The sequence below is a fragment of the Oncorhynchus gorbuscha genome, linkage group LG07, assembly GCF_021184085.1.
Source record: "Oncorhynchus gorbuscha isolate QuinsamMale2020 ecotype Even-year linkage group LG07, OgorEven_v1.0, whole genome shotgun sequence".
Classification (NCBI taxonomy): domain Eukaryota; kingdom Metazoa; phylum Chordata; class Actinopteri; order Salmoniformes; family Salmonidae; genus Oncorhynchus; species Oncorhynchus gorbuscha.
Genome location: NC_060179.1, coordinates 88,223,528 through 88,437,710, shown reverse-complemented (window position 1 = coordinate 88,437,710; position 214,183 = coordinate 88,223,528). Strand labels below are relative to the sequence as shown.

The window sequence follows — 214,183 nt, the reverse complement described above, 5'->3', positions numbered from 1 at the left end:
TGACGTACTTCACGTTGGTATGGTGCGTTCTTGAAAAGTAGTAGGGGGGCAACTGGCCACCCCCTAAGGACAATGTCTAATTGCTGACACAAGAAAGCAACGTTTAGAGAGAAAAAAAATGGTTTGTAGATCAACTATAAAGGGATATAAATTGCTACAGTTTTACACTTAAGTATTTAAATAAATGTTTTTAGAAAAGGTGCATTTCTGTTTTTCTCCATACAATCCACAATGTATAATTCAAGATTTTAAATCCCAGTAGTCTTTAAAATTACAGGAGAAAAATGTTTTCAATAGTTGTTTTTAATTCATAAATATTCATTAGAACATAACTAATACAACTGGAATATAACATTGAATAACTAAAAACTTAATTCAGTGTAACATTGATGTGGCAACTCTTATGCTCTGCTATTGCATGATTCTAATTTGCAAATAGGCCACAAATATTCCATCCCTATTAAATTGGCGCACAACTCACGGGCCCACCTCCTGTACCGCTCACACCTAATCCAGTCCCCACATGTGACTGAAAATAGGGGCAGAAATACCAATTGAAAAGCGCTCTTAAAAACGTAGCTAGCTAAATGCCATAAAATGCTGTGTAAAATAGCTAAAAGGCAATAAAGTAACACTAACTGTATAGCTATCAGTGACTAGTGGAAACATTTACAACTGCAATTCACTTTCTTTGCCTTTACTAATGTATTTACCTCAGACAATCTGGTAGAAAGATTGCTAGCAAACACTCCTAGCAGCTTATGCTAATTAGTTAGCATTTCCTGCTATTGAAGATTGAATTCTTTGAATTCTTTGGAGACCTGAAAATAGCTGTGCAGCAAACGCTCTCCATCCAACCTGAGAGGTTGAGAAGAATGGGAGAAACTCCCCAAATACAGGTGTGCCAAGCATGTAGCGTCATACCTCAAAATACAGAGTAAAGGGTCTGAATACTTTAGAAATAATTAGAAATAATATATTTGTTACTGTTTTTGCTCTGTCATTCTGGGGTATTGTGTGTAGAAGGATGAGGGGGGGCAATTTAATACATTTTAGATTAAGGCTGTTATTATTATATTATTTAGGCTGTAACCAAACAAAATGTGTAAAAAGTCAAGAGGTCTGAAAACTTACCAAAGGCACTGTTTTTTTATTTTAATTAGATAAATCTACAAACATATGAGCAAGAGTCGCTCTGGATAAGAGCGTCTGCTAAATGACTTAAATGTAAATGTAAGAGCATTCGCAGCCGGGTAAAAATGTTCAGATGTTCATCACAGCTTCCGTACACAGCGCCTATGGTGTAAACTACTGTACATACATCTCACAGGTAGGACTGTAGAGATCTGCCGCATCTAGCTCTCTGTATGGTACATAATTAGGTAGTTAAATCCGAATGAATGCAATATACGTGGGCAAACAAAGTGGCCAAATTCATTATTTTTATATCCTTTCTTGAGAAACATTTACTTTACGTGTGAGGAATGTGGATAACTTCCGGGCTGTATTCATTAGTCGGACAGTGGCAACAAAAAAAACGAGTTTTAATTGGACACATTCAGGTTAGGTCCCGCCCAGCGTCGTTCTGTTTGGTTTCTAGTGTATTCACCCCAGGGGCGTATCCCTTACCCCGATTCGGTCGCGAAACGGAGAGGGAACTGACGGAAATGTGGCCAATATAAACTCCCGTTTTAGTAGCAAAACGGGAACTGTTTGGACTCGTGATGACACCCAAGGTATTATGCAGGCTGTCGGTAATAGTGTGATAAAGTGCGCTAGACCACCCGAGAGGTGGGGCAAAGAGGTGGGGCAATTACTGGATGCGCAGAGTAGTGTAACAGTATAACATCCGTTACAGTAGCATGATGCTGCCATCACATTTGTTTGACCGGTGTTAAAGGATAGGACACCAACACAGAGCAAACAATTATCTTTATTAAATACCCAACTTCACAAGACTGCGTGCATGACATGCTAAGTGACCTAAATTCCTGCAGTCTCTGTAACCCAATCAGAAGTGCTGCAATGACCTGAAGGCCTAACCTGCTAAGCGTGATAACGCGCTTAAGTGACACTACACACGCGCGCGAGGTTTACAATGAAGGAGAACTGAACATCTAAGGTGATACTATTACTTCACTGCAAACCGGGCCTAGCCCAATGAAACGCCATTGAACAAACATGCAAATTCACCGACTGCACACAGGGGCATCATAGCCTACGACACAGTCCAGAGACCCACACATGCCAGAGCCATAGACCCCCCCACCGACCTATGAAGTCTGTAATCCCCGTTCTGTTCACCACAGAACCCAAGCTGTATTTTTTTAAATGACACATTGTAAAAACATTTAAACAAGACTAGGCCAAAGAAAGAGGACATATACATAACATTGAACGTTTTAAAAAACGTATCTCTCCCAGCTGACGGGACCGATGGGGGTGTGGGTGAGTGTAACGCGGATACTTGCAAAGCCTACAAGCTCAACGTTCATTCTGAACAGCACCCCTCGCCAAGACCTGCCTGCACGCTCGGCTCTACCTCATGGTCAGCTTCTCAGAGTCTTGCGCGCAAATTAGTTCATGATTTAGTTTACATCCTCCCTTTCAAGCTGTCCGACAGCTTCATCACAATAGTACGGATGCTGGCTGGCTTTTATAGCTGTCACCAACACTAATGCGGTGTTTGGAAGGTAGTAATTACTAGTTGGATACGTTCATGTGCGTCGAATTTATTGAGAAAGGCCGGTTGGCTAATGGCCAACAAGCTGACTCAACCATGAACTGAATGTACAGCTATCATGCTTGTAAACAAATTATAGTGTTCACAAATCACATCAACAGATGGCTTTTAAACATGTGTTGTTGTTGTTACATTTAACTGCTGAAAGTGCTATAATCAAAGTCATTTCCTTAGTAGGTGATCAGGTCCAAATGCTATTATTGAGGTCATTAAGGCTCCCGCGTGGCACAGTGGTCTAAGGCACTGCATCTCGGTGCTAAAGGCGTCATTACAGACCCTGGTTTGATTCCGGTCTGTATCACAGCCAGCTCGTCCGGGTTAGGCCATCATTGTAAAAATAAGAATTTGTTCTTAACGGACTTCGTTAGTTAAATGAAATCAAAATCAAATAAATCTTTCGGTGACGTCGAAATGTTATTGGGGTCATTTCCTTAGTGGGTGATGTCAGAGGTCAGCATATGTGAGAAATCGGAACTCAGGGATGAAATGCTCGTCCGAACTCTGAAACTCCGACATTTCCGACTTGCTGATTCATTGAACTTGGCACGTGTGTAACTACAACCAGTTAGCAATTCGGAAAATGTCCAAATGTCTTAGTTCCGACTACTACTTGAACGCGGCAATAGACGAGGTTCGCACTAGTTTTATGTGGCAAATGCCACCTTCTCACTTGATTATGAACTCAGCTTTATGTGTGCCGGAGGATGAGGAGACGTCGCTGTAGTGACAATAAATATAACCTTTAATGCAGCCCTGCTACCATCTGGACCAGTAGTCTATCTAGATCAAGTACGTGTATTTGTGTGCGTGATTGTGTGTTAAATCATTACAAAAGCTATACATACCTCTTATGAATTGTAAGGGCTCGATTTAATCCTTATCGCGGAAGTTTATTAAGCGCGATTTAAATTGAAAGGTATTTTCCGATTCCGCGAATGCACTCTGTGAATACGGGAACATGCATTTCAATTGCGCTGATCTACACCGATACGGATTTAGTGGAAGCCGATAGTGTCAATGACCACCCACTACAACAGGGCTGCTAAACTGTTTACACGGAGGGGTCCCGTATTTAAAACTTAAGACAACCAGATGTGGAGAGTTCCTTACTAATCAGTAACCTTTAGTTCATCAAATACAATGGGAGGAACGAAAAAACCCGCAAACATTAATTCACGAGAGTTTAGTTAACATGACCATGTCTTTATTGAAGGCACACCCTACATTCACAATCACTAACTTTTGGAGACAGGATTGACACAATCAGAATTTCTCAAACAGCAACATGTGGATATTAGATGGAATCAGAAATAATAGAGATAAATAAAAGTGATCTTTTATCTACTACTTTGAAATATGTAATGAGATGTCACTTATGAGCTGTGTCTCATTATAGGCAGACAGCTTGTTAGACAGTAGGCATTGCTTGGTGTAGCTCAGTTGGTAGAGCATGGCGCTTGTAACGCCAGGGTAGTGGGTTCGATCCCCGGGACCACCCATACGTAGAATGTATGCACGCATGACTGTAAGTCGCTTTGGATAAAAGCGTCTGCTAAATGGCATATATTATTATTATTATTATGTTGGACTCTTTCTCTCACAGCTTCCTTTTTGTTTTAGTGATAATTAATCCATATAGACAACTCAAGGTAAAATTAATACCCCAAAATCAACCATCAACCATCCCTTTAATCTGCCCCAAAATCAACCATGAACCATCCCTTTAATCTGCCCCAAAATCAACCATCAACCATCCCTTTAATCTGCCCCAAAATCAACCATCAACCATCACTTTAATCTGCCCCAAAATCAACCATCAACCATCACTTTAATCTGCCCCAAAATCAACCATCAACCATGAACCATCCCTTTAATCTGCCCCAAAATCAACCATGAACCATCCCTTTAATCTGCCCCAAAATCAACCATCAACCATGAACCATCCCTTTAATCTGCCCCAAAATCAACCATCGCTTTAATCTGCCCCAAAATCAACCATCAACCATCCCTTTAATCTGCCCCAAAATCAACCATCAACCATCGCTTTAATCTGCCCCAAAATCAACCATCAACCATCCCTTTAATCTGCCCCAAAATCAACCATGAACCTTCCCTTTAATCTGCCCCAAAATCAACCATCAACCTTCCCAGTAATCTGCATTGTAAATCCAATCCACTTGGTCAGTGTCTAAAATAATATCAGAATATGAAATATTTAAAACCCATAAAACTATGATTTGCTATACTTTCAGCCAGATCAGTTATACGTTTGAGTGTTCAGTTCAATAACTAAAATACTGTATTTCCTCATACACAGTAACTAACATTCTACAACTGCAGTAACATGATAACCACACACCAGATCTGAGACTAGTCAATACTGCCCCCTACTGGGCATAGTCAAATAATGTCTTCAATACAAGTTATACTGTGATCCATGCTGTTTACAGACATATCTACAGTTCTACAGTGACTGTTTTCTATCGAACAATTCCAACATTTTGTATAGCTAAGTAACCCCTGTAGCATGGGGTGTGTGGTCTTTAGCTTGGAACGGTCTCAACCTGCATTACATGGCTAATAGTACCCTCACTGCTATATGGGGTTGGCTGAGGTGGCGTGGGTGTGCTGTAATGTAGCTGGCTGGCTGAGGTGGCGTGGGTGAGGTGGCGTGGGTGTGCTGTAATGTAGCTGGCTGGCTGAGGTGGCGTGGGTGTGCTGTAATGTAGCTGGCTGGCTGAGGCGCGTGGGTGTGCTGTAATGTAGCTGGCTGGCTGAGGTGGCGTGGGTGTGCTTTAATGTAGCTGGCGTGGTGGCGTGGGTGAGGTGGCGTGGGTGTGCTGTAATGTAGCTGGCTGGCTGAGGTGGCGTGAGTGAGGTGGTGTGGGTGTGCTGTAATGTAGCTGGCGTGGGTGAGGTGGCGTGCTGTAGTGTAGATTGGCAGGAGTAACTGATTCACACTATAGGGCCGAACTGGTTATGCTGTCACCATAGTGACAGGAGCCGTGCTGGAAAGGACAATGGGGAAATACAACATCAGTACAGGTCAGCCCTATAGTCCAGGATCAGGCAGAGGACAGTAAGGCTAGGGAGCTCTTCATGGTCCCATGGAAGAGACACTCTGCCGGGCACTTGGCTGTTCTGTCTCCTGGGATAAGACTGGTCCTCTTCAACCACACATGGTCATATAAAGCCACTAAACATATATATATATATATATAGAGAGAGAGAGAGAGAGAGAGAGAGAGAGAGAGAGAGAGAGAGAGAGAGAGAGAGAGACAGAGAGAGAAGAGAGACAGAAAGAGAGAGAAAGGGAGAGAGAGACAGAGAGAGAGAGAGAGAGAGAGAGAAAGGGAGAGAGAGAGAGAGACAGAAAGAGAGAGAAAGAGAGAGAGAGAGAGAGAGAGAGAGAGAGAGAGAGAGAGAGAGAGGGAGACAGAGACAGAGACAGAGACAGAGACAGAGAGAGAGAGAGAGAGAGAGAGAGAGAGGAGTTAGACAACACACTGCTGAAAGGCATGGTAGTTTGTTGAAATGCAGAGAATGATTCCCAGGACCCACCTCAGTGATGTTCATCTCAGCCACACCTTCTCCCTCTTTGTCTAGTTGCTGGAAAGATCCTGTTAGAATAGAAAGTCAACATAAACATGGGCCGCAGGGTAGCCTAGTGGTTAGAGCGTTGGGCTAGTAACCTGTCTTTATATCTGAAAGGTATTGGGGAGGCAGGGTAGCCTAGTGGTTAGAGCGTTGGGCTAGTAACCTGTCTTTATATCTGAAAGGTATTGGGGAGGCAGGGTAGCCTAGTGGTTAGAGCGTTGGGCTAGTAACCGAAAGGTTGCACCACCACCTAAAGGACATCCAGACAACTTGACACAACTGTGGGAAACATTGGAGTCAACATGGGCCCAGCATCCCTGTGGAACGCTTTCGACACCTTGTAGAGTCCATGCCCCGATGAATTAAGGCTGTTCTGAGGGGTAAAAAGGAGGTGCAACTCAATAGTAGGAAGGTGTTCTTAATGTTTCGTGCACTCAGTGTATATAAACACAATGGAATGTCTCATTGTAACCTTTGCTAGGATATTACCTGCTCTCTGCTTCATAAGGCATTACCATTAATCATTGTAATACTAGACTAACGACGACAACAAATATTTCCATTCAAGTCAATGTGCCGTGGCGGGAGGGCCGGCGGCCACACTGACTGTACAGTAATTCTAGTTTGATGGCATTCATCATACATTCATCATGACTAATATACTATACCGTATAACAGTACAAACAGGAAATGACAGTACTTACTAAACATGGCTTCTAGTTTCACCAGACAGCAGATGAAGTTGTCAAAGTCTATGGCCTCGTTCTCAGCATAGCGAGCCACCAGGACCTGATTCAGCCTGTTGTTCAGTTTAAAACCTACGAGGGAGATGACAGAGTCAGTAGTCTGTGCGTGTGTGTGTGCGTGTGTGCGTGTGTGCGTGTGTGTGTGTGTGTGTGTGTGTGTGTGTGTGTGTGTGTGTGTGTGTGTGTGTGTGTGTGTGTGTGTGTGTGTGTGTGTGTGTGTGTGTGTGTGTGTGTAAAACTATACCTGCCGACTCCACAGCAAGTCGCATCTCATAGGAGCTCATGGATCCCGACTTGTCCATGTCATATTCTCTATAGATGACCTACCGATAAACACACAGATATCACATTCTCTATAGATGACCTACCGATAAACACACAGATATCACATTCTCTATAGATGACCTACCGATAAACACACAGATATCACATTCTCTATAGATGACCTACCGATAAACACACAGATATCACATTCTCTATAGATGACCTACTGATAAACACACAGATATCACATTCTCTATAGATGACCTACCGATAAACACACAGATGTCATATTCTCTATAGATGACCTACCGATAAACACACAGATATCACATTCTCTATAGATGACCTACCGATAAACACACAGATATCACATTCTCTATAGATGACCTACCGATAAACACACAGATATCACATTCTCTATAGATGACCTACCTATAGATGACAAACACACAGATATCACATTCTCTATAGATGACCTACCGATAAACACACAGATATCACATTCTCTATAGATGACCTACCGATAAACACACAGATATCACATTCTCTATAGATGACCTACCGATAAACACACAGATGTCATATTCTCTATAGATGACCTACCGATAAACACACAGATATCACATTCTCTATAGATGACCTACCGATAAACACACAGATATCACATTCTCTATAGATTACCTACCGATAAACACACAGATATCACATTCTCTATAGATGACCTACCGACAAACACACAGATATCACATTCTCTATAGATGACCTACCGACAAACACACAGATATCACATTCTCTATAGATGACCTACCGATAAACACACAGATATCACATTCTCTATAGATGACCTACCGACAAACACACATATATCACATTCTCTATAGATGACCTACCGATAAACACACAGATATCACATTCTCTATAGATGACCTACCGATAAACACACAGATATCACATTCTCTATAGATGACCTACCGATAAACACACAGATGTCATATTCTCTATAGATGACCTACCGATAAACACACAGATATCACATTCTCTATAGATGACCTACCGATAAACACACAGATATCACATTCTCTATAGATGACCTACCGATAAACACACAGATATCACATTCTCTATAGATGACCTACCGACAAACACACAGATATCACATTCTCTATAGATGACCTACCGACAAACACACAGATATCACATTCTCTATAGATGACCTACCGATAAACACAGATATCATATTCTCTATAGATGACCTACCGACAAACACACATATATCACATTCTCTATAGATGACCTACCGACAAAGACACATATATCACATTCTCTATAGATGACCTACCGACAAACACACAGATATCACATTCTCTATAGATGACCTACCGACAAACACACAGATATCACATTCTCTATAGATGACCTACCGACAAACACACAGATATCACATTCTCTATAGATGACCTACCGATAAACACACAGATATCACATTCTCTATAGATGACCTACCGATAAACACACAGATATCACATTCTCTATAGATGACCTACCGACAAACACACAGATATCACATTCTCTATAGATGACCTACCGATAAACACACAGATATCACATTCTCTATAGATGACCTACCGATAAACACACAGATGTCATATTCTCTATAGATGACCTACCGATAAACACACAGATATCACATTCTCTATAGATGACCTACCGATAAACACACAGATGTCATATTCTCTATAGATGACCTACCGATAAACACACAGATATCACATTCTCTATAGATGATCTACCGACAAACCACACAGATATCACATTCTCTATAGATGACCTACCGATAAACACACAGATATCACATTCTCTATAGATGACCTACTGATAAACACACAGATATCACATTCTCTATAGATGACCTACCGATAAACACACAGATATCACATTCTCTATAGATGACCTACCGATAAACACACAGATATCATATTCTCTATAGATGACCTACCGATAAACACACAGATATCACATTCTCTATAGATGACCTACCGATAAACACACAGATATCACATTCTCTATAGATGACCTACCGATAAACACACAGATATCACATTCTCTATAGATGACCTACCGATAAACACACAGATATCACATTCTCTATAGATGACCTACCGATAAACACACAGATATCACATTCTCTATAGATGACCTACCGATAAACACACAGATATCACATTCTCTATAGATTACCTACCGATAAACACACAGATATCACATTCTCTATAGATGACCTACCGATAAACACACAGATATCACATTCTCTATAGATGACCTACCGATAAACACACAGATATCACATTCTCTATAGATGATCTACCGACAAACCACACAGATATCACATTCTCTATAGATGACCTACCGATAAACACACAGATATCACATTCTCTATAGATGACCTACCGATAAACACACAGATATCACATTCTCTATAGATGACCTACCAATAAACACACAGATATCACATTCTCTATAGATGACCTACCGATAAACACACAGATGTCACATTCTCTATAGATGATCTACCGATAAACACACAGATATCACATTCTCTATAGATGACCTACCGATAAACACACAGATATCACATTCTCTATAGATGATCTACCGATAAACACACAGATATCGCATTCTCTATAGATGACCTACCGATAAACACACAGATATCATATTCTCTATAGATGACCTACCAATAAACACACAGATATCACATTCTCTATAGATGACCTACCGATAAACACACAGATATCACATTCTCTATAGATGACCTACCGATAAACACACAGATATCACATTCTCTATAGCGCAGTCAACATGCACAGGGCTTACCATGAAAATGACTTTAAAATACGCAGTCAGCTTTATTGTGCCTGGCACTATAGCGCACCTTGGATTGAATCGCACCATACAGATTTGAAAGTGGAAGTACATTTCCTTTACATGATATATATATATATATATATATATATATATATATATATATATATATATATATATATATATATATATAGGTTCTGTTGTTTCTGTTACAAAAGATGGAGATGAACGCAGAGTAATATTCCTTTAATCAATATTGTGGTCCTTCGAGCGAAATACAAACCAGGGTCCTAAGGAATTACAGTCCCCTTAGCTCTCACCCACAGCAGGTTCCAGACACGTAAATATGATCTCCTTGTAGTTGTGTGGTAGAGAGAGAAACCAGACCTTACCAGCCACTTCCTGATCTTATTCCAGAGGATTTGGAACTCTATCAGGCCGAGACGGGCACTGCCATCTTTCTGAGGGATCTCCGGGTCAAAGTATGTAGAGGAATAAAGAGAAACACTCAATAACTGTCTGTCTGACTGAAACACTCAATAACTGTCTGTCTGACTGAAACACTCAATAACTGACTGTCTGACTGAAACACTCAGTAACTGACTGTCTGACTGAAACACTCCATAACTGACTGTGTGAATGACTGAAACGCTCAGTAACTGACTGTCTGACTGAAACACTCAATAACTGACTGTCTGACTGAAACACTCAATAACTGACTTTCTGACTGAAACACTCAATAACTGACTGTCTGACTGAAACACTCAATAACTGACTGTGTGACTGACTGAAACACTCAGTAACTGACTGTCTGACTGACTGAAACACTCAGTAACTGACTGTCTGACTGAAGCACTCAGTAACTGACTGTCTGTCTGACTGAAACACTCAATAACTGACTGAAACACTCAATAACTGACTGTCTGACTGAAACACTCAATAACTGACTGTCTGACTGAAACACTCCAATAACTGACTGTCTGATTTAAACACTCAATAACTGACTGTCTGACTGAAACACTCAATAACTGAATGTCTGACTGAAACACTCCAATAACTGACTGTCTGATTTAAACACTCAATAACTGACTGTCTGTCTGACTGAAACACCCAGTAACTGACTGTCTGAAACACTCAGTAACTGACTGTCTGTCTGAAACACTCAATAACTGACTGTCTAACTGAAACACTCAATAACTGACAGTCTGACTGAAACACTCAATAACTGACTGTCTGTCTGAAACACTCAATAACTGACTGTCTAACTGAAACACTCAAAAACTGACTGTGTGACTGACTGAAACACTCAATAACTGACTGTGTGACTGACTGAAACACTCAATAACTGACTGTCTGTCTGACTGAAACACTCAATAACTGACTGTCTGTCTGACTGAAACACTCAGTAACTGACTGTCTGACTGAAACACTCAATAACTGACTGTCTGACTGAAACACTCAATAACGGACTGACAGTCTGACTGAAACACTCAGTAACTGACTGTCTGTCTGACTGAAACTCAATAACTGACTGACTAAAACACTCAGTAACTGACTGTCTGTCTAACTGAAACACTCAGTAACTGACCGACTGTCTTAATGAAACACTGATCAGGGTCTCCACCATAGAAAGAGAATGACTAGAACTCTTCCCCAACTGACTTGAATTGGAATGTCCATTCTAGTCATTCTATGTCTTTGGTGGGGACCCTGATCCTCACAGACAGACCGTAGAGGATACATCCATGAGATTGACCATGGTCCTACAGGACTCCATACTGAAACCGTCTGTCTTCAGGTCTTTGTCTGAAAGCACACAACCCGCCAAACATTCAAACTGATGATCTGAGTCTTACTACAGCAGAACCCCACAAGGATTACTACACCCCCTGTTCTCATGAGAAGAGGAGCTTACACCACTTGTCCTGTGGTTTTGGGGTCAATGGTGTATGAGTGTATGAGGACATTATGGGTTCAAACGAAAGGAAACCTCTGTACTCACGTCTAGTCACCACCCTGTTCAGGATGGTCCTGAGCTCACGGACAGATATCTCCATGTCCTATAGTCACAGAAGGGACAATGAGAAAACCCTGGTTCAGACATAGATCTTAAGAGATGTTAGCATATTTGTTCGCTAAACGACATATAGCATAGCTGATGGCCATCTCTAACTTAGCGAACAGATCAATAAGGGAAACCTACCTCTCCTGCAAGCTGAGCAAACATGGATTTGAAAGCGTCGTCGACATCATCTTCACTGATGTGGTCCTGTCATTTAAACCATTTCATCAGAACAATGTAGAAATGACAATAACATGATAATGAAGTCTCTACATCAGGGATCTTAATTATTTTATTTTTTTTAACCTTTATTTAACTAGGTAAGTCAGTTAAGAACAAATTCTTATTTTCAATGACAGCCTACCAGGGAACAGTGGGTTAACTGCCTGTTCAGGGGCAGAACGACATTTTATACACCTGTCAGCAACGGGTGTGGCTGTAAAGAGCCGAATCCACTCATTTGAAGGGATGTCCACATACTTTTGTCTATATAGTGTATATATGGGTGGCAGGGTAGCCTAGTAGTTAGAGCGTTGGACTAGTAACCGGAAGGTTGCAAGTTCAAATCCCCGAGCTGACAAGGTATAAATCTGTAGTTCTGCCCCTGAACAGGCAGTTAACCCACTGTTCCCAGGCCATCATTGAAAATAAGAATTTGTTCTTAACTGACTTGCCTAGTTAAATAAAGGTAAAATATATTTATTTTGTTTTACGAAACTATTTCGAGGGCCAAATGAAAGTGAGTCACAGCAGGTGTTGAGAAAACCCACCTCATCTTCCAGATCTGCAGATATGATATCATCAAGCTCTCTGGAACGAGAAAACAGACACAATGAAAATCAACACACACAGACCACAGACCCCCACAACACACACTTACTCTGTCTCGGACTGTTTCTCAGTGAAGACTCGGAGGACAAAGTCAGCCTCCTGGCCAGACTCGAAGGTGGAGGGGACGATGAGGTATTCTCCTGGAGGCAGACTGAGACGGTTGCTGACCTCTCTCAGGTTGATGAAGGTCTCCGAGCGAGCACAGGATGAGTGGGTCAGGAAGAAGTCCTTCTTTAGGTGCACGTTCTGACAGCCCCTGTACTGCAGAGGATCACGGTAGGAAGCAGAGACAGATAGACGCGGGTTTGAAGCTCAACTAGATGTGATTTAAGTGTGTATCATTCAAATGAATTAATAATTAAGCCATACCCTAGGAAGTGATCATTTGTACAATGGGCGCCAATGCATGAAACTGCATGAAGCAAATTCCTGAAATATATAGCTTCCATACCTCTTCTGGAATCTGCCAAACGAAAAGAGAAAAATCATGAAGCTTTGGAAACATCAAAAGAATGAATGTCTGTCTGTTATTTACCCATTATTTACCCATTATTTACCCATTGTTTACCCATTATTTACCCATTATTTAACCATTATTTACCCATTACTTAACCATTATTTAACCATTATTTAACCATTATTTACCCATTATTTACCCATTATTTAACCATTATTTACCCATTATTTAACCATTATTTAACCATTATTTAACCATTATTTAACCATTATTTAACCAGACAAGTCAGTTAAGATCTAATCATTTATAATGATGGCCTGCTTGTCTCTCACCTCGTAGATGGCGAACCCGATGGTGTGCATGTCTTGTCCCTGTCCCCGGTACCTCCTCCTATCCTTCTGCATCAGAGCCACCAGGAAGCTACAGGCCACCTCGTCATCCTCAGGGTCGTCGTCCTCCTCTAGCAGAGTGATCTTATACTGGGGGTTGATCCAGAACGTGTCTGGAGGAACACAGAGATAAGACAGAGTTATACTGGGGGTTGATGCTGAACAACACAGAGATAAGAGAGAGTTATACTGGGGGTTGATGCTGAACAACACAGAGATAAGACAGAGTTATACTGGGGGTTGATGCTGAACAACACAGAGATAAGAGAGAGTTATACTGGGGGGTTGATGCTGAACAACACAGAGATAAGACAGAGTTATACTGGGGGTTGATGCTGAACAACACAGAGATAAGAGAGAGTTATACTGGGGGGTTGATGCTGAACAACACAGAGATAAGACAGAGTTATACTGGGGGTTGATGCTGAACAACACAGAGATAAGAGAGAGTTATACTGGGGGGTTGATGCTGAACAACACAGAGATAAGACAGAGTTATACTGGGGGTTGATCCAGAACGTGTCTGGAGGAACACAGAGATAAGACAGAGTTATACTGGGGGGGGTTGATCCAGAACGTGTCTGGAGGAACACAGAGATAAGACAGAGTTATACTGGGGGGGGGGGTTGATCCAGAACGTGTCTGGAGGATCACAGAGATAAGACAGAGTTATACTGGGGGGGGTTGATCCAGAACGTGTCTGGAGGAACACAGAGATAAGACAGAGTTATACTGGGGGGGGGGGTTGATCCAGAACGTGTCTGGAGGAACACAGAGATAAGACAGAGTTATACTGGGGGTTGATGCTGAACAACACAGAGATAAGACAGAGTTATACTGGGGGTTGATGCTGAACAACACAGAGATAAGACAGAGTTATACTGGGGGTTGATCCAGAACGTGTCTGGAGGAACACAGAGATAAGACAGAGTTATACTGGGGGTTGATCCAGAACGTGTCTGGAGGAACACAGAGATAAGACAGAGTTATACTGGGGGGGTTGATGCTGCTGTGGTCCAGTTCTGTTTTATTAGGCATCTAGAAGTCTTTAGTAAGACTTTACATAGCCCATCTGTAAACAGCCCACCCAACTACCTCCTCCCCATATTGTTATTTATTTTTTGCTCCTTTGCACCCCAGTATCTCTACTTGCACATTCATCTTCTGCACATCTATCACTCCAGTGTTTAATTGCTAAATTGTAATTATTTTGCTACTATGGCCTATTTATTGCCTTACCTCTCTTATCCTACCTCATTTGCACACACTGTATATAGACTTTTTGTAATGGAATAAACACATGTACAGTCAATAATCCTGTAACTCTGTTGTTTGTGTCGCACTGCTTTGCTTTATCTCATCTGGTGTCTACCTGGTTAAATAAAGGTGATCTGGTCTACCTGGTTAAATAAAGGTGATCTGGTCTACCTGGTTAAATAAAGGTGATCTGGTCTACCTGGTTAAATAAAGGTGATCTGGTCTACCTGGTTAAATAAAGGTGATCTGGTCTACCTGGTTAAATAAAGGTGATCTGGTCTACCTGGTTAAATAAAGGTGATCTGGTCTACCTGGTTAAATAAAGGTGATCTGGTCTACCTGGTTAAATAAAGGTGATCTGGTCTACCTGGTTAAATAAAGGTGATCTGGTCTACCTGGTTAAATAAAGGTGATCTGGTCTACCTGGTTAAATAAAGGTGATCTGGTCTACCTGGTTAAATAAAGGTGATCTGGTCTACCTGGTTAAATAAAGGTGATCTGGTCTACCTGGTTAAATAAAGGTGATCTGGTCTACCTGGTTAAATAAAGGTGATCTGGTCTACCTGGTTAAATAAAGGTGATCTGGTCTACCTGGTTAAATAAAGGTGATCTGGTCTACCTGGTTAAATAAAGGTGATCTGGTCTACCTGGTTAAATAAAGGTGATCTGGTCTACCTGGTTAAATAAAGGTGATCTGGTCTACCTGGTTAAATAAAGGTGATCTGGTCTACCTGGTTAAATAAAGGTGATCTGGTCTACCTGGTTAAATAAAGGTGATCTGGTCTACCTGGTTAAATAAAGGTGATCTGGTCTACCTGGTTAAATAAAGGTGATCTGGTCTACCTGGTTAAATAAAGGTGATCTGGTCTACCTGGTTAAATAAAGGTGATCTGGTCTACCTGGTTAAATAAAGGTGATCTGGTCTACCTGGTTAAATAAAGGTGATCTGGTCTACCTGGTTAAATAAAGGTGATCTGGTCTACCTGGTTAAATAAAGGTGATCTGGTCTACCTGGTTAAATAAAGGTGATCTGGTCTACCTGGTTAAATAAAGGTGATCTGGTCTACCTGGTTAAATAAAGGTGATCTGGTCTACCTGGTTAAATAAAGGTGATCTGGTCTACCTGGTTAAATAAAGGTGATCTGGTCTACCTGGTTAAATAAAGGTGATCTGGTCTACCTGGTTAAATAAAGGTGATCTGGTCTACCTGGTTAAATAAAGGTGATCTGGTCTACCTGGTTAAATAAAGGTGATCTGGTCTACCTGGTTAAATAAAGGTGATCTGGTCTACCCGGTTAAATAAAGGTGATCTGGTCTACCCGGTTAAATAAAGGTGATCTGGTCTACCCGGTTAAATAAAGGTGATCTGGTCTACCTGGTTAAATAAAGGTGATCTGGTCTACCTGGTTAAATAAAGGTGATCTGGTCTACCTGGTTAAATAAAGGTGATCTGGTCTACCTGGTTAAATAAAGGTGATCTGGTCTACCTGGTTAAATAAAGGTGATCTGGTCTACCTGGTTAAATAAAGGTGATCTGGTCTACCTGGTTAAATAAAGGTGATCTGGCCTACCTGGTTAAATAAAGGTGATCTGGTCTACCTGGTTAAATAAAGGTGATCTGGTCTACCTGGTTAAATAAAGGTGATCTGGTCTACCTGGTTAAATAAAGGTGATCTGGTCTACCTGGTTAAATAAAGGTGATCTGGTCTACCTGGTTAAATAAAGGTGATCTGGTCTACCTGGTTAAATAAAGGTGATCTGGTCTACCTGGTTAAATAAAGGTGATCTGGTCTACCTGGTTAAATAAAGGTGATCTGGTCTACCTGGTTAAATAAAGGTGATCTGGTCTACCTGGTTAAATAAAGGTGATCTGGTCTACCTGGTTAAATAAAGGTCATCTGGTCTACCTGGTTAAATAAAGGTCATCTGGTCTACCTGGTTAAATAAAGGTGATCTGGTGTCTACCTGGTTAAATAAAGGTGATCTGGTCTACCTGGTTAAATAAAGGTGATCTGGTCTACCTGGTTAAATAAAGGTGATCTGGTCTACCTGGTTAAATAAAGGTGATCTGGTCTACCTGGTTAAATAAAGGTGATCTGGTCTACCTGGTTAAATAAAGGTGATCTGGTCTACCTGGTTAAATAAAGGTGATCTGGTGTCTACCTGGTTAAATAAAGGTGATCTGGTGTCTACCTGGTTAAATAAAGGTGATCTGGTCTACCTGGTTAAATAAAGGTGATCTGGTCTACCTGGTTAAATAAAGGTGATCTGGTCTACCTGGTTAAATAAAGGTGATCTGGTCTACCTGGTTAAATAAAGGTGATCTGGTCTACCTGGTTAAATAAAGGTGATCTGGTCTACCTGGTTAAATAAAGGTGATCTGGTCTACCTGGTTAAATAAAGGTGATCTGGTCTACCTGGTTAAATAAAGGTGATCTGGTGTCTACCTGGTTAAATAAAGGTGATCTGGTCTACCTGGTTAAATAAAGGTGATCTGGTGTCTACCTGGTTAAATAAAGGTGATCTGGTGTCTACCTGGTTAAATAAAGGTGATCTGGTCTACCTGGTTAAATAAAGGTGATCTGGTCTACCTGGTTAAATAAAGGTGATCTGGTCTACCTGGTTAAATAAAGGTGATCTGGTCTACCTGGTTAAATAAAGGTGATCTGGTCTACCTGGTTAAATAAAGGTGATCTGGTGTCTACCTGGTTAAATAAAGGTGATCTGGTCTACCTGGTTAAATAAAGGTGATCTGGTGTCTACCTGGTTAAATAAAGGTGATCTGGTGTCTACCTGGTTAAATAAAGGTGATCTGGTCTACCTGGTTAAATAAAGGTGATCTGGTCTACCCGGTTAAATAAAGGTGATCTGGTCTACCTGGTTAAATAAAGGTGATCTGGTCTACCTGGTTAAATAAAGGTGATCTGGTCTACCTGGTTAAATAAAGGTGATCTGGTCTACCTGGTTAAATAAAGGTGATCTGGTCTACCTGGTTAAATAAAGGTGATCTGGTCTACCTGGTTAAATAAAGGTGATCTGGTCTACCTGGTTAAATAAAGGTGATCTGGTCTACCTGGTTAGTCTACCTGGTTAAATAAATAAAAATAAAAGTATTTATTAAACATCATATCTGAACTGTTCTTCGTGGTCTGGGATGGTGTAACGGCGTTCGTCTGTTGAATGAAGAAAGTCGGACCGAAATGCAGCATGTTGGTTACTCATGACTTTAATGAACAGAATAGCGGTACATGAAATAACTGAAATACAAAAACAACAGAACGGAACGTGAAACTAATTACAGCCTATCTGGTGACCACAACACAGAGACAGGAACAAACACCCACAAAATACAACGTGAACTCAGGCTACCTAAATACGGTTCCCAATCAGAGACAACGAGAATCACCTGACTCCAATTGAGAATCGCCTCAGTCAGCCAAGCCTATACCACACCCCTAATCAGTCGCGATCCCAAATACTACAAACCCCAATACGAAAAACAACATATAAACCCATGTCACACCCTGGCCTACCCAAACATATAACAAAAACACAAAATACAATGACCAAGGCGTGACAGATGGTGTTATGTTGACTGTAAATGTGACTAGGTACAGGATCCGAGGCATTGGACTCTACTTCACAGTAGGGCCGTTTGAAAAGAAAAAATATGTGTTTTTTGTTTATTACCGAAATGCTTTCTTGAACATGTGAACTTTCATGTGCCTTAACTGGTCTGGGATCTGTTTATATGAATAGACATGTTAACTGATTAATCTAGTTTAGCCAAGGAGAAAGCACTGAGCTATACAGGGAGAAAGACAGGATGCTTTCCGGCTCGTCAAGATTGGCTGAGATAATGGGGTGGTGAGTCCTGATTGGTCTGTCATGTCACAGGGTTCTGTCTATAACAGAATGGGCTTTTCCCTGGTCAGTAAGTAGATGATCTTTGCTACAGTGGATTTTTGGAAAGCTATGGACAACTGTCAGTGTTGCTACAGCTCTTAAAAATACCGCTGCCCTGAATTTAGCTGGGTTTAAAAGCAGAGACCAGTTTCTGGCCCTGAATTTAGCTGGGTTTAAAAGCAGAGACCAGTTTCTGGCCCTGAATTTAGCTGGGTTTAAAAGCAGAGACTAGTTTCTGGCCCTGAATTTAGCTGGGTTTAAAAGCAGAGACCAGTTTCTGGCCCTGAATTTAGCTGGGTTTAAAAGCAGAGACCAGTTTCTGGCCCTAAATTTAGCTGGGTTTAAAAGTAGGAGAGACTAGTTTCTGGCCCTGAATTTAGCTGGGTTTAAAAGCAGAGACCAGTTTCTGGCCCTGAATTTAGCTGGGTTTAAAAGCAGAGACCAGTTTCTGGCCCTAAATTTAGCTGGGTTTAAAAGTAGGAGAGACTAGTTTCTGGCCCTGAATTTAGCTGGGTTTAAAAGTAGGAGAGACTAGTTTCTGGCACCTGAATTTAGCTGGGTTTAAAAGCAGAGAGACTTGTTTCTGGAGGACAATGCCATGCTGACTCACATGCGATTCGATGTGTGGGTGGGGCTAAGGCTTAAGAGATGGGTGGGGCTAAGGCTTAAGAGATGGGTGGGGCTAAGGCTTAAGAGATGGGTGGGGCTAAGGCTTAAGAGGGTGTGAACGATGCTGAATGGGTTTAATTAAACAAAGAGCTCTCTATGGGGTGTGAAAATCTTTTAAAAGGGCATTTCCTTCAACTTGTCTTCTAAATGGGATGATTAATATATCAACTTTTAAAGCAGCATGACTTTCCCATGTTTCCTCCAACCACAGTGGTATATATAACATTTAGATGCTCGGAGTCTGTACTTTTGTAACAATAAGCAAATCACTTACATTTGACTTTAGGCCTCAATAGAGAAATCTGGACACATATATTCTGTGTTCTGGTATGTGATCTGACTCACTGGGGTGGTTCCTTCCTGCATCCCCCGGCTACCCCGGTATTCTCTGATCCAGAGGGGTTGGGTTAAATGTGGAAGACACATTTCAGTTGAATGCATTCAGTTGTACAACATAGAACATACCAGAACACATAGAACATACCAGAACACTTAGAACATACCAGAACACATAGAACATACCAGAACACATAGAACATACCAGAACACTTAGAACATACCAGAACACATAGAACATACCAGAACACATAGAACATACCAGAACACATAGAACATACCAGAACACATAGAACATACCAGAACACTTAGAACATACCAGAACACATAGAACATACCAGAACACATAGAACCTACCAGAACACTTAGCATATTTACAGGAGATTTACAGTAGAAGATACAGGGGGATACCTAGTCAGTGTTCTGGTATGTTCTATGTGTTCTGGTATGTTCTATGTGTTCTGGTATGTTCTATGTGTTCTGGTATGTTCTATGTGTTCTGGTATGTTCTATGTGTTCTGGTATGTTCTACGTGTTCTGGTATGTTCTACGTGTTCTGGTATGTTCTATGTGTTCTGGTATGTTCTACGTGTTCTGGTATGTTCTACGTGTTCTGGTATGTTCTATGTGTTCTGGTATGTTCTATGTGTTCTGGTATGTTCTACGTGTTCTGGTATGTTCTATGTGTTCTGGTATGTTCTATGTGTTCTGGTATGTTCTATGTGTTCTGGTATGTTCTACGTGTTCTGGTATGTTCTATGTGTTCTGGTATGTTCTATGTGTTCTGGTATGTAAACATATGTACTAGTCAACTGTGTGTGACTCACTGGGGTGGTTGCGGCAGCCCCCGGCGGTACTCCCCCGTCTCCACATGCCGTGGAACTTGATGGTGTTCCAGTGGCTGAGGCCGTCCTCACTCAGAGCGTCCGCTGTCAGGTTACAGATCTCCAGACGGGAAAACTGCCTCAGGAACTCCTGGAACGACATCCTACAGGGAATATAACATAGTCACAACATCATCCTAACACCAGATCTAGTGTTATTAGTCACAACATCATCCTAACACCAAATCTAGTGTTATTAGTCACAACATCATCCTAACACCAAATCTAGTGTTATTAGTCACAACATCATCCCAACACCAGATCTAGTGTTATTAGTCACAACACAATCTAGTGTTATTAGTCACAACATCATCCTAACACCAGATCTAGTGTTATTAGTCACAACATCATCCTAACACCAGATCTAGTGTTATTAGTCACAACATCATCCCAACACCAGATCTAGTGTTATTAGTCACAACATCATCCCAACACCAGATCTAGTGTTATTAGTCACAACACAATCTAGTGTTATTAGTCACAACATCATCCTAACACCAAATCTAGTGTTATTAGTCACAACATAATCTAGTGTTATTAGTCACAACATAATCTAGTGTTATTAGTCACAACATCATCCTAACACCAGATCTAGTGTTATTAGTCACAACATAATCTAGTGTTATTAGTCACAACATAATCTAGTGTTATTAGTCACAACATAATCTAGTGTTATTAGTCACAACACAATCTAGTGTTATTAGTCACAACACAATCTAGTGTTATTAGTCACAACATAATCCTAACACCAGATCTAGTGTTTTTAGTCACGTGTAGCCGAATGCAACGTTTGATGTTGATATGAACGCCAAGGAACTTACAGTAAAATGCAGAATACAGGCTGCAGACCTTACAGTGAAATGTTTACTTACAAGCCCCTTAACCAACAATGCAGTTTCAAAAAAATATGGATAAGAATAAGAGATAAAAGTAACAAGTAATTAAAGAGGATCAGTAAAATAACAATAGTGAGACTATATACAGGAGGTACCGGTACAGAGTCAATGTGGAGGCTATATACAGGGGGTACCGGTACAGAGTCAATGTGGAGGCTATATACAGGGGGTACCGGTACAGAGTCAATGTGGAGGCTATATACAGGGGGTACTGGTACAGAGTCAATGTGGAGGCTATATACAGGGGGTACCGGTACAGAGTCAATGTGGAGGCTATATACAGGGGTACCGGTACAGAGTCAATGTGGAGGCTATATACAGGGGTACCGGTACAGAGTCAATGTGGAGGCTATATACAGGGGTACCGGTACAGAGTCAATGTGGAGGCTATATACAGGGGGTACCGGTACAGAGTCAATGTGGAGGCTATATACAGGGGGTACCGGTACAGAGTCAATGTGGAGGCTATAAACAGGGGGTACCGGTACAGAGTCAATGTGGAGGCTATATACAGGGGGTACCGGTACAGAGTCAATGTGGAGACTATATACAGGGGGTACCGGTACAGAGTCAATGTGGAGGCTATAAACAGGGGGGTACCGGTACAGAGTCAATGTGGAGGCTATATACAGGGGGGTACCGGTACAGAGTCAATGTGCGGGGGCACCGGTTAGTTGAGGTAATATGTACATGTAGGTAGAGTTATTAAAGTGACAATAACAACAGAGAGTAGCAGTGGCATAAAGAGAGAGGGGGGGGGGCAATGCCAATAGTCTGGTTAGCCATTTGATTAGATGTTCAGGAGTCGCATGGCTTCGGGTTAGAAGCTGTTTAGAAGCCTCTTGGACCTAGACTTGGCGCTCCGGTACCGCTTGCCGTGCGGTAGCAGAGAGAACAGTCTATGACTGGGGTGGCTGGAGTCTTTGACCATTTCTAGGGACTTCCTCTGACACCGCTTGGTATAGAGGTCCTGGATGACAGGAAGCTTGGCCCCAGTGATGTACTGGGCTGTTCACACTACCCTCTGGTATAGAGGTCCTGGATGGGAGGAAGCTTGGCCCCAGTGATGTACTGGGCCGTATGCACTACCCTCTGGTATAGAGGTCCTGGATGGCAGGAAGCTTGGCCCCAGTTATGTACTGGGCTGTTCACACTACCCTCTGTAGTGCCTTGCGGTCGGAGGCTGAGCAGTTGCCATACCAGGCAGTGATGCAACCAGTCAGGATGCTCTCGATGGTGAAGCTGTAGAACCTTTTGAGGATCTGAGGACCCATGCCAAATCTTTTCAGTCTCCTGAGGGGGAATAGGTTTTGTCGTTCCCTCTTCACGACTGTCTTGGTGTGTTTGGACCATGTTAGTTTGTTGTAGATGTGGACACCAAGGAACTTGAAGCTCTCAACCTGCTCCACTACAGCCCCATCGATAAGAATGGGGGTGTGCTCGGCCTCTTTTTCCTGTAGTCCACAATCATCTCCTTAGTCTTGATCACATTGAGGGAGAGGTTGTTGTCCTGTCACCACACGGCCAGGTCGCTGACCTCCTCCCTATAGGTCGTCGGCAAATTTAATGATGGTGCTGGAGTCGTGCCTGGCCGTGCAGTCATGAGTGAACAGGGAGTATAGGAGGGGGCCGAGCACGCACCCGAGGGCCCCCCGTGTTGAGGATCAGCGTGGCGGATGTGTTGTTACCAACCCTTACCACCTGGGGGCGGCCCGTCAGGAAGTCTAGGATCCAGTTGCAGAGGGAGGTGTTTAGTCCCAGGGTCCTTAGCTTAGCGATGAGCTTTGAGGGCAGTTGTGGATCTGTTGTGGCGGTATGCAAATTGGAGTGGGTCTAGCGTTTCTGGGTTGATGGTGTTGATGTGAGCCATGACCAGCCTTTCACAGCACTTCATGGCTACAGGCGTGAGTGTCACGGGTAGGTTGTCATTTAGGCAGGTTACCTTAGTATTCTTGGGCACAGGCGCTATGGTGGTCTGTGTGTGGTGTAAAGGTGGTCCAGCATTTTTTCCCTCTGGTTGCACATGCTGACATAAATTTGGTAAAACAGATTTAAGTTTCCCTGCATTAAAGTCCTTGGCTACTAGTAGCACCGCCTCTGGGTGAGCGTTTTCTTGTCTGCTTATGGCCTTATAGAGTTGTATACATACAATACAATACAGCTCATTCAATGCTGTCTTACATGCTGACCAGACCGGACATGTCGCGTGTGCGAGCATCGCAAAGTAAATGTAGAAAATCATGTTATTCAATTATTGCACCCACACTGCTCCTGCTCGCGCCAACGAGCATCTGTGTTGCCAAGGGCTGAAAATAGAACTCCTTTCTATTTCTGATGCAGATCACGCTGCAAGTCCTGCCTCTCCTATCTCCTCATTGGTTGATAGAAGCAGGTACCCACGTGCCATCAGCTCATTGGTTATATCCACGTGGGTGATTGAAAGACAAATGTTTTGCCGGTTGTCGTGGTAATACTATAAAAGTGTAGATGCCAATCACCATATAAGTTCAAAGATGAAAAAGCCTGGAAGGAGGAGAGATGACTAGAAAGGATTCGGTTGGTTGTTGTATGTGTGGATTAATTGTTGGAGTAGAGGACCTTGTGCATTTAAGGTAAAATAACAACTCAATGTTTATATCCCAGGACAAACTAGCTAGCAACAGCAAGCTAGCTAAATATGACAAATTAGCTAGCAAGGGCAAGCTAACTAGCTAAATTGCCATACATGTTTACTGCTTTTCGACCTGTTCCCAAATTAATGTCATTGGTTCAGAGTTTTGATATTTTAACCTGCGTGTTGTGATCGCGCTTGGTGTGGGGGGACAAAATAAATTATGCACGATGGCGCACGCGCGCAGCCGGTTTGGATTCCGTGTTATAGTGCCAGTCTCTGACTGTGGTGGTATGTACACAGCAACAAAAAATACAGATGAACTCTCTCGGTAGATAGTGTGGTCTACAGCTTATCATGAGAAACTCTACCTCAGGTGAGCAACAGCTCGAGATTTCCTTACATATTGTGCACCAGCTGGTATTTAAAAAATACATAGTCCACCACCCCTTGTCTTACCAGACGCCTCTGTTCTATCCTGCCGGTACATCGTATAACCAGCCAGCTCTATGTAGATTTCCAGGATTATATTTATATTTATTTGTTAATATTTTAGTAATTTAGCAGATGACTGTGGTGGCCACTCCATTAAAGACAGAATACCGGCTGACTGCTTTTTCCCTAAATAGTTATTGCATAGTTTGGAGCTGTGCTTTGGGTCATTGTCCAGTTGTATGAGGAAATTGGCTCCAATTAAGTGCCGTCCACAGGGTATGGCATGGCGTTGCAAAATGGAGTGATAGCCTTCCTTCTTCAAGATCTCTTTTACCCTGTACAAATCTCACATCACACTCCTCCAGCATCGTTTAATTTTTTCTGCGTCTCACGAATGTTCTTCTTTGTGATCCGAACACCTCAAACTTAGATTCATAACACTTTTTCCCCAATCTTCCTCTGTCTAGTGTCTGTGTTCTTTTGCCCATCTTAATCTTTTCTTTTTATTGGCCAGTCTGAGATGTGGCTTTTTCTTTGCAACTCTGCCTAGAAGGCCAGCATCCCGGAGTCGCCTCTTCACTGTTGACGTTGAGACTGGTGTTTTGCGGGTACAATTTAATGAAGCTGACAATTGAGGATTTGTGAGGCATCTGTTTCTCAAACTAGACACTGTAATGTACTTGCCCTCTTGCTCAGATGTGCACCGGGGCCTCCCACTCCTCTTTCTATTCTGGTTAGAGCCAGTTTGCGCTGTTCTGTGAAGGGAGTAGTACACAGCGTTGTACGAGATCTTAAGTTACTTGGCAATTTCTCACATGAAATAGCCTTCATTTCTCAGAACAAGAATAGACTGACAAGTTTCAGAAGAAAGGTCTTTGTTTCTGGCCACTTTGAGCCTGTAATCGAACCCACAAATGCTGATGCTCCAGATACTCAACTAGTCTACAACTACACTGTTTTATTGCTTCTTTAATCAGAACAGTTTTCAGCTGTGCTAACATAATTGCAAAAGGGTTTTCTAATGATCAATTAGCCTTTTAAAAGTATAAACTTGGATTAGCTAACACAATGTGCCATTGGAACACAGGAGTGATGGTTGCTGATAATGGACCTCCTAGGATAGGATAAAGTAATCCTTCTCACCCCCCCCCCCCCTTAAAAGATTTAGACGCACTATTGTAAAGTGGCTGTTCCACTGGTGGTCATAAGGTGAATGCACCAATTTGTAAGTCGCTCTGGATAAGAGCGTCTGCTAAATGACTTAAATGTAAATGTAAATGTACTCCTATGTAGATATTCCATAAAAAATCAGCCGTTTCCAGCTACAACAGTCATTTATACATTAACAATGTCTACACTGTATTTCTGATCAATTTGATGATATTTTAATGATATTTTTTTGTTGTTTTTCTTTAAAAACAAGGATATTTCTAAGTGACCCCAAACTTTTGTTATTATTGTTATTATTGTTATTATTGTTATTATTAGTATTATGTAGTAATTATTATTATTGTTATTATTGTTATTATTGTTATTATTGTTATTATTGTTATTAGCTGTTTGCCTATTTCTGATGAAGCCCGATGGAGGCCGAAACATGATTAAAATATCAGGTTTAATATATATAATAATATATGCCATTTAGCAGACGCTTTTATCCAAGGGACTTACAGTCATGTGTGCATACATTCTACGTATGGGTGGTCCCGGGAATTGAACCCACTACCCTGGCATTACAAGCGCCATGCTCTACCAACTGAGCTACAGAAGGACCAGGTTTGAACTGTGAGAGTCACTCAGCACTATTACTAGCTGATGGAATTACAGTAAACCCACTCAGCACTATGACTAGCTGATGGAATTACAGTAAGCCCACTCAGCACTATGACTAGCTGATGGAATTACAGTAAGCCCACTCAGCACTATGACTAGCTGATGGAATTACAGTAAACCCACTCAGCACTATTACTAGCTGATGGAATTACAGTAAGCCCACTCAGCACTATGACTAGCTGATGGAATTACAGTAAGCCCACTCAGCACTATTACTAGCTGATTGAATTACAGTAAGCCCACTCAGCATTATTACTAGATGATGGAATTACAGTAAGCCCACTTAGCAATATTACTAGCTGATGGAATTACAGTAAGCCCACTCAGCACTATGACTAGCTGATGGAATTACAGTAAGCCCACTCAGCACTATGACTAGCTGATGGAATTACAGTAAGCCCACTCAGCACTATGACTAGCTGATGGAATTACAGTAAGCCCACTCAGCACTGTTACTAGCTGATTGAATTACAGTAAGCCCACTCAGCACTATGACTAGCTGATGGAATTACAGTAAGCACACTCAGCACTATGACTAGCTGATGGAATTACAGTAAGCCCACTCAGCACTATGACTAGCTGATGGAATTACAGTAAGCCCACTCAGCACTGTTACTAGCTGATTGAATTACAGTAAGCCCACTCAGCACTATGACTAGCTGATGGAATTACAGTAAGCCCACTCAGCACTGTTACTAGCTGATTGAATTACAGTAAGCCCACTCAGCATTATTACTAGATGATGGAATTACAGTAAGCCCACTTAGCAATATTACTAGCTGATGGAATTACAGTAAACCCACTCAGCACTATTACTAGCTGATGGAATTACAGTAAGACCACTCAGCACTATGACTAGATTATGGAATTACAGTAAGCCCACTTAGCACTATTACAAGCTGATGGAATTACAGTAAACCCACTCAGCACTATTACTAGCTAATGGAATTACAGTAAACCCACTCAGCACTATTACTAGCTGATGGAATTACAGTAAACCCACTCAGCACTATTACTAGATGATGGAATTACAGTAAACCCACTCAGCACTATGACTATCTGATGAAATTACAGTAAGCCCAGTCCTACCAGAACTCTCCATCCTCCATCTGTAGATGCAGGTCCTCTCTCTCAGTTGGATCCAACTCATCCCACTCAGGAGAACTGGACACATACGGGGACACAAGAACAGACCACCAATAAGAAACGGAGACCACCTAGAGGGTTGAGATGGACACTAAGGGAAGAAACGGAGACCACCTAGAGCAGGGGTGTCAGATGGAGACCAAATAAGGGTTGAGCTAAACCACCTAGCCGGGTTGAATGTTCACTAAAAAAATTTAAAGACCACCTAGAGTGGTTGAGATGAAAACCACAAATATATTCCAGATATGATCAGATAAATAAAGCAATATTTTCTTATGGCTCTGTCAGCTGGAAACTTTAAGGAAGACACAAAAGACAAATTTCCTTTATATAAAAATCCCCATAAGATGAACATTAAATGGAAGAAACGGAGAGGCACCATCAGAGCCTGAGATGGACATTTAAGCAAAAGTGGGCTAAATTTACTTCAAGGGTTGAAAAAAACAAGGGAAGAAACTGAGACCACCTAAATATTTTGAGAAATATAATTGGGTTGAAATACAATAAAATAAAGCAAAAATCTATTAATCAAAAACCACTTTGAGGGTTGAGTAACATGCAGGGAAAACAAATATTAAACCACCTTGAGGGTAAAAGCTGGAAAATAAGGGAAGAAACTGAGACCACCTTGAGGGTTGAGATGGAGACCACCTAGAGGGTTGAGATGGAAACTAAGAGAAGAAACTTTTCCACAAGGGTTGAGATGGAGACCACCTAGAGGCTTGAGATGGAAACTCAAGGGAAGAAGTGGAGGTGTTCAGCAGGGTTGAGATGGACACTGTGTGGGAAGTTCAAGTTCATCAAAGAAAACAGTTGTTCAGAGGGTTGAGCTGGAAATGTGCTGAAACTGAGACCACCTAGAGGGTTGAGATGGAGACCACCTGGAGGGTTGAGATGGAGACCATCTAGAGGGTTGAGATGGAAACCACCTAGAGCATATTTTGCCCTCAGGACATCAAGGAAGATTGGAGACCACCTAGAGGGTTGAGCTGGAAACTAAGGGAAGAAACTGAGCACCTGGGTTGAGATGGAGACCACCTAGAGGGTTGAGATGGAAACTAAGAGAAGAAACGGAGACCACCTAGAGGGTTGAGCTGGAAACTAAGGGAAGAAACTGAGCACCTAGAGGGTTGAGATGGAGACCTGGGAAATCTAGAGGGTTGAGATGGAAACCACCTAGAGGGTTGAGACGGACACTAAGGGAAGAAACGGAGACCACCTAGAGGGTTGAGCTGGAAACTAAGGGAAGAAACTGAGACCACCTAGAGGGTTGAGATGGAGACCACCTAGAGGGTTCAGATGGAAACTAAGAAAAGAAACGGAGACCAGAAACAGGGTTGAGATGGAAACTGGGTTGTGTCGGAGACCACCTTGCTGTTGAGAGAAAGACAAGAAGAAACAGAGACCAAACATCTTTGAGATTTCCCTGGAAGAAACGGAGACCACCTCTAGGTGATAAGGCAAATCAGATGAAACTAAGGGAAGAAATGGAGACCACCTGAACTGGGTTGAGATGGAACCACCTAGAGGGTTGAGAGGAAACTTTGGGAAGAAATGAGACATTACATGCTCCTAGAGGGGTGAGATGGAGACCACCTGGTGTTGATACAATGATAAGCTGTCAGACCACCTCTTGCATCTTTTGAGATGGAGACCACCTAGTTTTCGGGTTGAGAGGGAAACTAAGGGAAGAAACTGAGACCACCTAGAGGGTTGAGAGGGAGACCACCTAGAGGGTTGAGAGGGAAACCACCTAGAGGGTTGAGAGGGAGACCACCTAGAGGGTTGAGAGGGAAACTAAGGGAAGAAACTGAGACCACCTAGAGGGTTGAGATGGAAACTAAGGGAATGGATCAGACATTATGTGTTATGCAAGCTTCAGGTTTGTGGTGACAATCTGTTGGTTTTTGGGAATGTGGAAGTAGTGGTTCTGTTATAGCAGTGTTAATGTAAGGGTTAGAGTGTTAGTGCTAGACTCACATTTCGCTCCAGGCCCCAGTTCCTTTCCACCTGTCCCCAGGGGTTCCTCAGTTTTTGATCAGCCTCTCCACCTGACCCTGGTAGTCCACCTGCAACAGGTATCACTAACACTCACAGACACATAAAACAACAATACACACAGTCTACACACTGACAACACACTAGAGACAGTCTACCTACTGACAACACACTAGTAACAGTCTACCTACTGACAACACACTAGAGACACAGTCTACCTACTGACAACACACTAGAGACACAGTCTACCTACTGACAAACACTAGAGACCCAGTCTACCTACTAATGTCCACACTAGTAACAGCCATTTTTATATACTGAGTTAACACACTGATGAGACAACAGTCTAAACACTGAAAACACACTAGAGACACAGTCTACATACTGACAACACATTAGAGACAAGTCTACCTACTAATAACACACTAGAGACACAGTCTACCTACTAATAACACACTAGAGACCCAGTCTACAAATGACAATCAAGAGACCCAGTCTACAAACTGACAACACACTAGAGACAGTCTACACACTGACAACACACTAGAGACAGTCTACCTACTGACAACCACTAGAGACCCAGTCTACAAACTGACAACCACCTAGTAACAGTCACATAGGGAAAACACTAGAGACCCAGTCTACATACTGACAACACACTAGTAACAGTCTACATACTGACAACACACTAGAGACACAGTCTACCTACTGACAACACACTAGAGGTTGAGATGGACTGACAACACACTAGAGACACAGGTTGATACTGAAACACACTAGAGACACAGTCTACCTACTGACAACAAACTAGAGACACAGTCTACCTACTGACAACACACTAGAGACCCAGTCTACCTACTAATAACAAACTAGTAAGGGAACATACTGACAACACACTAGAGAGGGTCTGAGATGACAACACAGGGAAGACACAGTCTACATAGGGTTGAGATGGAGACCAGTCTACATACTGACAACAACTAGTAAAGAAACTGACAACACACTAGAGGGTCTACCTACTAATAACACACTAGAGGGACACAGTCTACCTACTAATAACACACTAGAGACACAGTCTACATTGACAAACACTAAGAAGAAACCCAGTCCACCATACTGAGAAACACTAGTAACAGTCTACATACTGACAAACACACTAGAGACCCAGTCTACAAACTGACAACACACTAGAGACAGTCTACCTACTGACAACACACTAGAGACCCAGTCTACAAACTGACAACACACTAGTAACAGTCTACATACTGACAACACACTAGTAACAGTCTACATACTGACAACACACTAGAGACACAGTCTACCTACTGACAACACACTAGAGACAGTCTACCTACTGACAACACACTAGAGACACAGTCTACCTACTAATAACACACTAGAGACACAGTCTACCTACTGACAACACACTAGTAACAGTCTACATACTGACAACACACTAGAGACACAGTCTACATACTGACAACACACTAGAGACAGTCTACCTACTGACAACACACTAGAGACACAGTCTACCTACTGACAACACAGTAGAGACACAGTCTACCTACTGACAACACACTAGAGACAGTCTACCTACTGACAACACACTAGAGACAGTCTACACACTGACAACACAGTAGAGACACATTCTACATACTGACAACACACTAGAGACAGTCTACACACTGACAAAACACTTGAGACAGTCTACATACTGACAAAACACTAGAGACACAGTCTAAATACTGACAACACACTAGAGACAGTCTATATACTGACAACACACTAGAGACAGTCTACCTACTGACAACACACTAGAGACCCAGTCTACATACTGACAAAACACTAGAGACACAGTCTACATACTGACAACACACTAGAGACCCAGTCTACATACTGACAACACACTAGTAACAGTCTACATACTGACAACACACTAGAGACACAGTCTACAAACTGACAACACACTAGAGACAGTCTATATACTGACAACACACTAGAGACACAGTCTACATACTGACAACACACTAGAGACACAGACTACACACTGACAAAACACTAGAGACAGTCTACATACTGACAAAACACTAGAGACACAGTCTACATACTGACAACACACTAGAGACAGTCTACATACTGACAACACACTAGAGACAGTCTACCTCCTGACAACACACTAGCGACACAGTCTACATACTGACAACACACTAGAGACACAGTCTACACACTGACAAAACACTAGAGACAGTCTACATACTGACAAAACACTAGAGACACAGTCTACATACTGACAACACACTAGAGACAGTCTACATACTGACAACACACTAGAGACAGTCTACCTCCTAACAACACACTAGAGACACAGTCTACATACTGACAACACACTAGAGACACAGTCTACCTACTGACAACACACTAGAGACACAGTCTACATACTGACAACACACTAGAGACAGTCTACACACTGACAAAACACTAGAGACAGTCTACATACTGACAAAACACTAGAGACACAGTCTACATACTGACAACACAGTAGAGACACAGTCTACATACTGACAACACACTAGAGACAGTCTACCTACTGACAACACAGTAGAGACACAGTCTACATACTGACAACATACTAGAGACAGTCTACCTACTGACAACACACTAGAGACACAGTCTACATACTGACAACACACTAGAGACAGTCTACCTACTGACAACACACTAGAGACACAGTCTACCTACTGACAACACAGTAGAGACAGGTAAGACCCAGGTAGAACCAGGGTTCCTCGTCAGGTATTACCTGCTTCAGGCCGGTGACTGAGTAAGCATGTCCTTTCACCAGCTTCTTGAACGTCACAGACTCCATGTCAAAGGCACTGGTGATCTGTAGTCACAAGATGTCATTAGAAGAATACAAGATCCATGATGCATCTGAATCAGTGTTATCTTATTTGGATGAATTGACTATTTTATGCGATTGTGGTGGAGCTGATTAGGAACCACACTCTTGCAATGAGATATTTCCCCTTTGGTCTACAATGGTTAAGATGTTAAATCCGATCAGTTACACTATGTCACGCAAGTTCACGATGATGTTCTGTTATGACGATATCAAAGCTATGGTATGACTATGGTATGACTATGGTATGACTATGGTATGACTATGGTATGACTATGGTATGACTATTTCAAGCTCACGATGATGTTGTTTCAAATCAAATGTATTTATATAGCCCTTCTTACATCAGCTGATATCTCAAAGTGCTGTACAGAAACCCAGCCTAAAACCCCAAACAGCAAGCAATGCAGGTGTAGAAGCACGGTGGCTAGGAAAAACTCCCTAGAAAAGGACAAAACCTAGGAAGAAACCTAGAGAGGAACCAGGCTATGAGGGGTGGCCAGTCCTCTTCTGGCTGTGCCTGGTGAAGATTATAAACCTAGAGAGGAACCAGGCTCTGAGGGGTGGCCAGTCCTCTTCTGGCTGTGCGGGGTAGAGAGGAACCAGGCTATGAGGGGTGGCCAGTCCTCTTCTGGCTGTGCCGGGTAGAGAGGAACCAGGCTATGAGGGGTGGCGAGTCCTCTTCTGGCTGTGCTGGGTAGAGAGGAACCAGGCTATGAGGGGTGGCGAGTCCTCTTCTGGCTGTGCCGGGTAGAGAGGAACCAGGCTATGAGGGGTGGCCAGTCCTCTTCTGGCTGTGCCGGGTAGAGAGGAACCAGGCTATGAGGGGTGGCCAGTCCTCTTCTGGCTGTGCCGGGTAGAGAGGAACCAGGCTATGAGGGGTGGCCAGTCCTCTTCTGGCTGTGCCGGGTGGAGATTATAACAGAACATGGCCAATATTTTTAAAATGTAGGAACATCAAACTAACTGTCCCCTGGCTGTTTTCCAAGACCGCAGTACCAGGAGGACCAGGGAAGGGGGACTCACGTCGATGGAGCAGCCCAGCAATGAGCCTCTGTCCAGGGCTTTGCTGATGATCCTGTACAGGTCCCGTGGAGCCTTCCGGAGATCGTACATCTCAGAGACACCGCCGGTGAAGTCCTCAAAACCTTCTGTGGTGCTGCCTCCAGACAGAGCCTCGTAGGAACCATTCAGCCTGACGGGATAGAGACATTCACGTATCAGGTCAGCATTATCAACTAGTAGCATATTTCAGACAAGGATAAACTCTATATGACAGAGTGTTTACACTAATTGCACATGGGCCCTGGTTAAAAGTAGTGCACTAAATCATAGAGTGAACTACTTGCACATGGGCCTGGTTAAAAGTAGTGCACTTCATGATTGGGACGCAGCCCAAGGGCCTTTGTTGACATACTTGGAGTAGGCCTTCTCCAGCAGGGCGCTCCAGAACTCATTGCCCTCGGCCGAGTGGACGAACATGAGCTCTCCATTCTTCGTTGGCAGCCGGTCATCAATCACCACGTCCACCCACTCACCAAACTGCCAGAACTGGAGACAGAGAGACAGAATGTTTTTTTCTTTCTTATAGCAACTTCAGCTGGATAGCAAAACACTGAACACAGCTGTCTCCTGAAACCTGGGGAAGGTCTCAATTTAAAAAATGGTGACTTCCTTAAAAAGCTACCTCAAAGGGCAGCGTTCTTGTGGATTGAGGCTGACCTGTCTATACTGATAGATGGACCTAGTGCCCGGTTCTGTCTGTCTGTCTGTCTGTCTGTCTGTCTGTCTGTCTGTCTGTCTGTCTGTCTGTCTGTCTGTCTGTCTGTCTGTCTGTCTGTCTGTCTGTCTGTCTGTCTGTCTGTCTGTCTGTCTGTCTGTCTGTCTGTCTGTCTGTCTGTCTGTCTGTCTGTCTGTCTGTCTGTCTGTCTGTCTGTCTGTCTGGTGTCTGACCTGCCTATACTGATAGATAGACCTAGTGCACGGTTCTGTCTGGTGTCTGACCTGCCTATACTGATAGATAGACCTAGTGCACGGTTCTGTCTGTCTGTCTGGTGGCTGACCTGCCTATACTGATAGATAGACTTAGTGCATGGGTCTGTCTGGTGGCTGACCTGCCTATACTGATAGATAGACCTAGTGCACGGTTCTGTCTGGTGGCTGACCTGCCTATACTGATAGATAGACCTAGTGCACGGTTCTGTCTGTCTGGTGGCTGACCTGCCTATACTGATAGATAGACCTAGTGCACGGTTCTGTCTGTCTGGTGGCTGACCTGCCTATACTGATAGATAGACCTAGTGCACGGTTCTGTCTGTCTGGTGGCTGACCTGCCTATACTGATAGATAGACCTAGTGCACAGTTCTGTCTGTCTGGTGGCTGACCTGCCTATACTGATAGATAGACCTAGTGCACGGTTCTGTCTGTCTGTCTGGTGGCTGACCTGCCTATACTGATAGATAGACCTAGTGCACGGTTCTGTCTGTCTGTCTGTCTGTCTGTCTGTCTGTCTGTCTGTCTGTCTGTCTGTCTGTCTGTCTGTCTGTCTGTCTGTCTGTCTGTCTGTCTGTCTGTCTGTCTGTCTGTTCTGTCTGGTGGCTGACCTGCCTATACTGATAGATGCAGACCTAGTGCACTGATAGGACCTAGTGCACGGTTCTGTCTGGTGGCTGACCTGCCTATACTGATAGATAGACCTAGTGCATGGTTCTGTCTGTCTGGTGGCTGACCTGCCTATACTGATAGATAGACCTAGTGCACGTTCTGTCTGTCTGGTGGCTGACCTGCCTATACTGATAGATAGACCTAGTGCACGGTTCTGTCTGTCTGGTGGCTGACCTGCCTATACTGATAGATAGACCTAGTGCACAGTTCTGTCTGTCTGGTGGCTGACCTGCCTATACTGATAGATAGACCTAGTGCACGGTTCTTCTGTCTGTCTGGTGGCTGACCTGCCTATACTGATAGATAGACCTAGTGCACGGTTCTGTCTGTCTGTCTGTCTGTCTGTCAGTGTCTGTCTGTCTGGTGGCTGACCTGCCTATACTGATAGATAGACCTAGTGCACGGTTCTGTCTGGTGGCTCTGTCTGGTGGTTCTGACTGGTGGCTGCCTATACTGATAGATAGACCTAGTGCATGGTTCTGACTGTCTGGTGGCTGTCTACTGATAGATAGTCTGTCTGTTCTGTCTGTCTGTCTGTCTGTCTGTCTGTCTGTCTGTCTGTCTGTCTGTCTGTCTGTCTGTCTGTCTGTCTGTCTGTCTGTCTGTCTGTCTGTCTGTCTGTCTGTCTGTCTGTCTGGTGGCTGACCTGCCTATACTGATAGATAGACCTAGTGCACGTTCTGTCTGTCTGTCTGGTGGCTGACCTGCCTATACTGATAGATAGACCTAGTGCACGGTTCTGTCTGTCTGTCTGTCTGTCTGTCTGTCTGTCTGTCTGTCTGTCTGTCTGTCTGTCTGTCTGTCTGTCTGGTGGCTGACCTGCCTATACTGATAGATAGACCTAGTGCATGGTTCTGACTGTCTGGTGGCTGACCTGCCTATACTGATAGATAGACCTAGTAGTGGCTGACCTGCCTATACTGATAGATAGACCTGACGGTTCTGTCTGGTGGCTGACCTGCCTATACTGATAGATAGATCTAGTGCACGGTTCTGTCTGTCTGTCTGTCTGTCTGTCTGTCTGTCTGTCTGTCTGTCTGTCTGTCTGTCTGTCTGTCTGTCTGTCTGTCTGTCTGTCTGTCTGTCTGTCTGTCTGTCTGTCTGTCTGTCTGGTGGCTGACCTGCCTATACTGATAGATGGACCTAGTGCACGGTTCTGACTGTCTGGTGTCTGACCTGCCTATACTGATAGATGGACCTAGTGCATGGTTCTGACTGTCTGATGGCTGACCTGCCTATACTGATAGATAGACCTAGTGCACGGTTCTGACTGTCTGTCTGGTTGCTGAATTGTCATACAGGCAGGCAGCAGGCAGGCAGCAGGCAGGCAGCAGGCAGGCAGCAGGCAGGCAGCAGGCAGGCAGCAAGCAGCTCAATATTATTTGTTCTGGTCATCTGGTGATGGACCTTAGTCCCACTTCAGCAGCGGCATTCCTTTACAAACTAGTAAATGCCAGAGGCCGTTCTAAACTATTTCCAGAGAAGGTTTTGTGTGGGCATTTAGAAAGCGGTAGTGTACCCTTAAAGCCAACTTATGCTTGATCCGAGGCTCTGTACTGCATCGCTCCTCCCAAATTGTGTAAGAATGCTGGAAGGCTCCATATACAATAGCCCCGCATTGACATGATTGGCTGACGGTAGGTGAGGGGGCGGGAGATCGTGTATAAACACAAACTCATTTCCTTGACAACAGCACCGCGTTGCTCCGCGAAGTGAAAGAGGTATGAATGGCCTGCCTTCTTCAGAGGCAGTATCACCGGAAATACTTGCACAGCCAACGCAGACGTCGGAATTGACCAAGCAGCACTCTTTACAGACAAACAAACATGCTGTAGCCGAAATGCTTTCAAGAGAATATGACTGGGGTACATATAACGTCATTGCCCGGGACTAAACGTTTAGCAAAATTGTCAATTTGTCACAACTACATGGAGATTGTGACTGTGTTTAGCATGGGGTTGCATGTTTCGTCACATTAATTAACTTTCTACTCGTTGCAACCTCATTGGGCACTGGTGAAGTGCATTGCTGTGGCTTGGAAACACTATGACATTTCTGAAGAAGACAAAATAATTAGTAGGATTTTAGATAACTAACGTTAGCATTGCTAGCTATTTTTTGACTAATTTTGCTAGCAAATAACAACATTGCCATTAGTCTAAAGCAAATTTGACGACATGATAATGATTACAAAGCTGTTTCCTACTAAATATTATCAATGTCATTGTATTTTCAGGCGACTATTGTGTAATTTAGACAAAAAAGTCATTAGCCCCCGTTCAGAATGACTGGGCGTATCATGACTTTAGGGCGTGTTGAGAACGTTCATAACAATGGCATGACAGAATAGTGGAGGGCGTGTTGAGAACGTTCATAACAATGGCATGACAGAATAGTGGAGGGCGTGTTGAGAACGTTCATAACAATGGCATGACAGAATAGTGGAGGGCGTGTTGAGACGTTCATAACAATGGCATGACAGAATAGTGGAGGGCGTGTTGAGAACGTTCATAACAATGGCATGACAGAATAGTGGAGGGCGTGTTGAGAACGTTCATAACAATGGCATGACAGAATAGTGGAGGGCGTGTTGAGCACGTTCATAACAATGGCATGACAGAATAGTGGAGGGCGTGTTGAGAACGTTCATAACAATGGCATGACAGAATAGTGGAGGGCGTGTTGAGCACGTTCATAACAATGGCATGACAGAATAGTGGAGGGCGTGTTGAGAACGTTCATAACAATGGCATGACAGAATAGTGGAGGGCGTGTTGAGCACGTTCATAACAATGGCATGACAGAATAGTGGAGGGCGTGTTGAGAACGTTCATAACAATGGCATGACAGAATAGCGGAGGTGAATATAGTCACTGAATAAGTGTTTCCCTTCAAAGTCTATTGATTATCCCTGTTCAACTCTGTAGTCTGGTCTCCTTCATCACCTGAAGTTACCATACCCAGTCTGCTAGGTGGTTGCTATGTTACCATACCCGGTCTGCTAGGTGGTTGCTATGTTACCATACCCGGTCTGCTAGGTGGTTGCTATGTTACCATACCCCTAGGTGGTTGCTATGTTACCATACCCGGTCTGCTAGGTGGTTGCTATGTTACCATACCCAGTCTGCTAGGTGGGTGGTTGCTGGTTGCTATGTTACCATACCCGGTCTGCTAGGTGGTTGCTATGTTACCATACCCAGTCTGCTAGGTGGTTGCTATGTTACCATACCCAGTCTGCTAGGTGGTTGCTATGTTACCATACCCAGTCTGCTAGGTGGTTGCTATGTTACCATACCCAGTCTGCTAGGTGGTTGCTATGTTACCATACCCAGTCTGCTAGGTGGTTGATATGTTACCATACCAGTCTGCTAGGTGGTTGCTATGTTACCATACCCAGTCTGCTAGGTGGTTGCTATGTTACCATACCCGGTCTGCTAGGTGGTTGCTATGTTACCATACCCAGTCTGCTAGGTGGTTGCTATGTTACCATAACCGGTCTGCTAGGTGGTTGCTATGTTACCATACCCAGTCTGCTAGGTGGTTGCTATGTTACCATACCCAGTCTGCTAGGTGGTTGCTATGTTACCATAACCGGTCTGCTAGGTGGTTGCTATGTTACCATAACCGGTCTGCTAGGTGGTTGCTATGTTACCATAACCGGTCTGCTAGGTGGTTGCTATGTTACCATAACCGGTCTGCTAGGTGGTTGCTATGTTACCATACCCGGTCTGCTAGGTGGTTGCTATGTTACCATACCCGGTCTGCTAGGTGGATGCTATGTTACCATACCCGGTCTGCTAGGTGGTTGCTATGTTACCATACCCAGTCTGCTAGGTGGTTGCTATGTTACCATACCCAGTCTGCTAGGTGGTTGATATGTTACCATACCCAGTCTGCTAGGTGGTTGCTATGTTACCATACCCTGTCTGCTAGGTGGTTGCTATGTTACCATACCCAGTCTGCTATGTGGTTGATATGTTACCATACCCAGTCTGCTAGGTGGTTGCTATGTTACCATACCCAGTCTGCTAGGTGGTTGCTATGTTACCATACCCAGTCTGCTAGGTGGTTGCTATGTTACCATACCCAGTCTGCTAGGTGGTTGATATGTTACCATACCCAGTCTGCTTGGTGGTTGCTATGTTACCATACCCAGTCTGCTAGGTGGTTGCTATGTTACCATACCCAGTCTGCTAGGTGGTTGCTATGTTACCATACCCAGTCTGCTCGGTGGTTGCTATGTTACCATACCCAGTCTGCTTGGTGGTTGCTACTTAAAGTCCCCAGGACATTTACAGTTTTAGGCAAGACTGCCTTCCCGTCTTGTGCACCAGACTCATGGAATAGTCTAGAATCCCTGCTTCATCTAGATGTATTAGTGTTACTGAATGGAATAGTCTAGAATCCCTGCTTCATCTAGATGTGTTAGTGCTACTGAATGGAATAGTCTAGAATCCCTGCTTCATCTAGATGTGTTAGTGCTACTGAATGGAATAGTCTAGAATCCCTGCTTCATCTAGATGTGTTAGTGCTACTGAATGGAATAGTCTAGAATCCCTGCTTCATCTAGATGTGTTAGTGCTACTGAATGGAATAGTCTAGAATCCCTGCTTCATCTAGATGTGTTAGTGCTACTGAATGGAATAGTCTAGAATCCCTGCTTCATCTAGATGTGTTAGTGCTACTGAATGGAATAGTCTAGAATCCCTGCTTCATCTAGATGTGTTAGTGCTACTGAATGGAATAGTCTAGAATCCCTGCTTCATCTAGATGTGTTAGTGCTACTGAATGGAATAGTCTAGAATCCCTGCTTCATCTAGATGTGTTAGTGCTACTGAATGGAATAGTCTAGAATCCCTGCTTCATCTAGATGTGTTAGTTACTGAATGGAATAGTCTAGAATCCCTGCTTCATCTAGATGTGTTAGTGCTACTGAATGGAATAGTCTAGAATCCCTGCTTCATCTAGATGTGTTAGTGCTACTGAATGGAATAGTCTAGAATCCCTGCTTCATCTAGATGTGTTAGTGCTACTGAATGGAATAGTCTAGAATCCCTGCTTCATCTAGATGTGTTAGTGCTACTGAATGGAATAGTCTAGAATCCCTGCTTCATCTAGATGTGTTAGTGCTACTGAATGGAATAGTCTAGAATCCCTGCTTCATCTAGATGTGTTAGTGCTACTGAATGGAATAGTCTAGAATCCCTGCTTCATCTAGATGTGTTAGTGCTACTGAATGGAATAGTCTAGAATCCCTGCTTCATCTAGATGTGTTAGTGCTACTGAATGGAATAGTCTAGAATCCCTGCTTCATCTAGATGTGTTAGTGCTACTGAATGGAATAGTCTAGAATCCCTGCTTCATCTAGATGTGTTAGTGCTACTGAATGGAATAGTCTAGAATCCCTGCTTCATCTAGATGTGTTAATGCTACTGAATGGAATAGTCTAGAATCCCTGCTTCATCTAGATGTGTTAGTGCTACTGAATGGAATAGTCTAGAATCCCTGCTTCATCTAGATGTGTTAGTGCTACTGAATGGAATAGTCTAGAATCCCTGCTTCATCTAGATGTGTTAGTGCTACTGAATGGAATAGTCTAGAATCCCTGCTTCATCTAGATGTGTTAGTGCTACTGAATGGAATAGTCTAGAATCCCTGCTTCATCTAGATGTGTTAGTGCTACTGAATGGAATAGTCTAGAATCCCTGCTTCATCTAGATGTGTTAGTGCTACTGAATGGAATAGTCTAGAATCCCTGCTTCATCTAGATGTGTTAGTGCTACTGAATGGAATAGTCTAGAATCCCTGCTTCATCTAGATGTGTTAGTGCTACTGAATGGAATAGTCTAGAATCCCTGCTTCATCTAGATGTGTTAGTGCTACTGAATGGAATAGTCTAGAATCCCTGCTTCATCTAGATGTGTTAGTGCTACTGAATGGAATAGTTAGAATCCCTGCTTCATCTAGATGTGTTAGTGCTACTGAATGGAATAGTCTAGAATCCCTGCTTCATCTAGATGTGTTAGTGCTACTGAATGGAATAGTCTAGAATCCCTGCTTCATCTAGATGTGTTAGTGCTACTGAATGGAATAGTCTAGAATCCCTGCTTCATCTAGATGTGTTATGCTACTGAATGGAATAGTCTAGAATCTGCTTCATCTAGATGTGAGTGCTACTGAATGAATAGTTAGAATCCCTGCTTCATCTAGATGTGTTAGTGCTACTGAATGGAATAGTCTAGAATCCCTGCTTCATCTAGATGTGTTAGTGCTACTGAATGGAATAGTCTAGAATCCCTGCTTCATCTAGATGTGTTAGTGCTACTGAATGGAATAGTCTAGAATCCCTGCTTCATCTAGATGTGTTAGTGCTACTGAATGAATAGTCTAGAATTGTCTAGATGTGTTAGTTACTGAATGGAATGTAGAATCCCTGCTTCATCTAGATGTGTTGTGTGTTTTAATGATGTGATGTATTGATGGTTGTGTGTTTTAATGATGTGAATGTATTGAATTGCTTCATCTAGATGTGTTTTAATGATGTGATGTATTGATTGTTGTGTGTTTTAATGATGTGATGTATTGATAGTTGTGTGTTTTAATGATGCTACTGATGGAATAGTTGAATCCCTGCTTCATCTAGATGTTATTGATTGTTGTTGTTTTAATGATGTGATGTATTGATTGTTGTGTGTTTTAATGATGTGATGTATTGATTGTTGTGTGTTTTAATGATGTGAGTGTATTGAATGGTTGTGTGTTTTAATGATGTGATGTATTGATTGTTGTGCTTCATCTAGATGTGTTTGGAATAATGATGTGATGTATTGATAGTCTAGAATCCCTGCTTCATCTAGTGTGTTTTAATGATCTAGATGTGTATTGAATTAGAATCCATGCTTCATCTAGATGTTGTTTTAATGATAGAATCCATGCTTCATCTAGATGTGTTGTGCTACTGAATGGAATAGTCTAGAATCCATGCTTCATCTGATGTGTTAGTTAATGAATGAATATGTGCTTCATTGATTGTTAGTGCTACTGAATGGAATAGTCTAGAATCCCTTCATTAGATGAGTGCTACTGAATTCATTTGTTGTTGATGTATTGATTGTTGTGTGTTTTAATGATGTGATGTATTGATTGTTGTGTGTTTTAATGATGTGATGTATTGATTGTTGTGTGTTTTAATGATGTGATGTATTGATTGTTGTGTGTTTTAATGATGTGATGTATTGATTGTTGTGTGTTTTAATGATGTGATGTATTGATTGTTGTGTGTTTTAATGATGTGATGTATTGATTGTTGTGTGTTTTAATGATGTGATGTATTGATTGTTGTGTGTTTTAATGATGTATTGATTGTTGTGTGTTTTAATGATGTGATGTATTGATGGTTGTGTGTTTTAATGATGTGATGTATTGATTGTTGTGTGTTTTAATGATGTGATGTATTGATTGTTGTGTGTTTTAATGATGTATTGATTGTTGTGTGTTTTAATGATGTGATGTATTGATGGTTGTGTGTTTTAATGATGTATTGATGGTTGTGTGTTTTAATGATGTGATGTATTGATGGTTGTGTTTTAATGATGTGATGTATTGATTGTTGTGTGTTTTAATGATGTGTGTAGCTCATGTATTGATTGTCGATCCCGGGACCACCCATACATAGAATGTTTTGAATGTAATGTGATAAAATGTATTATTATTGATTGTTGTGTGTTTTAATGATGTGATGTATTGATTGTTGTGTGTTTTAATGATGTGATGTATTGATGGTTGTGTGTTTTAATGATGTGATGTATTGATGGTTGTGTGTTTTAATGATGTGATGTATTGATTGTTGTGTGTTTTAATTCTGTAATGTATTGATTGTTGTGTGTTTTAATGATGTGATGTATTGATGGTTGTGTGTTTTAATGATGTGATGTATTGATGGTTGTGTGTTTTAATGATGTGATGTATTGATGGTTGTGTGTTTTAATGATGTGATGTATTGATTGTCGCTGCCTTCTTGGTCAGGTCTCCCTTGAAAAAGAGACTCTGGGTCTCAATGGGCTTTTCCTGGTTAAATAAAAAATTTGAAACGGACTCAAAGGAGATCCATTATGGGTCGATCATTTCAGCAAACAAGGGAGTAATAAAGGTTATTGAATGTAATGTAATGTAATGTAAACAAGGGAATAATAAAGGTTATTGAATGTAATGTAATGTAATGTAAACAAGGGTAATTGTCTTGCCGATGGCCCTAAAGGATGCTATAACCCTGCAGGTGTGTGTGTAACCTGACAGGAGGGAGGTGTGTGTGTGTGTGTGTGTGTGTGTGTGTGTGTGTGTGTGTGTGTGTGTGTGTGTGTGTGTGTGTGTGTGTGTGTGTGTGTGTGTGTGTGTGTGTGTGTGTGTGTGTGTGTGTGTGTGTGTGTGTGTGTGTGGTCGTACCTGAAAGTGGAAGATCCCAGCGTAGTCCTCTTGGAAGGACTGCCCATGAGGGACCACTCGGTGGAGCAGCCTCTCATTGAGGGTTAGAGAGGCTATGGCTGCTAGGAGCCAGCAATCACCTGATGGGGGAGGGAGGAGGGAGAGAGCAGGGAGGGTGGGGGAGGGAGGAGGGAGAGAGCAGGGAGGGTGGGGGAGGGAGGAGGGAGAGAGCAGGGAGGGTGGGGGAGGGAGGAGGGAGAGAGCAGGGAGGGTGGGGGGAGGAAGGAGGGAGAGATCAGGGAGGGTGGGGGAGGGAGGAGGGAGAGAGCAGGGAGGGTGGGGGAGGAGGAGGGAGAGAGCAGGGAGGGTGGGGGGGAGGGAGGAGGGAGAGAGCAGGGAGGGTGGGGGAGGGAGGAGGGAGAGAGCAGGGAGGGTGGGGGAGGGAGGAGGGAGGGAGAGAGGGGGGGTGGGAGGGGGGGAGCGGGGCGGGTGGGAGGAGGGAGAGAGCAGGGAGGGTGGGGGAGGAGAGAGCGGGGAGGGAGGAGGGAGGGTGGGGGAGGGAGGAGGGAGAGAGCAGGGAGGGTGGGGGGGGGAGGAGGGAGGGCGGGGCAGGTGGAGGGAGGGAGGGAATGGGGGGGTGGGAGGAGGGAGAGAGCGGGGAGGGTGGGAGGAGGGAGAGAGCGGGGGAGGGAGGGGGAGGGAGAGAGAGACACAGAAAGACAGGGAGCGGTTGGTTTTAACTAGAATGACCAGCAGGTGGAGTGTGTACCAGGCTGGCTTGGGATGGAGGGCCAACCCAGTTCTGGTCCAGGGCATGATGGTTCCACTAGGAAGGAAGGCCCAGCGGCCCTGGACCTGAGCCAACCCAGTTCTGGTCCAGGGCATGATGTTAGTTCCACTAGGAAGGAAGGCCCAGCGGCCCTGGACCTGAGCCAACCCAGTTCTGGTCCAGGGCATGATGTTAGTTCCACTAGGAAGGAAGGCCCAGCGGCCCTTGGAGCCAACCCAGTTCTGGTCCAGGGCATGATGTTAGTTCCACTAGGAAGGAAGGCCCAGGGCCCTGGACCTGAGCCAACCCAGTTCTGGTCCAGGGCATGATGTTAGTTCCACTAGGAAGGAAGGCCCATCGGCCCTGGACCTGAGCCAACCCAGTTCTGGTCCAGGGCATGATGTTAGTTCCAGGGAAGGAAGGCCCAGCGGCCCTGGAGAGCCAACCCAGTGTGGTCCTGCCCCACAGTCCAACTCTGTTCTACCAAATAGGGATTTTCCACACTCACATTCTGTACTGAACCTATGAAAGGGGAGACTTGTTGATTTCCTGAACCAGCTACTACTACGGCTGTTTGGAGGTGAAATAAACAGACAACACATTGATGACTGCAGTGAAAGCATGTTGTAAATCTTGAGTAAGGTGGAGGCAACATGATATAGATGTGTGGGCACTATCAGTACATCCTGGTTGTAAATACCACTATCAGTACATCCTGGTTGTAAATACCACTATCAGTACATCCTGGTTGTAAATACCACTATCAGTACATCCTGGTTGTAAATACCACTACCACTATCAGTACATCCTGGTTGTAAATACCACTATCAGTACATCCTGGTTGTAAATACCACTATCAGTACATCCTGGTAAATACCACTATCAGTACAGGGCATGTACATCCTGTTGTAAATACCACTATCAGTACATCCTGGTTGTAAATACCACTATCAGTACATCCTGTTGATCAGTACATCCTGGTTGCCACTATCAGTACATCCTGGTTGTAAATACCACTATCAGTACATCCTGTTGTTCCACTATCAGTACATCCTGGTTGTAAATACCACTATCAGTACATCCTGGTTGTAAATACCACTATCAGTACATCCTGGTTGTAAATACCACTATCAGTACATCCTGGGTAAATACCACTATCAGTACATCCTGGTTGTAAATACCACTATCAGTACATCCTGGTTGTTCCACTCAGGACATCCTGGGTAAATACCACTATCAGTACATCCTGGTTGTAAATACCACTATCAGTACATCCTGGTTGTAAATACCACTATCAGTACATCCTGTTGTAAATACCACTATCAGGGCATATCAGTACATCCTGGTTGTTCCACTATCAGGACATCCTGGTTGTAAATACCACTATCAGTACATCCTGGGACCCTATCAGTACATCCTGGTTGTAAATACCACTATCAGTACATCTGGTAAATCCAGGGTAAATGATCAGTTCCCTGGAAGTAAATACCCTCCATCAGTACATCCTGGTTGTAAATACCACTATCAGTACATCCTGGTTGTAAATACCACTATCAGTACATCCTGGTTGTAAATACCACTATCAGTACATCCTGGTTGTAAATACCACTATCAGTACATCCTGGTTGTAAATACCACTATCAGTACATCCTGGTTGTAAATACCACTATCAGTACATCCTGTGTCTACCACTATCAGTACATAGGGACTATCAGTACATCCTGGTTGTTTCTATCAGTACATCCTACCACTATCAGTACATCCTGGTTGTAAATACCACTATCAGTACATCCTGGTTGTAAATACCACTAAATCCTGGTTGAGACTATCAGTACATCCTGGTTGACTATCAGTACATCCTGTAAAACCACTATCAGTACATCCTGGTTGTAAATACCACTATCAGTACATCCTGGTTGTAAATACCACTATCAGTACATCCTGGTTGTAAATACCACTATCAGTACATCCTGGTTGTAAATACCACTATCAGTACATCCTGGTTGTAAATACCACTATCAGTACATCCTGGTTGTAAATACCACTATCAGTACATCCTGGTTGTAAATACCACTATCAGTACATCCTGGTTGTAAATACCACTATCAGTACATCCTGGTTGTAAATACCACTATCAGTACATCCTGGTTGTAAATACCACTATCAGTACATCCTGGTTGTAAATACCACTATCAGTACATCCTGGTTGTAAATACCACTATCAGTACATCCTGGTTGTAAATACCTATCAGTACATCCTGGTTGTAAATACCACTATCAGTACATCCTGGTTGTAAATACCACTATCAGTACATCCTGGTTGTAAATACCACTATCAGTACATCCTGGTTGTAAATACCACTATCAGTACATCCTGGTTGTAAATACCACTATCAGTACATCCTGGTTGTAAATACCACTATCAGTACATCCTGGTTGTAAATACCACTATCAGTACATCCTGGTTGTAAATACCACTATCAGTACATCCTGGTTGTAAATACCACTATCAGTACATCCTGGTTGTAAATACCACTATCAGTACATCCTGGTTGTAAATACCACTATCAGTACATCCTGGTTGTAAATACCACTATCAGTACATCCTGGTTGTAAATACCACTATCAGTACATCCTGGTTGTAAATACCACTATCAGTACATCCTGGTTGTAAATACATCCACTATCAGTACATCCTGGTTGTAAATACCACTATCAGTACATCCTGGTTGTAAATACCACTATCAGTACATCCTGGTTGTAAATACCACTATCAGTACATCCTGGTTGTAAATACCACTATCAGTACATCCTGGTTGTAAATACCACTATCAGTACATCCTGGTTGTAAATACCACTATCAGTACATCCTGGTTGTAAATACCACTATCAGTACATCCTGGTTGTAAATACCACTATCAGTACATCCTGGTTGTAAATACCACTATCAGTACATCCTGGTTGTAAATACCACTATCAGTACATCCTGGTTGTAAATACCACTATCAGTACATCCTGGTTGTAAATACCACTATCAGTACATCCTGGTTGTAAATACCACTATCAGTACATCCTGGTTGTAAATACCACTATCAGTACATCCTGGTTGTAAATACCACTATCAGTACATCCTGGTTGTAAATACCACTATCAGTACATCCTGGTTGTAAATACCACTATCAGTACATCCTGTCCGTAAACACCACTATCAGTACATCCTGTTTGTGAATACCAGAGAGAGGAGAGAAGGAAGGCGGTTGTCTTACCTAGCTACCTTACATTGAATGAACTGACTGTAAGAGTGTCTGCTAAATGACCACATTATATATGTAATTATGGTAGACCGTTGGGGGTTTAGACAAGAGCCTTTCAGGTAGTACTGTGGGGGACCATTGGGGGTTTAGACAAGAGCCTTTCAGGTAGTACTGTGGGAGACCATTGGGGGTTTAGACAAGAGCCTTTCAGGTAGTACTGTGGTAGACCATTAGGGGTTTAGACAAGAGCCTTTCAGGTAGTACTGTGGTAGACCATTGGGGGTTTAGACAAGAGCCTTTCAGGTAGTACTGTGGGAGACCGTTGGGGTTTAGCCAAGAGCCTTTCAGGTAGTACTGTGGTAGACCATTGGGGGTTTAGACAAGAGCCTTTCAGGTAGTACTGTGGGAGACCGTTGGGGTTTAGCCAAGAGCCTTTCAGGTAGTACTGTGGTAGACCATTGGGGGTTTAGACAAGAGCCTTTCAGGTAGTACTGTGGTAGACCATTGGGGGTTTAGACAAGAGCCTTTCAGGTAGTACTGTGGGAGACCATTGGGAGTTTAGACAAGAGCCTGTCAGGTAGTACTGTGGGAGACCATTGGGGGTTTAGACAAGAGCCTTTCAGGTAGTACTGTGGTAGACCATTGGGGGTTTAGACAAGAGCCTTTCAGGTAGTACTGTGGGAGACAATTGGGGGTTTAGACAAGAGCCTTTCAGGTAGTACTGTGGGAGACCATTGGGGGTTTAGACAAGAGCCTTTCAGGTAGTACTGTGGTAGACCATTGGGGGTTTAGACAAGAGCCTTTCAGGTAGTACTGTGGGAGACAATTGGGGGTTTAGACAAGAGCCTTTCAGGTAGTACTGTGGGAGACCATTGGGGGTTTAGACAAGAGCCTTTCAGGTAGTACTGTGGGAGACCATTGGGGGTTTAGACAAGAGCCTTTCAGGTAGTACTGTGGGAGACCATTGGGGGTTTAGACAAGAGCCTTTCAGGTAGTACTGTGGGAGACCATTGGGGGTTTTAGACAAGAGCCTTTCAGGTAGTACTGTGGGAGACCATTGGGGGTTTAGACAAGAGACTTTCAGGTAGTACTGTGGGAGACCATTGGGGGTTTTAGACAAGAGCCTTTCAGGTAGTACTGTGGGAGACCATTGGGGGTTTAGACAAGAGCCTTTCAGGTAGTACTGTGGGAGACCATTGGGGGTTTAGACAAGAGCCTTTCAGGTAGTACTGTGGGAGACCATTGGGGGTTTTAGACAAGAGCCTTTCAGGTAGTACTGTGGTAGACCATTGGGGGTTTAGACAAGAGCCTTTCAGGTAGTACTGTGGGAGACCATTGGGGGTTTAGACAAGAGCCTTACAGGTAGTACTGTGGGAGACCATTGGGGGTTTAGACAAGAGCCTTTCAGGTAGTACTGTGGTAGACCATTGGGGGTTTAGACAAGAGCCTTTCAGGTAGTACTGTGGGAGACCATTGGGGGTTTAGACAAGAGCCTTTCAGGTAGTACTGTGGTAGACCATTGGGGGTTTAGACAAGAGCCTTTCAGGTAGTACTGTGGGAGACCATTGGGGGTTTAGACAATAGCCTTTCAGGTAGTACTGTGGGAGACCATTGGGGGTTTAGACAAGAGCCTTTCAGGTAGTACTGTGGGAGACCATTGGGGGTTTTAGACAAGAGCCTTTCAGGTAGTACTGTGGGAGACCATTGGGGGTTTAGACAAGAGCCTTTCAGGTAGTACTGTGGGAGACCATTGGGGGTGTTAGACAAGAGCCTTTCAGGTAGTACTGTGGGAGACCATTGGGGGTTTAGACAAGAGCCTTTCAGGTAGTACTGTGGGAGACCATTGGGGGTTTAGACAAGAGCCTTTCAGGTAGTACTGTGGGAGACCATTGGGGGTTTTAGACAAGAGCCTTTCAGGTAGTACTGTGGTAGACCATTGGGGGTTTTAGACAAGAGCCTTTCAGGTAGTACTGTGGGAGACCGTTGGGGGTTTAGACAAGAGCCTTTCAGGTAGTACTGTGGGAGACCATTGGGGGTTTAGACAAGAGCCTTTCAGGTAGTACTGTGGGAGACCGTTGGGGGTTTAGACAAGAGCCTTTCAGGTAGTACTGTGGGAGACCATTGGGGGTTTTAGACAAGAGCCTTTCAGGTAGTACTGTGGGAGACCATTGGGGGTTTAGACAAGAGCCGTTCAGGTAGTACTAGAATTGTTTCAAAAACAGGTCCTTTTTTTAAGACTTCTGGTATCTGTTTACGCAGAACTCACCCAGCGCTCCCTGGCAGATGTCTGTTCTGGTAGCTCCTCCCAGGATGAACTGAGGGTCATCTGTCAGCTCCTGGAGCGAAGGAAAGGGAGGACTGGGTTAGACTCCGGTAAAACAAACTGACTGGAAGTGAGAGGCACTGTATTTTTCCTATTGATCTTCTAACAATTCAACAATTACATTGACCTGGAAGTCCATTTACAGCATTCCTATTTCTGTTACTGATGCTTCTACTGTTTCGGACAGCTGAGCATATCTGGCTCTTGAGAAATTCTAGAACATATGCAATTGAGGTAAACAAGTGGCACAACTAGGAAGCGGTCAGAGGAAGACTGGTCAAAAGCTGCACTGGTCTCTACTGCAGACTGAGAGGTTCCTTCCTGTTCCTGTCTCTGCTGGACTGACTGAGAGATTCCTTCCTGTTCCTGTCTCTACTGGTCTCTACCGGACTGACTGAGAGGTTCCTTCCTGTTCCTGTCTCTACTGGTCTCTACCGGACTGACTGAGAGATTCCTTCCTGTTCCTGTCTCTACTGGTCTCTACCGGACTGACTGAGAGGTTCCTTCCTGTTCCTGTCTCTGCTGGACTGACTGAGAGATTCCTTCCTGTTCCTGTCTCTACTGGACTGACTGAGAGATTCCTTCCTGTTCCTGTCTCTACTGGTCTCTACCGGACTGACTGAGATGTTCCTTCCTGTTCCTGTCTCTACTGGACTGACTGAGAGATTCCTTCCTGTTCCTGTCTCTACTGGTCTCTACTGGACTGACTGAGATGTTCCTTCCTGTTCCTGTCTCTACCGGACTGACTGAGAGGTTCCTTCCTGTTCCTGTCTCTACCGGGCAGACTGAGAGGTTCCTTCCTGTTCCTGTCTCTACCGGACATACTGAGAGGTTCCTTCCTGTTCCTGTCTCTACTGGACTAACCGAGAGGTTCCTTCCTGTTCCTGTCTCTACTGGACTGACTGAGAGATTCCTTCCTGTTCCTGTCTCTACTGGACTGACTGAGAGGTTCCTTCCTGTTCCTGTCTCTACTGGACTAACTGAGAGGTTCCTTCCTGTTCCTGTCTCTACTGGACTGACTGAGAGATTCCTTCCTGTTCCTGTCTCTACTGGACTGACTGAGAGGTTCCTTCCTGTTCCTGTCTCTACTGGACTGACTGAGAGGTTCCTTCCTGTTCCTGTCTCTACTGGACTGACTGTGAGGTTCCTTCCTGTTCCTGTCTCTACTGGACTGACTGTGAGGTTCCTTCCTGTTCCTGTCTCTACTGGACTGACTGAGAGGTTCCTTCATGTTCCTGTCTCTACTGGTCTCTACTGGACTGACTGAGAGGTTCCTTCCTGTTCCTGTCTCTACCGGGCAGACTGAGAGGTTCCTTCCTGTTCCTGTCTCTACTGGACTGACTGAGAGGTTCCTTCCTGTTCCTGTCTCTACTGGACTGACTGAGAGGTTCCTTCCTGTTCCTGTCTCTACTGGTCTCTACCGGGCAGACTGAGAGGTTCCTTCCTGTTCCTGTCTACTGGACTGACTGTGAGGTTCCTTCCTTTTCCTGTCTCTAATGGTCTTTAATGGATTGACTGAGAGGTTCCTTCCTGTTCCTGTCTCTACTGGTCTCTACTGGACTGACTGACAGGTTCCTTCCTGTTCCTGTCTCTACTGGACTGACTGAGAGGTTCCTTCCTGTTCCTGTCTTTACTGGACTGACTGAAAGGTTCCTTCCTGTTCCTGTCTCTACTGGTCTCTACTGGACTGACTGAGAGGTTCCTTCCTGTTCCTGTCTCTACTGGACTGACTGAGAGGTTCCTTCCTGTTCCTGTCTCTACTGGACTGACTGAGAGGTTCCTTCCTGTTCCCGTCTCTACTGGACTGACTGAGAGGTTCCTTCCTGTTCCTGTCTCTACTGGACTGACTGAGAGGTTCCTTCCTGTTCCTGTCTCTACTGGTCTCTACTGGACTGACTGAGAGGTTCCTTCCTGTTCCTGTCTCTACCGGACTGACTGAGAGGTTCCTTCCGGTTCCTGTCTACTGGACTGACTGAGAGGTTCCTTCCTGTTCCTGTCTCTACTGGTCTCTACTGGACTGACTGAGAGGTTCCTTCCTGTTCCTGTCTTTACTGGACTGACTGAAAGGTTCCTTCCTGTTCCTGTCTCTACTGGTCTCTACTGGACTGACTGAGAGGTTCCTTCCTGTTCCTGTCTCTACTGGACTGACTGAGAGGTTCCTTCCTGTTCCTGTCTCTACTGGACTGACTGAGAGATTCCTTCCTGTTCCTGTCTCTACTGGTCTCTACTAGACTGACTGAGAGGTTCCTTCCTGTTCCTGTCTCTACTGGTCTCTACTGGACTGACTGAGATGTTCCTTTCTAACGGTCTCTACTGGTCTCTACTGGTCTCTACTGGACTGACTGAGAGGTTCCTTTCTAACGGTCTCTACTGGACTGACTGAGAGGTTCCTTTCTAACGGTCTCTACTTGTCCCACACTGCCAGTCTGCCACACAGGCCAGTCACAGTGGCAGCTGAAGGGTGTGACAGCCATGTTCAGCAATATACACCAACACAGGTCATAGGACACTGATCACCCTGAGTGTCTGTTTCTTCTTGTCCCCATACTGCAACACATGGCAGTCACAGCAGCAGCTGCAGTGGCAGGGACAGGCATGCTGCTTTATAGACAAGGAAGTAGGAATGCAACGGTCCTGCAGTGTATTGTGGGTCCATGGTGTAAACAACAACACTGGTGGTCAACCTCGTTGGATCGATGTGATCTGTGTGTGTAGTATACATACTGTCCCTTATAACTGACTCTATACCTGACCCTGACATCACCTCTCAAACCAATGACACATTCTTAATGAACTGACCCACTAGATATATAGATAGACCCACTCCTCTCTCTCTCTTTACCCCCCCACATAGACCCACTCCTCTCTCTCTCTTTCTCTTTACCCCCCCACATAGACCCACTCCTCTATCTCTCTCTTTACCCCCCCCCCACATAGACCCACTCCTCTCTCTCTCTTTACCCCCCACATAGACCCACTCCTCTCTCTCTCTTTACCCCCCCACATAGACCCTCTCTCTCTCTTTACCCCCCCACTCTCTCTCTCTTTACCCCCCCCACATAGACCCACTCCTCTCTCTCTCTTTCATAGACCCACTCTTTCTCTTTACCCCCCCACATAGACCCACTCCTCTCTCTCTCTTTACCCCCCCACATAGACCCACTCCTCTCTCTCTCTCTCTCTCTTTACCCCCCCCCCCCACATAGACCCACTCCTCTCTCTCTCTTTACCCCCCCCCCACATAGACCCACTCCTCTCTCTCTCTTTACCCCCCCCACTCTCTCTTTACCCACTCCTCCCCTCTTTACCCCCCCACATAGACCCACTCCTCTCTCTCTCTCTTTACCCCCCCACATAGACCCACTCCCTCTCTCTCTCTTTACCCCCCCACATCCTCTCTCTTTACCCCCCCACATAGACCCACTCCCTCTCTCTCTCTTTCTTTACTCCTCTCTCTCCCCCTCTCTTTACCCCCCCCCCACATAGACCCACTCTCTCTCTCTTTACCCCCCCCCACATTTACTCCTCTCTCTCCCCCACATAGACCCACTCCTCTCTCTCTCTTTACCCCCCCACATAGACCCACTCCTCTCTCTCTCTTTACCCCCCACATAGACCCACTCCTCTCTCTCTTACCCTTTACCCCCCCCACATAGACCCACTCCTCTCTCTCTCTTTACCCCCCCACATAGACCCTCTCTCTCTCTTTACCCCCCCACATAGACCCACTCCTCTCTCTCTTTACCCCCCCCCATCCCTCTCACCGTTGGTCTCATCCATTCCACGTCCCTGGTCTTAATAAACTGCACTAAACTACATGTTAGTATTTAACTAAACACATAGACCCACTCTCTCTCTCTCTCTTTACCCCCCCCCACACATAGACCCACCCCTCTCTCTCTCTTTACCCCCCCCACATAGACCCACTCCTCTCTCTCTCTCTTTACCCCCCCCAAACACAGACCCACTCCTCTCTCTCTCTTTACCCCCCCCCACATAGACCCACTCTCTCTCTCTCTTTACCCCCCCCCCCCATCCCTCTCACCGTTGGTCTCATCCATTCCACGTCCCTGGTCTTAATGAACTGCACTAAACTACATGTTAGTATTTAACTAAACACATAGACCCACTCCTCTCTCTCTCTTTACCCCCCCCCACATAGACCCTCTCTCTCTCTCTTCTTTACCCCACCCCCACCCCTCTCACCATTTAACTAAACACATAGACCCACTCCTCTCTCTCTCTTTCATCTCTTTCTCTCTTTACCCCCCCCCCCCCACCGTTGGTCTCATCCACCATTTAACTAAACACATAGACTAAACACATAGACCCACTCCTCTCTCTCTTTACCCCCCCACATAGACCCTCTCTCTCTCTTTACCCCACCCCCCACCCCTCTCACCATTTAACTAAACACATAGACCCACTCCTTTCTCTCTCTCTTTACCCCCCCCCACCCCTCTCACCGACCCACTCCTCTCTCTCTCTTTTGGTCTCATCCATTCCACGTCCCTGGTCTTGGCAGAGTAGGGGGCCAGTTCCTTGAAGCCCAGAGAGGGAGGTTCGGCTAGGAAGGAGGGGTCCTGGAACAGACACCCCGTCTCCAGACACTGCTGCCTCAGAGCCTCGTAGTCCTGGTAGAAGTCAATTCAAATCATCACATACAATCAATAGTTAGAGCAACAAGATGTGCATTTGATGTCAAAAGCTTTAAATCAATCGCAAATTATTGAATGTTTATTTTTTTCCTTCTTCAAAGTGGTCGTGGATGATGAAACACATAACATCTAACATTTACACCTGCATTGTTTGCTGTTTGGGGTTTTAGGCTGGGTTTCTGTACAGCACTTTGAGATATCAGCTGACGTACGAAGGGCTATATAAATAAATTTGATTTGATTTGATTTGATAAAAGACAAGAGGCTGTGTGGCACAAATAGGCCCTGATCTAAAGTAGTGCACTATATAGGGAATAGGCCCTGGTCTAAAGTAGTGCACTATATAGGGAATAGGGCCCTGGTCTATAGTAGTGCACTATATAGGGAATAGGGCCCTGGTCTAAAGCAGTGCACTATATAGGGAATAGGGTTCTGGTCTAAAGTAGTGCACTATATAGGGAATAGGGCACTGGTCTAAAGTAGTGCACTATATAGGGAATAGGGCCCTGGTCTAAAGTAGTGCACTATATAGGGAATAGGGCACTGGTCTAAAGTAGTGCACTATATAGGGAATAGGGCCCTGGTCTAAAGTAGTGCACTATATAGGGAATAGGGCCCTGGTCTAAAGTAGTGCACTATATAGGGAATAGGGCACTGGTCTAAAGTAGTGTACTATATAGGGAATAGAGCTCTGGTCTAAAGTAGTGCACTATATTGGGAATAGAGCTCTGGTCTAAAGTAGTGCACTGTATAGGGAATAGGGCCCTGGTCTAAAGTAGTGCACTATATAGGGAATAGAGCTCTGGTCTAAAGTAGTGCACTATATAGGGAATATGGCCCTGGTCTAAAGTAGTGCACTATATAGGGAATATGGTCCTGGTCTAAAGTAGTGCACTATATAGGGAATAGGGCCCTGGTCTATAGTAGTACTACTATATAGGGAATAGGGTTCCATAGGGCCCTGGTCTAAAGTAGTGCACTATATAGGGAATAGGGCCCTGGTCTAAAGTAGTGCACTATATAGGGAATAGGGCCCTGGTCTAAAGTAGTGCACTATATAGGGAATAGGGCCCTGGTCTAAAGTAGTGCACTATATAGGGAATAGGGTTCCATAGGGCCCTGGTCTAAAGTAGTGCACTATATAGGGAATAGGGTCCTGGTCTAAAGTAGTGCACTATATAGGGAATAGGGCACTGGTCTAAAGTAGTGTACTATATAGGGAATAGAGCTCTGGTCTAAAGTAGTGCACTATATTGGGAATAGAGCTCTGGTCTAAAGTAGTGCACTGTATAGGGAATAGGGCCCTGGTCTAAAGTAGTGCACTATATAGGGAATAGAGCTCTGGTCTAAAGTAGTGCACTATATAGGGAATATGGCCCTGGTCTAAAGTAGTGCACTATATAGGGAATAGGGCCCTGGTCTATAGTAGTACTACTATATAGGGAATAGGGTTCCATAGGGCCCTGGTCTAAAGTAGTGCACTATATAGGGAATAGGGCCCTGGTCTATAGTAGTGTACTATATAGGGAATAGGGCTCTGGTCTATAGTAGTGCACTATATAGGGAATAGGGCCCTGGTCTATAGTAGTGCACTATATAGGGAATAGGGCCCTGGTCTATAGTAGTACTACTATATAGGGAATAGGGTTCCATAGGGCTCTGGTCTAAAGTAGTGCACTATATAGGGAATAGGGCCCTGGTCTATAGTAGTGCACTATATAGGGAATAGGGCCCTGGTCTATAGTAGTGCACTATATAGGGAATATGGCCCTGGTCTAAAGTAGTGCACTATATAGGGAATAGGGCCCTGGTCTATAGTAGTGCACTATATAGGGAATATGGCCCTGGTCTAAAGTAGTGCACTATATAGGGAATAGGGCCCTGGTCTAAAGTAGTGCACTATATAGGGAATAGGGCTCTGGTCTATAGTAGTGCACTATATAGGGAATATGGCCCTGGTCTAAAGTAGTGCACTATATAGGGAATAGGGCTCTGGTCTAAAGTAGTGCACTATATAGGGAATAGGGCCCTGGTCTATAGTAGTGCACTATATAGGGAATAGGGCCCTGGTCTAAAGTAGTGCACTATATAGGGAATAGGGCCCTGGTCTAAAGTAGTGCACTATATAGGGAATAGGGTTCCATAGGGCCATGGTCTAAAGTAGTGCACTATATAGGGAATAGGGTTCCATAGGGCCCTGGTCTAAAGTAGTGCACTATATAGGGAATAGGGTTCCATAGGGCCCTGGTCTAAAGTAGTGCACTATATAGGGAATAGGTATACATTCAAAGTTTCAAAACAATCAGAAACAAACAAACTGACCTGGTTAAGGAAGGGTACGGCGTGGTCGTTGGAGCCCATTCCCTCGGCTCGTAGCCTGCTGGTGGCTATGCTAGCAGAGATTCCCCCTGACATACTGACACAGGACACGATATACTGTAAATACTGTCAGTGGCCTGGGTGGGTGCTGCACAGGCAAATCATTTACAATGTCTTTAGCCCGGGGCTTGATTGAATTTGCCTGTAGCAATGGACCCAAATAGCCTGCTCTACTGTCTATGAGAGTGGAGATCTCTCCTGACCTACTGGATCCAGGGATATAAATACAGAACAGGGCGCTGCAGGGCGCAGGCCACACCCGGGTTCAAAAACTATTCAAAGTCATTTCAAATAGTTTATAGACGGGGTTGATCGAGCTCGTCTGTTGCAATTCAACCAACGAAGTAGATGTCCAACTGCCAACGTCATCCACCTGGCACTGGAGGCAGGCCAAAGCCAAAAGATCAAAGTATTTCAACCATTTCAATAGTGTTTGAATCCGGGTCTGGGACAGGCACAGGGTAGAGGGTATAAATAGCAGCGAGCTAACGGCACGGACACACAGCCCGCAGCTTAGCAACCATCAATTCTATTCCAGCTTTGTTGAATGTTTGTTGTTTTTACTTGTTTTTCTGTGTATTGTGACTGTTTTTCTACCAATGTAACCTCGTGATACATTCTCCAGGTTTATCTTTCTGGGGTGGATCTATCATCAACTGCTCTGGCCTTTCTCCCCGGCAGTGAGTCAGAGTGTTGTTCAGAAATGTCTCCTACTTTAGTGAGTCATCGAACACTGCTCAGAGCTCAGTTCCCGCTGAACACATGTCTGAACCATGACTCATTGTTGGGTAATAATTTAGCTATTAGTCTCAGGCTTTTACTCTGTCTCTCTGGTGTATTTCGTCTGAGAGTCTTTTCCAAAGTTATTATAGTATAATTTTGTGTATTGAGGTTCTGATAAATACATGTAATAGTGATATAGAAAACATTTTGGATTACAGAAAATGAGTATGGTAGAATTAGGATGACAGAAAATGATTATGGTAGAATTAGGATGACAGAAAATGATTATGGTAGAATTAGGATGACAGAAAATGATTATGGTGGAATTAGGATGACAGAAAATGATTATGGTAGAATTAGGATGACAGAAAATGATTACGGTGAAATTAGGATTACAGAACATTTTTAAGAAAATTAAGCAAGATAAAATTGAACAAGCATAGTGGAAATGGTACAGACTGATCAGAGAGCCATACAAGGCCAAAAACTGAGGTACGGAAGAGAGGTTAGGGTGGAAAGGGGAGACAGAGACAGTAATCTCTAGCACCTCTAACAAGCCCCCCCAAAAGACACACAGAGAGATGAAAATCTGATACCTTGAGTCTATGAGGTGGCTGTAGAGAAATAGGAGAAAAGAGGAATGTACAGTATGTAACCAATAACCCAAAGTCACACAGTATGCACTTTAGAAACAGAGTTAAGGCTATTACATTCAGAACCTTCAGCGCAGCAGCGTGAAAAATAACACCTTAGACCAAAACATGTCATCATCCGCGCTGACAATCAAAGATAAATAGGCAGAGTGATTGTTGGTAGTGTGGATAAATATTTGACGCTGTTCTCTCTCCCCTCAGAATATGCTTCTCTCTCTCTCTGTCTCTGTCTCTCTCTCTCTCTCTCTTTCTCTCTCTCTCTCTCTCTGTCTCTCTCTCTCTCTCTGTCTCTCTCTCTCTCTCTCTCTCTCTCTCTCTCTCTCTCTCTCTCTCTCTCTCTCTCTCTCTCTCTCTCTCTCTCTCTCTCTCTCTCTCTCTCTCTCTCTCTCTCTGTCTCTCTCTCTCTCTCTCTCTCTCTGTCTCTCTCTCTCTCTCTCTCTCCCCTCAGAATATCTCTCTCTCTCTCTCTCCCCTCAGAATATGCTCTCTCTCTCTCTCTCTCTCTCTTTCTCTCTCTCGCTTTCTCTCTCTCTCTCTCTCTCTCTTCTTTCTCTCTCTCCCCTCAGAATATGCTTCTCTCTCTTTCTCTCTCTCCCCTCAGAATATGCTTCTCTCTCTCTCTCTGTCTCTCTCTCTCTCTTTCTCTCTCTCCCCTCAGAATATGCTTTCTCTCTCTCCCCTCAGAATATGCTTCTCTCTCTCTCTCTCTCTCTCTCTCTATTATCTCTCTCTCTGAATCTCTTCTCTCTGTCTCTCCTTATTATTCTCTCTCTCTCTCTCTCTTCTTCTCTCTCTCTCTCTCTCTCTCTCTCTCTCTCTCTCTCTCTCTCTCTCTCTCTCTCTCTCTCTCTCTCTCTCTCTCTCTCTCTCTCTCTCTCTCTCTCTCTCTCTCTCTCTCTCTCTCTCTCTCTCTCTCTCTCTCTCTCTCTCTCTTCTCTCTCTCTCTTTCCCTCTTCTCTTTCTCTCTCTCTCTTTCCCTCTCTCTCTCTTTCCCCTCTCTTTCTCTGTCTCTCTCTCTCTCTGTCTCTCTCTCTTTCTCTGTCTCCCTTATTATTCTCTCTGCTCTCTCTCCTCCCACACCCCTCTCTCTCCCATGTTCTCTCTCCCTCTCCCTCTCATGTTCTCTGCTCTCTCCCTCTCTCTCCCATGTTCTCTCTCCCTCTCCCTCTCTCTCACATGTTCTCTCTGCTCTCCCTCTCTCTCCCATGTTCTCTCTGCTCTCTCCCTCTCTCTCCCATGTTCTCTCTGCTCTCTCCCTCCTCTCTCACATGTTCTCTCTCTCCCTCTCTCACATGTTCTCTCTCCCTCTCTCACATGTTCTCTCTCTCCCTCTCTCACATGTTCTCTCTCTCCCTCTCTCACATGTTCTCTTTCTCTCCCCTCCCACATCTCTCTCTCTCCCATGTTCTCTCTCCCTCTCTCTCACATGTTCTCTCTCTCTCTCACATGTTCTCTCTCTCTCCCCTCCCTCGTCTCTCGCTCTCCCTCTCTCTCACATGTTCTCTCTCTCCCCTCCCATGTCTCTCGCTCTCTCTGAACAAGGTCTGGCACCATGTCCAAGGGATGTCCCAGAGTACTAGAGAAAGTTTCATCAGGACATCTGTACTGTGTTAGGTAATGTGAAGTCCTCATTCTGTGTGGGAGAACAGCATGGAAGAAGAACAATACAGATTGTATTTCTCTCCCTCTCTATTTCTCTCCATTTAAGGAGACAGAAGTGTTTCTTGTGGTTTGACCTTGAATAGCAAATGTAATAAACATTAGACGAAGTGTGGGGGGAGACAGACAGACTCGTCTGTAGCGACCGCACAGTTTGGTCATCAAACTGATATGAAGAAGAATGTTTTAGCTGTTCCTGATCTTTCTTTTATCACTCAGTTATAAGAACATTATAGCTTAGTAGAACCTGATGTAGTAGGGAGTTGTAGTTTCTCTAGAGATAAATCAGATCAAACCTGATGTAGTAGGGAGTTGTAGTTTCTCTAGAGATAAATCAGATCAAACCTGATGTAGTAGGGAGTTGTAGTTTCTCTAGAGATAAATCAGATCAAACCTGATGTAGTAGGGAGTTGTAGTTTCTCTAGAGATAAATCAGATCAAACCTGATGTAGTAGGGAGTTGTAGTTTCTCTAGAGATAAATCAGATCAAACCTGATGTAGTAGGGAGTTGTAGTTTCTCTAGAGATAAATCAGATCAAACCTGATGTAGTAGGGAGTTGTAGTTTCTCTAGAGATAAATCAGATCAAACCTGAAATGTGCGATGTAGTAGGGAGTTGTAGTTTCCAACAGGCCAATATTCTACATGGATTAGCGCAGAAAATGTGGTAATTAACTACAATGACCATAATCCATTGCACGCTCGCTTAAAGAAGAGGCCTCAACCACAAACAGCTGTGGAGCAGCAGAACAAAGACAGGAGGGCGGATGTTGATCTTATATTGCAACACCCCCGTCTCGGCCCTGGGATGGAGTTGGGTCGAGTTGCCTGATGACACTCGGGCCATGAAGCAGATGACACCACAGATTTTTGTCACCTATGAAAGAACCAATGTGTTACCTGACTCTGTGTAGACATCACATCTAAATGAGACAATGTGTTATGGAACTTTGCTTAAATGTCACGTGTAAGAGGGAGGATTGTGTGGCTGTAGTCAGAGGAGGCATGTTCTTGGCAACTAGGGGGTATAAAACGCTATGTAAAAGATAGGGAAAGCGGAGCGGAGCAGAGCAGAGATTTTCAGGGAGACAGATCAGGAGATGACTGATGTATTAGAAGTAAGAAGACTTCTGGGGTAAAGTAAGAACAGAACTGGATTGTTAGAAGACTTTTGGGGTAAAGTAAGAACAGAACTGGATTGTTAGAAGACTTCTGGGGTAAAGTAAGAACAGAACTGGATTCTTAGTAGACTTCTGGGGTAAAGTAAGAACAGAACTGGATTGTTAGAAGACTTCTGGGGTAAAGTAAGAACAGAACTGGATTCTTAGTAGACTTCTGGGGTAAAGTAAGAACAGAACTGGATTGTTAGAAGACTTCTGGGGTAAAGTAAGAACAGAACTGGATTGTTAGAAGACTTCTGGGGTAAAGTAAGAACAGAACTGGATTGTTAGAAGACTTTTGGGGTAAAGTAAGAACAGAACTGGATTGTTAGAAGACTTCTGGGGTAAAGTAAGAACAGAACTGGATTCTTAGTAGACTTCTGGGGTAAAGTAAGAACAGAACTGGATTGTTAGAAGACTTCTGGGGTAAAGTAAGAACAGAACTGGATTTTTAGAAGACTTCTGGGGTAAAGTAAGAACAGAACTGGATTGTTAGAAGACTTCTGGGGTAAAGTAAGAACAGAACTTGATTTTTAGAAGACTTCTGGGGTAAAGTAAGAACAGAACTGGATTGTTAGAAGACTTCTGGGGTAAAGTAAGAACAGAACATGATTTTTAGAAGACTTCTGGGGTAAAGTAAGAACAGAACTGGATTGTTAGAAGACTTCTGGGGTAAAGTAAGAACAGAACTGGATTCTTAGAAGACTTCTGGGGTAAAGTAAGAACAGAACTGGATTGTTAGAAGACTTCTGGGGTAAAGTAAGAACAGAACTGGATTCTTATTGAAAGTAGACTTCTGGGGTAAAGTAAGAACAGAACTGGATTCTTATTGTTAGTAGACTTCTGGGGTAAAGTAAGAACAGAACTGGATTCTTAGTTGACTTCTGGGGTAAAGTAAGAACAGAACTGGATTGTTAGAAGACTTCTGAGGTAAAGTAAGAACAGAACTGGATTCTTATTGTTTGAAGCTACTGCATTATAATCACTATATATAATAATATAATATATGCCATTTAGCAGACGCTTTTATCCAAAGCGACTTACAGTCATGTGTGCATACATTCTACGTATGGGTGGTCCCGGGGATCGAACCCACTACCCTGGCGTTACAAGCGCCATGCTCTACCAACTGAGCTACAGAAGGACCATATATCTTTTTTAACTGTGCAATTTATCAGTTGTGAAACTGTGGAACCAAAAGAGAGGTGTTACTGGTTTTCATTAACTAGTGGAACCAAAAGAGAGGTGTTACTGGTTTTCATTAACTAGTGGAACCAAAAGAGAGGTGTTACTGGTTTTCATTAACTAGTGGAACCAAAAGAGAGGTGTTACTGGTTTTCATTAACTAGTGGAACCAAAAGCCAAAAGAAGAGCAGCATTATAACAGTTACAGGCTCAGGGGGTTCACCGTAGGTGTCCCACGGCCAAACTATACGTGACTCGTTTCAGGAAACTAGGCGTATGTCGCACGTCACTACTTCACAGGCATTTCAACACAAACATGTATTTGTTTTAAATCAAAATGCATTTTTTTTGTCAGAAATGCCTTCTGGAATATGTGAACTTTCATGTGCCAAAACAGAGTTTAATGGTTCCAGTCTGTGTGAAGCGTTTCTCCATGTATACAGGTCAGAGTCTAGCTACATTTTACAGATATAACTTTATAATTTGGTCAGAAAGTCATGTTTATTGCGAAACGTTAGCTTGCTGGCTCGCTAGCTAACATTGAACCTAGTTTGTTAGCTTTAGCTACCTGCAGATTCATACCACAGTTATGACAATGTTTGTATTGGTAGTAGTATGAGTTGGGGTTATGCCAGTTCATTGTTTAGCTAGATACCTAGTTACCTAGCTAGCTACATGTCTAAACAAAATACTCCACTTCGGCCAGCTTATTACTTACCCATCAAATTAGCCAGGTGTGTCTGGGGGTGTTTACAGCCATCTATAGTATTTCATGAACATGTGTAGATGTCTAGACAATAGTGACCCATCCACCTAGCTAGATGTATCTGGTTGGTGGTTATAGCTTTTCATGCACATGACCAATGATTTAGACATGTGTCTTGATCATCTAACAATGATACGATATTTATAAAATATTTTTATCTGGACACTATCTGTTTCTGTGTGAATCCTTAAAGAGATGAGTGGGGCTAAGTCTTAAGAGATGAGTGGGGCTAAGTCTTAAGAGATGGTTGGGGCTAAGTCTTAAGAGATGGGTGGGGCTAAGTCTTAAGAGATGGGTGGGGCTAAGTCTTAAGAAGGTGTGAACGATGCTGAATGGGTGTTGACAAAGAAGAGCTCTCCAGTAGGTACCAAAACATTCAAGGGTCATTTTCTCAAAAGTGGAGTTAGTTCATTAACTTTCAAAGCAGAATGACTTTCCCATTGTTCCTCAACTGCTGTGTACGATACCATTGTCTAGCTCAGAGTGTCTACTTTTATCCAATGTAAAAAATATTTTAAAAATCAAATTTTGCACCATAAAACCAAATCGAGGTGGTCGGTCACATATTGTGTGCTCCAGCAGGAAACCACAGTGAAGCTCCAGGATAACTGTGTAAAATACACACAAAAGGAGCACTAGGTATCTTTTAGGGCTGTCCCCTACCAATTCGTCGGCCGAAAGTGGTCTGTTCTTTCGACCAATCGATTGGTTGAAATTTTTCAAATGTGCATTTTTCCATATATAGACACACCCTAATTGTTTTAACAAAATCAACTATATGCCTTGAGCTTGTCTGCTGCTTTAAGCTTATGGTTTGATGAAATAAGACAAATGCCTCAAGAGGGAGCCAGAGATCTAGATAACCAGAAGAAAAACCCTAACCCAACTGTTCTCCTCCTGCTCATGCTGGCTTTCACAGATTCTGCCATTACTCTCTGAAGCCGGTAAGAGGCGACTCGAGGAGTTGGCAACCTTTCTCATGTGGAATGCCAATTTGTCTTACCGTTTCTACCGATCTGCGTGCCAGTTATGGTTTTCATATGCACATTTCTGTGAAATAGTTTAATTTAATTTATAATATATATGATTTTTCTGACATGAAATTGTTTGGTGAAAATCGAACCCTTTTAAAAATGTTTTTTTTTAACCCTTATTGTACCAGGTAAGTTGACTGAGTTGACTTGTTGTTCTCATTTACAGGAATAGCTACAGAGGAGGGGGGGATGAGCCAAATGGAAGCTTGGAATGATGAGGTGGTCAGATTGGGAATTTAGTCAGGACACCAGGGTTAACACCCCTACTCGTAAGACAAGTGCCATGGGATCTTTAGTGATCACAGAGTAAGGACACCCATTTAACATCCCACCTGAAAGACTGCACCCTACACAGGACAATGTCCCCAATAGCTGCCCTGGGTCATTGGGATATATATATTAGACCTGAGGAAAGAGTGCCTCCTACTGGCCCTCCAACACCACTTCCAGCAGCATCTGGTCTCCCATCCAGGGACTGACCAGGACCAACGCTGCTTAGCTTCAGAAGCAAGCCAGTAGTGGTATGCAGGGTGGTATGCTGCTGGTTGCAGAGTGGTATGCTGCTGGTTGCAGGGTGGTATGCTGCTGGTTGCAGGGTGGTATGCTGCTGGTTGCAGGATGGTATGCTGCTGGTTGCAGGGTGGTATGCTGCTGGTTGCAGGGTGGTATGCTGCTGGTTGCAGGATGGTATGCTGCTGGTTTCAGGGTGGTATGCTGCTGGTTCAGGGTGGTATGCTGCTGGTTGCAGGGTGGTATGCTGCTGGTTGCAGGGTGGTATGCAGGGTGGTTACAGGGTGGTATGCTGCTGGTTGCAGGGTGGTATGCAGGGTGGTTACAGGGTGGTATGCTGCTGGTTACAGGGTGGTATGCAGGGTGGTATGCTGCTGGTTACAGGGTGGTATGCTGCTGGTTGCAGGGTGGTTACAGGGTGGTATGCTGCTGGTTACAGGGTGGTATGCTGCTGGTTGCAGGGTGGTATGCAGGGTGGTTACAAGGTGGTATGCTGCTGGTTACAGGGTGGTATGCAGGGTGGTATGCAGGGTGGTATGCTGCTGGTTGCAGGGTGGTATGCTGCTGGTTGCAGGGTGGTATGCAGGGTGGTATGCTGCTGGTTGCAGGGTGGTATGCAGGGTGGTATGCTGCTGGTTGCAGGGTGGTATGCAGGGTGGTATGCTGCTGGTTGCAGGGTGGTATGCTGCTGGTTGCAGGGTGGTATGCAGGGTGGTATGCTGCTGGTTGCAGGGTGGTATGCTGCTGGTTGCAGGGTGGTATGCAGGGTGGTATGCTGCTGGTTGCAGGGTGGTATGCTGCTGGTTGCAGGGTGGTATGCTGCTGGTTACAGGGTGGTATGCTGCTGGTTACAGGGTGGTATGCTGCTGGTTGCAGGGTGGTATGCTGCTGGTTGCAGGGTGGTATGCTGCTGGTTACAGGGTGGTATGCTGCTGGTTGCAGGGTGGTATGCTGCTGGTTGCAGGGTGGTATGCTGCTGGTTGCAGGGTACTGTACATGAAAATAAGGAGCTGGCAATTTGTAGGCTAATTAAACATATCAAAAGGTAAAATCATGTGTTTTAATTCTACCTTGTTTATTTGCCGAGAATAAGAGACAAAATGAGATGGTCAGTGGCATGGAAGAGGATTGTAGAGGAGTTGGTATTGATGGTGGGTAAAAAGAGATGTGAATGTTTGCAAGTCAAAGCCACAATTTCCTTTACCACAAGTACGTCCCCACTGATGTGCGTCTCGGCCTTTGCATCTCATAGGAAGTGATCTTTATCCATCAATGCCATGACACCAGTATAATGAAAGAGCCATGAACTATATGATATTCATCATGTTAAGATGCTATAATCCAATTGGTATCATATTGCATGGGAAATCCATGCCTAGAGTATTGTGTACAATACTGTGGGGGGGGGGTGGATGTCATAAGGTGAATGCACCAATTTGTAAGTCGCTCTGGATAAGAGCGTCTGCTAAATGACTTAAATGTAAATGTTATAATGTGTGTTACTGGTGATTTCTAACATTTGGTGGGGAAATGTAAACACATTTACAAATGGTGGCTTTGATCACAGTTCTGAGGTTTAGGTTGCTTGATGTTCATAGCTAGCAGGACACGCAAACATTGTTGTGCAAATCTCTCTTCACCCATCATCAACAAAAATATATGCAATTCTCCTCTGACTTTATGATTTTGTCTCTGTATTCTAGCAAAGCAAAATCATATAGAATTGGTAAAACAGACAGACCGAGGATTGGCTGTGCTCCATATTCTTTGTTTGCGCTTGCCCGGAACTAATGAGTCGGAACTTTGTTTAATGAACGAGACATGTTGTAGCTCCTCACCTGATTGGTTAACGGCAGCCGCGTATAATTTGCATAAAGTAGAGCAGAGCGGCACTTTTTTCGCGCCGCCCACCTACCTACAATCCCATGCGCGTCGTACTACGTACTCCCGCACTTTGGCGAATCGGTAAGTGGCGGAAACCCTACGTGAAGACAACGCGCCATGGGGAGGGATAGAGAGCAGTTGCTACGCGATGCTGAAAATACATGATCTCAGCGATTGATAGTTGGTATTCGGCTGTCATAATAATATGCCTTATTTACTTTGAACAACTACGAAATAGTGATTTTGTCACTATTGCTGACTTAGAATTAAATAATAGTAATAAAATACAACTAATATAAACAAGTTAAATATTTGATTATAGTATTGTAATGTGAATAACTGATGGTTAATAAGTGATCAGCAGTAATGAGCAGTCACTACCATCATAGGCCTGTTATTCATTGTTTTATTCTGTTACAGCATTCAACCAACATAATGCATAGTGTGTTACATGTCTATGTCGAAACCAAAATCGAAAACCGTGATTTTTGAGTTTTACAATCGAACCGAAACTGAACCGACCTCAAAAAGCACTAATCACTCAGCACTAGCGTTGTTTTTATGTGTGTAAAAGACGCATCCTCGGGGCAGGAACAAACAGGAACACCCCTTTGCAAACAGGAACACCCCTTTGCCCTCTGTCCAGTGTGTGTGTGTTGGCGCAGGAATGTCCCTCTTGCCAGCAGATCAGAGGAGCTTGTGAGGCTCTCGGGTTATTTGTTGAACAGAGTTTTGTCAGAGAACAGCTGATTCAGGCGGTCCTGGAATGATGTCATCCATAAAGCTTCCTTCCTCCAGACTCTACTTCAACATTGCCCCAAAACAACTATGACATTAGCCTCTCATCCGTACAACTATGAGCCTTATATCCCAGTGGGCTACTCAGAGTGCGGTGGGTCCCTCATTCAGGTATATAACCAAAATAAAGAGACCCCCCCCCCGCAGAGCAACATTAGATGTGTAGGCCTAGTATCTGAAATAAACAATGATGGATTGACTTTTAATACGTGGGTATAATTGTGTTTCAACTTAGTGAAATATTCTCTGTTAGAATTGTTATGCTTCTCTACAGTTGAATTTAAATCATCCTGCGTTGACAATGTTTATAATAAACTGAGACGAGACCACTATGTTACTGCATTCTGGAAGCATATCCTAGTTGACGTGGCAGGTTATGAATTGTGGTGGACCGAAAATAAATAACTTCTAACATTGTAACGATTACAGAACCAATGTTGAAAATGTTTTGCAATCCTACTGTATGTTATCCTTCTGGACGGATATGAGCTACGGCAAACCGGTGAATCAAATCCTCTACCTTCACCATGCGTGAAAAGATGCACTCGCTCTCTGACTAGATTTCCTGTAGAAACCGTTCAATGATGGTAACGTAACACTCACCACTTTGAAGACACCTGCTTTGATGTTTTTCCTAGTAACGTGCCAGACTTCCAGTTTACTATTGAATCGTATAAATCTCAGAACAGGGTGTGGGGGGGTGTAACGTTAAACGGCGCACGGTGGTGGTTCAGCCGAGCAGTAGCGCACGTTCCGTACCGTCAATGTTACTGCGCTGGGCAAGTCCAACCACGTCCGCCGGGGAGGGGCTCATGGACTGTCCCAAGTAAAAGAAACGAGTACCAAATCAAACAAGACAGCTCAAGAGACTGGGGAAACAATGCCATTTATTAATTAATATATATCTTTGATGAAGATGACACAACTATAAGTAACAAAAAGCTGCATAAAAGGATTGAAATGATGTCTTACATTTCATCACAAAAGTAGGTTTAGGTTATAATCTGGAGTTCTCAATAGGCTTTGTCTAATAAAACAAATAATGCATCAAATTAAGGTTTAAAACATTCTGTTATGTCATAAAGTGTGTGTCAAAAGAAACATCTGAAAAGGCACTTTGGCTTATTTGTAGCTGTCTGAGAGAACAGTGAGAGAGAGAACTGGTCTTTGAGAGAACAGTCAGAGAGAGAACTGGTCTTTGGGAGAACAGTCTGAGAGAACTGGTCTTTGGGAGAACAGTCTGAGAGAACAGGTCAGAGAGAACAGTCTGGTCAGAGAGAGAACAGTCAGAGAGAGAACTGGTCTTTGGGAGAACAGTCAGAGAGAACTGGTCTTTCAGAGAGAGAACAGTCAGGAGAACAGTCAGAGAGAGAACTGGTCTTTGAGAGAACAGAACTCAGAGAACAGTCAGAACAGGTCTTTCAGAGAGAGAACAGGTCAGAGAGAGAACAGGTCAGAGAGAGAACAGGTCAGAGAGAGAACAGGTCAGAGAGAGAACAGGTCAGAGAGAGAACAGGTCATTGAGAGAACAGGTCTTTGAGAACAGGTCAGAGAGAGAACAGTCAGAGAGAGAACAGTCTGAGAGAGAACAGTCAGAGAGAGAACAGTCAGAGAGAGAACAGTCTGAGAGAGAACAGTCAGAGAGAGAAAGTCAGGTCTTTGAGAAAGTCAGGTCAGTCTGAGAGAACAGTCAGAGAGAACAGTCTGAGAGAGAACAGTCAGAGAGAGAACAGTCTGAGAGAACAGGTCTTGTGCTGCCATCTTCTAGATCATGGAAAATGACAACCACTGAAAATAGAAAAATAACACAATCAATATATTAGAACGGAAAAAACAACATAATGAGTTGATTACAAACTACAATTTAAAGATCTCACCTGGAAGAAATCCAATTCAATGAAACCAGTGTCATCCATGTCAAGCTTCTTGAAGACTTCTGCGAGGTGGAGAGAGGAACGAGGTGTTAACCATCTATAACATATACTCTCATCAAATCAAATTTATTTATATAGCCCTTCTTACATCAGCTGATATCTCAAAGTGCTGTACAGAAACCCAGCCTAAAACCCCAAACAGCAAGCAATGCAGGTGTAGAAGCACGGTGGCTAGGAAAAACTCCCTAGAAAAGGACAAAACCTAGGAAGAAACCAGGCTATGAGGGGTGGCCAGTCCTCTTCTGGCTGTGCGGGTAGAGAGGAACCAGGCTATGAGGGGTGGCCAGTCCTCTTCTGGCTGTGCGGGGTAGAGAGGAACCAGGCTGTGAGGGGTGGCCAGTCCTCTTTTGGCTGTGCTGGGTAGAGAGGAACCAGGCTATGAGGGGTGGCCAGTCCTCTTCTGGCTTGTAGAGAGGAACCCTGGTGGCCAGTCCTCTTCTGGCCTAGAGAGGAACCAGGCTATGAGGGGTGGCCAGTCCTCTTCTGGCTGTGCCTGGTAGAGGAACCAGGCTTGAGGGGTGGAAGTCCTCTTCTGGCTAGAGAGGAACCAGGCTATGAGGGGTGGCCAGTCCTCTTCAGGCTGTGCCTGGTGGAGATTAGAAACCTAGAGAGGAACCAGGCTATGAGGGGTGGCCAGTCCTCTTCTGGCTGTGCCGGGTAGAGAGGAACCAGGCTATGAGGGGTGGCCAGTCCTCTTCTGGCTGTGCGGGGTAGAGAGGAACCAGGCTATGAGGGGTGGCCAGGGTGTGCCAGTCCTCTTCTGGCTGTGCCTGGTGGAGGTAGAGAGGAACCAGGCTTTGAGGGGTGGCCAGTCCTCTTCTGGCTGTGCCTGGTGGAGGAAACCTAGAGAGGAACCAGGCTATGAGGGGTGGCCAGTCCTCTTCTGGCTGTATCAGGTAGAGAGGAACCAGGCTCTGAGGGGTGGCCAGTCTTCTGGATGTGCCGGGTAGAGAGGAACCAGGCTATGAGGGGTGGCCAGCCCTCTTCTGGCTGTGCCGGGTAGAGAGGAACCAGGCTATGAGGGGTGGCCAGTCCTCTTCTGGCTGTGCCTGGTGGAGAACCATTAGGGGTGGCCAGTCCTCTTCTGGCTGTAAGGTAGAGAGGAACCAGGCTATGAGGGGTGGCCAGTCTTCTGGCTGTGCGGGGTAGAGAGGAACCAGGCTATGAGGGGTGGCCAGTCTTCTGGCTGTGTCGGGTAGAGAGGAACCAGGCTATGAGGGGTGGCCAGTCTTCTTCTGGCTGTGCCGGGTAGAGAGGAACCAGGCTATGAGGGGTGGCCAGTCCTCTTCAGGCTGTGCCTGGTGGAGATTAGAAACCTAGAGAGGAACCAGGCTATGAGGGGTGGCCAGTCCTCTTCTGGCTGTGCCGGGTAGAGAGGAACCAGGCTATGAGCTTTTCCTTCCCATCTGGCTGTCTAGAGAGGAACAGGCTTGAGGGGTGGCCAGTCAAAACCTCCAAAGTAACCCACACATTATATGTCAAATCTTTAATATTTACTGCTGTTACACTCCATGGCCATTATTCGGCTTTATAGGTGCACAAGTGCCGAGGCGTTGCTGCCGTCTTGGCTGAAACACAAATTCAGGATCGTGATGTTAAGTCGTTGTACTTACTGAACATCATCTCCAGGCGCATGACGCAAGCCACGAAGTTATCAAAGTCAATGGTCATGTCGGCCTCTCCATACCGAGCTGCCAAAACCTGGTGGAGAGTGTTGTTCAGGCTGAAACCTGTCGGAAGATCATTTATAATCTATCAGAACCTGAAAACAGATTGATTTATAATCTATAATATTTATAAAATCTTTTATCAGAACCTAAAAACAGATTGATTTATAATCTATAATATTTATAACAATCTTCAATCAGAACCTAAAAACAGATTGATTTATAATCTATAATATTTATAACAATCTTTTATCAGAACCTAAAAATAGATTAGAAATCATCAGAACCTGAAAACAGATTGATTTATAATCTATAATATTTATAACAATCTTTTATCAGAACCTAAAAACAGATTGAAAATCTATAATATTTATAACAATCTTTGATCAGATGCAAAAACAGATTGATTTATATTGATAATATTTTAACAATCTTTTATCAGAACCTAAAAACAGATTAGAAATCATCAGTCAGATTGATTTTAATCTATAATAATAACAATCTTTTTCAGAACCTAAAAATAGATTAAAATCTGTGTGTAACTGGACCCCAATAAGTTTTTAAATGCTGTAAATTGTACAGTCATGTAATGTCGGGTAATGGGGACCCCAATAAGACTAGCTGTGACCATGGGTGTCGGGTAATGGGGACCCCAATAAGACTAGCTGTGACCATGGGTGTCGGGTAATGGGGACCCCAATAAGACTAGCTGTGACCATGGGTGTCGGGTAATGGGGACCCCAATAAGACTAGCTGTGACCATGGGTGTCGGGTAATGGGGACCCCAATAAGACTAGCTGTGACCATGGGTGTCGGGTAATGGGGACCCCAATAAGACTAGCTGTGACCATGGGTGTCTACCCTATAATGGGGACCACCTACCCTATAAGACTACACACCTGACCTATATATACATACACACCTACCCTATATATACATACACACCTACCCTATATATATATACACACCTACCCTATATATATATATATACATACACACCTACCCTATATATACATACACACCTACCCTATATATACATACACACCTACCCTATATATACACACCTACCCTATATATATATATATATATATATACACCTACCCTAATGTATATATATATATATATATATATATATATATATATATATATATATATATATATATATATATATATATATATATACACACTGCTCAAAAAAATAAAGGGAACACTTAAACAACACAATGTAACTCCAATTCAATCACACTTCTGTGAAATCAAACTGTCCACTTAGGAAGCAACACTGATTGACAATACATTTCACATGCTGTTGTGCAAATGGAATAGACAACAGGTGGACATTATAGGCAATTAGCAAGACACCCCCAATAAAGGAGTGGTTCTGCAGGTGGTGACCACAGACCATTTCTCAGTTCCTATGCTTCCTGGCTGATGTTTTGGTCACTTTTGAATGCTGGCAGTGCTTTCACTCTAGTGGTAGCATGAGACAGAGTCTACAACCCACACAAGTGGCTCAGGTAGTGCAGCTCATCCAGGATGGAACATCAATGCGAGCTGTGGCAAGAAGGTTTGCTGTGTCCACCAACGCCACGTTGCACCGCAGACTGTCCAGGAGTTGGCGGATGTTTTAGTCCAGGTCTGGGAGGAGATCCCTCAGGAGACCATCCGCCACCTCATCAGGAGCATGTCCAGGCATTGTAGGGAGGTCATACAGGCACGTGGAGGCCACACACACTACTGAGCCTCATTTTGACTTGTTTTAAAGACATTACATCAAAGTTGGATCAGCCTGTAGTGTGGTTTTCCACTTTAATTTTGAGTGTGACTCCAAATCCAGACCTCCATGGGTTGATAAATTTGATTTCCATTGATAATTTTTGTGTGATTTTGTTGTCAGCACATTCAACTATGTAAAGTTGAAAGTATTTAATAAGAATATTTCATTCATTCAGATCTAGGATGTGTTATTTTAGTGTTCCCTTTATTTTTTTGAGCAGTGTATGTGTCACTTCCTTCCCCAGGCGTTTCTGTTTCCTGTCTGTGCGTTGTGTTTTGTATTATGGTACATTTATTTATTAAAAACGCTCACTCCCTGAACTTGCTTCCCGACTCTCACTCGTTGCAAAATCAAAATATATTTTAGATTCTTCAAAGTAGCCATATGCTGAGCACTTGTTGGCTGCTTTTCCTTCACTCTATTCGGTCCAACTCATCCCAAACCATCTCAATTGGGTTGAGGTCGGGGGATTGTGGAGGCCAGGTCATCTGATGCAGCACTCCATCACTCTCCTTCTTGGTCAAATAGCTCTTACACAGCCTGGAGGTGTGTTGGTTCATTGTCCTGTTGAAAAACAAATGATAGTCCCACCAAGCGCAAACCAGATGGGATGGCGTATCGCTGCAGAATGCTGTGGTAGCCATGCTGGTTAAGTGTGCCTTGAATACTAAATAAATCACTGACAGTGTTACCAGCAAAGCACCGCCACACCATCACACCTCCTCCTCCTCCATGCTTCACGGTGGTAACCACACATGCAGAGATAATCCGTTCACCTACTCATCAGACAAAAAGGACAGATTTCCACCGGTCTAATGTCCATTGCTCGTGTCTCTTGGTCCAAGCAAGCATCTTCTTATTGGTGTCCTTTAGTAGTGGTTTCTTTGCAGCAATTCGACCATGAAGGTCTGATTCACAGTCTCCTCTGAACAGTTTATGTTGAGATGTGCCTGTTAATTGAACCCTGTGAAGCATTTATTTGGGCTGCAATCTGAGGTAACTCTGGGTCTTCTATTCCTGTAGCGGTCCTCATGAGAGCCAGTTTCATCATAGCGCTTGATGGTTTTTGCGACCGCACTTGAAGAAACATTCAAAGTACTTGAAATTTTCCAGATTGACTGACCTTCATGTCTTAAAGTAATGATGGACTGTTGTTTCTCTTTGCTTATTTGAGCTGTTCTTGCCATAATATGGAGTTGTTCTTTTACCAAATAGGGTTATCTTCTGTATACCACCATTATCTTGTCACAACACAACTGATTGTGTCAAATGCATTAAGAAGGAAAGAAATTCCACAAATTCACATTTAACAAGTCACACCTGTTAATTGAAATGCATTCCAGGTGACTCTGAATCTCATGAAGCTGGTTGAGAGAATACCAAGAGTGTGCAAAGCTGTCATCAAGGCAAATGGTGGCTAATTTGAAGAATCTCCAAATATAAAATATGTTTTGATTTGTTTAACACTTTTTATTGGTTACTACATGATTCCATGTGTGTTATTTCATAGTTTTGATGTCTTCATTATTATTCTGTAGAAAATAGTAAAAAATAAAGAAAAACCCTTGAATGAGTAGGTGTTCTAAAACTTTTGCCTGGTACTTATATAATATACAGTATAATGTACGCCAATTAGCTTTTATCCAAAGGGTCTAACAGTAGACTGTGCATACACTATTGATCCCTGAGTATTGAACCCATACATTTGTGTAAATTAGGTTTATTTAATGTCCACAAACCTGCTTTGCTCAAGGCCATCCTCATCTCTGGTGTGCTCATACAGCCAGACCCATCCATGTCATTGCTCTTATAGATGGACTAGAGAGAGAGAGCGAGTGAGATGGATGGAAGTGAGATGGATGGAAGGAGGAGAGAGAGGGGGGAGGGAGGGAGGGGAGAGAGGGGGGAGCGGTAGGGCGAGAGAGGAGGGAGCGGTAGGGCGAGAGAGAGAGGGAGGGAGCGGTAGGGCGAGAGAGGGAGGGAGGGCGAGAGAGGAGGGAGCGGTAGGGCGAGAGAGAGGAGTAGAGAGAGGGGGGAGCGGTAGGGCGAGAGAGAGAGGGAGGGAGCAGTAGGGCGAGAGAGAGAGGGAGGGAGGGGGAACAGGGAAATGTTAAAGAGATTGCACTGTGTAAAACACACACTACACTAGGTAAACACTTGTAGGCTGTCCAATCTTAACACAACAGATATGGACCAGAGCTACTGCGGTACTAAGGCGTTGCGCGCAGCTTGCTGAACCTATGTAACACCCTGGACCAGAGCTACCACAGCAGTAACACACTAGAACCTCACCAGGTATTTCTGAATCTTCTTCCACAGTGTTGCAAATTCTCCCAGCCCCAGTTTGCCATTACCACTGTCCTGCTTAACGGTTAAGGTTAAACAAGTGTCTGGACACATCATGCCCAACAAACGACAATAGTCAAAACTAAAGTCTGAGATGAGAGTTCAGAACTCGACTTTTGTGTAACTGATTCATTGATGTCAGAGTGCAGATGTCAGAATACCTCAGACGCAGCATGTAATAACAGCATGCAATGACAGCATGTAATGACAGCATGCAATGACAGCATGCAATGACAGCATGTAATGACAGCATGCAATGACAGCATGCAATGACAGCATGTAATAACAGCATGTAATAACATATAATAACAGCATGTAACGACAGCATGCTGAACCGACAGCATGCTACCACAGCATGTAACACGACAGAACCTCACCAGGTATTTCTGAATCTTCTTCCACAGTGTTGCAAATTCTCCCAGCCCCAGTTTGTAACAGCATGTAACGGTTAAGGTTAAACATGTAATAACAGCATGTAATAACAGCATGTCAAAACTAAAGCTGAGATGAGAGTTCAGACAGCATGTAACTGATTCATTGATGTCAGAGTGCAGATGTAATAACAGCATGTAATAACAGCATGTTGTGACAGCATGTAGTAACAGCATGTCGTAACAGCATGTAGTAACAGCATGTAGTAACAGCATGTAATGACAGCATGTAATGACAGCATGTAATAACAACATGTAATGACAACATGTAATGACAGCATGTAATGACAGCATGTAATGACAACATGTAATGACAGCATGTAATAACAGCATGTAATAACAGCATGTAATAACAACATGTAATGACAGCATGTAATGACAACATGTAATGACAGCATGTAATAACAGCATGTAATAACAGCATGCAATGACAGCATGTAATGACATGTAATAACAGCATGTAATAACAGCATGTAATAACAGCATGTAATAGCATGTAACGACAGCATGTAACGACAGCATGTAACGACAGCATGTAACGACAGCATGTAACAACAGCATGTAATAACATGTAATAACAGCATGTAATAACAGCATATGACAGCATGTAACAGCATGTAATGACAGCATGTAACGACAGCATGTAACAGCATGTAATAACAGCATGTAATAACAGCATGTAATAACAGCATGTAGTAACAGCATGTAGTAACAGCATGTAATGACAGCATGTAATAACAACATGTAATAACAGCATGTAATAACAGCATGTAATGACAGCATGTAATGACAACATGTAATGACAGCATGTAATGACAGCATGTATTGACAACATGTAATAACAGCATGTAATAACAGCATGTAATAACAGCATGTAATAGCATGTAACGACAGCATGTAACGACAGCATGTAACGACAGCATGTAATGACAGCATGTAATAACAGCATGTAACAGCATGTAATGACAGCATGTAATGACAGCATGTAATGACAGCATGTAATGACAGCATGTAATAACAGCAAATCAAATCAAATTTTATTTGTCACATACACATGGTTAGCAGATGTTAATGCGGGTGTAGCGAAATGCTTGTGCTTCTAGTTCCGACAATGCAGTGATAACCAACAAGTAATCTAACTAACAATTCCAAAACTACTGTCTTATACACAGTGTAAGGGGATAAGGAATATGTACATAAGGATATATGAATGAGTGATGGTACAGAGCAGCATACAGTAGATGGTATCGAGTACAGTATATACATATGAGATGAGTGTGTAGACAAAGTAAACAAAGTGGCATAGTTAAAGTGGCTAGTGATACATGTATTACATAAGGATGCAGTCGATGATGTAGAGTACAGTATATACATATGCATATGAGATGAATAATGTAGGGTAAGTAACATTATATAAGGTAGCATTGTTTAAAGTGGCTAGTGATATATTTACATCATTTCCCATCAATTCCCATTATTAAAGTGGCTGGAGTTGGGTCAGTGTCAATGACAGTGTGTTGGCAGCAGCCACTCAATGTTAGTGGTGGCTGTTTAAAAGTCTGATGGCCTTGAGATAGAAGCTGTTTTTCAGTCTCTCGGTCCCAGCTTTGATGCACCTGTACTGACCTCGCCTTCTGGATGATAGCGGGGTGAACAGGCAGTGGTTCGGGTGGTTGATGTCCTTGATGATCTTTATGGCCTTCCTGTAACTTCGGGTGGTGTAGGTGTCCTGGAGGGCAGGTAGTTTGCCCCCGGTGATGCGTTGTGCAGTCCTCACTACCCTCTGGAGAGCCTTACGGTTGAGGGCGGAGCAGTTGCCGTACCAGGCGGTGATACAGCCCGCCAGGATGCTCTCGATTGTGCATCTGTAGAAGTTTGTGAGTGCTTTTGGTGACAAGCCAAATTTCTTCAGCCTCCTGAGGTTGAAGAGGCGCTGCTGTGCCTTCTTCACGACGCTGTCAGTGTGAGTGGACCAATTCAGTTTGTCTGTGATGTGTATGCCGAGGAACTTAAAACTAGCTACCCTCTCCACTACTGTTCCATCGATGTGGATAGGGGGGTGTTCCCTCTGCTGTTTCCTGAAGTCCACAATCATCTCCTTAGTTTTGTTGACGTTGAGTGTGAGGTTATTTTCCTGACACCACACTCCGAGGGCCCTCACCTCCTCCCTGTAGGCCGTCTCGTCGTTGTTGGTAATCAAGCCTACCACTGTTGTGTCGTCCGCAAACTTGATGATTGAGTTGGAGGCGTGCGTGGCCACGCAGTCGTGGGTGAACAGGGAGTACAGGAGAGGGCTCAGAACGCACCCTTGTGGGGCCCACGTGTTGAGGATCAGCGGGGAGATGTTGTTGCCTACCCTCACCACCTGGGGGCGGCCCGTCAGGAAGTCCGGTACCCAGTTGCACAGGGCGGGGTCGAGACCCAGGGTCTCGAGCTTGATGACGAGCTTGGAGGGTACTATGGTGTTGAATGCCGAGCTGTAGTTGATGAACAGCATTCTCACATAGGTATTCCTCTTGTCCAGGTGGGTTAGGGCAGTGTGCAGTGTGGTTGAGATTGCATCGTCTGTGGACCTATTTGGGCGGTAAGCAAATTGGAGTGGGTCTAGTGTGTCAGGTAGGGTGGAGGTGATATGGTCCTTGACTAGTCTCTCAAAACACTTCATGATGACGGAAGTGAGTGCTACGGGGCGGTAGTCGTTTAGCTCAGTTACCTTAGCTTTCTTGGGAACAGGAACAATGGTGGCCCTCTTGAAGCATGTGGGAACAGCATACTGGTATAGGGATTGATTGAATATGTCCGTAAACACACCGGCCAGCTGGTCTGCGCATGCTCTGAGGGCGCGGCTGGGGATGCCGTCTGGGCCTGCAGCCTTGCGAGGGTTAACACGTTTAAATGACTTACTCACCTCGGCTGCAGTGAAGGAGAGACCGCATGTTTTCGTTGCAGGCCGTGTCAGTGGCACTGTATTGTCCTCAAAGCGGGCAAAAAAGTTATTTAGTCTGCCTGGGAGCAAGACATCCTGGTCCGTGACTGGGCTGGGTTTCTTCTTGTAGTCCGTGATTGACTGTAGACCCTGCCACATGCCTCTTGTGTCTGAGCCATTGAATTGAGATTCCACTTTGTCTCTGCACTGACGCTTAGCTTGTTTAATAGCCTTGCGGAGGGAATAGCTGCATTGTTTATATTCGGACATGTTACCAGACACCTTGCCCTGATTAAAAGCAGTGGTTCGCGCTTTCAGTGTCACGCGAATGCTGCCATCAATCCACGGTTTCTGGTTTGGGAATGTTTTTATCGTTGCTATGGGAAAGACATCTTCGACGCACGTTCTAATGAACTCGCACACAGAATCAGCGTATTCGTCAATATTTCCATCTGACGCAATACGAAACATGTCCCAGTCCACGTGATGGAAGCAGTCTTGGAGTGTAGCGTCAGCTTGGTCTGACCAGCGTTGGACAGACCTCAGCGTGGGAGCCTCTTGTTTTAATTTCTGTCTGTAGGCAGGGATCAGCAAAATGGAGTCGTGGTCAGCTTTCCCGAAAGGGGGGCGGGGCAGGGCCTTATATGCGTCGCGGAAGTTAGAGTAACAATGATCCAAGGTTTTACTACCCCTGGTTGCGCAATCGATATGCTGATAAAATTTAGGGAGTCTTGTTTTCAGATTAGCTTTGTTAAAATCCCCAGCTACAATGAATGCAGCCTCCGGATAAATGGTTTCCAGTTTGCAAAGAGTTAAATAAAGTTCGTTCAGAGCCATCGATGTGTCTGCTTGGGGGGGGATATATACGGCTGTGATTATAATCGAAGAGAATTCTCTTGGAAGATAATGCGGTCTACATTTGATTGTGAGGAATTCTAAATCAGGTGAACAGAAGGATTTGAGTTCCTGTATGTTTCCTTCATCACACCATGTCCCGTTAGTCATGAGGCATACGCCCCCACCACTCTTCTTACCAGAGAGATGTTTGTTTCTGTCGGCGCGATGCGTGGAGAAACCCGTTGGCTGCACCGCCCTGGATAGCGTCTTCCCAGTGAGCCATGTTTCCGTGAAGCAGAGAACGTTGCAGTCTCTGATGTCCCTCTGGAATGCCACCCTTGCTCGGATTTCGTCAACCTTGTTGTCGAGAGACTGGACATTGGCAAGAAGAATGCTGGGAAGTGGTGCGCGATGTGCCCTTTTTCGGAGTCTGACCAGAACACCGCCGCGTTTCCCTCTTTTTCGGAGTCGTTTCCTTGGGTCGCTGCATGCGATCCATTCCGTTGTCCTGTTTGTAAGGCAGAACACAGGATCCGCGTCGCGGAAAACATATTCTTGGTCGTACTGATGGTGAGTTGACGCTGATCTTATATTCAGTAGTTCTTCTCGACTGTATGTAATGAAACCTAAGATGACCTGGGGTACTAATGTAAGAAATAACACGTAAAAAAACAAAAAAACTGCATAGTTTCCTAGGAACGCGAAGCGAGGCGGCCATCTCAGTCGGCGCCGGAATTTGCCTCAGCATGTAACGACAGTATGTAACGACAGCATGTAATGACAGCATGTAACAACATGTAATAACAGCATGTAGTAACATGTAATAACAGCATGTAATAACATGTAATAACAGGATGTAATAACAGCATGTAATAACAGGATGTAATGACAACATGTAACAACATGTAATAACAGGATGTAATAACAGCATGTAATAACAGGATGTAATGACAACATGTAGTAACAGCATGTAACGACAACATGTAATAACAGCATGTAACAACAGCATGTAACAACAGGATGTAAAGACAACATGTAATGACAGCATGTAATAACAGCATGTAATAACAGCATGTAATAACAGCATGTAATAACATGTAATAACAGCATGTAATAACATGTAATAACAGCATGTAATAACATAATAACAGCATGTAATAACATAATAACAGCATGTAATAACATAATAACAGCATGTAATAACAGGATGTAAAGACAACATGTAATGACAGCATGTAATAACAGCATGTAATAACATATATTAACAGCATGTAATAACAGGATGTAATGACAACATGTAACAACAGCATGTAACAACAGCATGTAACAACAGCATGTAACAACAGCATGTAACAACAGCATGTAATAACAGCATGTAATAACAGCATGTAACAACAGCATGTAACAACAGTATGTAACAACAGCATGTAATAACAGGATGTAATGACAACATGTAACAACAGCATGTAACAACAGTATGTAACAACAGCATGTAATAACATGTAATAACCGCATGTAATAACAGCATGTAATAACAGCATGTAATAACATAATAACAGCATGTAATAACATGTAATAACAGCATGTAATAACATGTAATAACAGCATGTAATAACATGTAATAACAGCATGTAATAACATGTAATAACAGCATGTAATAACATGTAATAACCGCATGTAATAACATAATAACGCATGTAATAACATAATAACAGCATGTAGCTCAGTTGGTAGAGCATGGCGCTTGTAACGCCAGGGTAGTGGGTAACAACAGCATGGACCCCCATAACAGGATGAATGTATGCACACATGACTGTAAGTCGCTTTGGATAAAAGCGTCTGCTAAATGGCATATATTATTATTATTATTATATTATTATGTAATAACAGCATGTAATAACAGCATGTAATAACATGTAATAACAGCATGTAATAACATGTAATAACAGCATGTAATAACATGTAATAACATGTAATAACATGTAATAACCGCATGTAAGAACATAATAACAGCATGTAATAACATAATAACAGCATGTAATAACATGTAATAACAGCATGTAATAACATGTAATAACAGCATGTAATAACAGCATGTAATAACAGCATGTAATAACATGTAATAACAGCATGTAATAACATGTAATAACAGGATGTAATAACATATTATTACATGCTGTTATTACATGTTGTCTTTACATGCTGTTATTATGTTATTACATGTTATTACATGCTGTTATTATGTTATTACATGCTGTTATTACATGTTGTTACATGCTGTTATTACATGCTGTTATTACATGTTATTACATGCTGTTGTTACATGTTATTACATGCTGTTGTTACATACTGTTGTTACATGCTGTTGTTACATACTGTTGTTACATGCTGTTATTACATGTTATTACATGCTGTTGTTACATGTTGTCATTACATGCTGTTATTACATGTTATTACATGTTGTCTTTACATGTTATTACATGTTGTCTTTACATGTTATTACATGTTGTTACATGCTGTTGTTACATGCTGTTGTTACATGCTGTTGTTACATGCTGTTGTTACATGCTGTTGTTACATGCTGTTGTTACATGTTATTACATGCTGTTGTTACATGTTATTACATGCTGTTGTTACATGTTATTACATGCTGTTGTTACATGTTATTACATGCTGTTGTTACATACTGTTGTTACATGCTGTTATTACATGTTGTCATTACATGCTGTTATTACATGTTATTACATGTTGTCTTTACATGTTATTACATGTTGTTACATGCTGTTGTTACATGCTGTTGTTACATGCTGTTGTTACATGCTGTTGTTACATGCTGTTGTTACATGCTGTTGTTACATGTTATTACATGCTGTTGTTACATGCTGTTGTTACATGTTATTACATGCTGTTGTTACATGTTATTACATGCTGTTGTTACATGTTATTACATGCTGTTGTTACATGTTATTACATGCTGTTGTTACATGTTATTACATGCTGTTGTTACATGTTATTACATGCTGTTATTACATGCTGTTGTTACATGCTGTTGTTACATGCTGTTGTTACATGCTGTTGTTACATGCTGTTGTTACATGCTGTTGTTACATGCTGTTGTTACATGCTGTTGTTACATGTCATTACATGCTGTTACTACATGCTGTTACTACATGCTGTTACTACATGTTGTCATTACATCCTGTTGTTACATGCTGTTATTACATATTGTTACATGCTGTTGTTACATACAACATGTAATGACAGCATGTAATAACAGCATGTAATAACAGGATGTAAAGACAACATGTAATGACAGCATGTAATAACAGCATGTAATAACAGCATGTAATGACAGCATGTAACAACAGTATGTAACAACAGTATGTAACAACAGTATGTAACAACAGTTTTTATTTTATTTTTATTTTACCTTTATTTAACCAGGCAAGTCAGTTAAGAACATATTCTTATTTTCAACAGTATGCAATAACAGTAACAGTATGTACCAACAGTAACAGTATGTACCAACAGTAACAGTATGTACCAACAGTATGTACCAACAGTATGTACCAACAGTAACAGTATGTACCAACAGTATGTACCAACAGTAACAGTATGTACCAACAGTATGTACCAACAGTAACCGTATGTACCAACAGTATGTACCAACAGTAACAGTATGTACCAACAGTAACAGTATGTACCAACAGTAACAGTATGTACCAACAGTATGTACCAACAGTAACAGTATGTACCAACATTATGTACCAACAGTAACAGTATGTACCAACATTATGTACCAACAGTAACAGTATGTACCAACAGTATGTACCAACAGTAACAGTATGTACCAACAGTAACAGTATGTACCAACAGTAACAGTATGTACCAACAGTATGTACCAACAGTAACAGTATGTACCAACAGTATGTACCAACAGTAACAGTATGTACCAACAGTATGTACCAACAGTAACAGTATGTACCAACAGTAACAGTATGTACCAACAGTATGTAACAACAGTATGTAACAACAGTAACAGTATGTACCAACAGTATGTACCAACAGTAACAGTATGTACCAACAGTAACAGTATGTAACAACAGTATGTAACAACAGTATGTAACAACAGTATGTACCAACAGTAACAGTATGTACCAACAGTAACAGTATGTACCAACAGTATGTACCAACAGTATGTACCAACAGTATGTAACAACAGTAACAGTATGTAACAACAGTAACAGTATGTAACAACAGTAACAGTATGTAACAACAGTAACAGTATGTACCAACAGTAACAGTATGTAACAACAGTATGTAACAACAGTAACAGTATGTACCAACAGTAACAGTATGTACCAACAGTATGTAACAACAGTAACAGTATGTAACAACAGTAACAGTATGTAACAACAGTAACAGTATGTACCAACAGTAACAGTATGTAACAACAGTATGTAACAACAGTAACAGTATGTACCAACAGTAACAGTATGTACCAACAGTATGTAACAACAGTAACAGTATGTAACAACAGTAACAGTATGTACCAACAGTAACAGTATGTAACAACAGTAACAGTATGTACCAACAGTATGTAACAACAGTAACAGTATGTAACAACAGTAACAGTATGTAACAACAGTAACAGTATGTAACAACAGTAACAGTATGTACCAACAGTATGTAACAACAGTAACAGTATGTAACAACAGTAACAGTATGTAACAACAGTAACAGTATGTACCAACAGTATGTAACAACAGTAACAGTATGTAACAACAGTAACAGTATGTACCAACAGTAACAGTATGTAACAACAGTAACAGTATGTACCAACAGTATGTAACAACAGTAACAGTATGTAACAACAGTAACAGTATGTAACAACAGTAACAGTATGTAACAACAGTAACAGTATGTACCAACAGTATGTAACAACAGTAACAGTATGTAACAACAGTAACAGTATGTAACAACAGTAACAGTATGTAACAACAGTAACAGTATGTAACAACAGTAACAGTATGTAACAACAGTAACAGTATGTACCAACAGTATGTAACAACAGTAACAGTATGTAACAACAGTAACAGTATGTAACAACAGTAACAGTATGTACCAACAGTATGTAACAACAGTAACAGTATGTAACAACAGTAACAGTATGTACCAACAGTAACAGTATGTAACAACAGTATGTAACAACAGTATGTAACAACAGTATGTAACAACAGTATGTACCAACAGTAACAGTATGTACCAACAGTATGTAACAACAGTATGTAACAACAGTATGTACCAACAGTATGTAACAACAGTATGTAACAACAGTATGTACCAACAGTATGTACCAACAGTAACAGTATGTAACAACAGTAACAGTATGTAACAACAGTATGTACCAACAGTATGTACCAACAGTAACAGTATGTAACAACAGTAACAGTATGTACCAACAGTAACAGTATGTACCAACAGTAACAGTATGTAACAACAGTAACAGTATGTAACAACAGTAACAGTATGTAATAGTGGGTGTGTAAGGGAACAGTAAAGGCATGTAAAGGATACGTCCATGAGGTTGACCATGATTCTGGCTGTGTCCAGGCTGAAGCCGTCGGTCTTTATGTCCGTTCCTGTAGAGGACACAGAGTAGGGACAGAGTAAGACAGAGTAAGACAGAGTTACGACAGAATAAGGACAGAGTAAGACAGTAGGGATAAGGACAGAGTAAGACAGTAGGGACAGAGTAAGACAGTAGGGACAGAGTAAGACAGTAGGGACAGAGTAAGACAGTAGGGACAGAGTAGGGACAGAGTAAGAGAGTAGGGACAGAGTAAGACAGTAAGGACAGAGTAAGACAGTAGGGACAGAGTAAGACAGAGTAAGACAGTAGGGACAGAGTAGGGACAGAGTAGGGACAGAGTAGGACAGAGTAAGACAGTAGGGACAGAGTAAGACAGTAGGGACAGAGTAAGACAGTAGGGACAGAGTAAGACAGAGTAAGACAGAATAAGACAGTAGGGACAGAGTAAGACAGAGTAAGACAGTAGGGACAGAGTAGGGACAGTAGGGACAGAGTAAGACAGTAGGGACAGAGTAGGGACAGAGTAAGACAGTAGGGACAGAGTAAGACAGTAGGGACAGAGTAAGACAGTAGGGACAGAGTAAGACAGTAGGGACAGAGTAGGGACAGAGTTACAGTGCCTTGCGAAAGTATTCGGCCACCTTGAACTTTGCGACCTTTTGCCACATTTCAGGCTTCAAACATAAAGATATAAAACTGTATTTTTTTTGTGAAGAATCAACAACAAGTGGGACACAATCATGAAGTGGAACGACATTTATTGGATATTTCAATAACTTTTTTAACAAATCAAAAACTGAAAAAATTGGGCGTGCAAAATTATTCAGCCCCCTTAAGTTAATACTTTGTAGCGCCACCTTTTGCTGCGAATACAGCTGTAAGTCTGTAACCCCCCCCCCACCATGGGGACACCTGAAACCCCACCTCTTTAAGGAATACCTAGGATAGGATAAGTAATCCCTCTCACCCCCCCTTTAAGATTTAGATGCACTATTGTAAAGTGACTGTTCCACTGGATGTCATAAGGTGAATGCACCAATTTGTAAGTCGCTCTGGATAAGAGCGTCTGCTAAATGACTTAAATGTAAATGGAAGTCGCTTGGGGTACATTAAACATGTGCTCTCTATACAATGAACAAAAATATCAACGCAACAATTTCAAAAACCTTTTACTAAATGACTGTTCATGTAAGGAAATCAGTCAACTGAGATAAATTAATTCGGCCCTAATCTATGAATATCGTGACTGGGAATACAGATATACATCTGTTGGTCACTGATACCTTAAATAAAAAGAAAACCAGTCAGTATCTGGTGTGGATCAGAAAACCAGTCAGTATCTGGTGTGGATCAGAAAACCAGTCAGTATCTGGTGTGGATCAGAAAACCAGTCAGTATCTGGTGTGGATCAGAGAACCAGTCAGTATCTGGTGTGGATCAGAAAACCAGTCAGTATCTGGTGTGGATCAGAAAACCAGTCAGTATCTGGCGTGGATCAGAAAACCAGTCAGTATCTGGTGTGGATCAGAAAACCAGTCAGTATCTGGTGTGGATCAGAAAACCAGTCAGTATCTGGTGTGACCATTTGCCTCATGCAGTGCAACACATCTCCTTCGCATAGAGTTGATCAGACTGTTGATTGTGGAATGTTGTCCCGTTCCTCTTCAATGGCTGTGTGAAGTTTCTGGAAATGGGCGGGAACTGGAACACGCAGTCGTACACGTCGATCCAGAGCATCCCAAACATGCTCAATTAGTGACATGTTTGGTGAGTATGTAGGCCATGGAAGAACTGGGACATTTTCAGCTTCCAGGAATTGTGTACAGATCCTTGCGACTTGGAGCTGTGTGTTATCATGCTGAAACATGAGGTGATGGAGGAGGATGAATGGCACGACAATGGGCCTCAGGGTCACGTCACGGTATCTTTGTGCATTCAAATTGCTATTGATAAATTGCAACCTTGTTCGTTGTCCGTAGCTTACGCCTGCCCATACCATAACCCCCCCACCATGGGGCTCTGTTCACAACGTTGACATCAGTAAACACCATACCATAACCCCCCCACCATGGGGCCCTCTTCACAACGTTGACATCAGTAAACACCATACCATAACCCCCCCACCATGGGGCCCTCTGTTCACAACGTTGACATCAGTAAACACCATACCATAACCCCCCCACCATGGGGCCCTCTGTTCAGTAAACACCCCCCACCATGGGGCCCTCTGTTCACAACCCCCCCCACCATGGGGCCCTCTGTTCACAACGTTGACATCAGTAAACACCATACCATAACCCCCCCACCCCCCACCAGGTACAGGTGAAACCGGGATTAATCCGTGAAGAGCACACCTTTGCAGCGTTGCAGTTGATTACGACGCCGAACTGCGGTCAGGGTAAAGACCCTGGTGAGGACAACGAGCTGTAGACCCTGGTGAGGACAACGAACTGTAGACCCTAGCGAGGACGACGAGCAGACGAGCTTCCCTGAGACGGTTATCCAGGAAAAGGAGAAACGCTCACTAACAGAGATGTAAATAAATCTGCACAACATTTGAGAGAAATCAGCTTTTTGTGCGTACAGAACATTTCTAGGATGAAACATGGGACCAACACTTTACATGTTGCGTTTATATATTTTAGTTCATTGTAGTATTCAGTGTGCACAGTACAAACACATCATGACTGGAAAGAGAGTAGAAAGCACTTGACTCACGCTTAGCAACGATTTTGTTGAAAATACTCCTGAGCTCAGATGCTGAAATCTCCATATCCTATTTACATAGAGAGAAAAGTATTTAAACTATGAAAAGGTACATTTTCCCAGTCAATAACTTATTATACATATTTTTGGCAGTGTCATATTATATATTTTATATATATACACACAAAATGGTCTATTATAAACTGGGTGGTTCAAGCCCTGAATTCTGATTGGCTGAAAGCCGTGGTATATCAGACTGTATACCACGGGTATGACTAAACATTTATTTCTACTGCTCTAATTACATTGGTAACCAGTTTGTGATAGCAATGGTCGGTAATAATACTTACATCTCCAGCTAGCTTAGTGAACAGGCCTCTGAAGCCAGCATCAACCTCCCCCTCGGGTACTGTATCCTACAGAGATACCGCCACGATGAGTCACATTGGAAAGTGAGAGAAGTGTAGAGTAGTGTAGTGTAGAGTAGAGTAGAGTAGAGTAGTGTAGTGTAGTGTAGCGTAGAGTAGACTAGTGTAGAGTAATGTAGTGTAGTGTAGTGTGGTGTAGTGTATTGTAGAGTAGTGTAGAGTAGTGTAGTGTAGAGTAGTGTTGCAGGTCGCAGTTGCAAATGAGAACCTGTTCTTAACTAGCCTACCTGGTTAAATAAAGGTGAAATAAAAAATAAATTTAAAAAAGTGTAGAGTAGTGTAGAGTAGAGTAGAGTAGAGTAGTGTAGAGTAGTGTAGATTAGAGTAGAGTAGTGTGTAGAGAGTGTAGAGTAGTAGTGTAGATTAGAGTAGTGTAGATTAGAGTAGAGTAGTGTAGAGTAGAGTAGTGTAGAGTAGTGTAGAGTAGAGTAGAGTAGTGTAGAGTAGAGTAGTGTAGAGTAGAGTAGTGTAGAGTAGAGTAGTGTAGAGTAGTGTAGTGTAGATTAGAGTAGTGTAGAGTAGTGTAGAGTAGAGTAGTGTAGAGTAGTGTAGAGTAGTGTAGAGTAGAGTAGTGTAGAGTAGAGTAGTGTAGAGTAGAGTAGTGTAGAGTAGTGTAGTGTAGATTAGAGTAGTGTAGAGTAGTGTAGAGTAGAGTAGTGTAGAGTAGTGTAGTGTAGATTAGAGTAGTGTAGAGTAGTGTAGTGTAGAGTATTGTAGAGTAGAGTAGAGTATTGTAGTGTAGAGTAGTGTAGAGTAGAGTAGTGTAGTGTAGAGTAGAGTATTGTAGTGTAGAGTAGTGTAGAGTATTGTAGAGTAGAGTAGAGTAGCGTAGAGTAGAGTAGTGTAGAGTGGTGTAGTGTAGTGTAGAGTAGTGTATTGTAGAGTAGTGTAGAGTAGAGTAGTGTATTGTAGAGTAGTGTAGTGTAGAGTAGTGTAGTGTAGAGTAGTGTAGAGTAGTGTAGAGTAGAGTAGTGTAGAGTAGTGTAGAGTAGTGTATTGTAGAGTAGTGTAGTGTAGAGTAGTGTAATGTAGAGTAGAGTAGAGTAGTGCAGAGTAGAGTAGTGCAGTGTAGAGTAGTGTAGTGTAGAGTAGTGCAGAGTAGAGTAATGTAGAGTAGTGTAGAGTAGAGTAATGTAGAGTAGTGTAGTGTAGAGTGGAGTAATGTAGAGTAGTGTAGAGTAGAGTAGTGTAGAGTAGAGTAGAGTAGTGCAGAGTAGAGTAATGTAGAGTAGTGTAGAGTATTGTAGTGTAGAGTAGAGTAATGTAGAGTAGTGTAGAGTAGTGTAGTGTAGAGTATAGTGCAGAGTATAGTGTAGTGTGGAGTAATGTAGAGAGTAGTGTAGAGTAGTGTAGTGTAGAGTATAGTGCAGAGTATAGTGTAGTGTGGTGTAGAGTAGTAGAGAGTAGTGTAGAGTAGTGTAGTGTAGAGTATAGTGTAGAGTATAGTGCAGAGTATAGTGCAGAGTATAGTGCAGAGTATAGTGCAGAGTATATTGTAGAGTAGTTTAGAGTAGAGTAGTGTAGATTAGAGTAGAGTAGTGTAGAGTAGTGTAGAGTAGTGTAGTGTAGAGTAGTGTAGTGTAGATTAGAGTAGTGTAGATTAGTGTAGAGTAGAGTAGAGTAGAGTAGTGTAGTGTAGTGTAGTGTAGTGTAGTGTAGTGTAGTGTAGTGTAGTGTAGTGTAGAGTAGTGTAGTGTAGATTAGAGTAGTGTAGAGTAGTGTAGTGTAGAGTATTGAGTATTGTAGAGTAGAGTATTGTAGAGTAGTGTAGAGTAGAGTAGAGTAGTGTAGAGTAGTGTAGAGTGGTGTAGTGTAGTGTAGAGTAGTGTAGAGTAGTGTATTGTAGAGTAGTGTAGAGTAGTGTAGAGTAGTGTAGTGTAGAGTAGAGTAGTGTATTGTAGAGTAGTGTAGTGTAGTGTAGAGTAGAGTAGTGTATTGTAGAGTAGTGTAGTGTAGAGTAGTGTAGAGTAGTGTATTGTAGAGTAGTGTAGAGTAGTGTAATGTAGAGTAGAGTAGTGTAGAGTAGAGTAGTGCAGAGTAGAGTAGTGTAGTGTAGAGTAGTGTAGAGTAGAGTAGAGTAGTGCAGAGTAGAGTAATGTAGAGTAGTGTAGTGTAGAGTGGAGTAATGTAGAGTAGTGTAGAGTAGAGTAGTGTAGAGTAGTGTAGTGTAGAGTATAGTGCAGAGTATAGTGTAGAATATAGTGTAGAGTATAGTGTAGAGTATGGTGTAGAGTAGTGCAGAGTAGAGTAGTGTAGTGTAGAGTATAGTGTAGTGTGGAGTAGAGTAGTGTAGAGTTGTGTAGAGTTGTGTAGAGTAGAGTAGTGTAGAGTAGTGTAGAGTAGAGTAGTGTAGAGTAATGTAGAGTAGTGTAGAGTAGTGTAGAGTAGTGTAGAGTAGTGCAGAGTATAGTGTAGAGTAGTGTAGAGTAGTGTAGAGTAGTGTAGAGTAGAGTAATGTAGAGTAGAGTAATGTAGAGTAGAGTAATGTAGAGTAGTGTAGTGTAGAGTAGAGAAGAGTAGTGTAGTGCAGAGTAGAGTAGTGGAGTAGTGTAGAGTAGTGTAGAGTAGTGTAGAGTATAGTGTAGAGTAGTGTAGTGTAGAGTAGTGTAGAGTAGTGTAGAGTAGTGTAGAGTATAGTGCAGAGTATAGTGTAGAGTATAGTGTAGAGTGTAGTGTAGTGTGGCGTGGAGTAGTAGAGAGTAGTGTAGAGTATAGTGTGGAGTAGAGTAGTAGAGAGTAGTGTAGAGTATAGTGTAGAGTGTGGTGTAGAGTAGTAGAGAGTAGTGTAGAGTATAGTGTAGAGTGTAGTGTGGTGTAGAGTAGTAGAGAGTAGTGTAGAGTAGTGCAGTGTATAGTGTAGAGTATAGTGTAGCGTATAGTGTAGCGTATAGTGTAGCGTAGTGTAGAGTAGTGTAGTGTAGAGTATAGTGTAGTGTAGTGTGGAGTAGAGTAGTGTAGAGTATAGTGTAGAGTAGTAGAGCGTAGTGCAGAGTAGTGTAGAGCATAGTGCAGAGTATAGTGCAGAGTATAGTGCGGAGTATAGTGTGGTGTGGTGTAGAGTAGTGTAGAGTAGAGTCATGTAGTGTAGAGTAGTGTAGAGTAGAGTAGTGTAGAGTAATGTAGTGTAGTGTAGAGTAATGTAGTGTAGAATTGTTTCTTACATCCTCTAGTTCTGCCTTAACAGGGTCGTCACAGGGCCTGACAAAAATAAAAATAATTACAAAAATAAACACATTTATCTTTGACCAGCCCTGATATTTTCAAACCTAGAGTATCTCCACACACACACACACACACACACACACACACACACACACACACACACACACACACACACACACACACACACACACACACACACACACACACACACACACACACACACACACACACACAGAGAGAGATGCTTACAGTGTCTCGGCCTGTTTCTCGGAGAACACTCGTAGGCAGAAGTCCCCGTTCAGGTTGGCCTCGAAGGTAGAGGGGACTATGAGATACTCTCCTGGGGGCAGTTTGAAGCGGGTGCTGACCTCTCTCAGGTTGATGAAGGTCTCCGAACGGGCCGTCTGGGCGTGAGACAGGAAGTAGTTCTTATCCAGGTGGACCTCCCGCTGGCCGTGGAACTGTTCTGGCACCTGGGATTAGAGAGCAAGGAGACACAAGCAGATGAAATCAGAAACACAATCAGAAACACATAGATAACAAACGATAACATTTGTTACTGTTCTTACTCAATGCATCAAACAGACAGAAAACTAAATCAACAACTACACAAAACAATATTTGGATACAGTTGTAGATATACTGGGAGAGTATATTTGTATATAGTTGTAGATATACTGGGAGAGAGTATATTTGTATATTTGTATGTAGATATACTGGGAGAGAGTATATTTGTATATTTGTATGTAGATATACTGGGAGAGAGTATATTTGTATATAGTTGTAGATATACTGGGAGAGTATATTTGGATGTAGATATACTGGGAGAGAGTATATTTGTATATAGTTGTAGATATACTGGGAGAGAGTATATTTGTATATAGTTGTAGATATACTGGGAGAGAGTATATTTGTATATAGTTGTAGATATAGTTGTAGATATACTGGGAGAGTATATTTGTATATAGATGTAGATATACTGGGAGAGAGTATATTTGTATATAGTTGTAGATATACTGGGAGAGTATATTTGGATGTAGATATACTGGGAGAGAGTATATTTGTATATAGTTGTAGATATACTGGGAGAGTATATTTGTATATAGTTGTAGATATACTAGGAGAGAGTATATTTGTATATAGATGTAGATATACTGGGAGAGAGTATATTTGTATATAGTTGTAGATATACTGGGGAGAGTATATTTGTATATAGTTGTAGATATACTGGGAGAGTATATTTGTATATATTGTATATAGTTGTAGGTATACTAGGAGAGTATATTTGTATATAGTTGTAGATATACTGGGAGAGAGTATATTTGTATATAGTTGTAGATATACTGGGAGAGTATATTTGTATATATTGTATATAGTTGTAGGTATACTAGGAGAGTATATTTGTATATAGTTGTAGATATACTGGGAGAGAGTATATTTGTATATAGTTGTAGATATACTGGGAGAGAGTATATTTGTATATAGTTGTAGATGTACTGGGAGAGTATATTTGTATATAATGTATATAGTTGTAGATATACTAGGAGAGTATATTTGTATATAGTTGTAGATATACTGGGAGAGAGTATATTTGTATATAGTTGTAGATATAGTTGTAGATATACTGGGAGAGTATATTTGTATATATTGTATATAGTTGTAGGTATACTAGGAGAGTATATTTGTATATAGTTGTAGATATACTGGGAGAGTATATTTGTATATAGTTGTAGATATACTAGGAGAGTATATTTGTATATAGTTGTAGATATACTGGGAGAGAGTATATTTGTATATAGTTGTAGATATAGTTGTAGATATACTGGGAGAGTATATTTGTATATAGATGTAGATATACTGGGAGAGAGTATATTTGTATATAGTTGTAGATATACTGGGAGAGTATATTTGGATGTAGATATACTGGGAGAGAGTATATTTGTATATAGTTGTAGATATACTAGGAGAGAGTATATTTGTATATAGTTGTAGATATACTGGGAGAGTATATTTGGATGTAGATATACTGGGAGAGAGTATATTTGTATATAGATGTAGATATACTGGGAGAGAGTATATTTGTATATAGTTGTAGATATACTAGGAGAGTATATTTGTATATAGTTGTAGATATACTGGGAGAGAGTATATTTGTATATAGTTGTAGATATACTGGGAGAGTATATTTGTATATATTGTATATAGTTGTAGGTATACTAGGAGAGTATATTTGTATATAGTTGTAGATATACTGGGAGAGAGTATATTTGTATATAGTTGTAGATATACTGGGAGAGAGTATATTTGTATATAGTTGTAGATGTACTGGGAGAGTATATTTGTATATATTGTATATAGTTGTAGATATACTGGGAGAGTATATTTGTATATAGTTGTAGATATACTGGGAGAGTATATTTGTATATAGTTGTAGATATACTGGGAGAGTATATTTGTATATAGTTGTAGATATACTGGGAGAGTATATTTGGATGTAGATATACTGGGAGAGAGTATATTTGTATATAGTTGTAGATATACTGGGAGAGAGTATATTTGTATATAGTTGTAGATATACTGGGAGAGTATATTTGTATATATTGTATATAGTTGTAGGTATACTAGGAGAGTATATTTGTATATAGTTGTAGATCTACTGGGAGAGTATATTTGTATATAGTTGTAGATATACTGGGAGAGAGTATATTTGTATATAGTTGTAGATATACTAGGAGAGAGTATATTTGTATATATTGTATATAGTTGTAGGTATACTAGGAGAGTATATTTGTATATAGTTGTAGATATACTGGGAGAGTATATTTGTATATATTGTATATAGTTGTAGGTATACTAGGAGAGTATATTTGTATATAGTTGTAGATATACTGGGAGAGTATATTTGTATATATCGTATATAGTTGTAGATATACTAGGAGAGTATATTTGTATATAGTTGTAGATATACTGGGAGAGTATATTTGTATATATTGTATATAGTTGTAGGTATACTAGGAGAGTATATTTGTATATAGTTGTAGATATACTGGGAGAGAGTATATTTGTATATAGTTGTAGATATACTGGGAGAGAGTATATTTGTATATAGTTGTAGATGTACTGGGAGAGTATATTTGTATATATTGTATATAGTTGTAGATATACTAGGAGAGTATATTTGTATATAGTTGTAGATATACTGGGAGAGAGTATATTTGTATATAGTTGTAGATATAGTTGTAGATATACTGGGAGAGTATATTTGTATATATTGTATATAGTTGTAGGTATACTAGGAGAGTATATTTGTATATAGTTGTAGATATACTGGGAGAGTATATTTGTATATAGTTGTAGATATACTAGGAGAGTATATTTGTATATAGTTGTAGATATACTGGGAGAGAGTATATTTGTATATAGTTGTAGATATACTGGGAGAGTATATTTGTATATAGATGTAGATATACTGGGAGAGAGTATATTTGTATATAGTTGTAGATATACTGGGAGAGTATATTTGGATGTAGATATACTGGGAGAGAGTATATTTGTATATAGTTGTAGATATACTAGGAGAGAGTATATTTGTATATAGTTGTAGATATACTAGGAGAGTATATTTGGATGTAGATATACTGGGAGAGAGTATATTTGTATATAGATGTAGATATACTGGGAGAGAGTATATTTGTATATAGTTGTAGATATACTAGGAGAGTATATTTGTATATAGTTGTAGATATACTGGGAGAGTATATTTGTATATAGTTGTAGATATACTGGGAGAGAGTATATTTGTATATAGTTGTAGATATACTGGGAGAGTATATTTGTATATATTGTATATAGTTGTAGGTATACTAGGAGAGTATATTTGTATATAGTTGTAGATATACTGGGAGAGAGTATATTTGTATATAGTTGTAGATATACTGGGAGAGTATATTTGTATATAGTTGTAGATATACTGGGAGAGTATATTTGGATGTAGATATACTGGGAGAGAGTATATTTGTATATAGTTGTAGATATACTAGGAGAGAGTATATTTGTATATAGATGTAGATATACTGGGAGAGAGTATATTTGTATATAGTTGTAGATATACTGGGAGAGAGTATATTTGTATATAGTTGTAGATATACTGGGAGAGTATATTTGTATATATTGTATATAGTTGTAGGTATACTAGGAGAGTATATTTGTATATAGTTGTAGATCTACTGGGAGAGTATATTTGTATATAGTTGTAGATATACTGGTAGAGAGTATATTTGTATATAGTTGTAGATATACTAGGAGAGAGTATATTTGTATATAGTTGTAGATATACTAGGAGAGAGTATATTTGTATATATTGTATATAGTTGTAGGTATACTAGGAGAGTATATTTGTATATAGTTGTAGATATACTGGGAGAGTATATTTGTATATATCGTATATAGTTGTAGATATACTGGGAGAGTATATTTGTATATATTGTATATAGTTGTAGGTATACTAGGAGAGTATATTTGTATATAGTTGTAGATATACTGGGAGAGTATATTTGTATATATCGTATATAGTTGTAGATATACTAGGAGAGTATATTTGTATATAGTTGTAGATATACTGGGAGAGTATATTTGTATATATCGTATATAGTTGTAGATATACTGGGAGAGTATATTTGTATATATCGTATATAGTTGTAGATATACTGGGAGAGTATCTGATACATACGACACAGAGTGAATGTTCTAATGCACATATGTCAGAGTCAAGGCCCGCGGGCCACATCCGGCCCGCGAGAAGGTTTTTTACGGCCCCTGGGATGATCTTGATTTATTATTAGAACCGGCCCGCAGACCGCAGCAAGCCGGCAGCCCGCAGATCTTTTACACGCACCAATACTACATTTCCCACAATGCAACGGTGACGCACCGAGCAGTAGGCTGCTTCATTTCAATATTTATTGGCACAGCAGTTGTCAGCATCACAGTAAAATTAACTTTCAGAAACCCATCAAAAATGGCAAAACGGAAGGTGGACACTGAGAACCGGGGGTTTCAAACAAGGTGGGAGTCGGAGTATTTGTTCACGGAGGTAGCTGGAAAACCTGTGTGTCTTCTGTGTGGAGAAAGTGTGGCGGTACTGAAAGAGTATAATCTGAGACGACATTATGAAACGAAACACGCGGACAAAAACAAGAATATGGACATGGAACAAAGGCTACAAAAGGCAGAGGAATTAAAACGAGGCCTCAAATCTCGACAGGCTCTGTTCAAAAAAGCCAAATCACAAGGCCAGGCTGCTGTCAAGGCCAGTTTTATTTTGGCAGAAGAGATCGCTAAATCAGCCCGGCCATTTACGGAGGGGGATTTCATCAAAAACTGCATGATTAAAGTTTGTGACGAAGTTTGCCCAGAAAAAAGGCAACTCTTTTTAAATGTGAGTCTGAGCAGAAACACCATTGCCGAGAGAGTAGACCAGTTGTCCATCAATCTAAAAGAGCAGCTTGTGAAAAAGGGAAAAGATTTCATTGCATATTCCTTGGCTGTGGATGAGAGCACCGACATTTCTGACATTGCCCAGTTGTCAATTTTCATCCGCGGAGTGGACTCCAGCCTAAGCGTGACAGAGGAGTTTTTGGCTTTACGTCCTATGCATGGCACAACTACGGGGCATGATTTGTATGAAGATGTGTCAAGATGTGTAAATGAGATGGAGCTGCCTTGGGAAAAACTCGTGGGTTTGACAACCGACGGAGCACCTGCGATGTGTGGACACAGGAGCGGACTGGTTGCGAAGATACGGGAAAAGATGCAAGAGGAAAACGCGACAGGTGAGCTGACAGCTTATCATTGTATCATACACCAGGAAGCGTTGTGCGGTAAAGCCTTGAAAATGGAGCATGTAATGAGCATCATCACGCGCACAGTTAACTTTATCAGAGCCAAAGGTTTGAATCACCGCCAGTTCAAGGCATTTCTGACGGAGTTAGAAACGGAGCATGGTGATTTGCCTTATCACACAGAGGTGCGATGGCTAAGCCAGGGAAAGGTGCTTCAAAGATGTTTCGAGCTTCGTGAGGAGATTTGTCTGTTCTTGGACAGCAAAGGGAAAGACACAACACAACTCCGAGACGAAATGTTTCTGTGTGAAATGGCTTTTCTGTGTGACATTACGAGTCATCTGAATGCAATGAACTTGCAGCTGCAGGGTCGGGATCGTGTCATCTCTGATATGTACAGTACAGTGAAGGCATTTAAAACCAAACTGACTCTGTGGGAGACGCAGATGCGGAAAGAAAATTTGAGCCACTTTCCCAGCTGCCAGACCATGAAAGAGAAGCTCTCTACCAGTGCGTTCCCGAGCGCACAGTTGGCTGATAAAATAGGTATGCTTGCCGCTGACTTTCGACGCCGATTTGCTGACTTTGAAGCACAAAAAGCAGGTTGGAACTGCTCGGTAACCCATTTGCTGTTGACGTGGAAAGCTCACCACCAAACCTCCAAATGGAGTTGATTGACCTCCAATGCAATGATGCACTGAGGGCAAAATATGCGGCAGTGGGTGCTGCGGAGTTCGCCCGTTTCCTCCCTGACACAATGCCCCAGCTGCGCATCCAGGCTGCTCAAACGTTGTCTATGTTTGGCAGCACATACCTGTGTGAACAACTGTTTTCTTTGATGAACTTGAACAAAACATCACACAGAAGTCGACTTACTGCTGAACACCTCCACTCAATTCTGAGGATTTCCTCAGCTCAGAGCCTTACCCCGAACATTGATGAACTTGTGGAAAAGATGGGACACCACCAAGTATCACCCTCAACCTCAAACAAGTGAACATTACTGTGCAATCACATATTTAGAGTTTTTACTCAGTTCAAGTTTAAAAGTTAAAGTTTAATATTTGTTTTCACTGCATGTTACTTCTCCTTAAACAAAGTGTTGTTTTTGATTAATAGATTTTTGCACTTTATTTTATTGTATTTCAATCCAATTATATTTTAAAAATATTTCAGTTGAGTGGATGATAGAAAATTGCTATTATTGTTTTTTTCTTTGAAGTAAATTTAGCCCACTTTTGCTAAAATAGAAAATATAGGCTACTGATGGTGCCTTGAATACCGGTTTCTTTCATTTAATGTTCATGTTATGGGGATTTTTATATAAAGGAAATTTGTCTTTTGTGTCTGTTGAAAATTAAAGATTACTGACAGAGCCATAAGAAAATATTGCTTTATTTATCTGATCATATTGGAATATATTTGTTAGGTTTTCAGTAGGTTCAATTAGGTTCACTAGACTATATGCGTCATTTAAAATTTTTTCAATGAACATTCGAACAGTCCGGCCCTCGGCTTGTAGCTAAATTTTTTATTTGGCCCTCCGTCCATTTGACTTTGACACCCCTGTTCTAATGGATACAATCATCATCATATGTTATGAGCCCCACCTCATAGATGGCGAATCCGATGGTGTGCATGTCCTCTCCTGCTTTCCTCATCCGTCTTCTGTTCTTCTGAATGAGTCCCACCACGAAGCTACAGCCCACCTCATCATCCCCCGGGTCGTCATCCTCTTCCTCCAGCTTGATCTTGAACTGGGGATTCATCCAGAACGTGTCTGTAGGGAACCCGGATTGACAAAGGTCAGGGTGAGGGAGTGAGACTGCATGTTGTGTGGCTGGTGCTCATATGTAAAAGAGTGGAAATTCGATCCCCACCTGCGAACAAACTAACAACACTTTAATGTAACTCAAAGAAGCACCATCAATACCACTGACCCAGAGAAGACGAGGTGTTTCAGGGTCTTCCTAGAGAAGACGAGGTGTTTCAGGGTCTTTCTAGAGAAGACGAGGTGTTTCAGGGTCTTCCTAGAGAAGACGAGGTGTTTCAGGGTCTTCCTAGAGAAGACGAGGTGTTTCAGGGTCTTCCTAGAGAAGAACGAGGTGTTTCAGGGTCTTCCTAGAGAAGACGAGGTGTTTCAGGGTCTTCCTAGAGAAGACGAGGTGTTTCAGGGTCTTCCTAGAGAAGACGAGGTGTTTCAGGGTCTTCCTAGAGAAGACGAGGTGTTTCAGGGTCTTCCTAGAGAAGACGAGGTGTTTCAGGGTCTTCCTAGAGAAGACGAGGTGTTTCAGGGTCTTCCTAGAGAAGACGAGGTGTTTCAGGGTCTTCCTAGAGAAGACGAGGTGTTTCAGGGTCTTCCTAGAGAAGACGAGGTGTTTCAGGGTCTTCCTAGAGAAGACGAGGTGTTTCAGGGTCTTCCTAGAGAAGACGAGGTGTTTCAGGGTCTTCCTTGAGAAGACGAGGTGTTTCAGGGTCTTCCTTGAGAAGACGAGGTGTTTCAGGGTCTAGGTCATCTGATCTCACAGAAGAATACTGGTGCACATACCTAACTAGTGTTCCTGCATACTGCAGTTAGACTTACAGGGGTTGTTCCTGCATACTGCAGTTAGACTTACAAGGGTTGTTCCTGCATACTGCAGTTAGACTTACAGGGGTTGTTCCTGCATACTGCAGTTAGACTTACAAGGGTTGTTCCTGCATACTGCAGTTAGACTTACAGGGGTTGTTCCTGCATACTGCAGTTAGACTTACAGGGGTTGTTCCTGCATACTGCAGTTAGACTTACAGGGGTTGTTCCGGCATCCTCCTGCGGTTGATCCTTTCCTCCAGGCCCCATCGTAGTTAGACACGCTCCAGTGTTTAATGTCATCAGTGGTCAGTGTGTCAGGGGTCAAAGTGCAGAGCTCCAGACGATGGTAGTGCCTCGTGAAGTCAGAGAAGGACATCCTGTAAAAAATAATAAAACACCAAGTCTGTGAAATATACAGACTTACAAATAAACAGATCGCAAATAAACAGATCGCAAAGCAGTACAGATAAAACCTCTTAACCAAACAGACACTGAGGATAATGAGCACACAACGTCTATTACGTCTACTATAAGGGAGATATGACAGATACTGAACAGACACAGGAGATGTAATGATGAAGTCATTACGGCCTGGCTTCCTGGACCCAGATAAAGTCTTGGACCAACAAAAAAAAGCGGAGATTCTCTATTGAAAGTTCTTTTTACTCGGTTAAATCTAGGTCCGGGAAACTGGTCCTATCAGTTCGGTATTGATGAAGTTACCAGAACTCTCCATCGTCTGCCTTCACGTTGTCCCGCTCAGAAACATCCACGTTGTTCCACTCAGAGGAGCTGGAGAAAGAGAGAGAAGAACCACCTGTTACACTCAATTTAAATTATCTGAGAAAGATTTACTAGATTCATGTTGAACCAAGTGACTGGAAACTGGAAAGCATCAGGGTTCGGGGGTGGGGGGGTCAATTAGTCAATCAATCTTTCCTTCTCAAGACGATAGCCTTTGTTTTTTTGTCTCCCCCCACTTTGGTTCTGAAATCCTCATCAACCCCAAATTAACTTGACATTTTCGCAGATTGAGATTTTGAGCTGGTAATATATTTTAGGGTGAGTCCCTCCCTCCAAAGACCCTCCTCATTAGTGATTAAGGATCCATATGTTTTGCTGCAGGCCTTACAATTGCTATGCAATTGCTACTGTTGCTATGTGTCTAAAAACTCTTGTCACTATAAGTTGCACAAGCCATCTATATCTTTGTGGTCCTGGCTGTTGTGAGAGTGTGCTTTTGCAGGCTGGGTCTGAGTCAGACTGAAACTCGATAAAGAGAAGTAACAACTGTCTGGTTTTGACATGTTGATCTTGTGTGACAGTGGACCAATGAATTCAGAGAAGCTACTGTACTCAGGTTTCTTTATAAAGGTAACCTCAGCTTATTGATACACACATACATTGACGTGGTTCTGTAGCTCAGTTGGTAGAGCATGGCGCTTGTAACGCCAGGGTAGTGGGTTCGATTCCAGGGACCACCCATACGTAGAATGTATGCACACATGACTGTAAGTCGCTTTGGATAAAAGCGTCTGCTAAATGGCATATTATTATTATTATTATTAATACCACCAGGGAGTGATAACATGTATATAAATCAGCCCTTCGGGTGCAGAACTCACTGGGAAACATGGTGCTGTGTTCCCATGGTCAACTTCTGTCTGCAATTCCATTAATAAAGGAATGATTGATTTACTTAAAGATATTGGCTGAATGCTAATTTCACCAATGAGCCAATGATTGACATTCAGGGGACTGAGAGGAATCATTCAGGGGACTGAGATGCATATCATTCAGGGACGTATCCATCATTCAGTATCAATCATTCAGGGGATAATGCATATCATTCAGGGGACTGAGACGCATATCATTCAGGGGACTGAGATGCATATCATTCAGGGGACTGATGCATATCATTCAGGGGACTGATGCATATCATTCAGGGGACTGATGCATATCATTCAGGGGACTGAGATGCATATCATTCAGGGGACTGAGATGCATATCATTCAGGGGACTGATGCATATCATTCAGGGGACTGAGATGCGTATCATTCAGGGGACTGATGCATATCATTCAGGGGACTGAGACGCATATCATTCAGGGGACTGAGATGCATATCATTCAGGGGACTGAGATCAGGGGACGTATCATTCAGGGGACTGATGCATATCATTCAGGGGACTGATGCATATCATTCATTCAGGGGACTGAGACGCATATCATTCAGATGGGACTGATGCATATCATTCAGGGGACTGAGCATATCATTCAGGGGCTGAGATGTATCATTTCTTATCATTCAGGGACTGTGCATATCATTCAGGGGACTGAGTCCATATCTCCACTGTTCATTCAGGGACTGAGGTTCATTCAGGGGACTGATGCTCATTCAGGGGACTGATGACAGGGGACAGCATATCATTCAGGGGACTGAGATGCATATCATTCAGGGGACTTGCGGCCACGGTAGTTCACCTGGTTTAGAAAGGTCATCATACAGTAGTTAGACCCTGCTTTGGGTTCAGACAGATCTCATACACTACGAGGGTTAGACTGGTCCAAGATCTGTTTGTGCTCTATAGCCAACTCATATGGCCGTTGGCCGCTAGGGGGTTGGCCGCTAGAGGGTTGGCCGCTAGGGGGTTGGCCGCTAGAGGGTTGGCCGCTAGGGGGTTGGCCGCTAGGGGGTTGGCCGCTAGGGGGTTGGCCGCTAGGGGGTTGGCCGCTAGGGGGTTGGCCGCTAGGGGGTTGGCCGCTAGGGGGTTGGCCGCTAGGGGGTTGGCCGCTAGGGGGTTGGCCGCTAGAGGGTTGGCCGCTAGGGGGTTGGCCGCTAGGGGTTGGCCGCTAGGGGTTGGCCACTAGGGGGTTGGCCGCTAGGGGTTGGCCGCTAGGGGTTGGCCGCTAGGGGTTGGCCGCTAGGGGTTGGCCGCTAGGGGGGTTGGCCGCTAGGGGTTGGCCGCTAGGGGTTGGGCTAGGGGTTAGGGGTTGGCCACTAGAGGGTTGGCCGCTAGGGGTTGGGGCTAGGGGTTGGCCGCTAGGGGTTGGCCGCTAGGGGGTTGGCCTAGGGGGTTGGCCGCTAGGGGTTGGCCGCTAGGGGTTGGCCGCTAGGGGGTTGGCCGCTAGGGGGTTGGCCGCTAGGGGGTTGGCCGCTAGGGGGTTGGCCGCTAGGGGGTTGGCCGCTAGGGGGTTGGCCACTAGGGGGTTGGCCACTAGGGGGTTGGCCACTAGGGGGTTGGCTGTAAAGAACAAACAGAGCAGTGACCAGGCTCGGATAGTGTGGATATAATGTATCAGATATTGTCTGATGTTACCTCGATAGCCCCGGTCAGAGAGTAGGCGTGTCCTTTCACCAGCTTCTGATAGGTGATGGCCTCCGAGTCTGCCTGGCTGGTGATCTGGAGAGACAGGGAACCACAAACTCTAACTAAACCACGACCAAACTAAATATAACACTCTGATAACAGCTGGACCAAGTAGCTCACAGAACCTACAATAATTACCCATGGAGATTCATGATTCAACTTGCTCTTTAGTCCAGGACTAGAATTAATCTGTGTCCAGGTAACCCCCTCCGAATGTCTACTGCATTTAACCTTCTCACAAACACGCAACCTTCTCACAAACACGCATCACAAACACGCAACCTTCTCACAAACACGCAACCTTCTCACAAACACGCATCACAAACACGCAATCTTCTCACAAACAAGCAACCTTCTCACAAACACGCAACCTTCTCACAAACACGCATCACAAACACGCAACCTTCTCACAAACACGCAACCTTCTCACAAACACGCAACCTTCTCACAAACACGCAACCTTCTCACAAACACGCAACCTTCTCACAAACACGCATCACAAACACGCATCACAAACACGCAACCTTCTAACAAACACGCATCACAAACACGCAACCTTCTCACAAACACGCAACCTTCTCACAAACACGCATCACAAACACGCAACCTTCTCACAAACACGCAACCTTCTCACAAACACGCAACCTTCTCACAAACACGCATCACAAACACGCAACCTTCTCAAAAACACGCAACCTTCTCACAAACACGCAACCTTCTCACAAACACGCAACCTTCTCACAAACACGCAACCTTCTCACAAACACGCAACCTTCTCACAAACACGCAACCTTCTCACAAACACGCATCACAAACACGCAACCTTCTCACAAACACGCGTCACAAACACGCAACCTTCTCACAAACACGCGTCACAAACACGCAACCTTCTCACAAACACGCAACCTTCTCACAAACACGCAACCTTCTCACAAACACGCAACCTTCTCACAAACACGCAACCTTCTCAAAAACACGCAAACTTCTCAAAAACACGCAACCTTCTCAAAAACACGCAACCTTCTCAAAAACACGCAACCTTCTCAAAAACACGCAACCAACGTTTTTACCAAAGTCACTTGCCTTAGTTAAATGCACTGTGCCACTGAATGTCAGTAAAACCTCATATAGATAATATCCCGTCCTTCACTGCATATTTATTTTGCTCCATTATTTTTATCTCTACTTTGCACATTCTTCCACTGCAAATCTACCATTCCAGTGTTTTAGTTGCTATATTGTATTTACTTTGCCACCATGGCCTTTTTTTGGCCTTTACCTCCCTTCTCACCTGATTTGCTCACATTGTATATAGACTTGTTTATACTGTATTATTGACTGTATGTTTGTTTTACTCCATGTGTAACTCTGTGTTGTTGTATCTGTCGAACTGCTTTGCTTTATCTTGGCCAGGTCGTAATTGTAAATGAGAACTTGTTCTCAACTAGCCACCTGGTTAAATAAAGGTGAAATAAATAAATAAATAAAAATGTAACAGTGACTGTCTCCTTTAAATTTGTGTCTTGTACCAGAGGCTCTAATCCAGAGGCTCTAATCCAGAGGCTCTAATCCAGAGGCTCTAATCCAGAGCGATTTAAACCAAAACAGGGAAAACAATGTTTACATTACACATGGCAAATAAACCTGAAACTGGATAATAACATTCTGAAGTCATACGCACATCGATGGAGCAGCCCAGCAGAGCTCCAGAGGCCAGGGCTTTCCTGATAATCTGGAACAGGTTGGAGGGAGCCTTCTTCAGGTCATAGTTCTCTGCTATCCCTCCTGTAAAGTCCTCAAAGCCCTCAGTGGTGGAGCCCCCTGACAGAGCCTCATAGCATCCATTCACCCTGAGAGAGAGAAAGACAGAGAGAGAGAGAGACAGAGAGAGAGACAGACACAGAGAGAGAGAGAGAGACAGAGAGAGAGAGACAGAGAGAGAGAGAGACAGAGAGAGACACAGAGAGAGACACAGAGAGAGAGAGACAGAGAGAGAGAGAGACAGAGAGAGACAGACAGAGAGAGACAAGCAGAGAGACAGGAATGGTGACAGACCAGAGGAGAGAGAGACAAACCATTAGAAACCAGATAAACATAAAGGCATCATGACATAAGTCCTAGGTGTTTTGTATCGTGGTGAGTGATGCCCCTTACTAGGTGTTTTGTATCGTGGTGAGTGATGCCCCTTACTAGGTGTTTTGTATCGTGGTGAGTGATGCCCCTTACTAGGTGTTTTGTATCGTGGTGAGTGATGCCCCTTACTATGTGTTGTGTATCGTGGTGAGTGATGCCCCTTACTAGGTGTTTTGTATCGTGGTGAGTGATGCCCCTTACTAGGTGTTTTGTATCGTGGTGAGTGATGCCCCTTACTATGTGTTGTGTATCGTGGTGAGTGATGCCCTTTACTATGTGTTGTGTATCGTGGTGAGTGATGTCCTTTACTATGTGTAGTGTATCGTGGTGAGTGATGTCCTTTACTATGTGTTGTGTATCGTGGTGAGTGATGTCCTTTACTATGTGTAGTGTATCGTGGTGAGTGATGTCCCTTACTAGGTGTTGTATCGTGGTGAGTGATGTCCCTTACTAGGTGTTGTGTATCGTGGTGAGTGATGCCCCTTACTAGGTGTTGTGTATCGTGGTGAGTGATGTCCCTTACTATGTGTAGTGTACACTAGGTGTTTTGTATCGTGGTGAGTGATGTCCCTTACTATGTGTTGTGTATCGTGGTGAGTGATGCCCCTTACTTGGCGTAGGCCTTCTCCAGTAGGGCGCTCCAGAACTCAGAGCCCTGAGCTGAGTGAACAAACAACAGCTCTCCATCCTTCGCCGGCAGCCGGTCGTCAATCACCACGTCCACCCACTCACCAAACTGCCAGAACTGAAGAGGACCACAACAGACAACATTCAGGCTAGATGAAAGAATGAATCTGCTGAACTCAAGCCATTTTGTTTCAGAGGCTCTATGTGACAGATGTTGTTGTCTGGATATTGTTTATGTATGGAATATAAATTAAATCACTGATCTATAGCTGCTCAGTCAGTCATAAAGACACAAAGGGAAATTATATATCAGAAGACTATTCTGTTGTTGTTATTGTAAACTGGCAGTTAACCAGTTAACCAGTTAACCAGTTATCCAGTTAACCAGTTATCCAGTTAACCAGTTATCCAGTTATCCAGTTAACCAGTTATCCAGTTATCCAGTTAACCAGTTATCCTGTTAACCAGTTATCCTGTTATCCTGTTAACCAGTTATCCAGTTATCCTTTAGCCCAGAGCAGCATCAGGCCATAGGGAGGCTGAGAAGTAAACACACAAAACCAAATCCCCCTGGATCTATGACGCTCTGACTCACTCTGGTTTCCTCCTCTCTGACCCAAACTTTCCACAAACCACACCTCTCACTGGGGCCTCTCAGCAGTAACACAACGGCCCATCTGGCTGAAGTAAAACCAGAATGTAACAACACAGCCCCTCCGCTTCCATGCCTGAGAAGGAATGTCCTGAAATAACCTTGATATCCACAAGGGTGGAAGGGACGAAGGGATTGTTTCTAGACAAGGCTGATACGCTTAAGAGAAAGGCCTCTCCTCTCCTAGTGGTAGTGTTGACAGAGAGCAGCCTCTCCTACTGGTAGTGTTGACAGAGAGCAGCCTCTCCTCTCCTCTCCTAGTGGTAGTGTTGACAGAGAGCAGCCTCTCCTCTCCTCTCCTAGTGGTAGTGTTGACAGAGAGCAGCCTCTCCTCTCCTAGTGGTAGTGTTGACAGAGAGCAGCCTCTCCTCTCCTCTCCTAGTGGTTGTGTTGACAGAGAGCAGCCTCTCCTCTCCTAGTGGTAGTGTTGACAGAGAGCAGCCTCTCCTCTCCTCTCCTAGTGGTAGTGTTGACAGTGTTGAGAGCAGCCTCTCCTCTCCTAGTAGTAGTGTTAGCAGCCTGTTGACAGTGTTGAGAGCAGCCTCTCCTCTCCTAGTGGTAGTGTTGACAGAGAGCAGCCTCCTCTCCTCTCCTAGTGGTAGTGTTGACAGAGAGCAGCCTCTCCTCTCCTAGTGGTAGTGTTGACAGAGAGCAGCCTCTCCTCTCCTAGTGGTAGTGTTGACAGAGAGCAGCCTCTCCTCTCCTAGTGGTAGTGTTGACAGAGAGCAGCCTCTCCTCTCCTAGTGGTAGTGTTGACAGTGTTGAGAGCAGCCTCTCCTCTCCTAGTGGTAGTGTTGACAGAGAGCAGCCTCTCCTCTCCTAGTGGTAGTGTTGACAGAGAGCAGCCTCTCCTCTCCTAGTGGTAGTGTTGACAGAGAGCAGCCTCTCCTCTCCTAGTGGTAGTGTTGACAGAGAGCAGCCTCTCCTCTCCTAGTGGTAGTGTTGACAGAGAGCAGCCTCTCCTCTCCTAGTGGTAGTGTTGACAGAGAGCAGCCTCTCCTCTCCTAGTGGTAGTGTTGACAGAGAGCAGCCTCTCCTCTCCTAGTGGTAGTGTTGACAGAGAGCAGCCTCTCCTCTCCTAGTGGTAGTGTTGACAGAGAGCAGCCTCTCCTCTCCTAGTGGTAGTGTTGACAGAGAGCAGCCTCTCCTCTCCTAGTGGTAGTGTTGACAGAGAGCAGCCTCTCCTCTCCTAGTGGTAGTGTTGACAGAGAGCAGCCTCTCCTCTCCTAGTGGTAGTGTTGACAGAGAGCAGCCTCTCCTCTCCTAGTGGTAGTGTTGACAGAGAGCAGCCTCTCCTCTCCTAGTGGTAGTGTTGACAGAGAGCAGCCTCTCCTCTCCTCTCCTAGTGGTAGTGTTGACAGAGAGCAGCCTCTCCTCTCCTAGTGGTAGTGTTGACAGAGAGCAGCCTCTCCTCTCCTCTCCTAGTGGTAGTGTTGACAGAGAGCAGCCTCTCCTCTCCTCTCCTAGTGGTAGTGTTGACAGAGAGCAGCCTCTCCTCTCCTCTCCTAGTGGTAGTGTTGACAGAGAGCAGCCTCTCCTCTCCTAGTGGTAGTGTTGACAGAGAGCAGCCTCTCCTCTCCTAGTGGTAGTGTTGACAGAGAGCAGCCTCTCCTCTCCTAGTGGTAGTGTTGACAGAGAGCAGCCTCTCCTCTCCTCTCCTAGTGGTAGTGTTGACAGAGAGCAGCCTCTCCTCTCCTAGTGGTAGTGTTGACAGAGAGCAGCCTCTCCTCTCCTAGTGGTAGTGTTGACAGAGAGCAGCCTCTCCTCTCCTCTCCTAGTGGTAGTGTTGACAGAGAGCAGCCTCTCCTCTCCTAGTGGTAGTGTTGACAGAGAGCAGCCTCCTCTCCTCTCCTAGTGGTAGTGTTGACAGAGAGCAGCCTCTCCTCTCCTCTCCTAGTGGTAGTGTTGAGAGAGCAGCAGCCTCTCCTCTCCTAGTGGTAGTGTTGACAGAGAGCAGCCTCTCCTCTCCTAGTGGTAGTGTTGACAGAGAGCAGCCTCTCCTCTCTCCTAGTGGTAGTGTTGACAGAGAGCAGCCTCTCCTCTCCTAGTGGTAGTGTTGACAGAGAGCAGCCTCTCCTCTCCTAGTGGTAGTGTTGACAGAGAGCAGCCTCTCCTCTCCTAGTGGTAGTGTTGACAGAGAGCAGCCTCTCCTCTCCTCTCCTAGTGGTAGTGTTGACAGAGAGCAGCCCTCTCTCCTCTCTCTCCTAGTGGTAGTGTTGACAGAGAGCAGCCTCTCCTCTCCTCTCCTAGTGGTAGTGTTGACAGAGAGCAGCCTCTCCTCTCCTCTCCTAGTGGTAGTGTTGACAGAGAGCAGCCTCTCCTCTCCTCTCCTAGTGGTTGTGTTGACAGAGAGCAGCCTCTCCTCTCCTCTCCTAGTGGTAGTGTTGACAGAGAGCAGCCTCTCCTCTCCTAGTGGTAGTGTTGACAGAGAGCAGCCTCTCCTCTCCTCTCCTAGTGGTTGTGTTGACAGAGAGCAGCCTCTCCTCTCCTAGTGGTAGTGTTGACAGAGAGCAGCCTCTCCTCTCCTAGTGGTAGTGTTAACAGAGAGCAGCCTCTCCTCTCCTCTCCTAGTGGTAGTGTTGACAGAGAGCAGCCTCTCCTCTCCTAGTGGTAGTGTTGACAGAGAGCAGCCTCTCCTCTCCTAGTGGTAGTGTTGACAGAGCAGCTAGTGGCCTCTCTCCTCTCCTAGTGGTAGTGTTGACAGAGAGCAGCCTCTCCTCTCCTCTCCTAGTGGTAGTGTTGACAGAGAGCAGCCTCTCCTCTCCTCTCCTAGTGGTAGTGTTGACAGAGAGCAGCCTCTCCTCTCCTAGTGGTAGTGTTGACAGAGAGCAGCCTCTCCTCTCTCCTAGTGGTAGTGTTGACAGAGAGCAGCCTCTCCCTCCTCTCCTAGTGGTAGTGTTGACAGAGAGCAGCCTCTCCTCTCCTCTCCTAGTGGTAGTGTTGACAGAGAGCAGCCTCCTCTCCTCTCCTAGTGGTAGTGTTGACAGAGAGCAGCCTCTCCTCTCCTCTCCTAGTGGTAGTGTTGACAGAGAGCAGCCTCTCCTCTCCTAGTGGTAGTGTTGACAGAGAGCAGCCTCTCCTCTCCTAGTGGTAGTGTTGACAGAGAGCAGCCTCTCCTCTCCTAGTGGTAGTGTTGACAGAGAGCAGCCTCTCCTCTCCTCTCCTAGTGGTAGTGTTGACAGAGAGCAGCCTCTCCTCTCCTAGTGGTAGTGTTGACAGAGAGCAGCCTCTCCTCTCCTAGTGGTAGTGTTGACAGAGAGCAGCCTCTCCTCTCCTAGTGGTAGTGTTGACAGAGAGCAGCCTCTCCTCTCCTCTCCTAGTGGTAGTGTTGACAGAGAGCAGCCTCTCCTCTCCTCTCCTAGTGGTAGTGTTGACAGAGAGCAGCCTCTCCCTCCTCTCCTAGTGGTAGTGTTGACAGAGAGCAGCCTCTCCTCTCCTCTCCTAGTGGTTGTGTTGACAGAGAGCAACCTCTCCTCTCCTAGTGGTAGTGTTGACAGAGAGCAGCCTCTCCTCTCCTCTCCTAGTGGTAGTGTTGACAGAGAGCAACCTCTCCTCTCCTCTCCTAGTGGTAGTGTTGACAGAGAGCAGCCTCTCCTCTCCTACTGGTAGTGTTGACAGAGAGCAGCCTCTCCTCTCCTACTGGTAGTGTTGACAGAGAGCAACCTCTCCTCTCCTCTCCTAGTGGTAGTGTTGACAGAGAGAAACCTCTCCTCTCCTAGTGGTAGTGTTGACAGAGAGCAGCCTCTCCTCTCCTACTGGTAGTGTTGACAGAGAGCAACCTCTCCTCTCCTCTCCTAGTGGTAGTGTTGACAGAGAGCAGCCTCTCCTCTCCTCTCCTAGTGGTAGTGTTGACAGAGAGCAGCCTCTCCCCTCCTAGTGGTAGTGTTGACAGAGAGCAGCCTCTCCTCTCCTAGTGGTAGTGTTGACAGAGAGCAGCCTCTCCTCTCCTCTCCTAGTGGTAGTGTTGACAGAGAGCAGCCTCTCCTCTCCTCTCCTAGTGGTAGTGTTGACAGAGAGCAGCCTCTCCTCTCCTAGTGGTAGTGTTGACAGAGAGCAGCCTCTCCTCTCCTAGTGGTTGTGTTGACAGAGAGCAGCCTCTCCTCTCCTCTCCTAGTGGTAGTGTTGACAGAGAGCAGCCTCTCCTCTCCTAGTGGTAGTGTTGACAGAGAGCAGCCTCTCCTCTCCTCTCCTAGTGGTTGTGTTGACAGAGAGCAGCCTCTCCTCTCCTAGTGGTAGTGTTGACAGAGAGCAGCCTCTCCTCTCCTAGTGGTAGTGTTAACAGAGAGCAGCCTCTCCTCTCCTCTCCTAGTGGTAGTGTTGACAGAGAGCAGCCTCTCCTCTCCTAGTGGTAGTGTTGACAGAGAGCAGCCTCTCCTCTCCTCTCCTAGTGGTAGTGTTGACAGAGAGCAGCCTCTCCTCTCCTCTCCTAGTGGTAGTGTTGACAGAGAGCAGCCTCTCCCCTCCTCTCCTAGTGGTAGTGTTGACAGAGAGCAGCCTCTCCTCTCCTCTTCTAGTGGTTGTGTTGACAGAGAGCAACCTCTCCTCTCCTAGTGGTAGTGTTGACAGAGAGCAGCCTCTCCTCTCCTCTCCTAGTGGTAGTGTTGACAGAGAGCAACCTCTCCTCTCCTCTCCTAGTGGTAGTGTTGACAGAGAGCAGCCTCTCCTCTCCTACTGGTAGTGTTGACAGAGAGCAGCCTCTCCTCTCCTACTGGTAGTGTTGACAGAGAGCAACCTCTCCTCTCCTCTCCTAGTGGTAGTGTTGACAGAGAGAAACCTCTCCTCTCCTAGTGGTAGTGTTGACAGAGAGCAGCCTCTCCTCTCCTACTGGTAGTGTTGACAGAGAGCAACCTCTCCTCTCCTCTCCTAGTGGTAGTGTTGACAGAGAGCAGCCTCTCCTCTCCTCTCCTAGTGGTAGTGTTGACAGAGAGCAGCCTCTGACAGAGAGCAGCCTCTCCTCTCCTAGTGGTAGTGTTGACAGAGAGCAGCCTCTCCTCTCCTCTCCTAGTGGTAGTGTTGACAGAGAGCAGCCTCTCCTCTCCTCTCCTAGTGGTAGTGTTGACAGAGAGCAGCCTCTCCTCTCCTAGTGGTAGTGTTGACAGAGAGCAGCCTCTCCTCTCCTAGTGGTAGTGTTGACAGAGAGCAGCCTCTCCTCTCCTAGTGGTAGTGTTGACAGAGAGCAGCCTCTCCTCTCCTAGTGGTAGTGTTGACAGAGAGCAGCCTCTCCTCTCCTAGTGGTAGTGTTGACAGAGAGCAGCCTCTCCTCTCCTAGTGGTAGTGTTGACAGAGAGCAGCCTCTCCTCTCCTCTCCTAGTGGTAGTGTTGACAGAGAGCAGCCTCTCCTCTCCTAGTGGTAGTGTTGACAGAGAGCAGCCTCTCCTCTCCTCTCCTAGTGGTAGTGTTGACAGAGAGCAGCCTCTCCTCTCCTAGTGGTAGTGTTGACAGAGAGCAGCCTCTCCTCTCCTAGTGGTAGTGTTGACAGAGAGCAGCCTCTCCTCTCCTAGTGGTAGTGTTGACAGAGAGCAGCCTCTCCTCTCCTAGTGGTAGTGTTGACAGAGAGCAGCCTCTCCTCTCCTAGTGGTAGTGTTGACAGAGAGCAGCCTCTCCTCTCCTAGTGGTAGTGTTGACAGAGAGCAGCCTCTCCTCTCCTAGTGGTAGTGTTGACAGAGAGCACCCTCTCCTCTCCTCTCCTAGTGGTAGTGTTGACAGAGAGCAGCCTCTCCTCTCCTCTCCTAGTGGTAGTGTTGACAGAGAGCAGCCTCTCCTCTCCTCTCCTAGTGGTAGTGTTGACAGAGAGCAGCCTCTCCTCTCCTCTCCTAGTGGTAGTGTTAACAGAGAGCAGCCTCTCCTCTCCTAGTGGTTGTGTTGACAGAGAGCAGCCTCTCCTCTCCTAGTGGTAGTGTTGACAGAGAGCAGCCTCTCCTCTCCTCTCCTAGTGGTTGTGTTGACAGAGAGCAGCCTCTCCTCTCCTAGTGGTAGTGTTGACAGAGAGCAGCCTCTCCTCTCCTAGTGGTAGTGTTGACAGAGAGCAACCTCTCCTCTCCTAGTGGTAGTGTTGACAGAGAGCAGCCTCTCCTCTCCTCTCCTAGTGGTAGTGTTGACAGAGAGCAGCCTCTCCTCTCCTCTCCTAGTGGTAGTGTTGACAGAGAGCAGCCTCTCCCCTCCTCTCCTAGTGGTAGTGTTGACAGAGAGCAGCCTCTCCTCTCCTAGTGGTTGTGTTGACAGAGAGCAGCCTCTCCTCTCCTAGTGGTAGTGTTGACAGAGAGCAGCCTCTCCTCTCCTCTCCTAGTGGTAGTGTTGACAGAGAGCAGCCTCTCCTCTCCTCTCCTAGTGGTAGTGTTGACAGAGAGCAGCCTCTCCTCTCCTAGTGGTAGTGTTGACAGAGAGCAGCCTCTCCTCTCCTCTCCTAGTGGTAGTGTTGACAGAGAGCAGCCTCTCCTCTCCTCTCCTAGTGGTAGTGTTGACAGAGGGCAGCCTCTCCTCTCCTAGTGGTAGTGTTGACAGAGAGCAGCCTCTCCTCTCCTAGTGGTAGTGTTGACAGAGGGCAGCCTCTCCTCTCCTAGTGGTAGTGTTGACAGAGAGCAGCCTCTCCTCTCCTAGTGGTAGTGTTGACGTGAGCTTAGTGGTATTGTTGACAGTCCTTTCTACCGCGCCATTTTTAAAAGATATAACATCAGCCATCGACAACTACACAAGTTTTGCTACTTTTCTCAACAACATTGATGCCCTGATTGTAGCAGTCAACAGACTTGAGACAACGCTGGCCAAACAAGATGTAGCTACAAACAGAACAGATTTTAATGATTCCAGTCTGTGTGAAGCGTTACTCCATGTATACAGGTCAGAGTCTAGCTACATTTTACAGATATAACTTTATCATTTGGTCAGAAAGTCATGTTTATTGCGAAACGTTAGCTTGCTGGCTCGCTAGCTAACATTACGTGTATGATCTGTGTAGTATTATAATTTGAATCAGAAATCCATTTGCATTGCTAGTTATAGCCTAATGTTAGCGAGCTAACATTGAACCTTGTTTGTTAACTTTAGCTACCTGCAGATTCATACCACAGTTATGACAATGTTTGTATTGGTAGTAGTATGAGTTGGGGTTATGCCGGTTCATTGTTTAGCTAAACAAAAGACTCCACTTTGGACCATCAAAATAGCCAGGTGTGTCTGGGGGGTGATTACGGCCATCTATTGTATTTCATGAACATGTCGAGACAATTACCGCATACGCCTTTTGTATCCTGTGCATGTGACAAATGAACTTGGATTTGATTGGATACAGGGTGTGTTTACCACAGGGCCTCACGTTAATCCTAAAAAGAGATGGGGGGGGGGGTAAGATGCTGAATGGGTGGAGACAAAGAAGAGCTCTCCAGTAGGTGTACCAACTGTCAACAGTACCACAGGCGGGGGGGGGTGAAGAGAGGCTGCTCTCTGTCAACACTACCATGGGGGGATGAAGAGAGGCTGCTCTCTGTCAACACTACCATGGGGGTGAAGAGAGGCCGCTCTCTGTCAACACTACCATGGGGGGGGGTGAAGAGAGGCCGCTCTCTGTCAACACTACCATGGGGGGGTGAAGAGAGGCCGCTCTCTGTCAACACTACCATGGGGGGGGGGGGGTGAAGAAGTGCTCTCTGTCAACACTACCATGGGGGGGGGTGCTCTCTGTCAACACTACCATGGGGGGGTGAAGAGAAGTGCTCTCTGTCAACACTACCAGTGCTCTCTGTCAACACTACCATGGGGGGGTGAAGAGAGGCCGCTCTCTGTCAACACTACCATGGGGGGGTGAAGAGAGGCCGCTCTCTGTCAACACTACCATGGGGGGGTGAAGAGAGGCCGCTCTCTGTCAACACTACCACAGGGGGGGGTGAACGATGCGAATGGGTGGAGACAAAGAAGAGCTCTCCAGTAGGTGTACCAACACATTCAAGGGTAATTTTCTCAAAAGTGGGGTTACAAGTTTATCAACATTCAAAGCAGAATGACTTTCCTCCTTGTTCCTCAACTGCAGCCCATGTTTAGATGTTCCTGTTCAGTAAACATTCCATTTTGCTGGTGAAAGCCAGAAAATAAAGTACAAACACCTTGAATGAGTAGGTGTGTTAACTTTTGACTGGTACTGTGGATAACCTGACACACACACACACAAGGGGGGGAGGGAGAGAGAGAGAGAGAGAGAGAGAGAGAGAGAGAGAGAGAGAGAGAGAGAGAGAGAGAGAGAGAGAGAGAGAGAGAGAGACAGAGAGAGACAGAGAGAGAGAGACAGAGAGAGACAGAGAGACAGAGAGAGACAGAGAGAGAGAGAGAGAGAGAGAGAGAGACAGAGAGAGGCAGAGAGAGAGAGAGAGAGAGACAGAGAGAGAGACAGAGAGAGAGACAGAGAGAGAGACAGAGAGAGAGACAGAGAGAGAGACAGAGAGAGAGACAGAGAGAGGCACAAGTAGAACAATGGAGTCACTAAACCTCAAGCTGAGGACTGTTTCACCCAGGGAGGTGGCAGAGTCACTAAACCTTGAGTGCCAATCGAGTCCAAGTTTGGAGTCTGAATCCCAGTGCGCGAGTTCTGGTCCAAGTGCTCATTTCTGAGTCACTAGGTCCACATTAACTCAACATAAAGTCATTTCCCCAGTCAGATACAGTGTAGTGGCAAGAGTAAATGTCTTTCTGTGCCAACAAATATTTGCATTTAGTCTACTGATAATGTTACCAAGGCCACGTTTAGCTCAAAAACATTCTGGCCCCCCGAGTGGTGCACCGCAGTGCTTGAGGCATCACTACAGACCCGGGTTCGACCCTGGCAGTGACCGCGAGACCCAGGAGGCGGCGTACGATTGGCACGGCGTCGTCCAGGATGTCCTTATCACACTGCACTCTAGCGACTCCTTGTGGCGGAACGGGCGCCTCCATGCTGACTCTGCTCACCAGTTGGACAGCGTTTCCTCCGACACATTGGTGCGGCTGGCTCCCGGGTTAAGCGAGCAGTGTGTCAAGAAGCAGTGCGGCATGGCAGGGTCGTGTTTCGGAGGACGCACGGCTCTCGACCTTCGACCTCTCCCAAGTCCGTACAGAAGTTGCAGCGATGGGACAAGACTGTAACTACCAATTGGGGAGAAAGAAGGGGTAAATAGTACACCCACTCCAATTTTTTTTCTTTTAAAAATGGTTTTATTGAGCGTTGCAGATAGAAATGCCATGAATAGAGCAGACGTTATTCCTTATTCAACATGAGGCAAGAGGCATATTTGTTCTTTATAGCATAGTTCTATATTCTAGCTGATGTCGGCTGTATGTATCTGAAGGTTCCATAGTTCTATATTCTAGCTGATGTCGGCTGTATGTATCTGAAGGTTCCATAGTTCTATATTCTAGCTGATGTCGGCTGTATGTATCTGAAGGTTCCATAGTTCTATATTCTAGCTGATGTCGGCTGTATGTATCTGAAGGTTCCATAGTTCTATATTCTAGCTGATGTCGGCTGTATGTATCTGAAGGTTCCATAGTTCTATATTCTAGCTGATGTCGGCTGTATGTATCTGAAGGTTCCATAGTTCTATATTCTAGCTGATGTCGGCTGTATGTATCTGAAGGTTCCATAGTTCTATATTCTAGCTGATGTCGGCTGTATGTATCTGAAGGTTCCATAGTTCTATATTCTAGCTGATGTCGGCTGTATGTATCTGAAGGTTCCATAGTTCTATATTCTAGCTGATGTCGGCTGTATGTATCTGAAGGTTCCAAAACGTTGAGTCCTGCTGAAAGAGGCCCAGGTTGTCGGCGCTATAGCTTCCTAACGAAGCGACATGGCTGTTCAAGGTTTGTAGCCTAAACAAATAGTTAACGGTCTGCAAGTAGCCCAGTTTCAGAAGGTCCGCCATATGCTGAATAAATGTAAAATGTCACGATAGAAGGGAAGAAAACGAAGCGTCGATGATCATTTGAGTTAAGATGTTTCCACAACAGAACCTGGATATGAAATGTGGGAGGGGCTAAGCGAGACTACAAATTCAAAGATGACTTTTCTATAGTCGAGGGAGAGTCAGAGACCACTGTTGTTTTACTATTCAACTTAATGCTACTATTGTTTTACATTCCATAAAACAGCTTGTGCTTTTTAACCAGGCAAAAGGGTAACTAGCAGGCTGGTGGGGACTGGTGAGCTACAGGGGAATCAAGAGAGTCGCCATGTGTATAATCGGAGCTGGAGCCTTTCTTCCCACACTCATTGGTTGTCCCCCCTGTAGCTCACCAGCTGATGTCGGCTGTATGTACCAGTTGTCCCCCCTGTAGCTCACCAGCTGATGTCGGCTGTATGTACCAGTTGTCCCCCCTGTAGCTCACCAGCTGATGTCGGCTGTATGTACCAGTTGTCCCCCCTGTAGCTCACCAGCTGATGTCGGCTGTATGTACCAGTTGTCCCCCCTGTAGCTCACCAGCTGATGTCGGCTGTATGTACCAGTTGTCCCCCCTGTAGCTCACCAGCTGATGTCGGCTGTATGTGGTGGTTGTCCCCCTGTAGCTCACCAGCTGATGTCGGCTGTATGTACCAGTTGTCCCCCCTGTAGCTCACCAGCTGATGTCGGCTGTATGTACTGGGTGAGACGCTTCCTTCCCACTACTGAACTGTGTTGCTGCTAATATTAAATTGTGCTTTATAACTGAAAATCTCTCCAAAAACTCTTGTCCAATCTACTTCGTAGTCAAATTTTAGTCGCAGAGAAAACTGAAGTTACTTTTGTTTAGTTCTAGTTTTTTCTGGGTCTATTTAGTCACTTACTCTTGTCAATTGCCACTGAAAAATATACTTTAAACAAATATTTTAGTCACTATATTTGTTAAAGTAAATGAACACTGGCCTGCGCACCAAATTGCACACTATTCCCTTTATTATGCACTACACTTTTTTAAAAAATACTAGAGCCTAAAAGTAGTGTACTATATAGGGAGGCATTTTGGGATGCAGCCCGTGACACTGTCTCTACCTGGAAGTGAAAGATCCCAGCGTACTCTCCACGTCCAAAGCCTTGTCCTGCAGGAACAACCCGGGCCATCACATCTTCATTCAGGGTCAGAGAGGCGATGGCTGCCAGGAGCCAGCAGTCACCTGGAGGGGGAAACAGAGAAGAGAGACTAAGGGAGTGGAGGTCATCACAGGTCAGAGAGAGACGAAGGGAGTGGAGGTCATCACAGGTCAGAGAGAGACGAAGGGAGTGGAGGTCATCACAGGTCAGAGAGACTAAGGGAGTGGAGGTCATCACAGGTCAGAGAGAGACGAAGGGAGTGGAGGTCATCACAGGTCAGAGAGAGACGAAGGGGAGTGGAGGTCATCACAGGTCAGAGAGACTAAGGGAGTGGAGGTCATCACAGGTCAGAGAGATTAAGGGAGTGGAGGTCATCACAGGTCAGAGAGACTAAGGGAGTGGAGGTCATCACAGGTCAGAGAGACTAAGGGAGTGGAGGTCATCACAGGTCAGAGAGACTGAGGGAGTGGAGGTCATCACAGGTCAGAGAGACGAAGGGAGTGGAGGTCATCACAGGTCAGAGAGACGAAGGGAGTGGAGGTCATCACAGGTCAGAGAGACTAAGGGAGTGGAGGTCATCACAGGTCAGAGAGATTAAGGGAGTGGAGGTCATCACAGGTCAGAGAGACTAAGGGAGTGGAGGTCATCACAGGTCAGAGAGATTAAGGGAGTGGAGGTCATCACTGGTCAGAGAGACGAAGGGAGTGGAGGTCATCACAGGTCAGAGAGACTAAGGGAGTGGAGGTCATCACAGGTCAGAGAGACTAAGGGAGTGGAGGTCATCACAGGTCAGAGAGACTGAGGGAGTGGAGGTCATCACAGGTCAGAGAGACTAAGGGAGTGGAGGTCATCACAGGTCAGAGAGACTAAGGGAGTGGAGGTCATCACAGGTCAGAGAGACTAAGGGAGTGGAGGTCATCACAGGTCAGAGAGACTAAGGGAGTGGAGGTCATCACAGGTCAGAGAGACTAAGGGATTGGAGGTTGAGAAATGAACATTCAATTCTCTGGGAACGGTTCAATGGGATGCTCCCTCAAAAGTTGAGACATCTGTGGCATTGTGTTGTGTGACAAAACTGCACATTTTAGACTGGCCGTTTATTGTCCCCAGCACAAGGTGCACCTGTGTAATGATCATGCTGTTTAATCAGCTTCTTGTATGAGACCCTGCAAGGGACTAATGTGACCCAGTCATTATAAAGGGACTAATGTGACCCAGTCATTATAAAGACAACTTGTATGAGACCCTGCAAGGGACTAATGTGACCCAGTCATTATAAAGGGACTAATGTGACCCAGTCATTATAAAGGGACTAATGTGACCCAGTCATTATAAAGGGACTAATGTGACCCAGTCATTATAAAGGGACTAATGTGACCCAGTCATTATAAAGGGACTAATGTGACCCAGTCATTATAAAGGGACTAATGTGACCCAGTCATTATAAAGGGACTAATGTGACCCAGTCATTATAAAGGGACTAATGTGACCCAGTCATTATAAAGGGACTAATGTGACCCAGTCATTATAAAGGGGCTAATGTGACCCAGTCATTATAAAGGGGCTAATGTGACCCAGTCATTATAAAGGGACTAATGTGACCCAGTCATTATAAAGGGGCTAATGTGACCCAGTCATTATAAAGGGACTAATGTGACCCAGTCATTATAAAGGGACTAATATGACCCAGTCATTATAAAGGGACTAATGTGACCCAGTCATTATAAAGGGGCTAATGTGACCCAGTCATTATAAAGGGACTAATGTGACCCAGTCATTATAAAGGGACTAATGTGACCCAGTCATTATAAAGGGGCTAATGTGACCCAGTCATTATAAAGGGACTAATGTGACCCAGATTGCAGACCCAGAGCTTTGCAAATTATGTGTTATGCAAACACAGAACCCTGAGAACTGATATATCCTGGATAGCCAAGCAGTTAAGAGCATTGGGCCAGATAGTCTACCCTGCTGGGTTAATGACAGGACACTAGTCTACCCTGCTGGGTTAATGACAGGACACTAGTCTACCCTGCTGGGTTAATGACAGGACACTAGTCTACCCTGCTGGGTTAATGACAGGACACTAGTCTACCCTGCTGGGTTAATGACAGGACACTAGTCTACCCTGCTGGGTTAATGACAGGCCAGTACACTAGTCTACCCTGCTGGGTTAATGACAGGACAGGCCACTAGTCTACCCTGCTGGGTTAATGACAGGTCTACCCTGCTGGGTTAATGACAGGACACTAGTCTGCCCTGCTGGGTTAATGACAGGCCACTAGTCTACCCTGCTGGGTTAATGACAGGACACTAGTCTACCCTGCTGGGTTAATGACAGGACACTAGTCTACCCTGCTGGGTTAATGACAGGACACTAGTCTACCCTGCTGGGTTAATGACAGGACACTAGTCTACCCTGCTGGGTTAATGACAGGACACTAGTCTACCCTGCTGGGTTAATGACAGGACACTAGTCTACCCTGCTGGGTTAATGACAGCCAGTACACTAGTCTACCCTGCTGGGTTAATTAACCCTGCTGGGTTAATGACAGTACACTAGTCTACCCTGCTGGGTTAATGACAGGACACTAGTCTGCCCTGCTGGGTTAATGACAGGCCACTAGTCTACCCTGCTGGGTTAATGACAGGACACTAGTCTACCCTGCTGGGTTAATGACAGGCCACTAGTCTACCCTGCTGGGTTAATGACAGGACACTAGTCTACCCTGCTGGGTTAATGACAGGACACTAGTCTACCCTGCTGGGTTAATGACAGGACACTAGTCTACCCTGCTGGGTTAATGACAGGCCACTAGTCTACCCTGCTGGGTTAATGGCCACTAGTCTGCCCTGCTGGGTTAATGACAGGACACTAGTCTACCCTGCTGGGTTAATGACAGTACACTAGTCTACCCTGCTGGGTTAATGACAGGACACTAGTCTACCCTGCTGGGTTAATGACAGGCCAGTACACTAGTCTACCCTGCTGGGTTAATGACAGTACACTAGTCTACCCTGCTGGGTTAATGACAGGACACTAGTCTACCCTGCTGGGTTAATGACAGGACACTAGTCTACCCTGCTGGGTTAATGACAGGACAGGCCACTAGTCTACCCTGCTGGGTTAATGACAGGACACTAGTCTACCCTGCTGGGTTAATGACAGGACACTAGTCTACCCTGCTGGGTTAATGACAGGACACTAGTCTACCCTGCTGGGTTAATGACAGGACACTAGTCTACCCTGCTGGGTTAATGACAGGCCAGTACACTAGTCTACCCTGCTGGGTTAATGACAGGACAGGCCACTAGTCTACCCTGCTGGGTTAATGACAGTACACTAGTCTACCCTGCTGGGTTAATGACAGGACACTAGTCTGCCCTGCTGGGTTAATGACAGGCCACTAGTCTACCCTGCTGGGTTAATGACAGGACACTAGTCTACCCTGCTGGGTTAATGACAGGCCACTAGTCTACCCTGTTGGGTTAATGACAGGACACTAGTCTACCCTGCTGGGTTAATGACAGGACACTAGTCTACCCTGCTGGGTTAATGACAGGACACTAGTCTACCCTGCTGGGTTAATGACAGGCCACTAGTCTACCCTGCTGGGTTAATGACAGGCCACTAGTCTGCCCTGCTGGGTTAATGACAGGACACTAGTCTACCCTGCTGGGTTAATGACAGTACACTAGTCTACCCTGCTGGGTTAATGACAGGACACTAGTCTACCCTGCTGGGTTAATGACAGGCCAGTACACTAGTCTACCCTGCTGGGTTAATGACAGTACACTAGTCTACCCTGCTGGGTTAATGACAGGACACTAGTCTACCCTGCTGGGTTAATGACAGGACACTAGTCTACCCTGCTGGGTTAATGACAGGACAGGCCACTAGTCTACCCTGCTGGGTTAATGACAGGACACTAGTCTACCCTGCTGGGTTAATGACAGTACACTAGTCTACCCTGCTGGGTTAATGACAGGACACTAGTCTACCCTGCTGGGTTAATGACAGGACACTAGTCTACCCTGCTGGGTTAATAACAGGCCAGTACACTAGTCTACCCTGTTGGGTTAATGACAGGCCACTAGTCTACCCTGTTGGGTTAATGACAGGACACTAGTCTACCCTGCTGGGTTAATGACAGGACACTAGTCTACCCTGCTGGGTTAATGACAGGCCACTAGTCTACCCTGCTGGGTTAATGACAGGCCACTAGTCTACCCTGCTGGGTTAATGACAGGCCACTAGTCTACCCTGCTGGGTTAATGACAGGCCACTAGTCTGCCCTGCTGGGTTAATGACAGGACACTAGTCTACCCTGCTGGGTTAATGACAGTACACTAGTCTACCCTGCTGGGTTAATGACAGGACACTAGTCTACCCTGCTGGGTTAATGACAGGCCAGTACACTAGTCTACCCTGCTGGGTTAATGACAGGCCACTAGTCTACCCTGTTGGGTTAATGACAGGACACTAGTCTACCCTGCTGGGTTAATGACAGTACACTAGTCTACCCTGCTGGGTTAATGACAGGACAGGCCACTAGTCTGCCCTGCTGGGTTAATGACAGGACACTAGTCTACCCTGCTGGGTTAATGACAGTACACTAGTCTACCCTGCTGGGTTAATGACAGGACAGGCCACTAGTCTACCCTGCTGGGTTAATGACAGGACACTAGTCTACCCTGCTGGGTTAATGACAGGACACTAGTCTACCCTGCTGGGTTAATGACAGGACACTAGTCTACCCTGCTGGGTTAATGACAGGACAGGCCACTGGTCTACCCTGCTGGGTTAATGACAGTACAGTAGACTACCCTGGTGGGTTAATGACAGTACACTTGTCTACCCTGCTGGGTTAATGACAGTACACTAGTCTACCCTTGTGGGTTAATGACAGGCCAGTACACTAGTCTACCCTGCTGGGTTAATGACAGTACACTAGTCTACCCTGCTGGGTTAATGACAGGCCAGTACACTAGTCTACCCTGCTGAGTTAATGACAGGCCAGTACACTAGTCTACCCTGCTGGGTTAATGACAGGACACTAGTCTACCCTGCTGGGTTAATGACAGGACACTAGTCTACCCTGCTGGGTTAATGACAGGACACTAGTCTACCCTGCTGGGTTAATGACAGGACACTAGTCTACCCTGCTGGGTTAATGACAGTACACTAGTCTACCCTGTTGGGTTAATGACAGTACACTAGTCTACCCTGCTGGGTTAATGACAGGACACTAGTCTACCCTGCTGGGTTAATGACAGGCCAGTACACTAGTCTACCCTGCTGGGTTAATGACAGGACACTAGTCTACCTTGCTGGGTTAATGACAGTACACTAGTCTACCCTGCTGGGTTAATGACAGTACACTAGTCTCCCCTGCTGGGTTAATGACAGGCCAGTACACTAGTCTACCCTGCTGGGTTAATGACAGGCCAGTACACTAGTGTACCCTGCTGGGTTCATGACAGGACACTAGTCTACCCTGCTGGGTTAATGACAGGACACTAGTCTACCCTGCTGGGTTAATGACAGGACACTAGTCTACCCTGCTGGGTTAATGACAGGACACTAGTCTACCCTGCTGGGTTAATGACAGGACACTAGTCTACCCTGCTGGGTTAATGACAGGACACTAGTCTACCTTGCTGGGTTAATGACAGGACAGGACACTAGTCTACCCTGCTGGGTTAATGACAGGACACTAGTCTACCCTGCTGGGTTAATGACAGGCCACTAGTCTACCCTGCTGGGTTAATGACAGGACACTAGTCTACCCTGCTGGGTTAATGACAGGACACTAGTCTACCCTGCTGGGTTAATGACAGGACACTAGTCTACCCTGCTGGGTTAATGACAGGACACTAGTCTACCCTGCTGGGTTAATGACAGGACACTAGTCTACCCTGCTGGGTTAATGACAGGACACAAGTCTACCCTGCTGGGTTAATGACAGGACACAAGTCTACCCTGCTGGGTTAATGACAGTACACTAGTCTACCCTGTTGGGTTAATGACAGGCCAGTACACTAGTCTACCCTGCTGGGTTAATGACAGGACACTAGTCTACCCTGCTGGGTTAATGACAGTACACTAGTCTACCCTGTTGGGTTAATGACAGTACACTAGTCTACCCTGTTGGGTTAATGATAGGCCAGTACACTAGTCTACCCTGCTGGGTTAATGACAGGCCAGTACACTAGTCTACCCTGCTGGGTTAATGACAGTACACTAGTCTACCCTGCTGGGTTAATGACAGGACACTAGTCTACCCTGCTGGGTTAATGACAGTACACTAGTCTACCCTGCTGGGTTAATGACAGGCCAGTACACTAGTCTACCCTGCTGGGTTAATGACAGTACACTAGTCTACCCTGCTGGGTTAATGACAGGACACTAGTCTACCCTGCTGGGTTAATGACAGTACACTAGTCTACCCTGCTGGGTTAATGACAGGCCAGTACACTAGTCTACCCTGCTGGGTTAATGACAGGCCAGTACACTAGTCTACCCTGCTGGGTTAATGACAGGACACTAGTCTACCCTGCTGGGTTAATGACAGGACACTAGTCTACCCTGCTGGGTTAATGACAGGACACTAGTCTACTCTGCTGGGTTAATGACAGGCCACTAGTCTACCCTGCTGGGTTAATGACAGTACAGGCCACTAGTCTACCCTGCTGGGTTAATGACAGGACACTAGTCTACCCTGCTGGGTTAATGACAGGACACTAGTCTACCCTGCTGGGTTAATGACAGGCCAGTACACTAGTCTACCCTGCTGGGTTAATGACAGGACACTAGTCTACCCTGCTGGGTTAATGACAGGACACTAGTCTACCCTGCTGGGTTAATGACAGGACACTAGTCTACCTTGCTGGGTTAATGACAGGACACAAGTCTACCCTGCTGGGTTAATGACAGTACACTAGTCTACCCTGTTGGGTTAATGACAGTACACTAGTCTACCCTGCTGGGTTAATGACAGGACACTAGTCTACCCTGCTGGGTTAATGACAGGCCACTAGTCTACCCTGCTGGGTTAATGACAGGACACTAGTCTACCCTGCTGGGTTAATGACAGGCCAGTACACTAGTCTACCCTGCTGGGTTAATGACAGGACACTAGTCTACCCTGCTGGGTTAATGACAGTACACTAGTCTACCCTGTTGGGTTAATGACAGTACACTAGTCTACCCTGCTGGGTTAATGACAGGACAGGACACTAGTCTACCCTGCTGGGTTAATGACAGGACACTAGTCTACCCTGCTGGGTTAATGACAGGACACTAGTCTACCCTGCTGGGTTAATGACAGGACAGGCCACTAGTCTACCCTGCTGGGTTAATGACAGGCCAGTACACTAGTCTACCCTGCTGGGTTAATGACAGGCCACTAGTCTACCCTGCTGGGTTAATGACAGGCCACTAGTCTACCCTGTTGGGTTAATGACAGGCCACTAGTCTACCCTGCTGGGTTAATGACAGGACACTAGTCTACCCTGCTGGGTTAATGACAGGACACTAGTCTACCCTGCTGGGTTAATGACAGGACACTAGTCTACCCTGCTGGGTTAATGACAGGACACTAGTCTACCCTGCTGGGTTAATGACAGGACACTAGTCTACCCTGCTGGGTTAATGACAGGCCACTAGTCTACCCTGCTGGGTTAATGACAGGACACTAGTCTACCCTGCTGGGTTAATGACAGGACACTAGTCTACCCTGCTGGGTTAATGACAGGACACTAGTCTACCCTGCTGGGTTAATGACAGGCCACTAGTCTACCCTGCTGGGTTAATGACAGGCCACTAGTCTACCCTGCTGGGTTAATGACAGGACAGGCCACTAGTCTACCCTGCTGGGTTAATGACAGGACAGTACACTAGTCTACCCTGCTGGGTTAATGACAGGCCACTAGTCTACCCTGCTGGGTTAATGACAGGACAGTACACTAGTCTACCCTGCTGGGTTAATGACAGGACAGTACACTAGTCTACCCTGCTGGGTTAATGACAGGCCACTAGTCTACCCTGCTGGGTTAATGACAGGCCACTAGTCTACCCTGCTGGGTTAATGACAGGACAGGCCACTAGTCTACCCTGTTGGGTTAATGACAGGACACTAGTCTACCCTGCTGGGTTAATGACAGGACACTAGTCTGCCCTGTTGGGTTAATGTCAGTACACTAGTCTACCCTGCTGGGTTAATGACAGTACACTAGTCTACCCTGCTGGGTTAATGACAGGCCACTAGTCTACCCTGCTGGGTTAATGACAGGCCAGTACACTAGTCTACCCTGCTGGGTTAATGACAGGACACTAGTCTACCCTGCTGGGTTAATGACAGGCCAGTACACTAGTCTACCCTGCTGGGTTAATGACAGGACACTAGTCTACACTGCTGGGTTAATGACAGGCCACTAGTCTACCCTGCTGGGTTAATGACAGGCCACTAGTCTACCCTGCTGGGTTAATGACAGGCCACTAGTCTACCCTGTTGGGTTAATGACAGGACACTAGTCTACCCTGCTGGGTTAATGACAGGACACTAGTCTACCCTGTTGGGTTAATGACAGGACACTAGTCTACCCTGCTGGGTTAACACACAAATAAACACCATTCTTTGTTAGAGAAGATTTGTAAACGGTTGAGGGTGAGGCTAGTTGTCAGCAAATGGAAAGGGAAGTGGGTCTCATTTCCAGTAACTGGCTCTGTGAAGACTTCCTCCCAGCATGGTAACTGAGCTGGTTTCCATAGAGATATCTCGGTTTGTCCATATTTTCTACTATACCTCATTACAGAGATAACAACATATCATGTCTTATATTATTATACCTCAGAGATAACATTACATGTTTTATACCTCAGAAATAAAAACCTGCCATGTTTGATATTATTATACCTCATGACAGAGATAACACCCTGACATGTTTTATATTATTATACCTCATGACAGAGATAACAACCTGACATGTTTTATATTATTATACCTCATGACAGAGATAACACCCTGACATGTTTTATATTATTATACCTCATGACAGAGATAACACCCTGATATGTTTTAAATTATTATACCTCATGACAGAGATAACACCCTGATATGTTTTAAATTATTATACCTCATGACAGAGATAACACCCCGACATGTTTTATATTATTCAGTACCTTAGAGAGACAACAACCTGACATGGAGGCTGTTCAGTGGTAGTCTAGGAAACCAAATCACCTGTGTAATAACTGATTAAAGCAATAACTGAATGTTATTACATATGCTGTGATCCATCACATTAACTTTTACTATACCGTCTCCTCCTCACAGCTGAAACCATGGTTACAAACCGGCGACCCTGTGGTTTTGGTTTGGTTCCTGTTTTGGTACCGACTATGAAAGTGACTTACCCAAGCCGCCTTGGCAGATGTCGGTTCTCGAGGCTCCACCAACGATGAACTCTGGGCTGGACACCAGCTCCTATTCAGGGAGAGACGACCAAAGCATGAGTAAAACTGTGAAAGATATTACTGAGAATTTCAATAAAATAAAAAGTACAGATTTTGGGGCTTCCAAACCTTGCAGCCCTAATTAAAGCAATACGCTAGCTTGGGGGGAATAACTGCACAATGAGCTACTAGTGTAGCCTCGGGGGGAATAACTGCACAATGAGCTACTAGTGTAGCCTCGGGGGGAATAACTGCACAATGAGCTACTAGTGTAGCCTCGGGGGGAATAACTGCACAATGAGCTACTAGTGTAGCCTCGGGGGGAATAACTGCACAATGAGCTACTAGTGTAGCCTCAGGGGGAATAACTGCACAATGAGCTACTAGTGTAGCCTCAGGGGGAATAACTGCACAATGAGCTACTAGTGTAGCCTCAGGGGGAATAACTGCACAATGAGCTACTAGTGTAGCCTCAGGGGGAATAACTGCACAATGAGCTACTAGTGTAGCCTCAGGGGGAATAACTGCACAATGAGCTACTAGTGTAGCCTCAGGGGGAATAACTGCACAATGAGCTACTAGTGTAGCCTCAGGGGGAATAACTGCACAATGAGCTACTAGTGTAGCCTCGGGGGAATAACTGCACAATGAGCTACTAGTGTAGCCTCGGGGGGAATAACTGCACAATGAGCTACCAGTGTAGCCTCGGGGGGAATAACTGCACAATGAGCTACTAGTGTAGCCTCAGGGGGAATAACTGCACAATGAGCTACTAGTGTAGCCTCAGGGGGAATAACTGCACAATGAGCTACTAGTGTAGCCTCAGGGGGAACAACTGCACAATGAGCTACTAGTGTAGCCTCAGGGGGAATAACTGCACAATGAGCTACTAGTGTAGCCTCGGGGGAATAACTGCACAATGAGCTACTAGTGTAGCCTCAGGGGGAATAACTGCACAATGAGCTACCAGTGTAGCCTCAGGTATTTCATAGAGCACTGATATATTATCTACTATTCAGGGACCAATACATGATTAAAACTGTTTTGATCTTTTAAAGCAACTGTCCAGTGTTTCCAGATTTCTATTAAATAAAAAATATATTTTTTGTTACGTTCAAAAGGCTTTCCTGCGAAGTCGTGACTTGCGACATACGCCTAGTTACCTGAATCAGGTCACATATGACCTATAATTAATTACAATACGGGTGAAATAGTTTTAATTCCAAAACAATTGTAATTAAGCATGTTTTTTTTAAAGCCTATTTTCTGTGTTTGAATGGTGTGGGCGTATACCGGTGATTAAAACCATTCATGCGAGTAGACCGCTGATTGGCTCAGGAGGATTTCACCATAGCTCAGGAGCTCAGGAGGATTTCACCATAGCAAGCATTTTTTTAAAGTCTGTTTGGGCGGGGCGGGGGGGCAGTTATTCTCCTATTTATGCTTTGGCCACAAATACGAGTATAGGATGAGTCAACAGCATTATCTGGGTATGCGTTAACAGAATTTTAAAAGTCTGTTTTTCACAAGACAGTAACATTCATAGCAGATTTGACTAACAGGATCATCCAATAATAGTTATGAAATAAAAGCACATGGGAATGAAGAGGGTAGAATGAATGAAGAGGGTAGAATAAATGAAGAGGGTAGAATGAATGAAGAGGGTAGAATGAATGAAGAGGGTAGAATGAATGAAGAGGGTAGCATGCATGAAGAGGGTAGAATGAATGAAGAGGGTAGAATGAATGAAGAGGGTAGAATGAATGAAGAGGGTAGAATGAATGAAGAGGGTAGAATGAATGAAGAGGGTAGAATGAATGAAGAGGGTAGAATGAATGAAGAGGGTAGCATGAATGAAGAGGGTAGAATGAATGAAGAGGGTAGAATGAATGAAGAGGGTAGAATAAATGAAGAGGGTAGCATGAATGAAGAGGGTAGCATGCATGAAGAGGGTAGCATGAATGAAGAGGGTAGCATGCATGAAGAGGGTAGCATGAATGAAGAGGGTAGCATGCATGAAGAGGGTAGCATGAATGAAGAGGGTAGAATGAATGAAGAGGGTAGAATAAATGAAGAGGGTAGAATGAATGAAGAGGGTAGAATAAATGAAGAGGGTAGCATGAATGAAGAGGGTAGCATGCATGAAGAGGGTAGCATGAATGAAGAGGGTAGCATGAATGAAGAGGGTAGCATGAATGAAGAGGGTAGCATGCATGAAGAGGGTAGAATAAATGAAGAGGGTAGCATGAATGAAGAGGGTAGCATGCATGAAGAGGGTAGCATGAATGAAGAGGGTAGCATGAATGAAGAGGGTAGCATGCATGAAGAGGGTAGCATGAATGAAGAGGGTAGCATGAATGAAGAGGGTAGAATGAATGAAGAGGGTAGCATGCATGAAGAGGGTAGCATGAATGAAGAGGGTAGAATAAATGAAGAGGGTAGCATGAATGAAGAGGGTAGAATGAATGAAGAGGGTAGAATAAATGAAGAGGGTAGCATGAATGAAGAGGGTAGCATGAATGAAGAGGGTAGAATGAATGAAGAGGGTAGCATGCATGAAGAGGGTAGCATGAATGAAGAGGGTAGCATGAATGAAGAGGGTAGCATGAATGAAGAGGGTAGCATGCATGAAGAGGGTAGCATGCATGAAGAGGGTAGCATGAATGAAGAGGGTAGCATGAATGAAGAGGGTAGCATGAATGAAGAGGGTAGCATGAATGAAGAGGGTAGCATGAATGAAGAGGGTAGCATGAATGAAGAGGGTAGCATGCATGAAGAGGGTAGCATGCATGAAGAGGGTAGCATGAATGAAGAGGGTAGAATGAATGAAGAGGGTAGCATGAATGAAGAGGGTAGAATGAATGAAGAGGGTAGCATGCATGAAGAGGGTAGCATGCATGAAGAGGGTAGCATGCATGAAGAGGGTAGAATAAATGAAGAGGGTAGCATGCATGAAGAGGGTAGACCGATACACATTAACGTCATGCTCGAGTAAAGGGCAGGGTCCACGATGACCTAACGTAACCTCAATTGTCTCAAAGTGTACGAGTCGATCTGTTGACAGACAAAACAAAAAGGTGTAGGATCAGATGACTAATGCCAAAGTTCCATCCGAATAGTTGTAGGATGAGTCACCACACCACCCTGACCATGTTCCTCGTTCATTTAGCCCTACGGTAACAGTTTCAGTTGTTTTGGATACAAGTGATTCCTTTACGCCCAACGGTCCAATCATATCAAACGGATAACAAGCTTCAGGACACGCCCATCAGACTACTGTGACATCACTGACCCAGGCTATAAAGAGGTATTCCCAGTGAGGATTTGTGTTTGATGATAAAGATTTAGATCAGAACAAAGTATATATCTTCATTATGTCTGATACATATTATAAACAGAAACACAAGTGAGGGAAGAGAAAATCCCAGATTCTGACTTTTTATAAATAACATTGAATATTATTTGAAAATGCTGCATAGGCTGAAAACATTAAAGTAAAGGCAACCCTAAAATGTAAGGCCTGTTAAGCCTTATGAACCCTACAATGTAAGGCCTGTTAAGCCTTATGAACCCTACAATGATCAGTCAAAATCATGTTTCTCTTGAAATGTGATGATATTTGAAGGAAACCAGATCAGAGTATGAAAAACTGACTGACTCTTCTACATTGATAACGTTTGATCATAAAGTTACAGTTTCCTCCTCCCCCAAGTCAAACACATGGATTCACTATTAAGAGGACAAGGTGACATCACCTTAACTCTCATTTGAATACACCAATTGTAACATGATATTCTCTTAACTCATTTAAATAAGTCCTGCCTTGTAACCAACATTGGAGAAGGCGTGTTTGCAAAGGGGCGTGGTTTATATAGCTAGGCAGCTACTCTACTGGTGCTAACATTTGATTATAGGGTGTCAGCAAATATAATTAAAAGTTTACCCTATTCATCTCTGGCAAAGATACTTATAGGTTTAATAGTTACTGTCTTGCTAGTTCTTCATCTGTGTCAGGTGTTAGCTAGTTACTGGGTAGCTAGTTCCTCATCTGTGTCAGGTGTTAGCTAGTTACTGGGTAGCTAGTTCTCCGTCTGTGTCTAGTGTTAACTAGTTACTGGGTAGCTAGTTCTCTGTCTGTGTCTAGTGTTAACTAGTTACTGACTAGCTAGTTCTCTGTCTGTGTTTAGTGTTAGCTAGTTACTGGGTAGCTAGTTCTCTGTCTGTGTTTAGTGTTAGCTAGTTACTGGGTAGCTAGTTCTCTGTCTGTGTTTAGTGTTAACTAGTTACTGGGTAGCTAGTTCTCCGTCTGTGTCTAGTGTTAGCTAGTTACTGGGTAGCTAGTTCTCTGTCTGTTTAGTGTTAGCTAGTTACTGGGTAGCTAGTTCTCTGTCTGTGTTTAGTGTTAGCTAGTTACTGGGTAGCTAGTTCTCTGTCTGTTTAGTGTTAGCTAGTTACTGGGTAGCTAGTTCTCTGTCTGTGTTTAGTGTTAGCTAGTTACTGGGTAGCTAGTTCTCTGTCTGTGTTTAGTGTTAACTAGTTACTGGGTAGCTAGTTCTCTGTCTGTGTTTAGTGTTAACTAGTTACTGGGTAGCTAGTTCTCTGTCTGTGTTTAGTGTTAGCTAGTTACTGGGTAGCTAGTTCTCTGTGTTTAGTGTTAACTAGTTACTGGGTAGCTAGTTCTTCATCTGTGTTTAGTGTTAACTAGTTACTGGGTAGCTAGTTCTTCATCTGTGTTTAGTGTTAGCTAGTTCACTGTCTGTCTGTGTTTAGTGTTAACTAGTTACTGGGTAGCTAGTTCTCTGTCTGTTTAGTGTTAGCTAGTTACTGGCTATCTGGGTCTTCAGCCAGCATGCAACAAAAAGGGGGGGAATAGTTGTTCAAAACTCAGATGCAGTTGTCAAGTCAACACAAATATCAGTGCTGCTGTGAACCGTATCACAAGAGAAACGCCAAACTCCAGATGTATAAAAAAATATATATAATTGATGCAATTTCAATGTTGTTTGAGTTGCTTTGTGTATCACCACGCCTGTCTTTTCAAACTTCCTGGTAGTTAGCCATGAGAGAGACGTTCTTGTCTGTTGTTCAGCTGGTTGAGAGAATACCAAGAGTGTGCAAAGCTGTCATCAAGGCAAAGGGTGGCTACATTGAAGAATCTCAAATATATTTTAATTTGTTTAACACTTTTTTTGGTTACTACATGATTCCATATGTGTTATTTCATAGTTTTGATGTCATTATTATTATTCTACAATGTAGAAAATAGTTTAAAAAAATAAATAAATAAAACCTGTTGAATGAGTAGGTGTGTCCAAACTTTTGACTGCTATTGTACATATAAAACATACATTAATATGGCAGCAGAAAGCAATTGAGAAAACTACACAGAAACATTTGAGGTATAAATCTTGTCTTGTCCGCATCGTCCTCGAAGATAAAATGTGCACCCGGGAAAACGTATTTCCTAAATTAGACATTCAAGTTTTCCTTCATCTCTAACCCAGAATAGTTCCTGTTTTTTTTGCAATATTTTTTAAAAATCAAACAGTACAGCTCTCAGATCATCACATAAAGAACTATCAAATAAAAAGTGAATTGTCCACCTCCCCTAAAATCACAGACAGTACATAGTCCCTCTTCTTCATCTACGTCATTGAACCTACCTACTTTAATTACCAGAGGCAGTATACTGGTTCTCAACTGGGTATACAAGGACGTTTGGTTTCTGGTTAGGTGAGAGGTGACATAAGGTTCTGGATTATAGCTGTTTTCTGGTTGAAAGTTCTGAGTTTTGGTTTAAACCATAAATCCGTTTTCTTTAGGGTCGGTTAACTTGTGTTTGATCATATTTACATCGCATCCTAACTTGTTTCTGTTGTAGATCAACTTCCTGTGTATAAAGTTGGTCTGTTTTGTTTGGTATACGGTTTTATCAAATATTTTGTTATAAAATTTTTAAAAATTCCAGAGAACGCTTTGGTCTATTTTGATCAATACAAATCCAGCCATAGAGCAGACATTTAACTTCTGCTTAATGGCAGTAACTTACCCCAGGTCGTTTCCATTGATAATGCTTTGGTCTATTTTGATCAATACAAATCCAGCCATAGAGCAGACATTTAACTTCTGCTTAATGGCAGTAACTTACCCCAGGTCGTTTCCATTGCATTGCACACCTCTGGTTTTGGAAGATCTCGGTCCGAGCTCATTGAATCCCAAGGACGCAGGTTCGGCTGGAAAAGTGGAATCCGTGAAAAGTGAACCTCTACTCAGACACTCGCTCCTGAGAGACTCGAAGTCTTGGTTTAGGTACTTCGACGCATTGGCATTAGTGCCAAATCCTGCGGCCAAAGCCCTCTTCTTGGCCAACGTTGATGCCACCCCAGCCATTGTGTAAGTCCTTTTCCTTCTCCTCTGTCGGTTCGGGTGGCTGACTGCGTCGACACAGTGAAAAGAGGAAAATAGTTGGGATGTGTTTCACTGGTGGAAAAGTCTAAATTCCTTCTACGCCCCTGTTTTTTCAGGCGTGGTCTGTCTGCCTCTTGACTACAAGTCAGTGCGAGTTTTTTCCCCCTCAACAATATGTACATAAGATTTCTGTTACCGGAACTGTTGCTTCTACACAACGTTTACTTGTTCAAAAGTATTTAGTGTGAATGCGAACACTTTTTAGGCATATGCATCAAACAATCAACCACTCAATGAATATGTTTGAGTATCATAACGGGGAGGATGAACATAAAGTCCGAGTCCACTCTCGAGTCTTAATAACCCGTTTGAACCTGACGCACCAGTCGTATCTCCATACAGGTAGACAGACAGACGCAGTTGAGAGGTTGGTGTCCCGTAGACGGTCTTCTTCCCTGCGACTTGTGAGAGCCAGTGTGACCTGTGTAGATTTAAAATACCTCTGTGTTGATCGGAGAAAAGATGGCCACATGGTTCAGGGGTTGGTCTATTGATGTTGTCTTATGATAAAGGGAAAATAACGACTTTTTTTTCTCCATAAAATGAAATGCTGTGTTGCTGCACCGGGCTGCCTGTAGTGTGTTGGGGAGCATCAACGGGGGGGTTGTATGTGTGAGTTGAGTACGTTCATATAAATGGTTGAAGGTGATTCCGGTCTTCAGTCTGATTTGTCGTAAAGATGCAGTAATGAAACACAACACTGCCCCTTTAGTCCAACTCCTCTCTCTTGCACACGATCACAGTAGGCAGAACATAACATACCAATGGTCGCGTCTATATCTGTACAGTGCGATTGTAATGTAACGTACAGTATGAAATGTAGAGGCTATGAGCACAGATAATAACCAGACCTGTTCATATAGACTCAGGTTAGCCAGACGTTACAAACGCAGGAGTTTTATTTACATTTAACATTTAAGTCATTTAGCAGACGCTCTTATCCAGAGCGACTTACAAATTGGTGCATTCACCTTATGACATCCAGTGGAACAGTCACTTTTATAAAGTAGAATATAGATTACAGGGTGTGTAGAGTACAGTAGAATAGAGATTACAGGGTGTGTAGAGTACAGTAGAATAGAGATTACAGGGTGTGTACTGTTCGCTGCTCTGGCCCCCCAATGGTGGAACAAACTCCCTCACGACGCCAGGACAGCGGAGTCAATCACCACCTTCCGGAGACACCTGAAACCCCACCTCTTTAAGGAATACCTAGGATAGGATAAGCAATCCTTCTCACCCCCCTTCCCCCTTTAAGATTTAGTTGCACTATTGTAAAGTGACTGTTCCACTGGATGTCATAAGGTGAATGCACCAATTTGTAAGTCGCTCTGGATAAGAGCGTCTGCTAAATGACTTAAATGTAAATGTAAATGAGTACAGTAAAATATAGAATACAGTAGAACAGAGATTACAGGGTGTGTAGAGGACAGTAGAATAGAGATTACAGGGTGTGTAGAGTACAGTAGAACAGAGATTACAGGGTGTGTAGAGGACAGTAGAATAGAGATTACAGTAGAACAGAGATTACAGGGTGTGTAGAATACAGTAGAACAGAGATTACAGTAGAACAGAGATTACAGGGTGTGTAGAATACAGTAGAACAGAGATTACAGTAGAACAGAGATTACAGGGTGTGTAGAGGACAGTAGAATAGAGATTACAGGGTGTGTAGAGTACAGTATAACATGGATTACAGGGTGTGTAGAGGACAGTAGAACAGAGATTACAGGGTGTGTAGAGGACAGTAGAATAGAGATTACAGTAGAACAGAGATTACAGAGTGTGTAGAATACAGTAGAACAGAGATCACAGTAGAACAGAGATTACAGGGTGTGTAGAATACAGTAGAACAGAGATTACAGGGTGTGTAGAGGACAGTAGAATAGAGATTACAGGGTGTGTAGAGTACAGTAGAACAGAGATTACAGGGTGTGTAGAGGACAGTAGAATAGAGATTACAGGGTGTGTAGAACAGAGATTACAGTAGAACAGAGATTACAGGGTGTGTAGAGGACAGTAGAATAGAGATTACAGGGTGTGTAGAATACAGTAGAACAGAGATTACAGTAGAACAGAGATTACAGGGTGTGTAGAGGACAGTAGAATAGAGATTACAGGTTGTGTAGAGGACAGTAGAATAGAGATTACAGGGTGTGTAGAATACAGTATAATAAAGATTACAGGGTGTGTAGAGTACAGTAGAACAGAGATTACAGTGTGTGTAGGGTACAGTATAATAGAGATTACAGGGTGTGTGGAGTACAGTATAATAGAGATTACAGGGTGTGTAGAGTACAGTATAATAGAGATTACAGGGTGTGTGGAGTACAGTATAATAGAGATTACAGGGTGTGTAGAGTACAGTATAATAGAGATTACAGGGTGTGTAGAGGACAGTAGAACAATGATTACAGGGTGTGTAGAGGACAGTAGAATAGAGATTACAGGGTGTGTAGAATACAGTTGAACAGAGATTACAGTAGAACAGTGATTACGGGGTGTGTAGAGTACAGTATAATAGAGATTACAGGGTGTGTAGAGTACAGTATAATAGAGATTACAGGGTGTGTAGAGGACAGTAGAACAGACATTACAGGGTGTGTAGAGTACAGTAGAACAGAGATTACAGTAGAACAGAGATTACAGTAGAACAGAGATTACAGGGTGTGTAGAGGACAGTAGAATAGAGATTACAGGGTGTGTAGAATACAGTAGAACAGAGATTACAGTAGAACAGACATTACAGGGTGTGTAGAGGACTGCAGAACAGAGATTACAGTAGAACAGAGATTACAGTAGAACAGACATTACAGGGTGTGTAGAGTACAGTAGAACAGAGATTACAGTAGAACAGAGATTACAGGGTGTGTAGAGGACTGCAGAACAGAGATTACAGTAGAACAGAGATTACATGGTGTGTAGAGGACAGTAGAATAGAGATTACAGGGTGTGTAGAATACAGTAGAACAGAGATTACAGGGTGTGTAGAATACAGTAGAACAGAGATTACAGTAGAACAGAGATTACAGGGTGTGTAGAGGACAGTAGAATAGAGATTACAGGGTGTGTAGAATACAGTAGAACAGAGATTACAGTAGAACAGACATTACAGGGTGTGTAGAGGACTGCAGAACAGAGATTACAGTAGAACAGAGATTACAGTAGAACAGACATTACAGGGTGTGTAGAGTACAGTAGAACAGAGATTACAGTAGAACAGAGATTACAGGGTGTGTAGAGGACAGTAGAATAGAGATTACAGGGTGTGTAGAATACAGTAGAACAGAGATTACAGGGTGTGTAGAATACAGTAGAACAGAGATTACAGTAGAACAGAGATTACAGGGTGTGTAGAGGACTGCAGAACAGAGATTACAGTAGAACAGAGATTACATGGTGTGTAGAGGACAGTAGAATAGAGATTACAGGGTGTGTAGAATACAGTAGAACAGAGATTACAGGGTGTGTAGAATACAGTAGAACAGAGATTACAGTAGAACAGAGATTACAGGGTGTGTAGAGGACTGCAGAACAGAGATTACAGTAGAACAGAGATTACAGGGTGTGTAGAGGACTGCAGAACAGAGATTACAGTAGAACAGAGATTACAGGGTGTGTAGAGGACTGCAGACACTCATACTGATGATTCATGTGTGCTTCTCTTTCAATGGACCTTATTCATGCGGCGGCCTTGACTGTTTGGAAACAATAAACACGGGATAGGAAATCCCAGAGGGTAAATACCATACGTAGCCACCCTCTAAAGCCACTCCCAACAGAATGTATGATGAAGAAATCCACGAGATCACTAAAAGAGGGGTGTAAGAGAGATATCAAGGGAGAGGCTCTGAGTGTGAACAGAGAGGCGTGTTTCCTCATTTGAGGCTTCCTATTTGTCCACGTCCCTTCATGGCTGTTTACAGTATTTGAGTCACCAGCAATATAATAGGATGCCTCTTATGGTGTAGAGTAGTATGTCGATAAACATCACAGGGTGGGGCTGGCGAGGAAGCCTGCGTTTTCCCTGCAGGATATAGGCTCGTCTGCTGGTTGAGATGTATCCTGTACAGGGGATGGCCTACCAGGTTTGTCACTTCTAGGACTTCTAGGACAGAGTTACACCTAACCTCTCTAGGGGATGTGTCACACCCTGACCATAGTTTGCTTTGTATGTTTCTATGTTTTGTTTGGTCAGGGTGTGATCTGAGTGGGCATTCTATGTTGTGTGTCTAGTTTGTCTGTTTCTGTGTTTGGGCCTGATATGGTTGTCAATCAGAGGCAGGTGTTAGTCATTGTCTCTGATTGGGAGCCATATTTAGGCAGCCTGTTTGGTGTTGGGGTTTGTGGGTGATTGTACCTGTCTTTGTGTTTGTTTGTCTGTTTCTGTGTTTGGGCCTGATATGGTTCTCAATCAGAGGCAGGTGTTAGTCATTGTCTCTGATTGGGAGCCATATTTAGGCAGCCTGTTTGGTGTTGGGGTTTGTGGGTGATTGTACCTGTCTTTGTGTTTTTGTTTGTCTGTTTCTGTGTTTGGGCCTGATATGGTTGTCAATCAGACCTGTCTTTGTGTTTGTTTGTCTGTTTCTGTGTTTGGGCAGGTCAGAGGCAGGTGTTAGTCATTGTCTCTGATTGGGAGCCATATTTAGGCAGCCTGTTTGGTGTTGGGGTTTGTGGGTGATTGTACCTGTCTTTGTGTTTGTTTGTCTGTTTCTGTGTTTGGGCCTGATATGGTTCTCAATCAGAGGCAGGTGGTAGTCATTGTCTCTGATTGGGAGCCATATTTAGGCAGCCTGTTGGGTGTTGGGGTTTGTGGGTAATTGTTCCTGTCTGTGTTGGGGTTTGTGGGTAATTGTTCCTGTCTTTGTGTTGGGGTTTGTGGGTAATTGTTCCTGTCTTTGTGTTGGGGTTTGTGGGTAATTGTTCCTGTCTTTGTGTTGGGGTTTGTGGGTAATTGTTCCTGTCTTTGTGTTGGGGTTTGTGGGTAATTGTTCCTGTCTTTGTGTTGGGGTTTGTGGGTAATTGTTCCTGTCTTTGTGTTGGGGTTTGTGGGTAATTGTTCCTGTCTTTGTGTTGGGGTTTGTGGGTAATTGTTCCTGTCTTTGTGTTGGGGTTTGTGGGTAATTGTTCCTGTCTTTGTGTTGGGGTTTGTGGGTAATTGTTCCTGTCTTTGTGTTGGGGTTTGTGGGTAATTGTTCCTGTCTTTGTGTTGGGGTTTGTGGGTAATTGTTCCTGTCTTGGTGTGGGGGTTTGTGGGTAATTGTTCCTGTGTTGGGGTTTGTGGGTAATTGTTCCTGTCTTGGTGTGGGGGTTTGTGGGTAATTGTTCCTGTCTTGGTGTGGGGGTTTGTGGGTAATTGTTTTGTTACACCAGATGTTTTCGGTTTTTCACGTTTCTTGTTTTTGTATATTGTTCTATTTTCATCTTGATTAAAGATGTATCACAATAACACGCTGCGTTTTGGTCTGCCTCTCCTTCAGCAGAAGAAACCCCTGACAGAATCACCCACCAACCAAGGTCCAAGCGGCGTGGTAAAAGACAGCTACGAAAGCAGCAGCAGCAGCAACAACAGCGGCCAGCATCACAGGAGGAATGGACATGGGAGGACATATTGAATGGAGAGGGACCCTGGGTACAGGCTGGGGAATATCGCCGGCCTCAAAGCAGAGCTGGAGGCAGCGATATGAGGCAGCGCGACAGGTACGAGAGGCAGCGAGGTGTGAGGCTATCGGGCTTATTATAAGCAGCGCGTTACTGGTCAGGCACCATATTAAGCGCACGGTGTCGCCAGTACGTGCCCATAGCCCGGCGCGCTATAGGGCAGCGAAAGTGCCATGCGAGTGTGGGCATCGAGCCAGGGAGTATGGTGCCTGCTCAGCGTGTCTGGTCGCCGGTACGCAGTTTTGGTCCAGGGTATCCTGCGCCGGCTCTGCGTGCTGTGTCTCCGGGGCGCTGGGGGGTGCAGTGCGTCCTCTGCCTGTGCTCCGCTCGTGCCGGGCAAATGTGGGAGTGGAGCCTAAGGGAGAGGTGCGTGTAGTAAGCACTAGATCTCCCGTGCTTACCCACAGCCCGGTTCAACCTGTGCCTGCACCCTGAAGGGTCCGGGCTAGAATATTGATCCAGCCTGGGGGAGTGGTGCCAAGGCTGGGCACCAGAGCTCCAGTGCTCCCCCACAGCCCGGTCCTTCAGGTGCCTCATAACACCAAGCCCCCTGGAGGTCTCCCCAGCCTGGTGGATCCTGTGGCAGCCCCACGCACCAGCGGACTAAGACATGGTTAGCAGATGTTAATGGTAACATGCGTGTTTAGCAGATGTTATTGCGGGTGTAGTGAAATGCTTGTGTTTCTAGCTCCAACAGTGTAGTAATACCTAACTAAATGCTTGTGTTCCTAGCTCCAACAGTAATATCTAACTAAATGCTTGTGTTCCTAGCTCCAACAGTAATATCTAACTAAATGCTTGTGTTCCTAGCTCCAACAGTGCAGTAATATCTAACTAAATGCTTGTGTTCCTAGCTCCAACATTACAGTAATATCTAACTAAATGCTTGTGTTCCTAGCTCCAACATTACAGTAATATCTAACTAAATGCTTGTGTTTCTAGCTCCAACAGTAATATCTAACTAAATGCTTGTGTTTCTAGCTCCAACAGTAATATCTAACTAAATGCTTGTGTTTCTAGCTCCAACAGTAATATCTAACTAAATGCTTGTGTTTCTAGCTCCAACAGTAATATCTAACTAAATGCTTGTGTTCCCAGCTCCAACAGTGCAGCAATATATAACAATGCACAACAATACACACAGATCTAAAAAATATGGAATTAAGGTTAATTAAATTAATGAATATATAAATATTACGATGATTAATGTCGGAGTGGCATTGAGTAAATACAGTAGAATACAGCACATACAGTATGAGATGAGTAAATACAGTAGAATACAGCACATACAGTATGAGATGAGTAAATACAGTAGAATACAGCACATACAGTATGAGATGAGTAAATACAGGAGAATACAGCACATACATACAGTGCTAATTCGAAAACAAGACTCCCTAAATTTTATCAGCATATCGATTGCGCAACCAGGGGTGGAAAAACCACTGCTTTTAATCAGGGCAAGGTGTCTGGTAACATGACCGAATACAAACAGTGCAGCTATTCCCTCCGCATGCCAATCAAACAAGCTAAGCGTCAGTACAGAGACAAAGTGGAATCTCAATTCAACGGCTCCGACACAAGAGGCATGTGGCAGGGTCTACAGTCAATCACGGACAACAAGAAGAAATCCAGCCCAGTCACGGACCAGGATGTCTTGCTCCCAGGCAGACTAAATCACTTTTTTGCCCGCTTTGAGGACAGTGCCACTGACACGGCCTGCAACAAAAACATGCGGTCTCTCCTTCACTGCAGCCGAGGTGAGTAAGACATTTAAACGTGTTAACCCTCGCAAGGCTGCAGGCCCAGACGGCATCCCCAGCCGCGCCCTCAGAGCATGCGCAGACCAGCTGGCCGGTGTGTTTACGGACATATTCAATCAATCCCTATACCAGTCTGCTGTTCCCACATGCTTCAAGAGGGCCCCCATTGTTCCTGTTCCCATACAGTCTGCTGTTCCCATCCTTCAAGGGCCACATTGTTCCAGCCGAGAAAGCTAAGGTAACTGAGCTAAACGACTACCGCCCGTAGCACTCACTTCCGTCATCATGAAGTGCTTTGAGAGACTAGTCAAGGACCATATCACCTCCACCCTACCTGACACCCTAGACCCACTCCAATTTGCTTACCGCCCAAATAGGTCCACAGACGATGCAATCTCAACCACACTGCACACTGCCCAAACCCATCTGGACAAGAGGAATACCTATGTGAGAATGCTGTTCATTGACTACAGCTCGGCATTCAACACCATAGTACCCTCCAAGCTCGTCATTAAGCTCGAGACCCTGGGTCTCGACCCCGCTCTGTGCAACTGGGTACTGGACTTCCTGACGGGCCGCCCCCAGGTGGTGAGGGTAGGCAACAACATCTCCTCCCCGCTGATCCTCAACACTGGGGCCCCACAAGGGTGCGTTCTGAGCCCTCTCCCTGTACTCCTTGTTCACCCACGACTGCGTAGCCACGCACGCCTCCAACTCAATCATCAAGTTTGCGGACGACACAACAGTGGTAGGCTTGATTACCAACAACGACGAGACGGCCTACAGGGAGGAGGTGAGGGCCCTCACCTCCTGTGTGGTGTCAGGAAAATAACCTCACACTCAACGTCAACAAAACTAAGGAGATGACTGTTGACTTCAGGAAACAGCAGAGGGAACACCCCCCTATCCCTTCTGATGACCAGGTGGCGAATCGCATCTCTGCATGTCTGGCAGACATATCAGTGTGGATGACTGATCACCACCTCAAGCTGAACTTCGGCAAGACGGAGCTGCTCTTCCTCCCGGGGAAGGACTGCCCGTTCCATGATCTCGCCATCACGGTTGACAACTCCATTGTGTCCTCCTCCCAGAGCGCTAAGAACCTTGGCGTGAGCCTGGACAACACCCTGTCGTTCTCAACTAACATCAAGGCGGTGGCCCGTTCCTGTAGGTTCATGCTCTACAACATCCGCAGAGTACGACCCTGCCTCACACAGGAAGTGGCGCAGGGCCTAATCCAGGCACTTGTCATCTCCCGTCTGGATTACTGCAACTCGCTGTTGGCTGGGCTCCCTGCCTGTGCCATTAAACCCCTACAACTCATCCAGAACGCCGCAGCCCGTCTAGTGTTCAACCTTCCCAAGTTCTCTCACGTCACCCCGCTCCTCCGCTCTCTCCACTGGCTTCCAGTTGAAGCTCGCATCCGCTACAAGACCATGGTGCTTGCCTACGGAGCTGTGAGGGGAACGGCACCTCAGTACCTCCAGGCTCTGATCAGGCCCTACACCCAAACAAGGGCACTGCGTTCATCCACCTCTGGCCTGCTCGCCTCCCTACCACTGAGGAAGTACAGTTCCCGCTCAGCCCAGTCAAAACTGTTCGCTGCTCTGGCTCCCCAATGGTGGAACAAACTCCCTCACGACGCCAGGACAGCGGAGTCAATCACCACCTTCCGGAGACACCTGAAACCCCACCTCTTTAAGGAATACTTAGGATAGGATAAAGTAATCCTTCTCACCCCCCCTCCCACCCCCTTAAAAGATTTAGATGCACTATTGTAAAGTGGCTGTTCCACTGGATGTCATAAGGTGAATGCACCAATTTCTAAGTCGCTCTGGATAAGAGCGTCTGCTAAATTACTTAAATGTAATGTAAATGATGGAACAGTAGTGGAGAGGGTAGCAAGTTTTAAGTTCCTCGGCAAACACATCACAAACAAACTGAATTGGTCCACTCACACAGACAGCATCGTGAAGAAAGCGCAGCAGCGCCTCTTCAACCTCAGGAGGCTGAAGAAATTCGGCTTGTCACCAAAAGCACTCACAAACATAATGCTCTGCTAACGGAGCTGCGGAGGACCACCGCTATGCTAACGGAGCTACGGAGGACCACCGCTGTGCTAACGGAGCTGCGGAGGGCCACCGCTGTGCTAACAGAGCTGTGCTAACGGAGCTACGGAGGACCACCGCTGTGCTAACGGAGCTGTGCTAACAGAGCTGTGCTAACGGAGCTGCTGAGGACCACCGCTGTGCTAACGGAGCTGTGCTAACAGAGCTGTGCTAACGGAGCTGCTGAGGACCACCGCTGTGCTAACGGAGCTGTGCTAACAGAGCTGTGCTAACAGAGCTGCGGAGGACCACCGCTGTGCTAACGGAGCTGTGCTAACAGAGCTGTGCTAATGGAGCTGCGGAGGACCACCGCTGTGCTAATGGAGCTGCGGAGGACCACCGCTGTGCTAACGGAGCTGCGGAGGACCACCGCTGTGCTAACAGAGCTGTGCTAACGGAGCTGCGGAGGACCACCGCTGTGCTAACGGAGCTGTGCTAACGGAGCTGCGGAGGACCACCGCTGTGCTAACGGAGCTGTGCTAACAGAGCTGTGCTAACGGAGCTACGGAGGACCACCGCTGTGCTAACGTAGCTAAGGAGGACCACCGCTGTGCTAACGTAGCTAAGGAGGACCACCGCTGTGCTAACGTAGCTAAGGAGGACCACCGCTGTGCTAACGTAGCTAAGGAGGACCACCGCTGTGCTAACGTAGCTAAGGAGGACCACCGCTGTGCTAACGTAGCTAAGGAGGACCACCGCTGTGCTAACGTAGCTAAGGAGGACCACCGCTGTGCTAACAGAGCTGTGCTAACGGAGCTACGGAGGACCACCGCTGTGCTAATGGAGCTACGGAGGACCACCTCTGTGCTAATGGAGCTGTGCTAACGGAGCTACGGAGGACCACCGCTGTGCTAATGGAGCTGTGCTAACGGAGCTACGGAGGACCACCGCTGTGCTAACAGAGCTACGGAGGACCACCGCTGTGCTAAAGGAGCTACGGAGGACCACCGCTGTGCTAAAGGAGCTACGGAGGACCACCGCTGTGCTAACAGAGCTGTGCTAACGGAGCTGTGCTAACGGAGCTACGGAGGACCACCGCTGTGCTAACGGAGCTGTGCTAACGGAGCTGTGCTAACAGAGCTACGGAGGACCACCGTTGTGACCCCCATTGTCTCCTGAACAACAGGGGCAGGATACTTGTTCACATGATTAAGCATGTATTTAATGTAGCAAAAATGACAACTCATTTTTGACAAAATGAGCATTTACTTGCTGCAAAAAAAGAATGAACAGTGGGTTAACTGCCTGTTCAGGGGCAGAACTGCCTGTTCAGGGGCAGAACAACAGATTTTTACCTCAGATTTCAGCTCAGGGATTTGATCTTGCAACCTTTCGGTTACTAGTCCAACGCTCTAACCACTAGGCTACCTGCTGGTTACTGGCCCAACACTCTAACCACTAGGCTACCTGCTGGTTACTAGTCCAACGCTCTAACCACTAGGCTACCTGCTGGTTACTGGCCCAACACTCTAACCACTAGGCTACCTGCTGGTTACTAGTCCAACGCTCTAACCACTAGGCTACCTGCTGGTTACTGGTCCAACACTCTAACCACTAGGCTACCTGCTGGTTACTAGTCCAACGCTCTAACCACTAGGCTACCTGCTGGTTACTGGCCCAACGCTCTAACCACTAGGCTACCTGCTGGTTACTAGTCCAACGCTCTAACCACTAGTCTACCTGCTGGTTACTAGTCCAACGCTCTAACCACTAGTCTACCTGCTGGTTACTAGTCCAACGCTCTAACCACTAGTCTACCTGCTGGTTACTAGTCCAACGCTCTAACCACTAGGCTACCTGCTGGTTACTAGTCCAACGCTCTAACCACTAGGCTACCTGCTGGTTACTAGTCCAACGCTCTAACCACTAGGCTACCTGCTGGTTACTGATCCAACGCTCTAACCACTAGTCTACCTGCTGGTTACTAGTCCAACGCTCTAACCACTAGGCTACCTGCTGGTTACTAGTCCAATGCTCTAACCACTAGGCTACCTGCTGGTTACTGGTCCAACACTCTAACCACTAGGCTACCTGCTCCCCCTCTAACCACTAGTCTACCTGCTGGTTACTAGTCCAACGCTCTAACCACTAGTCTACCTGCTGGTTACTAGTCCAACACTCTAACAACTAGGCTACCTGCTGGTTACTGGTCCAACACTCTAACCACTAGGCTACCTGCTGGTTACTAGTCCAACGCTCTAACCATTAGTCTACCTGCCTCCCTTAATCCCCTTCCTAGTGTTGTTGTAATGCTGTAGGGTTATTGTAAAGATGACTCAAGTCTGTGCCATTGACTAGTCTAGTTCTGCTAGTTCTGCTATCTTCGGTTGTATTGCGCCATAATAATGAGGGCTTTGTCTCTCTGGCGTGCATGGTATGGTACAGAGCCAGCAGAGAGAGGGTGTGGCTGACCTTTTGAAGACTGACTCAGCCCATTGCCATTTAAAAGTACAACTGACAGCGTTTAACTACTTCGCAGATATGAAACAGACAATCGTATCAGTCAAAAATATCAATTTTACTGGTTTATGGTACAAAACCAACTTTGTAAGATGTTTTAAAAATAGTTGACCATAACTGTCATAATGTAGAGTAAAACATGGCAGAATAGATAGATGCAGGTCAATGCCTGGTTAATATTATTCTCAATACATTTTCTTGGTTGTCCCAGAAATCTTTCAATCAGGTTGTAAATCCCAGCTGGCCTGGTACATTGTTGGCTGCCTCCAGTCATTCGGGATACACTGTTACAAATACTCAATATTTTTAGACAAAAACAGACAAATCTAACGAAGGCTGGGATAGTCAATACAATCAAATTTTGCAACGGCAATGATTACAAGGGCAGTCATCGCGTGGCTAATAGGCTAGCGTATCTATTTATGTCCGGGTGAGGGGAGGGTTTGGCCAGTGTAGGCCGTCATAAAGGTTAAAAAACATCCATGCTTTGGCATGCATATCTCTTAGTAGTTGATCGATGCTAAACACATTTGATTTAAGGTGGTTGGGCAGACAGTTCCCATTCAGTTGTCAAAACGTGGGTTGGGAGCATGTTTTGGCAGTCAGGTTGCATAAGGACCAGCAGGATACTATTCCCCTTTTTAATTTATTTTTATTTTTATCAGTGTATTTTTTTTTTTTTTAACGGGCCAAATACAAGCTGAGGAATTGAGGGTTGATCTACTCTTGCCTTGTTAGATTTGAGCTCATCTCACTCTGGCTAACATGAGTTGTTGATCTTAGGGAGGGGGAGAGAGAGGAAGGGGAGAGGGGTGAGCAAGAGGGAAGGAGAGAGAGGAAGGGGAGAGGGGTGAGCAAGAGGGAAGGGGAGAGGGGAGAGCAAGAGGGAGGGTGAGCAAGAGGGAGGGCGAGGGGTGAACAAGAGGGAGGGAGAGAGAGGAAGGGGAGAGGGGTGAGCAAGAGGGAGGGAGAGAGAGGAAGGGGAGAGGGGTGAGCAAGAGGGAGGGAGAGAGAGGAAGGGGAGAGGGGTGAGCAAGAGGGAGGGTGAGAGAGGAAGGGGAGAGGGGTGAGCAAGAGGGAGGGTGAGAGAGGAACGGGAGAGGGGTGAGCAAGAGGGAGGGTGAGAGGGGTGAGCAAGAGGGAGGGAGAGAGAGGAAGGGGAGAGGGGTGAGCAAGAGGGAAGGAGAGAGAGGAAGGGGAGAGGGGTGAGCAAGAGGGAGGGAGAGAGAGGAAGGGGAGAGGGGTGAGCAAGAGGGAGGGCGAGAGAGGAAGGGGAGAGGGGTGAGCAAGAGGGAGGGCGAGAGAGGAAGGGAGAGGGGTGAACAAGAGGGAGGGAGGGAGGGGTGAACAAGAGGGAAGGGGGAGGGGTGAACAAGAGGGAAGGGGGAGGGGTGAACAAGAGGGAGGGCGAGAGAGGAAGGGGGGAGGGGTGAGCAAGAGGGAAGGGGGAGGGGTGAACAAGAGGGAAGGGGAGGGGTGAACAAGAGGGAGGGCGAGAGAGGAAGGGGAGAGGGTGAGCAAGAGGGAGGGAGAGAGAGGAAGGGGAGAGGGGTGAGCAAGAGGGAAGGAGAGAGAGGAAGGGGAGAGGGGTGAGCAAGAGGGAAGGAGAGAGAGGAAGGGAGAGGGGTGAGCAAGAGGGAAGGAGAGAGAGGAAGGGGAGAGGGGTGAACAAGAGGGAGGGCGAGAGAGGAAGGGGGAGGGGTGAGCAAGAGGGAGGGCGAGAGAGGAAGGGGAGAGGGGTGAGCAAGAGGGAAGGGGAGAGGGGTGAACAAGAGGGAAGGGGGAGGGGTGAACAAGAGGGAAGGAGAGAGAGGAAGGGGAGAGGGGTGAGCAAGAGGGAGGGCGAGAGAGGAAGGGGAGAGGGGTGAACAAGAGGGAGGGAGAGAGAGGAAGGGGAGAGGGGTGAGCAAGAGGGAGGGAGAGAGAGGAAGGGGAGAGGGGTGAGCAAGAAGGAGGGAGAGAGAGGAAGGGGAGAGGGGTGAGCAAGAGGGAAGGAGAGAGAGGAAGGGAGAGGGGTGAACAAGAGGGAGGGAGGGAGGGTGAACAAGAGGGAGGGAGGGAGGGAGGGGTGAACAAGAGGGAGGGAGGGAGGGGTGAACAAGAGGGAAGGGGAGGGGTGAACAAGAGGGAGGGCGAGAGAGGAAGGGGAGAGGGGTGAACAAGAGGGAGGGCGAGAGAGGAAGGGGAGAGGGGTGAACAAGAGGGAGGGAGGGAGGGAGGGGTGAACAAGAGGGAGGGAGGGAGGGGTGAACAAGAGGGAGGGAGGGAGGGGTGAACAAGAGGGAAGGGGGGAGGGGTGAACAAGAGGGAGGGAGGGAGAGGAAGGGGAGAGGGGTGAACAAGAGGGAGGGAGGGAGAGAGGAAGGGGAGAGGGGTGAGCAAGAGGGAGGGAGAGAGAGGAAGGGGAGAGGGGTGAACAAGAGGGGGAGAGGGGTGAACAAGAGGGAGGGAGGGGTGAACAAGAGGGAGGGAGGGGTGAACAAGAGGGAGGGAGGGAGGGGTGAACAAGAGGGAGGGAGGGAGGGGTGAACAAGAGGGAGGGAGGGAGGGGTGAACAAGAGGGAAGGGGGAGGGGTGAACAAGAGGGAGGGGAGAGAGGAAGGGGAGAGGGGTGAGCAAGAGGGAGGGAGGGAGAGGGGTGAGCAAGAGGGAAGGGGGAGGGGGGGTGAACAAGAGGGAAGGGGAGGGGTGAACAAGAGGGAGGGCGAGAGAGGAAGGGGAGAGGGGTGAGCAAGAGGGAAGGGGAGAGGGGTGAGCAAGAGGGAAGGGGGGAGGGGTGAACAAGAGGGAAGGGGGAGGGGTGAACAAGAGTGAGGGAGAGAGAGGAAGGGGAGAGGGGTGAGCAAGATGGAGGGCGAGAGAGGAAGGGGAGAGGGGTGAGCAAGATGGAGGGCGAGAGAGGAAGGGGAGAGGGGTGAGCAAGAGGGAAGGCGAGAGAGGAAGGGGAGAGGGGTGAGCAAGAGGGAAGGAGGGAGAGAGGAAGGGGAGAGGGGTGAGCAAGAGGGAGGGAGAGAGAGGAAGGGGAGAGGGGTGAGCAAGAGGGAAGGAGAGAGAGGAAGGGGAGAGGGGGGTGAGCAAGAGGGAAGGAGGGAGAGAGGAAGGGGAGAGGGGTGAGCAAGAGTGAGGGCGAGAGAGGAAGGGGAGAGGGGTGAGCAAGATGGAGGGCGAGAGAGGAAGGGGAGAGGGGTGAGCAAGAGGGAGGGAGAGAGAGGAAGGGGAGAGGGGTGAGCAAGAGGGAAGGAGAGAGAGGAAGGGGAGAGGGGTGAGCAAGAGGGAAGGAGGGAGAGAGGAAGGGGAGAGGGGTGAGCAAGAGTGAGGGCGAGAGAGCCTACCTGTTCATGGTGGTTTAATCAATAGGACTGTAATGTAAAGGCTCCCTGGTGCAGATCCATTCAGGTGTATTTATTTATTTTGAAGAAGAAGAAGAAGAATCCTTTCTAATGATCTAAAGTCACGCTGTTGCTACTTCCTGTAGGTAGCTGTTGCTACTTCCTGTAGGTAGCTGTTGCTACATCCTGTAGGTAGCTGTTGCTACTTCCTGTAGGTAGCTGTTGCTACTTCCTGTAGGTAGCTGTTGCTACATCCTGTAGGTAGCTGTTGCTACTTCCTGTAGGTAGCTGTTGCTACATCCTGTAGGTAGCTGTTGCTACTTCCTGTAGGTAGCTGTTGCTACTTCCTGTGGGTAGCTGTTGCTACTTCCTTACAGGCCCTACTGCCTGTAAACACAGTCCAGTTCATAGTGAATGATGACAGACCCTACTGCCTGTAAACACAGTCCAGTTCAAAGTGAATGATGACAGACCCGTGTGGCAAATGTCTTATTTACATAAAGGCCCACTGTAGCTCTGATTGGCTATGGCGCACCGGTCTGCATAGACTCCGGTCCTGGTCTAGACGGATGTTTTATGTACTGCAGTGTCTATTATTATAATATAATAATATATATTATTAATTGTCCAAACGCTTTCCCACTCTATTTTGATATAGAATTTTCACAAATACCTTCCTCTACGTGTTTCACAAACATTCAACAAATTTATAAACACTTAGACGTGTTCATTTCCAGGTGTTCATTCTTCCTGCGAGGTGTTGAGGAGATTTAATGGTGCTAACATGCCAGTTTCAACATGTCAGTTTCACTTTTTAAAGGTATTAAATGATGAGGGCCCTCTTTTCTATTGACATGTGTTTTCTCCCAGCTCCTCAGAGTGGCACCATGTCAGTGATGAAGATCGGGCCAGACTGATCAACAAATCTGAAGATGGAGAGTTCTGGTAAAATGGACCGACGTGTACTCCCAATATACCTTTACATGAACTATCATAAGGAGACCTATTTTAGTCATGTTGTCATGTTTTAATGGTAATGTTTTAATGGTAATGTTTTAATGTTATAATGGTAATGTCCTAATGGCAATGTTTTAATGTTATAATGGTAATGTTTTAATGTTATAATGGTAATGTTTTAATGTTATAATGGCAATGTTTTAATGTTATAATGGCAATGTTTTAATGTTATAATGGCAATGTTTTAATGTTATAATGGCAATGTTTTAATGGTAATGTTTTGTTATAATGGTAATGTTATAATTATAATGGTAAATTGTTACAATGGTAGTGTTTTAATGTTATGGTAATGTTTTATTGTTATAATGGTAGTGTTTTAATGGTGTGGTAATGTTATAATGGTAATGTTTTATTGTTATAATGGTAGTGTTTTAATGGTGTGTGCCCTACATCTTTGTGTTCCAGGATGTCGTTCTCAGACTTCCTCAGTCAGTACTCTCGTCTGGAGTTCTGTAACCTTACCCCAGACACCCTCTCAGAAGATGAGAACCAGAATTGGGCTCTTAACAAGTTTGAAGGCGCCTGGAGGGAAAGGTTCCACAGCCGGGGGCTGCCGCAACTTCCCCAGTATGGACCCTGACAAATAACCTTCTTTTCTGTCTACATCTTACTGACCCATACCATCATCCTCTTCCTGCTTAAATCTGAAACGTTGGTTTTGCAGCCAGGGAGATCTAGGGATAGCTAGACCATATTTATTTTACCTTTATTTAACTAGGCAAATCCGTTAACAATTTCTTATTTACAATGACGGCCTGGGAACAGTGGGTTAACTGGTCTAGGAACAGTGGGTTAACTGGTCTAGGAACAGTGGGTTAACTGGTCTAGGAATAGTGGGTTAACTGGTCTAGGAACAGTGGGTTAACTGGTCTAGGAACAGTGGGTTAACTGGTCTAGGAACAGTGGGTTAACTGGTCTAGGAATAGTGGGTTAACTGGTCTAGGAATAGTGGGTTAACTGGTCTAGGAATAGTGGGTTGACTGGTCTAGGAACAGTGGGTTGACTGGTCTAGGAACAGTGGGTTGACTGGTCTAGGAACAGTGGGTTGACTGGTCTAGGAACAGTGGGTTGACTGGCCTAGGAACAGTGGGTTGACTGGTCTAGGAACAGTGGGTTGACTGGTCTAGGAACAGTGGGTTGACTGGTCTAGGAACAGTGGGTTGACTGGTCTAGGAACAGTGGGTTGACTGGTCTAGGAACAGTGGGTTGACTGGTCTAGGAACAGTGGGTTGACTGGTCTAGGAACAGTGGGTTGACTTCCATGTTCAGGGGCAGAACGACAGATTTGTACCTTGTCAGCTCGGGAATTAGATTTTGCAACCTTCCGGTTACTAGTCCAACGCTCTAACCACTAGGCTGGCTACCCGGCTCTAACCACTAGGCTGGCTACCCGGCTCTAACCACTAGGCTGGCTACCCGGCTCTAACCACTAGGCTGGCTACCCGGCTCTAACCACTAGGCTGGCTACCTGGCTCTAACCACTAGGCTGGCTACCTGGCTCTAACCACTAGGCTGGCTACCTGGCTCTAACCACTAGGCTGGCTACCCGGCTCTAACCACTAGGCTGGCTACCCGGCTCTAACCACTAGGCTGGCTACCCGGCTCTAACCACTAGGCTGGCTACCCGGCTCTAACCACTAGGCTGGCTACCCGGCTCTAACCACTAGGCTGGCTACCCGGCTCTAACCACTAGGCTGGCTACCCGGCTCTAACCACTAGGCTGGCTACCCGGCTCTAACCACTAGGCTGGCTACCCGGCTCTAACCACTAGGCTGGCTACCCGGCTCTAACCACTAGGCTGGCTACCCGTCTCTAACCACTAGGCTGGCTACCCGGCTCTAACCACTAGGCTGGCTACCTGGCTCTAACCACTAGGCTACCTGCCGCCCCATATGACCATATGGTCAGGGTTTCAACTATTATGAGGGGTGGTATCCCTCTTACTAACGAAAAGACAGTCCTCCATCCCCCTTCTAAACTGGCCTATAAATGGTGAAAATCACAGGACCCAGAATAGAGCCTTGGGGACACCAGTTGTCAATTTCACATTGTCCAATGTAACTCCATTCACTGATTTGTGATCTGTATATTTCCCCAAACAACATAAAACTAATAGCTGGACCCTGTTGCTTCCCTCCCCAGTTTCATTCTGGCAGAACCCCCAGTTTGTGATCAAGCTGGATGAACCTTCCTCGTTGGACTGATCCAGAAGAACAGACGCAGAATGAGGAAGACAGGAGAGGACATGCAGACCATTGGATCTATGAGGTTAAGTATGTTTGGGATTAAAAGTCTGTAGCTACACAACCATTTTAGATCAACCATAGTCATCACCTGCATGGAGTTACATTCCATTTGCTTAATGTAACACACACACAAACAGGCTAGCTTGCATGCCCGGTCTGTAACACACACACACACACACACACACACACACACACACACACACACACACACACACACACACACACACACACACACACACACACACACACACACACACACACACACACACACACACACACACACACACACACACCAACAGGCTAGCTAGCATGCTCGGTCTGTCACACACACACACACCAACAGGCTAGCTAGCATGCCCGGTCTGTCACACACAAACACTAACAGGCTAGCTAGCATGCCCGGTCTGTCACACACAAACACTAACAGGCTAGTTAGCATGCCCGGTCTGTCACACACAAACACTAACAGGCTAGCTAGCATGCCCGGTCTGTCACACACACACACACACCAACAGGTTAGCTAGCATGCCCGGTCAGTCACACACACACACACACACCAACAGGCTAGCTAGCATGCTCGGTCTGTCACACACACACACACACACCAACAGGCTAGCTAGCATGCCCGGTCTGTCACACACACACACGCACTAACAGGCTAGCTAGCATGCACGGTCTGTCACACACACACACTAACAGGCTAGCTAGCGTGCCCGGTCTGTCACACACACACACACACTAACAGGCTAGCTAGCATGCCCGGTCTGTCACACACACACACGCACTAACAGGCTAGCTAGCGTGCACGGTCTGTCACACACACACACGCACTAACAGGCTAGCTAGCGTGCACGGTCTGTCACACACACACACACTAACAGGCTAGCTAGCGTGCCCGGTCTGTCACACACACACACACTAACAGGCTAGCTAGCGTGCCCGGTCTGTAACACACTAACAGGCGAGCAAGCGTGCCCGGTCTGTCACACACACTAACAGTCTAGCTAGCATGCCCGGTCTGTCACACACACACACACTAACAGGCTAGCTAGCATGCCCGGTCTGTCACACACACACACACACACTAACAGGCTAGCTAGCATGCCCGGTCTGTAACACACCAACAGGCTAGCTAGCATGCCCGGTCTGTCACACATAAGGGAGAATCTAGTCTGTCTGTCTGACCATGCTGGAGGTAAGAAAGATTCTAGTCTGTCTGTCTGACCATAAGGGAGAATCTAGTCTGTCTGTCTGACCATGCTGGAGGTAAGGGAGAATCTAGTCTGTCTGTCTGACCATAAGGGAGAATCTAGTCTGTCTGTCTGACCATAAGGGAGAATCTAGTCTGTCTGCGGAGCACCCTATTTCCTATGAACTACTTTTGACCTACGAGGGCGGAGACTGACGAGGGCGGAGACTGACGAGGGCGGAGACTGACGAGGGCGGAGACTGACGAGGGCGGAGACTGACGAGGGCGGAGACTGACGAGGGCGGAGACTGACGAGGGCGGAGACTGACGAGGGCGGAGACCAACACTGACTGGTTTCTTCTCTTGTTTTTGTCCACAGTGGCTGAATGTGTCTCTGCTCCAGAAGAAGGATTCTACATATTGAGGAAGTTTTACTGAACACTCACACATTCACTTTGATAATAAAAACATAAGTGATGTTTTCATTTCCAGTTTGATTCTGATCCACAACAGCAAAGCCCTGACATTTGGAACGTTTTAAAGCTAATGGAAAACAGGTCTAGTTTGCGGACAAGACTTTAATGCTCCGATGACGCTGTAGGATTACATTTACATGCGAGTCATTTAACAGACTCTCTGATTCATAGTCACTACAGCAGGGAGTCATTTAACAGACTCTCTGATTCAGAGTCACTACAGCAGGGAGTCATTTAACAGACTCTCTGATTCAGAGTCACTACAGCAGGGAGTCATTTAACAGACTCTCTGATTCAGAGTCACTACAGCAGGGAGTCATTTAACAGACTCTCTGATTCAGAGTCACTACAGCAGGGAGTCATTTAACAGACTCTCTTATCCAGAGTCACTACAGCAGGGAGTCATTTAACAGACTCTCTGATTCAGAGTCACTACAGCAGGGAGTCATTTAACAGACTCTCTGATTCAGAGTCACTACAGCAGGGAGTCATTTAACAGACTCTCTGATCCAGAGTCACTACAGCAGGGAGTCATTTAACAGACTCTCTGATCCAGAGTCACTACAGCAGGGAGTCATTTAACAGACTCTCTTATCCAGAGTCACTACAGCAGGGAGTCATTTAACAGACTCTCTGATTCAGAGTCACTACAGTAGTGAGGGTATGTAACATATGTTAGGGACAATATAGGATTGTTATATATAGTTTGCTAAAATAATAGTTGCTTGCCATAATGTAATGTTGGTAATGGCGAAAAGTGTCAATCCTTTACAAACTGCCTACATTACCACAAATATTAATGGATAATTATGGAAAATAAGATAAACAGGATTTAAAAATATATATTTTAATGGCTATACCGGAATAGAAAGAGGAGTTGGAGGCCCCGGTGCACAACCGAGCAAGAGGACAAGTACATTCGTGTCTAGTTTGAGAAACGGACGCCTCACAAGTCCTCACCTGGCAGATTCATTAAATAGTACCCACAAAACCCCAGTCTCAACATCAACAGTGAAGAGGTGACTCCAGGATGCTGGCCTTCTAGGCAGAGTTCCTGTTCAGTGTCTGTGCTTTTGCCAATATTAATCTTTTATTTTCATTGACCAGTCTGAGATATGGCTTTTTCTTTGCAACTCTCTACCAACTGAACCTGTTCTCTGTACTGTAGGTCTCCCTCTCCCTGAGCCTGTTCTCTGTACTGTAGGTCTCTCTCTCCTGAGCCTGTTCTCTGTACTGTAGGTCTCTCTCTCCTGAGCCTGTTCTCTGTACTGTAGGTCTCTCTCCTGAGCCTGTTCTCTGTACTGTAGGTCTCTCTCTCCTGAGCCTGTTCTCTGTACTGTAGGTCTCTCTCTCTCCTGAGCCTGTTCTCTGTACTGTAGGTCTCTCTCTCCTGAGCCTGTTCTCTGTACTGTAGGTCTCTCTCCTGAGCCTGTTCTCTGTACTGTAGGTCTCCCTCTCCCTGAGCCTGTTCTCTGTACTGTAGGTCTCTCTCTCCTGAGCCTGTTCTCTGTACTGTAGGTCTCTCTCTCCTGAGCCTGTTCTCTGTACTGTAGGTCTCTCTCTCCTGAGCCTGTTCTCTGTACTGTAGGTCTCTCTCTCCTGAGCCTGTTCTCTGTACTGTAGGTCTCTCTCTCCTGAGCCTGTTCTCTGTACTGTAGGTCTCTCTCTCCTGAGCCTGTTCTCTGTACTGTAGGTCTCCCTCTCCCTGAGCCTGTTCTCTGTACTGTAGGTCTCTCTCTCCTGAGCCTGTTCTCTGTACTGTAGGTCTCTCTCTCCTGAGCCTGTTCTCTGTACTGTAGGTCTCTCTCTCCTGAGCCTGTTCTCTGTACTGTAGGTCTCTCTCTCCTGAGCCTGTTCTCTGTACTGTAGGTCTCTCTCTCCTGAGCCTGTTCTCTGTACTGTAGGTCTCTCTCTCCTGAGCCTGTTCTCTGTACTGTAGGTCTCTCTCTCCTGAGCCTGTTCTCTGTACTGTAGGTCTCTCTCTCCTGAGCCTGTTCTCTGTACTGTAGGTCTCTCTCTCCTGAGCCTGTTCTCTGTACTGTAGGTCTCTCTCTCCTGAGCCTGTTCTCTGTACTGTAGGTCTCTCTCTCCTGAGCCTGTTCTCTGTACTGTAGGTCTCTCTCTCCTGAGCCTGTTCTCTGTACTGTAGGTCTCTCTCTCCCTGAGCCTGTTCTCTGTACTGTAGGTCTCTCTCTCCCTGAGCCTGTTCTCTGTACTGTAGGTCTCTCTCTCCTGAGCCTGTTCTCTGTACTGTAGGTCTCTCTCCTGAGCCTGTTCTCTCTTTTTATCCTTCCTCTGGGATCTGTTTTTGACTGGCCCTAAGGCAGCGAAAGTGTCAAACGCACATTAGTTGGCAATTTCGGCATGTAAAAACAGGTGCTCTGGCGTTTCCCACCCCTTATGCCAGGTTAGGCAGATGACCTGTCTAACAGCTTGCTTGCGAGGTGGAAGGAGTGGGTTTTTGTTTTTGTTTGTTCCAGTAACCCTCGTATTTAGAAAGATCGAGTTTGGGAGCAGCTAAACCGTGAGCAGACATCCCTGTTTATCAATGTACATTATTTTAGCTCCTGTTTGTTAGTCTGCATAAAACCCTCTCCATATTGGAGTCCATTTTCCCATCATGAAACAAGAAATTAGATTTTTTTTTTCACGTGTTTTATATAGTGTGGAAATATGAAGTTGGGAATAATTCTTTGAAATGGTGAAAATTATAATACCCTTTTTTTTGTGTGTAAGAGCTGTTTGAAAACACCGCTTGAAATATTTCTGCCTGTTTTGATGGGATGGAGTTCTGGCCTAGTGACGCATACCAGCAGTATACCACCCTGCATACCAGCAGTATACCACCCTGCATACCAGCAGTATACCACCCTGCATACCACCCTGCATACCAGCAGTATACCGCCCTGCATACCACCCTGCATACCAGCAGCATACCACCCTGCATACCAGCAGCATACCACCCTGCATACCACCCTGCATACCAGCAGCATACCACCCTGCATACCACCCTGCATACCAGCAGCATACCACCCTGCATACCACCCTGCATACCACCCTGCATACCAGCAGCATACCACCCTGCATACCAGCAGCATACCACCCTGCATCCCACTGCTGGCTTGCTTCTGAAGCTAAGTAGGGTTGGTCCTGGTCAGTCCCTGGATGGGAGACCAGATGCTGCTGGAAGTGGTGTTGGAGGGCCAGTAGGAGGCACTCTATCCTCTGGTCTAAAAAAAATATCCCAAGGCAGTGATTGGGCACACTGCCCTGTGTAGGGTGCCGTCTTTCGGAAGGGACGTTAAACGGGTGTCCTGACTCTCTGCGGTCATTAAAAGATCCCATGGCACTTATTGTAAGAGTAGGGGTGTTAACCCTGGTGTCCTGACTCTCTGAGGTCATTAAATATCCCATGGCACTTATCGTAAGAGTAGGGGTGTTATTAACCCCGGTGTCCTGGCTAAATTCCCAATCTGGCCCTCAAACCATCACGGTCACCTAATAATCCCCAGTTTACAATTGGCTCATTCATCCCCCTCCTCTCCCCTGTAACTATTCCCCAGGTCGTTGCTGTAAATGAGAACGTGTTCTCAGTCATCTTACCTGGTAAAATAAGAGATTAAAAAACACAAACTTTTGTATTAGTGTAGCTAAGAAATAAATACTATCACCCTGGGATGTTACATCATTTATGCAGCAGACAAGACATTTCTGGACTCAAGTGTTGTGCTCACTTGAACAGAAGGTGGTGCTGCAGTCCTTGAACAGAAGGTGGTGCTGCAGTCCTTGAACAGAAGGTGGTGCTGCAGTCCTTGAACAGAAGGTGGTGCTGCAGTCCTTGAACAGAAGGTGGTGCTGCAGTCCTTGAACAGAAGGTGGTGCTGCAGTCCTTGTGGGCAAATGTTGTCATCAAACTTTTTCATCAAAGTCTGACATTTTCTGGATTTATGGTGCTTTCGAGACAACTGGGTACTCGGGGGGGGGGGACTAGGTTGAATCGTGACGTCGGTGATCTTCAGGTCGGAGCTCTAGAGCCTATTTACACATCAAACGTAAAACAGCAACAACCAAAGATCCTGCAGAAATAATGGAGGGTAAATAAAGTGCTGGGTTTTTGCCTTGTGCCTTCCAGCTGCTCCGTATCACAAAGCCCCGTTTCATCAAGCCCCGTATCACCAAGACCCGTATCACAAAGTCCCGTATCACCAAGCCCCGTATCACCAAGCCCCGTATCACCAAGGCCCGTATCACCAAGCCCCGTATCACCAAGCCCAGTATCACCAAGCCCCGTATCACCAAGCCCCGTATCACCAAGCCCCGTATCACCAAGCCCAGTATCACCAAGCCCCGTATCACCAAGACCCGTATCACCAAGCCCCGTATCACCAAGCCCCGTATCACCAAGCCCCGTATCACAAAGCCCCGTATCACCAAGACCCGTATCACCAAGCCCCGTATCACCAAGCCCCGTATCACCAAGCCCCGTATCACCAAGCCCAGTATCACCAAGCCCCGTATCACCAAGACCCGTATCACCAAGACCCGTATCACCAAGCCCCGTATCACCAAGCCCCGTATCACAAAGCCCCGTATCACCAAGCCCCGTATCACCAAGACCCGTATCACCAAGCCCCGTATCACCAAGCCCCGTATCACCAAGCCCCGTATCACCAAGACCCGTATCACCAAGCCCCGTATCACCAAGCCCCGTATCACCAAGCCCCGTATCACCAAGCCCAGTATCACCAAGCCCCGTATCACCAAGCCCCGTATCACCAAGCCCAGTATCACCAAGCCCAGTATCACCAAGCCCCGTATCACCAAGCCCCGTATCACCAAGCCCCGTATCTCCAAGCCCAGTATCACCAAGCCCCGTATCACCAAGCCCCGTATCACCAAGCCCCGTATCACCAAGCCACGTATCACCAAGCCCCGTATCACCAAGCCCCGTATCACCAAGCCCAGTATCACCAAGCCCCGTATCACCAAGCCCCGTATCACCAAGCCCCGTATCACCAAGCCCCGTATCACCAAGCCCAGTATCACCAAGCCCAGTATCACCAAGCCCCGTATCACCAAGCCCCGTATCACCAAGCCCCGTATCACCAAGCCCAGTATCACCAAGCCCCGTATCACCAAGCCCCGTATCACCAAGCCCCGTATCACCAAGCCCCGTATCACCAAGCCACGTATCACCAAGCCTGTATTTTATACATTTAAATATAATAGTAATCCAAGCAGGTTATAATAGTGAGGGAGGGGGCACATATGGCACGGTACTCTGATGGGATAGTATTCATAAGAAATACTACAACGTGATTTTCTGGATTTTTTTCCCCCTCATGTTGTCTGTCATAGTTGAAGTGAACCTATGATGAAAATTACAGGCCTCTCCCATATTTTTAAGTGGGAGAACTTGCACAATTGGTGGCTGACTAAATACTTTTTTTGCCCCACTGTATATTAGGGCCTAATGAATTTATTTCAATTGACTGATTATGAACTGTAAATCAGTAAAATCTTAGATGTTGTTACGTTGCGTTCTCATGATCAATTAGCATTTTAAAATGATAAACTTGGATTAGCTAACACAACGTGCCATTGGAACACAGGAGTGATGGTTGCTGATAATGGGCCTCTCTACACCTATGTAGATATTCCATTAAAATCAGCTGTTTCCAACTACAATAGTCATTTACAACATTAACAATGTCTACACTGCATTTCTGATCAATTTGATGTTATTTGAATGGACAAAATAATGTGCTGTTCTTTTAAAAACAAGGACATTTCTAAGTGACCCCAAACTTTAGAACGGTAGTGTGGTATGTGTGTGTGTGTGTGTGTGTGTGTGTGTGTGTGTGTGTGTGTGTGTGTGTGTGTGTGTGTGTATGTATGTACATTACTGTTATGCAGGTGAAAGAGGACCCAAAAGCGACTTGGCGAAAACAGAGTATTTAATCCAGTAAAGTTACTTTACAAACAAAAGGCATAATACTACTCGTAATGACGAGAACAGACAGGAGACTTGATCAAGAACTGCAGGTTGCCTCGGGAAGGCACTTGAACGTAGCAGACTCAGACACCTGCTCACCACGCAGCATCTGAGGGAAACACGACACGACAGGGCAATACATAGACACAGCACGGTGAACAATAGATAAGGATCCGACAGGACAGGAACGGAAAACAAGGGAAGAAATAGGGACTCTAATCAGGGGAAAAGATAAGGAACAGGTGTGGGAAGACTAAATGATGATTAGGGGAATAGGAACAGCTGGGAGCAGGAACGGAACGATAGAGAGAGGAGAGAGAGGGAGGGGGAGAGAGAGGGATAGAAAAAGGGAACGAACCTAATAAGACCAGCAGGGGGAAACGAACAGAAGGGAAAGCATAATGACAAGACAATCTAAGACAAAACATGACAGTACCCCCCCCCACTCACCGAGCGCCTCCTGGCGCACTCGAGGAGGAATCCTGGCGGCAACGGAGGAAATCATCAATAAGTGAACGGTCCAGCACGTCCCGAGACGGAACCCAACTCCTCTCCTCAGGACCGTAACCCTCCCAATCCACTAAGTATTGGTGACCCCGTCCCCGAGAACGCATGTCCATGATCTTACGTACCTTGTAAATAGGTGCGCTCTCGACAAGGACGGGGGGGAGGGAAGACGAACGGGGGTGCGAAGAAAGGGCTTGACACAGGAGACATGGAAGACAGGATGGACGCGACGAAGATGTCGCGGAAGAAGCAGTCGCACAGCGACAGGATTGACGACCTGGGAGACACGGAACGGACCAATGAACCGCGGAGTCAACTTACGAGAAGCTGTCGTAAGAGGAAGGTTGCGAGTGGAAAGCCACACTCTCTGGCCGCAACAATACCTTGGACTCTTAATCCTGCGTTTATTGGCGGCTCTCACAGTCTGTGCCCTGTAACGGCAAAGTGCAGACCTCACCCTCCTCCAGGTGCGCTCACAACGTTGGACAAACGCTTGAGCGGAGGGAACGCTGGACTCGGCAAGCTGGGATGAGAACAGAGGAGGCTGGTAACCCAGACTACTCTGAAACGGAGATAACCCGGTAGCAGACGAAGGAAGCGAGTTGTGAGCGTATTCTGCCCAGGGGAGCTGTTCTGCCCAAGACGCAGGGTTTCTGAAAGAAAGGCTGCGTAGTATGCGACCAATCGTCTGATTGGCCCTCTCTGCTTGACCGTTAGACTGGGGATGAAACCCGGAAGAGAGACTGACGGACGCACCAATCAAACGACAGAACTCCCTCCAAAACTGTGACGTGAATTGCGGGCCTCTGTCTGAAACGGCGTCTAACGGGAGGCCATGAATTCTGAACACATTCTCGATAATGATTTGTGCCGTCTCCTTAGCGGAAGGAAGTTTAGCGAGGGGAATGAAATGTGCCACCTTAGAGAACCTATCGACAACCGTAAGAATCACAGTCTTCCCCGCAGACAAAGGCAGACCGGTAATGAAGTCTAGGGCGATGTGAGACCATGGTCGAGAAGGAATGGGGAGCGGTCTGAGACGACCGGCAGGAGGAGAGTTACCCGACTTAGTCTGCGCGCAGTCCGAACAAGCAGCCACGAAACGGCGCGTGTCACGCTCCTGAGTCGGCCACCAAAAGCGCTGGCGAATAGACGCAAGAGTGCCTCGAACACCGGGATGACCAGCTAACTTGGCAGAATGAGCCCACTGAAGAACAGCCAGACGAGTGGAAACAGGAACGAAAAGGAGGTTACTAGGACAAGCGCGCGGCGACGCAGTGTGCGTGAGTGCTTGCTTAACCTGTCTTTCAATTCCCCAGACTGTCAACCCGACAACACGCCCATAAGGAAGAATCCCCTCGGGATCAGTAGAAGCCACAGAAGAACTAAACAGACGGGATAAGGCATCAGGCTTGGTGTTTTTGCTACCCGGACGGTAAGAAATCACAAACTCGAAACGAGCGAAAAACAACGCCCAACGAGCTTGACGGGCATTAAGTCGTTTGGCAGAACGGATGTACTCAAGGTTCTTATGGTCTGTCCAAACGACAAAAGGAACGGTCGCCCCCTCCAACCACTGTCGCCATTCGCCTAGGGCTAAGCGGATGGCGAGCAGTTCACGGTTACCCACATCATAGTTGCGCTCAGATGGCGACAGGCGATGAGAAAAATAAGCGCAAGGATGAACCTTATCGTCAGACTGGAAGCGCTGGGATAGAATGGCTCCCACGCCTACCTCTGAAGCGTCAACCTCGACAATGAATTGTCTAGTGACGTCAGGAGTAACGAGGATAGGAGCGGACGTAAAACGTTCTTTTAGAAGATCAAAAGCTCCCTGGGCGGAACCGGACCACTTAAAACACGTCTTGACAGAAGTAAGAGCTGTGAGAGGGGCAGCAACTTGACCGAAATTACGAATGAAACGCCGATAGAAATTAGCGAAACCTAAAAAGCGCTGCAACTCGACACGTGACCTTGGAACGGGCCAATCACTGACAGCTTGGACCTTAGCGGAATCCATCTGAATGCCTTCAGCGGAAATAACGGAACCGAGAAAAGTAACGGAGGAGACATGAAAAGAGCACTTCTCAGCCTTTACGTAGAGACAATTCTCTAAAAGGCGCTGTAGAACCCGTCGAACGTGCTGAACATGAATCTCGAGTGACGGTGAAAAAATCAGGATATCGTCAAGATAGACAAAAACAAAGATGTTCAGCATGTCTCTCAGAACATCATTAACTAATGCCTGAAAAACAGCTGGCGCATTGGCGAGACCAAACGGCAGAACCCGGTACTCAAAATGCCCTAACGGAGTGTTAAACGCCGTTTTCCACTCGTCCCCTCTCTGATGCGCACGAGATGGTAAGCGTTACGAAGGTCTAACTTAGTAAAGCACCTGGCTCCCTGCAGAATCTCGAAGGCTGATGACATAAGGGGAAGCGGATAACGATTCTTAACCGTTATGTCATTCAGCCCTCGATAATCCACGCAGGGGCGCAGAGTACCGTCCTTCTTCTTAACAAAAAGAACCCCGCCCCGGCCGGAGAGGAAGAAGGCACTATGGTACCGGCGTCAAGAGACACAGATAAATAATCCTCGAGAGCCTTACGTTCGGGAGCCGACAGAGAGTATAGTCTACCCCGAGGAGGAGTGGTCCCCGGAAGGAGATCAATACTACAATCATACGACCGGTGAGGAGGAAGGGAGTTGGCTCGGGACCGACTGAAGACCGTGCGCAGATCATGATATTCCTCCGGCACTCCTGTCAAATCGCCAGGTTCCTCCTGAGAAGTGGGGACAGAAGAAATGGGAGGGATGGCAGACATTAAACACTTCACATGACAAGAAACGTTCCAGGATAGGATAGAATTACTAGACCAATTAATAGAAGGATTATGACATACTAGCCAGGGATGACCCAAAACAACAGGTGTAAAAGGTGAACGAAAAATCAAAAAAGAAATAGTCTCACTGTGGTTACCAGATACTGTGAGAGTTAAAGGTAGTGTCTCAAATCTGATACTGGGAAGATGACTACCATCTAAGGCAAACATGGGCGTAGGCTTGTCTAACTGTCTGAAAGGAATGTCATGTTTCCGAGCCCATGCTTCGTCCATGAAACAACCCTCAGCCCCAGAGTCAATCAAGGCACTGCATGTAGCACCCGAACCGGTCCAGCGTAGATGGACCGACATAGTAGTACAGGATCTAGATGAAGAGACCTGAGTAGTAGCGCTCACCAGTAGCCCTCCGCTTACTGATGAGCTCTGGCCTTTTACTGGACATGAATTGACAAAATGTCCATCAAATCCGCAATAGAGGCACAGGCGGTTGGTGATCCTCCGTTCCCTCTCCTTGGTCGAGATGCGAATACCTCCCAGCTGCATGGGCTCAGTCTCTGAGCCAGAGGAGGGAGATGGTTGCGATGCGGAGCAGGGAAACACCGTTGACGCGAGCTCTCTTCCACGAGCTTGGTGACGAAGATCTACCCGTCGTTCTATGCGGATGGCGAGAGCAATCAAAGAGTCCACACTGGAAGGAACCTCCCGAGAGAGAATCTCATCTTTGACCACTGCGTGGAGTCCCTCCAGAAAACGAGTGAGCAGCGCCGGCTCATTCCAGTCACTAGAGGCAGCAAGAGTGCGAAACTCTGTAGAGTAATCCGTTATGGATCGATCACCTTGGCATAGGGAAGCCAGGGCCCTAGAAGCCTCCCTACCAAAAACTGAACGGTCAAAAACCCGAATCATCTCCTCTTTAAAGTTCTGGTAATTGTTAGAGCAATCAGCCCTTGCCTCCCAGATAGCTGTGCCCCACTCTCGAGCCCGGCCAGTAAGGAGTGAAATGACGTAAGCAACCCGAGCTCTCTCGCTAGAGTATGTGTTGGGTTGGAGAGAGAACACAATATCACACTGGGTGAGAAAGGAGCGGCACTCCGTGGGCTGCCCGGAGTAGCAAGGTGGGTTATTAACCCTAGGTTCCGGAGGCTCGGCAGGCCAGGAAGTAACAGGTGGCACGAGACGAAGACTCTGGAACTGTCCAGAGAGGTCGGAAACCTGAGCGGCCAGGTTCTCCACGGCATGGCGAGCAGCAGACAATTCCTGCTCGTGTCTGCCGAGCATGGCTCCTTGGATCTCGACGGCAGTGTTACGAGCATCTGTAGTCGCTGGGTCCATTCCTTGGTCGGATCCTTCTGTTATGCAGGTGAATGAGGACCCAAAAGCGACTTGGCGAAAACAGAGTATTTAATCCAGTAAAGTTACTTTACAAACAAAAGGCATAATACTACTCGTAATGACGAGATCAGACAGGAGACTTGATCAAGAACTGCAGGTTGCCTCGGGAAGGCACTTGAACGTAGCAGACTCAGACACCTGCTCACCACGCAGCATCTGAGGGAAACACGACACGACAGGGCAATACATAGACACAGCACTGTGAACAATAGATAAGGATCCGACAGGACAGGAACGGAAAACAAGGGAAGAAATAGGGACTCTAATCAGGGGAAAAGATAAGGAACAGGTGTGGGAAGACTAAATGATGATTAGGGGAATAGGAACAGCTGGGAGCAGGAACGGAACGATAGAGAGAGGAGAGAGAGGGAGGGGGAGAGAGAGGGATAGAAAAAGGGAACGAACCTAATAAGACCAGCAGGGGGAAACGAACAGAAGGGAAAGCATAATGACAAGACAATCTAAGACAAAACATGACAATTACATTTAAGTCATTTAGCAGACGCTCTTATCCAGAGCGACTTACAAATTGGTGCATTCACCTTATGACATCCAGTGGAACAGTCACTTTACAATAGTGCATCTAAATCTTAAAGGGGGGGTGAGAGGAATTACTTATCCTATCCTAGGTATTCCTTAAAGAGGTGGGGTTTCAGGTGTCTCCGGAAGGTGGTGATTGTCTCCGCTGTCCTGGCGTCGTGAGGGAGTTTGTTCCACCATTGGGGGGCCAGAGCAGCGAACAGTTTTGACTGGGTTGAGCGGGAGCTGTACTTCCTCAGTGGTAGGGAGGCAAGCAGGCCAGAGGTGGATGAACGCAGTGCCCTTGTTTGGGTGTAGGGCCTGATCAGAGCCTGGAGGTACTGAGGTGCCGTTCCCCTCACAGCTCCGTAGGCAAGCACCATGGTCTTGTAGCGGATGCGAGCTTCAACTGGAAGCCAGTGGAGAGAACGGAGGAGTGGGGTGACGTGAGAGAACTTGGGAAGGTTGAACACCAGACGGGCTGCGGCGTTCTGGATGAGTTGAAGGGGTTTAATGGCACAGGCAGGGAGCCCAGCCAACAGCAAGTTGCAGTAATCCAGACGGGAGATGACAAGTGCCTGGATTAGGACCTGCGCCGCTTCCTGTGTGAGGCAGGGTCGTACTCTGCGGATGTTGTAGAGCATGAACCTACAGGAACGGGCCACCGCCTTGATGTTGGTTGAGAACGACAGGGTGTTGTCCAGGATCACGCCAAGGTTCTTAGCGCTCTGGGAGAAGGACACAATGGAGTTGTCAACCGTGATGGCGAGATCATGGAACGGGCAGTCCTTCCCGGGAGGAAGAGCAGCTCCGTCTTGCCGAGGTTCAGCTTGAGGTGGTGATCCGTCATCCACACTGATATGTCTGCCAGACATGCAGAGATGCGATTCGCCACCTGGTCATCAGAAGGGGGAAAGGAGAAGATTAGTTGTGTGTCGTCTGCATAGCAATGATAGGAGAGACCATGTGAGGTTATGACAGAGCCAAGTGACTTGGTGTATAGCGAGAATAGGAGAGGGCCTAGAACAGAGCCCTGGGGGACACCAGTGGTGAGAGCGCGTGGTGAGGAGACAGATTCTCGCCACGCCACCTGGTAGGAGCGACCTGTCAGGTAGGACGCAATCAAGCGTGGGCCGCGCCGGAGATGCCCAACTCGGAGAGGGTGGAGAGGAGGATCTGATGGTTCACAGTATCGAAGGCAGCTGATAGATCTAGAAGGATGAGAGCAGAGGAGAGGGAGTTAGCTTTAGCAGTGCGGAGCGCCTCCGTGATACAGAGGAGAGCAGTCTCAGTTGAATGACTAGTCTTGAAACCTGACTGATTTGGATCAAGAAGGTCATTCAGAGAGAGATAGCGGGAGAGCTGGCCAAGGACGGCACGTTCAAGAGTTTTGGAGAGAAAAGAAAGAAGGGATACTGGTCTGTAATTGTTGACATCGGAGGGAACGAGTGTAGGTTTTTTCAGAAGGGGTGCAACTCTCGCTCTCTTGAAGACGGAAGGGACGTAGCCAGCGGTCAGGGATGAGTTGATGAGCGAGGTGAGGTAAGGGGAGAAGGTCTCTGGAAATGGTCTGGAGAAGAGAGGAGGGGATAGGGTCAAGCGGGCAGGTTGTTGGGCGGCCGGCTGTCACAAGACGCGAGATTTCATCTGGAGAGAGAGGGGAGAAAGAGGTCAGAGCACAGGGTAGGGCAGTGTGAGCAGAACCAGCGGTGTCGTTTGACTTAGCAAACGAGGATCGGATGTCGTCGACCTTCTTTTCAAAATGGTTGACGAAGTCATCTGCAGAGAGGGAGAAGGGGGGGGAGGATTCAGGAGGGAGGAGAAGGTGGCAAAGAGCTTCCTAGGGTTAGAGGCAGATGCTTGGAATTTAGAGTGGTAGAAAGTTGCTTTAGCAGCAGAGACAGAGGAGGAAAATGTAGAGAGGAGGGAGTGAAAGGATGCCAGGTCCGCAGGGAGGCGAGTTTTCCTCCATTTCCGCTCGGCTGCCCGGAGCCCTGTTCTGTGAGCTCGCAATGAGTCGTCGAGCCACGGAGCGGGAGGGGAGGACCAAGCCGGCCTGGAGGATAGGGGACATAGAGAGTCAAAGGATGCAGAAAGGGAGGAGAGGAGGGTTGAGGAGGCAGAATCAGGAGATAGGTTGGAGAAGGTTTGAGCAGAGGGAAGAGATGATAGGATGGAAGAGGAGAGAGTAGCGGGGGAGAGAGAGCGAAGGTTGGGACGGCGCGATACCATCCGAGTAGGGGCAGTGTGGGAAGTGTTGGATGGGAGCGAGAGGGAAAAGGATACAAGGTAGTGGTCGGAGACTTGGAGGGGAGTTGCAATGAGGTTAGTGGAAGAACAGCATCTAGTAAAGATGAGGTCGAGCGTATTGCCTGCCTTGTGAGTAGGGGGGAAGGTGAGAGGGTGAGGTCAAAAGAGGAGAGGAGTGGAAAGAAGGAGGCAGAGAGGAATGAGTCAAAGGTAGACGTGGGGAGGTTAAAGTCGCCCAGAACTGTGAGAGGTGAGCCGTCCTCAGGAAAGGAGCTTATCAAGGCATCAAGCTCATTGATGAACTCTCCGAGGGAACCTGGAGGGCGATAAATGATAAGGATGTTAAGCTTGAAAGGGCTGGTAACTGTGACAGCATGGAATTCAAAGGAGGCGATAGACAGATGGGTAAGGGGAGAAAGAGAGAATAACCACTTGGGAGAGATGAGGATCCCAGTGCCACCACCCCGCTGACCAGAAGCTCTCGGGGTGTGCGAGAACACGTGGGCGGACGAAGAGAGAGCAGTAGGAGTAGCAGTGTTATATGTGGTGATCCATGTTTCCGTCAGTGCCAAGAAGTCGAGGGACTGGAGTGAGGCATAGGCTGAGATGAACTCTGCCTTGTTGGCCGCAGATCGACAGTTCCAGAGGCTACCGGAGACCTGGAACTCCAGGTGGGTCGTGCGTGCTGGGACCACCAGATTAGGGTGGCCGCGGCCACGCGGTGTGGAGCGTTTGTATGGTCTGTGCAGAGAGGAGAGAACAGGGATAGACAGACACATAGTTGACAGGCTACAGAAGAGGCTACGCTAATGCAAAGGAGATTGGAATGACAAGTGGACTACACGTCTCGAATGTTCAGAAAGTTAAGCTTACGTAGCAAGAATCTTATTGACTAAAATGATTAAAATGATACAGTACTGCTGAAGTAGGCTAGCTGGCAGTGGCTGCGTTGTTGACTTTGTAGGCTAGCTGGCAGTGGCTGCGTTGTTGACACTACACTAATCAAGTCGTTCCGTTGAGTGTAATAGTTTCTACAGTGCTGCTATTCGGGGGCTAGCTGGCTAGCTAGCCCCCTCCTGTCTGGACATGCCCTAGTCTTCCTGTCTGGACATGCCCTAGTCTTCCTGTCTGGACATGCCCTAGTCTTCCTGTCTGGACATGCCCTAGTCTTCCTGTCTGGACATGCCTAGTCTTCCTGTCTGGACATGCCCTACTCTTCCTGTCTGGACATGCCCTAGTCTTCCTGTCTGGACATGCCCTACTCTTCCTGTCTGGACATGCCCTAGTCTTCCAGTCTGGACATGCCCTAGTCTTCCTGTTCGGACATGCCCTAGTCTTCCTGTCTGGACATGCCCTAGTCTTCCTGTCTGGACATGCCCTAGTCTTCCTGTCTGGACATGCCTAGTCTTCCTGTCTGGACATGCCTAGTCTTCCTGTCTGGACATGCCTAGTCTTCCTGTCTGGACATGCCTAGTCTTCCTGTCTGGACATGCCTAGTCTTCCTGTCTGGACATGCCTAGTCTTCCTGTCTGGACATGCCTAGTCTTCCTGTCTGGACATGCCCTCGTCTTCCTGTCTGGACATGCCTAGTCTTCCTGTCTGGACATGCCCTACTCTTCCTGTCTGGACATGCCCTAGTCTTCCTGTCTGGACATGCCCTAGTCTTCCTGTCTGGACATGCCCTACTCTTCCTGTCTGGACATGCCCTACTCTTCCTGTCTGGACATGCCCTACTCTTCCTGTCTGGACACTCCCCTGATCTTACCTCATCAGAACCCAAAATATGAGATTGTTTTACTCCAATGTTTGTAAACAACATAAATGTTAAAAGATACTGTATAGACTCATAGGATGGATAGAACTATAATTATTATATCATGGATAGAACTATAATTATTATATCATGGATAGAACTATAATTATTATATCATGGATAGAACTATAATTATTATATCATGGATAGAACTATAATTATTATATCATGGATAGAACTATAATTATTATATCATGGATAGAACTATAATTATTATATCATGGATAGAACTATAATTATTATATCATGGATAGAACTATAATTATTATATCATGGATAGAACTATAATTATTATATCATGGATAGAACTATAATTATTATATCATGGATAGAACTATAATTATTATATCATGGATAAAACTATAATTATTATATCATGGATAGAACTATAATTATTATATCATGGATAGAACTATAATTATTATATCATGGATAGAACTATAATTATTATATCATGGATAGAACTATAATTATTATATCATGGATAGAACTATAATTATTATATCATGGATAGAACTATAATTATTATATCATGGATAGTCAGTCCTTGCATCCACAGCTCTGTCTATGAATTAGAGTGGTTACATTTCTCCAGGCCCGTCCCTCAGCTTTTTACCAAAACACAGATGGGGTGTCCACTTTGTGATAGTTTCAACAGCGGATTCTAGCGCTCATGAGCCTGATGAATGACAGAAATGGTAGACGAGTGACCCTGGCTGGTCGAGCTTGCTATAAGGTCCTCCAGAACCGCAGCATGGGGTAGAAACCTGCCTATTTCACCACTCTCCCCCCCCCAGCTCCAAATGAACGAACTAAAATATGTTTAGGATTGGGACTGCCCCATTCCTTTTTTTTTAAGAAGAAAGTTGACTGACTGGCTGTGTTCTCGTGTGTTTCACAGGTCTGAAGTTTGAGTGGCAGGTGAACGACATGTCAGACGCCAAAGACAGCTCCGTCTTCATCGATAAACTGGGAGGGAGAGGAGTCGTTAAAAGACTGGAGGGGAGAGAGTCTGAGGTCCCGACTCCTGAGAGGTCTGAGGTCCCGACTCCTGAGATGTCTGAGGTCCCGACTCCTGACGCCGCCGTACAACACGGAATCAAAACCAGACCTGGGTTCAAATACTATTCCAAATCCTTCAGATAGTTTCAGCGTTTGCTTTAAGGCTGCTTTAAGAGTGCCAGGTGGGCAGGTTTCTTGAACATTTAGGGATTTTTTAACTGATTGCAACAGGCAAGCTCAGTCAAGCACAGCAAAAGTATTTAGAGATATTTTGAATAGTTCTTGAACCCAGGTCTGTTCAAAGCCCACTGCCGGCGTCTCCAACTGAACTGTCCAACGACAGAGTGTGTAGTTGATGTGGTCTTTGTAGAAACATGCCTTGGTCAATGAAATAGTTACTCATGTAGTTGATGTGGTCTTTGTAGAAACATGCCTCGGTCAGTGAAATAGTTACTCATGTAGTTGATGTGGTCTTTGTAGAAACATGCCTTGGTCAGTGAAATAGTTACTCATGTAGTTTTGATACATTTGATATTTTTCCAGACGTGACTGCTCCACGATTTATACAAATTCAAAAAAAGGCATTTCCTGTAACTTGGGATCCTGGTATCATCTTTCAATGTGCTTTTATTTGTGATATCTTGTGTCTATGGTCTCTGTTCCAGAACAATCATGTGATTTTAAGCATCCCGTTGATATCACACCTTCCATGTTTGCTGATGTTTTGTTTTTGAATTGGAAAATGTCACAAAATATATTGATAAAAAAAGGAAGATACCTCCACAGAATGTCGATGGCCACCACTTTATAATAAAGAGGAACTGGATTTCCAGTATACTGCCCTGGATTCATTCATTTTCTCTGTCTGTCTGTCTGTCTGTCTGTCTGTCTGTCTGTCTGTCTGTCTGTCTGTCTGTCTGTCTGTCTGTCTGTCTGTCTGTCTGTCTGTCTGTCTGTCTGTCTGTCTGTCTGTCCGTCCGTCCGTCCGTCCGTCCGTCCGTCCGTCCGTCCGTCCGTCCGTCCGTCCGTCCGTCCGTCCGTCCGTCCGTCCGTCCGTCGTCCGATCAGTATTCCATTTGTTACCACAGAGATTGACATTAAGTGTCAACAGAACAGTTGGGTAAGTTGAGCCTGGTCTGTCGTCGCCCTATTGGCTAGCTGATTTTTTTTTTTTTTTTTACTGAAAACAAACAATTATCTCCCCCTACGTGAAAGATTAACAACGTGTGGTATTTCTGTGTGTAAACAACTAATATAAACAAGTAAATAATAACTACTCATCAAGATATTTGTAAGTATGACACGGGAACTCATGTTGTTGACATGGCCGTGGCACCAATTCAGTGCCTTATAAGATGTGTAACCTGGTGGAGAAAATCTTTTGATTTCACCTCATTTGATCATTCTGTCATAACGAGCTCATGTTGAACTTAATCAAAAACACGTTTTCATTTCAAATAAAATAAATAATAGACCATTGAAGTGCCAAATAATGTAACAGAGTTGACGATTTCATCTTAAATCAGCCATAAATCCTGGCTTGTTAGCTACCATTACGTGACGTGTGTACAACACCTGTGGAATATGGCCTAAACATCTGGAGAAAAAGCATAATGAAATTGTTGCCAGCAGAGCTGGTTAGTCTGTTTTCATGTTATCCAGAGGTAATCAAATCATCAGCAGAGCTGGTTAGTCTGTTTTCATGTTATCCAGAGGTAAACAAATCATCAGCCAGAGCTGGTTAGTCTGTTTTCATGTTATCCAGAGGTAATCAAATCATCAGCAGAGCTGGTTAGTCTGTTTTCATGTTATCCAGAGGTAAACAAATCATCAGCCAGAGCTGGTTAGTCTGTTTTCATGTTATCCAGAGGTAATCAAATCATCAGCAGAGCTGGTTAGTCTGTTTTCATGTTATCCAGAGGTAAACAAATAATCAGCCAGAGCATCAAGTGTTCGCTCCGAGAGCGAAACGAGATGGGCGGGGCTAAAGCTTCAGAGGGTGTGAAGGATGCTGAATGGGCGGGGCTAAAGCTTCAGAAGGTGTGAAGGATGCTGAATGGGCGGGGCTAAAGCTTCAGAGGGTGTGAAGGATGCTGAATGGGCGGGGCTAAAGCTTCAGAGGGTGTGAAGGATGCTGAATGGGCGGGGCTAAAGCTTCAGAGGGTGTGAAGGATGCTGAATGGGTGGGGCTAAAGCTTCAGAGGGTGTGAGCGATGCTGAATGGGTGGGGCTAAAGCTTCAGAGGGTGTGAAGGATGCTGAATGGGCGGGGCTAAAGCTTCAGAGGGTGTGAAGGATGCTGAATGGGCGGGGCTAAAGCTTCAGAGGGTGTGAAGGATGCTGAATGGGCGGGGCTAAAGCTTCAGAGGGTGTGAAGGATGCTGAATGGGCGGGGCTAAAGCTTCAGAGGGTGTGAGCGATGCTGAATGGGTGGGGCTAAAGCTTCGGAGGGTGTGAAGGATGCTGAATGGGCGGTGCTAAAGCTTCAGAGGGTGTGAGCGATGCTGAATGGGCGGGGCTAAAGCTTCGGAGGGTGTGAGCGATGCTGAATGGGCGGGGCTAAAGCTTCAGAGGGTGTGAAGGATGCTGAATGGGCGGGGCTAAAGCTTCAGAGGGTGTGAGCGATGCTGAATGGGTGGGGCTAAAGCTTCGGAGGGTGTGAAGGATGCTGAATGGGCGGTGCTAAAGCTTCAGAGGGTGTGAGCGATGCTGAATGGGCGGGGCTAAAGCTTCAGAGGGTGTGAGCGATGCTGAATGGGTGGGGCTAAGGCTTCAGAGGGCGTGAGCGATGCTGAATGGGTGGGGCTAAGGATTCAGAGGGTGTGAGCGATGCTGAATGGGTGTAGACAAAGAAGAGCTTTTCACTAGATAGCAAAACATCCAAAGGCCATTTTCTCAAAAGTGAGGTAACAAGTTGATCAACTTTCAAAGCAGAATGACTTTCCCATTGTTCCTCAACTGTAGTGTGTGATATGTTGTATCCAATGTAAAAAAAATAATGTTCAAATGTTGTTTCATAAAACCAAATCCAGGTGGTGGGTTACATATTTTAAACACACAGTGAAAATACAATATTTCAAGAGTCATATTAAAATTATTAATGTAATTGTGTGCTAGGAATATTTAACTTTTTTCTACTTTAATACACATAAGTGAATTTGTTCCAATACTTTTGGTCCCCTACAATGGGGGAACTTTGTACAAAAAGTCCTGTAATTTCTAAACGGTAACCTCGATATGGATAGAAATAGCCTCAAATGAAAGCTGACGGTCTGCACTTTAACCCCATAGTCGTTGTACCATTTCATATCCATAGTGCTGGAGTACAGAAGCAAAACAAAACACATAAAACTGTCCCAATACTTTTGGAGTATAATATTACTACAATATTATAATAATGTAGGCGATACAGGTTTATGTTAAACGTTTGTCTTTTTCTCTGGTACCATTTGAGGTAAGTTATCAATATATTCTATTAAAATCAGTGTTTACATAATTCCTATTCTTAATAGCATCAACACAAAAGTATTCCCTCTCACCCCCCCCCCTTTAAGATTTAGATGCACTATTGTAAAGTGACTGTTCCACTGGATGTCATAAGGTGAATGCACCAATTTGTAAGTCGCTCTGGATAAGAGCGTCTGCTAAATGACTTAAATGTATGTTAAATGTAAAATCTTTACGTCTATACCAGACATGAAAAAACCTTTGGCACACAGCGTAACATATTACAAAGCAACACACAGAGATGCAATTTCAATTGTCTTTATTCCGCTCATGTTACATGGAGAATAGAGAGAAACTGGAGATTTTCAGAACGGTGCGTCTGAGAGCTTCACTCTTCATCGCGTCCTTTCTGTGGCAGAAGGTAGATAAAGGTTGTGAAAATTAGCTCTATATTCTGGAAACATTTTGTATTTTATACTTTGGGTCTTGAAATGTAAATTACACAATGAGGCAACTCCAATGAGTGTTAATGCTGCGCTAAAACACTGTTCATAAAATGGTCCATAAAACACCAACTGTGTTTTCTAACTAATTAACTTTATTATTATTATCAACATTTAAAGGTGCAATGATGTCAAATCAAATAATTACATTAACATTCAATTAATTTGGCTATTACTTTAATTTCAACTACTGTCCTTATTACAATACACATCTCCAAAAACGATGTAATTGTAAGTGACCACTGAAACCAGGAAGTGTGCAAATTATAACCAAAGCAACTGACCTGGGAGCAGGGTCACAACTCTAGGTCTCACTCCTCATCCTTTCCTTTCTGTGACAGAGAAGATAGATTGTCTATGAGAACATTGTAATCCTACTGAAAAACCTTTATTTTGCCATATACGATGTGCTGTCGTTGAAATTACAATAAGTGTCAACAGGTAAGTAGTATACACTTGGAATAAACTATGAACATCATGTTGTCCCCATACATGTTGTCCCCATACATGTTGTCCCCATAGTTGTCCCCATACATGTTGTCCCCATACATGTTGTCCCCATACATGTTGTCCCCATACATGTTGTCCCCATACATGTTGTCCCCATACATGTTGTCCCCATACATGTTGTCCCCATACATGTTGTCCCCATACATGTTGTCCCCATACATGTTGCCCCCATACATGTTGTCCCCATACATGTTGTCCCCATACATGTTGTCCCCATACATGTTGTCCCCATACATGTTGTCCCCATACATGTTGTCCCCATACATGTTGTCCCCATACATGTTGTCCCCATACATGTTGTCCCCATACATGTTGTCCCCATACATGTTGTCCCCATACATGTTGTCCCCATACAGATACCAACCCTGTAGTGGTCCTGATTCTCCTTAGATCTGCTATGTAATCAATTCAAAGTTTGCAATACATTTTATAGTTGCAATATTGTCCAATGAACAATTAAAGTAAAATTAACAGTAGATTAATTTGATTCTTAAACTGTAGATATTACATAAAAAAATGTTTTTTAAATGGTCCCAGTTCCTTTAGATCCTGTGTATTACCATGGTAGTAGCTACATAGGTAGGTACAGTGCTATTACCATTCCTACATAGGTAGGTACAGTGGTATTACCATGGTAGTAGCTACATAGGTAGGTACAGTGGTATTACCATTCCTACATAGGTAGGTACAGTGTTTCAGTGGAATTTGCAGTGTAGGTACATATTCTTACTAAAGACACAATTCTGTAAGTCAAAGCATGTAATGAATATCAATGTTGCGTAGTGGTTATTACATACAGTATAATTGTTAGTAATTATAAAGCTATGGGAAATTACCCTATAACATAATAATCTTCAGTGATTTTCTACCGAGGGAATGACTTGAAGCTATGGTAGACACAAGGTTGACATATCAAGGTAGATATTGAAGTTGTCCTTTCATTTGGATGAGTTTTATCAAATGAATGAACGTCTGACACTGCAAACAGGTATAAAGTATAAATCTGTGACTGTCATGTACGTACTTACAAAACTACCATGGGAAATATATTACATGTTAAGTGGGGGCCTTTTTTTTCTTCAGGAAATGTATCTATGAAACCATTGGGCCCATTAGCAGTAAGCTATTACGGTTAGAGTCTTGTCTTGTATAGTTTTAGAAAACAATGGATGCCCGCAAATTAATATAAACGTAGCTATTCAGATGTTAAATAATATTATGTCTATTGGATATCATATATCATATTAAAACTATTCTTCTTTAAGGCTTCAGCCATACATGACATGGTGGGAGTCATTACATCTGTGCTTCTACACCTGCATTGCTTGCTGTTTGGGGTTTTAGGCTGGGTTTCTGTACAGCACTTTGAGATACCAGCTGATGTAAGAAGAGCTATATAAATACATTTGATTTGATTTGATTTGAAATGCGAATTCATCGAAGATTGAAACAGCAACTACTGACCTTGGAGCCGACATCCCGACTCTTGGCTCTCATCTTATTGACCTGAGACTCAGCGATATCAGCCCTCTCCTCTGCCTCATCCAGTTCATGCTGAATCTTGCGGAATTTGCCCAAATTGGAATTGGCTTGTTCCTCCTGTGAAAAAAAATGTGGATGATTTAGTCTCTAGCAAACGCAACAAGTCATAAATGACAGATGCATCAGTTGGACGATGGAAGGTGTTCTACTTACAGCCTCCTCTGCTGTTCTCTTGAAGGATTTGACCTTCAGCTGCAGTTTGTCCACCAGGTCCTGCAGACGGCTCAAATTCTTACGGTCTTCCTCAGTCTGCGCCAGTAAACAAGGGGGAAAACAAGGGTCATATATTAAGCTTCATTTTATTCTGAGGTCATAGTTCATAGTTCAACTTTGATGTACCTGGTAGGTGAGTTCCTTGATGCGTCTCTCATATTTACGGACTCCTTTCACAGAATCGCCGCTCCTCCTTTGTTCACTTTCCACTTCAGTCTCTAGCTCCCTCACCTAGTAAAATATAACGGATGTTATAACTTTATTTCCAATCATGTCGTCACAACGACATTCAACATTGAAGCTAGAAATATGAATTAATGTTTATTTTATTTATAGAATACAAGGTAGGTTAGTCTCAAACACTTACTCTGGCCTCCAGCTTCTGGATCTGCTTCTTGCCTCCCTTCATGGCGATTTGTTCAGCTTCATCCAGGCGGTGCTGCAGGTCTTTGATGGTCTGCTCCATGTTCTTCTTCATCCTCTCCAGGTGAGAACTGGTGTCCTGCTCCTTCTTCAGCTCCTCTGCCATCATGGCAGCATCAGTAATGGCCTTCTTGGCCTTTTCCTCAGCGTTTCTGCACTCCTGCACAGCCTCTTCCACTTCAGTGGAAAGCTGGGATGTGTCGCCCTCTAGCTTCTTCTTCTGGCTCAGCAGACTGGTGTTCTACACATACGTTTTAAGGAATTACTTTCATATTATCTTCAAAATGTTAAAGTTGTGTATATTTAATAAGGCTATCTATTGTTGTCTATCAATGCCTTACCTGAGAGTGCAGGAGCTGAACTCTCTCACTAACATCCAGCAGTTCCTGCTCGGCCAGTTTGCGGCCTCTCTCAGTCTGCTCCACCATGGCTCTCAGCTCATCTAGTTCAGCCTGCATCAGGTTGTTGCGTCTCTCCACAATGGCGATGTTCTCCTTCAGGTCATCACCACCACGTAGAGCATCATCCAGCTGCAGTTGAGAATCCTGTGGAGAGAATTTTGGTTTTGTTAGAAAGAGGTTCCCCAAATGACCCCACATCTGTTTTTTGGCTTCATCTTTATAATAAAAATGTAGTAGGTATTGTGTTTAAGATTAAATCAGGATTGCGGTCAATTCAACTAATTCAATTCTAATTCAATTATCTGTAAATTTAATTCAATTTAAATTCAAGGTTAGTCTTTAAAATCAGAGATAATTCAATTCCAAGAATGTAATTCCCAATTATTTCCAAACAATTATATATGTTTTACCTTTATTTAACTAGGCAAGTCAGTTATGAACAAATTCTTATTTTCAATAATTGTTTAGGAACCGTGGGTTAACTGCCTTGTTCAGGGGCTGAACGACAGATTTGTACCTTGTCAGCTCGGGGATTTGATTTAGCAAACCTTCGGTTACTAGTCCAACTCTCTGACCACTAGGCTACCTGCCGCCCTCTTACACAAATATTAAATTGATTTTCAATTAAATTCCAATTCAAACAGTCCTATTATTCCATAACTTGGTCGTGAAATTCGAATTGAATTAAACCTAAATTCAAGAATTTAATTAAACCTAAATTCAAGAATTGAATTGTAATTTGTAATTAAATTGGAATTGACCTCTGGATGAAATGCTGTGGAAGTGTTACCTTCAGGTGGGAATGGAGACCCTTAAGTTGCTTCTGGGCCTCTGCTGCCTGCCTGTTGGCCTGGCTGAGCTGGATCTCCATCTCATTGAGATCTCCCTCCATCTTCTTCTTCAGTCTGAGAGCTTCATTCCTGCTGCGAGTCTCTGACTCCAGGGAGCTCTGCAGGGTGTCCACCACTCTCTGCTGGTTCCTCTTATTCATCTCCATCTCCTCATCCTTCTCCACCAGTTTGCGTTCAATGTCAGCTTTGACCTGGTTGTACTCCAGCTGTGCTCTCAGGATCTTGCCCTCCTCGTGCTCGAGGGAGCCCTATGGGAACAACAACACACATAGTATGTCAAATATTCTAGTATTTTAGCCTCAGTAAATGGTGTGTATCCCTACCAGTAAATATCTTCCAGTCTCACCTCAGCTTCCTCTAGTGCAGTCTGTATCTCAGCCTTCTCCTGCTCCAGCTGTTTACGGACCTTCTCCAGCTCATGGATGCTCTTTCCTCCCTCACCAAGTTGCTCAGTCAGATCAGAAATTTCCTCTGTGTGGTGGAGAAAAATAACAATGTACATCAGTATCTTGTGATATCAAATCTCTGTAATAATATTGAAATGATTGGCTGAAAAGCCTATAATACTGATGCTCTGACCTTGGAGGTTCTTGTTCTCTCTCTTCATGGTCTCCAGATGATCCAGAGACTCCTCGTAAGAGTTCTTGAGTTTGAAGAGCTCAGTGCTGAGAGATCTGGCCTCTTTCTGGGAGCTCTCCAGCTCAGTCTGAGACTCCTCAAACTTCTGCTTCCATTCAGCCAGGACCTAGTAGAATCACACAGGTAAATGGTTTGAATAAACAGCATATGATTATCTGCACCTGTACATAGCCTATCTGTAAACAGCCCATCTACCTACCTCATCCCCATACTGTATTTATTTATTTATTTGTCTTGCTCCTTTGCACCCCAGTATCTCTACCTGCACATTCATCTTCTGCCGATCTACCATTCCAGCGTTTAATAATATAATAAAATAATAATATATGCCATTTAGCAGACGCTTTTATCCAAAGCGATTTACAGTCATGTGTGCATACATTCTACGTATGGGTGGTCCCGGGGATCGAACCCACTACCCTGGCGTTACAAGCGCCATGCTCTACCAACTGAGCTACAATTGCTATATTATAATTACTTCGCCACCATGGCCTATTTATTTCCTTATTTTACCTCATTTCACTCACTGTATATAGACTTTTTGTTTTCTTTTGTTCTACTGTATTATTGACTATGTTTTGTTTTTTCCATGTGTAACTCTGTGTTGTTGTATGTGTCGAATTGCTACGCTTTGTCTTGGCCAGGGCACAGTTGTAAATGAGAACTTGTTCTCAACTGGTCTACCTGGTTAAATAAAGGTTAAATAATTGTTTTTATTTTAAATGATCATGTATTGTAATAAAAGTGTCCCATAATAATACCTTGTCGAAGTTCCTCTGCTTCTTGTCCAGAGCGGCAGCAGCTGCATTAGATCTCTCCACATCCACCATCAGATCTTCAATCTCATTCTGGAGTCTGTGTTTAGTCTTCTCCAGGGAGGAGCATTTAGCGTTAACAGCTTCCACAGCCTCCTCTGCATCCTGCAGACGCTGAGCCAGCTTCTTCCTAGAATGACATGGATGGGAAGCTCATTTCAGAACATCTGACTTTATTTCTCTCCCTCTATATATATATTATATATATATAATGTTTGTTTATCAGGTAATTCATGTATCTTTCATCATATACTGTTGTGCATCGCTCATTCAGCCAAGGTTGAAGAGCCTTGAAAATAAGAGACAGTAAGAAAAAGTCCTTACTTTGCCTCTTCAAGCTCCTCGGTCTTCTGGATGGCATCAGTTTCATACTTGTTTCTCCACTGAGCCACCTCAGCATTGGCCTTGGACATGCCGCGCTGCAGCTCAGCCTTGGCCTCCTGCTCCTCTTCATACTGCTCCCTCAGCAGGTCCGAGTCATGGCGAGCAGACTGCACTGCATGGGCGAGTGCGTTCTTTGCCTTGGAAAATAAATGTTAAAAAAAGAACATGTAGTTATGCCGCAGGATGAAAGTAGTTGGATAGCAGATTCTACATTTATTGTATAAATACCTTGACTTCCTCCTCCAGTTGTCTCTTGAGGTCTTCAATCTGCTGAACGTTGGACTGCTTACCCCTGGTCAGTTGGGAGACCAGAGAGTCCTTCTCCTCCAGTTGTCTGGCAAGTTCACCTGTTTTCATCGATTTGTAATTATTTCAACTCGTCTCTTATTGTGTATGTGGCTATACATTGTAGCGGTTTGTGTGAATGTTCATGTTACGTTGTTGTACCGTTCTCCGTTTGAAGCTTTGCTTTCTGCATGGTGAAATCATTGATGGATCGCTGTCCTTCCTCAGCTTTCGTTCTGTATTCAATCATCTGGTCCTCCAGAGTGCGACACATTTTCTCCAAGTTTGTCTGAAAATGTTTTTTTTTACATTAAAAAATATATATAAATGCAGCAGAACCTTCGTAGATCATATCTCTGAAACTAAGGACATGTGCAGTGCCATTTGCGATATCTATCTGATCTCACAAAATGCTTGTATTTCATAATGATTAATCCACTGACCTTAGTCTTGACAATCTGCTCCATGTTGGAGACCACGTCATCAAGCTCCAGCCTGAGCTCACTCTTCTCCTTCTCCAGCTTCTGCTTCACTCTCTGAAGGTTGTCAATCTGCTCTCCCAGGTCAGCTACACTGTCAGCATTTTTCTTCCTCAGAGTGGCAGCTGTAGCCTCGTGCTGCAGGGTGGCCTCTTCAAGGTCTCTACGCACCTTCTGGAACTCAGCCTCCCTCTTCTTGTTCATCTCAATCTGGGAAGCAGTGGCTCCTCCAGCCTCCTCCAGCCTCTCGCTGATCTCTTCCAGCTCTCTGGCCAAGTCTGCCCTCTGTTTCTCCACCTTGGCACGGGCAGCTCTCTCAGCCTCCAGCTCTTCCTCCAGCTCCTCAATGCGGGCCTGAAATGGTCGGAATTAAACTTTTCTGGTAAAAGCAGAACATAATCAAGTGTAACAGAAAGAGTATATTTTCAACAATAATATTGGAATACCTGCAACTCCTTCAGTTTCTTCTGAAGCTGAGCACTCATTGCCTGCTCATCCTCAATCTTGCTGCTGAGTTGGCTCATCTCAAAGTCCTTCCTGATGAGTGAAAATAAAATGTTTTATTTGAAATATTTTAATTATTTTTTGGGGAGTTGTGGTCTTTTCTGCTATAAAATAAAATGAGTATGTAAACAGTTGAATTGATTTGTGATCTTACTTCTTCATCCTCTCCTCCATCTGCTGCTTGTCGTTCTCCAGGTCCATTAGGCTCTCCTGGGTCAACTTCAAATCTCCCTCCAGCTTTCTCTTTGCTCTCTCAAGGTCCATCCTCACCTTCTTCTCTTGCTCCAGAGAGCCTTCAAGCTGATTAAAGGATATATTAAACAATATTAGGAGTAAACCATTTACTGTAGCCTATTTTGTTAGGATATGACTAAATATGTTGTCATTTTTATCAATACTAATTTCATACTCACATCATCAACTTGCTGTTCCAGTTTGGCTTTGGCCTTGGTCAGCGTGTTGACTTTGTCCTCCTCACTCTGCAGGTCATCCAACGTTTGCTGATGAGCCTCCTGCAGAGCCTTCTTCTCCTTGGTCAGCTTGGCAATGATTTCATCCAGAGCTGCCATCTCCTCAGTCAGGTTTTTAACCTAAAGAAACACTTGTGTCATTACACTTATCATCATCCAGACCAAATTATTTTGGAGTTTTAACAACCCAAGAATGAAGAGAAACTTTGACCTTGTTCTCTGTGGCGTGCTTCTCCTTCTCCACTTTAGCCAGAGTGAGCTCCAGATCATCAATGTCCTTCTTGAGTTCTGAGCACTCATCCTCCAGCTTCCTCTTCTTAGCAGTCAGCTCTGAATTCATCTCCTCCTCATCCTCCAGCCTCTCGGTCAGCTCTTTGGCTTTGGCCTCGAGCTGGATCTTATTCTTGATCAGCCCCTCACATCTCTCCTCAGCGTCACCTAGAGTGTCTTCTGACTGTCAACGTGTCAATATATTGTAAGTATATATCAAATCCTGTCCAATTTCAGAAATTTGGTTGGTTTGTAAAATATTCTGTATTAATTAATTGTATGACATATGGATTTAGCAAATCATGTCTCTCTTGTTTTTTTCTCTTTCTGACCCCCCCTAAGTTTTAGATGCACTATTGTTAAGTGACTGTCCCACTGGATGTCATAAGGTGATTGCACCAATTTGTAAGTCGCTCTGGATAAGAGCGTCTGCTAAATGACTTAAATGTAATGTAAATGTAAATGAATCCCAAATCAGTCCCTTCCCGTAGTAAGCCCTCGATTTACACGTTCACAAGTGTCTCCTCCATATTCACCAAGCTGAGGGAGTGAAAATGATCAAGGGGGCCCTCCGATAGCCACTTTGACCAGCCCCTCCGTAGGCTCCGGGGCAAAGCGCTATCCCATCATGCATTGGAATATGTTTGGACTTCATATGAAATCATGCAAAGTCTCACCTAATGATATGACACCTGCATTAGTTTGTCTTATTTTCAAAGTGTAACAAAATGAAATGTTTAACTGTTATTGAGGTTTAGATTTTGTTCGTCTTGTATATCTTGTTATATCTTGAAAGTATTAATAGAATACATTTTCATTATTGTATTTTTGTCCTTAAATTGCATCATTGAAGTCACGAACGTGTCCTGTAGTTGATCGGGTTTATCGATTATTATTATTATTATTATTATTATCCTACTCCGCTCTGGAAGTCACCTTTTGAGTTTTGCCAGCAAGTTGAACCTACAAAGGAGTTAAGGCTGGTTTGGGATTGTGCCTCAGTCACGCTAAGAACTCGAAAGGCCATTTTTTTTTTTTTTTTACAAAGGATGCGAATGCAACAAAAGGGACTAGTGCCGTTAAAGTTAAATCAAAGTAGTTTAGCAATGTGTCTTTTACTCACGGACAGGACTGCCATTTGCAGGTCATTCTTCTCTTGGAGAAGGGAGACCATCTTCTCTTCCAGCTCCTTTCTACGGGCGTCCGTTTTAGCAAAAAGCTCTTTAAGCTTCAGGAATTCTTCCTTCATGTTGGCCATCTCTTTCTCAGTCTCTGCTGAAACCAGCAGAGGTTTGATCTTAAAGAACATCTTCATCCAGGGCCAATTCTTGACGCCCATGAAGGCACGAATGTTCCATTGGATCACAAGCAAGGCGTCCCTGTGAAATTGTTATAAAATTAGCTTGTTATACAACTTTTTCCACCTCCACCATATTGTCTGCAGAAGTTCTATCCATTGTTTTTTCCAACCTGCGGTCAACAATTTTCTGGAACTCAATCCTGGCAAGTAGACCACGTGACCGGGCCTGCATGCCGGTGATGATGAGAGCAAGACGGTCATCTCTCATCTCCTCAAGGGTGCCCAGGAGACCAGCCTTGAAGAACACCTAATAAAGAGATAGAGAGGGAGATAAAGGGAGATAAAGGTGTGTATATATGCAGTACACATCAATTATTTTACAGATCACAGAATTCCATTCAGATCAGCAGGAGGGGCCAGCCAATTAATTATATTCCTTAGCATTCAGTAACAGCAGCCAATTAATTATATTCCTTAGCATTCAGTAACAGCAGCCAATTAATTATATTCCTTAGCATTCAGTAACAGCAGGTGGCGGTAAAACACCAACCATGTTGCTTTAATACTTCTAGATTGTGCACTCCATCTTAGTAGGTGCTAGTATGAACCTTTTCAGTTTATTTACGAACTGACCAATAATAAACTCATGGAAGTTGACCTCTTTAAAATAGATTGTCGTCAATGGCGCTGATCATTCTATCATAGAAGTGGCCATTGCATCAGTTCTCTAGTACAACTCTTATGGGTATTGCTCAGGTTGGCCTGGTTTTGGTGACAGTGGTGTAATGGCAATATGTTGCTAGGACCCTTTAGTTGGTCCTATCTTTCCCTCCTGATCCAACAGGCAATATTGCCTTCCGTCTATCTAGAGAACTTACCTTAGTGTGTCCTAATCTGTACTGGGTGTGGTCAATGTCCAGAGAGCCCAGCAGTTTTTCTGCCGCCTTCACGTTGTCAATGAACTGACCCTCAGGGATGGCATTTGGATTGAGGATGCGGTATCTGAATGAAAATCACCAAACAATTGTCTTTAATATTCATTACAAGTCAAACGTTTGACACACCTTCTCATTCCAGGGTTTTCCTTTATTTGTACTGTTTTCTTCATCTTAACTATGAAATAACACATATGGAATCATGTAGTAACCAAAAAAGTGTTAAACAAATCAAAATATATTTTATGTTTGGGATAGATTTGCACACTCTTGGCATTCTCTCAACCAGCTTCATGAGATAGTCACCTGGAATGCATTTCAATTAACATGTGTGCCTTGTTAAAAGTTAATTTGTGGAATTTCTTTCCTTTTAAATGTATTTGCACCATTCAATTGTGTTGTGATAAGGTAGGGGTGGTATACAGAAGATAGCCCTATTTGGTAAAAGACCAAGTCCATATTATGGCAAGAACAGCTCAAATAAGCGACAGTCCATCCTTACTTTAAGACATGAAGGTCAGTCAATCTGGAAAATTTCAAGTACTTTGAATGTTTCTTCAAGTGCGGTCGCAAAAACCATCAAGCGCTATGATGAAACTGGCTCTCATGAGGACCTCCACAGGAAAGGAAGACCCAGAGTTACCTCTGCTGCAGAGGATAAGTTCATTAGAGTTAACTGCACCTCAGATTTCAGCCCAAATAAATGCTTCACAGAGTTCAACTAACAGACACATCTGAACATCAACTGTTCAAAGGAGACAGCGTGAATCAGGCCTTCATGGTCGAATTGCTGCAAAGAAACCACTACTAAAGGACACCAATAAGAAGAGACTTGCTTGGGCCAAGAAACACAATGGACATTAGACTGATGGAAATCTGCCCTTTGGTCTGATGAGTCCAAATTTGAGATTTTTCGGTCCAACCGCTGTGTCTTTGTGAGACGCAGAGTAGGTGAACGGATGATCTCTGCATGTGTGGTTCCCACCGTGAAACATGGAGGAGGAGGTGTGGTGGTGCTTTGCTGGTGAAACTCAGTGATTTATTTGGAATTCCTGGCACACTTAACCAGCATGGCTACCACAGCATTCTGCAGCGATACGCCATCCCATCTGGTTTACACTTAGTGGGACTATCATTTGTTTTTCAACAGGACAATGATCCAACACTCCTCCAGGCTGAGTAAGGGCTATTTGACCAAGAAGGAGAGTGATGGAGTGCTGCATCAGATGACCAGGCCTCCACAATCCCCTGACCTCAACCCAATTGAGATGGTTTGGGATGAGTTGGACCGCAGAGTGAAGGACAAGCAGCCATAAGCATATAGTGGAAGTCCTTAAAGACTGTTGGAAAAACATTCCTCATGAAGCTGGTTGAGAGAATGCCAAGTGTATGCAAAGCTGTCGTCAAGGCAAAGGGTGGCTACTTTGAAGAATCTAAAATACATTGTTTAACACATTTTTGGTTACTACATGACTCCATATGTGTAATTTCATAGTTTTTATGTCTTCACTATTATTCTACAATGTAGAAAATAGTAAAAAAAAAATAGCTTGAATGAGTAGGTGTGTCCAAACTTTTGACTGGTGCTGTACATTTTATTTCACTTAATTGTAATATTCTTTCATAAACAGCACATCTTAACAAAACATGTTTTCCAAAAAAGGTTTAAAAAGAAAGACTATCATAAGTACTACTAAATAAAGTGAATGGGTTGACGACTTAATCTTAAATCATCCATAATTCGCCTTGTAAGGGGGGGAATGGAAGCTTATTGTGTGCAACAGGGAAGGGCAATTGAATGCAATCTTCTCAAGGAAATTGACATTTCTAGCCTGTCTATCTATGGCAAACAGTGTTGACATGTTGTGCTCCACCCACTCCGTTTTCCACCACAAAGCATCAGAAAATGAGCAAAAAGAGTAGAACTCTTATTAAGAGTAGAACTCAGCTACTTTTACACTATTGGATGTCCATGTAGTTTCTTCTTCTCATTTTTAAGGAACAGTTTGAGTTTGGGTTCATGTAACAGGGTTGACCTTCACATTAGGGATATTTATTATCATTAGCTGTTTTTATGAATCACTAATCACATTAAATAAATAATACTCTTCAGATAGCAAAGCAACAAACTAGGGCTTTAGAATTATGGTGAAAACTCGGATTAATGTTGCTATTAGGTGGGTTAAAATCTTCCCGAGAGGTCGCGTAGGATGCAGAGCTTAAGGAATTCTGTACTTTAGCAAATCTGATTTATTCCATTTTCCATGTGGACTATATTAAAGGGCACTTCATTTAATATAACAGGCTTAAAGCAATTTCTACTTAAATTGTGAAAGGGGCTCAAAAGGCCCTCCTTTCCTGTTAGACAGAAAATATATAACCTTTATTTTCTTATATACCTTTGTTTGAAGTCAGCGTACAGAATCCTGTTGGGGAAGCCCTTCCTGCAGATCCTGATGCCTTCCAGCACACCGTTACAGCGCAGCTGGTGCATGACCAGAGGATTCTCCATGGCCCCAGGAGTCTTGGTCTCGTTGGGGATGAGGCAACGCACAAAGTGAGGGTGAGTAGACCTCAAGTTGGTCATGAGTTTACCCAAGTTCTCCTGTGAGTATGACAAATGTAGAATTCTCCATCGGTGAATGAGTCTCGAGAGTACCTCACGAGTCACAACGGCATTACATGCTAACGTGCCAATCCACAACATACTGACATCTGAAATGTAATGTAATATGGTGCTATGTGAAAAGCTAGAATCATGTTCATGTCAGATCTACCCTGTGCAGTGCAGACACCGTCTGGAAGGAAGAGCCTTTCTTCTTCTTTCCTCCAGCCGCTTTGTCTTCACCTGATAACCACAGAACAATTAGATTATACATGTTGTAATAGATTATACATGTTGTAATAGATTATACATGTTGTTATTGTCTTCACCTGATAACCACAGAACAATTAGATTATACATGTTGTATTAGATTATACATGTTGTATTAGATTATACATGATTATACATGTTGTAATAGATTATACATGTTGTTATTGTCTTCACCTGACAACCACAGATTATACATGTTGTTATTGTCTTCACCTGACAACCACAGACAATTAGATTATACAATTAGATTATACATGTTGTAATAGATTATACATGTTGTTATTGTCTTCACCTGACAACCACAGACCAATTAGATTATACATGTTGTATTAGATTATACATGTTGTAATAGATTATACATGTTGTTATTGTCTTCACCTGACAACCACAGAACAATTAGATTATACATGTTGTTATTGTCTTCACCTGACAACCACAGAACAATTAGATTATACATGTTGTAATAGATTATACATGTTGTTATTGTCTTCACCTGACAACCACAGACCAATTAGATTATACATGTTGTAATAGATTATACATGTTGTTATTGTCTTCACCTGACAACCACAGAACAATTAGATTATACATGTTGTAATAGATTATACATGTTGTTATTGTCTTCACCTGATAACCACAGACCAATTAGATTATACATGTTGTAATAGATTATACATGTTGTAATAGATTATACATGTTATTGTCTTCACCTGACAACCACAGTAATAGATTATACATGTTGTATTGTCATGTTGTAATAGATTATACATGTTGTTATTGTCTTCACCTGACAACCACAGACCAATTAGATTATACATGTTGTAATAGATTATACATGTTGTTATTGTCTTCACCTGATAACCACAGACCAATTAGATTATACATGTTGTAATAGATTATACATGTTGTAATAGATTATACATGTTGTTATTGTCTTCACCTGACAACCACAGACCATGTTGTAATAGATTTACAGATTATACATGTTGTAATAGATTATACATGTTGTTATTGTCTTCACCTGATAACCACAGACCAATTAGATTATACATGTTGTAATAGATTATACATGTTGTTATTGTCTTCACCTGATAACCACAGAACAATTAGATTATACATGTTGTAATAGATTATACATGTTGTTATTGTCTTCACCTGATAACCACAGACAGATTATACATGTTGTAATAGATTATACATGTTGTTATTGTCTTCACCTGATAACCACAGAACAATTAGATTATACATGTTGTTATTGTCTTCACCTGATAACCACAGAACAATTAGATTATACATGTTGTTATTGTCTTCACCTGATAACCACAGAACAATTAGATTATACATGTTGTAATAGATTATACATGTTGTTATTGTCTTCACCTGATAACCACAGAACAATTAGATTATACATGTTGTTATTGTCTTCACCTGATAACCACAGAACAATTAGATTATACATGTTGTTATTGTCTTTGATAATTAGATTATACATGTCTTTGTAACCACAGAACAATTAGATTATACATGTTGTAATAGATTATACATGTTGTTATTGTCTTCACCTGATAACCACAGAACAATTAGATTATACATGTTGTAATAGATTATACATGTTGTAATAGATTATACATGTTGTTATTGTCTTCACCTGACAACCACAGAACAATTAGATTATACATGTTGTAATAGATTATACATGTTGTAATAGATTATACATGTTGTTATTGTCACATACACCAGGTAGGTGCAGTGAAATGTTTTGGAGTAAATTAGTTTTAAGTGCCTTACTCCATGTCGGTTCAGGTATTCGAACATTTAATCTTTCGTTAACTGCCCCAACACTCTAACCGCTAGGCTACTTGTACTCCTCTTTCGTTAACTGCCCCAACACTCTAACCGCTAGGCTACATGTCGCTCCTCTTTCTTTAACTGCCCCAACACTCTAACCGCTAGGCTACATGTCGCTCCTCTTTCTTTAACTGCCCCAACACTCTAACCGCTAGGCTACTTGTCGCTCCTCTTTCGTTAACTGCCCCAACACTCTAACCGCTAGGCTACTTGTCGCTCCTCTTTCTTTAACTGCCCCAACACTCTAACCGCTAGGCTACTTGTCGCTCCTCTTTCTTTAACTGCCCCAACACTCTAACCGCTAGGCTACTTGTCGCTCCTCTTTCGTTAACTGCCCCAACACTCTAACCGCTAGGCTACTTGTCGCTCCTCTTTCGTTAACTGCCCCAACACTCTAACCGCTAGGCTACTTGTCGCTCCTCTTTCGTTAACTGCCCCAACACTCTAACCGCTCTGTTCTATCATGCCAAATGTTATTTACTTTAGTGGTTTGTAGTCTTAGCAGATAGAAACATATAGTACCTCCTTCTGCACCAGCATAGCTTGCAAAGAGATTGGACAAGAACTTAAGACTTGACTTCTGGAACAGTCCGACCACAGTCTCATTCAGCGGGTCCTTGTTCTTCACCAGCCAGTTACCGATGTTGTAATCAACAGTGCCAGCATAGTGAACCAGGGAGAAATGTGCTTCCGGTCTTCCCTTAACAATCTTGGGCTTCTGGAAACATGCATTTTTTCCCAGATGTGTGTCATACAGCTTCGCCTTGAATGTAGAATCACTGGCCTTGGGGAACATGCACTCCTCTTCAAGGATGGACATGATACCCATGGGCTGGTGGAAGGAGTGGAAATCAATTAGTACTAAGGGAAAAGCATAGTGATTAAATATAACAATCATTTGTCTATGAAGATTTCCTGTGTAATGCTCATTTTAAAAAGTACTCCCGTTAAATGTTTGAAATCTCAAAGATAACTCAGGACACTTCATATAAACTAGTACAAAACTGAAGACACCAACCCTTTCAATGAGGTCAATGCAGGCAGCCAAGTCCATGCCGAAGTCAATGAACTCCCAGACGATACCCTCTTTCTTATACTCTTCCTGCTCCAGCACGAACATGTGGTGGTTGAAGAACTGCTGCAGCTTCTCATTAGTGAAGTTGATGCACAGCTGCTCGAAGGTGTTGAACTGGAATAGAAGTTCACAGTTACTTCATTTTGCTGTTATGTTTTCGATCATTTTATGATGTGTTATTTTTGTTGTTGTTGTTTTATACCCCCCATTTTCTCCCCCATTTTGTGATATTCAATTACGATCTTGTCTCATCGATGCAATTCCCCGAGGGGGTTTGGGAGAGGTGAAGGTCGAGTCATTCATTCTCCGAAACATGACCCTCCAAACCATTCTCCTTAACACCCGCCTGCTTTACCCAGAAGCACCAATGTGCCAGAGGAAACACTAATCAACTGACGATAGAAGTCAACCTGCAGGCGCCTGGCCTGACACAAGGAGTCGCTAAAGCGCAATGAGCCAAGTAAAGTCCCCCCGGCCAAACCCGCCCCCCGTAACCCGGACGAACACTGGGACAATTGTGCGCCGCGCTACGGGACTCCCGATCATGGACAGTTGTGACACAGCCTGGGATCGAACCCTTGTCTGTAGTGACCACTGCGACACCTGGGAGGCCCATGATTGGTTATTTTTTTTAGGAAATATAGCCTACATCAAACACTCACATCAAAGATCTCAAAGCCTGCAATGTCCAGCACACCAATGTAATGCTGCCGAGCGTTCTTGGTGTCCAGACTAAGGTTGATTCTTATCACCATCCAGAGGAACATGTTCTCATAAATCTTCTTTGACAGTGCACCAATAGAGTAGTACACCTAGAAAATATAGAGAGAAAATTAATGACTAAAACATAGGTTCAACATGACCAAATAGGGACAGTTTCCCAGACACAGATTAGGCCTAGTCTTGGACTTAACATCCGGCTCAATGGGGGAATCACTCATTAAAATATTAGCAACTCTAAACAGAAGTTTTATACTCACAATTATTAGCTTCGGGAAATGTACAACGTTTTTTTAGACTCACCTGGTCGACACTCTGACCTTTGGTGACCCATTCATTTCCTACTTTGACCCTTGGGTGACACAGCCCCTTGACTAGGTCCGCAGAGTTCAGGCACATCAGATATGCGACTTTGTCAACATCTGGAAAGGAAAGGTTTTATGGTTGTAAAGGAGGAGGCATTCTGACCGTTAGATTTTTTTCAAAGATCCTATATATTAAAGTGAGAGGTTTTATTTCCTCACCCTCAGTGCCATCAGATTCTGCTTGCTCCTCCCTCTGCTTGTTCTTAAACTTCATGTTGCCGTAGTGCATGATGGCCCCAGTCAGCTTGTAAATGCCATTAATCTCTTCTTGAGAGAAGCCCAGCACATTAAAGGCATCCTAGTTCAGAATAAAATAAAATGTTTGCATTGGATAGAAAGTTGGACAGATGAGCAAGGAGAGATAAATGTAAATTGTCATGAAAATTGACTTACATCAGTAGCCATTAGCTCATCAGAATCATCAATGGAAGTTACTTTAATCTCTCCTTGGGAGATGAAGGCATAGTCATAGGGATTGCTGGTGATGAGGAGCATCTCTGAAAAGATTTCAACAGCACAGTTGAATGTGTTTAGGGTACTGTTTATTATGCATTGTTTCTCAATCTTTTTTTGTTGTAACTGTGGCAGCTAATTTACTGACAACAGTAACATCCCAACGACTGGTGCTGGTCCACAGACCTGAGGTTGAGAGTAGAGGTCGACCGATTAATCGGAATGGCCGATTAATTAGGGCCGATTTCAAGTTTTCACGACAATCGGTAATCTGCATTTTTGGACACCAATTATGGCCGATTACATTGCACTCTACAGGAGGAAATTATGTGGCATAGCTGACTACCTGTTACACGAGTGCAGCAAGGAGCCAAGGTAAGTTGCTAGCTAGCATTAAACTTATCTTATAAAAAACAATCAATCTTAACATAATCACTAGTTAACTACACATGGTTGATGATATTACTAGTTTATCTAGCTTGTCCTGCGTTGCATATAATCAAAGCGGTGCCTGTTAATTTATCATCGAATCACGGGGGATGATGTAACAACCGCATTCGAGAAAAAAGCACTGTTGTTGCACCAATGTGTACCTAACCATAAACATCAATGCCTTTCATTAAAATCAATACACAAGTATATATTTTTTAACCTGCATATTTAGTTCACATTGCCTGCTAACATGAATTTCTTTTAACTTGGAAATTGTGTCACTTCTCTTGAGTTCTGAGCAACAGAGTCCGGGTATCTGCAGCAGTTTGGGCCGCCTGGCTCGTTGCCAACTGTGTGAAGACCCTTTCTTCCTAACAAAGACCGTAATTTTCCATAATTTTCCATAATTATGACATATCATTGAAGGTTGTGCAATGTAACGGCAATGTTTAGACTTAGGGATGCCACCCGTTAGATAAAATACGGAAGGGTTCCGTATTTCACTGAAAGAAATGATAGTTTCTGGATTTGACCATATTAATGACCAAAGGCTCGTATTTCTGTGTGTTATTATGTTATAACTAAGTCTATGGTTTGATATCTGATAGAGCAGTCTGACTGAGCGGTGGTAGGCAGCAGCAGGCTCGTAAGCATTCATTCAAACAGCACTTTCCTGCATTTGCCAGCAGCTCTTTGCTGTGCTTCAAGCATTGCGCCTTTTATGACTTCAAGCCTATCAACTCCCAAGATTAGGCTGGCAATACTATAGTGCCTATAAGAACATCCAATAGTCAAAAGTATGTGAAATACAAATGGTATAGAGAGAAATAGTCCTATAATTCCTATAATAACTACAACCTAAAACTTCATAACTGGGAATATTGAAGACTCATGTTAAAAGGAACCACCAGCTTTCATATGTTCTCATGTTCTGAGCAAGGAACTTAAACGTTAGCTTTTTTACATGGCACATAATGCACTTTTACTTTCTTCTCCAACAGTTTGTTTTTTGCATTTATTTCAACCAAATTGATCAAGTTTCATAATTTTTTCGAGACTACATTTATTTTATTGATGTATTATATTAAGTTGAAATAATAGTGTCCATTCAGTATTGTTGTAATTGTCATTATTACAAATATATATATATATATATATATATACACAAAATCGGCCGATTAATCGGTAGCGGGTTTTTTGTTTGGGTCCTCCAATAATCGGTATCGGCATTTAAAAATCATCATCGGTCGACCTGTTATTGAGAGGCACTGATATAGTGTTCAGTACCTAATTGAGTGGTCTATTACTCACCTAGCAGTTCTGGTTTCTTTTGGGACAGAATCTGGTAGAAGATGTGGTAGTCTCTCTCAGCCTTGAGCTGGAAAGTCACACGTGACTTTTCCAGAAGATCTGATGAAAAAGTCAATGTCTACTGTATGAATCTGTTGTCAAAAGAGATTTGTTCAAACCTGATCAACTTGAACTTTTACTTACAAGTCTCAATGTCAGCAGAGGAAAGCTTCCCAGTGACTCCAAAATGAATTCGGATGAATTTACCCTGTAAGGTTTTACCAACATATTAATGAATGGATGAATTTACCCTGTAAAGTTTTACCAACATATTAATGAATGGATGAATTTACCCTGTAAAGTTTTACCAACATATTAATGAATGGATGAATTTACCCTGTTAGGTTTTACCAACATATTAATGAATGGATGAATTTACCCTGTTAGGTTTTACCAACATATTAATGAATGGATGAATTTACCCTGTTAGGTTTTACCAACATATTAATGAATGGATGAATTTACCCTGTAAGGTTTTATCAACATATTAATGAATGGATGAATTTACCCTGTTAGGTTTTACCAACATATTAATGAATGGATGAATTTACCCTGTTAGGTTTTACCAACATATTAATGAATGGGTACATATGCACCCGACAATATGATTTGATAATGAAGACGTGTTCTCAAACAAGAGGGACAAACGTACGAATCGGGAGGAGTTGTCATTCCTGATGGTCTTGGCATTACCAAACGCCTCCAGAGCAGGATTGGCCTGGATGATTTGATCTTCCAGAGTCCCCTAGAAAACCAACATTCATACTGTGTTACATTTCTCAATTTTTTTAAAACCTTTATTTAACTAGGCAAATCAGTTAAGAACAAATTCTTATTTTCAATGACAGCCTACCAGGGAACAGTGGGTTAAACTGCCTTGTTCAGGGGGGCAGAACCTTGTTAGCTCAGGGGTTTGAACTTGCAACCTTGCGGTTACTAGCCCAACGCTCTAACCACTAGGCTACCCTGCCTCCCCAATACCTTTCAGATATAAAGACAGGTTTCTAGTCCAACACTCTAACCACTAGGCTACCCTGCCTCCCCAATACCTTTCAGATATAAAGACAGGTTTCTAGTCCAACACTCTAACCACTAGGCTACCCTGCCTCCCCAATACCTTTCAGATATAAAGACAGGTTTCTAGCCCAACGCTCTAACCACTAGGCTACCCTGCCTCCCCAATACCTTTCAGATATAAAGACAGGTTTCTAGTCCAACGCTCTAACCACTAGGCTACCCTGCCTCCCCAATACCTTTCAGATATAAAGAACAGGTTACTAGCCCAACGCTCTAACCACTAGGCTACCCTGCCTCCCCAATACCTTTCAGATATAAAGAACAGGTTACTAGTCCAACGCTCTAACCACTAGGCTACCCTGCCTCCCCAATACCTTTCAGATATAAAGAACAGGTTACTAGTCCAACGCTCTAACCACTAGGCTACCCTGCCTCCCCAATACCTTTCAGATATAAAGACAGGTTTCTAGTCCAACGCTCTAACCACTAGGCTACCCTGCCTCCCCAATACCTTTCAGATATAAAGACAGGTTTCTAGCCCAACGCTCTAACCACTAGGCTACCCTGCCGATCAATGAATTTGTTCAACATGCTCATGCAGCCAGGAAGCGTGTTTCATTTAGGATGGACATTCTGTTGACCTTTTTTTCTTCAGCTACACTTTTCTTCCCAGCAACAGCAGCAATGCTGGCGAAGTACTGGATGACTCTCTTGGTGTTCACAGTCTTTCCAGCACCGGATTCTCCACTGGGAATGGAAACACAAATGTGGATGTTTCAACATTTCTCCTAATTGGAAATAGCCTCATAATTGATTAAAAAAACCTTTGGTTGAGGTACTTACGTGATGAGGACAGACTGGTTTTCCCTGTCTGTTGAAAGAAAAGGAATTATCAGTAAATAGCACTTTACCAAATAATAGTTTGATGTTTTAAATGTCCTTAGAAAACAACAGTTGCATTTGACCTGATAGCATGTACTGGTAGGCGTTGTCAGAGACGGAGAACACGTGAGGAGGAGCTTCAGTCCTCTTCTTGCCTCTGTAAGCGTTGACAACGGACTGATCGTACACCGGCAGCCACTTGTAGGGGTTGACAGTGACACAGAACAGCCCCGAGTAGGTCTGTGGAAGACGCGAGAAAGGTGCAGATTGAAGTTATATTCATTTGAATCCATGTTTCGATATAACGGAGAGCAGGCGGGTCATTACTCACGTAGATCATCCAGGCTGCGTAACGCTCTTTGAGGTTGAACAGCACAGCCGGCTCGTGCAAGAAGGTGAACATCGCCATGTCCTCAATTTTATCAAACTTTGGCGGATTCTGGGGGTGGCAATCAATCTCCTTCACGACGACAGTCTGAAAGAAGAGTAAATTACATTTGCACAGTTTATTTTTCATTTCATTTTCAAAGTACAGCGGTATTCTATTTAATAACCAGAAAAGGAAAAAGAACATGAATCATTATATAGACATATTGTTCCTGTTGTCTAGCCACGTTAAAAAAGCTTTTTATTAAAACATTCACCTTCCCGAACTCCGTGTTAACTGTGATTTTGTCCCCATCTCTAGTGGTGATTGTGCCCTTGACGTACTCAACCTCAGGGTCTGGCACATAGCATTCCCTTTTTATGTCAAAGGGTCTCGTCTGGCATTCCATCCTCTCCTTGTCTGGTTTACGCAGAAAGGGAGCTGCTGCCCCGAACTCCTCCATAACCATGTCCCCCATCCTGAAATCTGTACAGGGAGGAACAGACGATATCAACATCCATCCACAGTTTCATTCAAGATATCCCATTCTGACATTACTAGTAGTAAGGCCAGTAGCATACCACCCTGCTGGCTTGCTTCTGAAGCTAAGCAGGGTTGGTTTTGGTCAGTCCCTGGATGGGAGACCAGATGCTGCTGGAAGTGGTGTTGGAGGACCAGTAGGAGGCACCCTTTCCTCTGGTTACATTTCCCTGTGTAGGGTGCTGTCTTTCAGATGGGATGTTAAATGGGATGTCCTGACTGTCAGCGGTCACTAAAGATCCCATGGCACTTATTGTAAGAGTAGGGGTGTTAACCCTTGTGTCCTGGCTAAATTCCTAGTCATCATCAGTTTACAGTTGGCTCATTCATTCCTCTCCCCTGTAACTAATCCTCAGGTCGTTGCTGTAAATGAGATCGTGTTCTCAGTCAACTTAGATGGTTAAATAAAAAAATATATAATCTTTCCAGGATAGTTTTGAAAATGATATTTATTCTGTGCAGTCTGAATTGATTTGCAGTTTTGTGTCACACTGAATACGTGGTTTTGTTGAGTACAATGCTAAAGAAGACAGTTTATTTACTTTCCAGGGATTTGACCTTCAGTCTTAGAATCATTAGGTAATAGTTAATACTGTATAAGCAAATTCCATTTGAATGAGATGCTGACATGGTCTATTTTGTGTTAATGGGCTGTGGTTATACAGTTATAATGTATTGTCATTACTGTTATACGTATGAGTCCTTATAATGTTTCATAAATCAGCATATATGTTGTCTTTCTATATGGCAATTTACAATAGGTTTTACATGACTGATAATAACTCCAGCTTCTTGTAATAGAAAACTGCATCCAATACTTGCTAAAACGAGCCAAGTTACAATTCTCACCAGGTAAGTCAACATTGGTGTTAGAAGTGGATTGGTGGTCATGAGGGAACGCTCAGACAGCCGTGTGAGGGGGGGCTAGAAGTGGATTGGTGGTCATGAGGTAACGCGCAGACAGCCGTGTGAGGGGGGGCTAGAAGTGGATTGGTGGTCATGAGGGAACGCTCGGACAGCCGTGTGAGGGGGGGCTAGAAGTGGATTGGTGGTCATGAGGGAACGCTCGGACAGCCGTGTGAGGGGGGGCTAGAAGTGGTCGAAGCACTGGGATGCTTCTTTCCTGTTCGGAGCGGGATGGGTAACGAGCCTCACTAATGTGAGCCATGTTGCAATTCCCCCTAAGTGAGTTAACCCTATCAGTGCGATGTGTTTGACTTTTCTCCCCAGCGCCCCGGGTTCGTTTCCCTGCCCCGCTGTTCGCAACAATACTTACATATTATAAGCAGTTCATAGTCACTTATGGCAAGTCTTATAATGCTTAATGATCGTGTCATAATAATATTTCTATGGCTTCAATAAAATGTTACTCTTGGCTAGGATTCTCAATTGGTGTTCTGGCTGAAATAAACGCTGATCTCTCAAGCTAGAGAGACTGACTCTGACCTGAATAACAAGTTGATCTCAAGCTAGAGAGACTGTTGTCTTCAACCCTCAACACGTGCTCCTCAATTCATTGCAGATACAGTTAAGGAAACTATCAAATCTATTTCACAACAACATAAAACAACCAAGAAAATGCATGCCGCGACTTTAAAAAATATATATATATGTAGGCCTGTGCCTTAGTCAACCTTAGTGTGGAAGTTTACGGTCCTTACCTGTTGTTGGTCAGACCTCTTGGTTTGGTAGAAAGGATCTCTGCTGAGAATGAAATAGACAAATACAAAGACCAGCATCAATCACCTGACCAGCTATGTATTTTCTGATTGGTGCCTTGTGATGCTGTGGGAATCATCGTTGTTAGGTCCTTTAATCATTATGTTCCTCAGCAGACGGCCTCTATGTGCTTACCTGTAGGATGACAGTCCTGTGCTTTGTGTCTCCCTGGTCTGTTTCTCTCCTTTATAAAGGCTGTTGTTCAGCCCTATATGGAGATGGGCCGATGAAAAAGTCACTCTGATTATTTTAAAAGATCTGTATTTGGAAGTAGAGGTGTGTGTAGAAGGCAGGCTATCAACGAGGGCAGAGGAGGGGACAACCCCCCCCCCCCCCAGGGTGCGTAACCCTTTGTTTATGGCTTCCTGATGACAATAGCACCCTCCTCCGCAGGTCAGTCTGACACCATGTACATCCAAATATGATGCATGTATGGTATGTATGTTTGAGCAAGGACAGAATGAATCTCATGTTCATTTGTATCATGTAATCATGCTTTTAAATAAAGCATTCCTAAATGTTCATACCTTGGATCATTTAGCTATTTGAGTTTGAATTTTAGGACCCCTGTGGGTATAATAATAAAAAATGTATTTGATCAAATATTGAATTTAGCCTTTACTACTATAGCACATAGAAACGCATTGAATAGCACATGCATAAATAGGAAAAAGACAGTCAAATCATAAATAGTAAGGAATACGGTTTTGAAGTGTCTGTGCTAAAGCACAACTTTTTGTGGGGGGGGACCGGTTTTCGGGATGTCTTCCTTTTGCTCGCCAGCTGCGGAAGGCCAGATATCTCTAGTTTAAAGCTGCAGTACGTAGCTTTTTGTGCGACCCGACCAAATTCACATAGAAATATCTGTTATAGAGTTGTCATTCTCATTGAAAGCAAGTCTAATAAGTGGTAGATCTGTTCTATCTCCGCTATATTTAAGTTTTGTTTTTGCATCTTTTACGTTCAGCTTCAAACAGCTGAAAAACACAATATTTTTGGTTACGGAAAATATATTTCACAGTGGTTTTGATGGTACAATGATTCTCAACACTATAATTGCTTTTGTCACAAACTGAAATTATGTGAACTATTAGATTTTTAGCCACCAGGAAATGTATTTTATCTTAATCAGGTACAGTATGTGTAAAGTTGTATTGTGCAATATAGAATGTGGCCCCTCCAATAACCTGTGCTGTAACACCACTGACACAATGTAACACAATGTAACACCACTGACACAATGTAACAATGTAACAATGTAACACAATGTAACACCACTGACACAATGTAACACAATGTAACACCACTGACACAATGTAACAATGTAACAATGTAACACAATGTAACACCACTGACACAATGTAACACAATGTAACACCACTGACACAATGTAACACAATGTAACACCACTTACACAATGTAACACAATGTAACACCACTGACACAATGTAACACAATGTAACACCACTGACACAATGTAACACAATGTAACACCACTGACACAATGTAACACAATGTAACACCACTGACACAATGTAACACAATGTAACACCACTTACACAATGTAACACAATGTAACACCACTGACACAATGTAACACCACTGACACAATGTAACAATGTAACAATGTAACACAATGTAACACCACTGACACAATGTAACACAATGTAACACCACTTACACAATGTAACACAATGTAACACCACTAACACAATGTAACACCACTGACACAATGTAACAATGTAACAATGTAACACAATGTAACACCACTGAGACAATGTAACACATTGTAACACCACTGACACAATGTAACACAATGTAACAATGTAACACCACTGACACAATGTAACACAATGGAACACCACTGACACAATGTAACACAATGTAACACAATGTAACACAATGTAACACAATGTAACAATGTAACACCACTGACACAATGTAACACAATGTAACACAATGTAACACAATGTAACACAATGTAACACAATGTAACAATGTAACACCACTGACACAATGTAACACAATGTAACACCACTGACACAATGTAACACAATGTAACAATGTAACACCACTGTCACAATGTAACACAATGTAACACCAATGACACGACACAAATTATTTTAACTATTTTGTAGGAATTGTTGATTTTTTATTTTTTATGTATATTTTCTGTAAACATAATGCTTTTGTTTAATTAATTAAAAAAGTATCTACTCAAATCGTGTCACTACATATCTACACATCAGCATTGGGATAAGCCAATTTGTTAGCCCCCAGTAGTTTTTGCAGTATAATTGTATTTATTTATTTAACCAAGCAAGTCATTTAAGAACAAACTCTTATTTAAATTGACAGCCTACCAGGGAACAGTGGGTTAGCTGCCTTGTTCCGGGGAAGACCTTGTCAGCTCGGGGATTCATCCAGCAACCTTTCGGTTATTGGCCCAACGCTCTAACCACTAGGCTACCTGCCACTCCAAGTATAAATTACTTATATATATATATGTTTTCTTATTAAATAACAGTATTGTCATTAATTTTACATTTGAAAGTGTTTTAATATGGTGATAAAGTCCAGGCACAGCATTACCACCACACTTCAAGAAGGACCCTCCTAATTTGCGCTGTCACTATGAGATGGTTTCATGTTGACAATAGGACATTTCAGAATATGTCAAGACAACGGCAGCTGTATTCCTGTGTTCACCGAGGTCACTGTTCTTTCCATTGTCACAGAGTAACAGCTACTGTAAGTATAACCCGAGGCCCCATCTTGTTTACGTGTCTTTGTCCCTTCCATTTATCCTTGAGGACAAAGATAAACCTGTGAAATTGTTCTTGGATTCCAGCTGAGGCACTTCAATGCGCTTCACTGTCTGGGCCTCACCGTCTGACATTGTAATAGCTGCGGCCTGTTTGCAAAGGTCTCACATAAATACATCTCGGCCACACATGAAAGAACACTTGTCACCTTCCTTAACCCTTGTGTTGTGTTCATGTTTTTGTTATTCACCCAATGTTCTGATGGACCTGGTGGACCCAAAACATGATTGGGTTTTTAAAACCATACAGTCATACCAATTTACATAAAAATACTTAATACTAATGACTTATATCAATTACAAGCAACATAGACAGCATACATGGTTAATATAGACAGTATACAGTATACATGGTTAATATAGTATACAGTATACATGGTTAATATAGACAGTATACATGGTTAATATAGACAGTATACATGGTTAATATAGACAGTATACATGGTTAATATAGACAGTATACATGGTTAGTATAGACAGTATACAGTATACATGGTTAGTATAGACAGTATACATGGTTAATATAGACAGTATACATGGTTAATATAGACAGTATACATGGTTAATATAGACAGTATACATGGTTAGTATAGACAGTATACAGTATACATGGTTAGTATAGACAGTATACATGGTTAATATAGACAGTATGCATGGTTAATATAGACAGTATACAGTATACATGGTTAATATAGACAGTATACATGGTTAATATAGACAGTATACATGGTTAATATAGACAGTATACATGGTTAATATAGACAGTATACATGGTTAATATAGACAGTATACATGGTTAATATAGACAGTATACATGGTTAATATAGACAGTATACATGGTTAATATAGACAGTATACATGGTTAATATAGACAGTATACATGGTTAATATAGACAGTATACATGGTTAGTATAGACAGTATACAGTATACATGGTTAATATAGACAGTAGACAGTATACATGGTTAATATATACAGTATACAGTATACATGGTTAATATAGACAGTATACATGGTTAATATAGACAGTATACATGGTTAATATATACAGTATACATGGTTAATATAGACAGTATACATGGTTAATATAGACAGTATACATGGTTAATATAGACAGTATACAGTATACATGGTTAATATAGACAGTATACATGGTTAATATAGACAGTATACATGGTTAATATAGACAGTAGACATGGTTAATATAGACAGTATACAGTATACATGGTTAATATAGACAGTATACATGGTTAATATAGACAGTATACATGGTTAATATAGACAGTATACATGGTTAATATAGACAGTATACATGGTTAATATAGACAGTATACAGTATACATGGTTAGTTAATATAGACAGTATACATGGTTAATATAGACAGTATACATGGTTAATATAGACAGTATACATGGTTAATATAGACAGTAGACAGTATACATGGTTAATATAGACAGTATACATGGTTAATATAGACAGTATACATGGTTAATATAGACATGGTTAATATACATGGTTAATATAGACAGTATACATGGTTAATATAGACAGTATACATGGTTAATATAGACAGTATACATGGTTAATATAGACAGTATGGTTACATGGTTAATATAGACAGTATACATGGTTAATATAGACAGTATACATGGTTAATATAGACAGTATACATGGTTAATATAGACAGTAGACAGTATACATGGTTAATATAGACAGTATACATGGTTAATATAGACAGTATACATGGTTAATATAGACAGTATACATGGTTAATATAGACAGTATACATGGTTAATATAGACAGTATACATGGTTAATATTTCCCATTTACCTCTGCAAGATCACATCAATAAAAGCTCTAATCGTTGTTTGTTGATGATAAAGTCAATTATAATCAAGACTTGGGTGGAATAAATCATGTTTATCTTGACCAAATATAAACGAAACAAGGTGTTCATCACTATTGCTGTTTATTGCTTTGAACTGAACAAAGGACACATGTTACATACAGTATTTAATGGAAATGAGAAATGAGCACAAATTGAACAAATTAAGGCTGGTCTACACCCCACATAAGGGACAGAGTTTTACTGTGTGTGTGTGTATTGCAAATGTATTTCTTCCACTTGATGCATGTGTACGGTGTCTTCCTGTCCTTCTTGGGACCACACACATCACTCAGTGCTTCTTCTTGTTGCTACCGGCTGCAATCTAGAATGATGAAAACACTTAGTTCAGACATTTTACTAACACATCACTCACTCACATATATAAACTCAGCCAAAAAAGAAACCTAATTCTTACTGTCTACTGCACTTATTTTGAGGAAACTTAACATGTGTAAATATTTGTATGAACATAACAAGATTCAACAACTGAGACATAAACTGAACAAGTTCCACAGACATGTGACTAACAGAAATGGAATAATGTGTCCCTGAACAAAGGGGGGGTCAAACTCAAAAGTAACAGTCAGTATCTGGTGTGGCCACCAGCTGCATTAAGTACTGCAGTGCATCTCGTCCCCATGGACTGCACCAGATTTGCTCGTTCTTGCTGTGAGATGTTACCCCACTCTTCCACCAAGGCACCTGCAAGTTCCCGGACATTTCTGGGGGGAATGGCCCTAGCCCTCACCCTCCGATTCAACAGGTCCCAGACATGCTCAATGGGATTGAGATCCGGGCTCTTCACTGGCTATGGCAGAACACTGACATTCCTGTCTTGCAGGAAATCACGCATAGAACAAGCAGTATTGCTGGTGGCGTTGTCATGCTGGAGGGTCATGTCAGGGTGAGCCTGCAGGAAGGGTACCACATGAGGGAGGAGGATGTCTTCACTGTAACACTCAGTGTTAAGGTTGCCTGCAATGACAACAAGCTCAGTCCGATGATGCTGTGACACACTGCCCCAGACCATGACGGACCCTCCACCTCCAAATCGATCCCGCTCCAGAGTACAGGCCTCAGTGTAACGCTCATTCCTTCGACGATAAACACGAATCCTCTGACGAGGAGGAGTAGTAAGGATCGGAGGACCAATGCGCAGCGTGGTACGTGTTCATGCTCTTTATTAAAACAAGCGAACACTGAAACAAAACAATAACTGACACGTGAATAACTAACCAAAACAGAATAACTAACCAAAACAGTTCAGTGTGGAACACACAGACACATAAAATAATCACCCACAACTCAAAAGTGAAACCAGGCTACCTAAGTATCGTTCTCAATCAGGAACAATGATTGACAGCTGCCTCTGATTGAGAACCATACCGGGCCAAACACAGAAATCCCAAATCATAGAAAAAGGAACATAGACAACCCACCCAACTCACGCCCTGACTATACTAAAACAAAGACATAACAAAAGTGTAATGTCCGAGGGTGTAGTGGAGGAAGGAGTCAGACGCAGGAGACAGAGAGTTCAGAGTAGCGCTACTTCTCTATACACCAACCAGGTGAAAACAGACACCACTCAAAACAAATGCCCCAAAACACAGGGGAACTAAACAGCCCCAAAACACAGGGGAACTAAACAGTCTCAAAACACAGGGGAACTAAAACAGTCCCAAAACACAGGGGAACTAAACAGTCCCAAAACACAGGGGAACTAAACAGTCCCGAAACACAGGGGAACTAAACAGCCCCAAAACACAGGGGAACTAAACAGTCCCAAAACACAGGGGAACTAAACAGCCCAAAAACAGGGGAACTAAACAGTCCCAAAACACAGGGGAACTAAACAGCCCCAAAACACAGGGGAACTAAACAGTCCCAAAACACAGGGGAACTAAACAGCCCCAAAACACAGGGGAACTAAACAGCCCCAAAACACAGGGGAACTAAACAGTCCCAAAACACAGGGGAACTAAACAGCCCCAAAACACAGGGGAACTAAACAGCCCCAAAACACTGGGGAACTAAACAGTCCCATAACACAGGGGAACTAAACAGTCCCAAAACACAGGGGAACTAAACAGTCCCAAAACACAGGGGAACTAAACAGTATCAAAAAACAGCTAAAGCCCAACTAATTAACGAACAACCGTATAACTAATAAACATACATGCATGTACAAAGAGTACACATGAAACAATCCCGCACACCTAATCTAATTGGGTAACTAATAAACCTAATTAACCGGCTGGTAACTAATAAACCTAATTAAAGCAGGTGTAACCAACTAATTAACCTAAATAAACACAGGTATAACTAATAAACCTAATTAACAACAGGTGTAACTAATAAACCTAATTAACAACAGGTGTAACTAATAAACCTAATTAACAACAGGTGTAACTAATAAACCTAATTAACAACAGGTGTAACTAATAAACCTAATTAACAACAGGTGTAACTAATAAACCTAATTAACAACAGGTGTAACTAATAAACCTAATTAACAACAGGTGTAACTAATAAACCTAATTAACAACAGGTGTAACTAATAAACCTAATTAACAACAGGTGTAACTAATAAACCTAATTAACAACAGGTGTAACTAATAAACCTAATTAACAACAGGTGTAACCAATAAACCTAATTAACAACAGGTGTAACTAATAAACCTAATTAACAACAGGTGTAACTAATAAACCTAATTAACAACAGGTGTAACTAATAAACCTAATTAACAACAGGTGTAACTAATAAACCTAATTAACAACAGGTGTAACTAATAAACCTAATTAACAACAGGTGTAACTAATAAACCTAATTAACAACAGGTGTAACTAATAAACCTAATTAACAACAGGTGTAACTAATAAACCTAATTAACAACAGGTGTAACTAATAAACCTAATTAACAACAGGTGTAACTAATAAACCTAATTAACAACAGGTGTAACTAATAAACCTAATTAACAACAGGTGTAACTAATAAACCTAATTAACAACAGGTGTAACTAATAAACCTAATTAACAACAGGTGTAACTAATAAACCTAATTAACAACAGGTGTAACTAATAAACCTAATTAACAACAGGTGTAACTAATAAACCTAATTAACAACAGGTGTAACCAATAAACCTAATTAACAACAGGTGTAACTAATAAACCTAATTAACAACAGGTGTAACTAATAAACCTAATTAACAACAGGTGTAACTAATAAACCTAATTAACAACAGGTGTAACTAATAAACCTAATTAACAACAGGTGTAACTAATAAACCTAATTAACAACAGGTGTAACTAATAAACCTAATTAACAACAGGTGTAACTAATAAACCTAATTAACAACAGGTGTAACCAATAAACCTAATTAACAACAGGTGTAACTAATAAACCTAATTAACAACAGGTGTAACTAATAAATAAACCTAATTAACAACAGGTGTAACTAATAAACCTAATTAACAACAGGTGTAACCTAATAAACCTAATTAACAACAGGTGTAACTAAATAAACCTAATTAACAACAGGTGTAACTAATAAACCTAATTAACAACAGGTGTAACTAATAAACCTAATTAACAACAGGTGTAACCAATAAACCTAATTAACAACAGGTGTAACCAATAAACCTAATTAACAACAGGTGTAACTAATAAACCTAATTAACAACAGGTGTAACTAATAAACCTAATTAACAACAGGTGTAACCAATAAACCTAATTAACAACAGGTGTAACCAATAAACCTAATTAACAACAGGTGTAACCAATAAACCTAATTAACAACAGGTGTAACTAATAAACCTAATTAACAACAGGTGTAACTAATAAACCTAATTAACAACAGGTGTAACTAATAAACCTAATTAACAACAGGTGTAACTAATAAACCTAATTAACAACAGGTGTAACTAATAAACCTAATTAACAACAGGTGTAACTAATAAACCTAATTAACAACAGGTGTAACTAATAAACCTAATTAACAACAGGTGTAACTAATAAACCTAATTAACAACAGGTGTAACCAATAAACCTAATTAACAACAGGTGTAACCAATAAACCTAATTAACAACAGGTGTAACCAATAAACCTAATTAACAACAGGTGTAACTAATAAACCTAATTAACAACAGGTGTAACTAATAAACCTAATTAACAACAGGTGTAACTAATAAACCTAATTAACAACAGGTGTAACTAATAAACCTAATTAACAACAGGTGTAACTAATAAACCTAATTAACAACAGGTGTAACTAATAAACCTAATTAACAACAGGTGTAACTAATAAACCTAATTAACAACAGGTGTAACTAATAAACCTAATTAACAACAGGTGTAACCAATAAACCTAATTAACAACAGGTGTAACCAATAAACCTAATTAACAACAGGTGTAACCAATAAACCTAATTAACAACAGGTGTAACCAATAAACCTAATTAACAACAGGTGTAACTAATAAACCTAATTAACAACAGGTGTAACTAATAAACCTAATTAACAACAGGTGTAACTAATAAACCTAATTAACAACAGGTGTAACCAATAAACCTAATTAACAACAGGTGTAACTAATAAACCTAATTAACAACAGGTGTAACTAATAAACCTAATTAACAACAGGTGTAACTAATAAACAGATTAACAACAGGTGTAATGAAAACCTAATTAACAACAGTGGCAGCTAAGTAACCGGTGTAACAATAAACCTAATTAACAACAGGCGTAACTAATAAACCTAATTAACGGGAAGGGTAACCACCTAATTAACAACAGGAGTAACTAATAAACCTAAAAACAACTAAGGTCATAAACCTAATTAACAACAACATCACCTAATTAACACTTACTTCCTAATTGGAGTTTTTGGTTCTGTGGGTCAGGTAAATAATTAACAACAGCATCCTCCTCCAGGTGAATCCTAATTCACGGTGGCTGCCCAAAGCTGGGGTCCTTGGGATATGTTGCCTCCTCTGGATTTGAGGTCTTAAACCTAATTGCCAGGTGCCCAGCTCCTCGAGAAATAAGCCGTCTAACTAATAAACCCCTAACAAAGCTTAACCCTCTGTTCCAATCTGGGTTCAACACCTAATTCCAGATGACAAATGTGTTAATAAACCGAGATGTCCAAGATGTTGAAGAATATCACAAGATGCCAGCGTAGGGTTCTTCTTCTGCAGCTGTAACCAGTCACCAGTAACTTAAACCTAAAATCGTCCACCCCTCCTATTGTGGCATTGTAATCCATTATGATTTCTGTTTTTCATGTTCCTGGCCATAGATTCTCCCATCCCTATGCAGCGTAATCATGAGTACCACATGTTTGTCTTTCTAATTGGCATGTAGGACAACTAATTAGGGTAACGAATCGGACGTGAACACAAATTTAGAAGAATTGATAGGCCTGTTCTGTGTATTCAACAGCTGAGGTGGAGCTCTGGCTTGTTTTTTCATACTGTTAACCTAAACCTAATTAACAACAGGTGTAACTTCCTCTTGAGGAGCTCCTGTCCCAACTTGTAATAGTAAATAAAGTTATTGAATGTGATGTTGTAAACCAGAGTCCCTGTGTCACATCCAGGACAACCCTCATCCCTTGGTTCTTCTCAGGGGCTCCTCCATCTGACTTCCCTGTATACACTTGCAATTTCCACGCATATGATGAAGCAACATCACAGGTAGCCCAGATCTTGATTCCATATTTTTCGTGTTAAGACGGTATGTATTGCCTGAAGGGTCAGCAGGTGCCCCTAAATGGCATAAGCTGCACAGTAACGTTGGGCCCAGGGTTGTAAAGACAGGGGAAGGCAGTCCACCCACTTGTCTCTCTACACTGACCTGATAGCAGCTAGCTTGTAATTCTCTGCACTGACCTGATAGCAGCTAGCTGGTCTCTCTAACACTGACCTGATAGCAGCTAGCTTGTCTCTCTGCACTGACCTGATAGCAGCTAGCTTGTCTAATTCAACACTGACCTGATAGCAGCTAGCTTGTCTCTCTACACTGACCTGATTAGCAGCTAGCTTGTCTCTCTGCACTGACCTGATAGCAGCTAGCTTGTCCTCTGCACTGACTTGATAGCAGCTAGCTGGTCTCTCTGCACTGACCTGATTTTAGCTAGCTTGTCTCTCTGCCTCCGAGCTGGTCTGGTGTCTCGGTTATCGAAGCAGATAATCATGGAAATAATGTGGAAGTTTTCCAGAGACATTGTTGCATGGAAAAGTTCTCTTCCAATTTCTGCATCCCACATGGATTCTGTGATTCCCCCATTGGATCTGAAAACACCAGCAAGGATAAGAACCCCAAACTATGCATGTAAATTAGTTTGGTCCATCTCCTTCCATCTCTCTCCAAGAACAGGCCTTCCCAAATTAGTGCAGTCCAGAATGATTTTCTGGATGGTGTCTTTGATGAATAATATATCAAAATAATGTATAGAAATAATGTATTGAAATAATGTATAGAAATAATGTATTGAAATAATGTATAGAAATAATGTATTGAAATAATGTATAGAAATAATGTATTGTAATAACATTGTGCAGGTTCCCGCAAGACATTGTGTAGTTTCAGGTGGTTCCTGGCCATAGATTCCTCCCATCACACTACAAACGGTAAAGAGTGTGAGAAAAGCAGGAGACAGGCAAGGAGACAGACAGGCAGACAAGCAGGGAGACAGGCAGGGAGTCAGAAAGACAGACAGGGAGTCAGACAGACAGGACATTCATGAATCTGGACATTAATATAATTTTAATTTAATTTATACATTTAATTGGGCCAACGTCAACATTATCCTATAACTTAATTTAATAACGTTTTTCCTAATTCAAGGCTGTGGGAAGACACCAGTGAAAGTGTGAAGCTGTCTACAAGGCTGTCATGTGGTGGTTGACATAGCTGGAAAGAAAGTGACCTCCTTCGAGACAGTGAAAGTGTGAAGCTGTCTACAAGGTTGTCACATAGCTGGAAAGAAAGTGATCTCCTTCGAGACAGTGAAAGTGTGAAGCTGTCTACAAGGTTGTCACATAGCTGGAAAGAAAGTGATCTCCTTCGAGACAATGAAAGTGTGAAGCTGTCGACAAGGTTGTCACATAGCTGGAAAGAAAGTGACCTCCTTCGAGACAGTGAAAGTGTGAAGCTGTCTACAAGGTTGTCACATAGCTGGAAAGAAAGTGACCTCCTTCGAGACCTGTGTGTGCAAGGGGTTAATGCCTTGTATTTTCTTCTGTAAACTCTTGGAGCCCTTTTGACTCTTACAACTTCACACCTGTGTCTAGCTTCAACCTTGAGCCTGTAATTAGCTTCTAGATCTGAACATACCAGACCCTGTCCCTCAATGACATGTTAAGGGTCTCATTCCCAGCTGTCTTGTGTGTGTGTTTGTGCGTGTGTGTGTGACGTGGAGGGGGGAGAAGTGCATTTGAGTCTTGCTTGATGAACCAATGGTATTTATTGAAGGGGTTAAAAGGGACAGTTCACCCAAATTATATAATTACATATTGGTTTCCTTACGCTGCTTCCTTACCCTGTAAGCAGTCTATGGACAAAGCTAAGACAGCAATCCGTGCTTTTGTTTTGCTTACCTGGCCTTACCTGCAAACTGACGGGCCGAAACCTTAGCATTTGTGGCCCAAAACCAACACAGGTCAATATCCCGATATTAAGAAAGCAATATGTATTTTCGACATTTGGGTGAACTATCCCTTTAAAGGGTTTATTTGAGTCTTACTTGATGTACTTGAACACATGGACTCACCTTAACCTTTTCTCCTGGCATCCTTTGTCTCCATAGAATGGAATGAGTGGAAGAGCTGAGATATATGATATATTTTATTGTCTGTCCCCCTCCAAGATTGAACTCCCAGGTATTCATAGGAAATTGGTGGGTGTCATGGTCTGTATCTTAAAAGGCTGAGAAAATGGCCTTGTTTTTAAAGGACCTCACTTCATTGTTATATCTGATTTTGGTGTAGGTATTTTCAATTTAATATTCAAAATAGTGTAAGGACTATGTTATATTCTTCTCTTAACTTACCAGTAGTGGCATTAGAAGCCAGTCAAGAGGTGGGAAGGGTGCAGCCGATGTTCTACTTTCCCGTAGTGGACAATGTAGGAAATGCAAGGAGATCATTCTGAGTTTGCAGCACAGGTCACACAGTCGTTTCACCCCTTCTGTAGGCTGGGGAAACTAATGAAGTGGTACCTCGTTTCCTAGTAGTCTTTTTCATGTTTATTTTTCAATTACAGGTAAGTAAAACCTCTTAGTGGGAAATAGATTTCACTATATTGACTAACTGTTGTCATATGTTGTTGATAGTCATGTAATTCATGTTTTGTTTAATACATGTTGTTGATGTTTAGTTGAATAAATATTTAGTTGATTTAGTACAGTAATGTTATTCATGTTTTTAGGTTTTTGTTTTGGGGAAGTATTAATGTTTGTTAAATATTCTGCTGATCAATAAATTAATGTGGTAAATGTTTTGTTTAATACATTTTGTTGATCAGTATAGTAATGTAGTAAATGTTTGTTAAATATTCTGCTGATCAGTATAGTAATGTAGTAAATGTTTGTTAAATATTCTGCTGATCAGTATAGTAATGTAGTAAATGTTTTGTTTAATACATTTTGTTGATCAGTATAGTAATGTAGTAAATGTTTGTTAAATATTCTGTTGATCAGTATAGTAATGTAGTAAATGTTTGTTAAATATTCTGTTGATCAGTATAGTAATGTAGTAAATGTTTGTTAAATATTCTGTTGATCAGTATAGTAATGTAGTAAATGTTTTGATTAATACATTCTGTTGATCAGTATAGTAATGCAATTAATTTAATAAATTGATAAAACATAAAACTGTTTCCTAAATGTCTCATTAATATTGTGCATTGCTTTGTGACCCACAAAATTACATAGATATCATATTTATTCCCTAAGATGCGGGGCCTATTCCCACTAGGCAGGGTAGCCTAGTGGCCTAGTGGTTAGAGCGTTGGACTAGTAACCGGAAGGCATTTCAAGTAAACTTTCATGTGCCTTAATAACAAACTTGACATCTGTAAATACGAATACAATTGTTAAATTGTATTCGAGCTTAAATTACGAGCCTTGTTGGTGGGGAATTAAGCCACAGATAAAGGTAGCAACCTTCCCACTAGCCATGAATGGCTGAGATAATGAGTGGGCTGGACATGCTGAGAGAGGAGTTTGAATTGGTCTGCCATAGAAGCTCGTCACTCTGTGTTGGTAATCCTGTTGAACGCGACTTAAACATTTTTTTATTGTGTAGTGGCGGGCATCCAGTGTGGCTCTCCACTTTCTGGAGAGTCACGTGTCTATCAGTTCGGTGGATGCCAGAGACGGACCCAGTCGTTCAGTCTTTCCATTCTTTGTAAAATATTTTTAAACTAACAATGAGCTTTAGCTAGTTATGGCGGACCCAGTCGCTCAGTTCTTCCAGTGTGTCAGTAAAAATTTCCGTTCTTTGTCTAAATGGACGCGATTCCAGTCGTTCAGTCTTTTCCTTTGTCTATGGACAAAATAAAAATCCAGTCAGTAAATGGGTTCAGTCTTGGATGCAGTGATTCAGATCGTTCAGGCCTCTTTGTCTAATGGACGCGACCCAGTCGTTCAGACAAGCTTTCCGTTCTTTGTTAGGGGACGCGACCCAGTTAACCTTTGGGGTCTTTGTTATGGGGTGAGTCTGTTCTTTCCTCTTCTATGGACGCAGACCCAGTCGTGGGCCCTTTCCAGGAGTATGCTTGGGTGAAGCTACATGGACAGGTGGAGCCCAGATCTTGATTCCAGTCTTTCCGTTCTTTGTCTATGGACCTGACCCAGTCGCTCAGTCTTTCCGTTCTTTAAATGGACGCGACCCAGTCGTTCAGTCTTTCCGTTCTTTGTCTATGGGTTGTAAAGACCCAGTCGCTCAGTCTTTCCACTTGTCTGTCTATGGACTGACCCAGTCGCTCAGTCTTTCTTTGTCACTGGACCTGACCCAGTCAGCTCAGTCTGGTCTCTTTGTCATGGACCTGACCCAGTCGTTCAGTCTTTCCGTTCTTTGTCTATGGACGTGACCCAGTCGTTCAGTCTTTCCGTTCTTTGTCTATGGATAGCAGCTAGACCCAGTCGTTCAGTCTTTCCGTTCTTTGTCTATGGACTGACCCAGATCGCTCAGTCTTTCCGTTCTTTGTCTATGGAGACCCAGCTGCTCAGTCTTTCCTGACTCTGATTTTATGGAGCTTGACCCAGTCTGCCTCAGTCTTTCTGGTCTTTGTCTATGGACGCAGATAATCATGGAAATAAGTCTTTCCGAGACATTCTTTGTCTATGGAAAAGACTTCCAGTCTGTTCAGTCTTTCCCCTTGGATTTGTCTATGGACGTGACAAACCAGTCGTTTGGTCAGTCTTTCCGCTCTTTGTCTATGGACGCGACCCAGTCGCTCATGTTTTCCGATCTTTGTCTTGGATGAATTCATCGCTTCTTTATCTTTAATGGACGTAATCCAGTCGTTCAGACATTTCCGTTTCTTTGTCTATGGACGCGACCCAGTCGCTCAGTCTTTCCGACTCAGTCTATGGAGACAGGCCCAGTCGTTCAGTCTTTCCGTTCTTTGTCTATGATCTGGACATTAATATAATTTACATTTAATTTATACATTTAATGGACGCGACCCAGTTATCAGTAATTTTAACGTTTTTGTCTGGACGAAGACACCAGTCGCTCAGTCTTTCCGCTGTCTTTGTCTATGGAAGAAAGTGACCCCAGTCGAGACAGTCAGTCTTTCTACAAGGTTTTGTCTGGAAAGAATGGATCTCCTTCGAGACCCAGTCGTTCAGTCTTTCCGTTCTTTGTCTATGGATCTCCCCAGTCGTTCAGTCTTTCCGTTCTTTGTCTAGCTGTTCGACCCAGTCGTTCAGTCTTTCCGTTCTTTGTCTATGGAAGTGACCAGTCCGTTCAGTCTTTCCGTTCTTTGTCTACATGGTTGTCACCAGTCGTTCAGTCTTTCCGTTCTTTGTCTATGGAGGGGTTAATGCCTTCAGTCTTTCTTCTTTGTCTATGGAGTGACCCAGTCTCTCAGTCTTTCCGTTCTTTGTCTATGGACGTGACCCAGTCGTTCAGTCTTTCCGTTCTTTGTCTATGGACGCGACCCAGTCGTTCAGTCTTTCCGTTAATTTGTCTATGGACTGAACCCAGACCTCAGTCTTTCAATGACATCTTTGTCTATGGACGCTGACCCAGTCGTTCAGTCTTTCCGTTCTTTGTCTATGGACGCGACCCAGTCATTTCAGTCTTTCCGTTCTTTGTCTATGGACGCAACCCAGTAATTCATAGTTTCTTTCCTTCCTTACCCTGTTGTCTATGGACGCTAAGACAGCCAGTCGCTCAGTCTTTCCGTTCTTTGTCTATGGATTTGTGGCCCAAAACCCAGTCGCTCAGTCTTAAGAAAGCAATATTCTTTGTCTATGGGGTGAACTATCCCTTTAAAGGGTTTACCCAGTCTTCAGTCTTGATCCGTTCTTTGTCTATGGACTCACCTTAACCTTTTCTCCTGGCATCCTTTTCCCATAGAATTTGAGTGGAAGAGCGAGACCCAGATCAGTCTTTCCGTTCTTTGTCTATTGACCCAGTATTCAGTCTTTCCGTTC

The 214,183-nt window shown here is 43.9% G+C and overlaps 4 protein-coding genes and 1 pseudogene across 7 annotated transcripts; 2 read left to right on the top strand and 3 right to left on the bottom strand.

Annotated features, from left to right (window-relative positions):
• Positions 1-3,932: 3,932 nt before the first annotated feature.
• Positions 3,933-68,475, bottom strand: LOC124039072 (annotated as a pseudogene).
• An 802-nt stretch (positions 68,476-69,277) lies between these two features.
• Positions 69,278-133,727, bottom strand: LOC124039071 (calpain-2 catalytic subunit-like). Its single transcript, XM_046354952.1, has 22 exons — positions 133,320-133,727; positions 133,198-133,215; positions 127,110-127,179; positions 117,653-117,774; positions 105,994-106,127; positions 104,931-105,099; positions 103,199-103,282; positions 102,347-102,362; positions 100,604-100,712; positions 100,097-100,257; positions 98,919-99,088; positions 91,718-91,941; positions 91,468-91,504; positions 88,229-88,294; positions 87,891-87,948; positions 85,157-85,221; positions 75,332-75,400; positions 74,779-74,857; positions 71,209-71,325; positions 69,539-69,597; positions 69,348-69,449; positions 69,278-69,307 (listed from the first exon to the last, which is right to left on the bottom strand). Exons 1-21 carry the CDS (start codon positions 133,536-133,538, stop codon positions 69,426-69,428), a joined length of 2,070 nt encoding a protein of 689 aa, XP_046210908.1. The 5' UTR covers positions 133,539-133,727; the 3' UTR covers positions 69,278-69,307; positions 69,348-69,425.
• Positions 133,728-136,249: 2,522 nt separating this feature from the next.
• Positions 136,250-154,028, top strand: LOC124040458 (calpain-2 catalytic subunit-like). 3 transcript variants are annotated; one of them, XR_006839727.1, is made up of 6 exons: positions 136,250-137,704; positions 139,097-139,316; positions 149,808-149,970; positions 150,360-150,521; positions 152,097-152,222; positions 153,769-154,028. XR_006839727.1 is itself a non-coding variant. In XM_046357683.1 (5 exons), exons 2-5 carry the CDS (start codon positions 139,300-139,302, stop codon positions 152,137-152,139), a joined length of 297 nt encoding a protein of 98 aa, XP_046213639.1. In that variant the 5' UTR covers positions 136,250-137,704; positions 139,097-139,299; the 3' UTR covers positions 152,140-152,361. The 3 variants fall into 3 exon arrangements, 1 of the variants encoding a protein (XP_046213639.1); XR_006839726.1 differs by having other exon boundaries at positions 149,808-149,882; positions 153,769-154,019; XM_046357683.1 differs by lacking the exon at positions 153,769-154,028 and having other exon boundaries at positions 149,808-149,882; positions 152,097-152,361.
• Positions 154,029-157,765: 3,737 nt separating this feature from the next.
• On the top strand, positions 157,766-170,330 carry LOC124039070 (repetitive proline-rich cell wall protein 2-like). The gene is made up of 3 exons (XM_046354950.1): positions 157,766-157,792; positions 157,998-159,054; positions 170,086-170,330. The coding sequence occupies exons 1-3, from the start codon at positions 157,766-157,768 to the stop codon at positions 170,328-170,330; spliced, it is 1,329 nt and encodes a 442-aa protein (XP_046210906.1).
• Positions 170,331-173,934: 3,604 nt separating this feature from the next.
• On the bottom strand, positions 173,935-198,044 carry LOC124040457 (myosin-7-like). 2 transcript variants are annotated; one of them, XM_046357682.1, is made up of 40 exons: positions 197,935-198,044; positions 197,742-197,781; positions 195,818-196,026; positions 195,505-195,648; positions 195,257-195,413; positions 195,135-195,162; positions 194,933-195,038; positions 193,927-194,019; positions 193,419-193,482; positions 193,236-193,334; positions 191,433-191,536; positions 191,199-191,337; positions 190,978-191,096; positions 190,617-190,766; positions 189,898-190,068; positions 189,402-189,711; positions 186,934-187,004; positions 186,556-186,761; positions 184,100-184,223; positions 183,392-183,528; positions 183,045-183,300; positions 181,863-182,105; positions 181,595-181,771; positions 181,336-181,481; positions 181,124-181,214; positions 180,642-181,031; positions 180,361-180,487; positions 180,142-180,260; positions 179,854-180,050; positions 179,476-179,659; positions 178,655-178,820; positions 178,422-178,546; positions 178,015-178,323; positions 177,165-177,368; positions 176,768-177,064; positions 176,527-176,631; positions 176,341-176,436; positions 176,110-176,244; positions 174,420-174,467; positions 173,935-174,041 (listed from the first exon to the last, which is right to left on the bottom strand). In XM_046357682.1, exons 3-39 carry the CDS (start codon positions 196,016-196,018, stop codon positions 174,447-174,449), a joined length of 5,811 nt encoding a protein of 1,936 aa, XP_046213638.1. In that variant the 5' UTR covers positions 196,019-196,026; positions 197,742-197,781; positions 197,935-198,044; the 3' UTR covers positions 173,935-174,041; positions 174,420-174,446. The 2 variants fall into 2 exon arrangements, with proteins under 2 accessions (XP_046213638.1, XP_046213637.1); XM_046357681.1 differs by having other exon boundaries at positions 197,742-197,784; positions 197,935-198,006.
• Positions 198,045-214,183: the final 16,139 nt, after the last annotated feature.

What these genes read in the sequence shown, in the direction of transcription:
- LOC124039071 (XM_046354952.1), bottom strand. Translation starts at nt 133,538, where the DNA reads ATGGCTGGGGTGGCATCAACGTTGGCCAAGAAGAGGGCTTTGGCCGCA. An exon ending in TCGGATTCGCCATCTATGAG is followed by an intron (nt 91,942 to 98,918) that starts GTGGGGCTCATA and finishes CTCTAATCCCAG; the next exon opens with GTGCCAGAACAGTTCCACGG. An exon ending in GATGGCCTTGAGCAAAGCAG is followed by an intron (nt 71,326 to 74,778) that starts GTTTGTGGACAT and finishes ATCTTCCGACAG; the next exon opens with GTTTCAGCCTGAACAACACT.
- LOC124040458 (XM_046357683.1), top strand. An exon ending in TCTGAAGATGGAGAGTTCTG is followed by an intron (nt 149,883 to 150,359) that starts GTAAAATGGACC and finishes TTTGTGTTCCAG; the next exon opens with GATGTCGTTCTCAGACTTCC. An exon ending in GGGCTGCCGCAACTTCCCCA is followed by an intron (nt 150,522 to 152,096) that starts GTATGGACCCTG and finishes TTCCCTCCCCAG; the next exon opens with TTTCATTCTGGCAGAACCCC.
- LOC124039070 (XM_046354950.1), top strand. Translation starts at nt 157,766, where the DNA reads ATGTTGTCATCAAACTTTTTCATCAAA. An exon ending in CATCAAACTTTTTCATCAAA is followed by an intron (nt 157,793 to 157,997) that starts GTCTGACATTTT and finishes TGTGCCTTCCAG; the next exon opens with CTGCTCCGTATCACAAAGCC. An exon ending in GCCCCGTATCACCAAGCCAC is followed by an intron (nt 159,055 to 170,085) that starts GTATCACCAAGC and finishes TGTGTTTCACAG; the next exon opens with GTCTGAAGTTTGAGTGGCAG.
- LOC124040457 (XM_046357682.1), bottom strand. Translation starts at nt 196,018, where the DNA reads ATGGGGGACATGGTTATGGAGGAGTTCGGGGCAGCAGCTCCCTTTCTG. An exon ending in CTCTGCTGACATTGAGACTT is followed by an intron (nt 193,335 to 193,418) that starts GTAAGTAAAAGT and finishes CTTTTTCATCAG; the next exon opens with ATCTTCTGGAAAAGTCACGT. An exon ending in AGCAGATTGTCAAGACTAAG is followed by an intron (nt 180,488 to 180,641) that starts GTCAGTGGATTA and finishes AAACATTTTCAG; the next exon opens with ACAAACTTGGAGAAAATGTG.